This window comes from Pituophis catenifer, unplaced genomic scaffold (genome assembly GCF_029215685.1).
Source record: "Pituophis catenifer annectens isolate HBS135680 unplaced genomic scaffold, rPitCat1.0.hap2 SCAF_2, whole genome shotgun sequence".
NCBI lineage: Eukaryota > Metazoa > Chordata > Lepidosauria > Squamata > Colubridae > Pituophis > Pituophis catenifer.
This window is the reverse complement of record NW_027256882.1, coordinates 176,495,047-176,777,697: the sequence shown is the minus strand read 5'-3', so window position 1 is coordinate 176,777,697 and position 282,651 is coordinate 176,495,047. Positions and strand designations below refer to the sequence as shown.

Genomic DNA, 282,651 nt, shown 5'->3' with positions numbered 1-282,651 from the left:
ACCAACACATGGGTTTCTATATAAATGATTGAGTTTATATGTTTCTCCAATAGTAGTCAACTCGAGCAGCTTCCATACCTTAAATAACCAGGAATAAATCAATCCTAACAATCAAACAGTGCCCGGTCCTTGGTTAACAACAACAGTAGGGAGCAGAGTTTCCATTGCAATATGGTGGTAAAGTGTGATGTCATGTGAACATGCTGCTTAATGATGGCAGTTCTGGCATTTCTAGCTGCTATTGTTAAGCAAATCCTGCTACATCATTAAGTGCAACATCATGGGGTCACCATTTGCTACCTCCTGCCAACTTCTCCATTAATTATGCTTGTCCAGCTTCCCAATGATTGTGAGATGCTGCAATGTCATAATTGTGGGCCAGTTACCGTATGTCAGATCACAATCGTATAACTGAAGGGATGCTGCAAAGGCCAGAATTTTAAGGACCAGACATAGGTACAACTTGTTCAGCATCTTTGTATGTTCAAAGGATTGCTGAATGAGTGGTCACTAAGCAGGACAAGCTATACAATATGTCAATGAACAACTGCATCATTAAATAAATACTGGACAGGGGTAGTAGAAATGTATAGCCTCTTTTTGGGTTGCAGATGGTTTACAACAAATAGCTTTGCACTACAGGAGAGAACTACCTTAAAACATATCCATCCCAAGCCCTTAGGACAGTCAGATTTTAACTGCCTTCCAAAATTCAGCAGCATCAGGACCATACAGGACTATACAGACAACGTGAATGAGGGGCAGAGGGCAGCATTTGACAAGGGCTGCTTTGTGGATCTTGCTGATGGGATTCCCTGTGAGACAAAACCTCAAAAGAACTAATTTTTCCTGATATCATTTGGTGAGGAAATATACCGTAATTGGGATCATGCAGTTCCAAAGATACTTAGGTCCTAAATCATAAAGGGCTTTTAAAATGAGATCCAGCATCTTGAATTGCACTTGAAAGCCAACTGGTAACTATCTCAGACAGGATGTGTGATATGCAGAAACTGAGATACACATCTAACTACTTCAGGCTGCATTCTGGAGCAGCTGCATCCAACAATCTCTAAGGATATGATAATGGGAAGCACATTACAGTTACAATATGTGCCTCATTCACTCAGAAGGGGGTCTATTGTAAGAGCAGTTGGGGTAGTTATTTCAGGCAGGAGTTTTGGGGCAATAGCAAGTGTAATCAAATGGAAGATATTCTTTAACTAATAGATTTATCTCCTAGGAACTTCTTGGTAGAAAAATCCCATTGGAAGAGCAATTGCTTCATCTAAATGGGATGGCTATACTAACCCCATTAGTTCACAAAAGCTGTCTGTGATTCCTATTAATTTACATAGGTCCATATTAATTAGTGGGATGGAGAAACTGCATTATATATAGGTAGTATCTTCATTTCAAAAACTGTAACAGACCAACATTTTTTATTTGAAAATGTAATTTAATTCTTAGCAGCACAATAAAAAACAGTATGTTTATATTTCTAGGCTTTCTATTATTCTGATTCTTCTGAAAAAAATGGAATAAAAATCTCTATTAGCAATTTTTCACAAAAAACATCAGCTAAGTTAGGCAAATTCCCCAAAATACTGGAAAGAAATATATCAAAATATTCAGAACATTCTGGACTTCTGGTGAGGATATGGCAAACTCAAGATACCCCTGAAGAAGGGGGGATGAAGTTATGACCGAAATTGCCGGCTGCATAGGGATCCGGGCTAGTGAAATCTCTCTGGATAAAGGAGAAATCATGTGCCTGCCCACATGTATTCTGGACAATGGCTCTTTGTTTTTTTTTTATTGAAAAAGTTTTCAAATACAAATTTTTCCCCTTTTTTTTCCTTCCCCCCCTCCTCCCTAACCCCCCTTCGCCACCCATCCCCCCCGCGACTTCTTCACACCAAAAACCTAATTCATAACAGATTACATAATATTTTACCATCGCCTTACTCTCTCCTCTATATACTGACCCTTACTTACTAAAAATATTATTAATATTATTACTTTCCCCTTTTACCATACATTTCAAAAAAAAAAAAAGCAGTCTGCTATAACATTGTATGATAACTTCTAGTTTAACAGAATATTATTATAACTCCCAATTTAGCAATAATCTACCCTTTTTGTCCTCCCCAAAACTTATATCTATGTATTGTTACAACATTTCAAAGCAACCTTCCACTTTAAGACTGTATAATAAATCCTACTTTAACATTTATTCTTTGTGTATATTAATATAACATTTCAAAGCAGCCTTCCACATAAGTCCTAATTTAACTATTCAACTCTGTCCATTTCCTCCACTACCCTAAATATATCACTTAAACATCCCTTTTCTTAAGCTAATCCATCAGTGGACTAACATATTTCCACCCACTTTCCTACAAAATTACCATACACAACAATTCTTAATATCTACAATCCACTGCCCACTCTGCTAATATATATATATATATACATATATTCCGTTATGTAAAAAAAAAAGACAATAACTTTAAATTTATAATCCATATAATATCTTCTTTGATGTCTTTCCACTAGATTGTTGAGTCCCCCATCCATAATTGGGTAACGTAGCATCCTGGTGCAACAGTTTGTTCAAAGTCTTCAGTCTTGATCTGCCCCCATCAGTAATGAGTATCCTCATATATATATAAAAATAAAAACAACCACCCGAGTGACATTATAATTGTATTCCATATAGTTGTAATTGTGGCTTTCATCAGGATTATTAATTCCCATCATCGTAATGGGTAACAACCAGATCTTCTGCATGCCCCAACGTAACTCTCTTGCCTTGTAGCTCAGAATAATTATAATATATTTATCAGTACAAGAAAAGAAATCCAAAATAGATAATTCAAATCCAACAGATTAAGGCTCTTTTCACATCCCAAAATTACGGCATTGCAGAGGTCTGTCACTGTCCTCAGGATGATATTAACCAATACTTCGCCTCCACTATCTTTTCACATATTCATTCATTTTTTTTTTTAAATCACTGGCTTCACCGTTGCTTAGTTTAGAAATTTCTGTTTTTATGAGACCTATTTCTTTTTTTCTTTTCTTTTTGTGGGTTTAATTTCCATCCTGTTTTCCTTTCTACAAGTTGTATATCAACTGATCGGTTTTCATTCTGCTTTATAAACTGATCTTGTTGGATCATCACGTTGAAATCAGATGCCGCTTCTCTCATATTTGTAGATAATCCAGCTGGAGTATCAAGAGAATCCAAAGACAGTTTGTCTACCGCAACCTCTGTAATTCGATGTTTTCCCTTTATTTCCAACTCCTTCTGCTTATCCTGTATTGTGCCTATAGATGTTAAGTTCATTTTCAAAAATTTTTGATAAAATTCTTCCGCTTTTTCAACAGTATCTAATTGGTATCTTTCTCCTTGATATCTCAATATTATGCCAACTGGGGCATTCCACCTAAATGGAATATTTCTGTATTTTAACTCAGTCACCAGAAAACCAAATTTCTTCCTTTCCATTAACATCTTGGGGGGAAGCTCTTTGTAGATCCATATCTTTCTTCCATACAATTGCAAAGTAGAATTGAAGGAATTTTGCACAATTTTATTCCTAATTTCCTTATCTGTAAAATAAATCACCACATCTCTAGGCAATTGCCTTTGCTTTGCAATCCAGGAGTTTATTCTGTACACTCTATCAATCCTACAAAACACTTCCTCAGGTTGAACCTTTAAAATCCCAGCCAGAATTTCAGAAGATATTTTCCTTAAATCATCTCTGTTATTTTCCTGTAAACCTCTGAGTCTGATCGCATATTCTGTAAAATTATAATGCAGCATTAAGACCTCTCTTTCAATCCGTTGTTGTAAATTTTCTGCATTACAAGACTTTTGTTCAACCTCCATTTTAGATTTTTCTTCTGAGCTATTATCTTGAGTGTTTGTCAAATCATTTTCAATTTTTTGTATTTTATTATCCAAATTATCCTCAATTTCTTCCACTTTAGACTCTAATAAGTTAGTATTTTCATCCAACTTAGTCATAAATCCTACCAAATCATTAGCCGTTTTTATAATCTTTCGGTTCAAAATATCAAACTTTAATTGCACTAATTCTTTAATTTCCTGCTTAAATTTTTCAAAGTTCTGATTCACAATCTCATCCCTTCTTACAATCTCCTCCAAAAGAAATTCAATTATATTAAAATCAGTTTTCTGAGACTGGAGCTTTAAAACTTGGTCACGTAATTTGTTAATGGGGGAATCCCCCCCCATTGCTTGTTTGTCCGACTTTAATGCCATGTTTCAACACAGACAAACTATTTTTTTTTTTTTAAAAAAAGAAAAGAGAGGCAGCAGAGAAAAAAAAAAACCTCTTTCCAACCAAGATCAATATCAAATCTCCAGGAAGAGAAAAAACACAAAAGTAGAGCTTTATTTTAAAGTGTAGCCAAAAATATTTATTCAGCTACTTTGTATCTCAATAAGAAACGGAAGGACTCTCCCTTTCAGCCCCTTCTCAAGCCTCGGCAGTCGCCCTTTTTAAAGGTTCTTTTTTTCCTTTTCCTTTTCCTTCTTCAATAATTGTTATAAAATAAGTGAGATACTTGCAATTCGAGGTCACAGGTCCAGCTCAAATCCCTTCAAATGTAACCAGGAGCATTTATTCTGCTATTTTGTAACTTAATAAGAAATGGAAGGACTTTCTCTTTTCAGCTTCCCTGCTCCAGTTTCGGCAATCGCCATTTTAAAAGGTCTTTTTTACTTTGTTGAATATCCTTTGTAAAATAAGTATTAATACTTGCAATTTAGGGTCACAGATCCAAATCCAAATCTCATCATCTTTAGTTAATCTGTTAAATATCTTAAAAGGCTTGTCTTCGTAGCCTTGTTCTGCAAAAAGGCAGAAGTCTCCCAACGCCCGGAGCGGGCGGCGAGTGCTATAGGGAGCTTCCTCCGCCCGCCCCCAAGAGTAAAAAAAAAACCCCTGGGGGCTACGGAGAGCTCTACCTACACTCACCTGCTCTATCCCACATTTCCTCCTGGAAATGGGGTTTTTCGAGCCGCCTTTGCGCTGTACAGGCGGCTCTTTACAGGCGAAGGGGCTGGCGGTCCCAAGAGACCGTCTGGTGGCTACGAAGAGCAAACCGGAAGCCGGCTCTTTGTGAGTAGGTGTCAGGAACCAATATTTTTGTGATCTGCTTTTGTGTTGAGTGACTGGGAATGGGGGGAAAAGTTCCATGAATCTAATTTCGTAATCATTTTGGCATTACTTTTTATTGTTTTATTGTTTTTTAAATATTCAGAACCTCTGTAATGGCAAGTTTCATGGTATTCGCTGCATTAATTTCCTTCAATCCTTTACAAAAAAGTTTTAAGTATGAGTTTAAGGATTTAATTTAAAAAAATTAATAGCAAAAGGGGGATTAGAGTTAATTTTAGAATATTATAAAGGGTCCAAATGGATTTAGTAACATTCTGAAAAATCCTTCCCGAGGGAAACTATCCATGTTTTTGCACTTCGAAAAAAAACAACATGATAAAATAGGACTTTGAAAGTTGGACACTAGGGGACACAAGAAAGAAATAAAGGTTATAATGAAAGAGAAGCATACTTAAGAGAAGCAATCTAATAATGCAGAATGGAGCAAAATCTTCATCAATGGGTACATTGAGAACTATTTGTGAACAATAAACTCAGAAGTTAATTTTAAAGGTCTCTGAAATTATTGATAGACTAAATGATGTTACAGAAGAGGAACAAGCATTTCTGGACAAGACTGAAATTGATTTCAATGTGAATTAAAAATGATGGGCTATAAGAAGGATATGGAAAAAGATGAAATATTGAATACAGAAAAAAACCCAGGCTGATGTTTGGACATAGAAATAATAGTCCAAAGAGTGTCTTGGATAATCTTTTTACATTGGATTTTGAAAAAGAATTTGTTACATTATCAACAATCTTGTGAGAGAAGAAGAAAGGGAAAAAAAAGAAAAAAAAGTGGACACTATTTGAAGAGACTAATTATTAAGATTATTGTAAACAGAGGGAAGGAATATAACATTTATCTATTTGATCAAGGTTAAAATAGATAAGTTGTTATTTCTGGAATTTTTAATGATCTTTTTCTGATCAGGATAAGATGATTATATTTTAAAGTTTTGTTTATATATATAAGAGTTATATGGGGAAAAGTTCATTTGCTGTATTTTTAATTTATCTGGTTACAATGTAAATTGTGTTATTATCTTTAATAACTTTTATTGGATTTTTATTGACTAGATTTGGATGAGATTTGGAGGAATTTGTTTAATGATAGAAAATGAGATTTAAATGTAAAAGGAAGGAATTCAGGTGAGTTTATTAGATTGTAATACACTTGTTATTTTTGGTAACTCTTAATGGGTTTTTACTGATTAGGATAGATGTTGAGGTTTTAAAAATTTGTTTATAGAGAATGAGGTAAGACATGGGAGGAAGATATGGTTTGTTGTATTTTAATAGATGGTGATGAATTGTTGAAGTTGTTTATACTTGCTGAGATGAAGTTACTTTTCTTTTTTAATTTTTTTCTTTATTTTTTCCTTTATACTTTATGTCTGTTATTTTGTTTATACACACAATTTTATGTTGTATATCTTGTATTACATTTATTTGTACAATGTAATCTTTAATAAAATTATTACAAAACATAGAGAAAATTCTGAAAATAAAATTAAAACCACAAATATTTTTATTAGGCATTATCCAAGAAAGTTATTTTATTAAGATTTATGTTGCAGTTGTCTTCCACAACATTGGAAAAGAGAAATCTTGCTGTCAGTACATTGAAGAGTATGCAGCAATGGAAAATTGTACATTTACAGGAGTTGTCTAATCAAATTCAACCAGGAGTGATTCCATTATATGCAACAAACTGTACCACACAGTAAGGCAAACTAAGGCACTAAGAGTATAATTTTTGAAGAAAAATATACAGTTTTAAAATATAATAATAACAAAATAATTCAAACAGAAATGAGTAATGTCCAAAATTAAATATAAAAATATTCAAATAGCAATCAGATGGGGAGAGAAAAAAGAGAGAGGAGTTGCTAGAATGCAATTTTATAGTATTTTTAAAACTCTTTTTAATTTGGTTTGTATTTTCATTTTTTTTTTCAAAATTCTTTAAGTATGTTTGTTTTTCTTTTTGCCTGCATGTTTTACTTAACAAGATTTTTAAAAATAATACATTTTAGATTACATCCTTTTGAACAAGAAATAATATTTTAGAAACAACCTCATTGCATTTATGCTGTTGAAAATGATGTGAAATTAATGCTCTTTTAAAATATATGATAACATTTCAGTAAGAAACAATCACATGTATTTACTTAACTTTGAGATTTAATATATTTAGATATTTATGCTATGTATTCTCACATGAAAGTTGACTCCTGGACAAAAAGTATAGATTTGCAGTCAAATAATTTACGGTTCAGCATCTGAAAGACAAACAAATGGCTCCAACTATTCAGTGGTTTAATTAATTACTATAGATTAGATTAATATAGATAAGCTATGGATGATTGTAAGGAATCATGGCCACAATTTATTTATATATATATAAAGTGTTTTTCTATCGAGACATATAAATATTTTTGTTTCTTCTGTTATAATTTTGTGTATTATTTTTCTTTTTTTATTTAGTTAATTTAAAAACCTCTTTACAAAGAAGGATGAAGAAAGTCATAAAAGTTACCTCTTAACACCATTTTTAAGTAGGCTAGAGGAAGTTACAATTTAGCTTCAACAAAGGACAATTTTATTTATTTCTTTGCTAGTCAAATTTGTATAGCTGTCTATCTCACCAAAAGCAACTTTGGCTGACTTACAACAATCAAATAAAACAACAAATATAAAAAGATTAGGTCACAAATTAATGTTACTTTTGTGCACTTGTCTATTTCCATGCAGCATTCATGGTAGATTTTAATTTAACCAAAGGAGAACCTTCCCAGCAGTCAGAAGCATCAACAAGTCAAGCTCCCAATTTAGTGAGTGACCAATAAAACACATTTCTTCACATTCAAAATGCATTTTATCTAGCACGTGGCTCTCTTGTAGACATTCTGGACCACAAACTATAACAATCTAGATCACAATTAGATTGTAGCCTAAGATGTTTTGATAAACCCATCCATATGTATAGCATATCAGATGAACTCAAAAGTTGGATTACTTTGGTAAACTATGGGTAAATAAATATTTCTAAGTTTGAACACAGTCTATCAGAATGTAATGAGATTCCAAGCAGTAAGGACCCCTGATTGTAATGGCAGTTGTCGTGATTCAGGGAGAATGATATATGATGTCATTGCATTGTTCTAATGAAAGGGAATTTTCTGTGCAAGGGTACTCTTCCAGAACAGAACAGAACAGAACAGAACAGAACAGAACAGAACAGAACAGAACAGAACAGAACAGAAGATAGGGCAAAAGATAAGAAACACTAGTATTTTTGCACCTTACCAGCCACAGTCAAAAAGGACCAAAATAGAATGTCATCCCTTAAGCATTATACCCACACTTCATCATCTCTCCTCAAATCCAAGAAGGCATTTCAAAAGGTTTTTGACCATTTCCTTGTCTCCCAAGAACAGCAGTGCGTACCATATATAGCCAATCTCTCCATGCTTTTTCTCTTTTGTTAAGGGATGCTTTAAGAGACAGGGTAGTTGAGTTAAAGGGAAGTTCACCAGAAAACTGAAAAGGCAGCCAGCTGCTGAACATTTCTCTGAAACCAAACACCTTGGTTTTCCCCAATAAAGAAATTAAAGATTTTAATTAAATGTGAGTGTGCTTGTACACACTGAGATATACTGAGGAATCAGTGCCTAAATCCACTGGTGAAGCAAGAGAGGCAATCAGGTGGAAGAGAATGAACAAGGTTCAAAATATAATTCTATTAGGAATCCTGTTTAATTTAGAAATTTGAACTAAGGGGACAGCAAGAACTAGCACTCAATATCCAGAGTTATACGTTGCCATAGGTTTGCCTGGAAAGAGAGTTATTGAACAGTTATCTCTTATTCAGCATCCCTGTTCCTCTCACGATCTCCAAATTAGAGCACTCCATCTTTCTTTACAGAAAGAGAAACTGACTATTCTAGATGAAAGCAGAGCAAAGAATATGGGAGTAAATACAAAATAGATAGTATAAGGCTTTACATTCTGGGATAGTTCAAGATAAGTACATTGTTAGTTACCTAATGGGAGCTCCATGTAAAATATGACAATTCTAAGGTAACTTAAATTAGTATACTTTTCTCTGATACTCCTGTCTTCCTGCTCCACCCTTGTAGCAGGTGGACTCCAGTCGGAACCGCAGGACCTCTGTTGCTTCTGGAACTTCCCAGTCAAGTTACCGAAGTCCAAAAGATGCTCTACGCCATCGCATATTGCACTTGTCTGAATTGCTGCGGGTGGAGAAGGCCAATCGTGATGAGAACCTCTCCACTTATGTGGAACTGGTAAGCAAAGCTGATCGGGAAAAGGCACCTTCCATCCGTCAAGCATTTGAACGTATCAACCAACGCTCCTCGGCTAATATTGCTCACCTTGAACAGCGTCTGCAGGATTGCTTAGCCCAACTGAAGAGATTAGAGCAGAAAAATTTCTCACCTGGAGAGAGCAGTTCTTCTCCCCCGCCCCAAACTCTCAAGGTCAATGTGGCCCATCAAGGGCCATATAACATATTCAGGTTCCGCCCTACAGAAGCTCCTCTAATAGAAGAATGCTCCATCCCAGAGAGCACAGAAAATGAGTCTATCATAGAGGCAGCCCCAAAACAGTATCTTGAAGAGGAGGCAAAACAGAAGCTTCAAGAGCTGAAGAGCCAGATCATGGAGCTAAAGGAATATCACAAAGCCCTGGACAATCAGAGGAACATGTTAGACGAAGCTTGGAAAGCTGATAAAAAGCAAATTATGGAACTCCTACAGGAGGAAAAGAAAAGGTGGGCATCCAAATTCTTGAGAACAGTGGTTCCCAGTATTCCATTTCCATTGAAGGCTTGATTGTCCCTGGTGTCCTGTTTCCTCCTGACAGTCATTCTCTTAGAACATAACAGCTTTGTCTTTAGTGACAAATCCACTATGTCTTTCCTGGATATGAAGCTCTTTGCGTCATATACCACACACACACAAAAAAGCAAGCAGTTTTCCCCTTTGTGTTACTAATATAGTATCACAATACAGATTATAAATTGCCTATTTCTTCTGATCTTCTCCATGCTTTATTGACATTACCCAGAAACTTCCTGCTTTTCTTGTAATATGAAAAGGGCATAGCCACAACCTCCTTAGCTAGGAGGAATGTTGCAATATTTTTTATTAGAAAAAAATCCATCTTCTATGCAAAAGCATATAGAAAATTAGAAAATTTTTACAACAATTAATCTCACTTGGGATATCTTCACTGCCGTCACTCCACATTTATTGATGTGATTTCAGAGCAAAGCAAAAACACACTAGTACTGGGTTGGTTTTTTTGCTGGTATTTCCCATCCCATAATCCTCCAATCATTAAATTAGATTCAATTCGATTCGATTTGATTCGATTATAACTAAAGTAGACTATTTAAAAGATTCCTTTGTAAAAAAGTAATTTCAGTGAAGGAACAGATAATTCTTCATATTTTTCTTTAAAAAAACAATAAAATAATGTACCTACAGCATGAAATAAGAGACTAGACTGAAGGCTGAGTTACCATTCCATTTGCTAGTAAATATCTCTGTCATTTCTGTTATGTAACCAAAAGGAAGTCAATCATTGCAAATGAAGAAATTTGAATTCATATTTATTATGTCTATTTTTACCTTCAGATAATTCATTTAGATAAAAGAATATCTGGTAGAGAACTGTTCAGAAGCATATTTAGCATAATAATTCAGCCTACCAAATTGTTCATCTACTTGTTGTCACATCTTTGGCAGCAATAGTGCCTTTCTAGTTCCAATCCTCACTGGGCTCCCAAAAGTATTTTTTCCCACCGGTATTAGATTCAGTGCTTTGATGTACCCCAGAATGTTTGATTTCTTTTGTTTTCACATTCCCAAACCCAGATGGCATTGGATATTTGTAATCCTCTCTCTTCCCTTTCCCAATCCAAGATGAGCATAGTCACCCATTTCTTGTACTGGAAGTGTCAAATCAGGAAGCAGAGCCAGCTCATCATAATCCATTTACAGCAATGCCTAAAGTGGTGACTGTAACAAGATCAGTTGGCTGGGAGGTGGGGGGGGGAGAAAAAAGACTTAGAACAGAGGATCAGATTATAGAACCTCACTTAATGCCACCCTTCTTCAGGCACTATAACCTGGAAATACAAGTGAATGATGCGGTACAGCTAAATCTCAACGAAATCACCAACCTCAAACATGATCTGGCCTGCACTGAGGAGAAGATGGTGTATCAATCTTATGAGAGGTCCCGGGATGTCTGGGTAAGAGATTGCTTAACTAAATGCATGGGTGCTGTGCACAGTATTGTTCTGGCAGCAAAGAACAGGTCATTGGAACAGGTTGCATGTAGCTAGCTTGACAGTGCATAGAAATGGAACAAAAGAAAAAATTGTAATATCACATCTTACTCAATAGGGTACGACAACTGTCTTTAGAGAGAGAGTGTGTATTTTTGCAATAAGAAATGAAGGTTGCAATGACTGTCAATGTAGGGTGCCAGAAAACTCAGAGGATGAAGGATTATAGAACGATGTTATGAATGGTACAAACACTGGTACCAGGAACCTGATTTTGCACATACTGCAACACCAGCAAGTTAGCATTAGTAATGCACATAAGTGGGATCTACAACAAAATATTGCATTGTGCCTTCCCCTTTTGTACAAATCAGCATTCTATGACCAATGAGCATAGTATTAATTGGGCTGTTTTGGAGTGCCCTCAACATTTCCCTCTAAAGTATTTCCTCTCTGTGCATTTGTAAACCCTGGCAGCCTTCTGAACTTGTTGGCATCTGTCTTTCTTGTCTAGATAGTGCCATTTGGGTTACCCAGGAGTCAGAAAACTGATCTTCCTCTATAAATAGATATAAATAGATATAAATAGATCCATCAAAGAATTAGAGCATGTGAACCTGCAAATGGCAGGTGAAAAATAACACTGTGGAAATCCACCTGGGATTAACTAAATCAGTGTCTGGAAACTGGCTGGTCCTGTCCTGACCTCCTGTCTTTTCCTTGTCTTTGTGGTAGGAGGTGCTGGATTCCTACCAGACCCGGCTTGCCAAACTGGAACAGCAGCAGCAAGCCCAACAACAGGAGGCAATGGAGATGCCACAGGCCAGTATGTATAAGCTTTATGGACAGCTCATGAACCTCCTATTGACCATTGCTGCCATTATCTTGGTGTTTTTTTCAACCATTTCAGCTTTTATAGTTCCTCTTCTGCATACTCGTATGCGGGCCCTGTCCACTCTCTTTGTGATCACCACCATAACTCTTGCATGGAATTACTTCCCTGACCTTACTGAGTCAGAATGGAAAACATGGCTTCCTTCATCTTGACAGTCAGACAACATTGGCATTGCTATTTCTGCACCTATGCTGCAGCTTCTCAACAATATAACTATTTATTTGTTTATTAAAATAAAAAAGTAGTCTCTCTTTCTCTTCTTTCTTTTCTCCTTGATTGTTTCTATAGCTATGAAGAACTAAATTACAAAACTGCTTGAAAAATAACTCCACATGACAATCCACCTCTGAATTCTAGCATCCCAGATGAGCTGAAAACACTGCAGGAAGCTTGAGGATTGGTGTTTATGTCTGGTATGGAGGTTCAACTTTTGGAGAGGAAGAGAGGAACATGTGCATGCACATATGTTGTGTATTTGAAAGCATGATTGCACATGAAAGAAAATAAATGGAATTTGATAGATTTAAATCCTTGTTTAAGCTATTCAGCCCACAATTTTTTTGGTACCTGAGACAGGAAATAATATATAATAACAGAAATTATATCCTTCAGTGCTCTTCTCATCAGTTAAGGTTTGTACAAGAAAACTTCCCAAATATTTTATCTCATTGCTCAGATTTGTTTCTCTCACACTTTTCTGTTGTCAGGGGTGACCCATACTTTTCAGTTTGAGCAACCAGTTTTACCCTGCTTGATTTCTACAGATATCCATTGTCAAAAATTAAAATTACATTTTGATATTTCTCTTTTTCCACTAATCCACATTCATTATACTGGCAGCTAAGGCAAATTACCACATGCCTGAATACAGTTCAAGCAATACACATTGTGGACAAAATGTAGTGTTTTGCAATATCATTTGTAAGATACAAACTCAGCTTTTAAAGGTAAACATTTTTATACATTAATTTATTCTGTCTCACTGCTGTAAGGTTTTTTAAAATAATTTTATCCATTGCATTTCTAGCTAAATATCCCATGGAACATGGATGATTTTAATATCAAATACTATGTACAGAGTGGGTCCTGTTGAGCCATGCTGAGGAGATATATAGCGCTCTAGAATGGCCAAAGTGCTACTGCAAGTTCTCATTTATGATTTCTGCCAGAATTATGTTTCCTCTTAGGCATAGCTAGAAATCAGTATCTCCAAACCTGCTGAGGCATAGAAATTGCAGGGAACAACTTCATTCTCCAGCCTCCTTTCAATGGACTCCCTGCACCCACCCAAACACTTCATAAGAGGGGCAGAGCAAAAGATAATCAAAACAGAACTGCTGTGGCTGATGTCTAGATTATCAACTTTTGTGGATACATCAAACTATCTACCCATTCATAGGAAGTGGCATCTTGAAGATGAGTGGATTCTCTATATAAAAAAAATATGGGATAGACTTGCTTCACAAAAGTCACAAACTTTCCACAGGAGCCCCCTTTGTTCTGCCTCTCTTGCAGTCCGAAGGATAAGTGAAAGATTAATTAAAGATACAATGATAGGGGATGAAAACAACAATCAAAACAACCCCTGAAGCCCCAGGAAAATTTCAGATTGATGGAATATTTGAATATAGAGATATGAACTTTTCATTGCCACCCCCTAAACAATTCTGAAAGGAAAGCAGAAACACCTCCCTCTCCCTAGGAGAAATAGAAGCACCCAACCTGGGTCACAGTCTTAAGTCCAAGGAACGGGTTTGTGCAATAGCAGCCCAATATGTTAGCTATGCATAGGGAATCCATATGCTGCGGAAAGGAGAAATTCTCACTAGGGCTCTCCTGGGACGCAGAACTGTCTTGATATCTATCAAGAAATAGCTTTTATGCCGGTGATACAGAAGAGTTAGAGGCAGATGAGACTTCAGTGCGGGAAGTAGAAGAAAGTTCAGAACCATCGTCCACTTTCTTGCCAAAGAGCTGCATTATGCAATTACGGAACTGCCAGGAGATAGACAAATGTCAATAAGCATTTACAAGTTCTACCCTTTTCCACCACATAACATAACATCATCCCCAAATGATATAATCCACATCCCCCAGTTGCTTTCTGTTCATTACTCTTAATCCACCCATCTATCTCAATTCCAATAATTTCTAGCTATTCCATTGGGGTCAGAGCAAATTACCTGTCTGTTCATGAAGACATAGATAATTGGGTTGTAAATGGTGGCGCTTTTTGCAAAGAAGGCAGGCAGGGAAGCTGCCAGAGGGTGAAAGGCAAAGCCTGGATTGGCAGCAGCAAAACAGGCAAAAGATGCATATGGTCCCCAGCAGACAATATAGGCAATGATCATGACCACTACCATCCTTGACACTTCCTTCTCAGCCTTCTGTGTTGATTCTGACTCTTTCTGCTGGGCTGCAACCTATAAGAGAAAAGAAAGAAATAAGGTTAATAAGGTACCTCTCAGATCCCTAGGCTGTGATTTGGAACAAGAGAAAGAGAAAGGAGTTTACCATAGAAATTGGATCCAGATTAAATTAGCATGGAGAAGATGAACTAAGGAAAATTGGGAATCATTCCTGGCAAAGGCCTTATTAGGAAACAAAGATTAGCCAGAGGACTTTTATAGAAGTGGAGATCACGTTAGGGAAACTAGCTAGGTATATATTGATAGTGAGGAGATCTTATTTGTGTTGCAATGTGATGAAGGATTTTCAAGTACAGTGACAGAATTGGGGATCCATTAACAAAAGGTTAATTCTCTATATAGCTCTCAATTAGAGACTATAGCAGTGATACTTTAATTTGGGAGAAAGTGTGCTTTATAAGGAAGAGAGATCCAGTCACAAAGGACACAAAGGAGGAAAGGAAGAATACATGACATCTGTGATATAATATAATGTGTGTATTTACCGCACGGATAGCCATCCACACTTGCAAGTAACAGATAATGATGACGCTCAGGGGAATTATACAACAAGTAATCATCAGGGTAATCATGTAAGACTGGACACCTGGATCTTCACTGCCACTGAATACATCTGGACCACATGACGTTTTCAGACCATGGGGCCAGTATCTGGTTGGGAGAAGAAAGTCATTTTCACATTTGAGATTTGAATAACCTATTGACTCCTCTTAGCATGTTTTATGTTTGCTCGTATAAAATAAAACAGAAGAATTTCTGATGCCACACAATATTTTGACTAAGATAGATTTGACATACACATGACAAAGCACTCAAAATTGCTTCAGGCTTCAACACCTGAGTACCCTTGTACACATATCCTGCTCATTTTTCATCTCATAAAAATAAATGCCAAATGAAAGATTTAATGACTTGTAGATTAAAAAAGATCAATGATCCACATAACTCATTTCTCATTGAAAGAAAGCCAAATCACTGACACTTCCCTATCAGCATTCTTGATGAAAGCTAGCCACTCTTTATGTAAACATATACGTAAGTTTATTTTTTAGTTATGTTGGAAAGCTGCTGAAAATGATGAGAGTTTAGTCCAACACACCTGAAAGACATCACCCTGCTCCTTTGTTTCCAGGAATGTTGCTCTGTACCATCCCCTCCTTATACTTACCTACTCCAGCCAAAGATTGGTGGTGCTGTCCAGGAGGCAGCCCATATCCAGGAGAACAAAACACCAGCAATAGCCATTTTAGCATCAAACTTGACATTTCCAAAAGGTTTGCAAACAACAATCCAGCGCTCCCAGGAAATAATGGCCAAAGACCAGAGAGCTGTAATGCCTGGGAAGGAAGAGCAGAAGAGGACAATAATGAAATAGTTCTATTAGATGTGTGTGTGTGTGTGAATTATATGTAATCTATCATTACATTGTAGAAATTTAGTTTCTGGCCTGCTAAAACATTTATATAAAATAGCATCAAGGGTCAGAAAGCTGTAATGGTTATACTGAAACCTTTACTAAATGTTCTGCCAGATGTGTCCATGGGATTAATAGGGAAGCAACTCAGGGACATGGAGGGAAAAGGAGCAGCATGATGGGTGATCTCTGAGGACAACAGGATTATAGGATGTGCTTATATTAGGGGGAAGAGGATAAAACTATGACCTGGAGGGAAGGGATTGGGGTAAAAAGGGATCAAGCAGAAAACATGATGAATAAGTACTTCTTACCACAAACAGAGACAGTATAACCCTCCACAACACACAAAGGATGGCCAAGGACGAAATAGCCAAAGAACTGGTTGATGACACTGATAGTGCTAGCAATAACTGTTTCACCCAAATCAGCTATAGCCAAGTTCACCAAAATCCAGTTGAGCGGATGCCGTAATTTCTTGAATTTGGCTGTGGCCACCAATACCAAACCATTGGTAAAGATTGAGGCAACGACAACAAAGATCATCCAGAGTGAAGTTAAGTGGTAAACCCATCGTGGTGCAATATGATAGTTTGGACCTTCAAAAGGGTCTGCCAGAAGATGGACAAAGTTAAATATTAGGAGGATCTCAGCAAGCATAATAGCATCTTGGGCAAATCAATCAGGGATGCATTCTGCTAAAATAAGACTAAAGTCCCTATTCTTGTAAATAATTCAACAGTTCATCCATAGGAAAGTATATACTTCTTTATGACTTATAGTATACTAAGACCATCACCGTCACTCCCATCCTTCTACTGGGACCATTTTGAGCCCTTCCTTATCCAGAACCGTTTCAGCGGCAACTAGCAAATTCCATTTCTGGGACCCCTCTTCCAAAAGCATTTAATTGCCAAGGTTGAAGTCAGCTGGATAAAGCCCACCTCCTTCCCCTGCTCTTGTAAAAGTTTATCCTGTAAATCAACCTTAGCCTGCCCACCTACCCCAGTTCTGAGGCCCTTGCCAAACTCACCACGGGTATTGTTGCTGTTGGTATAAACAAATAAACTCTCCTTAGTGGTATCTTCGTCATCATGGTGCCGCCGAGCAGCAAATACTGCCACATTCCAGGCCTCTGTCATGGCCTTGGTTACTGTCTTCCCCCTTGTTTGCGTTTCTTGCCCCTCTCTCCCACGTTCTCTTTCTTTCTCAATTCTCTCTTTTTTGTTGCTCTTTCTCTCAGCCCTTGATTAGCCTCTCCCATCCAATAGTCTATGATAAGGTTCAAAGTCCTACCCATTTATATATCTACCCCCCCCCCAGAAGATTAAGCTTTCATCTTGGAGAACAAGATCCCCCAAAGCCCTTAAACGTTTTATCCCTTAATTGGGCTACAATGCTACAATTTGGCCCTCTCCCCTCCTTCTTTCCTTCTTCTTCTCCTCCTCCCCTGCTCTGTTGGTTGCACATTAACAGCTTGCACGTGTCCTATATCACCAATGGTATCTTTGCCGGACACTTCAGGTGAGAGATGAGCATGATGGAGGGATTAGAGAGTCAAAAGTCAAACTCCACTAAGCTGATTCAGAATGGAATTTCCTTCCAATTTCCGAATGTCCCATTTTTGTACCTTACTCCAACTTTACTGTAACAGAAGTGGTGTTTTTTCTACCAAAGATAATGCCCTGGCAACTATCCCAAGAAATGAACTTCAAAATCTTTTTACATAGATCTACAAATATAGATGAGAGGTCTTTAGTGCTCTCTGAGCTTGGTTGTTTTCTCGCAGCCATTTCGTTAGCCAAAGATGTTACCTAATTTGAGTAATGAAACATCTGCAAGAAAACAACCAAGCTCACCAAGGACCACTTATTTCAAGCCTGACCTACAAATATTCTCCTAGATGGACATAACTTGTCAAGTATAGTGGCATTATCCCTAGCCTATTCAAATGATGTCCAAACACTCATCACATCAAGCACAAAGTAACTTTTCTCGTTCCCAACACTAGATACTAATTATATCGTAGGCCAACAACTATTGAGGGGTCTTCAGGATCTTTATCAGCAAGAAATTTTAAACGCATACTCAAGAGACTACTATTATTGATTGACATACAATCAATTTAAAGACCTAGCAAATAATTTTTGAAAATCTAACCTCATTGCAATATATGCATTGCTCTTACAGAGAGTTAATTGAAATTATGAGGTAAATAAAAATAATGTAATTCATTGTGCATGTTGGCAAGTCTCCCTTTATTACAAAATCCTGGCTGATACCTGTGGTTTTTAAATATTAACTTTTCAAGTTATTCTTAATTTGAGATGGAAGTTCTTCAGAGCAAAATGTATGTTTCAATACTGCCATCTTTCATTCTATTGAAGACCTTTGTATCCTCATAAATCCAGGGATAATTGGAATTGACGACAGTGAACAAGTGGAGGTCAGTAGTTTGATTTGAACATTTCCAGTTTCCCACAAACTAAGAAATAAGAAAGGATAGACCCAGAGTTGTTGCCTGTCAGGCAGTAAGAAGAGAGGGATAGGATGATCTAATAAGATGAAAAGGTGATGTTGGGAAATGTTTATGAAGGCAGGATGGTGGAAAGAAGGGAGAGAAGAATCAAGGGGGCATCTGTGTGTGTGTGTGTGTGTGTGTGTGTGTGTGTGTGTGTGTGTGTGTGTTTGAGAGAGAGAGAGAGAGAGAGAGAGAACTGGATCTTGTACATGAAGTAATAGGGTTAAGAAATAAAAAAGGGAGATCATTCAAGATCAGTAAAGAAATATTCTTGGAAATGCTGCCTTTTCATCTTTATCACATTGCCCTCTGTTCAACAGATGTTCTATAACAAGATAAATCCCATCAAAGCATCAATGTCTTTTTTATGAAAGACTCACATGCATCAGCATCATGGTATTTTCTCAAAGTGGTATCATGGCCACTAGCTTCAAAATATTAGACATCTGTTGAAATGCCTTTTGTTTTGTTTTGTCTAACATTTTCATACTTGTTCTTATGATTGCATCTTGGCATCTTTCCATATCCTCTGAAATCAACCAAGTCTAAATTAATTCTTCTACCTTGTTAGTGATTCTACAGGGATCATATGTATAATGACACTTTATCTATATTGAAACCATCATATTACAAGTAAGAAACAAACATTTTACAAGAAAAACTAACATTTTAGGCCAGTGGAAATTTGAGAGCATACTAAGTGGCAGATCTATGTGGAAGCAGATGCTGTGTACCTACACAGAATAGTGACCACGGTGGTACTATCAGCTTCAAAATATCCATTTAACAAAGATGCTTCATGCTATCCTCTCTAGCCCTCTAATTTGCTCTCCACAACCAGAGTTTATCTATTTCAGAATTGAGGACATCCTTCAACTCTTCTAAAAAAAAGTATTTCTCTTTGATTTAGCAAAAAAAATAGCCTGTTCTGAATTCCCAATTCAGAATTCCCAATTCAGGGAAAAAATTCCCTGAATTTTTTTCTTAAAAAAAGGAAAAAACTTTTTAGATTTCTGGATTCTTTGGAAAAAAAACCCCTCAATTCCTTAACCTTTAAATAGCTAAGACCTCCTCGAGACATTTTTCTGCCTGATACCAACCGGCAGAATAGTGTCATCATCCCTTAATCCCTAGTCAAGATACATTAAGTCCCAGGCTGTCAAGTTATTTCTGTTGCTAGGCAGAAAATTCTGTAAATACCTGTCTCCTAAAACAACAACAACAACAACATAATACATTAAGTAGTACATCCTGAATGTAACACATCCTGAGTATACTCCTAGCACTCATACTTGAGGGAATGTAGCATATAAAATAAACTGGTTTGCAAGATAGTTTCTAAATCAGAGATCCTAGCTTGCACAGAACATTATGAATATACTTGGGGTAAAATGGGTCCTTACTTGTGACTTAGGGTTTAAATATGCCCAAACCTAATTGGTACTGTCCTTACTGTTAACTGGGAATGCTATATGCAGCATGGACATAGTTAAGGTTGGTAATGTAGCCTACACTGTCTCTATCTTACTAAAAAACATTAGGTAAAAGTTTTGCAAAAAGGTTTTTGCCTCTTTGAATGGCTTCCAGCAGCCAGTGCTCTTCTCTGCATGCTTATGATACACTTCCACATAAATAAGGGAACGTTTCTATCATTAGAGTCTTCCTTTCTGCCCATTATAAATTCATTCTGTTATACTGCACATTGTCTAATTTAATAAGTGGTTTAAATATATATTTAGAATATTTAACATTGCTAAGCATCTATGAGGATGAAAAAAGTTATACACACACACACACACACACACACACACACACACACACACCGTGTTTTCCCAAAAATAAGACCCTGTCTTATATTTTTTTGAACCCTGAAATAAGCGCTTGGCCTTATTGCCATGCGCTCAAAAGCCTGATTGGGTTTATTATCAGGGGATGTCTTATTTTGGGGAAAACAGGGTATATAAACTATGGTAGATCTGTGCTAGGTTACATTTTGTGCATGCATACAGTGCTAATAGGATATCTACATTTGCAGTGGTGGAAGTAATTTAATTTGGTTTTAATGTGCTTAACCTTCCAAAAAATAAAATGGAATTGACTTGGAATGCACATTGGAACAAAAATCTGAGTAGTATACAGTCTACAGAGATCTTTGTGAGACTAGACCCTGTTTACATGAGTAAGAGTACTCTTCCTTTCTCTATAAACTGTATCATACCTTAATAAGAGGGAATACTTCATTGGCTACACAACTCCATTGTGACCAAGTCTATCCAAAAATTTATTTTCACCTTGAAGGCAAACAAGTCTTATTTAATATATTTGTTATTCTGGTTTACAGGCTGCTTCAAACATGAACCAATGTACGTGGATTATGTGGCCAGTTCCAGTAGAAAAGATTAAAAGCAATAAATATGATAAAAATAACAACAGTTCTCGCATAACATGGTTTGCCAAGCAACAATACAAATCTGCAATAGAAAAAAAAAGGAAAGAACTGTGTAGAATGGGATCCATCACATGGCTTACTAAAGATCTTTCTAAACCCCTAGAAAATTATTTGCTGTCTAATTTTAGAGGGGATGCTGTTCCAAAGAAGGGGGGGTACCAGCAGAGAACATCCATCCCCATGGTCTTAGATGACAACATTCCCACAGCAGATGGGCCTACAGGGAGCCCTCCTCCCTTTCAGATATTTTGGATACACAAATACCACCCAAGACTGAGAGCCAACAAACTTTAGGTAGAAATTTCCATTCTGTTGATCTTAACTGACTTCAGAAACCATTTTTTACATTAAACCTGGTGGTTTTGCCTGAGGTTATTTTGCATATACAAAAATCTGGTTTTAAAAATTATGAGCTAACTTGGGGATTCACAATGTATTTGCAATGGATAAATGAAACAAATCTCAGGGCAGCCTTTTGATATACGGCATATATGAATATATTTTAATAGGAAACTCATTACTAAATACTACCATCAGTGCTCAGGTAGGAAGTGACTGCAGATTTGGAAGAACCCAAAGTTTAAAGAAATATAAAAACATTTGGGGAAGAGGGAAGAAAGAGAGAAAGGAGCAGAGAGAAAGAAAAAGAGACAGGAATATTGTAGCTGGTACAATTCAACACTGATGTTCATTTTGGTTTTGTTCTTTGTGTGTAATATGTTAAATGACAGGTAGTTAGAGACAGGAACCCCCTCCCCACACATGCAGACACATACTTGAAGCAATGTGTAAATCATGGTTTACAACCAACATGCTAGGAATGGCAAGTCACCAATATCTTGAGAACCAGAGATTCCTCATTTCTTTGGAACAAAAGTGGTGCAGCATCTATTTCATTATCACTGGTCCAAGCTACTGACAGTATGAATAGCTTTTCTAGTTTGTCTTAAATTTTATGACCGCTAAATTTCAAAGGAAAATAATAAATCTTTTACTTTAGGCTTTGCAGGTCTCTGTGGTACTCCGGCTGCTTTCCTGTGCAATTCACATGAAAAGCAATATAGAATATTCTTGTTAAAAGAGCCATTACAAAATTACATGAGTGGATCTATTGACAAAGTATTGCGATAGCCAATGTTTCCTGTTATTACCTCAGCTATGTAATGCTTAATATCCCTCTCATATTTTCGTATATTCTTTTCTGTTTTACTGTGAGTCTGAATTATTTCCTAAATATCTAATTCCATTGGATGGGTAATAGATAGAATGGAATTGTGCCTGTTTTCTTTCTGCCAGTTAAAACACTTATCCCATTTATCCCAAAAGCAACCGGGACCAACAATCTTTGGGTGGCTGATGGATGTAGTTTTTGGAATGCAGTTACTTTCAGAGCACTGCAGAGAATGACAAGTTCATTTACCCAAATTGATTGAATCAGAATTTTTAAGGCATTTGCCAGGTGGGCCTGTATCTTTCTGTGTGTCGTGTTGAATGTATGCATGCATATTCTCTACTTTTTAAAAGCTGTGTTCTTGTACCTTTTTAATGTTCCAAATACTGTATCAGACAAAAAATATACTTTGGTTGTCTAGTGGCTTGCCTTGATATTTCAGCAGCCTAATTCCTGATTGTTCTAAAAGTCATAAAAAAGATTTTTAGGATCTATTTCTGGATTGTGAACTATTCTTCCTTTAGAGCTCCTCTGACTGAAAGGATTGCAAACTATCCAAGCTGTCAAATGATCTAACTCTGAACTGAGATTGTCATAGTAACAAGGTCGTAGGTCCTTCTTTGATCTATTCAGTTGTCCATTCATTATACACAATATTCTTAACTTGCCTTTCTCCCAAATTACTAGGGTACAGCAGATCAGTCTCAGTCCGGCATACTAGTTCTGAGTCAAATCAATTTTAACTTGACACGAAAAGCAATGCAATGTAAGTTACCATGCAAATTTCCAAAGACTGAACTATCTAGAAAATGTGTAGAACTCCTGCAATTATCATAACTTGGGTCTGCTTTATGGCTGTCACAACTTACAATTGTAATGAGCAGGCTCCATTCCAGTCACAAGGAAAGGGTTACATGTATCTGGTGCAATCAACATACAGACTGTCTGCTGCCAATGGGTCCCAAGGTCTGATGAAAAAAAAACATTTTGAGGGTAACCTCACCTCAGGTGGGATGAGGTTCCAGAGGCTGGCACAGAACAGAAAAAATTCATTTCCTGCTGCCAGATGGAACTCCTTAGCCAATAGGATCTGCAACATGCCTATACTACAGCTTAGACAATTGTCATGCAAAAGGAAGCTCAGCCCAGAGAAGGATTCTGCTACTGTAACCTAACAGTAGTAGTAGTAAGTAACCTAAAAGTAGTATTAGTATTCATAGCTTGTGTTCCTTGTCTGGATTGCCTTGAAAGGCTGACATTAATCTTGCAAGTTTGGGAGGATTCTCCTCTCCTTTACTTTTACTTTCCCAAAATTTAGGGAGAGTTCCTTCTGAGATCCTTCCCATATCACTTTTTTCCTGTGAACTGCGATACCTTTTGCATGATAGTTGTTTTGGGTGTGGCTCTTCCTCCTGTCTCCCAAAGTCATGCCACAGATCTTTACAACCGGTCATTTATCAGAGCTGCTGTTTTCTTTGCTATACCCAGAATTCTGCCTTTTGTCTTTTGCAATAATAAAGCTTCTGCTTAATCTGAAGCTGAGGGATTCTCCTGAATCCATAAGCTATATCCCATGCCTGAGAGAAGATGTGTATTCTGACTCAAGCACTAACCAGCATTTAGACTAAGAACTTGCAGTATTAATGCTGGATGGCTACTCTCAACAGAAGTTTTGGAAAAGCCCTTCTTACTGTGAACTGCATTTCTTCATGGTAGCAGATAAGGGTGTGAATTCAGACACCCAAATCTTTCTATTTTTTCTGTATTTCAAAATGACTCCAGGCAATTTATTACAGGTAAATAAAAACACTAAATAAAAGTTTATCTAATAATTGTGTGAAAGTATAAAAAATGAAATCATGATGAAAAATATCTAACAATGTCCTCTAAGATGATTTCATAGTCCAGCCATAGGGAACTACAGAAGGTGCTGAAATGCCCATTGAAGAAGATACGAGTGGATGTGTGGCATATACGTATGGAGGTGACACCACAAAGAGCAGGAATTAGGCAAGCATTTTATCCGTCTGCCTGCATATGGAGTTGCCAGAATGGAGAATGTGGGAAAGGAAAGTTGTGTGGGTGCCTTTGCATGCAAAGTTCTTCTGAAGCTAAGGAGGAGATGATCAGGTAGTCTGAGTCAATGGAGCAGAGAAAACTGTATCCTTTAGAATAAGGTCTGAGTCAGATTCACTGTATGGACAGGAATGTGGGATAATTTCCAGCAACTGGGCATCTTTGACAGCTTGGTTTAGTAACTATCTAGGCTCACACAACTGTACAACCTCCCCCAGCTGTTATTGGTAACAATGCAGTTAATAGTGTCAGGTTCTGGAAGTGTTTATAGTCTTCTTGCAAGTTCACGTCTGCTGAAAGGATGTCTACACAGGTGAATCTGGGAAAGCACGGGGCACACTAGGACTGTCTGTACCCCAATCTGCCAGTTTTTCCTCCTTGGAGGCCAATTCAGCTATCCAGGTCACAACAGACATTAGATGTTATCAAATCAGTCAGAAGGCCTTCTGAAAACAATTTCCACCATTTTCCTGAAAGATAGCCCTGTCTGTCTTCAGACTTCTACACAAATCTAATCCACTCTACTTGGAAACAAGTAGACCCACTCTAGACCTCTTTGCCCCCTATGGAATGGGGTCATAAGCAAGATCTGCCCCTAGGCCTCTCTTTCACATGCACCTCTTGAAAGGCAGGAATCCAGCACATTCTCTTCCTAGATGGGCAACATGGGTTAATTAGATTCAGTTTAGGAGGAAAGTATGTGAAAGGCTGTGAAAAGACAAGAGATAGCAAGCATGTCAGTTATCAATTTATCTCATAAAAGGCAACTTTAATCCAAGTGAAACACCTGGGAACAAGCATCTTCAAATCATAAGACTCTATCCTAACTAACTAATTAATTTAATAACTAACTAGCTGAGGGTAGTAAATTATTCTTACACTTTCCAAGAGTCTCATTTTATTAGCCTATATTAGCATTAAAAAGACCTTCCAAAAATCTCTGTAGGTCCTGCTTCTTCAGTCTTACCCGGTTGCATGGGGTATGGCTATAGAGATACCAAGAAGGCAAACCTTATATGGCTTTATAGGCTAAAACCAGCACTTTGAATAGTATTTGGGAACCTACTGGCAGTAGTATCTGCAACATCAGCATTATTTGGTAGAATTGTCTCCCCCCTCCCCCCACCCAACACACCCATGCTGCCTCAAATAGGGATCTTGCTGCATTCTATGTGTGTAGTTTCCAGGTAGACTTCAAAGGCAGCCCTATATAAAGTGGACTGCAGTTATCCAGTCAGAGATGACAGTGAAGGCCTGAGTTGCTATTGCTGGTCTATAGTGGACAGCATTAGATCACCTTTCTTTGCCATACAGGCCCAAGCTTGCCCTAATTCTTCTCCTCCACCTTCGCTCCATTAAACTGCATTGAGCTTCCAAGCTGCTCAGCTGATTATGAGGTGACACCCACCACTTGGACCCCCTCTAATCCATGGGATTTGGGGGTCACTTGGGGAAGCCTAATTAAGTGACACTGGAAACTTTAATCTCCCATCTATGGAAGAAGGGCAGAACTCTGGAAGAGTGAGATGGCCAGATTCAGACAGCTAGGAAGGCAGCAACAGCAGGGCCATTGCAGGGACCAGAGCCCACAGGTACTCTGGGTTTAGTTTATTTTGTCTTATTGATGTAGTATACAAAAAAAAAGAAAAACTACAACATAAAAGGCAATATATAAGTTTAACAAAGGAGGAAGGAAAATGAGGGAATTTAATTATATGAACGTTAGGCTAGAAAATTTAATTAATCCTTGCACTTTCGTGTGATATGATTGGGGGAAGAATTTCTTGGTGGTGTTTGCAGGATGCACATTTATGACCTAGCCAAAGAAGGAGGGAGATCCATTTGTTTCGGCGATTGTTCACTCTGAGGGGGAAAGTGCTTTGTGACTTGTTAATATGCCATCTTGCACATTGAGCTGCTGGGCGTCTCAGTGCAATGAAGGTGCTTTTCTGACTTGTGAAAGAAGTTAATTTGTGTGTTCAGAAGTGGCATCTCAGGATGTTTTTGAAGGCAGAAACATTCAGAGAAAAATCTACCTGTTGTTGGAAGAATTTGAGACCAACTTTGGGGGGGAGGAATTAAGAGCATTTATTGTGGTTATCTTTTATATCTTCTAACAGCAAAGACATAGCTAATCCCATGCTGTTGGAAATAGTGGGATGGGCTCTCTTTCTCTTTCTTGGTACTTTTTAGAAATGCCTTTTTAGAAATGCCTGAGCAGGGGCAAGAAATTAATGGACATTACTCCTGCTCCAGGATATTTTATATGAAGTAGTATAAAATATATAAATGGGAATTATCAACACAAATGTGCATACTCAGTGCAAAGTATTTGTGTGCTACTTATGGGATGCTTCATTTATTTCACCATTTTTCTGCTAAAATTAATTAATTCTGGCACAGATCAATGGTTTCCCTTACAGGTTGAGAAAGTCCTCCCTCTAGTATTTCCCTATGAACGTTCAAACCTGTTTTGAACTTTTCCAAGCAAAGTCTTTAGCTGTTCATTCTGTCTACCTTCTTCTCTGAGCTACATGAATATTCATGAAAAGAAGCAATGTAAATTATTCAGATCTGGGCAAAATTAATGTTTAAAGTTAAGTATCAAAACTATTTTAAAAATAAACACTAGGATTCTCACTGTTTTAGAGACAACATTCTTCCTGGATGGATGGAGTTCTAGTTGAACAACCATGGAGAAATGATATACTGTTTTTGACGATCAACTATGAATCCATTTTTTCCTTCAAAAGGCCAAACTTTTTGGTAATTATTTATTTTCTCTATCTGCAAGGTTAGTTGATGATGACTGTTAGATTTGGAACATAATTTGCTGGATATGAATGTGGATGGAAAGGATATCCTTCAGTGTAATATGTTTAAGATTTTTTTAGCATTGAGCTAAATGCTCAAGCTACAGAGAAGAGGGGAACTTGTGGATAATTGTAGCCAAAGTTCAAATGGTTGCCTTCGTGATGCATTAGGGTCAACAAAGATTATTGTATACCCTTAATAAATGTATAGTTGCCATAACGTCATTTCTGAGTCTGTTTTTATTTTCTTACAGAGGTGACAAAACATTAATTATAATATATAATAAAAGTTAAACATAACAAAGAATAAAATGGCTATATATATTCTACAAAATGCAAACAAATATTAAAAACAATTTTAAAAAGAAAGCAAACATATAAGGGTTTCATTTCTTGGTTTGGTGGAGAAATCTATTTATAACATGTGAGAGAAAGGGTGAGTTTTGGATTGGGATCATTGTGTAGTCACCCCTGTGTTCCTTTGCCCTTTCTATTATTTTCTTCTCCTTGGGTTTTCTCTACACTCTGTTCTGCCTTTCCTTAGTACTCTTTGCAGAGATCCTCCTCCTCTGCCATTTCTATATTTTATTTCTATGTTTTATTTCCTCTTCTCTTTCTGCCTCTGCCATATTCAGCCAGCTGAACTACCAGTACATTGATTTCTTTTTTGTCTTCGTTTTTTAGTTAGAGTATTATCCCAAGGAGGAACTCATCAAATATCTTTCAGGACAGAATGGCACTTTTTATTCCCTTCCCCTTTGATAATACTGTAGTGTAGAGTGAGCACTGCCTGCCCAAATGGCAATACATATGAGAGGTGGTCAGCAGAGGCATTATTATTTATTTATTGGTTTGATTTATATGCTGGCAATACATATGAGAGATGGTCAGCAGAGGCATTATTATTTATTTATTGGTTTGATTTATATGCCGCCCTTCTCTGGAGACTCAGGGCGGCTTACAATGCATTAAGCAATAGCCTTCATACTGTTGTATATACCTGCTTAGTAGGGTTTTTAGCACTCCCCCTAAGCAGTGTTTTTTTTTATACAGTCAACTTATTGCCCCCACAAACTGGGTCCTCATTTTACCTACCTTGAAAGGATGGAAGGCTGAGTCAACCTTGAGCCTGGTGAGATTTGAACTTGCAGTAATTGCAGGCAGCTGGTGCTATTTAACAGCACTTTAGTCTGCTGCGCCACCAAGGCTCTTATCACATTATTCTGCTGTCACAAGAAGCCCAGGCTTAAGAAATGTGCAACAATAGTTCCAGAGGAAACATCAAGGACCAAGATTTGGGTTTCAGGCTTCATGGAATGCCTTATCTGACCAACTGATCTGCTATGGAGGATCATACTGTATTTCTCAGGCTTCTTGTAAGTCTGTGTGAACTGAGAACACGCCTAATATTCTCCAATGGCTGAACATTGCTAAGGAAGACAGGCAGCAGTGGAGAGTTTGTCTTCAGGAAAACCTGGAAGACAATTATGAACTATCTTTCTGTTTCTTTCCTATTTTGCTAGGATCTGAGAAACGGGAACGATAATAGATAGAGAGAGAGAGAGAGAGATAGAGAGATAGAGAGAGAGAGAGAGAGAGAGAGAGATTGATATATAAATGAAACAAGGGGTTTGATACCCATTCTGTAAAGTATTAATATGGGGGGAAAGTTACATTTATTTATTTATTTATTTATTTATTTATTTATTAGATTTCTATACTGCCCTACTCCCGAAGGACTCAGGGCGGTGCACAGCCAAACAATAAAAACACATGCAATACAAAATTTAAAAAATAGAATAAAATCAAATTAAATAATTTTGGCCCTGACAAATTTAAAACCCCAAAACCCCAATTTAAAACCAAATTTAAAATTTAGGGCAATAACAAATGAATGCTAGGATTTTAAGTTACTTCAGGTATAGCCAGTGGGATATACTGGGAATCCTCCGCTGTCTTCCTGCTGTGTTTGGCTTATTCTTAACTGCTTCCTGTCTAGGTTGATTATTTTTCATGAAGAAGTACATACTAAGGTTGAACCCAGTTGAAGCTGATCAGGGCTTCAGCAAAAGAAGTGGAAAACTGAAGACTGCAGCATAATGAAGAACCAGAGATAGACCAGCTTTTTGTAATTCCTCTTTGGACAAGAAGAGAACTTGAGATTGCCCGCAAGTGCTCCAGGCAATTGCTCATCACAGGGAGACCACAAGACAGCATTTTCTAGAAGGTTGAAGGGAAGGGGAGGAAAGGGGAAACAGCATTTTGCAGAAGGAGACAAGGGAATAGCCATCTTGCTAAAATCGTGGTTGGCACTCAGGACACTGGGCTTGCATATTTCCTTTTGTAATCACTTTTGGAAATTGTGTAACAGCTTTTCAACTGTTAGCAATCTTTGGATCAACAACTTTTACCACACTAGGTGAATTTCCTTCAAACCTTAGCGAAAGAAGTTTTAAGTATAAGTTTAAGGATTTTTTTTCTGGAATAAACAAAAAAGGGATGATTAGATTTGTGATTCAAGAAAGTTGTCAGCATTTGACAAAAGTTACAAATGATTTTAATTCCATATAATTTGAAATTATAATTTTGGAATTATAAAAATTCTTCCAGTGGGAAAATAAATTTCTATTGAATTCTTAAAAAAAAAAAAAGGATGGAATTTTGAAGGTTGAATACCAGAGGGAACTAGAAGGAACTGAAGATTACCATTAAATGAGAAAACTTAATTTGATTTACCAATACATAATGGAACAAAATATTTTAACATTTGACATTTTGAAGGATATTTTAAACAATGGATGCAGAAGTTAATTTTAAAAGTATATCTATAAATAGACTGGGTTTAAAAATTGTTATGGAAGAGGAACAAATTTTAATGGACAAGAATGAGACTGATATGAAAATGAATTTTAAAATGACAAGCTACAAGAATGTCATGGAAAAAGATGTTACACTGGACATACAAAAGAAGCCGGCTGATGTCTTAATAATTAAAAGGGATATACAAATAACAAACCAAGAGAATGACCTGGATAATCTTCCTGTATTGGATTTACAAAAGAGGCTTGTTAAAGCTTTGAAGATTTTTGTGAGGATAAATAAAATAATGAAAAGAAATCAAGCTTTAGGACATTATTTGAAGGGACTAAAAATCAAGATTGTTAAAAATAAAAGAAAGGAATCTAAAGTTGATTTATTTGATTAAGGTTAAAATAATTATATTGTTATTTCTGTAAAAAAATATTTAATGGACTTTTGCTGAGCAGAAGGTTTTTATGGATGTATTTAAGAATAAGATATAGGTCTTATATTATAGGATATGGGAAGACAAAGATTCATTGAATTTTAAGAGAAGATAAGTTATTAAAATTGTTTCTATTTGTGATGGAGGAAGTCATTTCTTTATATATTTAATTTCTTTTTCTATATTATGTGCTTCTTTCTTCCTTCTCTATTTTTCTTTTCTGCACTTTCTATTTTTTCTTTTTCAATTTGTCTTTATCTTTTTAATTGTGATTTTTTAAATAAAAATATTATAAAAAAGAAAGAAAAGTGAGTATTGATACTAAAATTACAGTGATACTGCCAAAAGTCAGCAATAAAAATATATAAAAAGTTTGGGATAGGAAACCAGAGCCAAGTCAATCCTTTAATGGTTGTTATATTTTGAGAGAAGATGATAAATTACTAAAATGGTTTATACATGTTGTGAAGAAGAGGGAAGTAATTTCTTTACATATTTCTTTCCTTTTTAGCTATGGATGCGAGTCACTGAGGCTCAGGTGTCAGAATGCCCACTAGATAGGGATTATCCTGTTGATGGTAACCCACACAATATGAAACAAACCGAACAGTACAAGGACCAATGTTTTAGAGATGCCTCCAATGGGCATGATCTCAATTGGGCATGGGGCTTCATTTTAATTGTCACAATGCACTTGCTATTCCAATCTTTTCTGCAAAGTCATCAAGATGTAATATTCATACGGGTTCTGTTACAGGAACTCTCAGAATGTTTATCTAACTTTTAAATCAACCTATATTATGGTCTTATCTCAGACCTCCTCTGCTTCTAATTTCTTGGACTGTAACTCCCAATACTCTCACTCACATTGTGAGAGAATTCTGGAAATTTTTATATTCTGGCATATCTGAGAGACTCCAGATTGGAAAAACTGTCCTATCTCAACATTTAAGTAGAATACATATATACTGTAGCTCATTGAGATGTTCTTTTTCATAAGTCCTATTTAAAAATTAATTCTCATATTTGAGTATTCCACAATCAACCTTTCTCATTTCTACTTCCTTCAGAAGTTTTCATTGTACTTTCTGCAATAGCCAGCAGAGGGGGAAACAACAAAGGAGAAATCACAGCCTTGGGTTAAGTACTGGCACAAATTTACATGTTTACATATTTATTCCTTTGAGATATAGAGTGGGTGGCGGAGTGCAACCCTGATGATTTGCTTGATTGTTCCTCCAGCTTTTAATATCATCAGCCACAGTATCCTTCTGGACCAACTTTCTGTGTTGGGGTACTGACTCACAGCAATTCTGTTCCAACTTGACTGGCCATTGTGAGAATATCAGGGTGGGAGATTGTTGCTTTGCATCTGCATGAAACTATTGTGAGAAAACATCTGACGATGTGGATTGAGCTTTTATTAATATACAAAAGACACTTAGCCTTACTTTCCTTTTCATCTAAACATAGGCAAAGACTGAACTCTTGGAATGGATAAGAAAGGCCTGAGAAGGGATGTAAATTAAATCCTCATCCTAATATGGGGAATGTTGCCTTCCTTCCTGCTGGAAGTTGATAGAAGTTCCACGAGACTCCAACAAAGTTGGAAAGCCTGCCCCTGAACAGAGGTCCTGTATATGATCCCTGGAAGCATATCTTGACTATACCACCAGGTTTTGGGGATATGATTGTTTGAAAAATCAGGATTCTATTTCCTATTATTTTGAGGCAGTGAATTCACAAAAATGGTCGAATAAGCTCTAAAACAGTCTAAACATCATAGTAAAGTTTTTTTTTTTAAATCAAATTCCATTTAGCAGGCAAAGAAAACATGGAAAAGCCAAGCTTCATCCATGAGTCCTTGGCACTTTGCACAATTGGTGCGTGCATTCGGCTTCCAGACTCCTACATCAAAAGTTGTTTACTTTTGCTCTACAAAAAAACATACAGCATGTGGGTTTAGGGAACAGAATTTCTATTAGGCTATAGATGGGAGAAATGATCCACCTTTGTTCCTTATAATTAGCAGCCCAGTTGCTTGACAATGAGATGGGTGGCATATACATTTAATTAATTTGATAAATAAATAAAATTAGGTATTACTGTAACTATTACTTACGTTGAATGGAGAAATCCTACACATTAAAATGCATGTATATTTTTTACAACATATTTAATTTATCCCAGAAAAATTGTGCATTGACCTGCAGCTGTGAAGCAGAGATCAAAAGTGTTGCCTCGGGAAATCACAGGCATGGGCTCATATCTCATACAATACTAGACAATTACTTCTAATCTGGTATGAAATTTTCCTCTGCAAAAGAGAACAAGGTTTAGTGATAAGAAGAATGTTTAGTGATAAAATAGATGTTTTGCATAGATAAGTTCCTTTGTTAACTTCAAGGCATTTTCTATGCTGGATCTCTTGTTTTGTAGGCACACTTTGTGCTTTGTTTGTGCGGGGGCTGTGTGCGTATTGCATTTGGGGGGTTTGGGCGCACACGTGCTTTGGGCACTCCGTCTGGAAAAGGTTAGCCATCACTGATCTAGGACATGGTTGTCCCAAAGGTGTTTTTCGAAAGGCAATTGGACTTTCTTAGTTTTTCCTTGAACAGTTCCTCTAAACAGTTCCTAGTTTAGAACTGAAGAAGCTTCTTGAATGAGACGCAAAATATTTTCAAGGAAAAAACTAAGAAAGTTCAGTTATCTTTTGAAAAGTACCTTTGGGACTACCTGCCATAAGCTACCTATAGAAATACAGCAGAGGTGGGTTTCAGCAGGTTCTGACCAGTTCTGGAGAGTAGCGGAAGTTTTGAGTAGCTCAGAGAACCAGTAAATACCACCTCTGACTGGCCCCAACCCCATCTATTGTCTGCATCTATTGTCCCAGCTAATCGGGAGGAAATGGGGATTTTGCAGTAACCTTCCCCTGGATTGGTGAGGGAATGGAGATTTTACAGTATCCTTCCCCTGCCACCCCACCAAGCCACGCCTACTAAGCCACACCCACAGAACTGGTAGTAAAAAAATTTGAAACCCACCACTGAAGTACAGAAACAAGAACATGTGCACCTCAATAACCATGGAAGAATAATGCTGTTTTGTGTAGACAACTCATTTTTGAGGAACATTCAATGCATTCAGTTTCTAGTTTTGATTTATGCTGTCTTTGTGCATTATTTGATTGCATAGCTGTATATGTGCATAATGAAAAAAATACCCTAAAAATAACAACCGCAGCAAACACATCGATTTCTTGCCTTCAAATATAGTATCTCTCCATTCCACCTGAGGACAAAGGAAAAGATAGACAAAGTATTGAACAGCATCTACAACTTTAAACTATTCTCATTGGTAAATAGTGTAATATCATGACCCAAGAACATACATCACACATAGCATAAGGAAATTGCAATGATTAAAATAAATAATGAAGAATTTGTGGGAAATGAAACAAATAGGGAAAATAGCATCAGAAAAACTGGTTGGGGAATATACTATGTGCTGTACAAGTGAGCTAGAGGTTATTGATTGGAAAGAATACTGGTATAGATTGGTCCCTGGGCTTTTCTTATTAAAAGAATATCTGACAGTTGGGCTAGGAGAAGATAATGCTGGTTGAACTAAAATGCACTGAACAGGAGGAATTTTCCACAGACAAAACTCTCAGGTTTGTGAATTAAAATTCTGCATACTTTTACTCAAGATTGTACTATCTGTTGCCCTTTTTAAAAAATGCTATGTCTCACGGAGGACGGGAAATAGAAGACAAGAGAAATATAGTACTAGTAGCCTCTGCTCTAAGGTGAGAAGATAATTGTATAAGAAGTCAATAATAGACAATAAGACTCCGAAACAGCAGAAGAAAATGAATAGCACATACAACATTATTTAATTTGTTTGTTATAGACCAGCCTGGTCCATATGAGCATAGTAGTTCTTTGGAGATGTTCCTAAGGAAATTAGGTAATATTCAGCAGCATGTTTCCAATGCAAACACAAAAAGCAGAATTTCATATATAGCCATGGCCATGAAAGGTTCAGTGGTCCAGACAGGAGTGGGGCAAGGTGACTGAAACTTAGCATTATCAATTTAAGATGAATTTCACAGTGATTTGTTAGGAAACACTAAAAAAGCATAACTACTACACTAGTTGTAGAGGACAGAGTTTGAGCCAATATAGATTATTAGCACCTCTTGATGATGCAAGATGTAGCTGAGATGGGAACAAAGTTTTTTTTATACCTGAAGGTATGGAAGACAGTGAGAAAATTGATGCCCTTAGAGATTGCCAGTATCAGAATCTAAGTCTGTTCCTGTTATCTCCAACTCATCTGGGTGGGCTAAGCTTTTGGGGAGCAAGGAAGTGGTTGATATTGCTAATTTCAAAGAGCATCAGAATGAAGAAAAATTAAGCCGCCCTGAGTCTCCGGAGAAAGGCGGCATATAAATTGAACTAATAAATGAATAAATAATGGAGATAAATTCGCTTTTGTATAGTCAGGATTACAATGGAGGGATATGGGAGAAGGAAGTGGAGGATTGAAAGAACTATAAGATGTACATTATATATAAGATTGAATAGATGGGATAGACTCAAGAAAAAAACCAGAAAAAATTGCATGGAGTGGAATTGATAACAGTTACATATGAGTCAACTGAATGATACAGTGTTCAAGATATTTTAAAAAAGGACACAGAATTTGCTTTTTGATCTCTTTGGCCTCTAGTTGGCATAAGATCATAACTATTCTGACAATTTAAGGCATCATAGTGAGTGAGTAATGAAACACAGACTGATTGTATACAGTCTATTGTGTATTTTTAATACGTTAAGCATTCTCAGGAGACTATTTGGTGTAGTGGTTAAGACATGGGTCCTCAAACTATGGCCCGCGGGCCACATGCGGCCCGCTGAACCAATTAATCTGGCCTGTGGAGCACCACGAGGTGCCCCGCCCATATCACCCCACCCACCCTTCAGCAGAGTGCAGGACTTGCCTTCGGGGGACCTGCAGGCTGGAACCAAAAGGTAAGCTGAACAATTTTAGCTTGCAGAATCCTTGTGGGGGGGGGGGGTTTAGAAGAGGCAAAAAACCAGGCAAAAATGGCCCATTTTTGCCCAAAAAATGAGCCATTTTTGCCTGGTTTTAGTCTGCAGAATGCTTGTGGAGCTGGGGGTGGGGAAAAGGCAAAAAACCAGGCAAAAATAGCCCGTTTTTCACCTTCACCGCCTCCACAAGATAGAGAGAGAGAGACAGAAAGAGAGAGGGAGAGAGAAATAGAGAGAGAGAGAGAGAGAAAGAAAGAAAGAAAGAAAGAAAGAAAGAAAGAAAGAGAGAAAGAGCAGGAGAGAAAGAGAAAGAGAGAGAGGGAAAGAGAAGGAGAGAGAGAGGGAGAGAGAGGGGAGAGAGACAAAGAAAGAGAGACAGACAGACAGAGAGATAGAAAGAGAGAGAGAGAGACAGAAAGAGAGAGAGGGAGAGAGACAAAGAAAGAGAGAAAGAGGGAGAGAGAAGGAGAGAAAGAGAGAGAAAGAGAAAGAAAGCAAGAAAGGGGGAGAGAGGGGGGGAGAGAGGGGGGAGAGAGAGAAAGAGAGAGGGAGAAAAAGAGAGAGAGAGAGAAAGAGAGAAAGAGGGGAGAGAAAGAGAGGGAGAGAGAAGGATAGAGAGAGAAAGAGAGAGAGAGAGAAGGAGAGAGAAAGAGAGACAGGCAGAGAGACAGGCAGAGAGAGAGAGAAAGGGAGAGAGAGAGAGAGGGAGAGGGAGAGAGAAGGAGAGAGAGAAAGAGAGAGAGAAGGAGAGAGAAAGGGAGGGAGGGAGAGACAGGCAGACAGAGAGAAAAAGGGAGAGAGAGAGAGAGACAAAGAAAGAGAGAGACAGAGAGAGAGAGAGGGAGAGAGAAGGAGAGAGAGAGACAAAAAGATAGAGAGAGACAGAGAGAGATTTCTCAAGCTCCTTTGGGCTGGGAAGAATTGCTGCAAAACTGAGTTTCCTGAAGTGGACCACTAGACTCCTAAACAACTGAAAAAACGATCTAGTAAAATGATAAGGCAACCAAAAGAGCAACATGCAAACAAAAGCAAATAAAACACCCCCAGGAGCAAAACAAATAAAAGTTTAATTTGGGTGCATTGTTCAATAGACTCTTAAATTGGCCATGCCCACCCAGTCACATGACCTGGCCACACCCACCTAGTCACATGACCACATAGCCATGCCCTCCCAACCGATCCGGCCCCCCAACAGTTTGAGGGATCGTGAATTGGCCCCCTGTTTAAAAAGTTTGAGGACCCCTGGGTTAAGACAACAGGCTAGAAATTGGGAGGCTGGGAAACTCGCAGTTCTAGTTCTGCCTTAGGCACAAAGCCACTTCCTTTCAGTCCTAGGATGGAAGCACTGGCAAACCTCTTTTGAAATTTTGCCAAGAAATTTACAGGGAGTAGTCCAGGCAGTTGCCAGGAGTGAAAAACTGACTTGAGTGTATACGAAAGGGGGGTGGGATCCTTGAAGATATATTCTGGTACAGCTACAAATGAGTAGTCCCTTACTCTCCAACTCCAGCATTTCTGTCCTTGCAGCAATGGTGAAATCCAATTTTTTTTTACTACCGGTTCTGTGGGCGTGGCTTGGTGGGCGTGGCAGGGGAAGGATACTGCAAAATCTCCATTCCCACTCCACTTCAGTGGAAGGATACTGCAAAATCTCCATTCCCACCCCACTCTGGAGCCAGCCAGAGGTGGTATTTGCCTGTTCTCCGAACTGCTCAAAATTTCCGCTACCGGTTCTCCAGAACCTGTCAGAACCTGCTGGATTTCACCCCTGCCTCACAGCCTTTAAGACTGGAAGATCTAAGTAAGCTTATTCTCAAGGAAGTCTCAAGCAGTTATAGCAAAAGAAATAGGAAAGATAGATTTAACTTTCTGCCAAAATTTTGCTGTTATCCTTATCAGAGAGCGAAATGACATTAATAACTCAAAAAATACCATATTGGAGAGTTAGGATTGGTTATTGCAGCATCCAATGGCCCAAGTAGTTATGGGTTTGTCTATGTAACACCATTATGATGGGAGCTATATCTGACTTCCAGATATAACTTAAAGTGATGATTGTTACCTTCAAAGCTCTCCATGTCTCCAAGATATTTTGGTGACCACTTTATTTAAACTAAAACTACCCATCCAATACCATCTGTGAGAAATGGTATTAACTATTGAGGAAATGCCATTTTCAGTGCCCCTGGGCTTGAATCTTCCCCATGATGGCCCTTCTCCTTTGGAATTGTTGATCCCTAGATACTTGGACCACTTCCTCCTTAAGAGGAAGATAGCTTAAGATAGCTGTGAAAACATGGTTCTACAAGACATTTGGAGACAGGCAATATGCTATCATGAATGGTGGCATATTAGACTGATTAGTTATAATTGTATCATTGATTAATTTTTATTTTCTGCTATACCATAAACCAATCATAGTCTCCAGAAATGGACTAAGTTATAACAACAATAACTGTAATAGTGATAATCTCAAGGAAAGATGCAAGCAGAACAGGCTTTAAGGCCCCCATTCCTAGATAACACCTTTCAAAGCAATTTAATTTTTAAATGGCAGTTTGAAAAATCAACTATATAAGCAAACATAACAATGGTAATAATAAATTATTGTGGGCATTAACCAGCACATGAGAATTAAATTGATATTCAAATATTCAAAACATCCAAAACTAAATGGATGTCAGGATAGTTATGAAAAATACATGCAAACATTTTTGGCTAAAAGACTATTAAATTGGAATATTAGATAAAAGTCTTGCTCAGGCTACACAGATACAGCAAGAAAAAATTAAAATTAAAATTAAAATCTAGATAATATAAACTTTGAATAGCAGTATAAAGTACAAATGCTATACAAATACTTATACGTACTCATATTCTCTGTCTCATACATACACAAACATGAACATAGACATGTATTTCATTAATAAAATAGAATTATCCAAAAGGGATTTACAAACCACTGTCAAACCTGAAAAAAATGTGGCATAAGAGCTAACATAGCACTTTCACCCCAAAGCCAACGGTTAATACTGGGTCTGTATAAGCATTAGTGGAGTTCATGACTGTTGCCACTACACGTTTTCCTACATTAGTCCCTTCATCTCTTTGGGCCAGTGGGATCTGCTCCACTTTACAACTTTTCTATTTAAGATCTCTTGGGTTGCATAGCAGCTTTTTTCAATGGTATCCCCAATGTTATGGGATGAGTTCTGCAGGAAAGCCCATAAACTATTTTATTGTCTATCTCGGCCATATATTTTTTTAAATTCCAACTTTTTAGAATTAAATTAAATTACTGTTGTATTCTTCTGCTTTTCTCTTATAAAATATTGTGTTTATTCTATACTATTACCACAGAATTAATTAAACAAATGTCACATTGACTGTTTTTATTGCAGTTGATTTTTCTCCTGCATGTGTCACAAGCACGTGATAGCATTTAGAATCTTGCAAATTAACAAGTGTGAAACAATCATTTAAGTGTTTATTGTTAATATGTGAATATGTTGTAGCAAAAACCTGTTTATACTGCGGCTGTAATACAGTATATTTCTTGCTTCTATTTGCTTTTTTAAAAGTTGTTTTATGTCTTAGTATGTTTTCCAAGGATGAAGTTTGATTTCATAGCATTATTTCACTTTGCAGGGTGAAGAGCATCTTAAATCGTTGGAGATTTACAGAATCCAATTAATTATTTAATGCTCTGAGGGATTTTCCAGAAGCAACAGACAGTGATCCTGTGGATGTCCTTGTTGAGCTATGAAATAGGGAAACAGAACAGGCTACAAATACAATTGCCTCTAAGTACTGTACATTCTCTGGCATGAGAACAGATTTACCCAAGGCACTCACAAAAAAATAAGTTTAAAAACATTACAATATTCTTCCCTTCCAATTCATCTCTGGGTAGGCTTCTAGAAACAGCCTGGAATGGGAATGGTTAATCTCCCAAACAAATCTCTTTGAGCCATGATTAATAAAATTTCAAATATGGAACCTATGTATGGTTAGATAGGAAGGTCATGCTTATATTTCTTAACTGCTTTCTATGTAAAAGAGAGGAAGTTTGTCTCTTTTATGAAGGACCAAGCAGTCTGCATCCATTTATTGTTTTGGAAATAGCTGCTAGATTTCTTACCAACCTGATAACCAATTGTCCAGTATCCAGTTATATAAGAATCAAATCAGGAAAGAGCTGTTTTTAGTAGTCATAATGTATAATTGTGGATGAATTCATCAATTCAAATGTATCTAATTCTTACCTACTATAGCAGTGATTATAACAAATAAAATAAATTTTACAGTATACTATTGTTGTAAATCTGAAAATGGTTGATATATGTATTGTTTTTTAAAATATATAATTAATAATTTAATAATTATTGATATTAACTGATATTAATAATTTAATATCAGTTTTCCCTGGCAAGCCAGATGACCAGATGAATGAGTTCTACTCTATTGTAAGGTTACATTAACAGATCTTCTAAGTCTGAAAGTACAAATCTCCCACATCACTTTTAACAGCCTGACCAATTAGGTCAGGTCCTTCCTAAATCTCTTTCTTTGACATTTAAACCATTGTGGGCTCCTCCTTCTCTTTTCTGATCATTCCCTATGCAACATCATTTTCCTTCATCCCTCCAGGTCATTCCCACATATCATTACAGGTAGCACTTTACTTATGGTTGAAATTGGCACTGGAATTTCTATCATTAAGTCAGTGCAGTCATAAGGCGAGTCAACCCATAACTGGACCTGATTTGACAACAATTTTTACAATGGTCGTTAAATGGTTAAATGAATCACATGGTCACTAAGTGAATCAACTTTCTTAACAGACTTTGTTTATTGGAAGCCAGCTAGGAAGGTCACAAATTGTGATCACATGGCTACAAGACGCTGCACCTGTTGTAAATGTGAGGAACTACCAAGTGCCAGAATTGCAATCATGTGACTGTTTAGGTGCTGTGAAATTTTGAGGACAGGTTGTAACTCACTTTTTCCAAGGCTGTCATAACTTTGAACCATCAGTAAACAAACAGTTGTAAGAGAAAGGATTACCTATACATCTAAAATCCTAGAGTACAAGTCTTTTTTAACAGATATATCCGAGCGTAAATCAGCTACGATACTCCCCTGGGGTAATTGCACTTAATTAGAGACGGATGGATCTTGTTTTCCATGCTGTATACTTTAAAGAAAGAAAACCCGAAATATATTCTAAGAAACATTTTATTATAAGGAAATAAAACAAGCTTACTAACTACATTATTACCGGCAGTTTTATCACACAGAGGGACAAAGGAAAAAAGTAAGTCAGGAAGTTTCTTCCTTAAGCTTGGACATGTGCAGTAGCTCAAAAATCACAAGACAGTCTTATCTCTGTTGCTACAGAGACGTGATAAAGTTCTCTGGCAGGCTACCATAAGTCTTAGGATGGAAGCTCGGCTGACAAACACATAACGCAGTGACAAGATATCTATATTGATTGGTACACTTTAGTGCAGTTCTGAACAATTCTTCTATTTATTATTATTACAAAAATATACTATATAATTATGTGAATTATTATGTAGTATAATATATATTTTATTATTATAAAATGTTACTATATTCTGGTTCTGTACACCATCCAGACTTCATTGGAGTTGGGTAGCTATTATCACTTTTGAATAAATAATATAGCATAATATAATGTAATAATAGCTAACAATAAAAATACTTGTGTTCATAATTTTGCTTCCCTTTGCCAACTTGCAATTTACAAATTTGTTTTCTTCAGTGCTGGAAGAGGTTGGTTAGATATTTTTAGCTTTTTGTACTGGAAGAGGGATAAACTTTTAGTTACCCATCCATCCATATATTATTTTGAAATATTAATGTACTATGTTTTTAACATTCTCTTTTCCTTCTGAAAGGAATTAAAATTGTTATGGAAATATAGGGAATGGCTTTGGAGAAAATGCACTAGAAAGTATTTCTCTAATATGCTTTCCCATTTTTTAAAACAAGGTTTTCACTGTTAAAATGTTTTTTAAGATTAATTTGGATTTACGGAAATCATTTCTCCTTCCACATCTGCCCAATAAAGGTTTTCATCAGCTTGGGACAATTCAAAAACTAGGATGTAGGGAAATATAAAATTAAGAAATCTAAGATAATTAATAAAGACTGCCCCTTGCCATCACTGTTTCACCATAAAATATGCAGTCCTTGACCACCGCTATTTCTACAGGATCAAAACTTCAAAAATCCAAGATTGTTTGATGCACTATATTTCACAGTTCTTCCCCCTATAGAGGTTGCAGTGCAGACGTGCTCATTTTATAAGTTAGGAAGCTACATGCATTGATCTTAACAATGTTAAATCTCACATGTCATTCTCTTGCCCAATCACTCAGTTTCAAACAATCTTTCTATCTTGTACTGATATTTGCACTGTTATTTATTGATAAAATTTCTTTGCCATTTCAAGCTGTACAAAATGTTGCTGTTAATGTAGAAATATTGCAGTCAGTTAGGTTACATTAAGTTTTTGGTTTTTTAAAATAAAATCTAAGGCTTCAATGTTAAGACTGAAACATTTCTGAGCAGGTTTATATGATGCTAAATTCTGCAATTTCCTCAAGATTTCATCTGACAGATGCCAATTGTGATGCCAATTAATGAATTACATTTTAAAAACTCATATTTTAACCTGTTTTAGTCACATATTCTATATTAATCAAGAAAAAGTAGAAATCATAGACTGCTTTCCCTTATAGAGTTTACACTATCAATCCAGATTTGATTTGATTTTTCTATTGAAGACACAGCAGACTCCTTGCTTGATTGAGAACTCAAAGAAATGACACTACCATACTGAAAATGGAAGAAAGAACATTTGTATTTCAGACTAAAAATAACTATTGAAGGGGCTAGCCAAACCATTTATGGCTCTAATTTAATCCATTTCTATGCAGGTCTACTTATCAATATTAATTTTCAAACTGAATATTCAAGCTGGCTCAATAATGGACCCTGGTTCTGAGTCTGACCCAGTTCAAAACTTGGGGATCCTCCTGGACTCATGTCTCTTGCTGAAAGATCAAGTTGCTGTTTTCTTTTTTTGGTCTATTTTATTGTTCTGTTATTTTACTTTTGCTTTGTTTAAACTTCCTATTTTTTTATTTTTTTACTGTGATATAAGCCACCTTATAGTAGCTCTATGGCAAGATGTGCAGCAAATTTAATATTAATTGAAGTTGCCTAGATATATTCATCTGTGCATAGTTTTGTAAGTCTACAATTATAATGGACTAATAATGCCATTTATTACAATGCTGGTTAATCAGAGAGAAAAATTGCATTAAAATATATGTAATGAATCTGTCTCCCCCAAAAAAGAAAGCCAACCTTAGGGGGTTATGGCTATAAAAGAAGGCTGGAAAGAGTGACAGAATGAGGCTGCTTAATCTTTACTATTTTGGTTGATTTTTTTGCTTTAAAATCAATCTACGTGCTCTTATTCTTCCTATACTTCTAAATACATAATTATAATACACATCTGGTCATCTGAAGGGTGAAAGTAGCTGTTGTGGTAGTTGATTTTGAATGGAAAAGCAATAGACAAGAAGAGTTTAAGTTGCTTTTTTGCTTTTGCTATTCCCCGTTGAAAAAAACAAATTTCCATAATTAAAACTTAGTAAATCCTAATTGTTGTACAGTAATTAATCTAATAGGTATTGAACCTTGATACTGTAGAACAACAAAAAGAGCTGGAACTATTTTCAGAGACAGAAAGATAACAGTTGGAGTGCTTAGTTTGCTAGAGATTTCTGCTGCTATATCCATCCCTTCTGCCATCCTTTTTAAACTCCTCAAGAGTCTCTCTATTCCAGGTGTGTGACCTGTCGCTTTAATTTGACAGCCAGAGGCAGCTGGAAGTTCTCTAGACCTGTTAAATCAATACCTTAAAAATAGTCTGTGTCCCTTTTAGACCACATTTACTTGTTCTTTCAGAGGAACACTTTGGTTGTAGGAATAGACAATTACTAGAGGAAGCCTGCTTTTGTGGTTGCAGTACATCTGGGCTGTGATACCTGCTCCCTAAGGGAGCTGTCCAGTGTTCTGATCTCCTGCAACTATATGATTCTGCTATTCAATGCTGCCAGTATCCCATCAAGGTTTCAGTTATTACTGTTAAAACCAGGCTTCGTTTTCACCTTGCACAACCTGGCAATCTCTACAAAACTACCCAAGGCAACAGATGTTAGGCATCATCAAAACAGCAAAGTAGAGAGAAGATAATTATAATATGGTCAATGGAACCCAAACTATCCTTATTCTGTTCATTTCAATGTATCATGTGTAGGAGAACTTCTCTGTGGAATAGCCATCTTGTTTAAATAATCAGAGTGGATGTCTATTTGGATTTCCTACTGGAACTGCCTTTACACATTTTAATGGTCTTTAGAGCAATCACCCAATACAGAACTTGAAAACACAAATTATGTACTAAATGAGAGATATTTTGGACTGCTGCCAAAGTTTCTGACCATTAGCCATGCAGGCTGGAGCGAAAGGTAATTACCATCCATAACATTTGAAAGGTACTAATTTGCCTACTTGTATACTAAATTGATAGGATGAATGTAGTAATACCTCCCCAAAGAAAAACAAAAACTGAAACATAACATTATTGGAGAAATGTAACATTCCGAAAACAAAAATATTCTGCTGAAAGAAGATTCTTACATCATTTGTAACGTAGTAGCAACTGCACATTTATTTTATCAAATAGCAAGAATAAAAAAATGGGACTTTTTAATTACAACACAAAGAGGTGAAGTTCACTGAAGCAATTAAAAAAGCCAAGGTAGAACTGGTTTTTTTAAACCTAAAAATCTGATTTCTAACAAAAATAATAACAATTCTTCTTGTAATAATATTAGTTGTAAGATGAACAAACACCAAATATAATATCATACATCCTACTTACAAGTTTTAATTAATGGGATTCGTAATTTACCCTTTTAAATCAATGGAATTCATTTTTTTGGTAAATATGTGGTGGATTGCATTAGTAGGCACCACCATCATTAGGACAAAAAACCAGGGAACTGACCCAATCCAGATAACTGAGTAACTTGTTTGAAAAGCTGTAATATAGAAATTGTATTTTTATATGCAGATATATACTTGTCAAGTTTAGTCATTAATCAAATTAACTAAAATGGAAAAATGGCCTCTTAATGCAAATTTGTGAATCAATATCTCTGCCATTAACATACATAATAATAATTCACATTCTGGCTCTTATATTTTGAATTTCTTTTGTGAAAAATTCATTGAAATTATTAAAAAATTAAGATAATATTATTCACCTGAGAATGAAAAGTGTGGAAACTTCTTAGTAAATTGATTACAACATTTCTCTTTTATTTTAAAAGGAATGTTTAACTAGATTCTATCACTATCAACAAAAATTTTTTTGTCAAAATTGGCATAGAAAATACATTTTCATATTATCACACTTACCAGTTAAAAGTTAGTCCATCTTGCTGTAATATAACAGTCTATGCATTACATGCTATCTTATTTGTAAATCTACAAAATGCATGTCTTCTCCACTTACTGATTTAACTTTTACAGACTCAAATGAAATCTGAAATATTTTAGTAATGCACTGTTAGAAAATAAATAAAATTAGAAAATAAAATAAAATAAAGTGATTGAGTTTGTAATATATATAGGATATAGTATTTTCTTCACATAATTGCTATTTCCATTCATGTACCGAGTTTGAATTCTGGTGTGTATTGTAATATATTTTTGTTGGGCTGCACTTTGCTAGATTTTGTTCTTCTTTTTGGGGTGACTGGATTTGAAGAACAATCTTTCATATACTATATTGTCAATAATAGATTCTTTGTTTTGGTTCATTTTTTTCTACATTTTAGTTATTATTTCTATCCCATCTTGCAGGATAACAAATCTCTCAAAGTGATTTATAAGCAATGTGAAGAATTTAAAATAAAATACAATTAAAATTATTTAAAACAAACCAAGAAAAAAAATCCCTGTAGATCTACTGAAATTTGTGGGGGAAATGGGATGAAAGAATCCAGCTGAGTAGGTTTTCCCCTGCTTTACTATTTCTTTCTGTATGGATCCTTCCCATAGAGAAGATGTAACATATTTCTCAAGAGGCTAAATATTCATCTTTTATATGTCTGTGGTTGTAGGAACTCTATAATCTTCAGTCTTTTTCTTTATTATATTTCCAGGTATGCATAAGTTTCTTAAAAATAATTTGCATACTCAGACTTTGTAATTAGGTCAATTTAGAGAAACAAAAATATTTTATTTTCTCTCTTCAATGAATTATAGTATATAAATTATGAAAACTAATGTATGCCCTATAATTGAAAAAAATATAATTGATCAAATTTAAAAGGTGGCACTAAAATGTTCAATGGCATGCTATCTGAGTAACTAACTCCGTATTTGCCATTGCTATTTATAAATTAGCTTATTATATTGCCGGTATTATTTATATTCTTTCAGAAGATATTAACAAAGATATTGTTTAGGGTTCGAAGTTTTAATTTTGTTACATATAGTTTTACAGTACAGCTATACTGGATTCTCCTAGCACCCATATAAAACACAGTGTTAGATTAGAATACTCAGTTCTTAGATGGTCAGTGGAGAACTGAAGGAAAAATACTGTAAGGAATTAAGGTTGTACAATAACTTGATCAAAACTAAGAATTACATGAACATTTACAGTATGCTTATTTTTCTAACATAATTCATCAGATATTTCAAATTTTATAGTGAATCAGAGACATCTGATTTTTATTTTTCAGAAATGCAACATTTATACTATCTGTGGAATATAATAAATTACTATATTTTTGGGTTTTCTCATATATGTATGAATTTTAGTCTCATGAAATTAATAAGTTTATTTTGATAGGGCATAAAACAAATTGGAAAATTTGGACTCTATGAATCTGTAACACATACGGTATAACCAATATATTTATTTTATACATGTATAAGGGTATGCAGCCTGGGGAGGGGGATATCCAAATGTTTAAGAAAAAATATTTGACCATTTTAGGTTTTTTAACGAGATTTTTGAGGAAAAATAGTATAAACCCTTAACAGATTGTTTATTGTCATTAAAACATAGTTCTTCCATTTCTAAATGAAAATTAACTAAATTAATTCTTATATTGAAAGTTTTCAGACACATATAATAAACCACCTTTGTATATTACAATGTAAATGATATTCAATTATTAAAAAAAATACTCCAATTTTTTCCTACTTTTTCACTAACAAAAATTAAAGTATGCTGCTAGGATGCAGAAATTTTTGTATTGACTGTAGCAGTGAATATATTTTTAACTCTTGTTTGCATTCTGAAAAAAATAGATCGAACAATATTATTTTATAACTTAAATTCCAGTGTACATGATATATTTCATTATAAAATAGTAAAACAAACTTAACTTCAAAATAATAAATTAAATTTAGGTATGCTCTGAATCTTACAGCATAATGAAAGCATAACAATGCAGAAAATAATAGAAAAATAGTAATAAATTGCTTCAGTTTCCATCACCTACCATCTTACAATATCAGAAATGAATAAAAGGATTCTCTCTCATAATCCTTTAAAATACAGTTGTAACATTTTTTTCATGGTATTTCATATCCAAGTATCAGTATATGAGCATCTTTCTAGAAGCACCTTTGTTTCAATTTTAATGAAGCATGGTAGAAAACAAAATTATGTAATCTGCTTTTATGAGCTTGGATGTACTGTGCTATTCTAACCATGCTATATGAAATTTTTTATTTAAGTGGAATTATGATTTTATGTATTAAGATTTTAACCTAATTTATAGCTGTCAAGAATTAGGATATATTTATTTCAAACATCGCATTTCCCAATCAGCTCTTTTTTTAAAGGCACCAATAAAATTATGGTAGATTCTATTCTATGGCCCAAATAATATTATTATCACAATTTCAAAGTCCATATAATGATAATTTTCTAGTGATTGTAGCTCTGCAGAACCACTATACACAGAACTACAATATATTCACTCAGAACTAAATCGTAGTGGAGCTTACTCCCAAATTTAAATAATAATAGGATTGGAATCTTAAAGTATTGCATTTCATGCTAAATGTTGAATCTAAAAAAATCCATTATTTATAAAAACTCATGGTTGCATATTAGGAGGCTATATGAATGGAGTCTTTAGAAGGGGAATAACTCCATTGAGTCTTAAAAAAATAATTTCTGATAGGAGTATATACCGGTACGTCACATTTCTTTCAGAATTAACTCTTTTTCAACACTGAAAATTGTTCATGCATATAAATATTTTTTCTCCAGAAAGTTATTTCCTTAAATTCTCAACAATTTTTCTGAATTATGGACATGTTGGAATTCTGAGGCTTTTTCTGAAAACTAAACATACAATATACTTGGCATCTGATGATACTGTGAAAAAGTTTTTTTATTTTAGTCAAAGAATAAAATTAGGCAACTGTGTATTATATGGTTGCAGCTACTAGAATTCATAATAAAATATTAAAAGTCCACAAACAAGACCAATATAGAACAATCAAAATTATAGAATTATGCCATATGTGAAACACCTGCTTACATCTTTCATGTACAAACTATCCTGGATGAATATTAGCTGAATTGTTACTACTTTCTTTAACTTTTCCCAATCTTTTTACAGTTGTAGTTTTTTACATTTTCAATTTACTCTTTATACAAGAAGTATTTTAAAGTATTTGATTTGCTCTTATACACAAATTATACACGTCTGAGAAAAAGAAACAACTAGTTAATTGATCATCACTGTTTTAATACTATATTTTTCTTTGGTTTGAAATATTTTAGAATTCTTGTGGTTTTTGAAGTTTTCATTTCATAAAACTTGTAAACATTCTTAGATTTTCATTACTCATACATTAATATTGTATTTAATTGGTGGATGTTTATAACTTTTAATAAGTAAAATATTATGCTTGTTATTTGTAAACAACAATGTAAAATATGCAATTGCAGCTCCTTGGATTAATAAAACCTCTATATTCTTACTATGCTAGGCATATATATTGTCTTCCAGTTTAGATTTCTATTCTGTCGTCTTCAGATTGGAAGCAGCTTTCTATTGTTACAGATATGGATTGTCCCCTATTTATATATGGGCATCTGAGAATGGTAAGCAAAGCACTCAATACCCTTCAAGTGCAGGAATTTTCTATAATAAGCATTATGCTATCTAAACTGACAAATCTAGATATTACTTTTTAATGAAAAGAATATTTAAGGATTTTTTTTTACAAATGAATATGTATTTAAATCCCTTTTATCTGCCTATATTTTTTTAGAGCTGAATATGATCTAAAATTATATTCACTGGCGGCCCCCAGGGGGAGAGCCTTCTCTGTGGGGGCACCTACTATCTGGAACGAGCTCCCCCCAGAGATACGGAGGATCCTGGATCTGCGCGCCTTCCGCCGCGCTCTAAAGACCTTTTTATTTCATCAGGAGGGCCTGGCCTAACTTTCTCCCTCTTTTTAAACAATTCTAATATTTTAATATTTTTAATATTTTTACTCCTCAAAGTTTAAATTTGTTTTAAATTGATTGGGGTTTTAATCTGTCTGGGCCAAACTATTTAATTCGATTTTATTTCTGTTTTTTAAATTTTGTATGTATGTATTTTTATTGTTGGCTGTTCACCGCCCTGAGTCCTTCGGGAGTAGGGCGGTATACAAATCAAATTAAAATAAAAATAAATAAAAATAAAATAAAATAAAATATAGATAACTTTTGCTAATGTAGGAAAGGAAATTAACACCATATGTGAATATAGACAATTTTACAACAAATTTACAGAGTTCATCCCAGCTTTTTCCTTTAGGTTAATTATGACATCATTAAGGTTTGGCAATGCACATGTTATCTCTTAATTGTTGCTACCAAGACATAAAACACACAATGAAATTGTGTGACTTTACTAATTTTCATAATTTAATTAAATTGTACTATTCTCCTGAAATCTTGCAAGATATTGGATGAAAAAACTCAAATCCTGAGAGAACTGATTATTCAAAATTTAAAGTAGTTGTAGGGTTTATTTTTTACCCTATATCAGAAATTACCTCTTGTACCCATATATAGCACTAGTGAGAGAAAGAATTATTGCATTACAGATATGGAAAAAACAAATTGTTCTTGTCCCAATACTCCTAGCTTTTCTAAATGTATGTACACCCAAAAAAGATACCGATTTTATTATTATGTGGGAAGATTAATTTAAGAGAGGTAGGCAGAAGTTGAAACAGGCACAACAAAAAGTCTTGTGGCACATTAAAGATTAATATATATATATAATTACCACTAAGAGGGAAGTATTCACAAAAGAATTTTTCAATTAGTTTTTATTGTGAAGGTACTCAGGAGAAAGACCCTTTGAACTCAGTGAAACTTCTATTAAAATGTGCATAACGTAAGTATACAATTGAGTACTGGATTGTGAAATACCTTTGGTTTAAAATTGCATGTTCATATAAATCACTTAAGCAAACTAAAATCAAAGTTTGAGGTATATGTAAGACATATTACTCATGTGATTGTCTCAATGTATTAGAGATCACTGACAGTGAGTCACATGGGCTTATGTAAAAATAGCGGCTTAGGTAATATAACTTCAGGTTTGGTAAGAAAAAAAAAAGGATTTGTAAATATATGATGTTGTACCAATGTATATGAGATTAGGTTGTACCTTCCTTTTTTTATAGCAATGTTTGTGTGATATGCTATGTGATACATCCAGTGTGTCTGTTGACCATATTTATTGTTGGAAAAATCTCTCCTATTGAAGTCTTGTCATATACGTGTTAGTTATAAAAACCTTGTAGAAAAACCTCGGGTGGTGTTGGACAAAAGAGAACCAGCAAACAAAGAAAATTATTATTCGCAAATGAACATGGGAAAAAATAAACTAAACAATAATATTTTTCTGCAAACTAGTGATAGAAAGTCTATTGTAAACTCTAATAAATACAGATAATCTTCAATTTATGACCATTTATTTAATGTCCATTCACAATTATGACAGTGTTGAAAAAACTGACATGACTCATCCTTGCACTTATGGTTGTTGCAGTGTCTCCATAATCATATGATCAAAATTCAGGTACTTGGCAACTGGTATATATTTACAACAGTTGCAGCATCTTGGGTGGGGTGTCATGTGATCACTATTTGTGACCTTCCCAGGCGGCTTCTCACAAGCAAAGTCAATAGGGGAAGCTGGATTCAGTTAACGACCATGTGATTTGTTTAATGACTGTGGCAAAAAAGTAATAAAATCAAGCGCAACTCACCAGTTGCATTGCTTAGTGAGGTTCCAGTCCCAACAGTGAGAATGATAGCATATAAATTAAATAAATAAATTACCACTAATTCTATTCAAAAATTTTGCATAAAATATATAGAATTCTCCTATGATTGCAGATCTTTTCTGTTTTGAATCTCTGCCCAAACATGATCTAATCAAAGATCCCAGTTTCTAATTGGATTTGCTATGTAGTGCATGCATTGCTTAGCAAGAAGCTATATAATAAGTTGATAAAATGCATTTTTGTATACTTTTGCATTAGCATCACTAGGGGGCAGATACAACTATAACTAATGTGCATGGCATGTCAAGGATGTGGGAGTTATAACTTCCTGCTGTTTTCTGCACCTTTTTCTTTTTTGCGTTATTTCCTGCCTACATTTCTTATCAAAGTGAGGCTCAGATAACTTTCATAACCTACCTACTGGGCCAGATAATCCTGTTATATTGGAAGAATGTAGTAGTATTCAGCACAGCTAGCAGCTCCTACAACTTGGAGGAAGATCAGAAACAATGCTTTTGGGATTTTTATGAGCAGAGTGTGATAATTAATCCATGTTTCTGTTATGAAAAGAATTTTTGATTAGATCACATGCCTGTTTAAAATAATTTCACCATCATTAGAAGTGTTTAACACTAACATGAATTCAGCCTGAGCGCAATAGGATGCATGGCTAGAAAACAACTTCTGACATGATCCAGATGTATAGGACTGTGTTCTACAAGCAAACTCAGTGCCTGACTGTACTAGTTATAAAGCTTGTGCCAGAATAACTTGAGTCATGCAACTGTATAAGTTGTATTGTTTTAAGTTTGATATAGTGTTGTGTCAACCTAGCCCTTCTGGCTTGTGAACTGTATTTTTTAAATTTATTGCGCAAATCCAGCCAATTGTGGTTTAAATAAACCACTATTAATTCTTTAGCATGTGAGATTCCAAATGTCATGTTTGTAGTTTAATGTTTTAATAAAGCTAGCTAATGAGCTTGTAAACAATATGGTTAGTGTGTGGTATAAATGCAGGCTTTTTGAGTTTTTTTAAATAAGTTAGGCTAAAGAAAGTTAACATTAGTATTTTTTGTTCACTACTTGTTTTGTTGAACAAAATGGTTGAAACATATTAGTTATAAAATCAAAAATTGATACAAATGTATATGTTCACTAGAAGAATAAACTTGTTCACATTTTATGAATACCTTAAATATTTTTAATAGTACACAATGTGGCAAGGACAGCTACAACAAATTTTCTGTTTTTAAAGATATAATACAACTTTTTAAAAAATCTCTGAAATGTTGGTATACACAGATTGTCCTGTTTTTTTCCTCATCTACAACTGCGGTATAGTTTTTTTTTTTTCTTACATTGTAGCACCCAAACATGAGAAGGCCCAGCTGAAACCAGCATTTTACTCCCTGTGGTTGGATTCAGTATATAAGAATCTGACTCTTCAGCTGTTTCCTTTATCAGACTTGCAAACTGGGATAATAGGGTGGGCAGATGAAATCTTATGCAGATTTACGTCCTATTCATTACTATTTAATACAGGGGTTTTAAGATAACCTTCATGTGACAGTGTGAGGTATTAGGTAGCCTCGCATTGATGTAAAAAAAAAAAAATCTTACAATGGAATGAAAAACCACTTTTGTACCAAACCAAGAAAGCTGCTTTATCCCTTCATATAAAGTCGTCCGGAGTCATTCTGAACTGGAAGTCTTTAGTTATTTTGTACTCGGGACCAATTAGGTAGTCATTTGAGAATCATGACCTTGGATACACTGCACTGATGGGACTGCCTTCTCGGTATAAAGTATTTCCTTTGTACGGTAAAAAACAAAGAACTTTAGGAGCTCACAGCGGAGAAACTACTGAAGCAGTTTTTAAAAAAACGTTAGACCCGTTACATTTCAAAATCCTTAAGCCCGCGATTCCGTACCACCTTTTTGTCCAGTGACTGATAAGCCAACGGGCCTATCGATAGACAAACAACCTGCACAGTCCAATCAGAAACAGAGTGAGAATTTGTCCCCTGCCCACTTCGTATCGTTGTAACTGACAGCGCTTCCCGCCAATTCTAACGGCCGCCAAGAGCAAGGCAGCCTCGCCCGTGTAGAGAAACACCGACCAATCATTTTGTGATGGAGACCTGAGTGATGGGCGCCAACATCCAATTGCAGCGAGGTGGGCGGAGCCTGGATGTCCGGGTTTCCTCTCCGGCTCGGTTTTCCCCCTCCCCCCCCCCGCGGGTTCTTCGCTGCGAAGAAAATGGCGGCGGCGCCGAGCGGAGATGAAGAGAGACTGTGAGTGACCCGAGGAAAGGGGGTGGGGAAGACCTGGGCCGGACCATGAAATCCCTTGCATGGGGGCCCTAGACGGGACCATTTGAAGCAGTTCCGAGGGTGGAGAGGATGCGCGACCGTGATGCGGCCGTTGGTTTCTTTCCGCTCGTGGGTTCCCCTCCCCTTTTCTCCTGCGCGCCCAGGGCCCCTGAGTGCGTCACAGCAATCCCCTCTGCCCAGCAATGGGAGGGGCTGCTGCTCCTGCCTAAGAGGGGAGGAGGAGTGGGTGAGGAAGACATGGGCGTGCCCCCTGAAGAGAGGGGGGGTGGGCTTAAGGTCAGAGGTGACTTGCTGTTCCTTGATGCTCTCTCGCTGATGTCAGCCCCCCGGGTTTACTCTTCGTGGTGCTGACCATCTTCTCCAGCCTCTAGGCCCCAAGCTATGTGTGGTCCATGCAGGCTTTACCTTCCTGCAGCTGATCCCACCAACTTCCTTGGGTGTCCTTTTCTCAGGATTTATTCCTGGATATCGGGAACATTTGGTTAATGTGCTTTTGGGGGGAAGATTCTTCTCCTTCCAGGCAGCCCCATTATACTGAACGCACACAAAAGGCAAGAAACTGGACAAAGTTAGTATAGTATTCTCCATGGGCTGCACTGCAGGGAGGATTGGGTTCCATTGTGCTCCCCTGTGAGTGGAAAGTGCTGTCTTTGCCCTTCTTTTTCCAGGTAATGCAGCAGGAAAAATTGGGCCTCATTCCTAGCTATCGTGGCATCTAATAGATTTAAGGATACAGGCAAATGAGCCAAAGTGGCTGTTTGTGCATGGACAGCAACCTTTTGCCTGTCCATTTGATACAGTCACAATAGGACGAAAGTTAGCTAGTGTAATTAGCAGAAGGTGAGGCAAAGAGGCAGAGATGGAAACTCATTTGTTTTGAGTCTTTGGGCGCAAGAAGAAATGTTGGGCATGCAGACCATTCAATTAGGTAGGTAACTAAATGGGAGTAGCAACCTTCACTTTTTGCAATTGTCACTTGTCCGATCCTGATAAAGAGAATAGGGAAAGTAGCTTCCATCTCTTCTTAAGGTTTATAGATAGTCCTCGACTTACAACAATTGTTCCCAAAATTTCTATTGTTAAGTGAGACATTTGTTAAGTTAATTTTGCCCCATTTAATGATCTTTCTTGCCCCAGTTGTTAAGTGAATCACTGAGGTTGTTAAGTTAGTAACACGGTTGTAAAGTGAATCTAGCTTCTTCATTGACTTTGCTTGTCAGAAGGTCGCAATAGATGATTGCATGACCCTAGGACACTGCAATCGTCATAAATATGAGCCAGTTACCAAGCTTCTGAATTTTGGCCATGTGACTATGGAGATACTGCAACAGTTGTAAGTGTGAAAAACGGTCATAAGTCACTTTTTTCAGTTCCATTGTAACTTCAAACAGTCAATAAATAAATGGTTGTAAGTCAAGGACTACCTATATTGAATTATCAGAGATACAGACCTTCCATCTTAATAAAAAACGGTAAGAAAGGGAAGATGGTACTGCACCTTGAAGGAGCAGTATTCATGCATTCAGTTCCTTTCCAGTCACTCCTTTACTTGGCAAGAATAATTAAATATGTGATAGTTAGAAATAAGAATAACTATTCTGATTAATATCTAGTGTTCACGTTAAAGAACCTGTTTTTACTCTTCTATTGCTTTTTGGTTATTTCAATGTGGAGGATTAGGTGAAGGATTGCTCAGAATCCATCAATGAACAAAAAACTAGTACTGCTCTTAGAGTCAACACCAACTTTTTTCCCTTTCCTTTTTCTGTCTGGAGAGTTACAGTAGGATGATCTGATACTTAATTACATACCTTTGCTCTCATCTATTTGTATCAATTTTTCTGCAGTGCTCCATTGATGCTCACTTTCCAGTTTCATTTGAGCTTTGTTGTTATTAATCTTCTAATGCACTTTCTTCAATCTGGTATTTTCAAAACAACATTAGGGATCAGTAACCTTGTTATGTAGTGGTTATCATCATGAAATTTTGTGCATTGCTTAAACTGCCAAATGCGTTTTGTTTTAAAAGTTTTAATAAAAATTCCCCAAATCATAATATCTTATTTTAGCTAATTCTGTTATTTATATAATTTGAAGGTACCTGAGTGCCATCTAGTGATGTTGTAGATGTCATGCCTATGAGCCCTATGTTGATGATCTTTGGACTAAATTACCATTATCTCAGCATAGGAAATGCTAGCAAAATATGAGAATTGTAATTGGTCATATCTAAAGAGTTCTGTCTGGAAAATTAAAGTTGTGGCATTTTCACCAGTTATTTAATTTTCTGCTACCAACTATTTTCTGTGATCTTAGTACTATCTTATCAGTTACAATTGTTTACTATATAGTAAGGCTTCTGTCCTAAGTAACCTATAACACTAAATGTGTTTAGTGTTATCTTGCTTATTTGATAGTCTTCTGTGATTCTAATGCATGTATGATCTACCCCTTCTTATCCTGCTACCCAAACTAGAATTTAATTTCAGAATCCTAGCCATCAGCACACAAAATCAAGTACTATCTTACCTATATCTTCCTATCATAAACATCGGTTTCGAGCGCTTATTGTATTCTTGTTTTACAACTTTTACTACTTCAGCAAAAATGTATTTTTGACAGTTTTATGCCAATATGGGTGAGTTTATGTGAGTTCCTGGAATAGTATTAAAATGTTTGCCACCTTTAGTTGTGGTCTTAGGTGGCATTAAGAACTATGGAGCATTCTAAAAATTGTAGTCCTTGTGCTATGTGTTGTGGTTATTTATCAAACATATTTTAGCTATCAATTTATACTTCATCTGCATTAATATTTGAGAAAGTTGCTAATTTTCAGCATATGACAATGGCGAAGTCTTAAAGAGGTTTACAGAAAATTATTAAAATCTAAACTTAGTATAGTAACATTAGAATTATAACTTAAACTATAGAAATTATGCAGCTAGGAAAACAGCAATTTGATAACAAATAAAATATTTAAAATGTCTCAGGAAACAGTATTTCAATTTGGCTCAAAACAAAAAGAACCATGGTGAAATAAAATATCACTTGTAAGGACATTCTAAATTTTGGATGCCACCACCCAGATACCGGTAACTATTAGGTGTCTGATATTTATTTATTTATTTATTTAATTCCTAAATAAATTAGCCATTTCATAAATAACTCTGGGTGACCAACTTTTAAAATGGAGTACAGTAAACATAATACAATATATAGTTTACTTTGAAAAAAGTGGCAGTTTATAGATATTTTAGAGTAATATTAATTTGTTTCAGCAAGAATAGAGTAGGTTTTCATCAACTAAAGTTTGCAATAGTGCTGTTAAAAGTCATGCATTTTAAACTAAACCATTTAATGATGCTAAATTTTTACTTAATTTTATTTACTTTTTAAAAATATCCTGATCCATGGAAAAATAGATTGATTCAATCACACAGTTAATCATTTATCTGAAAATCGGCCAAATTATTGCATGTTTATAATCTATGGCATATTTCTTGGAATGCTCAAAAATCATGCTTTTGAATTTAGACATTACATTGTTATGAAACGGGGAAGTAATTCCCCTCCCATTTTCAACAGGAAAATGCTAAAAAGTGGGATTAACCTCTAAATTTTTTCCAAAACTAGCCTCTGAAAATCCTGGCCTGGGTTATTAAAGTAACATCATTGCCACCTTCAGCCACTTCCAAAAATTTACCCCAACAAAAGCTCTTCCTTGAGGTAGATTGGGCTGTGAGATAGTGTCAGCCAGTGAGCTGCTATGTCTTTCATGTTCTTTGTCCTAGTCCAGGGTCTAGAGCAGTGATGGCTAACCTTTTTGCCATCGTGGGTAAAGAGGGGGTGGGTGGGGGAGGTTTGCACATGCCCATACCCATAATTCTATGCGACCCCCGTGCACATGCACGTGCAACCCCCCCTCCCCTCCTGCTCCTGGCACGCGATGGCCTGGTAGGCCCATTTTTCTTTCTTACCTGGCTCCAGATCCTCTCTATGCATCTGGGAAGGGCGAAAACAGCCTTTCCCACTCCCTTGGCGGACCTCTGGAGGCCTGAAAGGGCCCATTTCCCAACTCCCGGTGGGACAGGAAGTGATGTTTTTTGCTGTCCCACCGGGAGTTGGGAAATGGGCCCTTTCAGGCCTCCAGAGGGCCTCCAAGGGAGTGGGAAAGGCTGTTTTCGCCCTCCGCAGATGCATAGAGAGGATCTGGAGCCAGGTAAGAAAGAAAAAACGGGCCTTTCCCCCACCTCAGGCCCTCCGGAGGCAGGAAACAGCCTGTTTTCGTACTTCTGGTGGGCCCAGAAGGCCCGAAAATCAGCTGGCAGGCACGCGCATGCACCCAGAGCTGAGCTGGCGTGCCCACTGATATGGCTACGCGTGCCACCTGTGGCTCACATTCCATAGATTCGACATCATGGATCTAGAGCCACTGTTCTTATATAGATCCTAATCCTTAGAAATCTTATATATACAGTAGTGTAATCCAGATATAACATTTCCTGCGATAACATGCTGTAAAAATTACTTTGTTGCTCACTTAGTTTATACTTAGTTATGAAAGCTATGTATATGCCTTTTACCGGAAGAGCTGCTTATTTACAGTAAAAAAACAAATTAGTCAACAATTTGACTATGATGTTAGGGAGTACTTCTTATGAGTTAGTGTGAATTAACAGAGCAGTCTCACTAGTTTTTTCCTTAATGCCTTGTTTCAAAATGAGATACATTGTTCTTTTGTGGGGTTGTTACATCTTTTCATAGGTTCAAGTGCTATATGAATAATCTTTTTTGCCATTCCACTATAGCAGATTGGGACAGAACACAGAATATATTGACAGAGATTTGAAATATACCAAATGAATTGCATTCATTTCAAATTAATCCATACAAATATTCATCATTGGCATAGAAATATTGTTCTGACTTTAATAAAACTGTGTCTGAGCAGAGCCAGGATAAAATATAACCTAAGTTTTGACTGAATTTACACATCATGCTAAGTATACCATGTCAACCTTGCTTTTAGGACTTTAGTCAATTATGGTTAAATATTTCATCATTTAACGTTACATTTAAATCAATTTAGTATAATGTTCCTTTGGATATAGTTAGACTCTATTCCATCTGGAAGGATGTGTATTTCCTAAAAAGTCAAACCAATTGTTTTTGGTGTTTATATTTTGATTTTTTTAAAGTAAGCTAATATGGATAATAACTAGAAATAGTGAAGCTTTAATAATGTAGTCATAGTTGTGGTCATTAAGGTGAGAATTATTTAGGACAGTATTGAGTGCTTGATGATGTATGCTTTGTGTTAGGAACAGCAGTGCCCTAAACTATGCATTAAGGATGTTACTAAACCAATACTTTTACACCAACTCTACCAATGCTCAATCCTAAATAACGTTTAGAAGATTTTGGGTTGATTTATTTTTATAAAGAATGATATTTCTGTTTATATACATTTATCCATCTTTGTTTATATCACTCATCCATATCAAGAATCTGAAACTCCCAGCACGTTAAACAGAATATATTGCTTAATTCATTTTCTGATGTAGTTCGAATCTAGTAATCTCTTGCTAAGTGACCTACCTGTTAATACATGTTACTAATTATCATGTACATTTTCCTAACGGAAATGTTATCAAGTGTTACTTATATATTAATTTATTGAATTTTATGTGCTTCTTCAATCCAGCAGGGGTCTTACATTCTATTCTTATGGTAAAATAAAATAATAAAAACAAGCAACAGCATTATAACTTTCATCTTAAAGCTTCCAAAGAACTGGAGCTATAATAGAAAAGGCTCAACTCATTGGTCTCTATTGATGATTAAGTGAAGGGACGTGGAGTGAACCTTATTGCATAGGCAGAATGAATTGGAAGTAGATAGCTTTGTAGATATCTGGGTCCTAAGCCATATGGTTTTTGGCATCTTAGTTGATATTTTATAGTCCTCTATAGTACCTGCAATTTCAGAATGCTTGTGATTAGGCAAAATGGAAACATCCAGATTGTGAACCTCAGACATGAACTTGCTGAATAGCTTATAACTATAATAACTGTCTGGAAGGATTGCTGGGCATATTGAAATGAAGCATTAAGTGAAATAATGGCCCAATGCACATGTAATACTAAATAGTATAATTGATAGAATTGTATAAATGTATGCCAATTTGGTCTAGTGGTTGAGGCACTAGGCTAGAAACTAGGAGATCTTAGCCATGAAAGCCAGTTGGGTGACCTTAGGCTAGTCATTCTCTCTCAGCCCAACCCATCTCAAAGAGTTGTGGAGAAAATAGGAGGAAGGTTATTGGTACGTTTGCCTCCTTGAGATAGTTGTAAAAATAAAAAAACTATTAAGATCCCAAATGTAATTTGGCAACTAAACTCTGCTTTTGTATAATAAAGGTGTGATTCAATATATGCTGTCTTGTAGGTTGCCTATTCCTGATATATAGTATTATGGCCTTCACTACTCACTCTTAATCATGATTATATTTGCTAAGGACTCAAGTATCAAAACTGTAATTAACATATCAGAATTTGTTTGTATTTTTCACATTTCTGCACTTCATGAATAGATTTTAATATAGTAGGGTTGTCTTCAAAGAGTGATGTACTCTTAAAGCAGACCTAGTAGCAAGGTGATGTTTATGTTTATAGGTGAATATGCATATGCACCCTTTTTTTCCAAAGATAGTGACATGATTTCAGTAAATGGACTTGCAGATTACTCCAGAGCAGACTTAACAGCTCAGTGTTGACTTCAAGTTCCCTGTTTTTGCACAGATCAGATTACAAACAATACTTCGATTCATTTAAACTGTTAAATATTTAAAATTCCTTTTGATTTCTTATGCAAAAAAGGATAAGCAAGAAAAAATATCAGTGAAAAAGATTTCATTACATGCAAAAATATGTCACCTAATTCTTAAAACATTAAATTTTATCGATGCAAAATAATTTTATCACTCTTTCCATTTTGTTGTTAGAATACCAGTTCACAAAAAGAAATGAGACTAGATCTATAATCCATGACTGTAAACTGAAGTAAATCTGTCCTTTCAGTATTAAATATTTCCTAGCTACCTCTTATACACAATAAATTCATAATTCATATAAAATATTTTTTTTTATTGCAAAAGTTTTACAATTACATTTTCACCCCCTTTTTCCCCCCCCTCAACCCACCCCAACCTTCCCAACCTCCCTAACCCTCCCCTCCCCCCAGACTTCCACACAGTATACTCATATCAAATTAAAAAAAAACCCCTTTATATAAAACTTATATAAAACTTGAACCCCTCCCTCCCCCTTAATTTTCTTTTTTATCTTCATTACAATAACATATTTCTATCTCAATATATCATTTTCAAATAAAAGCTATTTGATACTTCCTAGTTTGATATTTGTTCTGAACATAATCTATCCACTTTCTCCATTCCCATTCATAAGTCTCTTGTGAACAGTCTTTTAGATATGCTGAAATCTTCGCCATCTCTGCAAAACTGGCCATCTTCATATAAAATATTATACACTTCAAAAGCACATTCACATCCTTAAACTAGAATGAACATTGTAATATTATATTAACTTGTGATATTAAAATAGAGTATTAATTGAGTAAGACTATATGATATGGGTAAGTATTCCCTTATCCATAGATAGAATATTGTAATTGGAAGCTAGACTTTTTTGAACATTTTCTGAAGAATATAATAGATACAGAAAAAAAGCTTTTGTTGAAATTGTCTTCTTAAAATCATATGGGGTATAATTAATATTTTTTCAAATGTTTTGTCATTGATAATGTAGGCTATTCTAGTTCCTTTATTCCATTATTCTTAAAAATAATAGCCATTTTAGTAATAAACTTTACAAGTTTATAAAAATTTTAGGAAGGTTTGAATGCAGGTACTGGTTCTGGAATTTAAGTGCAGCCACTGCATCACACCAAACTGAATTTAAGAGGTATTTTAATTGAATACATTGCTATTTCTGTTTTACATAGTCTAAATTCCTCAAGTAATAACTCAAATAGCTTGAAATTTTGATTTGTGTAATAAATTGATTTAGAGCAGTGCTACTGTTAGCAGCCCATGTCTTCTAATTCCCTCTCCCACATTCCAGCAAAATAACTATTTTCAGACTGGGGTTACTCCAGAGTGTAAATATGTTGTATGAATTGTGGTATGAAATTATACTTTCATTCCAACATTTTCTAAATATACCTTCTAGCTTTTAATTCACTATATCACTATACCTAAAATTGGAATTGAGCTCCTATTATGACATTACTGGAATCACTTAATTATTTTCTTATTGTGCATGTAATGGATTTTGTATTTGATCACCTGCATTCCAAAGGGAAATCAAGACACATTTTGCCCAGTATAAAATTGAAAATCTGAAAAAATAAAACCCTTTTGCTTAACGATAACTGTAATTTAGATTTAAAAAAAGTAAGAGGCATATTCTTGCCATAAATAAATTCTTAATATTTCATGAATCTGTTACAAAAGTTTAGAAGTATTGACATAGAAAGTACCACCAAGTAAATGCAGCCTGAAAGCAATATTCATTTTAATTAAAATACATTTTTGTATAAATTCATAGGGAGTCTTAACAATCTGTCTGTACTGATTACCATGTGTGATTTAAAAAATTTTTTTTAGTAAGTATACATTGTGAATGAAAAAAGTTTCTTTGAAATGATTATTTGCCAAAATTTAAAGGAATTCACTTAAAACCACTTTTATTATGTTTCAACAGAGAGTAAAGCCTTTGGGAGTTAATATCTTAAGAGTTTAGCCCAATTAACTACATAACCTGAGATATTTCTGAACTGCTGAATAATATAGTTTTGATGTATCATTAATACTAAAATATTATCTTACATCTGCATATATTTCAGGCTTATTTTCAGCCATAATTATACACCAAATGTTTGTTTAATAAGTTAAAGGCTTCCAATACCAAATTAAAGATAAATCTTGAGAATTCTTACTAGACATTGGTAAATTTATGTGGAAATTTAAGATGTTCTATGGCTACTCCATTTGATATAAGACTCCTTATAAAAATTGTTTACTGAAGGAGGGGAGGCGTCACTTGCCCCAGATATTCCAATATTTTGAATATCACACCTATGCAACTTTTAAAAAATGGGATGGAACATTGTATTCAGCATTTAAAAAGCTAGGTAAATCCAAAAAAGTTACAAGTTAAGTAAATTCACAAATAAGTTCTTTAGCTTAACAAGTGTCCGAAAGAAACCTTACACCTGCTAATTAAAATTAAGTGGATTACCTTTAGGATGGGAATTTCAAAGTTTGTTTTATTACAAAAAATGGCCCTATTTTATATTTCCAGTATTTTATTCAAGTGAATAAAAAACCATGCACATCTCATTATATTTAGGAGGAATATAGGAAAGCTTATTTCATAGATTTCAAAGAACTTTAAAGTCAAAAAAAGGATATCTGAGATTTTAATTTAATCTTTATTAACATGGCTCAGAAGTAAATGAAGTATTATAGATGCATTTAAGGTATAACTTATTTCATAAAATGGGATCATTTTATCAAAAAGGCAGTAATTTATTTAGTTTTTAGGATGTCTTTATGTGTCATATGTCATATGGCTATGTTATATTGCTATGTTATATTGCCTCTTTGAACGTTGTGGGGAGGGAAAGATTTACATTTGAGTGGTTTTTTTTATTAAATGCAACACCAATTTATCAAGTATAGAGGATAAAATATTGATCCATCTGATTAATGTTATGATCTGTGAATAATTGATGAGGTCCCACTTATTTGTATACTAGTGCTTTTATTTCCCCCCTATAAACATGCAGTTGCATAGAAAAAAGAGAAGACACTTAATGAATATTGAAATGGTTGGATTTCTTTTGATTGCAAAGAGGAAACGGGTAATTAAAGGGTTAGCAGTTAATAAGTGAGAGGAAATGATTAATGAAAGGGCATATTTCAAACTACTGACCTTTACTAATTTAAAAATGAATGGGGACTGATTGGGTTCTGAATAAAACTATGATATTCAGCAAGGAAAGTGAATATAATGCTTTATTTAGTAAATTTTTTAATTTAGGGTTTTATTTCTTAAAGAAAAGCATTTTAGCATTTGTGGGTTGCTTGTGGGACGTGGTGTACAAAATTTTGTGTTCCTTTTCAGGATAGCTCCATCTATTCTAGAATATTATAATAGTTCAGTTGGAATTTACTAAAATAAATAGTGACATACTGATTAAAACGATAGCTAGGTGCTAGATGTCTCTAGTATTCTGCTGAAGGCACATGTGTGCATAATTCAGCTGAGACTTTATTGATTTTACTTCAGGGATCCGTTCTAATACACTTATTATGTTTGTTTGCTTACTGCTTTATCTATTTGTTTACACTATGATGCCTTAATGCTTTTTAGACCAAAAAACCCTGCAAGGCTTAAAGTAACAATAAAATGCCTTAATTATTGAGAGTGGGGGGGGGAGAGGGTAGCAAAATACATGTTTTCTTTGGATAACGCAAGTGAAGTTACCTGGACTGAAATAATTTGTTAGCAGTGTAATTTGTGGCTACTACATCTGGCTGATACACATTTTGTGATCAATCTTTCTGCAAATTCCACTTGCCTCTTTTACCTGTTGTTTCTTTTCCTTACATCATCATTTCCTCACTGCCTTTGTACTTGAAATGTATTTAAAATAATAATTTGTAGCAGTCTGTGTTTATACTGGACAGCTTAATTGTGATGTGAAGAGAAGGTCATTTAAATGTTATTGCTTGTCCCTGAAAGGTTCAAATGGAAGTAGGTGGTAGATTTGACTTCTAATTTAGAACAGTCCTACTGGGTTGTTTTGACACCTCTGCTTGCATGTGTGACGCATGTTTCTTGTGTTCACTTCTATAATGCTAAGCTCAAGAAGGGCATACTAACATTTAGGAGATTGTTCTTTTGGAACCGGGGACTTTAAGAGATTGCAACTGAGAAAATGGCTTTAGGTTATTGCTGGAAAATATTCCATGTGTCTAAAATTTTGATCTTGGCCACAAACACAAGAAAATGTAGACTTTCTTTCCTGCCAGCTTGGGCAGGTATGAAATGTAAACATTGATTCTGGTGCTTACTGAGAATTAGTATGGTGTCATTGTAACAGCCAAACTAGATATGAGATAGAAAATTTTGTGTGGAAATAGTATGAATGCACTATTTAAAAAGTTAGAAATTTCTTTTTAAGAAATTTCCTTAATTTTTTGTTTTTACTTTCATTTAACACTTTCATCAAATATTTGAATTACTAGACTTCTTTTGGTTGGGAGAACTAATATCTACCATAAGGGACTTGCATTTTCAACATGCTCTTTTTAAAATCACATTTTCTACGGGATTTGGATTACAGGTAGTGCTCACTTATCTATGAGCAACTCCTTTGCTAAGCAACACAATCGTAAAGTGAAATGCCGTAAGGTCATGCTGACTTGCACCCGTTCTGGCTGTGGCCATTAAGCGAATCTGTGGATTGTTAAGCATTGCATCATGTGACCATGATTTGCAACTTCCTCCCAGGTTTCCCATTGACTCTGCTTTTCGGATACTTGTGGAAGTTGCAAAAGACGATCATGTGACCGTAGAACTTGGCAATTATTGTAAGAGCGTATCAGTTGCCAAAAGCCTGAATCACAAATACATGACCATTGGGACACTGTGATGGCTGCATCTTTGAGGATTGGTTGTAATTCTCTTTTCTTCAGTACCATTGTAACTTTAAAAAAAAACAACAGTTGCTTAATATGCAGTCAATAAGTAAGAAAAACCAGCATTTGGTGTTTAAATGAGAGTTTTTCCATCTATTTTTATTTTATTTTTAAAGTGCAACGTACTCTCTCAAGTAAGCGAATAATAACATTGATGGGCATAACTGTCCTACTAAACAATTTAGACTGTTTAGGCATATAAAAATTAACTTTTTTTAAAAAAAAATCTGTAATTCAGTTGTGCTATCTGGGAAGATACAGACAGTCCTTCACTTACGACAGTCATTGAGCGTGGAATCACCACATGATCATGCCCAATTTTATAACCTCTTGTAGTGGTTGTTAAGCTATGTTCATTATGAGATGCTTTTTTCCAGAAACCAAAAGTAAATACCAGTTTCCAGCAAAAATGCCCTAAATTGTGGTCACATGACTGCGGAACACTGCAAATGATTGTAAATGAGCTGGTTGCTGAGTGCCTAAAATGCAGTCATATAACCAGGGCTGTGGAGTCGGGAGATAAATGTTCCGACTCCGACTCCTCAGTTTTTTGTACTTCCGACTCCGACTCCGACTCCCTGACTCCGACTCCTCTGTATTAATATGCGAATGTATTCACTTTTTGTGAATTGGGACATTTAAACTTGCTTTTTTTTAAAATTCCAATCTAAATTTAGTAGGAGTCGGAGTCGGTGCATTGTTTGCCGACTCCGACTCCAGGTACCCAAAATTGACTCCAACTCCTCGACTCCGACTCCGACTCCAACTCCACAGCACTACATATAACATTGGAATTTTGAATCTGTGTCATAAGTAGCTTTTGCTGGTTCGTTGGACTTTGAATAGTCTCAAGTTCTACCTGTATTCAAACGCAGGGGTGGGATACCCTGTCTTTTGTAAATACATACAAATATTTTGAACTGAACATGGCTGCAAGAACCAGGATACAGTATATGCTTCAGGATTTTCCTCCCTCGCTGCTCAGATATTCCACCGATTGGGTAATATCCACTGTCACTGGACTGACTGAGTGCCATTCAAACTTCCTCTACAGCCTGGTCACGCCCCTTTCTTCTGCGCATGTCCAGTCTTTTCACTCAGTCACAGGTGATCAGACTGGTGTGCCTTTCGTTCTTAGATACATTTGGTTAATTTGTTGCAAATGGTAGGCTTTTTAGTTGTTTCTTTGTTCAGAGAGTTGTGGATTCAAAAAGACACAATGTATCAGCGCTGAGCAGCTTCGGCGTTTCCTGGCTGGGACGCCAGCTGCCTAGGATTGTTTTTGAAGTGTAATTAGCGCTACGCGGCTTTGGTGGTTTCCTGAATGGGGCGCCAGCCGTTTTGAACATTATTTGACAGCGCGTGGACAGAGGACCTTGCAATGGTCCTAAAGCAGCCGTTTGAGCCGCGAGCGAGGAGAGGGGCATCCGGCGTGCCGGCAAAGCCGCCCTCGCTCTCCCAACTCTCCACATCGTTTATTTAAATTGTATGCGGCTTTGGAGTCCCTGCATTGCAGCAAACTCCATATAATAGGAGGGTACTTCCCCTTTAAGATTGGCAGAAGGGACAGAGGCTGCATTTAAGCCGAGTCGGCTGAGGTTCCGATCTCGAGCTTGTATTGATCTGCCTGCTCAGCGCCCATCCGCCCATTGTTTAGAGCGGTTTGGGGCAGCTTCTCAGATAAGCCGTTGGAGGATCGTTAACGGCTATTACGAGCTGTTATCTACAGACGCTGTCTGTTTGAATAACCTTATGTATACTGCCATCAAAGGAAAGTATTAATTTTGATTATTTTAATTTCTATTTGAGAGATTGATTAATTAATTTCAACAATGGCAGAGGCAGAAAATTCATCAGATTTAGAACAGGCGGATTCACCACCTAGAGCACCATCCCCTAAGCCTAATAAATCCAAGAAGGGCAGAGCCAGGACCAGGGATATGTCTGAACAACCCATGTCCAGGCAAGGGGACAGGCCTTCCAGAGAGGATTTACGTAGACATAATGCTCTTGAAAAACAGTTCAATAGAGCCAGACTGGCAGCTCAAGTTATACCTCAAAGAGAGGTTCAGGAGGTGATTTTACCTCAGACTACTGAAAAAATAATATATCCTGAGATAGATGAGGAAGCCATGATTTGGCAGCAGGAGGATTTACCTCCAGACAATCAAGGCTTGTCTATGACAGCTAAGCCTTTGAATACAGAAACCCAAAGCAGGGTCACCGTGGGGACAAATCAACAACCTTTTGTTCAGGCTGCTCCAGAGGCCACATTCACTCCTATGGCCGCTGGCCTACGTGTTGGTGAAGGTCTATTACAGAGTCAGAATTTGGATTTCCAGGCTTTACTCTCACAAACATTTTCCCGCATTTTTCAAGCGGGATTGCAACAATCAGGTCTATTATCAGAACCTATACCACCAACCTCTTACAATATGTCTCACAATACTATGCAACATTCTGTAGTTAATTGTAGTCAATTTGAGGAGGAAAATCCAGATTCAGACTATTTGAATGAATTTGAGTTATCAGATGATGAGGAGGTGGATACAGATAAGCCTACCTTTCAAGGACTTTTTAATCCTAAGCTTTTTAAGTCTCTTTTACGTAAGGCGAGAATAGCTACCAATATGGAACAGAGTAGTGACAAGAATTTGGATCCAAATTCCCAATCTCAAAAGACTAATAGTTTATTTCCAGTTCCCCCAATTGATTTTGACTATGTGCCTTTTCCAGATTTGTTTTCTCAAGTCATTAAGAAACCGTGGAATCGGCCTGGTTCAATTTCTGGACCCAATACATTTGATAGAAAGCTTTATTGTAGCTCTCCTGAATTGGATGCTCTTCTACAGTTACCTGTGGTAGATGAGCCCGTGGCCAGCCTCACTTCACCATCGGTGTTGGTTAGTGATGCTGGAGATGGTCTAAAATTGGAAGACAAACGGGCAGAGATGATTTTCAAAAAAATGCATCAGGCTGCCACTTGGGCAATCAGGGCGGCAACGTCCGCCTCATTTTTCAACAGAGCCTCATTAACTTGGCTCCATCAATTAAAAGAAGGGATACCTCCCCAAGATGTCAAATTTATGCAAAATGTGACTAAGTTAATAGCTGCAGCAGAATATTCAGCTGATGCATCTCTGGACGCAGCAAAATTTGCATCAAGAGCGTTGGCCTCAGCAGTTTCATCAAGGCGTCTTCTCTGGCTACGCCAGTGGAGAGCTGATATGAAGTCAAAATGGCGCCTTACTGCGGCACCATATCAAGGACAGTCTTTATTTGGGGCATCATTAGAATCGATTTTAGTGGAAGGTCGAGATAAAAAGAAAGTACTACCATCTTCATATAGGCGTAATGATAGACGTTTTTCACCATATTCAAGACAGTCCTTTCGGCCAGAGCAGGGACCTAGTGGTTCCAATTTTCAAAGAGCTTCTACTCAACAGTATTCTTCCTTTTTGGATAGAGCGTCCTTTCGAGACAGGGGAAGACGTCAGGCAGGTCTCAAACGTCCTTTTAGGGGAACGGGTTTTCGCTCGTTCCGCAGAGGAAAATGACTCGACAACCCCTGTACCCGTTGGAGGGAAAATCCAATTGTTTTGCAAAGAGTGGAAACTTTCAACAACAGACAATTGGATTCTTCGTACAGTGACGGACGGACTACAACTGGAATTCACGTCACCACCTCCAATGTTTTTCCTTCAATGTCCCTTTTCAAACATCCCTTTAAAAAGACAACTAATGGAGTTGGAAATTCAACACTTACTTCAAATAAAAGCAATAGAACCAGTACCTCAACATCAAATACACAAAGGATTTTATTCAATTCTTTTTCTTGTGCCCAAAAATTCGGGAGGATGGAGGGGCATCCTCAATCTAAAGTGATTAAATCTCCATGTGAGGTATCGCCGTTTCAAGATGCACTCCCTCAGGTCACTGCTAGGATGTATCCGGTCCAATGATCTCATGCAATCCATCGACCTGAGGGAGGCATATCTACATGTACCGATTTATCCAACGCACAGGCAATTTCTCAGATTTGCATATGCAAATCGCCATTTTCAATACCGATCTATGCCTTTTGGCCTTTCGTCGGCTCCAAGAATATTTACGAAGTTAATGGCAGCAGTAGCGGCAACACTAAGGGAGAAATCAGTAAGAATTGTCTGTTATCTGGACGATATTTTAATCCTGTCGTCATCGGTACATCAAGCAGAACTGGACAGACAGACAGTTCTTCAAACACTGCAAAATCATGGATTGACTATCAATTGGGACAAAAGTCAGCTGGAACCAACAACCCGAATATTACATCTAGGGGCAGTAATAGATTCCAGACAGGGAATAGTGTATCTTTCCCCAGAGCGCCAATCCAGCATTCGAAAAATGATATCTCAAGTGTTGTCTCTGAGAACTGTACCTTTGATTCTGTTGTCTCAACTATTGGGAAAACTAATTTCATGCATAAACATTGTGCCTTGGGCTCGACGACACTCTTGTCAGTTACAATGGCTACTGTTGCCTTACCAAAAGCAGGGCACGGCAGACTCCCAGTTCAAGATAAAGCTGTCTCCGATAGTGAAACTATCACTAAAATGGTGGATATCACCAGCCCTGAGAGCGGGAACGCTATTTATAGAGCCACCAAGGATCAAGCTGACCACGGATGCCAGTCTGATGGGATGGGGAGCCCATCTCGGGTCTCAACTAGCACAGGGAAAATGGTCTCCTGTAGAGAAACAGTACAACATAAATTTCCTAGAATTAAGAGCAGTCAGATTAGCGCTAAAACATTTCCATCAGGAAGTAGCGAAGAAACATGTATTAGTTCTAACAGACAATATGGCCACAAAGGCTCATCTGAACAGACAGGGAGGTACGAGATCAAAATCACTCATGAACGAGACAGAAAAACTGATGGCATGGGCAGAGAGATATATACTGTTGATAAAAGCGGAACACATTTCGGGTTCCTTAAATCAACAAGCAGACTGGTTAAGCAGGGGGATCATAGATCAGTCAGAATGGAGATTGAATCCAAAACTATTTCTACAAATTGTAAACAGGTTCGGGAAGCCGATGGTGGATTTGTTCGCCACGGAAAAGAATACACAACTTCCGAGATTTTTCTCAAGATTCCCAACTCCAGGAGCGGAGGCTCTAGATGCTCTGCGAAGTCCTTGGCCTCAGGGACTTTTATATGCATTTCCCCCCATTCCCATCATTCCAATTGTCATAAGGAAAATGATGATGGAAAAAGCAGAGCTCATTCTAGTGGCACCATACTGGCCTCGCCGAGAGTGGTTTGCAGACCTGAAAGATCGTTCGATCGATCAACCATGGAAGTTACCAGTGGGCAGACAGGATCTGAGTCAAGGAGCAATCTATCATCCAAATCCAGACTGGCTACAGTTGACCGTCTGGCGTTTGAACGGATCCGTCTCTTGAAAGATCAGTTACCACATGATGTAATAGACACTATTCAAGCGGCTAGAAGACCAGCAACAGTCTGCATTTATAATGCATCCTGGAAAAGGTTCGCTAAGTGGGCAGTTGAACAACATACAGATCCTACAACTGCATCAGTACAAGACGTTCTTAAGTTTTTACAATCTGGATTCAAAAAAGGACTTGCACCAGCTACTCTCAGACGTCAGGTAGCGGCGTTAGCTACAGTGCTTCATACTGACAAGGGACATTCGTTGTCTCAAGATCCCAGAATTAGATCATTTTTACATGGTGCTGTAAATTTAAGACCACCAACAGTACATAGATACCCAACTTGGGATCTCAATTTAGTATTACAGTCATTGACACTAGAACCTTATGAACCTATAAAGGAAATAACATTAAGACATCTTACAATGAAACTAGCATTTCTATTAGCGGTTACGTCGGCTAGACGAGTATCTGAATTGGCGGCATTATCTATTCGTCAAGATCTGTGTATTTTCTTTCCGGACAGAGTGGTTATGAGACTGGATCCGGTATTTATTCCAAAAATTAATTCATTATTTCACAGATCGCAAGACATTGTCCTACCTAATTTCTGCCCAAATCCTAGACATCCATTAGAAAAAAGGTGGCATACATTAGATGTTAGGAGGATATTAAAATGTTACATTAAGAGAACGGCATCTTTCCGTAAGTCTGAGGCTTTGCTGGTATCCTTTTTACCATCTACTATGGGACAGAAAGTATCGTCTACAACAGTGGGTAGATGGATTAAAGCATGCATTGCTGCTGCTTACAAGTTGCAAGGTTCACAAGTTCCTGAAGGTATAGTTCCACATTCTACACGCAGTGCGGCTACATCAGCTGCTTGGGCCACTCAGGCTTCAATTGATGATATCTGTAGAGCGGCCACATGGTCGTCTATTTCTTCTTTTATCAGACATTACCGAGTGGATTCATTTGCGGCTGCGGATGCATCATTCGGTAGAAGAGTTTTACAAGCTGTAATTTCCAACCAGAGCCAGGGGATGGAGTCTAAACCCTCCCATTGAATGAAGGCTTGGGTATGTCCCAATCGGTGGAATATCTGAGCAGCGAGGGAGGAAAAAGGACGTTGTACTTACCTGAACGTCCATTTTATCCTCACTGCGAAGATATTCCAGCCCTCCCAGTGAACTTCCATCACCTGGCCTGGGTTGGGGTTTCTGTTTTTTCTTCCTCTACAGCAAAGAATGGAGTGTATTAAGAGATAAATGGTGAGATACAGTACGAAGTCCATAGGCTGGAAGTGAACATTACGAGAGTCGACTTCGTGAAAAGACTGGACATGCGCAGAAGAAAGGGGTGTGACCAGGCTGTAGAGGAAGTTTGAATGGCACCCAGTCAGTCCAGTGACAGTGGATATTACCCAATCGGTGGAATATCTTCGCAGCGAGGATAAAATGGACGTTCAGGTAAGTACAACGTCCTTTCTAATAAAGCTTTGTATAGACAAACTGACAAGAATTGCAGTAGCTGAATTCTGTGAAGTTAAAGGACAATCTAGTGACAGCACAGAACATGAGCATAGCATGGATCATTGCAGTCAGGCTGTTCATGTCCAGGAAACCCTGAAGTTAAAAAGCCATTTGAAGCTGCTGAAGTGTTCTGAAGCCACGTTGGGCCCACAGTATGGACTTGAGAAACGTAAGTTCTGGGAACTACTTACATCAGTTACCGATGTACTAGGTAACCATTAACATTTCTTGGTTTGGTCCAAAAATAGTAATATCAGAATAACATTGACCAGGATATTTTGGAATGATTGTTCAAATAATAGATGCTGTTCTCAAGTGAGCCTGTAATACTAAGCTTATGTAACATTATTTATGGTGAGCATACATTTGTTTTTTAAAAAAAGCATTGCCTTTGGAATGTTTGGATAGAAATTAGTTTCCTATCTGGGACTAAATACTATAGAAAAAACTTATACTTGCAAAAATGAGTAGTGGGGATGCAATACTCAATCAGCGAGCCATTTTAACAATGTAGAGTTGAAAGTTCAAACAGAAGAAAGCAAAGTCAGGGCTAGATTTATCTGTTATCATGGTTATCCCTTATCTTTATATTTACATCAAACTTTCTAGCCACAGTGATTCATGCTTTTATTACTATGGGTTTGGATTACTACATGTACGCTACATAGAGCTACCTCTAAAGACTGTATGGCAACTTATATAAAAACGGTGAGTCATTATATCAGCAAACAAAGGGACTATAATCATATAATTTCTCTTTTACAGTCTCTTCATTGACTATCAGTAGATTTCTAGATGCAGTTTGCTGGGTTTGACTTATAAAGATCTACATGGCTTAGCACTGACATACTTACAGGGACGCTTTTTCTGCCTAGAAGCAGCCCACCTGAATGACCCAGTGCACACGTTATCAGCATCTCTTAATGGTCTCCAAAATACATGAAGTGGAAAGGGTGAAGGCTCACAAACTGTTTTCAGTTGCAGCCCCCATATTATAGAGTACCTCCCTGTAGAAATCATATTAAGAGCATCATTGTTGGTTTTCTGGAAGCTATTAAAGACCGAGCTGTTTGAGAAGGCCTTTGGGAAGTGAATAATCACCATTGTGCCTATTGTATTATTGTAGATTTGTGTTTTGAGTCTGGTAGTATAAAACTCTAATAAATATATGTAAAAATATGATATGGTGATTGACTATCCAGTGTTAAAGGCATTTACTCAGCTCTGCAAAGAGTTTTTCTCTGCTTAATAAGGGCAATTTCCAAAGTCGTGAGTAAGAACTTGGAGCCACAAAAATGGTAACTTGGATGGATCAAAGGATCCATATATACTACAGGGCAGTGTAATCTAAAGATCATATAGGCGCTTATTTTACTGAATATTTCTTATTTGAAGTCCATAGTGTTGCAGAGATTACAGTGGCATGCTTCCTTTGCATAGGATTAGCTTTTGTGTTTTTTTCTTAAGCTCATATTTGCAAACATCTGCATAAAAGGCTCTACTGGAAGTTCATTTGACATGGAGGTGTGTTTTGACATGAATAATGATGTATGCTTTCAATGTTTGTCATACATTTTGCTTACGGTGAACATAGTAGTGCTGTTTTCTTGAGTGTAGTTGGTCAGAAGAAACCTTTATCAATGGTTTCTGTCACTGCCGTTATATTTTTGTAGTGCATCCTTTGAATCACTAGAATAGTAGCTAATAGTTGTTATTGAGGTTGGGAGAGAAGGAAGAAATGCTTAAAAGGAAATTGTAAAGCTGGCTGTGCAAGAGTGCTTGATAAATCAGGCTTTCAGTTGGTTTTGGCAGCATAGTGTGGATTGTATTTTTACAAGCTGACTAGATCCTTAACAATTTCTCCTCTGTACTGTGTACCAAGCTTTCAATCTTGGTGTCTGTTTACTGAAAGGATCATATTATTGTGCAATCTTTATCTCTCTGTTCCCCCACCTTCTTTTGCATCCTTTCTTTCTGAATACCCAGTGTTATAAATGAGTGTGTAAGAGATCCATTCATTACAGTAATACCCTATAAAAAGTGCAAGTTGGAAATCTTAACCTTGCATCTGAATAACTATTAACTTACTTACTTACTTACTTACTTACTTACTTACTTACTTACTTACTTACTTACTTACTTACTTACTTACTTACTTTATCTATCTATCTATCTATCTATCTATCTATCTATCTATCTATCTATCTATCTATCTATCTATCTATCTATCTATCTATTATCATATATGGACCAGCAATATATGTTAATCTTTCACCTCGGTTAGTAGAACACATTAAAATATAAATGTTAAAAAGATCTATGTTCAAATACCAATGTCTAGGTCATCTAACCATTGAAGCTCAGCATTGTTTATATTTAAAAAATCAGATCCTGGACCAGTATATATCCTCAACTTACAGTCAGTCACGATGTGATCTACAGTTTGACATGGGAACCTGTAGTCACACTAAGGGAGGGAGGATACTATGCCCCATTTATACAGGGGGTCCTGGTAGATGCCATGTAAAATGAGAATCCTGTTCAGAATTGTCTATTGCTGATATGGTAATTCAAAGCCTGGCACCTTTTTTGTGGGGTCATTTATATGCCTACCTCTGGGCATTCAGCAACCCATTTGGCTTTACACTGGGAATCAATGTTAAAGTTGTTGAGCAGATGTTGTGTGAGTGCCAGTGGGGGCTTCCTGGATTTGAGTCTTCCAGTTGATAAATGAGGAAGGTCGACATGCACTGGTAGGAGCGAGTGGTTCATAATTTTTCTATATTCTCTCACTAATGCATCTTGTCTTTATAAAACTGATGGTGCTCTATGGCTCAGAACAGGAAGCCAGCAAGTCAAAATGGTTTTAATACAGCCACTTATAATCCCCATGGTGTCATTGAGTCTTGTGTCTGTCTTATTAGTATGGTAGCTATTAAGCCATATAGGGGCACAGTATTCTCCTGCGGAGTAGACCAACCCAAATGGTGATGACCAGAGAGTGGCAGCTGAAGCTTCCCATTTAGTTCTACATAATTTCTGGAATATGTTGTTTCTAGTATTGATTTTTGTCACTGTATTCTCTAGGAACAGAGTGCCCCAACCTTTCTGGCTTTACAGACTGGCACCGAGGGTGGGGGGTGGGGAAGGGGATGGTTCTGTGTGAGTGGTTGGGGCATGCTCCTGCCATTTGCACAAATGGAGCTTGTGTGCATGCGTTCACCTGCTGCTCATGCAAGAGGGAATGCACACCTTTGCTTGCTGCTTCAGGTAATCCATAGCGGGCTGTGGCCCAGGGATTGGGGACTCCTGTTGTAGGAGAGTGTTTGGTTCAATGTTACTCCAAGGCAGTGGTGGGTTCCTCCCGGTTCGGTCCGGTTCGGCCGAGCTGGTAGCAGTGACGATATGACGTCACCGAACCGGTTCTCCCCTCCGCCCACCCACCCACGTTATTCTTACCTTTTATTTGGTCCCACCCCCAATCTATTGCTGCCTCCTGAGTCCCAGCTGATGACTAGAGGGAAAAAAACTGTTTAAACTCTTGCCACAGGGCTTCAAAGGGCCGTCCTACAGCTGATCAGTATTAAAAGCAAACAAATGAGTCGGGTCGTAAGTGCGAGGACTGGTCATAAGTGTGAGGACCTTTTCCATTGCGCTGCTAAGTCACTTCATTATAGATGGGGATTTCGTCATCTTCCTGTCAGGGACTGAGCGTGGTTTTTTTTTTTTTTTTTATCAAATCCTTTAACCACGCCCCTCTGCTCTCTGTCTCCTCAGTTATTTCGCTCAGTCGACTTGTAGGGACCTGTTATTTCCTCTGCTCTAGCTTAAACTTAGTTTTAGGGACTTTAGGTTTTATTATTTTTATTTCCTTTTGGGGCGTTTTATTAGTGGAGCGAAAAGCTTGCTTTGGGACAGCTTGCGGCTGCGGCTGTCCCTCGTTTCTGGAGGTGGGGGGATTGGATCTGGGGCTCCAGACCATCCCCCTCTTTGTTCACACGCAAGCGATTGGAGTTTGACCCGGCTGGGCAGTTCCAAAACAGCCCGTGCCGTTTTCCTTTAGCCGCTGGCGAGATCGTCGGTTCCAGGTGAGCCTGGTAAACCGCGGCCGCCATTTTGTAGCTCCAAATTAGCTTAGGGCGGCTCCGGAGTTCCTGGTAGCTTGGCTATTCAAACTCTGAGTATTTCTTGCCTCACTGTCAACGCGAGGAAGCGGATTTACAGCAACTTCCCCGTTTCACTGGATCTGATCATCAGGGTGCTGCTACGAGGCGTGAGGAGCTGGTAACATTTTTCGCGCCCCTTTTTCCCTTTGAATTTGATTGACAGTTGAGGGTTGGCGGTGTGAAGGGATTACTAATCTTGACCGCCCTGACTGATTGCTATCTGGGAAGGAGGACAAGGAGAGAAGATTGTGAAAATTTTCCTGCTTCTGTCTGAGGTATTCTTCTGTGGGTAGTTGGACTTGGGCAGCCATTTTGTGACTTTGTGTTTTGGCGCCAAAACCGTTTCTACTTCTTTGGAGCCTGCTGTCATTGGAACTTGTTTTAATATGGCAGACCAGGAATTCTCCTCTGACAATGAGCAACCACAATCCCCTCCCAGGGCAAAAAAGACAAAAAAAATCTAAATCTAAAGCCCCTGCTGTGTCAACCGGGCAGGATCCTGAGGCTTCCTCATCCAGGCTCCCCCCTTCAACTCTAATGGACAGAGACGCCATTAGGAGACATAATGCATTGGAGAGGCAATACGAGAGGGCGCAAAAGAAAGCTCAAGCTTCCTTGGCTCCACCTTCTCCTCATTCTGAAGTGGAGGATGACTTACCTCCTATAAATCCAATTCGACCTCCTCCAACCTCGCAGGGTTCTCACCAAGAGGGTTTGACTGCAGCCCAGAATATGGGCTTGGGGGTGCAGGCCATTGATATGAACCAACCTGTTAGTTTTCAGTCTATTTTTACCAATGCTTTGGCCCAGGCGTTTGCTTCAAGTTTTAGTCAACAGATGCCTGTCGCCCCTGCGACTTGCCATCTTCATGCTAACCAGTTGCCCTCTTCTTCTGCTAGCTGCCACCTTCATGCCAACCAGGCCATACCTGGACATAGTCAGGCTAGTCAGGCTATCTCACAGGATCCTCTTGATAGTGAGGAGGCAGAGCGTTTTGAAGGGGAGGTTGAGGAACCAGAGTTTTCAGAAGATGAAGGTGTTGAACCTGATAAGCCTGCATTCACTACCCTATTCCGGCCTGCTGTGTTTAAAACGTTGCTGCGTAAAGCTAAATTGGCAACCAACATGGCCTCCATCTCCAGTTCTCATGCCCAAGACACTGGCAGTCAGAAATCTCATAATGACTTATTCCCTGTTCCTTCCCAGGATCAGGACTTTATTCCCTGTCCAGAGTTATTTTCTGGGGTCATTAAGAAACAATGGGAACACCCGGGGGCCCTTTCTACCCCCTCTGGGCTCGATAAGAAAATTTATTGTGTAGACCCCTCTCTGGAGAGCCTTTTGGCCCTTCCGTCTGTGGACCCTCCAGTAGTAAATTTATCATCGTCTACTATTTTTTCCTCAGATGTCATGGAGGTGCTCCGCTCAGAGGATAGGAAAGCAGAGGCCGCTTTCAGAAAGAGCCACCAGGCAGCTGCCTGGGCTGTAAGGACCGCCACTTCGGCCTCCTTTTTTAATCGGGTGAATCTTGTTTGGCTCAAGCAGCTTAGGGACCGCCTTCCCCCGGATGACCTGCGTCTTCAGCAGGACATAAATAAGATGGTGGCTGCAGCCGGATATTCGGCTGACGCCTCTCTGGACGCAGCTAAGTTTGCGGCTAGATCAATGGCGTCTTCAGTGACATCTCGTAGACTACTCTGGCTTCGCCCCTGGCGTGCTGATTTAAAAGCTAAGTGGAAATTGGCGTCTACTCCTTATCAAGGTACTAATTTGTTTGGCCCTGCATTAGACCCCATTTTAGTTGAGGGAAAAGATAAGAAGAAGGTCCTACCGGTGTCCTACCGTAGGACAGAGCGTCGCTTTACGCCTTATTCCCAGAGGCAGCCCTTTCGTCAGGACCCAGGACCCAGTGGGTCCTATGCTTCCAGACCTTACACACAAGGGTATGACAGACCAGCTGACAGACAGTACTTTAGGGACAGAGGCAGGTTCCAGTTTGCCTCCAGAAGACCCTTCAGGGGTTCTGGATCCAGACCTGGAAGGAGAGGCAAATGACTCGCTTCCCCCACCTTCCATTGGCGGACGACTCTGCCACTTTGTCAGTCAGTGGGAGGAATCCACGTCCGAGGATTGGGTCCTTCGGACTGTGAGACTAGGTCTTACCTTGGAATTCAGAACCAGGCCCCCCAACTGTTTCCTTCCCTGCCCTATTCCTCGTCAGCCAGAGAAACATCAGCAGTTGAGGAAGGAGATCCAACATTTAATAGATATAGGGGCTATAGAACCTGTTCCTGCAGGGCAAGAAAGGTCGGGGGTGTATTCAGTTCTGTTCCTAGTTCCCAAGGCCTCCGGGGGCTGGAGAGCCATCCTAAATCTCAAATTTGTCAACAAATTCCTTTTATTCCGAAAGTTCAAAATGCAGTCCCTCAGGACTATTCTGGATTGTGTACGGAAGAACGACGTGATGATGTCACTAGACCTCCAGGAAGCTTACCTGCACGTGCCTATCCACCCGGCCCATCGCCGCTTCCTGAGGTTTGCTTATGCGGGAGTACACTACCAATATCGGGCCATGCCGTTCGGCCTTTCCTCCGCACCTCGAACTTTTACAAAGTTGTTGGCGGTGGTGGCTGCGACTATCCGGCTGGTTCCGATCAGAATTCTCTGTTATCTCGACGATATATTGCTGCTTTCTCAGTCTCCTCAACAGGCGCTGCAGGATCTGGAGATGGTGACCAACATCATCACTCGACACGGCTTCTCCATAAACCATCGAAAGAGCCATCTTCAGCCTACAACCAGAATTGCGCACCTGGGGGCGCTGATAGATTCGGTGGAGGGACTGGTTTACCTGTCGCCGGAACGCCAAACCGACATCAGGACTTTAGTTCGATATGTCCTAGATCGTCCACAGGTAACATTTCTAACCTTATCAAAGTTGCTCGGGAAATTTATTTCCTGTATCTCAATAGTGCCGTGGGCGCGAAGGCATGGACGCCAACTCCAGTGGTTCCTCCTGCCAGCGCAGAAGTCGGGCCAGGGCACTTCTGCATCCAAGGTGAGGCTTCCTCCCAGAGTACGAGCATCCCTCAGGTGGTGGGACTCAGAGGCGATCAGCAAGGGTTGTTTCTTCCAGGAACCCAACAGGATTGCGGTGACATCAGACGCGAGCCTGTTGGGCTGGGGCGCCCACCTGGGGTCACAGGTTGTCCAGGGTCTGTGGTCTCCCTTAGAAGCCAAGAACAGCATAAATTGGCTAGAGCTTCGAGCTGTCCGCCTTGCCTTGAGACACTTCCAGGACATGCTTCTTCACCAGCATGTCCTAGTTCTGACGGACAATACGACCACCAAGGCCCATATCAATCGCGAGGGAGGCACCCGATCCCCCTTGCTAATGGCAGAGACAGATATGTTGATGACCTGGGCCGAGACTCATGTTCTTTCCCTGAGGGCAGAACACATTTCAGGGTCCACCAATGTCCGGGCCGACTGGCTCAGCCGGAGGCAATTAGACCCCTCCGAGTGGAGACTCCACCCGGACCTGTTCCAGTGCATCGTAGACAAGTTCGGCCTTCCGATCCTAGACCTCTTCGCCAGCCCGGAGAATACTCAGCTTCCTTTGTTCATCTCAAGATTTCCATGTCAAGGGGCTCTAGGTCACGACGCCCTCCGTTGTCAGTGGCCCCGGGGTCTACTATATGCCTTTCCGCCTCTAGCCCTCATCCCGAGGGTAATAAGGAAGCTGATAGCGGTAGGGGTGGAGGTCCTCCTGTTAGCCCCGCATTGGCCAAGACGACCTTGGTTCGCCGACCTAGTGGCCCTGTCGGTGTCGCCCCCCTGGACAATACCTCAGGACCGGATCTCTCTCAGCCAGGGGGCAGTTCAACATCCAGACCCCGGTTGGCTGCGCTTAACCGTGTGGCATTTGAGAGGGTCCTCCTGAGAAGGCGTAACGTTCCGGGTAGGGTGATTGGCACCATTCAGGCTGCTAGGCGGCCCTCTACCACAAGGATTTATGAGTCGTCCTGGCGGACCTTCTGCAGTTGGTGCCGTTTGCATCATGTGGACCCTACGTCGGCCAGTGTTCCTGACATCCTGGTGTTTCTGCAAGATGGGTTTGACAAGGGGTTGGCTCCTTCTACCTTAAAAAGACAGGTGGCTGCTTTATCCACGGTTTTATCCAAGGAAGCCACTATCCCGCTAACTCTTGACCCGAGCATTAAAGGGTTTTTGAAGGGAGCTTCAAATATTCGACCTACTATGATTCATAGGTATCCAACTTGGGACTTGACATTAGTTCTACAAGCCCTTACCTCTCCACCGTTCGAACCTTTAGGTTCAGCCAGTCTCAAGCTTTTATCGTTTAAAGTCACTTTTCTTTTGGCCATTACCTCAGCCAGGAGAGTGTCTGAGTTGGCAGCATTATCTATTCGCCAGGACTTATGCATTTTTAAGCCTAACACGGTGGTTCTGAGATTAGACCCGGCCTTTCTGCCTAAGGTTAATTAAGTGTGAGGACCTTCCAGAAATGACTCTGACCAGCTAGCCACGCCCACCTAGTCACATGACATCCAAGCCACACCCACTAAATAAGCCACGCCCACAGAACCGGTAGTAAAAAAATTTAGAACCCACCCCTGCTCCAAGGTACTTTGGATGGGAATCATAGGGGAGTAAATTGTTATTTAAGTAGAGTTTTGGGGCTTCATATGCTAGCTTGCTGTTAAAGTGGAAACACATATCATATTTTTCGGAGTATAAGACATACCTTTTTCCCCCCTGAAAGAGGCTGAAACTTGGGATGCGTCTTGTACTCCGAATGTAGCTTTTTTGAAGCTTTTTTTCAGCCCTAATGAGGCGCTAACAAGGCACTAGCGATCTTCCCAGCTTTGCCTGCTCCCTCGACTCTCCGCTATGCTTTAATGAGGCGCTAGCGAGTGAAGTGATCCGACTCTCAGCTGTTCTTTAGAAGTTTTTTTTCAGCCATAACTAGGTGCTAGCCGAGTGAAGCAATGTCCCCCTGCTTTGCCTGATTTTCTCATTGCTGCTTCCTCTCAACTGTGCCTTAGAAACTGTTTTTTTATCCCCAAGCAGGGGATAAAAAAGCAGCAAACTAATGTGCTGAAGCTGACCAGACTAAGGATGCTAGTCGGAGAATACTGGTAGGCAGATTTCCCCCCCGCCCCATTTTCCTCCCCAAAAACTAAGCTGCGTCTTATACTCCGAAAAATACGGTAGTTATTGTTTTGCTGATGCTAGGAATGAGCCTCCAGTCAGTGAAGAATTTTCCCAAGATTTTAAGATCTTTGGACAGAAGACTGTCAGCCACCTCCATGTGTTTTTCTTGTATTGCTATGGACAAATCATCAGTGAATCCAAATTCGTGTCCCCTAGTTGCTGGCATATCTGCTATTTATAAGTTGAATAGTGTAGGTACCATTATAGAACTTGAACAACTATCAAGATATTAACAAAATCTCTATAATTACAAGAATTAAAAAACTAGAAGAAATGCAACTATTATCAATTTGGGGATTGTCTGAGAGAAAATAGCCTATTTTCAACATCAGTGAAAACTGCAGATTGTCTGGCTTCAGTTAATAAGTTGCTGTAAAACACATGTCAATTCAATATGCTATACTTTGAATTTAGTCAATTAAGTAGTGTTGAGCTGGTCTACTCTTTCTATCTTAAATCTGTCTTTTTAATGAGTAGACACATTATAGTTGGAACTATTAGAGTGATTTACAGAATAACTTAGCTTTCCTCAGTGGAACAAAATTGTACCTCAAATTAAACTGTATTGTATTAAAAGGGTTTGACATTTCTGTGATGTGGGTCAGGAATTAAGGGCTTCATCTTCATCTTTTGAAGCAGTAAGTATGTTCTGAAGACACTCTTTGTAGAGTAATTATTCTTGATTTTTTAAAGTAATTTGGAATCAATTCTATACTTTACTTCCTTGGCTGAGGAACAGTAGGATTCGACAGATCTCTGGTATGCTGAGAGTTCACAATAATTTCCCAATAAAAATAAAGGTATGTATATTACTGTACTGATTTTAAATTCTTTGCTATATGGATGTTAAAGTTCATTAGTTGTAAAGTAATACTATTATCCTTATGTGTATGTGTGTCACAATTACTTTACAGACAGTTCACCAGATTTCAAAAGTATGGACAGGGCAGGTGCTTTACAAATAGGTTTATTGTGCTAAGGATGTTTCAGATTTCTATATAAAAAACCTAGATTGCTTTGTAAAATTTTGCAGACATATGCTTAAAAATTAAAGTGCACATTGTGCATATGGGAACAAATAAAACCCTCAAACCAATGTAGCTGAAAAAGTGTATTTTTGCTTTTGTTACAATGTTCATGGGTTGTGAATCTATTGTTTCTTTCCTAGGCTTACTTCTACGGCTGCAAATGCAGGCAGAAGCGACAGAAAGTATTATTTCAAATTCTCATTATTTCCTATGACAGAACTCGCAGAATAACCGGTATTTCATTCTGGTGGAATCCAACCCACTCAGTTCTGATGTAAAGATGCAAGGATTTTATTCTGTACCAAACTCATAAGAATACTGTTTGTGTCATATATTTTCTTAGTGGAGTTTAGTGGAGAAGCACTCTCCATAGTGTCTGTATTATGCTCTGCTTTTTCTGAGACCATGCTATACTTGCTTTGTGTCTAGTACAAAAAATGTCTTTCTCTCACTAGCTTAAAGGGAGTTTTAAAAATTGAACCCATGTAAACTATTCCATCTTCATAGAGATGATGGGAAATGGTAGAAATTATAATTCAGTAACCAATCACATCGCATTATGATCATTATATAACCCACACATGGGGGAGACTGAGATGGCCTGTGACATGAATGTGCATATTTTGCAAGTTGCAATTCATAAAAGTGACCTTTGGCATGGTTAAAAGAGTTAAAGGACAATTGAACATCTTTTTGTGGGAGTGGGAAACCTGTCCAGAGATTTATAACTTCCTTGGAATATGAGCACTTTGCTAACAGATAACTAGTAATAGCTAATAGCTAAATAACTAGTAATAATTAATGAGGCTGGCAGTGCCTAAATTTGATAAATAAAATAAAAAGAAATAACTTTTTTTTGGTTTATTTTTGTACTTTTGAGTCAATTTTTGACTAGTTGGTGACTGCCTGGAGTATTCCCTGCAGTTTTTCTTGGCAAGGTTTTTGGGAAGTGGTTTGCCATTGTCATCTTCCTACTCCTGACACAGTGACCACCCAGCTGGTTACCTCTCCAAGGAGGGATTAGAACTCGCCATCTCCCAGTTTATAGCCTTAAGCACAGGCTCTAATGCCTTGGGATTACAGACACAAATGCACAAGATCTCCAAATTCTGTTTGTCTCCAACAATAGAGACAAATTTGAACAGAACATCCGGAAAAATAAAGGCAAATACAGGAATCAATGATACTTTGCCCAGAATCTCTTTCCTTGTCCCTTTAAATAAGATTTTAAAATTGTTGAGGAAGGGAGATACAAAATTTTCCAAGTCTGAAATTATTTGAGTAAGAAACTAGATTTTTCAGAATACTTTGATTCTGAAGATCTTGCAATATTTGGCTTTTGAGGGAAAAGAAAAATAAGAAATGTTTGATTCTTGAAGGAATATAGAGTATAGTATCTGCTATTGCAGACAACTCTCATGACTTTTCATGACCCAGTTCCGCTCTTGTTTTGGTCAGAAGTGAATCTTGTCATTTGCTTGAACTGCATTACTCTAACATTCTGTTCTGCGAGTCCATGCAGAACAAAGAACAGGTGGATGAGCTAACGGTTTTCAAGTCTAGGCACTGCTGGTTGAATGTTGAGGAGCCCATGGTCATGACCACAGCACCCATATAGCACCCATACTCTTTCATTACAAACCCAGTCAGAATAGCCTTTTCTATTCCCAATGAATGGTGAGGTCTGAGTTCTCAGGTCACATCATTTCCTCCATTCTTTGTAAAGTTTTCTGAATGTTCAGGCCCAAATGCTGCTGCACGTGGCAAAAGCTCATTGCTGTCTCTCATCTTCCCAAAGCATAGACAAGATTAATTTTATTTCCTACTCTGTGCAGACCAGGCAGGAAGCACTCTTCATAGCCAGTAACCATGATTACCAACGATGCCTTGAATATGTCAGTCTGCAGGCAGTTATGTTAAAAGGTGGGTGGATGAAAATGATGTGTAGAATGAGCAATGAATCTTGTGGAATTGCAAGGTTAGCTGACTGTGTGACCAACCATAGTAATGTATTACAATTTCTATGCCACCCAACTCCCAGCAACTTTGGTGAATTACAGTCGTTAAAACATTTAGAAACAAAGAACAACAGGAAAAATAAAAGACAAACCAATATAAGACAGAACAACAATGGCAAACAACCAAAACCCATGCAGTTCATCTTCACTGACACTTACCAATTCTAAATCTTCCTTGCCCTTTTCTCCACCATTTCTGCTGTTACTACAATTTCTTTCATTTCAGTTTCTTTTTCCTGACCCACTGCTCAGACATTCCGTTGTATGGGTAGCTTGTCTACGATTCGTGTAACTGAGCACCAATCATCCCTCTGAAGCTGATGTCTCCTCCCCTTCCTTGAAACCTCCAGTCTTTTTCGCTCAGTCTACGGATTCAGACTCGAGTGCCTTCTCTTCTGTACTCCATTTTTTTCTAATTTTTCTAATTTTCTACTTTTTTGGTTTTATTTTTCTCTTTTCTTCCTAAATTACATTTTGGATTGGGTGGAGAGTGTTGTGCCAAACTGTGACAGCGGGCGAGCGTTCCGGGGCGCCGGACGCCGCTCCGTTTGCAATATTTCTGGTGCGCTTGTAGCCGCCATTTTGGCTCCGTTAGCTGCGTTGGGGCTTAGATTCCCGCTTCCAGCATTCTGAGGCACTGTTGACTTCGGCTTCAGTTACTGCCGGCTGGCAGTCACTTTCTGGGTAAGTGCCTCGCTGAGGCTGCGTTTTTTCCTCCGTTAGTCAAATAACTCCCTAATGCTCCGATGCGGCTTTGAATGCTGCCGCCTCTACTATTAAAGCCGTTGAGGCGATTTCGGCCTCTGCCGGCCGCCACTGGGTCCCTAGAGCCGTTGCTGGCGTCGGAGCCCTCATATGGGGAGGAAGACACCTTGTTAACATTTGGGGTGCGCCTTGCTGAGGATGCGGTTTTCCCCTTTGCTTGTCCGCTGTCCTGGGTTAATATGAACCTGTCGTTTGCCAGGGTGGTTCCTGACAGTTGCGGAGGTGTCCAGCCGCCATTTTGATTGATTTCTGCCATCCTCCATTTGCAGCTTCATTGGAGCGGAGTGTTGGGGCGCCCTGGGCTTTGGTTCTCAGAGGTGCTGAAGAGGCTGCAGGCTTTGGACGCTGTCCAGTCAGTCCTGTATTTCGTGCTCTCTGCCAACGTTTTTTTCTACGTTTATTCAGGAAAGTATTTGTTTGCTTTGGCTAATTAAAAAAAAAAACAAAAAAAAAACGGAAGACAATTAACGATAGAAATCTCCATATATGTATATAGTTCCTTCTTACTAAAAAAAAAAAAATTGTTATATTCCTATTTGAATACTTCTTATTTTACTTAAAAAAAAAAAAAGAAAAATCTTAGAGATGTCTGATGCTGAGTTGTCATCTGAATTGGAGCAGCCTCCCTCCCCTTTTCCGGCCCCTCCTCCACAGTCTAAGGGAAAAAAATCAAGGGCCTCTAGAACCACCAAGAGCATGTCTGTTTCCGATAAAGATGCTCAACGGAGGCATAATGCATTGGAGAAACAGTTTTCCAAAGCACAGAGTCAGGCCCAGCTGACTGTTTCTGCTGAGGTTCATGAGGTGCCGCCCGCCTCACAAGTGCAGGTTCGCCCTATTTCGCCCTCAGTGGTACGCCTCCCTTCTGGTCACCAGGATGGCTTCGTGGAGGTTTCTCAACATGCTCCTACTAATTTTGATGCTCCGCGGCCTAGTTCCTCAGGTGCTGTAAGCTTATCCTCTCACAGGTCTCACCACGCTCCGGAGGCTACATTAACCCCCACGGCAGCTGGCCTTTGTCCTGAAGAATGTCAAGTTCCAGGGCCTGCTGTGGACCTTAACTCTTTAGTGTCCCATGCTATCTCACGTATTTTCCAGGTGGGGTTGCAGCAGTCTGGCTATATGGTCCCTCCTGATGGTGCCGCCCAGGTTCCTAGTCATGTGCAGCCTGTTCCCTTGCAGATCTCGTCTTCTTCCTATATCAATCTGGTGGATCCCATTCATGGGGAAGAGTATTTGGAGGACTTTGAGATGTGGAGGATGAGGAAGACATGTCAGAAAAGCCGGCCTTCCCAGGTCTCTTCAAGCCATCCTTGTTTAAGTCACTCTTACGGAAGGCTAAAGCTGCTACCAATTTGGGGACAGGGCCAGATCAGCCCTCCACGTCCCACTCTCAACCAAATTTGACTGATAATTTGTTTTTGTGGCCTAAGAATGAGACTGATTTTGTTCCCTGCCCAGATTTTTTTTCGCAGGTTATTCAGAAGCCGTGGGAACACCCCGCTTCTCTCACTGGTCCGAACTCCTTTGATAGACGTCTCTATTGCTCTGTACCTGAGCTTGATGCCCTGCTTCAGTTACCCTCTGTGGATGAGCCCATAGCCGGTCTAACCTCGTCTTCCGTCCTGGTCGGAGAGGTGGGTGACGGTTTGAAATTTGAGGACGAAAGGGCAGAGATGGTCTTTCAAAGGCTTCACCAGGCTGCGGCCTGGTCCATTCGAGCGGTGACCTCGGCCTCCTTTTTTAGTAGAGCTTCCCTGGTCTGGCTCCGTCAACTCCGTGACCGTTTGCCCCCAGAGGACGCTTGTTTACATCAAGATATTGCTAAACTGGTGGTTGCGGCTGAATATACAGCGGACACTTCATTGGATGCGGCTAAGTTTGCATCCAGGGCCCTGGCCTCAACGGTTTCCTCCCGCCGCCTTTTGTGGTTGCGCAACTGGAGGGCTGACGTTAAGTCTAAATGGCGTCTTACTGCAGCCCCCTACAAAGGTACCTCTCTCTTTGGTGATTCCTTAACCTCGGTTCTCATCGAGAACAGAGACAAGAAGAAGGTCATGCCCTCGTCCTTTCGTTGACCAGACAGACATTATTTTCCATACCCACGGCAGTCCTTTCGGTCGGACCAGGGACCCAGCAGTTCCTTTTATCATCGCTCCTCGTCATCCTCCTACTTGCCAGCCTCCGATCACGCTTCCTTTCGCGACCGTGGCAGACGTCAATACAGTCCCGCCGTCCGTTCAGAGCTCCCTCCGGCCGCTATCCTCGTAGAGGAAAGTGACTCCGGGTTGACAACTCCCATTGGGGGCAAGTTGCAGGTGTATTATCATCAATGGGAGGCAACAACTTCGGATGCATGGATACTTCGAACTGTTACCAGTGGCCTGCTCTTAGAGTTCACCTCCACTCCTTCGAACAATTTCGTCCAGTGTCCCTGGCCTTCCCTCCCGGACAAACGCTGCCTCTTGTCTCTGGAGATCCAACACCTCCTTCAAATAGAGGCTATAGAGCCAGTTCCACCTCCTCAACACCGCACGGGATTTTACTCCACGTTGTTCCTGGTCCTAAAGAGTTCCGGAAGTTGGAGGGGTATTCTAAACTTGAAGTGACTGAACACTCACATTCTTTACCGTCGCTTCAAGATGCACTCCCTCAAGTCTCTCCTTGGTTGTGTCCGCCAGGAGGACTTTCTACAGTCCATCGATCTGAAGGAGGCGTATCTTCACGTGCCGGTTCATCCGGGCCACCGGCAATTCCTCCTCTTCGCATTTTCCAACAGCCATTTCCAGTACAAAGCTATGCCATTTGGCCTTTCGTCGGTGCCACGTACCTTCACAAAGATCTTGACGGCTCTGGCGGCGGCGCTGCGGGAAATTCCGATACGTCTGGTCTGTTATTTATCTTGATTCTTTCGTCTTCACTTGCTCAAGCGGACTCGGACAGACACTTGGTTGTCAACGCTCTACGTCGCCACGGATTCACCTTGAATCTTGACAAGAGCCACTTATCTCCAACAACGAGAATCTTGCATCTCGGAACTGTCATCAATTCCATTCAGGGCATGGTCTATCTCTCTCCAGACCGACAGGCCAGCATTCGGGACTTGCTACAGCAGGTGCTGACACACAAGAAATCTCTTCTGACATTGACCTGCCTTCTAGGAAAACTCATTTTGTGCATTGCGATCGTTCCGTGGGCACGTTTCCACTTACGACGTCTCCAATGGTTCCTCCTTCCGTTCCAATGGCGTGGACGGGGGGAGTCCCTGTCCAGAGTCACCGTACCTGCTCAAGTACGCCTTTCCCTCCATTGGTGGCTGTCTCCTGCTCTCTTTCAGGGATCCCTGTTCTTGGAACCGGACCGGGTCGTCCTGACCACAGATGCCAGTCTCCACGGATGGGGTGCCCATCTCCAAGGTCATCTTGCGCAAGGCATCTGGTCGTCTGCAGAAAAACGGCACAGCATCAACTGGCTGGAGCTGCGAGCTGTACGGTTAGCACTAGCACACTTCCAACACCTAGTGCTACATAAGCACATTCTGATACTCACCGACAACACAGCAACGAAGGCTCACATCAACCGTCAGGTGGGAACACGTTCCTTGTCATTGATGGAGGAGACAGAGAGGTTGATGTCGTGGGCCGAACGTCATCTCCTTTCTCTGACGGAGGAACATATCTCCGGAGAGCTCAACAGAGAGGCGGATTGGCTTAGCCGGGACAGACTAGACCAGTCAGAATGGAGGCTAGATCCCCTTCTGTTTCAGACTCTGTCCCGTCAGTTCGGGACTCCAGTGCTGGATCTGTTTGCGACACCGCTCAACACACAGCTACCGAGGTTCTTCTCCCGCTTTCCATCTCCGGGCGCGGAAGGTCACGACACCCTTAGCTCACCGTGGCCTTGGGGGCTTTACGCCTTCCCCCCGATCCCGCTTATCGCCAAGGTGATCCAAAAAATGATCCGGGAGAAAGCAGACCTCATTCTTGTGGCTCCACACTGGCCTCGTCGGGCTTGGTTCGCCGATCTTCGCTCACTTTCCATCGAACAACAGTGGCAGATTCCGTCGGACCAGATTTTGCTCACTCAAGGCGCCGTTTGACCGTCTGGCGCTTGAAAGGATACGTCTGACTAAGCACCACCTATCAAGCGAGGTTATCTCGATCATCCAAGCTGCCAGGCGGCCATCGACGGTCCGTATATATAATGCGTCCTGGAAGGCCTTTGCTAGTTGGTGCGTTCTTCATCATGTGGATCCAACCTCAGCCACTGTTCCGGAGGTTTTACAATTTCTACACGCGGGATTCGCTGATGGGCTTGCTCCTTCCACTCTTCGAAGGCAGGTGGCCGCCTTGGCAACTGTCCTTGTTGCAGACAACCAGCAGCTGCTGTCTCAGGATCCTCATATCAAGTCCTCTCTTCTGGGGGTATCTAACCTCCGCCCTCCAGCCATACACCGTTATCCCTCCTGGGATTTGACACTGGTTCTCAACATATTGACAGCTGCTCCGTTTGAACCTCTTCATACAGCGAGTCTTAGGTTCCTTACGTTGAAAATGGCCTTTTTACTGGCAATAACATCGGCGAGGAGAGTCTCTGAAATCGCTGCATTCTCTATTAGGGACGACCTTTGTGTGTTTCATCAAGATCGTGTGGTTCTTCGATTAGACCCCGCCTTTGTCCCTAAAGTCAATGCTCCCTTCCATCGGAGGCAGGACATTGTTCTTCCTAATTTTTGCCTGGACCCACGTCACCCTTCTGAAAGACGTTGGCACACGTTGGACGTTCGTAGGGTGTTGAAATGTTATCTTTCTCGTACTGCTCCTTTCCGCAAGACCGAAGCTTTGCTGGTGTCGTTTCTCCCTTCCTTCCTTGGACAGAAGGTGTCGTCTGCAACGGTCGGCTGCTGGCTTAAGGCCTGCATTTCTAAGGCATATGAGCTGAGAGGATGTTCTGCTCCACCTAGAATCTTCTCTCATTCTACGCGCAGTGCTGCTACCTCAGCGGCCTGGGCCACCCAGGCGTCCATTGACGATATTTGTCGTGCGGCCACTTGGTCCTCAATTTCTTCGTTTGTTAAACATTATCGTTTGGACAGTTATGCCTCTGCTGATGCTGCTTTTGGCAGGAGGGTTTTGCAATCTGTAATTTCTCCCTTTGGCCAGGAAAGGGCTTCGATCCCGCCCCAACAATCTTAAGCTTGGGTATATACCATACGACGGAATGTCTGAGCAGCGAGTCAGGAAAAAGGACGTTGCTTACCTGAACGTCCATTTTATGCTCGCTGCGAAGACATTCCGGCCCGCCCAGGATTTCGCCTTCTTCTGGCCTTGGTGGGGTTGTTTTTTGTTTTCCTCTGCAGCTGATGATTCCGGATTCAGGACTGTTCCTATCCACTCTCGTCTGTGTGGTTCGCCTTCGCGAAAAGACTGGAGGTTTCAAGGAAGGGGAGGAGACATCAGCTTCAGAGGGATGATTGGCGCTCAGTTACAAGAATCGTAGACAAGCTACCCATACGATGGAATGTCTTCGCAGCGAGCATAAAATGGACGTTCAGGTAAGCAACGTCCTTTTTTTTCCTTCTGTGCTTCCTATATCCAAAATGCATTTTTGTTGTGATTCTTTGGGTTGTTCCATAACTGCACTATTTCTTCCCTATCAGGTTCATTTTAGTATCTCCATTGATGGATTGGTAAAAAAGTTTCTGGTTTGACTGAAATTGGAGATTCTGCCTATGGCGTGCAATTCAAGCTTTGTGTCTGCTGATTTTTTTGGCTATGGCTATTATTTGCTGCTTTATTATTTCCAATACTCCCTTAATCTTCCTTGTCTCTAGTTGGTACTTCTTGATCAGATATAGTATACTTTGGTCTTCATCTTCAGCTTATTTTCTTTCACCTGTTCTAACTTGTTTGTATCTGTTATTATTTTCTTGAAGAATTATTTACTGAATTTGAATTTCAAGCTCCGTATATGTGAATAGTTCCCACTGGCTTGAACTCCTCTTACATACTTTTACTTTGTCCTTTATCACTCTATCTTGGAAATGATTTAATATGCCACAGTGAGTTTGTTTCATTTCTTCTTTTGTAGCTAAGGGATTGCTTTTAAGACTCAGGAAGTTTTATTCTCCATAGTATCAAAGGGAGAGTCCAGGATGGGTTCCTGTAGCCTTGTACTTCTATGGACTGAGTTGAATTTCTGAGGACACGACTCCCTGGTAACGTACTCCAGTTTTTCAACTCAGTCTCAGCTTATTTGTCTAAATCAGTGACGGCTAACCTTTTTGCCATTGTGTGCCAGGAGAGCGGGGGGCGGGGGAGGGTCGTACGCACACGTGCCCATGCACATGCGCACGCAACCCCACCCACCCCTGCTCCTGGCACATGATGGCCTGGTAGGCCGTTTTTCTTTCTTACCTGGTTCCAGATCCTCTCTATGCATCTGGAAAGGGCGAAAACAGCCTTTCCCACTCCCTTGGAGGCCCTACGGAGGCTGAAAGGGCCATTTCCCAACTCTCGGTGGGACAGGAAGTGACATTTTTTGCTGTGCCCAGCCTCTAGAACCTATCTAGGAGTCCCTAGGAGCCTCTTGGAGCCTCTCTAGGAGTCTCTGGAGGCTGGGGACAGGAAAAAAACATCACTTCCTGTCCCACTGGGAGTCGGGAAATGGGCTCTTTCAGGTTCCGTAGGGCCTTCAAGGGAGTGGGAAAGGCTCCAATTTACACCCCCCAATAGTGCACCGCTATCCCACCTGGGACTTGACCAGGGTGTTACAGGCCCTTACCAAGACTCCATTTGAACCCTTGAGAGAGGCCAGCCTGAGTCTCCTCTCATGTAAGGTGGCTTTCCTAGTGGCCGTCACATCTGCCAGGCAGATCTCAGAGTTGGTGGCATTATTAGTGAGAAAGGACCTCTGTGTTTTTCATCCAAATAGGGTGGTCCTATGGTTGGACCCTACCCTTCTTCCAAAGGTGAACTCCTTGTTTCACTGATCACAGGAGTTGATCTTGCCTGATTTCTGCCCAGGGCCTCAACACCCCTTGGAGCAGAAATGGCATACTTTGGATGTTAGGAGGGCCCTCTGCATTTACATCTCAAGGATTGCTTCCATCAGAAAGACTGAGTCCCTGTTTGTCTCCTTTCAGCCATCAACTCTGGGCCACAGGGTGACGCCTTTCATGGTGGATTGTTGGCTGCAGGCATGTATTGCCTGTGCCTATGAGCTTCAGGCTCTTCAGGTGCCTCAAGGGATCACGGCGCATTCAACTAAGAGTGTGGCCAGAACGGCAGCCTGGGCAACCCAGGCTTCTGTCGAAGAAATTTGTCGGGTGGCGACATGGATGTCTCCGTCACTGTTCATCCGCCACTATAGAGTAGACACTTTTGCTTCCGCTGAGGCGGCCTTTGAACGGCGTGTCCTACAGCGAGTGCATGAGGAGGCAGGGCTCCGGACCAGAGCAGTGCCCGCCCATAGGACTGCCAAGCTTTGATATGTCCCATCCTGGGCTCTCCTGTCGATACTACGAAGAAGCAGCGTTGGTCTTACCTGATACATCCTTTTTCATGGTGATCGACAGGAGAGTCCAGCCCCACCTGGTGGACTGTCTGGTTCAGATTCCTGGAGGAGATATGCTTGGAATGGAGCCGGACTACTAGATTCGCTTCGTCTTTGTTTTCAACTGGGGAACGTTACCAGGGAGGTGTGTCCTCAGAAATTCAACTCAGTCCATAGAGCTACAAGGCTAGAGAAACCCATCCTGGACTCAGGAGAGTTTTCATGGTCGATCACCATTAGAAAGGGCATATCAGGTAAGACCAATGCCCCTTCTGATACAATTGTCTATTTTGAGCATACTAAAAGATAACAAGGATATTTCCTTTTTAGGAATAGCAGGAAAAGACCAGCCTTCTAATTCTTCATTGAAGTGATGGAGAGTGTTCTTAGAGATTAGCTTGCTTTCTAACAAGTGGGTGTTTTCTGACTGGCTATGCTCACCCTGGCAGCCATTTTGTGATTTGGGAAAATCTATATTGCAATTATTTGGCAAACACACTCACAATTTGCAGAACTCTAAAAATGTCAAATGTTTTCTCAGCATAAAAATGTTACCTACTCGCATTCCAGGACGGTGCTACTGTCAGTATGTAGAGGTGGCTTTCTTCACTGCAAGTTTATCAAGGGAAGGTTCTGTTGCCCATTGGAAGTATATTGTTCAAGAAGTTATTCTTTGTTTTGTTATGATAAATTTTCTTTTTTGTGTATCTGTTGTGCTTCAAACTGATGTTTTCAAGTTGCATAAGGGAATCCAAACTTTTCCCTATATAGATATCTAGGGAATGGTTATAGCAGAATTGTTGTTTGATTGAATCATTGAGGCCGATGAAGTCAGAACATTCATCCAATTGGGTTTATGGATGAATTTGGTATCACTGTCATGAAAACCTTTTATTTATTTGTTTATTTAGGAAGCTGTTGGGAGGACATTTCCCTTTGCACTTCTGATATTTATCTGCCTCTCTCCCGGTTTAGAAACTCCTATTTTGTTCTGAAAGAGAATCGCATAGCTCACTTTTCTGTAAAATAAATAATAGAAAGACAGAACATATAAAGAATATTGGTACAAAATAACTTTAGCATTACATTATAAAAAGAGGTATTTTTCCTTTTTTAAGAAAAAGAGTAACATCAATTTGCAAGAATTTTTGTACACAAAAGCACAGGTAGAATTCTATAGCTTGAGGCTAATTTTTCTTACCTCATCAGTAACAGACAGGACTGAGCTGGAGTGCTTCCTGGGACTCTGTAGCTTTGTATCACAATGTTAGAGCTTCCGGAATGTGGTAGCTTTCTGCTGCTAGGGCTTCCTGACATGCTGCAGCTTTGTGCTGCACTATTGGAGGTTCCTGGGCTGAGGCAGGTTTGCACCATGCTCTGGGTTATGCTGGGGAAGCTGAGGCTTTTGGGGAGGTTGTAGTTTTGCTCTGTTGCTCAAGGGCTGTTTACAGCCCCAAGTACTGTGGTGTACCAAGAAGCTCCTCAGCTGCAAGGTTCTAGAGCTGCTTGCTGCCTCGCAGGAAAGGGTACAGGGTGACCAAAAAGAGATTGGGGAAATAGGCAGTTGGGAGGCATTGGAGGAGAGGCAATCTCCTACCTTAAAAGAACCGAGACCCTGAGCTGGGAAGGATTAAGTCCGAATGGCTTGGCTTGAGGTGGATCCTCACCTAATGATCAGTGGACTTTGCCTAATGATGGCAGTGGGGAGTGCTGGTATTGTCCTCACAAAATGATGTGGAAACCTGACTATTGCACTTTATGTCCAGATTGCTTAGCGATGGACATAGTTGGTCTTACCTCATAGGCTCCTTCTCAGTGTGCTGAGAGAGAATCCAAGGAATGGGTTAACTCTGCCTTTCTGCTCTGAGACTGAGTCTGTCAATCTTCTGTGGTCACGCCTCTCTTGACTGTGTGCACAGTTTTGATGAAGTCATAGTAATTGACTTGACATATTTCTGTCCTGCTTTGGCCACTCCTGGACTCTGGACCAGACAGTCACCAGGATGGGGTTGGATTCTCTCTCAGCACACCAAGAAGGAGCATATGAGGTAAGACCAATGCCCCTTCTCCAGTGTGCTGAGGAGAATCCAAGGAATGGGACATACCAAAGCCGGCTTGTCCTAAGGGTGGGCAGTGGTCTGGTCCCGAGTCCCCAAGTCTGTGTGCACCTTCTGGAGAACTTGCCTGCCGAAGGCTGCTTCAGTCGAAGCGAAGGCATCCAGTTTGTAGTATCTTAAAAACGGGGATAAAGATGACCATCTCACTGCTCTACAGACTTCATCGATGGAGGCCTACGTGGCCCATGTAGCCATTGTGGCTGTGCTTCTAGTGGAGTGGGCTGCCACTCACCTAGGCAATGGAAGAGCATGAAGCTCGTATGCTTTGGCGATGCAGGCCCATATCCACTGGCCTACGGTTGATGCTGTAACCTTGTTATCCAGTGTAGCTGATTGAAAGGACACAAAAAGGGACTTCATCTTTCTAAGAGAGACTGTTTTCTTAATGTAGATGCAGAGAGCCCTCCTACCATCCAAAGTGTGCCATTTCTTCTCTAAGGCATGGGTCGGGCCCGGGCAAAAGTCTGGCAAGATTATTTCCTGTGATCTGTGGAACAAGGAATTAAACTTGGGAAGGAAGGAGGGATCCAATCGCAGAACCACCCTGTTTGAATGAAATACACACAGGTCCTCTCTTATAGAGAGGGCCACCAGTTCAGATATTCGTCTGGCTGAAGTGATGGCCACAAGGAAGGATACCTTGTAAGTGAGGAAACGCAGACTGGCTGACCATAACGGCTTGAAGGGCACAGAGGAGAGTGCTTGTAGGACCCTGGGCAGGTCCCAGGTGGAGTACCTATGTACCATTGGAGGCTTTAAATTAGTTGTGCCTCTGATGAAGCTGCACACAATAGGATGTTGAGCGAGGGACTCCAGATCCCCACATGATAACACTGAGGACAGAGCTGCCACCTGCCTGCGTATCATATTGGGTGACAGACCTTTGTCCAGCCCTTCCTGAAGGAATTCCAGGATAGGCATGTGGAGGTATGCCTCCATCAGATCTATGGATGTTAGAAAATTGCCTTCTCAGATGCTCTCCATTATGGACTGGAGGGACTGCATCTTGAACCTCCTATAAGCCAGATGGTTGTTTAATTTTTTCAGGTCCAGAATTGCTCTCCACCACCATACCCCGAGGCCTTTGGGACTACAAATAGGATGAGTCGAATCCCTGCCCCAGCTGGTCCTCTGGGACTGGTTGGATAGCTTGAATGTCGAACAGGTGTTGGATTGTGGCCTCCATGAGGCCTCTGTGTTGTTTTTTTGAGATGGGGCAACGGATGAAGAATCTTGGGGGCGTGGAGAGAAATTCGAGGTGTCGCACTGTGTTCAATATCCAAGTATCTGTCATGGTTGCCTCCCATTGATCTGCGAATAGGCTTAGGCGGACATCAGTGGGAGCGTTGGACTTGCAGTCATCTGGAGCAGTGAAAGGATCAATTTCTTGAGCCATGAAATGGCCATTTGGCGTGGAATTGCTACTGTTCCTATCTCTATATCCGGTTCTGTCTGGTTGGTGATCCTGCCTTGGGAAGTGCGCCCTCTGTGGGTGATGGGAGTCAAATTTGGTGTTTATTGGTCTAAATGAAGGCCTACGAAAATAAGGCAAGGGATGGCGGTCAGTTCGCCTGTATAGACAGGGCAGGACTTTTCTCCTGTCCTTGGTCTCCACAAGAGTGGGCTCCAAGGTCAAACATCTATCTGAGCCAAAACTGAGTCAAAACTGGGCACACAGTCAAGAGAGGCGTGACCACAGAAGATTGACAGACTCAGCAAAAAGGCAGAGTTAACCCATTCCTTGGATTCTCCTCAGCACACACTGGAGTAAAAGAATGGGTGATTTAGGATGCTGCAGACTTATTTTCAGGCCACTCAAAATCATACTGAAGCCCTTCTGGTTTTGGACAGTTTAGCAAGCATTATATAATACAGTGAAACCTGTCATCACAGTTCTACTTGGTAGCTTGGTTTTTAAGAAAAGTGATAATGGTTCACAGGAAATTTCTGGGCTTTTCTACATGTACACAGAATACACATATATGTACACATCATACACATTACCTTTTTATATAAATCAATCTTTGAAATGTGCTTCCTTCTTAGTCATAGTGTTACTTTGATTTCCCAGTGAAAATACAGCAGTTTCATTTTCCCTTCCTGAATTACAGGATTTCATTTTGTCAGTCAGTTCCATTTTCCTACAGTTGATAACCGTAAAAGAAACCAATTAATTGTGTCAGAAGTATCATGTCTAAAAATTAGAGTGGGATGTGTACAGTTTATGAATACACTGACAACATTTACCAGATGAATAAAATATTAACATTCAGTTACATTAAAAAGGGAAAGAGGTTTTTTTAAAAAAAATGCCAGCAGTATTTCAGACAATTTCAGAGTCAGTTAAAATGCAGATATTTCTGTGTAATTCTGGTACATTCTGAAATATTATATGCATGTGTAGGTTAATATTTCCTCCATTTTTTTGACATTTTTAAACATAGATTTCTGCTAACCAAGTCACTTAGCCAGCAAATGAACAAGTATTTTTGTGATTGATCATTCCTGTAATTTTCATCATCTTAATTTCAAACCAAAATAAAATGTGTCATTAATGAAATACTATTTATTTTGCACTTCACACACTGTTATATCAACAACGGGAAACATTTTGAGAAAGTTGATTCCCAAACCTTCTAACTATAAACCTTAGGATCCTAAGCATATGAAGAATGGTAAGAAATTACAGCAATTACAGCAATTGCTTAAATGACAAGGCACATACATGAGGAAGAGAAGATAAATTTTTAATTGAGGAGGAATGAAGATTAATATGATGATCTAGGAGCCTTTCTTTAACTTTTTGAGCCTGGAGAAACCCTTGAAATATTTTTCAGGTCCTTGGGAACCCATGCACATTCAAGCTCAAATATAAGTCAGAAGTTTCAAATCATATTTGTTTCATTCACTTTGTTCCCCAGATCCATCTTTTCCTTTTTTGCCACCCTTTCCATCTCCTCTCTCAAGGACCCCTTTGCAAAACTATGGTAGGGTTGATGTGTTGTAACCTCCAACACCCCTCCACTGATATTTGAATTCTTCAACTTATCCTGGTACCCTGATGCCAAAGCTTCTTCCAACACCACTACTTTTCCTTTCCCCACTGCTTCCCCACTACTTTGTGGGTGGCTTCTGTTACTACTGTTGCTACTGCTGGAGGCCCTCTAGACCACTGCACCTGCAGTAAAGCAGGTATGCGCTGGCAAGGATGACCATGGCACGTAGGCCCGGTGGCTCTCGTGCACCTGCTCTCACCACCTGCTGCTCCTCACTCTTCAGCAATCCCTTCCTAGGTTCTGTTCACACTCTGGTAGGCCAACTCTGTATTGGAGATTGGAAGCTTTTTTTTTTAAATCAAGTTTTCCCAAGAAACTTGGGAACCTGTCACAGAGTCCTGGGTTGGCACAGAACCACAGCTGAGGACAAAACATAGAGCTGTAAACAGGCGCTTATATCAGGTTGATCTTTCTTTCTGACACTTTGTATGGTCCTTCCTGTAATTTTTTGTACTCATTGGCTGGTCATTGGAAAATCAGAACAAATGTATTGCTTACTGAGCATTTATATGAAATACTATGTGTGTGTCTTTTCCTATATCTGTACATTTTTAAATGTGAAGTGAAATGATTAAGGCGCATGCCTGCATTTAGTTTCAACCTACTGTACATCTCAATCTGCAGTAGCTATGTCTCATTACCCCAGTATGAAATAATGGGTTTTAAACTTGTAGATTTAATCATACCCAGAATAAATCTTCCTGAAAAGGAATGAAAAAATATATATGAGAATAGCATTGATTTTTGCATATGAGTAAGTGCACTATTTTTAAATTAAATAATGGATAATCCTTTTTATTCAAGCATAAAGAAGTGCAGTATTTAGTTAAGCATAGTAATTTGTGTGGAATAAAAATGAATTTGTTTAGAAAGCACTAAATATTATGATCTTCAACTTATAAGGCATACCTTCAGAGAACATTATAAACCAGAAAACAAAATGTGACTCTAGTCAGGAAACTATAGCTTGAGTTTTAAGACCAATTTATTTGCTGAAAAAAAAAGTTTTGAACATGAAGTTAATGGGAAATTAGACATAGCTGCTTTAAAAATCATCTAGTGATATTTGAGTTCTATAGAAATATAAAAGGGAAGAAAAATAAAAATGGGCCATGTTTTGCTGTCCAAAAAAGTTAACTAGAAAAGATATTTAGAATTCCTAAGTATTTTCTTTTTCTGCAACATAGAAAATAATTAGGAAAATGGTTGCCCACCAAAAGGATTTCTAAAAATACGTAGGAAAAAATGTTCCATTTATAGAAGCAGCTCATTACACCTCCTATAATACAGAAGGTAAGCTATAAGTACAGTCATGTTTGTAAGGACAGTAATAGATTGATCCTTCTAAGAGAGATTGACACTAGGTTTCAAAGAGAAGGAAAGACATGGACCTTACTCACCAATGGAGTTTTTTTCCTCTTGTTTCCTTTCAAAATTAGTAGATCTCTTTCTCTGCTCCCTTATACTTCAACGCATTGGAATTCAGTGAATGGGATGGGATGTACAATATGTTGGAAACAACATTGTTTCATTTATATCTATAAAGGGGGCTTTTAAAAAACCCAATATGTTTGCTTTTCTCTAATTTCCCCTATATTTCTCTGTCCCAATGCTTCAACATTTCTAGATGATTTCCATTTGTTTAGTGCTATAATTTTTCTTCCTTTTTAGATTTCAGATACCATTTCCCCCCGAAAATACGACATGTCCTGAAAATAAGGCAAAGCCTGATTTTTGGGGTGGGCGTAAATATACACCCTCCCCAAAAATAAGCCCTAGTGAAGGGGTGGGCATGGGCAGCATAGGAGGCAGGCCTTCCCTTCCCTGGTTACCTTATGGAAGCTTGGCACCTTAATTGCGACCTGCGGATCAGCTGAGCCAGCAAGGGCCTGGAGCTGCCTTTCTGTCTCTCTGTGGAGGCCTCCCAGTGAAGTGTTCTGCTACAGCTTCAGAACAAACCTTCCCTGCGCAAGATTGTAAGGCTGAAGGCTTCGGAGGGAGCATTTTTGAGATGTGTGTCTGTGCAGAGCTCCCCAAGGATAGAACGATCAGCAAGGAAATGAGCGGGGGATTTTCCTGCTGATCGGAGCAAGGCGAAGCCTCCAGCCTTGCAATCCTCTACAGGGAAGGTGGAGGTTTGCTCCGAAGCTGTGGTAGAGCATTGCACTGGGAGGCCTCCACAGAGAGACAGAATGAGAGGCGGCTCTCAGCCCATGCTGGCTCAACTGATGGAGGCTTCCTTGTGGAGTGTGATCGAACTTCCAACACCAAGGGATCCAATGGGGGCAAGCTATGCCAATCCAGGAAGGGGAAGGAGCTGATGGGGCTGTGGGAAGTTCTGGGAGTTGAAATCCACAAGTCTTTAAATGGCCAGGTGGCTGCCCATGCTGCTGCTGGCCTCTTTGTCCTCCTGGCAGTGATGTGGGACTGCTCCTCCTGGCTGGATTGAATCATGTCAGATTAAAAACTTCTGAAAAGTCCTGAGTGCCACCAGCCTGTCAGGGCCCTTTTGGGAGCAGCTGCCTGGACTTCTGGTTTGGCATCGCGGGGATGCAATCGGGGAAATGGCGGGGCTCAAAACCCCGACTGGCTAACCGGCGCTGACAGGTCTGCGGATCTACCCTGTCCTTAAGGGACAGGGGAAAGAGAGGAACCCTTTGGGCGGCCGAGAGGAATGGGCAAGTTCCTCGGAGGCTGGAGGCAATCCTCTAAGTCAGCGGTGGGGGACGGCAGCCATGGTGGCTGCCTCGAGACTGCGACAAATCGGGATAAGCAAAGTGCAGGAGGAAGGAAGAAAGGACGATGTGCTTCGGAGCCGGGTGAGTGACACCAGCCCAGGCGAGAAATAACGCGTTAATGAGGATATTTATAAATAAGACCCCAGCCTTACCTAGCGGCTGAAGACCTGAGGGGCTTGAAGATTTAAAAAAAAAAAAAGGAAAGAAGTTTTAAACCCTTTAAGAACTTTATTCCGCCACTGATTGATTGGAGGGAACTGCTTATTAACTAAATAGAGCTGGATATTTGAACTTTTTTGCTAAAACTGAAATGAACTTGAAAAGAGAAAAGCGATAATTAAGGACTTGCCACCTTTAAAAGCCAGACAAAGAGATTAAACGGATTGCTACACAAATGTTTCAAAATGGCGATTGAAGCTGGGACTAAGTGAAAGTGTGGATTGTGGAAACTTGTTTTTTCTTGAAAAGAACCTACTTGTCTTGTTATATTGTGGATTACTTTGAAAAAAAAACTATGACTTTTTGAACTTTGGAGATTCCTATTCTGTCGTTTAATGACTTTATAAAGAAAGAAGAAATATTATGATTAAAAAACTTTTAACTAACTGGCATAGCAACAAACATCTGCTGCTTGCAATTACTGCAATTTCAAATCTCACCAGGCTCAAGGTTGACTCAGCCTTTCATCCTTTCAAAGGTAGGTGAAATGAGGACCCAGATTGTGGGGGCAATAAGCTGACTTTGTATAAATATACAAAAGTATGAAGGCTATTGCTTAACGCATTGTAAGCCGCCCTGAGTCCCTGGAGAAGGGCGTCATATAAATTAAAGCGCAAAAAAAAAAAAAAAAGGCTTGGCACAGGAACAGAAGTGGAGATGCTGATGTTTTATTGGGAGCGGCTGCCTGTGTTGCCTCACCTGCCACCGCCTTTGGGCTGCTGAGTGCCAGCCTACATGCCTATTTGGTACTGCACACATCAGGCTTTCCGTACATGTATGCTGAGCCCAATGGTCTTCGGACTCTGGTGGGCGCTGCAGCTTTCTTACTGGCTGTGCGAGGTGGCAGAGGCAGCATGGCTCCACCCGCGACGCCAGCAGCATGGGGCCTGCCGCAGCCGAGAAGTGTCCCAGCAGCAGCTGGGCCAGCAGATAGGGTGGGTGAGAAGCTTCCCGCCGGCCAGGCACTGAAGCTCTGTCACTGCTGCTGGGGTGGGGGGAAGAGAGAGAGAGATCTCCTTTGCGGCTGTAGAAGAGTCAAAGAGTCTAAAGAGGGCCTGGTAGGAGGGGGCGGTGAGAGGAGAGTGAAGGCGAGGAGCCGCACGTTAACCTGGCAGGAGGTTGGAAAGTTTGTGGGTGCAGCACACTGTTCTGCCCTCCGTCTTCCTGGCTGGGCTCCACAGCTGAGGGGCGATGGAGAACACCGCCAGCCACTTTCCTTTTTCCCCATGGAGCACTCATGGGAGGCACTGGCAACAGGTGGAGGCAGAAGCAATCCCAACCCGCTGCCCACTCTGTCCCTCTGTCTCTTGGCTTGCCTGCAGCCATGCCGAACAAGCAACACCACAGAGTGTCTAGATTTCCTGCCTTCCCCATGCCTCTGCCTTCCATCTGCTGCAGGTGTGACTGTGCAAGTCTCCTGCAAGGCAGCTGGGATCGCTTCTTTCCCTTTTCCAGACTCACTGCTCCGACAATCCATGCATGGTTAATCACTTCCTGCTTTGCTAGAGACTGAGTGTAGAGAGTTTTTCCGTTGGTCTGGCCATGCCCTCTTCAATCTTTTTCACTCAGTCTTGCTGAAGAGACTGGTGTTGGATTTGTCTGCCAATTTCAGAGAATTAATTAGGATTGTTTTCTGTTAGTTTGTAGTTTCTTTCAATTTTTGACTCATTTGGACTTTTTATTAGTCTGTTTTAGTAATTTCAGGTAGGGCTGCGCAACGAGTTGGTTTAGGGGACAAGGAGCGCTCCCCTCAGCTGCTGGCGGTGTTCTTAGCATGTCTGGGGCTCCAGACTGCTTCCACTGCCTGGAACTTTTACTGAAGCAGCTTGCCGGAGGTCTGCTTCTTGAGGCAGCTCATTGCCACTGGTGTTGTGCTGGTCCCCGGCTTGCCGGCTTAACCGCCGCCACCCCGCATCCCTATCTTTAACAGTGGCATCGGAGTCACTGCCTGAAGACTCAGGTCACACTCCATTTCCAGGAACCAGCTTTGGGGTGTTGGGAAAGGCGATTTCAGCCTTCGCGCCATTTTCTGTCAGAGCGGCAAGTTGCGCCTCCGCTGAGGAGCGGTTTACTGCTTGCGCCCGCCATTTTGTTGATTAGTCAAGTCGCGGCGGCAAAATTGTAAGGAGTTTAAACTTTCCAGCCACGCTCCCTTTATTGCTACTGGCTCAGGGACTTATTCTAAAGGCGAGCCAGCCAAAGCAGAGTGCTTAGAGGACTCTGTCCCTCCTGCCCTGGGTTCCTGTTGCTGCTGCTGCTGCTGCTGTTGTTGCTGTTCTGCTGCTGCTGTTGCTGCTGTCGCTATTTTTTTTTTTAATTTTGATTTATATGCCGCCCTTCTCCGGAGACTCAGGGCGGCTTACAATGTGTTAAGCAATAGCCTTCATACTTTTGTATATTTATACAAAGTCAGCTTATTGCTCCCACAAACTGGGTCCTCATTTCACCTACCTTAGAAAGGATGGAAGGCTGAGTCAACCTTGAGCCTTGGAGAGATTCGAACCAGCAGTAAATTGCAGGCAGCTGTGTTAATAACAGGGTGCGTATATTTCTTCTGTATCCACTACTGCCGCCATTTTGTTGAGTCGCAGGACAGGTTTGAATTTAAACGATTCACTTGATTTGATTGTGATTCTACTGCAATTGGGGGTTGGACATTATTAAATCCTTCAAGAATTGGAGTCCTTTATCAGGACTAGTGACTTGAATTCTGATTAAATTCTTCTACTTAATTGTACTGCATCTGGGTCCACGAAATTATGGCAGATTCTGCACTGTCATCGGACATTGAATGTGAGGCCACCCCCCCCCCCAGTTCATAAAGTGAAGCAATTGATTTCTCAAAGTGCTAGAACAGCAGCCAAAAGCTAAGTAGCCAAGGATAAGGCTAAACCTTCTAAGAAGACTACTTGGTGTGATAAGGATGCAGAAAAGTGTCACAAGGCGTTGAAATGCCAGTTTGACAAAATCAGGAGGCAGGCGGATGTCTTTCTGGTACAACCGAAGGTGCCCGCTTTGGCACCTGGAGAGGTGACCACGGGTCAGCCGCAGTTAAGGGGCTTCACCCAGGATGCTCCCTCAAGTTCTATTTCGGAACAGTTTCAGGGTGGCTCACCACTTACCTGAAGCCACCTTCACCCCGACCTCTGCTGGCCTCCGTGTAGGAGATGATCAGCAGTCTACTTCAAATTTGTAATTTCTGGCGCCATTTCTAAAATCTTGGCTGTTACCATTCAACAGGGCAGAAGGTTGCCTACTCCTGAGGTCATGTCTGCACATCAAGCACCAATGTGGGAATCTAATGTTACTGTCTATTCTTCTGAACATGATCCTAATCATGCTAAGGGTTCTACCTTAGATGATGATAGTTATGGACAGCTTGATCTGTCTGAGGATGAAGGGATGGAAACTGAGGTTCCAGCCTTTGTTGGTTTATTTCGTCCTTCCATATTTCAATCATTACTCCATAAGGCTAAGTTAGCTACCAACATGTGCGAGGATCAGGGCGCTTCTCCCCATGAACCAGACTCTTCCAATCCCCATGGTGGTCTCTTTAGGTTACCCAAAGCTGACCAAGACTTTATACCTTGTCCACCTCTGTTTTCTGACGTAATTCAGAAACCGTGGAATCAACCTGGTTCCCTAGCGGGGCCTAACGCCCATGATAAAAAGATGTATTGTGCCGCTCCTAATCTGGACAATCTATTGCAATTGCCGGCAGTGGATGCTCTGGTCACTAGTCTGACCTCTTCAGCTATTTTGTCTAATGACATTATGGAGGGTCTTAGGATGGAAAATAGGAAATCAGAGTTGTCTCTCAGGAAATCTCATCAAGCGGCCGCTTGGGCTATTTGGGCGGCTTCATCTGCGTCATTTTTCAATAGAGCATCTCCCATTTGGCTTTGCCAATTGCAAAACCATCTGCCTCCTGAGGCAGCGCGCCTCCACCAAGACATTAATAAGGTGGTGGCTGCCACCGAATATTCGGCAGATGTATCATTAGATGCGGTGAAGTTTGCCTCCAGGGCTTTGGCGTCTGCTGTAACTTCTCGAAGACTTTTGTGACTCCACCATTGGAGAGCTGATACCAAGTCAAAATGGAAGCTTGTGTCTGTACCGTACAAGGGTTCTCACCTCTTCAGGGAGGCATTGGATCTGGCGTTAGTAGAGGGTCGTGACAAATGGAAGGTTCTCTCTTCCTCCCAAAGGAGACCGGACTGCAGATATATCCCCTATTCACAGCGTCAGCCCTTTCATTATGACTCCGGACCTAGGGGGTCCTATTACCAATGATCTTATTCTCAGGGGTTCAACCAACAATCTGATCGTGCAACGTTCTAAGATCGGGGCAGGCGCCAAGCCCAGTCCAAGAGATTCTTTCGAGGTGCCGGTAACAGGCCCTTTCGTCGTGGCAAGTGACTCTCAGCCACAATTCCCAATTGGAGGCCATCTTCAACTTTTTTACCATCAATGGGACTCAGCAACAGCGGATGCTTGGATTTGATGAACTGTGGAATTCGGTCTGACTTTGGAATTCCTCTCCAAACTCCCAAACCGATATATTCAATGCCCTGTTCCTCATCTCCATGTAAAGAAACATCTGATGGAAGACGAGATTCGATATCTTTTACATATCAGAGCTATCGAACCGGTGCCACAGAACGAGAAAGGGATGGGGTTTTACTCCATCCTGTTCTTAGTTCCAAAAAGTCGGGGGGGTTGGAGAGGGATATTAAATTTCAAACAATTAAATCAATTTATATTGTACAGGCAATTCAGGATGCAATCGCTCAGATCAATTCTGGCATCAGTACGAAAGGGCGACCTGATGCAGTCAGTGGATTTAAAGGAGGCATATTTGCATGTGCCAGGTCACCCGGGACATCAGAAATTCCTTCAATTTGCGTATGCAAATCATCATTACCAATACCGGGCTATGCTGTTCGGACTCTCATCGGCACCAAGGACATTCACGAAGTTGATGTCGGTGGTGGCAGCGACCGTCCACCTTGTTCCAGTTCGGATTCTTTGTTACCTGGACGACATCTTAATTCTGTTGTCCAGTCCATCGCAGGCAGTGACCGATGCTGACACGGTGCTTCGTACCCTTCAGTGCCATGGGTTCATGATAAACCTGGAGAAGAGTCACCTGCAGCCCACCACCCGCATCATCCACCTAGGAGCGGTGATAGATTTGGTCAAAGGCCAGGTGTTCCTCTCACCGGACCGCAGGTGCAGTATTCAGGAGATGGTGTCGTCGATCTTAGCGCAAAGATTCCTTCCGCTACTCCTCCATTCCCAATTGTTGGGGAAGATGATCTCCTGTCTATCAATCGTGCCATGGGCTTGTTGACATTCTCGCCCGCTACAGTGGTTCCTGTTACCATTCCAGAGACGGAGATGCAGCACCTCCCTGTCCAATGTGCAGATACCAGTGCATGTCCGTCTGTCTCTCCGCTGGTGGACATCGTTGACCTTACTGAAAGGGTGCCTATTCCTGGAACCCAAACACATCACTCTGATGTCTGATGCGAGCCTTTATGGCTGGGGGGCACACCTGCTATTACAGGTGGCACAAGGTCAGCGGTCTCCAGCGGAACGTCACCAAAGTATCAATTGGTTGGAACTGTGGGCGGTGAGACTCCCACTGCGTCATTTTTAGTACCAGGTGTCAGGTCATCATGTCTTGATTCTAACAGACAATATGGCCACGAAGGCCCATATAAACCGAGAGGGGGGAACCCGGTCCAAACAGCTGATAGAGGAAGCGGAACGGTTGCTAAACTGGGCAGAGACACACACTCTGTCAGTGACGACAGAGCACATTTCTGGGTCGTCAAATCTTCAAGTGGACTGGCTGAGCAGGAGCCAGCTCGATCCATCCAAGTGGAGGCTTCATCCTCAACTGTTTCTAGAGTTATCTCTGGTATTCGGTAACCCGGTTCTCGACCTGTTCGCTCAACCAGAAAACGCGCAACTACAAAGATTTTTCTTGAGATTCCCATCTCCGGGAGCAGAAGATTGCGACACCCTTCACTGCGCATGGCCGCGAGACCTCCTATATGCATATCCACCAATTCCTCTCATTTTCTTCGGAAACTGCATGCCGAGAACACGGAGATTCTTCTGGTAGCTCCTCACTGGCCGCATCAGCCGTGGTTCGCTGATCTAATAAATCTATTGGTGTCACGGCCCTGGAAGATCCCTCCGGAAAAAGTCTACATCTGTCATCCGGACCCCGAGTGGCTACGGTTGACCGTCTGGCATTTGAGAGGGTCCTTTTGAGGAGGGACAATCTTTCAGGGACTGTTATTGATACCATCCAGGCTTCCAGAAGATCTTCAACAACTCGAATTTACAACACTTCGTGGCGTATTTTCTGTCAGTGGTTTTCCAGGTCTCATATTGATCCAACTTCAGCATCAGTATCGGATGTGCTGAACTTCTTACAATCTGGCCTCAAAAAGGGTTTGGCACCTACTGCCCTCCGTCGCCAAGTGGCGGCACTCTCTACTGTACTTACCTGTGATATTTACGGGTCCTTGTCACATCACCTGAGAATTAGTGCCTTCCTCCAAGGTGCTACTAACTTTCGTCCACCAATAGTTCAATAGGTATCCAACATGGGATCTCACCTTGGTTCTCCAAACGTTAACTTCTGCACCATTCAAACCACTGGGATCGGTCAGTCTTAGATTCCTGTCGTTGAAACTTGTATTTCTCTTGGCGGTGACATCTGTGCACCAGGTTTCCGAACTGGCAGCGCTTTCAATTCGGAAAGACCTTTGCATCTTTCATACTAATCATGTCGTACTTTGTTTGGACCCGGCATTTTTGCTTAAAGTCAATTCATATTTCCACCAGGCTCAAGAGCTCATCTTACCGGACTTTTGCCCTGATCCTCGCAATCCGGCCAAAGCAAGATAGCACACACTGGATGTTCGCAGAGCGCTTTGGCGCTATATCGCACGAACGGCTTCCTTCCGGCGAATGTTGGTTTCATTTAATCCGTCTTCTATGGGTCTGAAGATTTCGGCCTCTACTGTCGGCAGGTGGTTGAGGGCTTGTATCTCTAAAGCTTATGATCTGGTAGCCAAGCCCTTGCCGGGGAAGATTTTACCGCATTTTCCTCGAAGTGCAGCCACTACGACCACTTGGGCTAACCAGGCGTTGGTGGGGGACATTTGCAGGGCGGCCTCTTGGGTGTCCTTATCTTCTTTTGTGAGACAGTATAAATTAGATGCTTATGCCTCTGCTGATGCATCGTTTGGGAGAAGGGTTTTACAAAGTGTAATCTCTATCCAGGGCCAGGGGAGCAATCAGGCCCCCGCCCGGTGTCTGTAAGCTTGGGTGTATCCCATGCGTGGATTGTTGGAGCAGCGAGTCTGGAAAATGGACGTTGACTCACCTGAACATCCCTTTTCAGCTCGCTGCGACGACAATCCAACCCTCCCTGTGTCCTGTCTCCTCTCGGGCCGGGGTGGTTCTTTCTGCTTCTTCTACAGGTTCTGGATGCTATACCTTTATGATGGTGCCGGGCCGGTTGCAGGTTCTTTGGATGAGGTTTCTACGCACTCTACTGCACACGCCTTCGTGAAAAAGACTGAAGAGGGGGTGGAAAAACACTCTACACTCAGTCTCTAACAAAGCAGGAAGTTATTACCCATGCGTGGATTGTTCTCGCAGCGAGCTGAAAAGGGAAGTTCAGGTGAGTCGCCGTCCATTCTCCCCCCCCGCCCCCCTGTCTTTCCCTTCCATTGCTGCTTCTGGAGAGCAGACAGTATGATGGAGCGGGGCCAGTGGTAGCACTTCAAAAAAGTAAGATCCCCCCGAAAATAAGCCCAAGTGCTGATTTTGAAGCCCAAGAGGAAATAAGACCCTGTTTTATTTTCGGGGAAACATGGTATTTACTGTTCCTAAAAATAAAAGCACAAAATGAAAATAGAAACTGAAGTACTCAAGACTTCTCATAGATTTGGAATTGATATTTTCAGCTATCATTTGTAGTGGATATTCATACTGTAGTCAACTTTGGTATTTTGCCATAAACTGCACCAAACGTTTATACTATAAACTGTATTTCAAAATATCCAGCTAGTCTCCAAGTAGTCCTTTACTTACAATATCTCATTCAATAACTATTCAGAGTTATGTCAGCTTTGGAAAGTTACTCATATTTGTAATTGGTTGCAGTGTCAAATCATCCAGGTCATGGTTTGTCCAAAGAGTAACTGGGTTTTCTTGGTTTTTTTCTTTGAAAATGTTTCACTTCTCATTCAAGAAGCTGCTTTTGTTCATTGGTTGCAGTGTTCCATGGTCATGTGACTGCAATTTGGGACAATTTTTGTTAGTTTCCAGGGAATGCATTCACTTAACGACCATTTGATTTGCTTAATAACCACCATAAAAGCAGTTGAAAAATTGGGTCCAGTCACATGAGTGTCTCAACTTACAATTGCACCGACTTATGTTTAAAATTCCCAATTGTGATTTTGTCAGAGAATGTCTGAGGCAGCGGGTTAAGCAGAGAATTAATTTGGAATCTCTCCGTAGGTGCAAGAGGGCAAAGTCCAAAGCCCTTGAATTTGTTGAACTTTATCTAATCTGGCCCAGGTGCAAACCGTCAGTCAGAAGATTCCTATGTTATAGATACAAACAATAAGATAGCTAATTGAAATCTTCATGTGTGGATCTGATTGTTCGCACCTGAAAGGTTGTAAATTGAGGACTACCTGTAGTATTGTAAATACAATTCTTATTCCCACATCTCTTGCCCATGAATATGTAGGTAAATCTGCACATATCCACATTTTGTCACTCCAGTAAGTATGGTAGGATTTAACTGCAGAGATGGAAGTGGGGGTGGGTGGGAAAATCAGCGCCCCCTCTTCTTTTTACTCCCTCTCTCAATTTGAGGCTCCCATTTCCTTGTCTCTGTATGTATATAATAATTGTACATTGCTAGTTCTGGTTTCCTTGCTATATGATTTAAAGTTTTAAATAAGCCAGGTAGGACCTAAGATCGACATGTAAGATTTGTATGTATTTCTACTGTGCCAGAATTCAGTCAAATCAAAGATGATATGGTATTAACTATAACCTGCCTCCTGGGTTTTTGCCAATCTAAATAATTTACCCTGGACAATTTGCATACAGTAATGCTGAGGATAACCATTTTGATCAGAAAAGTATTATGGAAGAAAAATAAAACATATAACTATAACCCCAATTCATTTTATTTCAGTAACGGATTTATCATTTTTTGTTTCGTGGTAACACATACATTGGTGAAATTGAATATTATTAATAATCAATCTTGAAAATATTTTAATTTTGGTTCTGTAAGGTAAAGGTAAAGGTTCCCCTCACACATATGTGGTAGTTGTTCCCGACTCTAGGGGGCGGTGATCATCTCCGTTTCAAAGCTGAAGAGCCAGTGCTGTCCAAAGATGTCTCCGTGGTCATGTGGCTGGCATGACTAAACGCCAAAGGTGCACGGAACCCTGTTACCTTCCCGCCAAAGGTGGTCCCTATTTTTCTACTTGCATTTTTTATGTGCTTTCAAACTGCTAGGTTGACAGAAGCTGGGACAAGTAACGGGAGCTCACCCCGTTACGCGGCACTAGGGATTCGAACTGCTGAACTGCCGACCTTTCAATCAACAAGCTCAGCGTCTTTGCCATTGTACCACCGCGTTCCTTCTGTCTAGTAGAAAATGGGAAAGAAACCATTATTCACGAACTTTTCTTTACAATGCTTGATGATTTGTTATCACACAATACCTTCAGCAATTTTTCATTGTCACAATATTGAAGTAAGGACTGTTAATTTTTATCGTGTACTTTATGTAGTTTATATTATATATTTGTAGTGCACAATCTAATTTGACTTTCATACAAAATGCAAATTTGATAAATAAAATACATATTAGTATAACAAATTAATATAGTAAAAGGCCAATGATAAAATTAAAGCACGATAAGAAATCTATCCATTATCCAGAATTTCACTGTACAGGTAGTCCTCGTTGTACAGTAACTGGGAGTGGAATTTGCCATTGCTGAGTGATGAGGTTGTAAATGGCAGTTCTGACAGTTCCTGGTCACTATCACTAAGTGAATCACTATGTTATTAAGCTTGGACTTCATGTGACCATGATTTCTATGCTAGCCTATTGGATGAATTTCAATCCATTCCTTTGGCTTAATCAAGAAATAAAAAATGACTTGTTAGTATAATCTTAAATTCAAATATGAGATGATATTTTGCTAGGAATTAGCACAACATAAAATTTAAATTTAATATAAATATATGAAATCTGTTTTCTCTGTTATAGCTCAGTCCAGTTATTCTTTATTAAATACACTGAAACACAGTTTGTCAGAAGTAAAAGACTTATTAAAGAAAATCTTGATTTCTGAAATCATATTTTAAGTATGCTATAATAGGAGGTGCATTCTAGTTCTTATTGCAGCAAATTGTAAAATGATTATAGGTACTCCCTTTTAGCATCTGCCTTGTTTAGTGATCATTTGCAGTTACGACAGTGATGAAAAGTGACTTTTCTACCAATCATTGTATTTATTACCTTCTCAGATCTTTAAAGAAAAGGAAAGCTGAAGTAAAGATCTTAAGCATAGGTAGTTGTCATTTCAATTAGCAACAACTTCATTTAATAATTGAGTTTTCAGTTCCAAATGTTGTTAAATGAGACTACCTGTAATATGGACAGTATGGACATAATTGGAGACTTGGAATTCTTATGTTTAGGGATTTTTTTTAGTGCCATTAATTATTTGTTATTTAACTGGAAAGCAGGAGTGGAATCCAGAAGGTTCTGACAGGTTATGGGGAACTGTAGCGGAAATTTTGAGTAATTCAGAAATACCACCTGTGGCTAGCCCCAGAGTGGGGTGTGAATGGAGATTTTGCAATATCCTTCCCCCAGAATTGGGGGGGGAATGGGAATATTGCTGTATCCTTCCGCTGGAGTGGAGTGGGAATGGAGATTTTGCAGTATTCTTCCTCTGCCACGCCCACCAAGCCACACCCACAGAACTGGTAGTAAAAAAAATTGGATTTCACCACTGCTGGAAAGAGTTCATAATCATTCTTGTCCAGAACACTGAAGTATCACAAAAATGGGAATTAATTTTAAATCTATTTTTAAAACAGCTTTTCTCCATTGTAGTGGAGATAGCATTCAGGAATAGGTTGTCCTCTTCTGCTAGCTGATTGGACTGAGTCTGTCAGAGCTGTAAGGACATGCCTCCTTACCAATGGTTCCCAGCTTTTGACATATTTCTCTTTAATCCTACAATCCTAAATTCCTGGATTCTTCTCTCCACAGTGGACTTTGACAACGGTGGGCTCCCGGTCTTGACTGGTAGAGTTACTGTGTTATTCCAGCGTGGTGAGCTTTAGCTCAATTCTGCTGAGGGCTGCGAAGCAACGGGTCAGATTGCCAGGAGGCAATTCTGACATGAACCAGCGTGAATGAGCTTTTCTCCATGCCGCTGGCCCTGGGGCTTGGTGAAGGGTTGGCCTTGGCGCTCCTCGTTACTCCAGCTTGGCGCGAAGAGCCTTGGCTTGACCCCGCTATAAACTGAGGGAGCGCCCAACTGTCAGGTGAGCCTGGAATCCATCGGACAGCTCCCTGCATGCTGGACCACTTCAGACAGCAACTGAAGCCCTTTAGCCTCCAGCAGTTGTGGAGGAATTCGGAGTCCCTGCTTGGTCCCCGGGCATACTCCCTAGTGCCAGGTGTTTGCCATGCTTTTAGCAGAAGTACCCTATCCCAGGCGAGTCTGCTCGTCGGACCCCTTACAAAATGGTGGACCTGACAGCCGCATCTAGTGGAGAAGCCGCTGGCCCGACAGACAGCACAACTCTCTCAACCCAAGCAGCTTCGAGGCACGCAGGGAAGAGAGAAGCCTCAGAGTTTAGAAGGCGATGCCAGAGGGCTATAGATCACCAAGTCACCAAGGGAATGAGCTGCTGAGCAGCAGGGCAGGGAACAGTTCAAAAGTATCAAGCTGGTCAGTTCCTGTCCTTTTACCTCGCAGCCGTCGGTCGCTTTGCCTGGAGTATTTGACAGGCTGCCTTCTCAAGCCTGGTCCCCAGATGGCGCCGGAGAGCAGCCTTCTCTTCCAGGCTCTAATCTGTCCAACAACAGTGAAGCTTACTTCAGCTCACTGTTGGATTCGTTGCCCACTGTAACTGCCAGGGAACAGTCTCTGAAGCTGTATAGAGGAAACTTTCACCCCCACAGTGGCGGGGCTCTGCCCAGGGGGCAGTCAAGAGTCTCAAATTCCTCCAGGTATTGGGGCTTTATGGAGGCCATTAAGCAGGGCATCACAGCTGGCTTATAGCAAAGCCAGAGAGCTATGTCAGTGCAGTCGGAATTTTACATGCATTCCAGTCATCATCAGGTGATCCAGATCTCAGGGGAATTTTTAGCCCCATAGGGGCCTCACTCCCCAGCTACTTCCAGGCTGAGTCATTCCTCACTTTCAGAGGAAGAGGTTCAAAAGGACCTAGAACTCTCTGAAACGAGGGCCTGTTGCCAGATCAGCTGGCCTTTGCTGGCCTCTTTCGCCCGGCATTATTCAAGTCTCTGCCTTTTATGGCAAAGAATACTACATGCCTAGGAATGACACAGGGGACAGGTTGTTTCATTTCCAGGCGAACGGATTACCATTCCTCGCCTTATTTCCAGCGCTGCTACCGAGCAGCGGACAGCAGATCTGGATTTCTGAGTCCCCAGATACCTTATTTTCCGAGACAGGAACAACAGCAGGACAGGTCAGGCAGGAACAGGCCACAGTTTCAATCCAAGCGGCTCTTTCATGGCGGAGGAGGTTGTTCTTTTTGGCACTCAAAGTGCCTGCAGAGCCGACCCTTCCATTGGGGGCCGCCTGGCTCTTTTCGCCAGGCATTGGGAAGACAACCCCACAGATGCCTGGGTCCTGCAGACAGTAAGGTCTATTCAACATCTGTTGGACATTCAGGTGATCCAACCAGTTCTAGAGGACCAATAAAGGCTGGAATTCTATTCCATCCTCTTTGTAATCCCAAAGGCCTCGCGTGGTGGTGGTGGTGGTGAATGGCAATTCTTGACCTGAAAAGGCTGAATCGCCTACTAATTTATGGGCAGTTTAAGATGCAGTCACTCCAGTTCATTCTGGAAAGCGTGTTTACAATTGCTCCTTACAAATCTTCAGGGTTCTCTTCAGCAACAGAGATTGCTGAACAATCTACCACCCAGCTGTCTTCCGGTCTTGGCTAGTGGAGCCGGGGGTTTCTTACCAGCATGAAGAGCTTTCAGCTCGAGCCCGCTGAAGGTCGGATTGACGCGTCAGATTGCCGGGAGGTAATTCTGTCAGGGGTGAGTGTGAATGAGCCCAGCTCAGCGCCACCCCCCCTGTGGCTAGTAAGGGCCAGAGTTTTTGCAGCTCCTCATTATTCTGGCTTGTCATGAAGGGCTAAGTCTAGGCCCGCTATAAGCCAAGGGAGCGGGCAGCAGCTGCACTTATTCAGGCGGACTTCCTGCACTCTGGGTCCTCTTCAAACAGCTCTCCCAAGCCTTTAGCCTCCAGCAGTTCACGGAGGCATATTCAGTCTGCTCAGTCTACAAGCATACTCTTTGGTGCCGGACATTTGCCGCACCTTTAACAGCGGCTCCCCAAGTGGGTTTTGGATAATTTGCTGTTTCTGGATTCTTCATAGCAAAGGCCCTTCGGGGGAAGTTGACACCCGCCTGGCTGGCTCCCGGTTTGACCGATGGAGCCACCGGACTGATCCCAGCATGAAGAGGTTTGGCTCGAGCCCTTTGAAGGCCGATAGATTGGCATAATCACAGAAAGGTATTTTGTGATTGTGGTGTAGCGTCAATGAGCCTGGCTCCACGCTGCTAACCCCAGGAGCTTGGTAAATCACTCCCTTTCCACGCTGGCCCAGTGTGAAGAGCCTAGCTCAATCCCGCTGGAGGCCGTAAGTGGTGGCCACAAAATAAACTGGCTGGAACTCAGGGCAGTTCATCTGGCCTTCAAGTTCATCAGGCGATTCATCAGGCGGTTCCAAGACATGGTGTCAGACATGTCCTAGTTATGACAATGTGGCCACTAAGACCCATATAAACTGCCAAGGGAGCACCCATTCCAGGTCCCTCATGCAAGAGGCAGAACAACTAGGCCTCTGGGCGGAGAGACAAGTCCCTCAGGGCAGAACATATTTCCGGATTGGTGAATGTGCAGGCGGGCTGGCTCAGCAAGGCCACAGTCAACCAATCAGAGTGGCGCCTGCATCCGGCTTTATTTCAGGAGATTGAGAGCTCGCTTTTGACTTCCAGCTGTTGATCTGTTTGCCACTCAGGACAACAAGCAGCTCCTCGGATTCTTTGCAAGGTTTGCGATACCAGGAGTGGAGGTGGAGAGTGTCAATACTCTTCGCAGTTCTTGGCCGAGGGCTCCTCTACTCCTTCCTTCCAATTCCCCTCATTCCGAAGGTGATCTGGAAGGTATTGGTGGAAAAGGCGGAGGTCCTGCTTCTGGCCCCACACTGGTCCAGAAGGCCATGGTTTGCCGACATGGTCAACCTGCCTGTGACCAGACATTTGGGGATACCACCGAACAGAATCTCTGTCAGCCAGGGGGCCTTGTCCACCTGGATCCATAGTGGTTCCAACTGACTGACTGACATTTGTGAGGAGACTTCTGAGCCAGGGCAATTACTCCTGCAGAATAATTCAAAATATACAGGCCTCCAGGAGGTCTTCCACTAATCGGATATATGATGCGACCTGGAAAACTTTTTACACTTGGTGTTCCAGGTCGGGTTTGAACCCTGCATCAGTATCTGTGGCCCTGATGCTGGAGTTCCTCTAGGAAGGGCTTGACAAAGGGCTATCACCTAACACTATCCATAGACAGATGGCTGCCCTGTCCTTGCTCCTATCTTGCAGGAATCTGGAGTCCCTTGCTCAACACCCCACCATGTGCAGGTTCATTAGAGGCGCAACGAATCTACAGTTTCCAGTGGTTCACAGGTTCCTTACATGGGGCCTGACCAAGGTATTGCATTCTCTGACCGAGGTCCCCTTTGAACCACTGAGGTGGGCCACACTGCGTTTCCTAACCTGCAAAGTGGCCTTCCTGGTAGCCATCACATTGGCTAGGCAGATTTCAGAGCTGGCAGCTCTCTGTCAGGGAGGACCTCTATATCTTCCATCCCAATAGGGTGATCTTGTGGTTGGACCCTTCCTTTGTTTCCAAGGTAGACTCCTGCTTCCATAGGGCTCAGGAACTTATACTGCCAGACTTCTGCCTGGACTCAATACACGCCCTGGAAAAGAAGTGGCTCACCTTGTACGTTAGGAGGTCCCTCCGCATATACATCAAGAGGACTTCCTCCTTCCAGAAGACAGAGTCCCTCTTTGTGTCATTCCAGCCCTCTACTCTGGGCAACAAGGTTACTCCATTGACCATGGGCCGCTGGTTTCAGGCGTGCATTGCCAAGGCCTACAAATTCCAGGCCCTTCCGTTGCCTCGGCGGGTAACAGCCCATTCCACCAGGGTGCGGCCATGACAGCGGCATGGGTAACACAAGCCTCTATTGAGGAGGTTTGTCAAGCAGCTACATGGTCCTCTCCGTCCCCTTTCATCATATATTACAAGCTGGACTCCTTCGCTTTGGCTGAAGCGACCTTTGGCAGGTGAGTCCTCCAGAGAGTCCACACTGATCAAGGGACTCTGGACCAGAATGCAGCCCACCTGTAGGACAAGCCAGCTTTGGTATGTCCCATTCCTGGATGCTATCTCCATCTCAATGGAGAAGGGTCGTTGGTCTTACCTGATACACTCCTTCTCGTTGGGTGGAGATAGTATCCAGTCCCACTCTTGGGACTGTCTGATCTCGAGTGCAGAGGTGGATACCATTAGCAAGGAGGCATGTCGGTCTGTCACTACGCCTTCGCCAAAAGGTGAGGACCATTGGTAAGGAGGCTGTCCTCACAGCTCTGACAGACTCCGCCCAATCAGCTAGCAGACAAGGACCATCCATTCCTGGATGCTATCTCCACCCAACGAGAAGGAGCGTATCAGGTAAGACCAACGCCCCTTTCCATGTAGTTTGATCTTCAAACATCTCCAGTTGCAGCAAGTGGTTTGTTGCAAATAAGGAAATAATGGAGGTTTATTTGTTTTGTTTTTAAGACAGTTACCTTTAATAGTTCCTGAAATTCATCAGCTGGATAAGTATTTGTGGTGAAAGATTAAAGAAGCATTCATTAAGTTAGGAAGGAAAGAAGCTTTGCTTGGAATATGCAGACATACACAAATAAGTCCATATTTTAGGATCTTCTTAGGTGTGTTTGTGTAGAAAGACTTGTGCCAACTGGAACTACAAGTCAAATTTCTACTAATTTTGAAGCACAAAATTATTTATTTACTTATTTGTTCGATTTATATGCCGCCCTTTTCCGGAGACTCAGGGCAGCTTACAATGCGTTAAGCAATAACCTTCATACTTTTGTATATACCTGCTTAGTAGCCCCCCCCCCCAGCGGTGTTCTTTTTATACAAAGTCAGCTTATTGCCCCCACAAACCGGGTCCTCATTTTACCTACCTCGAAAGGATGGAAGGCTGAGTCAACCTTGAGCCTGGTGAGATTTGAACTTGCAGTAATTGCAGGCAGCTGGTGTTACTTAACAGTGCTTTAGTCTGCTGCGCCACCAAGGCTCTTAGTCTTTCTTTTTTACTCCTCCCTTGAATATTTGTTCAAGACCAGGTCAGATCTTAATTGTGTTCACTTTCAAAACTGAATTAAATCTTAATTCCAATGTCCTTCCTTTCTTCTGTTTTGATTAATGATGGGGACAATATGACAAGTGGAGTACTTTTATGTTTAGAAAGCATTTGGTATATTCTACAGTGTTTCTTACTATTATGACTACTTATCATTTCAGTGAAATTTGAAGATATTTAGTCAATGCTGTCTTTACATCTTTATTTTTTTTAAAAACAAAATGTGGATTATACATGGGCCATAACTGAGGTTGGAGATGTCCTAATTACTAAAGTATGCGCTTGCTCTAATTTTGAAATTATTCAGCTCTCACAGCAGTGAAATGAAACTGCTTTCTTTATTCTCTCAGTCTTGAATTTTAAGAGAAAGGACATAAAAAGTAGAGTGTATTTTTCTCCTTTGTTTTGTAGCATGAATTCAATAGTGTGTGTGTGTGTTTGAGTGTGAATTGCACTTGAGCAGCTAATTGGGCTCCCACTCTCCCTTTCTCTCTCTCCCTCTCTGCCTATACAGTAATGCTATCAAACCATTCAGCAGTTTCAAAGGACTAGCAGGGCCTCTGTTGCACTAATCACTCCAGGCATTCAGCAATCATGAATTCAGCTTATAAATCACGAGTCAAAAAGTACACTCTGTCATCTTGTATTAATAATAATGCATGTGGATGCTATATTAAGCATGCATTTTGCAGTATTTAGAACTAGAACTTTATTTGTAAATCTTTGTTGTTAATAATAGCTGAAAAATATGCAAATACATTTGCTTTATAAGCAATATATTATTCATCATTGTTGATTATTACATATATGGTTTATAAACAAAATGGCCATGTTGCATTAACAAATATTAAAAAGTATTGGTGATGAAATAGAAAATTTAAGTGACATGCTTAGGCCAGTATTTGATCATTTGATCATGTTCTCTGGCTAGAGGGGAATTAAACCTAATTTGAATGGAAAGCTGCATCTCTGGTATATTTCTTGCGGGCTTACAAGCTGCAGTAATTTTTCAAAACAAATCATCAATATAATTAATGATGTATATTCTGTAAGAAGCATCAAAACCCAACATCTTCTGGGTTTTGGCAAATGGCAAAAGAGTCAGTCCTACTAAGGAACACTTTTTTCTAGCAATATTTTCATTGGATTTCAATTTGGAATCTGCAGTTGTAAAATATTCCTGTGTAAAAAACTTTTAAAAATTTGGTCATAATTTAACTGTAATGGTATTGAGTAAGTAGAATAAGATTTTCTGGAAATGACATGATACTAGGAAGGAGGGATATGTATGGAATGAGAATTTTGAATGGGCTTGGTGATGATGGAAATGTACTTTTAATCTGAAAGGTGAAAAAAAATCAAGCTATATTTTATCTTCTACTGATGTAACAGTCAGCCAGTGCAGATGTTTTTGTTTGTTTATTCTAAGTATATGCACAGGTGCTGAGTTGCTACCAGTTGCTGTGAAGCTTTGGCCCTTTACAATTTGTGGGAAACCACCAGGTTTCCTATAAATCTCCTGCAGGCTTCCCACAAAAAATATGTTCTACATAGTTTGGTGACAATGAATTGTGATGGCATTGAACATTATAGACTGAATTTCATTATGATCATGTCTTTTTGAAGCAAAAATCATTTTGCAGAGCCCAAAACTCCCATTTTGTGGTGTTTTTCCAACAACCATTAGAATATCTACATTAATTTGTGAGTTGGGCACAAGCCTATTTGTGGAATTTCTTATCTCTTAGACAGTTTTATACCCAATAATAGCTATCCAGAAGGTATTCATTTCATAATTAGTTATATGTACCGACAAGGACTTTAAATTTGTGATACATGAACAGTAGTCTGTACTTTTTAAGCAGAGTAGTTTAAAAAAAGTAGTCTGTAATATGGAGGTGGAAGAAATTAAATTCTTATGTCTTGTATTTTTGGGAAGCCTTAGTATTTTGGATTCTAGACATTAACTTAACGGTTGTGGTACTTGCAATGTATTGCAGAAGTGTGAATTTGGCTATAAATTCCTGAGACAGGAAATTTAGATAACATTATCTTTTATTTGCTTATGCTTTGTTGTGCTGATTCCTTTATTTTCAAAGTAGTTTTGGTACTTTTTAAAGATTTTGATTCTATATCCAGATGTGCATATCATCTTTCCTCTCCCCCAACCGCTAATGCCAGAATAGTTGGGGTTAATCAAGGTCAGATTGGCTCGCTTTGACTATATTTCTGTGGAGCTGCCCTTTATATCCCTTTTGAAAGATCTACACCCTCAGAATGTATGATAGTAATATAGATACAAATCTCCACAAATATATACATGAAATAGAAACATAGCATTTCCATTCAAAAAGAAGAAAAAGGAAAGAAAACCTGCGTGGTGAAATGGTGAAATGGTGAAATGCAGTTAAACTGACTTTGGAAGGATGGAACAGAAGAAATTACAGAGATAGCATATGTAGATATTCTCCCAGAGTAGCCTTGGTGGAATCAAAATTTTTATTAAATTAGCCACTAGACATAATGTATCTAAATAATACTCTATATTTCTGCCTCTTTATATATTCAGGATAGAAATACTTGTGTGTTTGTGTATCATTTCAGATTGAATTAAAATGTAAATTCATGGCACAGAATACTCCTCTAGGTAGTCCTTAATTTATGACATTTGTTCCGTAATCATTCAAAATTACAATGGTTCTGAACAATGGAACATATGACCTGAATTTGAAGTTATAGCCATTGCAGCATCCCCATGATCACTTGATGAAAATTTGGGCACTTGGCAATCTGCCCGCCCTTAAAACCAACCACAAGGATGCAGTAACTGTTCCACCCACCTATATATCTTCCCGTCCTTCTAAGTCCCCGAGGCCTTGGGCCTCCTCCCTGCCCTGTCACGCCTTGCTTCGCTTACCTCTTCTGAAAATGCAACATGCGACCTTCCTGTACAACCACTTCACACCATCCCAGATGCCTTTTTTTTTAAAAAAAATTGATTTATATATCCCGCCCTTCTCCGGAGGCTCAGGGCGGCTTACAATGCGTTAAGCAATAGCCGTCATACTTTTGTATATTTATACAAAGTCAGCTTATTGCCCCCGCAAACTGGGTCCTCAATTTACCTACCTTAGAAAGGATGGAAGGCTGAGTCAACCTTGAGTCTGGGGAGATTCGAACATGCAGTAATTGCAGGCAGCTGGATGTTAATAACAGGCTATTAGTCTGCTGTGCCACCAGGCTGCTTCCATTCTGGAAGCAGCCGCCATTTGGTGATTTCTCAGAAGGACTCAAATTTTTCAATTTTTGCGTTTTTGAAAATCCCACTCTTCTGGGAAGTCATGAGAATGGTGCCCACCTCTAGGATAGCGTAAAGTGGCTCTGTACGAAGGCTGTGTGGCACATTGGCTGGGTGCTCTTTCAGAAAGGCAGTCTTTGGGAATCACCTTTCCAAAAGAGTTCCCAGCCAATCATTCTTGCATTTTCTCCAAATTGCACCCATCTGAGAGATTCTAGGAATGGTTCCTACTTCCAGAACGATGCTCACTTCTAGGATGGTGCAAGGTGGTCGCTGTAGGAAGCCTGTGCATTGCATTGGCTCGATGGTCTTTTGGAAAGGTGATATTCAGAAGATGTAACAGGAGTAAAATATGACAAGGAAGGGTTAGACAGGGTTCAAGTCTGAGGGATTCGGTGGGGCAGGAAGCAAGCCCAAGGACTATGGGACTCAGCAGAGCAGGAAGCAGGGCCAAGCAGAGAGGGAAGCTGTACAAGGGGTGCCTCAGAGTTGGGGAGGCCTTGAGAGGCCTGGCACAGCCATGGGTGAGCTGTTTTCTTTTTTTGCTGCAGTGCGGACTTGTAACTGCCCTCCCAAGGCTTCCTCCACCCCTGAAGCAACCTGTGTTCTGCTTAAGAATTCAAATGGTCACTTAATGACTGTGTCATGCCCCTGTCGGAGCCTGAATTTGTTGTGGAAGATGAGCTGGAACTGGAGCCGATGGAGATCAAGGGGGTAGCTTCGGAGGAGCAGGCCCAGTCAGGCCAGGGACTTTCAGGATTGGGACGGCTTGTAGGCAGAGAGGAAGGGGGGCAGGATGACCAAGAGAGGCTAAGCAATGAAAATGAGAGACAGAGCACAGGTGATGAGCAAGCCCCGCCCCCCCATCCCTAAGCACAGAGAGTGGAGAGAAGGCAAAAACAGCACAGACTGATCTGACTACTTGGGAGGAGAGCACCCTGCCCCTCTTCACAAGGCACACCTGGGGGCTGAGTCTTAAGGAGATGCTATGGGGAGGGGTATTTGTTGGGAACAAACACTGAATTCATGGGGTGTTGAGTGCCCACATTTGAACTTTCCTGCATTCCTTGCATTCTTTCTGGATTTCTGGATTAATTGCCTCACTCCTTTGCTTCCTGGGCTCCTTGACTTGCCCTGCTGGATTTCTTGCTTTGCAGCTGTGGTGCTCACAGCATTGGGCTGGACTATTTGCAGCAAGAGGCTGCTGGAGGTGTGTGTTTGTGTGTGTGATCACTTTGCTCTGGGACTTGCCAGAAACGAGGGAACGTTTGGGGAAATTTGAAGCAGTAAAAGGGCGGTTTGAACTGCCAGCTGCCTGTGTTATCTTTGTGGTGTGCCCCGAGTCATCACAGACTGCAACAGGGAGAGCTGAGTTTGTGATTGTTGAGCAAGATGGTTCTTGTGTGAGCTTCTTGCTTAATGACCACAATGACTTTTGACTAATTTCAAGCTTAATTATGATAATATGTTGAGGATAGTTTCATTTTTCAGTAATTTGTTATATCTGTGGTAATAACTGGAAGTCAACCTCATTTTAAACCAAAACATATCAAATCAGAGTATGACTCAACAACAATAGTCTTCTTAGGTAATCATTGCTCTTTTTTCTTTAGCATGATTTGAAATTAAGTGAGCTCAGTTTTTATGGATAAAGATGCTCTTTCCCAAACCCATGATACGATTTTCCTGGCAGCAGCTTTTCTCTTTCTGTATTTTGTAGTAGTGCTTTCAAAATGATGCAATTGGTTTTCAGATGACAGATAAGTAGCTTGAGTTCAGATTGTCAAAACGGAAACATAGATGTTTGTAGTTGGAGATAATCATGATAATTGGATTAGATCCGATACAAAAGATATTCAGGAAGTAAGAGAACACTGTTTATATTGAGTCAGTGTGCTGTTTGCAACTGTCTGTTAGTTACTTACAAGTAGGAAATATGTTCTTTTACATATAGAAAGAAAACTGCTTTAGTATAAGGAAATGTTCCTACAGATATGGGAGAAATGTTAAAGTGAAACACAGGCAGATGGCTGCTTACTACTATAAAATAATCATAAGTTTATACTGAATAGTATATATACTAAATATTTTCTTAATTTTTTGTTAGAGTACGGATGTTAAGAAGAGATCGAATTCTACGATTCCCAGCAGCTATTCCAGGGATTATGAATAAGGATGCACTGTTCTGTGTTGGAGAGATCTGGTTCTAGAACATCCAGTTTTTCCTCTGAAATAAATGTATGTGAGGATTTTAGGAATGATCTTGTTTGGGCTGAGAAAATAACCCTTGGAAGACAGTAGGAAGAACTGCAGCCTACATAATGGTCTTATAAGAGAAATCTGAGTTTAAAGGCGGAGTTGGGTGAAGAAAGCATTTTAGAAGGGACTCTCCCTAGTTCTTTGGAAAGTAATGGCAGGTGAGGAGGTAGATGCTTTTTAAGACTTGCAAGATTCTGTTAGTCTATAATAAAGGTATTACAGTATTAGTACCCATGATTTTGGTTTTCTGTCTGTTCTGCCTTGAAGGGTTGTGAGGTTGGTTTATTTCTCTAATTGATTTGTTGAATGTTAATTGTCTGCAACAAGTAGTTTGTGATGTTTGACACATCCCTGCATATGAAAAGTAAAATGTTCAAACCTTTTATTTATAGTCTAAAACATTTTTCATTATAATGTTTTAACAAAGATATTCCACAAACAAGTGTTCAGATGCATGTAAAACAGAGAGGAAACTACATATCTATATGAGGGCATCAAGAAGGGATTGATTATTTACCTATTTTGCAACATCTATATTCTATCTGCGTCTGATAGATCTGCAGGCCAAAGACAACAGCAAGGAGATGGGCTATCCTTGCTACCCAGGATGACCCGCCCTTCACCCTGGGAACTTGACTGAGGTTTAGGATTAGCAATCTGCCCCCCCCCCCCAATCCATTCTTAGTTTAGGTTCAATAAAAACAGGCAGTGGGCCGGAATTCTTTCTGGTTCATGCTATCTCCAAATATTATTTTCGACCCCAATGGAGAAAAATGCAGCTACTTATTTTTATTATCTGTTTTAGCCCCACTATCAATAGCAAAAACACACAAGGAGATTAGATGGTTAAATAAGTACTGGGGAGTCCCATGCTGAAGTTTCCTTTTGACCAGGAAGCTCACTAGGTGACTTTATTCTATTACAATCACTCAGCCTAGTGTACTTTTCAAGATGATTGTGGGGAAAAAAGTAGAAGGTGTATGTGTGTATATGCATAGGATATAAAGGCAACAAATGAATACATAAATGAAGATTACTTTTCCACTATGGCAGTCATTATTTATTTGTACTGGTGCACTCCACTCCACATGCATTCCATGTGGTGCACTAGAATCCTTATATTCTAGTAATATTAAAATATTATGGTGAATTAGTTTCAAGGGAATTCATCCATCTCATCCATCCATTTAGTTGTTTGCTTGTTTGTTTGTTTACATATCAAATTTATATAGCCTCCCATCTCACAAGAAGCGGTTCCAGGTGGTATATATCTATTGTAAAACAATAAAACATGTAAAAATTTTATTTTAAAAAATTAAAAAGCATATGGTGGACAAATAATTAGATTAGCAAAGGAACCGCCTCAAGATCTCACTGATCCCTTTTCATTCAATAATTCACTATATCTAACGATTTGTTCCTTTCTAAATGTTATTGAATATGAGAATGCTTCGATAGTTGATAACCAGACTGGAATTTTTAAATAATGTTGTCTTTTAATCTTCTCCCAATTTAATAGCAAAGCCTCTCGTATAAAATGTCTTCTAAAATACCTCTGTGTTTTTGTTCCCTTGTACCATAAAAAAGCGTGCTACCCCAACAACAAATCATGTCCTTCTAGAGTCAATAATCTAGTATTTCTTAACGTTATCCATTCCTTGATCCACATCAAATTTGTCACTTGATAGTATAATTCCCAATTATTGAATTATTGAATGAAAAGGGTGAATTTAAATCTATGCAAGAATTAGAAGAACAAGGTATAAAGATGAATTGGTTTTCCTATCTGCAAATACATTCTAGATATGATAAAGATTTTAAGACAGAAGGTTTTTATGATAATTTGACTAATTTACATAAAATTTTAACAGGTACTGATGAAAACGTAATTAAAAAACTATATGGATATTTATTGGAGGTTAAATTGGAAGAACAAGTTAAAGAAACAATGATTGCTTGGGGGAAAAATTTTGGATACGGGATTGACTTAGAGAAATGGCAAAAATTGTGGTCGCAAAATTATAAAATGACAATGTCAATTGCATATAAAGAAAATTTGTATAAGATGTTTTATAGGTGGCATTTACCCCCGACGAGAATATCCAGAATGTTCAAGAATAAATCTGAAAAGTGTTGGAAATGTCATCAGATACCGGGTTCATATTACCATATGTGGTGGACGTGTGCAGAAGCCAAAAGATACTGGACTAAAATCCACACATGGTTGGAAAAAAATGATAAAAAACACATAGATTTTAAACCAAAGTTTTTTTTATTGGGGATTGTACCTGAAATATATAATAGAGTATTGAGATATCTGATTGTGAATGTATTAACAGTGGCTAGAATTGTGTTTGCTAAAAATTGGAAAAATGAGAAAATACCAACGCAGGATGAAGTTATTAAGAAAATAATGGAATGTGCTGAAATCAGTAAGTTGACATTTGAAATTAGAGAACAAGAAGATAAACAATATTATAAGATATGGGATTTATTTTATCAATGGTTAGATAAAAAAATATGGAATGAAATATGATAGAGATTTTTATAATACAAGAATTGTAGAACTATATAAAATATAACATAAAGATGAATTAATATTGGATCTATTTAGGATGATGAAATGTATGTTATAATATAAGTTAACTCAAATCTTAGAATATTTTGTACAAAATGAGGGAAGAATAGCTATAGTCAAATAAATGATTAATAAGGACAACAATACACATAGATATATTAGATCGATAATATAAGAATTTAGGTAAACTGTAAGCTATGAATATGGTGAAAATGCACAAAAGACTTGTAACAAACCGACACACTGTGTAATTGAATATGGTTTTATGTTTTTATGTATGTTTGTATAAAATTTTTCAAAAAAAAAAAAAAGATCTCACTGATCCCAAGACTCCAAGCCTGTTGACAAAGCGAGCTCTTGAGGGACTTGCATAAAATAAGTAGGGATGGAGTTGACCTCACTTCAGGACTAAGGAGAAAGAGAATGTTCCATAAGGTGTGCACCACGGCAGAAAAACCCCATCTCTTCAGGTTTGCCAGCTGTAATTTCCTAACAGGTGGGAACCATGCCTTTTCTATTAGATCTGATAGGATGGGCAGATGTAATTGGAGAGAAATGGTTGTACTGATTTTCCAAACTGTTTTTAAGGGATCTGAATTATTAGGTTTTAAATACCATTGACTGTTAAAATCTCTCCCTTTTTTACACTGTACTCTTGAAATTTGCCTAAAAGGCTTGATAAAAAATTAATTATATTTGGACATACCTGTTGTCATTGAGTCTGTAATCCACTATATGTGTGTGTGTATTGTGTATATATGCGCACACACACACACACACACACACACACACACACTAGTTTTCTAAGTAATATCTGGAATTGGCAAGCATTCAAATTAGAAAATTGTGAATAATATTAGATCTAAAAAAAGATATTATTTTTAGAGCATTGAATTTTTAGTACATTTTTAAAAAAGACTCAAGGGAATTTTTATGTGGAAAACCTGTGATGTCCAGTTAGAATTCTTAGCTGGAGAAGAATTTTGCAGCCACAGCATGTTTCTCAAAATTGCTTACCTATAGATCTCACAAAGGGTCCTCAAAGGTTTGTGCAGTCCAATTTGCATGTTTCTTTTCAGGATGATAACAGAGCAAGCACAACATGCCTTAAAGAATTTCATTTTTAAATGCATGCAAAAGACACTATCTTTTTAATATTAGCGCTGACAATTGTTCCAGCATTTGATACATCTTTCTATTCCAATATAATGTAAAGAATGAAGAACAGTCACTGGATGTCTTACAGGTCTTTTCATAATGCAACTTTTTGTTTGTTTTACAACAGAATCAATCAAAGAGAGATCTATAGCGATATAACTTGTGTAAAGATGTTACTTGTTGTACAGTTACTATGTAATTGTTTATTTTTTACAGGGCATTCATGAAATAATATATTTATTTTTCCTTATGCTACTTTTACTCTATTTTTAGTAATAAGAAATTTGTTCACTAAGTTATTATTATTATTTTGATTTGTACAAAATAACATCTTTTTCTCTACATTCAATATTTTTGCATTTTGCTTTTTAGAGTAATTGCTTTCTCCATTGTTGTGGAGACAGCATCCAGGAATGGGTTGTCTTCATCTGCGAGACAATAGGACTGAGTCTGTCAAAGCTGTGAGGACACGCCTACAGCAACGGTCCCCAGATTTTGACTCAGTCCTAGCTAAAGGCAGACGTGTTTTTCACTAGGGTCTCCTAATTCCTGGATTTAGGAATTAGGAGAACTAAGTGGATTTTTCCACTTCTAACTACTTTACTACCAATGTGGCAGCTATATCACCAACTTAAAAGCTGTGCCACCAACTATTCCAGTGAGAAGAGCTTTTAGCTCAAGCCCGCTGAGGACTGCATAACGGCGGGTCAGATCACGGGAGGGTGACTCTGCCAAGGCAGCCCAATCGAGCATAGCTCGCAGCACTGACCCAAGAGCCTTTTGGAGTAGGGTCAAGGCTCCAACGCATTCCGGCTCGGTGGGAAACTTCGCACTCCGCTCCTTGCTGACAGGCGGCCAGGCTGTCAGGTAAGCCTGGGACTGTCGCATTTGACAGCCGTTGCCGCCTATTTTGGCCCATATTTGGTGAGTCCCTGCCCGATTGCGGGCATACTCAGGAGATGCCAGCAACTGCTGCTGCAATTCCCGAGCCTCAGCTCACTTGGGGCATACTCGGAAGCAGCTGCAAGCCGCCGCTTTTGGTGGCAAAGCCCTTTTGAGTTCCGGTGGATTGGCGGCCTTAAAATGGCGAATGCAGCAGCTGCCTTCAGCGGGGAGGTCACTTTGCCAATGGACACTCCATATTCCGAAAGGAGGGGAGACAGCACCGCAGGAACCTTGGGATCGAGGTCTGTGAGCAGGAGGGCTGTGGTTCTCCAAAAGATCAAAGACCCTCACTAAGCCTTCAAAAGTGGCTGAACGGGATGCAGGAAGGCGCCAGAATGTGATTGACCACACATTGGCCAGGGCACAAGACGGGACTAGCAGGAGACTGCCTCAGATTTTTGGGAAGGATTGTTCCCGCCATAATGCTGAATGGCAGGTGGCTCTGCCTGAGGCTTCTGGCAGCTGACCTCCCTGGTCCCTATCACCAGATGGTGCTGCTGAGCAGTTTTTAACAGAGATTAATCTGCCCAGGAACAAGGAATTCCTGTATGGCTCCCTCCCAGATCCATTTTCTGCCTCAACTGCATGGCAACAACCTGTCAGAGTTAATGTCTCACCTGCAGAGGCGACATTTACCCTGACTGCAGCAGGAATCCGCTCGGGGAAAGGCAGGACAGGCAGATGCCTGCTGGCATGGAAGCCTTGATCTCAGAAGCCATTAAGCAAGGCATAGCAGCTGGCTTACAGCAAAGCTATAGAGCTGCTTCAATCAGATCAGAACGTCCCTGGCCTTTAGATCTGGCAATTATGGCCCAGGCTCCAGGGGATGTTTTGCCCACACAGGTCCCTTATTCCCCAGTCTCATCTAATCAATTTGCCTCAGAGGAGGAACTGCCCAGGGACTTAGATCTGTCAGAGGATGAGGGCTTAACCCCTGATCAGCCAGCATTCACTGGTCTGTTCCATCCAGCATTATTCAAAACTTTGTTATACAAGGCTAGGAATACAGCACACCTAGTGGGCCATTTGCCAGCTCCAGAACCACCACGAGACACATCATGACCAATGAGCTCACTTTTTTCTGAGCCGATGTTGGAGGCAGGGGTAGTCCATTTGCCACAATTGTTTTTGGACATTGTGCAAAGGAGGTGGGTGGCACCTGGGGCAGGAGCAAATCCCAGCACCCTTGATAAGAGGTTCTACAATGTGGGCCCTGACTTGTCCAAGGCACTTCAAGGGTTGTGGGATGGTCTGATTGGGCCTCTCCTTAGAATTGCTCTCCATACCCCCAAGGTTTTTCATTCGCTGCCCTGTTTCAGGGAACAGGATCAAGCGTGGCCTCATGGAAACCACTATTCAATATCTGTTGGATATTAAAGCGATCCAACCGGTTCCAGAGAACCAGCAGGGAGATGGGATTTTATTCCATCCAAATTGTAATTGCAAAATCCTCAGGGGGGTACAGAGCAATTCTGGACCTCAAAAGACTGAACCGTTGCATAATCTACAAGCCATTCAAAATGCATTCACTTCAGTCCATCTTAGACGGCGTCAGAGAGGACAACTTCCTCACTTCTATTGATCTTACTGAAGCTTATCTTCATGTCCCCATTTTTCTGGGACATAGGCAGTTTCTCCGCTTTTATTATGCAGGCCAGCACTATCAGTACAGAGCCTTGCCTTTTGGCCTGTCATCAGTGCCCAGGGCATTCATGAAATTGTTGGCTGCCTTGGCCGGCGCACCTCCGGGCTCTTCCCATGCATGTCCAGTGCTACCTGGACAACATCCTGATCCAGTCCACCTCCAAAACACATGTGTGTGAGGATTTCAGAATTACCATCCAGGTGCTTCAGGACCATGGGTTTTCAATAAACACCAACAAGAGCCATTTGACACCAACTAACCAGTTGCTGCATTTAGGAATGGAGTTAGACACCATTGCGTGCAAGATACATCTTTCCCAGGAGCGGCAGGCGAGTATAAGGGAATTGGTGGGCCAGATCCAGGGGGACCGTACAGTGCCCTGGCCACGCTTTTGCAACTCCTGGGCAATATGGTGTCCTGCATTTCGATCGTGCCATGGGCATGCTGGCATGCCAGGGCTCCCCAGTGGTTCCATCTCCCTTATCAGAGGACAAGCAGGAGCAATTCCCCATCCAAGGTTAGGTTACCACCGGAGGTAATCCGCTCCCTAACATGATGAGCTTCCCTGGCAATTACTAAGGGACTTCAAAGAGCTAGAGCACCTGATGGTGATGACAGATGCCAGTCTCTTTGGCTGGGGGGGGGGCACATCTCCAAAACAAGATGGCCCAAGGACAGTGGTCACAGGTAGACCTGGGCCACAATATAAACTGGTTGGAACTCAGGGCAGTCCATCTGACCCTTAAACAGTTCCAGGACATTGTGTCAGGCAGACATGTTCTGATTCTGACCGACAATGTAGCCACTAAGGCACATATTAACAGACAGGTACCCAATCCAGGTCCCTTATGAGAGAAGCTAAAAGGCTCTGTCTCTGAGCAGAGGGGCTCCATTTGTTGCTGAGGGCAGAGCATATTACAGGGGCCACCAATGTGCAGGCAGATTGGCTCAGCAGGGCCACAATTGATCATGCAGAATGGCGCCTCCATCCGACTTTATTTCAGGAGCTGACAGCGCTTCGGATGGCCAGCCATGGACCTCTTTTCCACCCCGGACAACACACAACTGACAAGATATTTTGCGAGGTTTGCTGTTCCGGGAGTGGAAGGGGTCGATGTGCTTCTCAGCCTTTGGCCGCAAGAACTCCTCTATGCCTTCCCACCTCTTCCCCTCATCCTGAGGGTGATAAGAAAGATTTTGGTGGAATGGATAGAGGTGCTCCTTCTGGTTCCACACTGTCCCCGGCGACCATATTTTGCCAACTTAGTCGCCCTCGCGATGGCCAGCCCTTGGAGGATACCGCTTGACAGAGTCTCTCTCAGCCAGGGGGCTTTGGTCCACCCGGACCCACAGTGGCTCCAGTTGATTGCCTGGCAATTGAGTGGAGGTCTCTGAGCTGGGAAAATTACTCCCCCAAGGTGATTGACAGCATTCAAGCCTCAAGGAGAGCTTCCACAAACAGAATCTATGACACGACCTGGAAGGCATTTTGCTCCTGGTGCTCCAGGTCGCGCTTGGACCGAACATCTGTATCTGTGCCCCAGATACTAGAATTTCTTCAGGCGGGGCTTGACAAGGTTCTGTCGCCCAACACACTCCGTCACCAGGTGGCTGCCCTGTCTTCGGTCCTTTTTTTTTTTTTTTAATTTGATTTATATGCCGCCCTTCTCCGGAGACTCAGGGCGGCTTACAATGCATTAAGCAATAGCCTTCATACTTTTGTATATTTATATAAAGTCAGCTTATTGCCCCCACAAACTGGGTCCTCATTTAACCTACCTTAGAAAGGATGGAAGGCTGAGTCAACCTTGAGCCTGGTAAGATTCGAACCTGCTGTAATTGCAGGCAGCTGTGTTAATAACAGGGTGCTTTAAACCACTGTACTACCAAGGCCTCCTTTCTTGCTGGGGGCTGGACTCCCTGGCTCAGTACCCGACTGTCCAAAGGTTCATTAGGGGCTCAATGAAACTATGGCCTCCAGTAGTTCACCGTTACCCTACTTGGGACTTCACTAAGATACTGCAGGCACTGACTGAGGCCCAATTCGAACCACTGAGATTGGCCACATTGCGCTTCCTAACCTACATGGTAGCCTTCCTGGTAACCATAACATTGGCTAGACAGATATCTGAGCTGGCGGCACTCTTCGTCAGGAGTGATCTCTGCGTCTTCCACCCTAACAGGGTAGTATTATGGCTGGACCCTTCCTTCATGCCCAAGGTGAACTAATGGTTCCACAGGGCCCAGGAGCTTGTGTTGCCCAACTTCTGCCCCAATCCAGTGCATACCCTGGAAAAGAAGTGGCACACGCTAGATGTGAGACGGGCACTCCAAATTTATATCACGCGAACTTCCCCCTTCAGGAAGACGGAGTCGCTCTTTGTATCGTTCCAGCCAGCCTCTTTAGGAGCCAAGGTCACTCCATTGACCCTGGGCCACTGGATTAGGGCATGTATCGCCAAATCATACGAGATACAGGCCCTTCCATTGCCCAAGAGTATTACGTTACACTGCACAAGGAGTGTGGTCACAACAGCGGCGTGGGCAACGCAAGCTTCGCTGGAAGAGTGCGGCTACATGGTCCTCTCTGTCCCTTTTCATCAAGCACTATAAACTGGACAGCTATGCCTCGGCTGAGGTGGCCTTTGGTAGGCGGGTCCTCCAAAGGATACATGCTGATGAGGGGACCTCGGACCAGGCTGCGACCCACCCATAAGGACAAGACCACTTCGGTATGTCCCATTCCTGGATGTTGTCTCCACTACAATGGAGAAGGGCCATTGGTTCTACCTGATACGCTCCTTCTTGTTGAGTGGAGACAGCATCCAGCCCCACCCTTGTGATTGGCTGGTCCTCAGTCCATTGGGGGGGTGAAACCTCTGAACAAGACACGTCTGGTCTGTCTCTACCCCTTCACCAAAAGCTGGGGACCATTGGTGTAGGTGTGTCCTCGCAGCTTTGACAGACTCAGTCTTATTGGCTAGCAGACGAGGACAACCAATTCCTAGATGCTGTCTCCACTTAACAAGAAGCAGCATAATCAGGTAGGACCAATGCCCCTTTTGTCTCTCCTCCCCAGAAATAAATTTGAAAAAAAAAAATTGGTTTACCTTTTAAAGAAAAATAGTGGTTGCATAATAGCACTTTAAAATACTTTTAACAAATTTACATATTGAATTAAAAACATGGTTAAATGTATTATTGTATCTCTTCTTTACTGGAGTCTGCAATATATGCCTGTTGGTTTTAGCTCTGTGCATTGTCCTGTTTCGAAACTTCCAGGGTTTAGAAGTTTTTGATGGAAATTTTTTCTTCTTTTCCTATTGTTCATTATTCTTTGGATAATTTTCTAGAAGTGCCATAGTGCTATTGTGCTCATTACCCTATAGTATCTATATTTTGCAATTCGCCCATCTATTTCCCTCACTTTTTTTCTTCCTGTATGGTTAAAATAAGTAATTTGTTGCTCATTGTTGATGAGCACGGTCACTCATGCCCTAGTTTCCTCCCGTATGGACTACTGTAATGCTCTCTACATGGGGCTCCCCTTGAAAAGCACCCGGAGGCTCCAACTGGTCCAGAACGTAGCCGCGCGGGTGATTATAGGCGCAGCTCGTTACGCCCATGTAACACCTCTCCTACGCGAGCTGCACTGGCTCCCGGTGGTCTTCCAGGTACGATTCAAGGTGTTAGTTATCACCTTTAAAGCGCTCCATGGCTTAGGACCTGGGTACCTACGAGACCGTCTTTTGCCACCAATAGCCTCCCACCGACCAGTTCGTTCTCACAGGGAGGGACTACTCAGGGTACCGTCAGTCAAATTATGTCGACTGGCGACTCCCAGGGGGAGGGCCTTCTCTGTGAGGGCTCCAACCCTTTGGAATGAACTGTCCCCAGAGATACGGAATATCCCTGATCTCCGTGCTTTCCGCCGTGCCCTCAAGACCCTGATGTTCCAACAGGCGGGGCTAAACATATGAACATGTGAATGATTTTTTAAATGTGATCTAATTCTGGGTTTTATTTAATTGACCAAACTAAGTAATAATTTTAATTAGCAATTTTATGATGTTTGTGTGTCTATATTTTTCTTGACTGTACACCGCCTTGAGTCCTACGGGAGAAAGGCGGTATAGAAATATAATAAATAAATAAATAAATAAATAAATAAATAAATAAATAAAGAAAGAAAGAAAGAAAGAAAGAAAGAAAGAAAGAAAGATAGATTATAGTACAAGTAGTCCTCCAATTACAACCACAATTGGGATAGGAATTTCCATCACTAAGTGACGTGGTCATAAACTGCGATGCCACATAGATGCATTGTTTAATGATGGCAATCCCAGCATTTAATGTTGCTGTCCTTAACCAAGAATTGTTAAGCGGCACCTCATCCCTATCAAAACTATTCTGGCCTTGGTCCCTCCCAGCTGTGAGTCTCGGTAAGGTAAGGGACTGCCTCCCTTTTGACTCCCTCAATTATCTCTCTCTCTCCCCTTGACCACCCCGCACCCTGTCTTTCAGGGCTGAAAGCAGCCCTAGATCCCTGCAACCCTGGGGCTGCTTGCCACACTGTGGCTCAGGGGCTTTTTGGCATGGTGTAGCTCCATGAGCTGCCCAGCCAGGCAGGGCAGGGCAAAGCAGAGCAGGTGCCCCAAGAAGTCCCAGCACCACAGCATGAAGCTGCTCTCCCAGTATGTCCAAGCAACATGGCACAAAGCTGCCACCTCAGGAAGCCCAAGCTGTCCCAGCCCATCTGCTCTTGCTGCCCTGCACTCTGCAACCCCAACTGACCTTTGCTCTTTTCTTGCACTCACTGCTGACAAGGAGTGCCTGCCTTGGCCCTTTGTGATGCTGCTGCTACTGTATTTCTCCAAAAAGACGAGCCACCTTGAAAAGAAGCCCTACCATGTTTTTGAGCGCATGCAATCAAATTAAGCCCCACCCATAAAATTAGCCCTAATTAAGACCCCGCCCACCCCAGGGTGCAGGGGTTGGGGTGAGGCACACAGGTAAAAAATAAGCTAGGGTGGGGTGGGGTGTGTGTGGAGCTGCCCTACTTACCAGGCCTAGCACACCCCGACAACTGCCTCGCCTTCTGCGGCCGCTTGCGGCCACCACTCGCACGCATCGCCCTGGCCTCCGTTTTGCCTTCAGATGTCTGCCGGAGTCAAGAGAGAAGCTGCTTTTAAAATCACGAATTGCAGACTCGAGGTGTCTCGCTTAACAACAGTAATTTGCTTAATTACTACAGCAGAACTGTTTAAGACACAGAAACGTACCTTACCACTCAGGTAATCATTTTTATTTAAAAAAAGGAAAACTGGAACCATTATTTTAACTGTCTGTTATTTTAAATTTAAAGTAATTTTTAATTGTCTTGGCCATATACACTGCTTGTCCTTGTTCTACCTTACTTTTAAGGGGGATATGCCTGTGGCAACAGTAACCTTGATTTTTAAAAAGTTGCAATTACAGCAATTACAGTTTGTAACGGATTTAATATGTTTACTGCCTTAATACCATTATGCCTAAGGCTATATGTTCTAGGACCTTGATCTTTTAGTGTGCACACATGAACAGAAGCAATTTTTGAACAGAATCCAAGTCCAAGTTGCTGGATAATTAAAATTATGCAGTTATATTGAACTTCCTTTTATTGGAAGAAGCAACTTTCTTTTTCAGTACAGAGAAGCTATTGTCATCCGTAATTGAAACCAGCATGGCCTTGTGAACAACACCTACTTTAATTACTGCTTTTCAGCAAATTGGTTCTTTTGATGAAGGAGGATTATGTGTGATGTTTCTTGCTTGAGTGGGCCAGGCCATGGTTGTCTTGAATTTCAGCACACACAAATTATAGAGTGCTTATGCCGCCTTTGAGATTTCTCTTTTCCTGTTGTCCAGTGATTTCAAATTGATTGATGTACTAAATCTGACGCACTGTATGATAGGGTGCCAAATTAAACATTGTAACTATCTTTGTTTTCGGACAAAGCCAAGAATGCCCTCTTGCTCCATTTTTGTGTACTAAATCACATATTTGATTCCTCTGCACATCACTTGCTAGAAACAAAGCTGTTAAAATTGTAATTAAGAACTAGTTAACCTTAATTTGCATTTCACTTTCTGAACTGGGAAGCCATTTGGACCAAATCAGTTGGCAAATTTATCTAAATGTATAAAATGAACATGGCTTGCTTGATTCTGGTCAAGTATTGACTGGATGGATTTTAAAATACAGCAGCAGGATAGAAGCTGTTACAACCAAGCTGCCAGTGAAGCAAAGCTACATGAAGGTGTATAGATTTCTGTACAAATCTGACTGCGTAGGGGTGAAATGGAGTATGAAGAAATTTAACCCTGTGTTGTAGTTTACAAAAATAATAACAACACAACTTGCCTAGATTTTTTTTTAATGTTCTCATCAGTCAGAAATTTCAGACAGGCCAAGTCATTGTTTTGAATGACACAAGGAAAATATGATTCTAGCATTATGTCAACAAATGAATGGTCTGACCAGGACCAATGCCCCCCACTTTTCTTATATACTGTACTGGCAAGGGGTGTATGTCCAATTATTTTACGGATATACAGTATGTGGAGAAACATTGCCTTCTAATTCATTTTATTGATGACTTAGATGGGTGCATGCATTCTGGTTTTTTTTTTTTTTTGGCTTAATACAGACATTAGTTATTGCCTTCTTTAGTAATGCTCCCCCCCCCCAAATATTAACCCCAGTCAGCTGCATAGACTTATCTGAGCAGTCACCAGGAGTTGACTCAAAAGCAACCCCCCCCCCAAAGGGGTTAGCTTTCTAGATCAGTTAGGTGCTATCAGCTGCTGAGACTTACGGCTTTTCACTGTGTGTGTATGTTTGCATATAAATATAATTAAAATGCTCAAATCTAAAAATTTCACTGGTGTTATGATCATTCCCATGGTGGGTTGCCCCTGGTTCGCAAGAACCAGTAGTAAAACAGGCGGGAGGTTCCACCCACTGACCCGGACGTCATCAGGAAGCTTCTGCGCATGCGCACGTGGCCCCGTTGCGAACCGGTAGTAAAGGTAAGTAGAACCCACCCCTGGATCATTCCTATACATTATCACATGCCCAGATATCTAAGCGTTAATACATTAGTAGTGTACATTTAATCTATAATCAGTATACATTTCTTTTTGAAAATCATGTGACTCTGCTCCTGTGGAAGGCCCAGAATGTGTTTACTGTGGGCCTGCATTAGCCTCCCAAGGCGTCTCCCCCACCCCATCCCCACCCAAGGCACCTCATATTCCACTTAAAGTTCATATCAGGGTGAGCAGGATTGGGGTTGCTTCACTGAACCACCATCATGACTTGTAGCTGTAATGGGCAGGCTCTATTGTGGTTGTGAGTTCAAGACTACCTGAACTTGTGGGTTTTTATTTTTTTAATAATAATTTTTATTGACGTTTAAAAATACAAAGATAAGAAACCAATACAAACTAAGAAAAATATATAAAAAGGAAGATAAAAAGTGCAGGGAGAAAAGGGGGAAGAAGGGGGAAAGGAGAAAAATATTAAAAAATATATCAAAAGCCAGAAAAAATAGAAATGACTTCTTTCATCAAGAGAAATACAATTTTAGTAACTTAATATCTTCAGTAACATTTGAATAAAAAGTCTTGTTATCCCATATATCATGTTTCATCTGTTAGCAAATAATAAAGCCTAATCATTTAATCTTAATTGGCAAAAATCCATTGCGAGCGACCAGAAGGAACGTGTGTATAAATGTTAAACAAGTAGATCAGTTTCATAATCCCTTCCTTACTTTACATAGAACCTTATCATTTTCTCTAAAAAACAAAACAAAAAGCCTCTTCCCATGTCTTCTCATATAGAAGAGTACAAGGCTGCAATGGGGGGGGGGTCAGTTATTTTGCACGTTCTGAGCAAATAAGTTTAAAGCCACGAGACAAACACGGTGAGAAATTACAAACGTTGAATCCATTACAGTGCAGACTCTTTTAGCTTCCAATTTAGCTTTAACCAATTGTTAAGAATAAAACATTAATAGTTTAAATATTTTTATGAGAAGCTTAGATTGTAGCTGTTTTGTACCGTGTTTCCTCAAAAATAAGACCCTGTCTTATATTTTTTTGAACCCTGAAATAAGCACTTGGCCTTATTGCCATGTTCTCAAAAGCCTGATTAGGCTTATTATCAGGGGATGTCTTATTTTGGGGGAAACAGGGTAATTATACTTATAGGTAGTTATTAAGTGGTGAGAGATGTTGCTATGGCTTGATATGGATAGGGTTAAAGATGGAGAGTCTATATTTATCTAAACCGGCTAACTGAATCTCCATTGACATTTCAACCATTTGTGTGTCTTCCTTCCTTGTCTATTGTAAGGATTCCAGGTGTGTTGCAGACAGGTGGAGAACAATCAAATCTCTGTTTAGAAAAGCAGGTGGGAGAAACTAGGCCTATCTTGTCTCCCATTTCAGTAGCAAATTTAAATGGAAAATAGTTGGAAAGATAAATGGTTTACCAAATATTTGGGGGATATATATATAGTTGCAGTTGATTAAAAAAGATCCAAATAGAGTCAAATAAGGGAATCTATTCATTCAAATGTTTGAGAGGTGTGTGTGCTTAACTGCTGTGGAAAAGTTAGCAGATACTCAATAGATTGATTCAGGCTGACTCTTGTCTCTGTTTTGTAAAATAATTATTATACAGGCAAACTCTACTGGTCTGTTTAGTAACTACTCATAGTTACAATATCACTGAAAAAGTTACAAGTGGTCTTTACACATATGGCTGTTGCAATGTCCCTGTGGTCATGTGATCGACATTCAGGCACTTTGCAGCTATTGCACTGTCCCATAGTCACGTGATCACCATTTGTATACTTCTCAGCTGCTTCTGAAAAGTAGTGTCAGTGGAGATGCTCACAGTAAAGTCATGATCATATGATATTTCACTTAACAACTGTGGATGATTCACTTAATGACTATAGTGGAAATGAAATTGTAAATCCTTTGTGGTCACATGTTGTTTCATTTAATGTTCACTTCATTTAGTGATGGAGTTGCCAGTCCCAATTTTAGTCATTAAGCAAGAATTACTCGTATTAATAATTTTAAAGGAAAATGAAAGAAAAGAATGGTACAAAAATATAATATTTATAAATGGACAAAAATTTACCAAGATTGAACAGTTAATTCTCAGTGTATATTTGCTTAGAGAACAATCCTGAAGTTGTGTTTAAGTATATTATATTGTTTTAATAATGTAAATAAGAATTTAAATCTCTGTGCTTAGTGCCAAAATCTCTACTACTTGTTTAAAAATACAAAAAGGGAAAAAACATAAAAACATTATGGAAACATAGAAATAAATTAGTTTCTAATTTCCCCTTTATCAAACTTCAAGATTACTTCTCAGTAGTGCAGGGGTCCCCAACCCCCGGGCTGTAACCCACTACTATAGCCATAGCCTGTTTGGAAGTGGGCTGCGGAAGTGGTGAGCATGTGCAGGCTCATGCAGCTCCATTTGCACAAGCGGCAGGCATGCATGCCTGCTACTTGTGTGAATGGAGCTGTGCATGCTTGTCCACTACTTGCGTGAACCATCCTCCCACTCCACCAGTCCACAAAGCCAGAAAGCTGCTCTAGTAATTTTATAGACATTTGAAAAAAAAAAAGTCTGTTTCTATTTAATCACACTTTAGTCAGTTCTTTGATTAAAAACCATAGTCTAAGGATCTTACTACATTTATCTTGCTCAATAATATGTACTATATATGGAAGCCAATCCTGTTTTGGTTAGACTTCTGTTGTGAATATATGCTGTTAATTTTAGCATTACTGCATATTCTCCAAGTTCCTAGTGTGATCTGTTTGTAACTTATCTCTTTCCCAGTGTTGTACTAAATGTATTATTGCTGCCGTAAACATGTATCACATGGTGATTTTTTAAAAAAAAAAATGCCTAGTAAAAAGAATGGTTTTATTACAGCTTTTTTTAAAAAAAATTCCAAAATTCTCTGAATAGTACTGTGTATTTCTTTCAAGTACTTTTAAGGGTTTTTTACATGTTTGTCACATGCGGCAAATTGTTCCATCTCATGGCATTTCCAACATTTATTACTATATGATTTGTCTATATTGTCAATTACTGATGGAGTTATATACCATATATAAAACATCTTAAATCACTGGAGAGCTTGAAGAGATTGGACAGCAATTTGTCTGAAATGGTATAGGGAAAGGGTCCTCAAACTATGGTCTGTGTGCCACATGCAACCCGCCAAAGCCATTAATCTGGCCCATGCAGGACCATGAGGCTGCCCTGCTCACATCACCCCACCTACCTGCCGGCCCCCACCCATTGGCTGAGCACAGGACTTAACTTTGTGAGCCCTGCGGGCTGGAACTGGAAGATAAGGCCAACATTTTTGGCCTGCAGAGTGTTACTTGAGGTGGGGGAGGCAAAAGACAGGGCATGCGCCCGTTTTAGTCCATTTTTGGCCTGCAGAGTGCTACTGGAGGCGGAGAGGAGGCAAAAAACAGGTCCATTTTTGGCCTCCCCTGCCTCCAGTAGCACTCTGCAGGACAAATATGGGGTGCCCAGAGGCCTCTTGGAGCGTCCGCGCCCCTGTTGTTGACCTCCCCCGCCTCCAGAAGATAAATAGAGAGAGGGAAACAGAGAGGGAGAGAAAGAGAGATAGGTAGATACAGAGAGAGACAGAGAGACAGAAGGAGGGAAAGAGAGACAGAAAGAGAGAGACACACACACACACACACACAGAGAGAGAGAGAGAGAGAGAGAGAGAGAGAGAGACTTGTTGATTGTAAGCTCCTTTGGGCTGGGAAGAATTGCTGCAAAACTGAGTTTCCTGAAGTGGACCACTAGACTCCTAAACAACTGAAAAAACGATCTAGTAAAAAGAAAAGTCAACCAAAAGAGCAACATGCAAACAAAAGCAAATAAAACACCCCAGGAGCAAAACAAATTAAAGTTTAATCTGTGTGCATTATTTAATGGACTGTTAAATTGGCCACACCTACCCAATCATATGACCACCTAGCCACGCCCACCCAGCCGGTCTACCCCCCCCCCAACAGTCTGAGGGACCATGAATTAGCCCCCTATTTAAAAAGTTTGAGGACCCCTGGTATAAGGTTTCCCGCTTGAGCAGGGGGTTGTTCAAAAAGACTTCCAAGACCTTCCAATTCTGTTATTCTGTACTGTACGTTTTCTGTCTCTTTTTTCACATTTTTCTCCATTTCTTTCCCTCAATGAACTTAATCTGAGCTTCAGCAGAGAGCAACCAAAATAACCAGGGATTTTTTTGGTGGGGGAAGGCAACTCAGAGGGGGCTCATATATTAAAGAATGCATGGCATGGAGAAAGTGGATTGAGAAAACTCTCTTTTTCAAAACATTGGGATGAGGGGGGCATCCTTTGAAGCTGACTGGAAAATATTTAAGAGATAAAAGGAAACACTTCTTCATGCATGATATAGTTAACCTGGAAAAATTATTACCGTATTTTTTGGACTATAAGACACACCTAAATTTAGAAGAGGAAAAGAAAAAAAATTTTTTTTGGCCTCCACGCACCTCAGTTTTGGGCCTTTTTTTAGCCCATTTTTGAGACTTTTTTTGGCCTGTTTTCAAGGCTTTTTTCGGCCCGTTTTCAAGGCTTTTTTCGGCTCAATTTTTTGGCTTTTTTTGGCCCGTTTTCAAGGTTTTTGGGCCTGTTTTTGAGGCTTTTTTGGCCCGTTTTCAAGGCTTTTTTGGGCCCATTTTTCCAAAAAAAGATTTGGAGTTTAACAATGTCACTTATTTGTGAGCACCTCCCAGAAATATTTGGTTGGCCACTGTGAGAAAGCACAACTTCTATAAATGAGTGGAACCTCAAATAGTGGAGTGGAGATAACAAAAGGATTATATTAGCAAGTGAACAGAATCTGTATCTACTATACAGAGAAAAGCTTTGGGCATGGTTCTCTATAGAAGAAGTTACTCATGTACAAAGACTACTTAAAACTTATTGAAGTGTGCTCAAATATCATCCTTTTGTATCATTATCAGCAGTTTACCTTAAACATTGAACTTCTTGTTTTCACTTAGAAATTAAAGAGCACTCAAAATTCCGTCTTTGCAATCATTAGAAGAGAAATCAGAAACACATTCAAATATTGCAGAATGAAAGATATTCTTTTTTTAAAATAATTTTTATTAAACAATTTTAAAAAACAAAAAACAAAGAAAAACAGATATTTACATCTTCTTTTCAACATCTTCGCATCAGTAATCCATATTTATACATTTTCTCCTTTTCTTAATATATCTTTTATACATATATTTCTAGTATATCATATATATATATATATATGTATATATATATATATATATATATATATATATATATATATATATATATATATATATATATATATATATATATACATATATATATATATATATATACATATATATACCGTTGTTATATATTCTCTTAATCTAAATATTTTAGATTAAACTGGTACCTAATTTCCTTTCCACAATTTATATCTTCCCGTTTGTTTCCATATTCCTCCACCTAATTTCCATATTCCTCCACCTAATTTAATCATTGTTTAGTTTTTATTTGTGTCCCCCCCTCTTTTTTTCCCTGTTTCTCCTTCAACCATTTATACCATTTCTCCCAGACTAAGTAGTATTCTGTTTCATCTTTTTCTTGTATCTCCTTTGTGAGCTTATCCATTTCCGCACACTCCATAATTTTTCTAATCACCTTGTCTTCTGATGGTATGTCATTGTTTTTCCAGTTTTGGGTGAAAACTATTCATGCTGCTGTAATTATGTGAATAATTAAGTATCTTATTTCTTTTTCATATGACTCGGTAATTATTCCCAGTAAGAAAGTTTCTGGCCTCATTTCTATTTGCTGATTTCTTCTATTTGTGTTTTAATTGTTTGCCAAAATTGTTTTGCCTTATGGCAGGACCACCAGATGTGATAATAAGTTTCTTTTTGATGTTTACATTTCCAACATAGCGAGGAGGTATTTGGAAACAACTTCGCCAATCTGGCAGGTGGGAGATGCCACCTATAAAATATTTTATACATATTTTCTTTATACGGTACAGACATTGTTAGTTTGTAATTTATATTCCATAGTTTCTCCCATTTATCTAATTCAATATTGTATCCAAAATGTTTCGCCCAAATTATCATATTTTCTTTAACTGCTTCTTCTTCCAATTTGTATCTTAATAAATAGTTATAGGGTTTTTTTAATCAATTTATCCTCTGTTCCATGAAGAATTTTATCTAATTCATATGTTCCCTTTTGAAATCCAAATTGTGCCAAATCTGTCTTGTATCTAGATTTTATTTGCATATAGGGCCACCAATCAATGGTTGTACCCGATTCTTAGAATGAAAGATATTCTTTCTAACCTCAGTTTATTCCAATTAATATACTCCTGTTTCAATCAGGAACAATTTGCCTGTCAAGTAAGTATGTTTAAAATAATTAAGAGAAGAACACAATTTTAAAAGGCAAGCTTTCATAAAACTTTCATACAGCTTTCATGCTGTATGTTTGATCAAATAAATATCTGACTGCTAATCATTTCCCCTGCTTGGGTAGCAAGTATGGATGAGCAACATTAACAATCTTAATGAAGACCACGGAAAACAGCAAATGTTTATTTTTTAGGGATTAGTACCCTCAGATTGACAAACCAGAAGATGCAAAAGGCGTATTAATAAAAGAGCAGAGTGTCTGTGAATTAGACTAGGAATTTTGTTTACAGTGCTAGGACTCATCTTACAAGCCTTTCATAAAAAAGTCTTGTTATCCTAAGCTTTTTTTCCTTATCAGCAGAAATTTGGTGGAAAAGTCAATATTATGATCCAATTATTTAAAAAATGGGAATTTAATATAGTGCATATTACACAGAGATCTACAATTAAATCCTGATTACTCTGTAATCACCCTGTGGCTAAATCTATTCCAGCCATTAAGGCATAGTTGTGAAGTAATAAAGAAATTGCTTTTACAGTTTTATATAACTCCACTATCGCAAATTGAACTCTGATGTGTCTTAAACTCTGATTTTAGCTATCGTTTGGAAAGATAAACCACTGTTAATCAGATTCATACAGCAGAATGATCCATAGAAATGTCTATGGAAATTTTCAGTCATTCAGGTCATGGTTGTCCCAAAGGGGCTTTTTCAAAAGGCAACAGGACTTTTTTTTTACCTGAAGAAGCTTCTTGGTTGAGAAGCGAAATGTCTTCAAGGAAAAACAAAGTCCAGTTTTCTTTTGAAAAAGCACCTTTGGGAAGAACCATAGAAATTTCAGATTCATCTTTATAGCTCTACTGCCAGGAAGAAATGGGAACATATGGGTATGAGGCTGCTATGGCTTGTTCATGTAATATTGAACAATACTTTACAAGTAGTCCTTGACTTATGACTGCAAAATTTGAGCCCAAAATTTAGGTTGCTAAGCAAGACAGTTAAGTGAATTTTGCTCCATTTTATGGCCTTTCTTGCCAAAGTTATTAAGCAAACGGGTGGGTTCTACTTATCTTTACTACTAGTTTGCAATGTGACCACGCACGTGCGGTGGCTTTGCGTGTGCTTCTGCGCATGCGCAGAAACTTCTTGATGACGTCCAGGTCGGTGGGCAGAGCCTCCCGCTGGTTTTACTACCGGTTCTTGTGAACTGGTCCGAATCGGGGACAACCTACCACTGCAGGTTGTAAGGAAATCACTGCAATTGTTCAGTTAGTAACACAGTTGCTAAATGAATCTGTCAGAAGGTAGCAAAAGGTGATAATTTGACCCTGGGACATTGCAATTGACATAAATAAATTCCAACTGCCAAGCATCCAAATTTTGATCACATAACCATAGAGATGTAGTAACAGTTGTATCTGTTAGCAATGGTCATAAGTCACTTTTTTTTCAGTGCCGCTGTAACTTGGGTCATGGTAGTAAATTAAGGTCTACCTGTAGTCTGAGAAACTTCTCTTTCTTAAGTTTAGATATGGTACTTTTTAATGCCAGAAAGTCATTTATAAAATGGATACTTGGAAGCATGTTTCTTTATTTGACATTCTTCTTTTCTTCCAAAAAGTGATGGCTAGGTCAGGTATTTCTATTTTATATGTTTTATCTATAGGAATAATTATATATAACAATGTTTCCCAATTGCATTTCTACATGAGGTGCAGAGAATAGAAGGTGAATCCATTAAACAAAATACTGTATTTTCCGGCGTATAAGACGACTGGGCATATAAGACGACCCCCGACTTTTCTTGTTAAAATATAGGGTTTGGGCTATACTCGCCGTATAAGACTACTCCTCTTCCAACGCACACCAAATAAAAATTAAAAAACATCAACTGGCTCACCCACAATGTAAAAGCAGCTGTGCTAGACCCAAAATGGCCCCTGCAACAAGCAGGAACCTCACACAGCCCCAAAAAGCCCCAAAAAACAACTTTCACACTTTACACACACACAACACAACACAACACAACACAACACAACACAACTGGCTCACCCACAATGTAAAAGCAGCTGTGCTAGACCCAAAATGGCCCCTGAAACAAGCAGGAACCTCACACAGCCACAAAAAGCCCAAAAAAACAACTTTCACATTTTACACACACACAACACAACACAACACAACACAACTGGCTCACCCACAATGTAAAAGCAGCTGTGCTAGACCCAAAATGGCCCCTGAAACAAGCAGGAACCTCATACAGCCACAAAAAGCCCAAAAACCCAACTTTCACACTTTACACACACAAAATTCCACATACAGCTTTGTGAGATTTTGTGTGTTTGTGTAGTTAGAGTGAAACACTACAAAAACATACTAAATCTCAGAAAGCTGCACAAATATTATTTTATTTTATTTTATTTTTATTTTTATATGAAAGCTAAATTTAAAACTTCCTAAACTTTAAATGGCTAGGTCTAAAAAAGAACAACTAAAAAAAAAACCCAATTAACTATTTTTTTTTTAAAGATCCCAAAGGGGGAAAAAACTTACCCAATAGAACAGGGGTCTCCAACCTTGGCCACTTTAAGACTTGTAGACTTCAACTCCCAGAATTCCTCAGCCAGCTTTGTTTTGCTGGCTGAGGAATTCTGGGAGTTGAAGTCTATAACTCCCTGCCTGCTTGATTGCAGGCAGGGAGTTGCTTGCTGATGGAATGGATTCAGGCAAGCGAAGCGAGGCAAGCAGTTAAGGTAAGCAAGCTGGAGGGGGAAAACTTTTTTCCTTCTCCATGGCTCTGGCAATCCCAGCTGAGTTGTCTGATTAGCAGATTGTCAGAGTTTGGATCGTCAGAGCCATGTGAAAGGAGAAAAGTTTTTTCCTTCTCCATGGCTCTGGCGATCCCAACTGAGTTGCCTGATTAGCAGATCGTCAGGGCTTGGATCGTCAGAGCCATGTGAAAGGAGAAAAGTTTTTTCCTTCTCCATGGCTCTGGTGATCCCAACTGAGTTGCCTGATTAGCAGATCGTCAGGGCTTGGATCGTCAGAGCCATTTAAGGCTTGTTAGAGCCTTTCGGGCTGGTCTGCCTGGTTACAGGAGAATGACACCCGGCGTATAAGACGACCCCCGACTTTTGAGAAGATTTTCATGTGTTAAAAAGTCGTTTTATATGCTGGAAAATACGGTAGTGACTTTCAACTATATTGTAAGAGTCACAGCTTTGGTGGCAGTTTTTCTTGTTTGAACATTTTTTAAATGAAAACATAAAACAACCCCCCCCCTCCGGTTTTTCACATTTTTGAAGGATAACATGTGAATTAGGTCCTATTTTTCTGACTTTTTAATCTGTATAGTTGGGAAGAATGTCTTCCTCTAATGTGTAACTACCCACTTCTTTTAACTCAGTTCCAATATTTTATAAATCTCTTCTCTCTTCTCTTCTCTTCTCTTCTCTTCTCTTCTCTTCTCTTCTCTTCTCTCTTCTCTCTCCCTCTCCCTCTCCCTCTCTGTCATGATTTTAAAAAAGGAAAAGAAAGAAAAAGTGTTCTACTCTTTATAGTTTTCATATGGACCTGATAATTCACTTAAAAATGAATGGGAGAAGATACCTCCTTTTCCCCCCACCCCTTTCGTCATTGTATTTTGGGCCTGAATGTATTCTATAATGTTGGATACGAAAAAGATAGAATTGTTTCTTTATGACTTCAGTACCATCTTGTGGTATAAAATGTGAAGTGCAGATATTTAGGGAAAAAGGATATCGTTTCGAGAATAAGATTCTTCCCATTCACTAGCAAGGTTTTTCAGTGTTTATTTACTGTACAGATAGTCCTCAACTTATGACCAACATTTCTGTAGCTAAGCGATTCATTTGTTAAGTGAATGTTGCCCCATTTTACGACTTTTTTGCCACAGTTGTTAAGTTAATCACTGCAGGTGTTCAGTTAGTAACACGGTTGTTAAATGAATCTGGCTTCCCTATTGACTTTGCTTGTCACAAAAGGTGATCGTATGACCCCAGGACACTGCAACTGTCATAAATATGAGTCAGTTGCCAAGCGTCTGAATTTTGACCATATGATCAAGGGGAAGCTGCAATGGTCATAAGTGTGAAAAATTATCATGTCATTTTTTTCAGTGCCATTGTAACTTTGAATGGTCACTAAGTGAACTCACAAATGAAAGCAAATATATGCGTCCCAGGATAATGTTGTAGGATCCAATCTGGGTTGGACAATGGGACCAGAGGTTTAGTCTTCCGAGCTTTCGGACTCAGAAACTGGAGGCCAGCCTCAGGAAACTTCTCTCTAGCAGTGTGTGTGCTTTAGGCTACTTCTCTTTACTCAAATATCTTACTGAAAATTGAAGACATTTATCTAAAGTAGTCCCAATTTATAGAGGTATAAAGTTGGATATTAGCTCCTTTACTTTTTAATATGTATTTAAATCCAATAATCTAAGCATTTGCTCTTTCAGCCCTTTGCCCACCTATTTTAGCTGACTGCAATTTAAGCATTACTGTAGGCCAATGAGGTACTTAATATCTACTTCACAGTTGGGAATGAGAAAAGCTCTTAGGGCATTCTTTTTATACTTTAGAAAAGCTTCCAATAAATATCAGAAAATCAAAGTTTTAGTATTTGCCCAATATTATCATCAAATTCACAAATGGCAAATGAATGGGATTCAGATTGAACAGATGCACACATATCTTGCAGTGTGGTTCCTTGCTTCTCTGTCCTGGAATGTTGATATATTGGTATTTATTTATTAATTTATTTTTATTTACTGGACAGTTGTCACACAACATATCTTTACATTATAATAAGATTGGATTCTGATAATGCTAGAATTGCCCTCAAAGAACAAATTTTATAGATATAGAAAATCCAAACAAATTTAAGCAAGATACTCTACCAGGGTGGATTTTATTTAAATCAAGTTGATTTAAATCACTAGTAAAAAGGCTTGATTTAAATCAACTCGATTTAAATCATACTTGTCATCTCTGTCCCACAGCGGTTCCTCCTCTGACTCGCTATTGACTCACCGACAGTCCCAATATTGCAGAATATACAGCCTCATGCCTCACAACTAAGCTCCATTTCATGCTGAATAAACTAAATTATTAATGTATCTTAAATAGAAAACTATCTTTAGATATATATTTTACTCCAAAAGCATTTTATTAAAATTAATTTGATAAAAATCAAAAAAATCCAATTTAAATAAAAAAATCTGATTTTTTTAATCTGATTGTTTTGATTTTTTTTTAAATCATCAATTTTTATCCACCCTGTGCAGTACTCCAATATTTATCATATTCTTCCAAAGGGGTTTGCTCCAGCCTCCTATTTGTCATGAATTACAATTCTGAAATATCGTAAGGCCTTCAATTAGCCAGCTGCATTCATTGCCCTCAGCAGATCATTTTGGGTATGTTAAGGGTACTCCTATCTTGGCTACATCCCTGTTGTGATAGCTCAATAGAAACTAAGCCACATGCTACTGTGCTGTTCCTTGTTTAAGGACTCTAGACAGAATTTCATTTATCCAATGTTGAAGAAACTTCTGCATAGGGAATGTGATTTCTACTTAATGTTACTTCTTTCAGACAACAAATCAAAATTATCTTCCCTAGTATCCCGTGCTACCATCTATACAATATCCCACACCATTAATTAAGCTTGGAATTTTATATACTAATATTTTTATTCTGTTTTATTATATCTCTTCTTAGTCCATATTAGATCCTATTAAACATATGATTTTCTGTTTTGTGTGGGTATGTAACAGTTGTAGTGTTAGCTATTTTATTGTACCAGAACTGTAATAAACTCATTTGATTTATAATATTGAGCCATAACTGAATCTGTCCTTTATTCAACTTAACTATCCTGGAGTGAGAGGTTACTTTCTAGGTGTAGCTTGATCAGTCATCTCATCCTGTAAAGAGTTAAGGAGGGAGTTAGCAGGCAACATTGCATGTGTATGTGTATTGGAATGGTTGTTAAAATGTAGTGTATAGTTTACAAAATTTATAATGGATAATTAAGAAAAACTTATCTTCCACTAAGAATTTTAAAGGGCCAGTGCAGTGTATTGTTTAATATATATATATATATATTTAAATAATATTCATATTAAATAAGCAGGGCGGATTTGATTTAAGTCAAGTCGATTTAAATCATGATTTAAATCACTAGTAAAAAGGCTTGATTTAAATCAACTCAATTTAAATCATACTTTTTAAAGAGCAGCTATCATCTCTGCCCCGCAACAGCTCCTCCTCTGACCCGCTGTTGACTCACCGACAGTCCCAGTATTGCAGAATATATAGCCTCATGCTAAATAACTAAGCTCCATTTCATGCTGAATAAACTAAATTATTAATGTATCTTAAATACAAAAACTAACTTTAGATAGATTTTTAGTCCAAAAGCATTTTATTACAATACATTTTTTAAAAATAAAAAAAAATCCGATTTAAATTTAAAAAATCTGATTTTTTTTTTTAAAAAATCATAGATTTTTATCCACCCTGTACATAAGTATAGATAGAATTATAATTGTTTACTGTAGAAATCATTTATCACCATTTTCTTCTTTGTCATGTTTTTTACTTTTTAAGCACTCTTTGTTATTAATTAAGCAATAAAAATATTTTTTGACAGTTGGTAATAAATTCAGCTACTTATATTTCAACTGTTTCAAATGTTGCTCCAAGAAAAACTGCTTGGGAAAGCTTTTGAGTCACTCCCAATGAACAGCATCATCATCATCATTATTATTATTCACATTTATTAGTATACTATATACTAGAATACAACTCTACTGAATTAATATATAAAGTTATTGTCATTATTTGTTATGCTTTTTCCATAACGCTGCTCCTCCAATCCATAGTACAGGATCTTCTTCCTTCCTGTTACTAGGGAACTGAGTGCAGATCTCTTCCAACGTTTCTTTTGGCCACGCCCACACTGCCTCTCCTACGCCAGTCTTTCTCACTCAGTTACTGAGGGAACTTCTATTTTTTTCTAGCTCTGCATTTAATAGCTTTAATTAGATCTCTTTTATTTTAGTTTTTTATTTTTCTCTCAATCATTATTAGAAGGAGCTGCTACGAGGGATTTTGATTGCTGTGGAGGGGCGGTAGCGTGTCTGGGGCGCCAGATCGCTCCGTTTCCTCTAGTAACTGTCAGCAAGCCGGATTTTGTCCCAGCTGGGCAGATCCGTGTTGTTTCAGCCGCGGGCGTATCGTTGACTGACTGGTGAGCTGGCATAGTCACGATTGCCTCAGCTCCGCCCTTTCTGCGGCTCCGGAGTTAATGCCAATGATCCTAGGCATACTCTGACGTCCAGGCATTGCCTCCTATTCAGCCGGATATTAAGAAATTTGAAATCAGCGCTCGTGGACGATCGTCGTTGCCGCGGCCGCCATTTTGGATCGTTCTTGGTGGCGGCCGCCATTTTGGATGCACTCCGGCTCTTAATCAAAGCTCCAAAGAGATTTCAAGGTAACGGGCGTTTATCTGGACACTAAATGCAGCCGCGGCCGCCATTTTAACAGCAAATTAGGACGGCCGCCATCTTGAACGCCCCTTTTATATGCCCTCAACGTGTTTTCGAACATAGTTTGAGCTGGGTGGCTCATTGAGGGTGACTATTCAGTAGCTTGGAGGCGGCTTTTAAGGCTTTTCCAATTGGCCTGGCCACAGACCTGGATTTAGTTTAACCCTATTCAGCTGACAGTCTTCATAGGCAGTTCTGACCTGATTGTTTGGCCAGCAGTCCTGAATTTATAAACCTCTGGACTCTTCTGTTATTTAAATTGACAGATTCTTTATTATTCTATCAAATATCTGTCTAAATACCATCATTTCAGGATGGATGACTATAATCTTTCTTCTGAATCAGAACAAGAGGCCAGTCTTATGCCTGCGCAATCTAAAAAGCAGACTAGGTCAAAAAGACACAAATCAAGTGAAACAGCCTCTAAATCTTCCCACAATAAGGAAGAAATCAGGCGCCACAAAGCACTAGAGAAGCAGTTTGAAAGGGCTAGTCGTGCCAAAAAGACGACATCTAGTTCTGTACTATCTACTGAACCAGTTCCTTCTACTTCTGCTTCTCTGCAATTACAAAAAGATTGTGGTCTCCAGCAGTCATCTGAAACTGAATTTGCTCCTAACCAGGATTCTGGCCCTTCTGGTGTGTCTTTGGCACCTCAACCAGACCAACATTTGCAGACCAGAGGTGAACCTTCTGCTACATTTACCCCGACTGCAGCTGGGCTTCGCTCAGATGATTCTGCCAGCCAGATGGACTTTCAATATCTTTTGTCCGATGCTCTGGCAAAAATTATTTCTGCTGGATTGCAGCATGGAGCTGGCAATTCTCAAATGCAAGCGCTCAATCAACGATCGCAGTTGCATCCTTCTACATCTTCTAATCAGACTGCCAAAGAGCACGTTGAATATGTGTCTTCAGATGAATCTGACCAGGTAGCAGATTGTCCAGAAGATATTGAGTTTTCTGAAGATGAAGATCTGCCACCAGAGAAACCAGTCTTCACCGGTCTATTCAGGCCTTCTGTTTTTAAGTCACTTTTGCATAAAGCAAAGGTAACTACACAATTTGGTATGACACCCAAAGCACCTGATACGACCAAACAGTCTTCAGCAACACATGATGCCTTATTTCAGGTGTCTAAACCCGAAAAAGATGCTATTCCATGCCCACCATTATTTGCGGATGTGATTCAAAGTGCCTTTGGTCAACCTGGATCGTTGACAGCTCCAAGTGGTTTAGATAAAAAGCTTTACTGTGCGGAGTCAGAGATGGAAGATCTATTAGCTTTACCATCTGTGGATGAACCAGTAGCTAATCTTTCAGCAACTTCTTCTGTCACAACAGATGCATTAGATGGCCTGAAATCTGAAGATAAGAAATTCGAGTTGGGATTCAGAAAGGCACATCAGGCGGCTGCCTGGGCAATAAAAGCAGCAACTGCTACTTCATTTTTCAACAGGGCTTCGTTAATATGGCTTCGTCAGCTACAAGAGCGCTTGCCTGATGCTGAAAAACGCGTTCACCAAGACATCAATAAGTTGGTTGCTGCAACCGAGTATTCAGCGGACGCTTCGCTGAATGCAGCGAAGTTCGCAGCTCGGGCTTTGGCATCGACAGTAACCAATCGCAGGCTCTTCTGGTTAAGAAATTGGAAAGCTGATACAAAGGCCAAGTGGAAGTTGGCTTCATCTGCTTTCAAGGCGCCTTCTCTCTTTGGCAAGGCGCTCGAACCTCTATTAGTGGAAGACAAGGAAAAACGAAAAATTTTACCATCATCTTATCGTAGACCGGAACGCCGGTATGTACCATATACTCAGAGGCAGCCATTTCGGACCAGTTCCGGGCCCAGTGGGTCCTATAACCAAAGATCCTATTTCCCGTCTTCTGACCGGGGGCCTGATAGACAAGGGTTTAGGGACCGTCAACGCAATCAATCCTCTGTCAAAAGACCGTTTAGAGGTGGAGGTTTCCGATCCACAAAAAGGGGCAAATGACTCAAACGCCCCAGATGCCATTGGTGGACGTCTTCAAAAATTTTGCCACCAATGGGAATTGTCCACTTCCGAGGAGTGGATCAGACGTACAGTGCGCCACGGACTTTGTTTGGAATTTATAGACATGCCTCCCAGTCGTTTTGTACGCTGTCCGATATCACCGCTGCCTCATCATCGTCAATTAATGAACCAGGAAATAGCTCATCTGTTGGCAATAAGAGCAATAGAACGGGTCCCCGTGCATCAAGAAATGACAGGTTTCTACTCCACCCTGTTTCTGGTGACCAAAACATCAGGGGGACACAGGGCCATCTTGAATTTAAAACACCTGAACAAGTCAATTTTATATCGAAGATTCAAGATGCAGTCCCTAAGCTCAATCTTGACATGCATCAGACAGCACGATCTACTTCAATCTGTAGATCTTCGGGAGGCATATCTCCACATTCCGATACATCCGGCGCATCGCAGATATCTGAGGTTCGAGTACAATTCACATCATTACCAGTACTGCGCGATGCCATTCGGGCTTTCCTCAGCGCCCAGAACGTTTACCAAGTTAGTAGCAGTTGTAGCAGCGAAGCTTCGTTCCATCCCAATTCGTCTCTTATGCTACTTGGACGATGTTCTAGTTCTTTCATCATCGACAATTCAAGCCACAAAAGACATGGAACAGGTGATCCGTGTGTTTCAGAACCACGGTTTTACCATAAATTACAAAAAGAGCCATCTAGTTCCCACGACACGGCTTCTGCATTTAGGAGCGGTGATAGATACGGAATTAGGTCAGGTGTTTTTATCACCGGAAAGGGTACAAAACATCAAAGCATTAATAATACAAATACGATCCCAACGGAAGGTTCCTCTTCTCCAACTATCCCAGTTGTTAGGGAAGATGGTGTCATGTATTGCCATAGTACCGTGGGCTCAGAGACACATGAGACCACTACAGTGGTTTCTGCTCCCATTTCAAAAATCGGGACGCGGTACGACACAGTCACAGATTCTACTACCACCTCAAGTGCGCTTGTCTCTCAAGTGGTGGGCTTCTCCGGCACTTCAAAAAGGTTGTGTGTTTCTCGAAGTAAACCGTCTTATGATAACATCGGATGCAAGTCTAGTAGGATGGGGAGCCCATCTGTTGGATCAAGTGGTACAGGGTCGATGGTCTCCCATAGAAGCAACAAACAGCATAAACTGGCTGGAACTAAAAGCAGTTCGCCTTGCATTACGACACTTTTGTCACTTGCTGAAGGGTCAACATGTATTGATAAGGACGGACAATATAACAACCAAAGCTCATATCAATCGGGAGGGAGGTACTCATTCTCAACCCCTTATGATCGAAGCAGAACATCTACTGGCATGGGCAGAGAGACACACGGCATCTCTAAGAGCAGAACATATTTCCGGAATAATGAATGTACAAGTAGACTGGCTCAGCCGGGAACAGCTGGATCCAGCAGAGTGGCGTCTTCACCCAGACAATTTCCAGGATATAGTTCAGAGGTTTGGCCAGCCTCTGGTGGACTTGTTTGCAACGCCACAGAATGCGCATCTCCCTCGTTACTATACGAGATACCAGTGCAAAGGAGCGGAAGGAATCAATGCCTTAAGATGTCAGTGGCCTCCCGGGCTACTTTATGCCTTTCCGCCGCTCCCGTTGATTCCTCATGTAATTCGGAAAATGATCAGAGAACGAGCGGAACTTCTATTAGTGGCACCTCTGTGGCCAAGAAGACCATGGTACGCAGACTTAGTAGGCCTATCTGTGGCTCCTCCGTGGACCATTCCGCTTCAGCAGGTCTCTCTCAGCCAGGGGGTCATCGACCATCCAGACCCTCAATGGCTCAAGTTGACCGTCTGGCACTTGAGAGGGTCCTGCTGAAGAAGGATAGAATTTCTGATAAAGCAATTGAAATTATACAATCAGCAAGACGTCCATCCACGAAGCGCATTTACCAAGCTTCATGGAAAGCTTTTGCAAACTGGTGTGTGGCTCACCATGTGGACCCTACATCGGCCGATATACCTGATGTGTTGGAGTTTTTGTTGGAAGGTTTGTCCAAAGGTCTTAAGGCAACAACTTTACGTCGTCAAGTAGCTGCATTGTCTACGGTAATTAATTGTGAACCTCACAGATCTTTGTCTCAGAATCCCAGGATTCGCAGCTTTTTACGAGGAGCAGCTATTAGGTCTCCTCCTGTAATTCATAGATACCCATCTTGGGACTTACCATTTGTACTCCAGGCACTTACAGTTCCACCGTTTGAACCACTGGGTTCTATTCCTATAAAGTTTCTTTCTTTTAAACTTACCTTCTTGCTTGCCATAACATCTGCAAGACGCATTTCAGAGCTGGCGGCTTTATCAATTCGTAAAGATTTATGTATTTTTTATCAGGACAGGGTAGTCATGAGACTAGACTCTACGTTTATACCTAAAGTCAATTCTACATTTCATCGCACACAGGAGATCATACTCCCGAATTTTTGTCCCAATCCAAGAAATAGACGTGAGCAAAATTGGCACACGTTGGATGTAAGACGTTCTCTGAGACGTTATATTAAGAGAACTGAGTCATTTAGATTATCTGAGGCTTTGCTGGTATCATTCCATCCATCGACAATGGGAAGGAGAGTGTCCACGGCTACGGTCGGAAGATGGATAAAAGCTTGTATATCCACAGCGTATGACAAAGCAGATAAACCTTTGCCGAGTGGAATTTATGCACATTCAACACGTAGTGCGGCGACCACGGCCGCGTGGGCAACTCAAGCATCTATTTTAGACATTTGCCGAGCTGCCACTTGGGCATCGCCCTCTTCGTTTATTACTCATTATAAAATTGATTCTTTCGCATCAGCTGATGCTTCGTTTGGACGTAGAGTTTTACAACAAATAGTTTCAATACCGGAATCAGGGAGCAGTCAGCCTCCCGCCCGGGATTTGTGAGCTTGGGTACATCCCGTACTATGGATTGGAGGAGCAGCGTTATGGAAAATGAACGTTGACGTACCTGAACGTTCCTTTTCGGAACGCTGCGACTCCAATCCATGCCCACCCAGTTGGGCTTCCTGCCCCTGTTTAAGAATTCTATTGTCTATGTTTATGTTACATTATTTAAGATTTTGCAGTTCCTGCGCCTTCGTGAGAAAGACTGGCGTAGGAGAGGCAGTGTGGGCGTGGCCAAAAGAAACGTTGGAAGAGATCTGCACTCAGTTCCCTAGTAACAGGAAGGAAGAAGATCCCGTACTATGGATTGGAGTCGCAGCGTTCCGAAAAGGAACGTTCAGGTACGTCAACGTTCATTCTACATTGGTATAAATAAATTAATAAATAATTTTCTATAGGTGTTATTAAACTAGCAATCTTTGCAGCTTCTCTCAGTCACATGATTGAATTGCAGTTTGTTTGTTTGTTTGTTTGTTTGTTTATTCAATCCCTATAGCCACCCATTTTAGTCAATGACTCTGGATGGTTTACAATTCAAAAGTTGCTAAATTAGGAGAAACTGTATCTCTAAATCAACAAAGGTAGAATAACTTTCTCAAATTCAAGCATTTTCTCATTTTTGTTTTCTGAAGAACAAAACTCTTTGGGGCAGCATAAAATCACACTGTGCTTTTTAGATTTTGTTCATTGCCACCCCTTTGAATCTGAATTCTGCCAAATACTTTATCAAAAACTTATTTTTAAACAAATGGCTGTTGTTCCTGAAACAATTTTCAACATAATCAGATTTTCCCATCAGCTTCCATTAAGAATTTAGAATCATAGACCTGAAATCTTTGACGTGATTAAACAAAATGGCTTTCACATTTGATGGAATCTGAAGAATGAGACTGTAATCCAGCCAAACAAGAAGCTGCTAACAGTTAAGAGTTATATCTGTGAAAGAAAGACAAAGCATACATGACTAAATAAATACATGTCACATCAAGGAGTTAGTAATTTCTCCCAAAAAGTTTATATTCTTGTTTGCATAAGGGTTTTTGTTGTTTTTGCGTTATTTTCCATCATTTATCAAAGCCAGTCCTTTTTTGTTAATACTGTAAAGACCTGGCATACTCCACACCTGATGCACACATTTTCTTTTAAGTAAAAATGTAAGCACTTTGGAAGATGCCATTACCGTAACTCAGGGAGAAATTCAAGGAAGTTAATCTGAAATCCTTTAGTTATGTGACTAGCCAAATTCCTTTAAAGCACCTATACATGGTGAAATAATGAGATGGGAAGAAGAAAAGTTTTATTTCAATTGATGTTGGGATGCCAGGATAAACATTGGTTTGGGATAGCAAGTGTGGCTGAGTATGGCTTTGTTTTACATTTTATATGTATTTTTTATGTTTTATTTCTTCTTAAGACATCTGCCAGCAGAAAGGTCAGTAGTTTCCAATCCAAATTGTGCTTCATGTCAAACAATTGCTACAATGGAACTTCAAATTATTTGAAAAGCCATGGTTAATTAAAGTCCTTGTCCAATTAACAATGAGCGGTTTAATTACCATTCATCTACAGTTAAGATAAATTCTTAACACTTGGTAAAGTATTTCTTCATGTATAATACATGAAGTCATAATAATTCATTGTGGCCATGTGATTAGGATCTAGATGCTTGGCTATCTGTTCGTACTTAGACTGGTTTCAAAGTGCCCTACAATCATATAATTATTAAAAATTGGAATATTTGATATTGCCCAAGCAATAGTTTCAGATTTAAAAAAAAATTGATAAGTGTCTTACAACCTAAAACTTATAAATAAAATCTCTATAGTCTATTGGACCAATTAAAAGATAGTTTAAAAAAGATTGGCTCCCATTCTTTCTGTGCTGGAGACATTAATAAATTTTAAGAATTTGTAATATACGTTACAGCTGTGTCTACTTATAATTCCTATTGGATGGATCAGAATTGGATTATCATTATGGTGAATTGGGCTATTGGAAGGCAGTTAAGGGTGAAAGATACTAATATTTTATTCAGCTATATCTGGATTTTTTAAATGTATAAAAAACATTGGATATATCAAGCTTGGATTGTTGCAAAAAGGTCATAGAATCATAAAGCTGGGAGGGACCAAAGGTCCAAACTTTTAAGTCCAAAATGTTGCAGTGTGCTGGAAAACCATTTAAACCATATATGAGAGGAGGTTATCTAATCTCTTCTTAAAAGACTAGAGACAGAAAGCTCTTCATAGTAGTCCATAAATGCTCATGAAAGAATACATGCTGGTCTAGAGCAGGGATCCCCCAACCCCGGTATATCGACCACCACTAATCCGCAGCATGCCAGAAACCAATCGGCGCAAACAAGCGAAGCCCCACCTGCAGGATGCAGGCAGCACACAAAACCACGTCCTCTCTGGTGCGCAGAAAAACCTCTCTCCAGAGAACTGGTCCCTGGTGTCCAAAAAGTTGAGGTACCAGGTTAGAAAGATGGAATGTATGAGTTCTAGTTTTGCCTCATCCATGAAAGCCAGCTCAGTAAACGGGCCAATCAGCGGTGAAATCCAGCCGGGCCTATCCGGCTCACATGAACTGGTAGTGCCGGAAGCGGAAGGCTCCGCCCACCTGCCGGGACATCATTACGTCCTGTTTTTGTCACTGTGCATGTGCAGAAGAGGCGCACACACATGTAGCGCCTCTTCTGTAGTGTGTGCATGCTCCCGTACATTCCTGAAGCAGTAGTGAAGGTAAGTAGATTTCACTGCTGGGGCCAATCACTTTCTCCACCCAACTCACCTCATAGAGTTGTTGTGGGGAAAATAGGAGAAGGAAGATGTGTTGCATATGTTTTGCCACCTTATTTATAAAAATAATGCAGGTGGGATATTAATCATTAAGAATGCTTATTAGGTTGGCTTAACAAAATTTGTCAACTTGCAGCTCTTGAATTGAAGAATCAAGATCGGCAATATTCTGCATAATATGCTTATATTGCTATTTAGTTAATACACATTACAAACCCAATAACACAGTTGTTTTAAAAATGTTAATAAATAGGTACTCTACATTGTCAAAAAGCATCTTGAAATAAAGCAGTGGCTGGATAGTTTTTGTCCTTGTAATCATCAGGAATTGAGGTCAGCTTCATCATTACCAGACTTGGAACATAATGCTTTCCAGAATTATATCACATTTCCTACCATTCTACAGTTGGAGAAAGCTGATATAATGTATTATTTTCTTTTTCATTACAAACTGTAATGGCAATAAATAGTATCTGTGCCACAGCTGGAAGACAGAATGTTGAGAAGTATCATGAATCTATATTCAATAAAAACTGAGTAACGTGTGCTTTGAGAGCCGGTTTGGTGTAGTGGTTAAGGCATCAGATTAGAAACCAGGAGGCTGTGTGTTCCTGTCCCACTCTAGGCATAAAGCTAGCTAAGTGACCTTGGGCTAGTCACACACTCAGCTCTAGGAAGGAGGCAAGGGCAAATCACTTCTAAAAAAAAATTGCCAACAAAACTGCGTGGACAAGTCCAGGCAGTCTCCGAGCATCAGACATAATTGAATGGAAGTGAAAAAAGTGTCTTTTTATATAGAATCTAAAAACTGACTGGGTTATGTGTTGTGATATTGCTGCATATGAAATTAGCAAGAACTCCTGCTTTTTCATACCAGACAAAAATAGTAATTTCTGGCTTCCTCTGTTTAATTAAACCAGCTGTAGAATTATAAAACCTGTCTGTGTGTTGGAGCTCTTCAGGGAAGATATTTCTGGAATACCCGCATAGAAAAATATAGTTATGTTCGTATGTGACCTCTGAGAGATGTTTAACTAACAAAAAGAGCACCGCAGATCATTGTAGTCCTACATAGATATACCTATGGCACCACTGAATCAAATGTATTCCTTTGCTATTTCCAAAAGTATGCAACACACTTGTTTTTTTAATTCTGCCCAGCCCAATAAAGTATTGGAAAAAATTATTACCTATGGATAGATCCTCAGAAACTTAATGGAATGGGACCAAATTTATATGAGAGGAGAAGTCTACAAAATAAAATACAAACATTTTAAGTGACCATCTGAGGTCAGAGACTGTAGACAAGATAATCCAGAAAAGTTCTTCCTTTGCATCCTTGTGTCAAAGAAAGATAGGCAACTGCTGCATTCAAACCCCTTCCACCTTTTTGTCACATGGCTCAAAACAGCTATCATTTAAGGGGTTGGAAAGAATTTCAAAAATCACACATTGCTTTTCCTTCTTCCTATTGAAATCGTCCCAAAATAAAATTCCAAAGGTATACTATATATGTATATTAAAGAGAGTTTATGAATGTGACTTTGTGAGTTCTTATTCCACCTATCAATCCTGATAATATATTGTACGATAAGCTAAACATTCAAGATCTTTTTTCTCTCTCTTGCAGGGAAGAAAAATCTGAGGACCAAGATTTACAGGGTCTAAAGGACAAATCCTCCAAATCTAAAAAAGTGAAGAAAGAGCGGAAAGAAGAAAAGCAACATGAGCATGCTCAACCCTCTGTGGAGCCAGCTGAGGCAGGCAAGGCAGAAATGTCGGAAGGAGCTGGAACTGCTCCAGCTGTACCTGAAGCCTCTGCATCTCCAAAACAACGCCGTTCTGTCATCCGAGATCGTGGTCCCATGTATGATGATCCCACTTTGCCTGAGGGCTGGACTCGCAAACTCAAGCAGAGAAAATCTGGGCGCTCGGCGGGGAAGTATGATGTCTATCTTATCAAGTGAGTGACAGTGGCCCTTGCTTACTACATTCTGGTCTAAAAGCTTATTTGGATCGGGATTCAGCAGTGGAGTATATGAGGGAGAACATATTTGAGTATGTTCTATGTTCTTATGTAATTATAACCAGCCTTTGAATTTTGTGGGATTTAGGAGAACATAGCTCTCACTGATTTTCTGCATGTTAAGGTCTAATCTATTCTCTTTTTATTTTATCATTATATTGACTTTAATTATCCTATTTATTTTTATTTATATATTGTACTGTATATGTTTTTTTGTGCACAATTTCACTCTAATTTTTAGACCGCTCTTTGATTTCAGACAGCAGGCCTTATTCTATTTTCTGAAAATAGAACAACAATACATTAGACAAGTGATGGCTAACCTTTTTGCCATCGTGTGCCAGGAGCGGGGTGGGTGGGTGGGTTTCACATGTGCCCACACCCATAATTCTATGTGCCGTGCCCCCTCACATGCGCGTGCGACCCCCCCCGCCCCCCACTCCTGGCGGGGCGGAGAAAACGGCCTTCCCCACCACCGCTCCCGGAGGCCCTCCGGAGGCAAAAAACAGCCCGTTTGGCAGCTTCCGGTCCCACTGGAAGTTGGCAAACGGGCTGTTTCTAGCCTTGGGAGGGCCTCTGGGGGCGGGGAGGCCATTTTCGCCCTCCCCAGACTCCTAGAAAGGCTCTGGAGACTGGGGACAGCAAAAAATGGGACTTCTGGTCCCAGCAGAAGTTGGCAAATGGCCCATTTCCCCCATATATATATATATATATATATTTAATTATGCTTCCAGAGGGGAAAAATGCCTCAATAGTGCTAAATATTTATACTTCACCACAGTCAGGAAAGGGTAAATATATTATTCTACTTCTCTTTTGCTGCATGGACATAGAGCTTTGTCTCCCTAACTAGAGATTATTACAGGAGTTTTTTAAAAAAAAACACTTTACTTTTAATAATGAAACTAAATTGGAAGTACTATAGAAATGTTATATAACTTCCCATATATACCCCATATAAATTTCTCATCTTCTCATCTTTCCTACTATCTTTCTATTGGTTTCTTATGAGTTATCCATTGTTTTTGTAACTTATTAATGATTGTAACTATAATTTATGACCTATGACCTATTACCTATTACATGATGTTTATATATGTAACTGTGAGCTTATGCACTGGAGACAAATTTGTTGTGTGTCTGATCACACTTGGCTAATGAAGAATCCTATCCTATTGTATCCTATCTGAGATTTTTAGCTGTTTTTTTGCTGCTATAGATAAATAAAACCAGTGTTGAAGGAATTTCTTCATACAGAACAAGGATCCTAACAAAATGTTATTATTTAGCAAGGGCTCTATCAACCTCATCCTATCTGAATTTTCATACTGTGCATGAGGGCATGTAGGTGAAGGGAATTTACCTGTGATGACATACATGTCAATACATATATTAACACATTATAAATTCAGGTACTCGATACTGCTGTTTTTTGCCAAGATCATCTGACAAGAACCTGCTTCTTTTCCTCTATATTTTTTTTCTGAAAACATAAGATAGATTTTGTGTATCTTTTTCTTTGTAACATCTCTGATCAGTCTCTGAGGAAAATGATGCTATTTTAGATATAGAACTAGGAACCAAGAATACAGGAAATCCTCGATTTAATGGAGTCTATCTATCACAGTTGTAAGTTGTAATTGTCGTAAAATTGGTTGGCCACATGACCAGCCCAATTTTATGACCAATCATTAAACAGCTGCTGAGGTGGTTAAGCAAGCCACTGATTCACAATGGACTCAGTTTTACTGAAAATTGAAAGTAAATGATGATTTTGGACAAAACTGTCATAAAATGAAGTTAAGCACTTCACGTGTCTGTAAATATGGCTTTTTTGCTGAGCAGCCAAGGTTCAGTCATGTGACTCTTTTAACTTCAAATTTGGGTTGGGTTGTTAACTAGCCCCCACCCCATTGGAATGTTGAATGGTCACTAAACAAGAAGTTGTAAGTCAAGGACTACTTGTACTTCTAGGCAAAACTTTGATAACGTGTTCACATTGTTTTTTTCACAGAAATTTACAGGGAAGTTCAGATATTAAGATGCCTTTCATTTGCTCTTTGTAACTCATTTTCCCATTAAAAAGAAAAGGCAGAACAATGGCATAAAGTCTTCTGAGTGCTAGCTCTAGGAGCCATCTTTCAAAGCTCTTATGATTAAAAATATTAGGGGGAATCCGAATTAGCAATTTATTAATTGCTCTCCCTTATATTTCTATTAGCTGTCACACCAGAGCAAAATCTTAAAATCTCCCCTTATTGGTGGTTATTTGCAATGTGATGTTTGATGCATAGAGTATATTGTAGATTACAGAATCATTGCACAGAACTCTTTCAACTTCTTCCAAGATGAGGGTTTTTTTAAAAAAATGTGATAATCTAGCTTGTGTATCTCTGGTGAATTACCACTAATTTTCTCTCCTGCCCCCCTCCCCTTCCTTGTTCTTTCTCATATTTCTGGTTCCAAAACTGCAGCCCCCAAGGCAAAGCCTTTCGTTCTAAAGTTGAGCTCATCGCCTACTTTGAGAAGGTGGGAGACACTTCGCTGGATCCTAATGATTTTGATTTCACGGTGACTGGACGTGGGAGCCCCTCACGACGAGAACAGAAGCCTCCTAAGAAAACTAAAGCCCCTAAATCTCCTGGCACAGGCCGTGGGCGGGGTCGACCTAAAGGTAGCGGCTCTACGAAACCTAGAGGAACTGCTTCAGAAGGTGTACAGGTGAAAAGAGTAATTGAGAAGAGTTCGGGAAAGCTGCTAGTCAAGATGCCTTTGCAGTCGTCTTCGATGGGAGCAAAGGCAGAAGGAACAGGTGGGGCTACCACCTCAGCACAGGTCATGGTTATCAAGCGTCCTGGACGTAAACGGAAACCTGAATCGGATCCCCAAGCTGTACCTAAGAAACGGGGACGAAAGCCAGGCAGCAGTGCAGTAGCAGCTATTGCCGAAGCTAAAAAGAAAACAATCAAGGAACCAGTTATCCAGGCAGTCCGGGAGACAGTATTGCCTATCAAGAAACGTAAGACACGTGAGGCTGTCAGTATAGAGATCACCAAGCCAACTCCTCCTCCTCCAAGCAACACAGGGGAATGGAGTTCCAAAGGACAGCGAATGGCTGCCAAGAGCCCAGGGCGCCGCAGCAAAGAAAGCAGCCCTAAAGGGCGGGGTGGCAATGCCGTGTCAACCCCCGCCCCTTCCTCTTCTCCTGGCAAGAAGGATCAGCACCTCCCTCCCCATCAGCCATCTTTGGAGCCCCAGGGCACCTCCCCTGCTCAGTCCCCTGAAAGCCCTAAGGACAGCAAGAGCCTTCCAGTTGAGCCCCAGGACTTGAGCAGCAAGAGCTATAAAGAGGAGAGGGCTCCAGAAAGTGATGGCTGTCCTAAAGAGCCACCTAAGACTCAATCTGGTGGCACAGCCGTGTCCTACAAACATGAGCGCAAAGATACTGTGTCGTCCTCCACGGCCTTGTCCCGGCCTACAAACAGGGACGAGGCCGTGGACACCAGGACACCTGTGTCAGAGCGGGTCAGCTGACTTTGCGGGGGGTGAGTGAGCAAGTGAGCGCCAGAGGTAACAAAGAGAGGAACAGGCACTCTCAGCCCCACACACCCAAATGAGACTCCAGGCAGCTGCCGGGTAGAATTCTCTTTTCCCACAATGCCCTGGCTTTCAATCAATCAGCTTACCCCCAAACTATCCCTCTGTGTCCCTCATTCCCATTTTTAATACAGACAAGCACAGTGTGGGGTACAGAAACATGCCTCCCAGGGCTGGAAGCCACTTTGCACTTTTTCTACAGAACTGGGGCCCACTCTTCCCTCTCCCCATCTGCCTGGCTCCTTCTGCCATGCTTTGCTGAGAATACTACTGACAAGGCAAGCTGTTTGGCGGGGGAGAAATAGCTTCAAACTCTGGCTTGTTGCCCTGATCCTGTTTGCCCTCCATATTATAGAGGCCCCATCAACAGATCAGGTGGAGAGGGGCCCATGTGTGTATTCCACTCCACCTCCCTAGTGCCATGTAATGTAGTTGTCCAGTCTTAGTTGGAGTTCTGTAGTTTTCAGTAGGGTGTGTGCGCATGTGTACACATGAAAGAGAGAGAGAGAGAGAGAGAAATAGGGTTGTGGTATATTGGGGAACTAATATCCCTCATCTGCCATTTAGGCCAGCAATTAGGAAGAATAACCTCTCCCCCCCTCCCCCCAAGAATAGCTCTGCTGCTAAGAGACCACTGGGATACTAGGTGCAGCTTTGTATTAATGTCCTCCTTTCCTGTGTCAATCCTGAGAGGAGAGGCCTTTGATTTTGTTGAAACAATCTGAGTGTGCTGAATAGCATGTGTGTGTGAGCTTGTCACATGCTAAGCGTTAAAAAGAGAAGTTCTTCCAGTTACTGTCAATGATGTTAGCTTAGGAAACTGTTTGCACTAATGGAGGCCTTTGTCCATTTGTTGGGGGGGAGGGCGCAGTGGTGTGAAGGATGTACAGTGTGTGCCTGTGTGTATCAAATGGGGCATTGGACTGAACACTGGCTCACCTCTCCACCTTACTTCTTGTTCAGGAAAGTAGCCCAATGTGTGTAAAACTACCTGTAATTCTTTGTGGGATTGGTACATGGTAATGGCTGAATTGAGAAGCCTAGTTGCTTCAAATAATTTCCCTACAGTTGGCAACCAAGCTCTTCCAAGGCTGTTGAGCACATATCGCCTCTCTCCGCAGGAAAGCAGGGCTCAGCAGAAGTGTAGCGTTTTATTGTGTATGTCTGCAATTAAGGTCTATTTTTTCCTTCCTAATAGCAGAAAACAGCACTCAGTGGGGGAAGGGGCAGGACATTGGCCATGCTAGTCCGCTTATTTTTATTTAAGTGAATATGTAGCAGAGGTAATCTAGTGTCTCTCCCTACCTTTCCTGAACTGTAGCAAAGAAGAAGAAAGAAAGAAAGAATGTCTGGGTCTCAGTCAAAGTCTAGGCAGAAAGTAGCTATCTTAAATAGCTTTTTTTCCTCCAGTGGTGTGAAATGATAAAACAAGCCCCATCTTGTTTCATTAAGGTCTTTGAGGACCCTAATAGACATACATCCTGATATCTATGATAATTTTTTTTCATCAAAAAGTTAGCACTCTAAAAGTAAAAGTATTCAGAGCAGTAGCTTTTTAAATATGTTCCCTCTGACCCTTGTTAGTTGTTACTGGGAGAAAAATAGAGATTCCTATAATGGCATTTGTTTTCCTCTTTCAGATATAGCAGTTTGCTTGCGGGAAGGGCAAAATTTACAACAGGAAAATTATTTTGAGAGGGAGGAATATTACATATTTTTTCTTAGCAAAATTGGAGTTCCTGCAATTACATATGTACATACATACATACATACATAGGCTCTCAGGAGTCATGTCTGTTTGAGACCTTGGAGAGCCTCGTTAGCATAGACAATGACTTTTCTCTGTTCTTGCCTATGTACCAGACATTGGAATAAAAATTCTTTGTGCATAAGCAGCCAAAGTGAAGTTATTAGCCTTAGAATATGTTCTGTTCATAAGAAAAAATATTTAGTTTTCTCTGTGGGAAGACTGATGAGATTTAGCCCTGCAGCAACACGGATTTATTTTTTTTCTTACCTTCTTTAGCATAATCAGAACCGAAAGTTTGATATATTTTTTCTTCTCCTTGATTTGCAATAAGGTTGGGGCTGGCTTCTCTTCTTTCTTTATTGAGAATAAAAACCAAGCCTCTTTCTTAATCATTAGAATTTGGGCTACAATCTGTGGCTAAATGATGAATTCCCTTTCTACCTGAAAGCATAAACTATCTGAAACTAGCTCATTATTTATTGGAATGATGTCTCTGTGCTGAGAAGTACATATGGAAACCTGATAGAAAATGTAAAGAAGCACGCACAAGGGAAAAAAGGAAATTACTTTGCAACAATTTAAACTCTTTAAGGGCTTTTCCTCAATATTAAAAAAGGCACAAATTTATTTTGGCAGGGGAGGGGGGTCTCCCATCTACAGTTTTCCAAACCACAGTAAATATCCTACTCTGTGGAAAAGAGATGGGAAAAATGCAGTACACTTTGGGGATGCATTTGAGGATTTCTAAGGCTTTGCACTTGACTGAGAAATCTAGAGTGAATTATTGTCCCTCTTGCTTAAGCTTCTAAGTTTGCAGAGACAACCTATCATGTATTAATTTTTCTAAGTTATGAGATTGTTTTGGTAAACGAAATAGAACCTTACATTTCATTCCACTTTGGGGTCACTTCTGATGGGACTTCTTGTAAAAATAGTAAACATATAAAGACATATGTCAAAGTTGAAAGTGTGACAGATAACAATTTGACATGGGTGAGTTTTGCAGAGCACTTATCCTTTGAAGTCGAAGTTTAGATACACATCACAAACGTTTCCACAGAAGAATATCATGGTAAAACAGCTCCTTAGCCTGTCCAACTTGAAACATACAGCCACATAAAGATTAAACAATAGTGATAGCAATCTTTCCAATTGGAATATTGGGTTTTTTTAAAAAAAATATCAGTTTGGGTTATAACTGAACCCTAAGCTGGATGTAGTAGTCACCAACCTGTTTATAGTTTTTTAAAAAATCAAGTGAAGAGGATAGATTAAATATCATTTCCTGCAGTTTATTCCTACAGCCTAATATATATAGGTGTTTGCAGGATGAAAAGCATACTCAAGCTGGGCTTAGAGTGCCACTGCAAGCTACACCCCTTTCATATGTGCAATATCACAATACTTGTACATGAGTGGAGCTTGTGTAACAATGCCTTCATCTTTTGTTCCCCCAATAGCTGACTGGTTACCTGCTGACACAAACATTTTCATTCATACACACATTCTTCTCAGAAGAATTCTAATAAGAGGAATTAGGTTGGACAGGAAAAAATCCTTCGGGAGAGGATGATGGAGGAAATAGCAGACATGGAGACCGTTGCTTATGTAGCTGCCTGCACTTATGCCCTAAAACAGGGGAACCATATTTCCAGTTCAGACATTAGAACAAGCTTATGGCTAAGCAAGCGTGTTGTGTCAGTTTAGTCCTGTCCCTATAATATAGGGTATTGCTGCATTCCAATGTCTTTAGGATTCATAATACTGTAGTGTTTAGCTGAGACTACAAATGGGGCTGTAGCTCTGTAGGAAGTATGCTCAGTATTTGAAGTTTTTAGCATTTGAACCTTCTGAACTTAACATATACCCATAGACAGATGATCTTTAGTTTAGTTTACTGTTGAGAGTATCGAAAGCCTTGTGCCTTCCTACTTATTTGGCAAAGATGATTTAAAAATGTAGCTTTTGCTATCATAAGAGGCGCTCTGGCATTCTCCTAGCCATGTACCTTTTAAAAGATATAGGTGACTGCTTTATATAAAAAGGTGGCAGCCCTTTGCCATGTTCTTTCCCAGCTGTTTCTTGATGCCCATTGTTGAGGCAGATAGTTGCCCTCATGATGGAAATACCTCCCCCTCCCTTTAAAAAAAAAACATTTTCATGGGGGAGAATAATGCACTTTAAAGCCAAGAGAGAAGAATATTCTTTCTTGCTTTCTTCCAATTTGGGTGGACAGTAGAGCCACAAGCCCATTGAGATCACATGGTTTTAACAATGTCTTGCAAATAGTTTAAGAATGGGTTAAATTTAATATGGGGTCAGATGGGGATATTAGAAGCTTCAAACATTAAGATTTTGGGGTACCTTTAATTAAGCATACCTATGAACATGTATGGAATTTGAAACATAAATCCAAATTAGAATACCAGTGCCCATATACAGCTAAGATCATATTGTACTTAGTCTACTCTATCATTACCTGGATTTGAAAAACTTGTAAAATGACAGGGTTTTTTTAAAAATCTCATGTGTCTTGACATTCCAAACAAGTCAAAAGGTGACACTTTTACACTATTTCCCTTCCTTGAGTTGAGATGTAGGGTGGGAACTTGAAGGTTCATTTTGTCAGTAAGAGCCAAACTAGATCCTTATAGGCAGACCAGGATTGCTGCTTGATTGCTACAAAGTGATTGTAAGAGAGGCAGTTTTGCACCAGAGAAGCAGCAGGCAAGCAAAAAGTTTTAATTCTGCTTGCTTTTTTTCTGACTCCCTGCCTTCCTCCCAGAACATGAACATTTCTTTGCTGCATATGGCATTCGTCTTGCTCCGCTTTGCAGCTGATTACAGACCTGGGTCTTCCACCAAAATCTAGTTCAACCCAAAGAAAGGATTGAGAAAATAGAGCAGGAGTAGAAGTCTGGCCTCTTCCCACCATTCCTTCTAAAGATGCTGTTGGAACTAGCTGCTTTTCCAGAGTGCATTACATCAGTAGTAGCTTCACTGGCAAACTGCTTATTTACAGGGATACAAAGTGACTATCTTTGCTCCTAGCTCTACCCACTTCCACCCAGCTCATCCTGAAGACACATGTGGATAGTGCCTGGAGTTTGAGAGACTGTGCAAGAGGGATTTACCTTGTTAGCATTGTGAACCACCTGATGTTTCTGTGTCAAGTGAAAATAAACTTCTTGTCAGTTTCAATTATTATCCAATAATGTGTAGAGTTTAACGTTAGATCTAAATCTTTTTTGTTTGGGATTTAATTTCTGTTTTGTGTGTGTGTGTGGTGTTTTTTTTTAAGGCACCAAGTAGACACAGAAAAAAATTGTCTAATTTTATATATATGTATATTGCATTATAAATGAGGGGTAGCTTTTTTTCTGCTTATTGCACCACTACCAAATAAGGATAACAGACTGACAAGCAAGGAATGGTATGGTATGGTCTGTTGAGAAATTATTACACGTTGTTTTCTTTACTATTACTCCTAATCTTCAGTATCATAGCAAGGAAAAAGAAAACATCCTTCACAATTATCTGCCAGTAAATGCCAGAACAGAAGATACATCCAGTTGGGCTGGTCTCACACTTTTTGAAGGGGATTTTCTTTCTTTTTTTTCTTTTCTTTTTGCTCAATGGGTTTGAAAAATAACAGGATGGTCACATATAGTCAACATTTTATTTTTTTGCACTCAAATCTACTTATGGGGAAGGGCATTGACTTGGGTCTAGGAAGATAAAATGAAGAAAATGTGGAGTATTTGGTCTGTATTGTGACTTACCTCTCTAAAAATATTTTCAGTTTAACTAGAGCCTAACTAATGTTATTGGCGTGATTTAGCTCTATTGGTTATGGCTACTTCAATTAGTCTGTAGTGTAATTTTTGGAAAACTGCTATTGGTCCTAAACAGAACTTCTTAGTGCTCTTCCTCATTTTCTTCATAGCAAAGTTCTTACCTGGCTTCTCATCCTCCCACTTCTACTGTTTTTAAAGCTAATATTTCTCCTACCACTCCATTTTGTGCATTGCATGCCATCTGGCATAAATTGGAAGCACTCCACGATGGCTGGTTCCCTTGTTTAGCTGATAACCGGCCCCTTATCTTTACTTCTCTCCCCTCTGTTCCCTGCATGTTTAGCAAAAAATCTAAGTCTGATTTCCAAAGACATCATGTCTGGATTTGATATTCTACCTTCATGGGTCAGTGTCACACTGCATCCAGATATGGATCCCAGAAAGGAAAAAGGTGTGAACAAAAAAGGCACATGTCAAATATTTGGGTGGCGGAAGTATTGAATTTGACTCACTACTTTTTCTACTGATCAAACATGTTTCACAGTATTTTTCAGAGAGAATGAATTATCAAGTTTTTCAAATTGGACTTTGCCCTTTCTCCTCTTAGTGTTGCTTATGCTTGCATGAGTGATTGCTGAGATGTTCAGTTTATGTCACCCTTAATAATTTTGTATTAAAACTTTCATTTTGTTGACATCTTTGACATTACAGCTCAAGTAACATTCACCAAATCAAAGGCTGATGTGTTTGGAAGCAGATCGTTAAGCATAAAAATAGCTTGCTAGCACTCTACTAACACAGTTCTCATCATATCCCAAAAGGCACCATTAGAAAGAGGACCAAATATGTCAGTTTCCTGTCTGCCAGTTTTCACTTGCAAGTTGTGGAAATCAGCAATATCCGCTCAAGAGTAGCAGCTTAAAATTGCCGTTCTTCCAAAAGCAAAAACCGAGCATAGATTACACTTCTCTGAGGGACAGTGTTACTATATTCTTCCTAACTGAGGTTGGGGAAGAAAATTTCTCAATCCATAAATTGACATACATAAAATTTTCTTCCAGTTATGGTTTTCCTTCTTCAAGCCATGTAGATGAGCAGTACTTGTGTTATCTCTGCATGAAGTGGCAGAAGAGTTGGACATTGATCAATTGATTTTCTTTATGAGTGCAAAAAAAAAAAAAAAAAAAGGCTTTCCTCCCTTTATTGTACAGGCAGAGGGATGGTGGGAAATCCTTTCTCCTGCTTCCATAAATCAACATGCCGCTAATAACAAACCAACTTCCTTCTGCTTCACAATTCAGTAGTGATCACTATAAGACCAAATATTACAAGGACTGTTATTAAATGTATGCTGAGTGCTTGCTACCTTGTACAGCTCTTAATCCTCACATAGCCAACTAACTCTCTACCCAGTGACATTTCTTTAAAAAAAAAAATCCAGAGACACAGAATTTGGGGTTGGGGTGGGAGTTGTTTTTTATTTTCTTTTAAATAGTGTTTTTTTCTTCTGAGAGGGGGGATGTAACAGAAAAGGACTGTGGTATTTGAGACTCGTTGTGTGTAGGGTTTTATCTCCCCACCCTGAAAAAAGGAATGTCAATGAAAACCTTTTGTGTGTGTGTGTGTGTGTGTGTGTGTTTATTTTAATGGTCCACGAGTATGTATCGTGAACATTTCTGTAAAGTAATTGTTCCAGGCACAAATGCTTCAAATGTGAGTGTCAAATATATGTATATATTTTAAAAGGGAGGAAAGGTATATGCTTTTATTTTTGTCTTACCATTGGCAGTAGGGAGAAAGGGGTAGTTTAGGCAATTTTTTTAACAACTTCCCAGGGTATTTTCTATGCTTCAATTTCTAATAATCTACTACCAGAAGTCAGTGTATCAAAGAAATTAGAATATGCTTAGACTCCTTCATTGAAACATTCATTTGGCAGGAATGCAATAGTAAAAACATGAAATAAAACCCAGGAGGAACTTCATAAAAGTTTTCATTTTTAATAATCCACCACCAGAAGGCAATATAGGAAAAAAAGGAAAGTGGTTCTGTAGATCATTGAACACCCATTAAGGGGAGAAGAATAAAGTAGCAAATCAGGATCTAGCATCATAGGTGTTTTAAAGAAGAATGCATTGGAACTCCAAAAATCATAATTAGCACTCTATTAGTTGGGGTCTACGTTGGATTGCCCCACTAATATTTTTAATGCTGAAAAATCACAGTTGATCCATATTAATGATCCTTCCATGCTAAATCTCTAATTTTAGGAAAAATAAATATTAAGAAACTTTCCACTGAGGTTAAGTAGAGCTTCCTTGGCTCTTTTGAAGAATTTTAAAAATATATACTTTATTGTGTACTCCCACCCATATTTCCTAACCACACTTTGCATTTGTTTGATGCGTTTTTGGGACAATTACTTTTAAGAATTCTGAGTAGATTGTTTAATAAAACTTAAAAATTGATTGCTCTTTTTGTAGGTTTTGTCTACAGCCAAAAAAAAAAAAAAAAAAAAAAGACTGAAAGCACTGACTATATTTAAAAAAAAGAAGAAAAAAGAAATTTAATAAAGGAAAATTTGTATAATTTCAGTAAGAAAATAACAAAATCCGTCTGAATGTACATGTATATGTTTAAAAGAAATCCACCAAAATCCTTCCCTACCCTTGTATCCTATTTATTATATAAAACGTTTGCCTTATAAATTTACAAGAAAAAGTCCTTTCTTTATGAGTGTCTTTATCTTTTGTTGTTGTTAAAAACAAACATTTTCCTCTTCCTTTTGAGGAAAAATACTGTGGAAACTGCATATATATATGCATTCATATAAAAGAATAATTTATATTTTTATGTTAAAAATACATGCAGGCCCAATTTTAGCACTCAGCATGCATTCTACACAGTAATCTAGTTGCATCTCATGTTGGTAAGTACTGTATTCTGTGCTAGAATTGGATTATAAACCTATGTAAAATGTTACAGATCTGTTTGAGCCTTTTATTACCAAGGAAGAAATGTTCTGCCCTGCATTAAAATATAATATTTTTTTTCTCTGTTGTGGCCGAGGATGTCTTTTAGCTTTTGAGTTGATTGAAAAGTGGCCATCTTGTTGACTAGCCAAGTTTCACTGCTGCAAGAATATTTCTTTTGAAAAAATTAATCCCCCCTCCCCCCCCAAAAAAAATTCTCAGGGTGCAGAGGGCATTTTTGAGTTTCATAAAACTCTAGGCTGGATTTAATGGAGAATTCTCTTTTCCTCTACAGTGTTTCATATTATTTATTAATACAACTGTTTATCACTTTTTAGCTTCCTATCACATGGCATAAAACACTTTATACATCAACATAAACAGGAAGCTAGACATGTATCTTTTATATTTAATTTTTAATAATACATGGTAATGCTTATTTTATGTTACAGGAAGCATTTTTCAACATCTGTTTAGGGCAATATTTCTGACACTAGAAATTACTTATCACATAGTTACAATGTAAGAGATCATAGAACAAGTATGATTAGCTATACCGTGTCAGTGGAATCTAAGGCCCAATGTATTCAAAAAAAATATGTCAAGTTATTCTGTAGCTGGGCAGTGGATATCATTAGTATCTACCCAATAGTTGAGACTCTTAAGACGGAATATTAACACTAAAGAGTTGTGGCCATTCTTGGTTTTGGCTGATCTGGTCAAATATGGCTCCATGTGTTGTGAATCTACCACAAAGTAAGGTTAGCCTATTGTTAAGCATTTCCCTACCCCAAAAATAAGGTGGAGGTTAGGAGCAGACATAAATGGAAATACCCCTGAAGCAATAGCTCCATTATTAGAGCTGACTTTTCTCATCTCAAAAATATGGAGTTAAATTAAAAAATAAAGGGGCTTGGGTAACTTTCCTCCATTTCTCTATCAGTAGCTAATCCCAATTATTACACCAGCTCTTTAGGGTCAAATTTACCAATGGCAATACAGAGCATGGGGACCAGGAAATTACTGCCAGTGAAGGTTTAATATATTGTGTGGACCTCACCTCAATGCAAAGTTAACCAACTGTGTTTATTCAGTAAAGGAGAGCATACTTTTCATTATGAGAATATAATACAAACTCACCTCTATTAAATCATACTGAACATTTTTCATTAGAACCAAAAAGGAATTCAGGTAACCTTATGACTGCACAATTTTGAGCTTTCTTTTCTACACTCTTCCAAAATGCCAAACCATGGAAAATGTCATCAAATTTGAAATGTTATCCTTTCTCTTAATGTTAGCCTCTTCCTGTGCTGCCTTTACAGAAATTCAGTGCAAATCATTACTAAAAGTTCTTCACCTTGGTTTTAATGATTATTATGCACATGGGGCCAGCCCCACAACTTATCCCCTACTGCCAGAATTCAATGACAAAAGTGACAAAATTTTACTGCCACAAATTTCAGCTGTTTTTAGAGCTTGAGGGGAAGTTTGTGGATGGGAATGATAGCAGTATGCTTTCCAGAGGCCTGCTCCCATTCTTATCCTAATACATTTGCTCTCTGAAAAGGGCCTAAAATTTCATCCAGTCTTTGAGAGATCTAATTGGAGTATCTGTGGCACTTCAATGAGGAGGAGGAATTGCAACTCCTCAGAAGTTGCACAGGATTTGGCACGGCTCTGACTAATGCCCTCAATTTCTCTTCAGCTCAATTTCAAAGTGCTATCTGTATTTCTTAAAAAGTATTAAGATTTTTCCAGCATTTGTTTGGTTTTCTTTCTATTTGATATTCAATTTTTTTCATTTATTTTTAAAACAAACAGTATATCATTTTCATGTATGATATTGAAAGGCTTTGAATGCCAGAAATTCCCAGTTCTGGAAATACTGAAATGATGAGAGAGGAATATTTATCTGATGATCCAGCCTCTTGGTGTACCCAAGAAAGGAGCTTATAATAAAATCTTACCCATTTGTCAAGCTTTCATGATACAGGCTCATGAAAAAACAAGCTTTGCACTCATGAGCTCTAGGAGCAGACCTAAAAGCAGCTAACTGCCTGAACACTGATGTACATGCAATTAGTTTTGTTCCTTCCTGGTTCTGAGGAGTGAACATATCACAAATGAAAGTAGCAACAACACAGTACCTGAGTTTAGATTTAGCCTTGCGTGGCTTTCCTGGAACTGCCATGTAATGTGAGTCAAATAATAAGTTATCTGCAGATGGATTGGAAAAACTAGATGGATGTCAAAGTGGAACTTAGATGCTCCTGCAGACGCACCCAAGGGGAAAAAAAGGAAAAAGATTGAGAAAATACACCTAGTTCAAATATGCCAGCCAATTCATTAGTAATATCTGAAATTCAGATACAAGATTTTGTAGTGGGAATGCAAACCTTAATACCGGTGGAATTGCTCCTGCTACCACTTCTCAGTTTCTGAATCTGATGACAGAGATGATTAGCTAGGGAGAGATTCCAAATCTAAGTAGAAATCCATTGGCTACTTTCAAACACGGCTTTCTCCAGAATCTAGTAGGCTACTTAGGTATCAAGCTTCTGCTTCGTATCAAACCTGATCATCTTTTCTTGCCATCTTCATATATTTTCAGAACATCAGAAACTCCATATCAAACTCATCAACATTGCTTGGACAATATATTTTTCCAAGATCTGATAGCTATCAGGATCTTGCTTGTGCAGAGAGGACTACTGGCCTTATCTGTCATACTCCCTCTGCATTGTATATGCCTTTTTGGCTATATTCCCTATCACAATCTGGACAGATATAAGCAACATTTTTATTACAGGCCACCCTGATCACAAAAGCCAGTGATAATATCCCATCTACTGAATCAATAACCACCAAGACCATTCCCCTATAAATCATTAAACATCCCCACTGATTCCTAGGAGGCAGCATTGTTATCACTTTTCACTCATCCATCCAATCCAATCCATCCAGGATTCATGGGTAGAGAAAGGCTGCCCCTGAAACACTTCCAGGTTAAAGAACCTGGAACACCTCCATTAACACCTCCAGACTCTCAGAACTGTCCCTGAGATCATTGCAACTCACTTTCATTGTTTGGGACTTCATGCCTTCCCCACCCCCACCCCAAGAGCTACCATAGGGAAGATCATACTTTCTTTTCTCTCATTATAAACAGATATCCTTAGATATATAGTTTTTCATCCAAAAGTTTTGATCACAGACAGCAATATTATACGGTAGTATCTAGAAATATGGTTCTTTGGATGAACATTATAAATTTCCAGAACTGACTTTCCTTCCCCACTGAAAACTGGTCCAAAACCTGTGGGAAGGGGGACCCTGGCTTTTCCATAATTTGTTTCACCCAAGTCAAATGTGGATGTGTCTTCATGTCACTGAAGATTGCATACTTTTTTACTCTATATATTATTTGGAAGACTAATTCATTTTCACCAGAAATCTTCAATTTCTGCTACAATGAAACTTGTTTTACCCTTTTTATTTCTTGTCCTGAATACTGCTTGATTCTGTTTAGGATTATAAAATATTGCCATCTGGAAGATTGGTGTGATAAGAAATTATGAACTAATAAAAAGGTAAGCTATCACATAACTGAGTTTTACATCCTATGATAGATATTTCAGCTAAGCAACTGTCCCAGTCTTAGCTTGGGACAAATCTCATATGTTATAGGAAAAATAGTAAGTTCCTTTTAGAAAATATTTTAACTATGATACATTAATGTATACTTTAAAAAATGAGAGATGTCTCCTGTACCAAGCAGAGAGAAAATGCTGTTAGTACCCATATACAGAAAGCAGATAGCCATTCTTGCCATATTGATATTCAAGGAGCTGGTGCAGTGAGCTGAAATAGGAGTCATATTTCAGTCTCAAAAGTCCTTGGCAGGAACCACCAAGCTGGATTTAGAAGTAGTGTACAAACATATTATATTTTCCACAGAATCAGTACAGATAGTCCTCAATTTATAATAGTTCATTTAGCAACTGTTTGAAGTTATGGCACTGAAAAAAGTGACAGGGTCATTTTTCACACTTACGACCGTTGCAGCATCCCCATGGTCACGTGATCATAATTCAGATGCTTGACAACTGACTCATATTTATGATGGTTGCACTGAAGTGATCACCTTTTGCAATCTGACAAGCAAAGGCAATGGGCAAACCAGATTCACTTAACAACCCTGTTACTAATTTAACAACTGCAGTGATTCACTTAATTATGGAAAAGTTGTAAAATGAGGCAAAAATCACTTAACAAATGTTTCACTTAGCAACATAAATTTTGGGCTCAATTGTGATTGTAAGTCGAGGGCTATCTGCATTTGTATTAAAATAAGTTTTGCCATCTGTTTATAGAGCAGTGTGGGGGCCTAGTGCTTGCCTCCCACTCGGAAAGTTGAGGGTTCAATCCTAGGTAGCTAGAGATGTTTCTTTACTAGAATGCAAAGAAAAAATATCTGCTATGTCCATTCAGTCGCCCCAACTCTTTCAAATTAAGGGATTACAGGATCGTAACAAAGGAGTTTTTACAATCTATTTATCAGGGAACACCCAAACGGCATCTTTTTCTTCGAATAGTGGACAACCATGAATAACAATCAGAATTTATTACCTAAACTAGCAGTTTATGCCTAATTGCTTAAATAGGGCTACTATAAGGAATTGCAGAAAAAAAATCTGTAATCCTAATATTGGACTTGCCATGATTCAAGCAGGAATAATTTATATCAGAATGAACAAATCAGCAGTGTATTTTCTATCAAAATAAATTAAGTAAAAAAAAATTCAATGCACATCTGTTTCAAAGATCAATTGAGTTCATTGATGCTTATGGGTATATATGTTTCCTGAAATTTTCTTCCAATTATGCAGTTCTACTGTTCAGAACTATTCTGCTCCACCGAATGATATAGGGGCATCTGAGTAATGACTTAAAGGAGATTTCCTAAGAATATGGAATCCTACCATCTGTACTCAAATCTGGAATTTGCAATCAAGCAAGCATACATCAAGGACAGAAAAGTGCTTTAATATACTTGAATGAATAGGATAACAAGTTCCTTGAGTGACATTGTGTTATCTGGGCTTCATCAGGCATGTGAAAAATTAATTTGAATTGTCATCTTGACAAAACTATCTGGTTCGGCTGCCCTTCTCAAGCCTCGATTTTTCACTTACTCCGCTGTCCATTTGGGTACATTTCAGGCCCATGCGCTCTGCTGCAGCAGCAAACAAAAAGATAAAGAGGTTGTTTTGTGTAACTCCATGCTACCCGTATTCAGCGGGTACATTTAAGTCGAATGGAGTTTACTCCCAAATAAAGGCAGACAGAACTCGTCGCCTTGCACGCTTCGATTCCTATAAGCCTCACCTCTAGGAAGGACCTGCAACGTTTGAGCAACCTATGCACAACGTCGCTCCGCGGCGTCCCCAAGTGTGTGATAGCGCAGCTATGGGGCGGGGTGTGTGTGTGGCGACTTCACATCCTTGACCCTGCCGTCGAAAGCCACGACAGTCAAGACTATATCGTAAGTAAAACCCTTAAACATTACATCCCCTACTCGGAGCGGGGGGGAGGAGGAGGGAGTGCATTAAAAAGAGGGACTCCCAAACTGATACGTCCAAAGACGGCCGCCACGTCCAAGATGGCTGCTCTGCGTATGACAGTGGCGCGTCTGGAGAGAAGATGCACGTTGCCATTGGCACATGCGCAGGAGGATGAGCGGGAGCCTGCCGAAACGACCCTTTTCTTCCTCTTACTGAGTGCTATTTAAAGGGGAAGTAGCCCCTTTTCTTTCCTCACCCCCCCTTTTTCTTTCTTTTTTTTCCCCCTCCCCCTTGTCCAGCCTCTCCTATGGCCTGGCCTGGGCGGTGGAGGGCGGTAGTCATAGCGAAGACCAGGGGGTTATGGCCGGTTCCGGATCGACCCGGCTCCTTTACGATTTGCCTCCCGCGGTCATGTGCAAGTTCTACGAAATCATGGACGCGCTGGACCGGGCCGAGTGGGAGCGTTTCGGTAAGTGGCCGTGGGTGGGGGGGGGGAGAGGGAGAGGGGCTTGAGTTTGCTGGCTAGCCAGGAGAAGGGGAAAGGGTCCCTTGGGTAAAGCGGAAGGGCAAGCGCATATGGTAGAGTGTAGGCAAAATATGGGCTTGGCCTCTGCTGCCCCGTCTTCTGGTGTCTTATGGGGCTTTTGCCTTTTTAACCACAGGTAAATTCCTGGGCTCGGCTTATATCTTTCCCATGGACCCCTACCTGTCTTTAAATCTAGGTTTGTGCCCACTCTGTTGGGCTATGGACGTGCTTGGTTCGAGTGGGTGGATCTCTGCTGTAAGGTACCTTACCTGAACACCATTAAGCCATCTGCCCCGAACCACTGGATCCATTTAGGTGGATTCCCCCTCTCAAATGCTGTGTCTCTTGTGTGTTGCTTTTGTAGCCAGGGCTTCTTTTTAAAAAAAATTCTTTCAGTTTGTTTATTTGTTAAACACATTTCTTTGCCATTGGAACCAAAACTAACCTCTCTCAGTGCCTTACATAGAAGATGACCTATTTCTTTCTCTTACCAATTCTCATACATCAGATTGTGCCTTTTCTTGTTTCTTCCTTTCAGTAAATATTTATGGGTTAAATGGAACAACAGCAGAATTGAGTTAAGTGTTTCAAATAAGAAAAGACCTGCCAAAAAAGTAGCCAAAAATCTGGCTGAAGAGAGTTAAGCAGAAGTACAGTTCAATTCTTATATATACGTGTCTTATATCCAATTTTATGTATTTATCCATAGAAGAGAATATCTATACATATCAATGGTATCATGGGAAAGGATAAAGAAAAAAATGTTGTTGTTTTTGTTTACCAGTAGAAGCAAAATTTCACTCCAAATATAGCGGAGCAAGAACAGACAAAAAAATAGTTGTTCTCACAGTAAATAGGAAATTTATGGAGTCTGCTATTCCAAGATATAAAATGGTTTTAAAAGAAGTTAGATCTAAATGGAACTAGCATGTTATGTTACATACACATTCTGTTTGGGGGCTTTCTAGAGCAAATGGCTAGCCATGTTTGAAGTAAGATGCTAAATGGAGTGGCCATGTAGTCTAATCCAGTGGCACACTGATATCCTTAGGACCATGATCTCAGCAAATGAAGAATGGTGTAATATTTTCCGAAGATTATAACTTCCGTCACTGTGAGGCTCTGAGGTACAGCTCAAAATGGGTTCTCATCTAGCCAGAAGTCATATTGGCTTATTTCTTTTGGCAGCCCTGAAACAGAAATAATATACTGTATCATACGGGGTAGTGATAGGACTTTCTAAAACTTAATTTGAGGATTTAAAATGTGGACTAAAAATTATAATGAGGGAAGGATTGACAGGGGGAAAATTTATTTCCATCCATCCTCCAGAAAAAGGGAGATGCAATTGCTTGAAGAGCTAAGAATGGCTGAAATGATCTCAGAGTAAAGATTACTTTAAAAATCATAACTGAAGAGCAGATAGTAAACCATCAGGCACGTACAGCACTACCAAATTGCCCTCCGCTCCAAGATAGATTTTATCTCTCTCTTTCCCTTCTATACATATTCAAATTTTGTGTAAAAACATCCTATGGTTATGACAGGAAACCCTCCTCAGTTTCATATGTTAAAAACCCCCAACCAGTTATGGTCACTTCTGATAACCAGTGGCATTTGGGTTGCGATAACAGTTGAATAAGTCAGTGCTTCCAAATGCAAGCTGTGCAATTTGTCTTCCCTGTTAGTGCAAAGATGACTGTACTTTGGGCAAATGGCAGCTATACTCCAAGCTTTAAAACTAAAATTTGATTGGCTAATCAATTGATTAATCTTAAATGTAGCTAAAATAAAATGACCCCAAAAATGTGGGGGCTGAGAGAATGCCCACAATAAAAGTATAAATTTTAATTCCAGAATGGAGTTCTTTAGGAAATAAAACAATCTTGTTAGGCCCCTGGGCACTTATGAAATGTTGAGAGTACAAAGTTGATGATATCAAAAGTGGCTGTTGAAATAAAGTTGAAACAGACTTTATAATGGAATCAAAAGGATATGCAGAGTTTTAAGCATGGAAGTATTGACTTTGAATTGAAATGTATATGGACAGATAAGGAAAAGAAAAAGCAAAATAGATAAATTGAATAGCAATGTTTGAATGTTTAATTGTTTAAATGCTTCAACATTTAAATGAGCTTTAAATAAAAACAAGTGTTTATGGTAAACAAAGATAGAAATATTATAAAAATAGAAATGGGAAGATAAGGTGACTAAAAGTGATATGTTCATAAAAGCATGACTTGTTGTAACATGCTTAGTTTTAATTTGATAACAAAGTGTGGATGATAATTATAATTAAATGTTAATGATTTTTGATGATGTATTAAGGTACACAGATGGAAGTTATAATTGCGATTGCATTTAATATATGTTGGGAATGATTAATATTAACAAAGAAATGGGGGAACACCCTGGAAGAGTACAGTTGGAAATAGTGGATTAATAGATAACATATGGAAAAAGAAATTTTTAATAAGTTAGTAAAATAGAAGTTAATGGAGGAGAATATGCTGAGAAATCAGCCAAATAATGAAATGCTGGAAATCAGCCAAATAATAGGTGGAGTTGAGGAGGAGAATGCTGTTAATCAGCCAAATAATAGGTGGAGTTAAGGAGGAGAATGCTGTTAATCAGCCAAAACAAAATATGCTGGTAATCAGCCAAATAAAAGGGGGAGTTAAGGAGGATAGTATGCTGTAAACTCAGCCAAAATATGCTATGCTGGAAATCAGCCAAATAATAGGTGGAGTAATCAGTGCTGTGGAGTCGGAGTCGAGGAGTCGGGGTCGGAGGAATTTTGGGTACCTGGAGTCGGAGTCGGAAGTAAAAAAAACTGAGGAGTCGGAGTTGGAACATTTATCTCCCGACTCCACAGCCCTGGGAGTAATGGAGGAGAATGAGGAGAATATATTGAAGAATAATTATTAATAAGGGGTGAAAAAGAAAACGGGTGATAATTAAAATGAAATGGTAAATTTTGAGATTTCTGTGTAAAAGTTTAAGAACGTGATTGGATAGATTGGGTTTAGAAACGAGAAAAATAGAAAGAAATTTTGATTAAAATTGAAATAATTGAGTTGTATACACTTGGAAATTAAGATTTGTGGTGATAAAATTGTAAGGTAAATATATAGATTAATAGAATTGATTGTCTTTGTGTTTAATGTTGATGCTAAAAGGAGCAAGGGATAAAAAATTTAGATAAAGCGGTATTGAATTTTGATTTATAATTGAATTTATAATTGAATATAAAAAGAAGTTTTGCCTTAGTAGGAGGTTAGGATGTATGATGAGATAATAGAAAAATTTATTAAGATGTTGGAATTTATGTTAAAATTGTTTGTTTTTCATTTGTTAAATTAGTGTATCCATTTGTGACCGGACCAAGACTTCGTTCTTGAAAAAAAATTATTTTTTATGTTTATGTTGGAAAAAAAATAAAAAATTCTTTACAAAAAAAAAGGTGGCAGTTGAAATAAGTGTGGTAACTCTCACAAAATGCTCTCTTAGTCAAACTAATGAGGTTCTCAACTATCTCCCCGTCTCACATGATGTTCTTTGTCACAACTTACCTTTGATATTTTTCTGGATACACATTCAGATACAGCACTGGGCAACTGCTACTCTCTTTTTACCCTCTGGAATGCCAATGGGATAAGGGAGAAATTGTAAAGATGCCAGCTTCCCCTTTAATGCCAATGGGAGAAAAGAGCCTATCAGGAACAATCTACGTCATGTGCCCATTATTTTTATTACAACTCAGGAGGGAGATTGGTGGTATAGAAATATGAAACACACATTTGTGATGTTACTTGATAAGATGGGAATGGTAAAAATGGAGTATAGAACCATAAGAACATCTGCTTTGGCAGTTCATTTTTATCTAATATCAATTTTAGTTCCTGTATGTTAGTTAATGTTACTGGCCATGTGCTTGTTACCAAAAACAGCAATACCAGGCAGATCCTGGACATATTCAAGACAGGAAAAAACTGAATAGTGTTTATTAAATTCCTTGAACAGATAGGTGTTTATCAACCAAAGATGAATGCAGGTCTGATGTTGAAATGAACCAAGAGCTGAATGCCAGCTGTATTAAATTCACTTCAGTTTAGTCAGAGGCAAGCAAATGATTCTTTCAGTTTTCTTTCTCATTTCTTGTCTGTCACAGCTGCTGATTAAAAGTTGCTTGGGCCTTACTTTGTAAAATATGCAAAGGAAGAACATAATTTAATCTACAGTACTCCTAAATTGAGTTCTTAACATCTCCATTAAAAGAAAAGTGAACACATAAGAAAGAGAAACTCCTTAAGCTAGCATGAATCAAAATAGGTAAGGCAAAAATAAATGGATAAATAATTTGGTGTTATATGAGGTAGTTCCTATATTTGTGTTCAGATCCTATAGCATAGAAACATTTTGCCTATGTCAGCCTTCCCAGATCTGGTAACTTTCCAACCAGTGTGAATTGGGAAGTGTGTTACTGGCCAGATATTTGAGGTTCCTGAAACATTAATTGACTCTTTGGTTTGGATCAAAAAATCGATTGTAGCAATTATCCACTTAGAATTGGAAAGAGAGCTAAAGAGGGGATGCAAAATATAAATGGATATTGTTATTGTTTACAAGATAATTGAATCTATATACTACTAAAATTCTCATATGATCTTTAACTGGGTGAAATAGAGTATTATAGAGGAACAACTTTTGAACCAAGGTACCTCAAACAGGCTAACTTACATTATAAACCTGACTTCTAGGAATGAAATTTGGGAAAGTTGTGGCTGCTTCAGTGCTACTGGCTGCTGGTGGGAATGATTTTCATTTCCAACATTGTGTGAATGCTGTATTCCCAGCCAGTCTGGATCCCTTGCCCCTTCCTCTACTCAGCAGCAGCTACTTACCTGCCTCCTACAAATAGAAGGGAAGAAGCTTTCCATTGCTCTCTACCAGATTCCCACAAGGAAACTCAGTGGGGAAGCCAGCAGGAAGTTGGAAGTTGCTCCTGCTCCCACTATTTTTTTGCCCCACCTACCTCCCCGATCATTCTGTTTCTCTATTTATAGAAGGAAATATATCTGAAATAATATATCTGGGTTGTCTAGTATATCAATAGTAATTTATCAGCATTCAGTCTAGACTCTCGCACAATAGTCAAGCCTGTTATATATGAGGCTAATTATGAGGTTACACCCTTGATGGTAAATGTGTGGTTGGTAACTGGCCTTTCTCTCTTACACACTAGCTTCCAGGATTGTACGAAACCAGGTTGAATTGCGACTGTATGAGAAGATGGATGGGCGGACGCACAATCTTATGTGGACCTGGATGAATCGCAACGCCTACGTTGATGATTTAATTCAGATACTCGATGACTTGCAACTATACCGGGCACGTGATATCATTGTTTCAGGTGATTCCCTCCTGCCTCCTTCAGCTTAGATGAAGTTGGTAGCTCTGGAGAAATTAAAGGGATCTACCCAAGTAATTTTTTGAGTTGGGTTTTTTTTTTTTTTAATTTTGATTTATATGCCGCCCTGGTTTCACAGAACCAGTTTGGCCTAGTGGTTTATTTTATTTTTTCATTTTATTTATCAATCAAACTTGTATGCTGCCCATTCCTTCAAGATGACTGTAGGCAGCTTGTGATTAAGGCACCAGGTTAGAAAGCAGACAACTGTGAGTTCAAGTCCCACCTTAGCTATGAAAGCCAGCAGGGTGACTCTTGCCTCAATAAACAGGCTTAAATAAAACACATATGAGTGAGTCTGGATGGCTTTTCAGTGTTGGTTAGTGTTGTATTGTCATATGATAATGTCATATGTTCATCATAGATGCTGCATGTCCATATAAACGTAGAATCTAGAATGCTTCTATTACTTTCTTCACAAATAATATCACAGAATGTTTCCAGCAATGACGATAGACATAAACCTGTTCTGAAACAACTAACTTAGATTTTATGATCCCCAAATTGCTTGTTAATTTTATCTTATGCTATATTCACATAACCTATTGTTTTCCAGAGCTCTTGGGCTAAAGTTCTAAGTTGGTCTTAAAATATAACTTCTGCACACAACATTTGCACAAAGCTCTGTGTGCAGCATTTTTAAGTTACAATCTATTGAAGTGAGCAGGTCAGTAGAAAAAAGAAAGCCATTTAACATTTCTATACATAACATCTCTAACTTTCAAGGCAATCTAGAAATACAGTTCCTTAGCTAAAAGTGACAGGAAGCTAATGCTGCAAATGGCCATGGCCTTTTCTTTACTGGTCCAAGTCACTCTACTGTTCATCCTGATTGTTGCCAATTCTCTAGAATCCTCTAGAATCTGCTAACTGGCTGTAAGAGGGATTTGGCTTTCTGTAGACAAGTGGATTCTTAAGAGCAATAACTTCTTCTGCCCATTAGAACTAATGTGAATTATTTGTTGCAAGTATCATTATAAAAAGCTAATTTGCGTGATTGCTAAACTATTGTTTAATTAATTGTTGTTTAAGCAGCTAATCATTGGGCTTGGATAACATTCAAAAATATGATACATAGTTTACAAAACATAATAGTTGAGTACAGAACTACAGCAACCAAAGTTGTATATGAACTAGTATTTAATTCTTTTTTCTCCATTCTTCTTCTTACAGGATGTCTGTTGCCATGTCCCCAGAAGGCCAGGCCAGTGTCTTCTCAAAAGCCTTCTACTTCTCCTAAACCCCCACCTGCTCCAGACCCAGGTGGCAGAGGCAGCTGTAAGATCATTACAAAAACGTGGGAACCCCACCAAAAACCCTCCCCACCTGAACCAGGTACAAGCTGTATGTTTGCCATTGCTCCTGAAATGTGTAGGAACAAAAGTATAATTTGTTTTCCTGTCCAATGGGGTTGTTCAGGGACAACTTTCCTCAGATATTTGAAGCATGAAATGTTTTCCATTTCATGAAACCCTCATTTCATAAAACTCAAAAGCATTTGGGCTTGGAACAATGGAGCACAAGTTTCACCTACTCAGAGTCTTCTCAGCAAGACTGCAGATATTCTAAACACTGATTATGCAGTGCAGAAATTGACACTGGTCACAAAATTCAACTGCCTAAAATTGCTCTAGGTTACTATCTTTTAAAATTATGAAGATGTGCCTGATAAAATTTCAGAGTACATGAGAAGAAAGTGGAACAAGAATCTAGCATATAGAAATTTATTAACATTTGAATAACTGGATTCTAATTTGCTTTACAGATGACAACAAGTCTAATCTTGATCAAGTTATATTAAAAGTTATATTAACTTTTAGAAAGTTAATATAAACCAATAATATTACACATTGGTGTAGCAGGAAGTTCCTTCTTGTTATTTCTGAACATGTCAGTTATGATTCCAAATTCTTGTACCAGATAGAAAGTAATTGTACTTTTAAAATAATCTCCCTCCCCCCCCCAGTGATTTTGCAGAGGATCTGTTCCTCCTAAAGAGGTTATTTCAATCCTTTTGATCATTCTTCTTGCCATTCTCTGTGATTTTTCTTGCAGATTTTTCTGTGATTCTTCTTCAGCAATGTTCTCTTTTTGCAGTTATGAAAAGTAACTGAAAGGAGAGTGCATGAATATATTGAGGTTTTATGACTAAGGGTTTGACAATGCAATATAGATTTGAAAGATTTCATAAGGCCAGCAATTCTCATTCCTCTCCCCATCTACAATTCTTGTCACAGAAACAACTGTAACAATGCAGTTTTTATCTGTAGTGTGGTCTCAGAAAGGATGATGAGCCCAAGCATGCATTTTTACTTTCTACTTTAAACTTTAGCAAAAAGTGAAGATGTAAAATTTTCCTCACTTTTTCAGCTTTACTTCTGGCATTGTAGCCAGATGTGGTTTGGCACATTTAGAATTTTTATTAGAAAAACATGGTAAAACTATTTTGATAAAGTGTCTTATGCGGCAGGGAGTTTGTTAGACTAGCAACAGCTCAACTGTTAGAGCACATACTAACAAAGAAGCCTTGCAATCAGGTTTTATAGAACAGCATCTCTGAACAATGTCAGAATGTCTCAGATGATCATAGCCAATTCCTCCCCCCACTTCCTGCTCTGAGTTCTTGATTGATGCCCTACATCTCTGAGAGAATAACACCCCCCCCCCCACCCCCCGTCTGCACCCGAACAGATTTTATATGAGGTTTTATTGTTGTGGCTCAGGTTTACACTGCATAAAATGTTTAATAGCTTCCATTCTTGAATGAATCTGAAATGTCAGTATATTTACTTTTGATTATATTTGCTTAGGTACATGTTTAAAATTTGTTTTTGTTTTTTTCATTTTTGTATTTGCTCCTTTGAATTGCCTGGAGTGATTTGTTTTTTTAAAAAAAATAGTATGCAAACTCTAAAAAGACTAATAGGGTTTTATACTTTCCAACCCATCAGAATGTTGGAAAGAAATAAAGTAAAGGTGTTTGGGACTCTAATCGGTCAGCAGAGTAACACAGAGCAGAATGGGTCCAAATTTTGTGTGGTGGTAAAAACTGGTTAAAAACAAGAGAGTTAAAAAATGGGCAGATTAGTCTAGTCACTGTGGAGAAATAGAAATCTAGAATTAAAAAAACCATAATGCATCCCTATAAGAAAGATAAATGAGAAACCGCTCAGAGGCTGCCAATTGCTCCTTTGTTAATCCCTGCTCTTCCTTCTTCCGATTTTTGTTTATCCTGAGTGGAGTTGCTATTAATGGGTTGAAAAGAATTCCAAAAGCTACGCTCCAAATATTTTTCCTATCTTTAGTTTTCTACTTGAAATTGTCTTCCACCTATATTCTCAAGTACCTACTAGTCCATAAACTTTTATAATCCAGTTTGTCTATTTAAGCTGCTCCTGGTACAAGAGCAGTGAGCCAGGAGGGAACATACTGTAAGCTCATCTGTACCAGACCTCTTTGCAGACATTTTCATAGTTTGTTCATTTCGTGTCTGTTTGTTCCAAATAAGTGGCTATTAATAAGTCTCTCTTTTTCAGTGATTTGGTTGTTTCTATTGGTGTAGATTGTTTTTAAATGGTGATACATTTTTTAAGACTTTACAATTTACATTTTTAAATGGAAATAAGAACAAATTCATGAGCTTCCCACTGGTGAGATGGTAAGGCAAAGGCTATGTAGAAGTTTTGAACTTTGACATGGGAAAAATTTTTACTGCTCCTTGTTTAACCTGACAGAATATGGATTTACTCAGTCTGGGAAATAACTCTTCTCAAACATTTCGATTGAATTTGCTCAATCCAGAGAGCTTTGTAATTATTACATTTGAACTTTTCAATTTCCTCATTTACATTATCAAATGTGGAGTTGGTGAAGAAGATAATTCTTTGCCTTGTTCCCAAGTTTTGGAATGCGCTTCTTGGTAGCTGTATTCATTCGTTTGTTCGTCTGGTCTCTTGCTTTATAGGCCACTCCGGTGAACAAACTCTCAGCAGTATAGAACTCCCCAAATCCTTAATTTGAGTTAAAATAACACATAATAGTCAAAATCAAAAACATGGACTATAAACAATTATGTGCACCATCAAACATTTGCATTACAAAAGCACAACTACAATGCTTGCTAATCCAGAGGAACTGTCACAACGACCTCAAAGCTTGATAGAATAGTTTGTTCTTCACCATCTTTCTGAAGATCAGAAGATCCTGAACAGTAGGAGGAAGGGGACCATCTGAATGTCTGAGAGGGCAATACTATTTCAGAGGAAGTTATATATAGCAAATAAAAAAGTGTGTTACGTGGCCCTTTCTAGATGGTGTCTCTAATTAAGTGGCCAACATAAGGAACCTGCTGTACTATCTCTTACAAAGCAGGCTGATGAGAAATCTGTCCCATAGATATCCAAGCCTTGAATGATGCTTTAAAATTAACAACCAGCGCCTGGAAACCACTGCAGCACTCAAAATAGAGATATATGGACTCCTCCAGGTATTCCCATAAGTACTTGAGCCTTGCAACTTTACACTCTCTGTCTTTTACAAGGGAGTAAAGACTAGGTTTACACAGTGATCCAGATTCAGATGAGGAAAAGTGATTTAGAACATTCTGGTGCTCTCATATGGTATCTGTTGGCAACTCCTCAAAGAATCTGTAGGAAAATACACTTCTGATTTAAGGAGATGTTGATAGGTATGACAGGTGAGCCCCCATATTTTCCAAATCACCTTTTTTTGGAACGCATAGCCCCAGGAGGGACCTCCCTTTTTATGAAGTCTTTAGTGTTTGAGATACTTGAATTTTAATTGCTAAAATTAACTGGGCTTTAATTATTTTATATTGTTTGGGATTTGGTGTTGACTGGATTACCGAACTACCCTATGGAAGGTAAAATAAACTACAGATTAAAATAAGAGATTAATAAATAACACACTATCTTGTTGCTTAGAAGGCTACCTTATTTTATTACATAGCAATTGTAATTTTCAAAATATGTATGGTGAAAAATTGCTAATATACATTTTTTTTTATTGAAAAAGTTTTTCAAATACAAATTTTCCCCCCCTTTTTCCCCCCCCTCCTCCCTAACCCCCACTCACCCTCCCCTCCCCCTGTGGCTTCTTCATAATAAAACCCGAATTCATAACAGATTACCATCCCCTTACTCCATCCCCATATGCTGACCCTTTCTTTCTAATAATATTATCATATCCCCCTTATACTATACATTTCAAAATGACATTCTACTATAACATTATATAATAACTCATAATTTAGCATAATAATATTATTATATCTCCCAGTTTAGCGATTTCTGCTCATAATCTACCCTTTTTCTACCCCCCCATACATATATCTCTTAAATCAAATCTTTTATGTATATTAATATAACATTTCAAAGCAACCTTCCACTATAAAACTATATAATAAATCCTAATTTAACGTTTATTCAATTCAGTCTCCATTTCCTTCACCCCCATCGTTATATCTCTTAACTCAAATCTTTTACATATATTCATATCTAAACATAATATCCCTTTTCTTAAACTAAACAATCAATAAACTAACCTGTCTCCACCCACTTCCTACAAGACTACCATACTTAATAATTCGTAATATCTTTATTCTTCTGCCCACACCACTAAAAAATATTCCCTTATGTAAATAAAATCCTCTTAAAAAAGACTAAACTTGTAATCCATATAATATCTTCTGTAATGTCTTTCAGCTGGATTGTAAACTCCATCACCCATGTTAGGGTAACATCACATCCTAATTCCAACAGTATGTTCGGTATCTTCAATTACCATCTGCCCCCATCAATAGCAAATATCTTCATAAAAAAAAAAAAACACAAAAAAAAACAACAACCACCCGAGTGACTTTATATTTGTATTCCATATAGTGTCTGTAGAGGTGTCTTTTATCCAAATTATTAATTCCAACCACCGTAATAGGGTAACAGCCAGATCATCTGCGTGCCCCAATTCCATAACTCTCTCGCCTTGTAGCTCAGCATAAACATAGTATATTTATCAAAGAGTCCAAAAAAAAAAAAAAAGATAGTTCCAATCATTTCAGTTTAAGGCCCTTTTCACATCCCAAAAGTACAGCACTGCAGAAATCTGTCACTCTCCTCAGGATAATATAAACCAATACTTCGCCTCAACTATCTTTTCATGCATTCAATCATCTCTTAAATAACTGGCATTACACTGTTGTTTGGTTTAAAAGTTTTTGTTTTTGTGTGACCTGCTTCTTCTTTTCTTGACTTTTTGTGGGTTAGATCTCCATCCTGATTTCCTTTCTATAAATTGTATATCAACTGTTTGGTTTTCATGCTGATCTATAACTTGATCTTGTTGGTTTTGCTTTTGTGGCTTAAATCTCCATTCTGGTTCTATGAGTTTTATATCAACTGATTGATTTCCATGCTGGTCTGTAACTTGATAAGTCATCACTTTAGAATCCAGAGCCGCCTCTCTTGTATTTATAAATAGTCCAGCTGAGACCTCTGAAGGAGAATCCAGAAGCGGCTCATCTATGGGGACCTCTGTAACTTGTTGTTTTTCCATTACTTCCACCTCCTTTTGCTTATCTTGAATTTCTATCTCTTGTTGATTTTGCTTTTGGAGAACCTTGTAGTAAAATTCTTCCGCTTTTTCAACAGTATTTAGCTGATATCTTTCTCCTTGATATCTCAATATTATACCAACTGGAACGTCCCACCTGAATGAGATATTTTGTTTCTTAAGCTCAGTCACCAAAAATTCAAATTTCTTTCTATCTTTTAGAATCTTAGGCGGCAACTCTTCATATATCCAGATCTTTCTTCCATACAATTGTAGAGTAGAATTAAAAGATTTTTGCACAATATCATTTCTTATTTCTTTGTCTGTGAAATAAATCACCACATCTCTAGGCAATTGCCTTTGCTTTGCAATCCAAGAATTTACTCTATAAGCCTTGTCAATCTTACAAGATACCTCCTCAGGATGAACCTTTAAAATCCCGGCCAGAACTTGAGCAGATATTTTTCTCAAATCTTCTCTTTTATTTTCCTGTAACCCTCTCATTCTAACCGCAAATTCCGTGAGCCTGTATTTCATCATTGTAATTTCTTTTTCAATCCCTTGCTTTATATCTTCTGCATTGTAAGTCTCGTGAGCAGCTTCCTTTTTAGACTTTACTTCTAAACTATTGTCTTGAATATTTGTCAAATCATTTTCAATTATTTGTATTTTATTGTCCAAATTATTAATCTTATCATCTTCCTCCATTTTGGACTCTAATAACTTGATATTTGTATCCATCTTTATAACAATTTCTGAAAAAGCATTAGCCACTGTTACAATCTTTCGTTGCAAATTATCATACTTTAGTTGTATCATTTCTTTAACTTCTTGCCTAAATTTTTCAAGTTTCTGGTTCACAGTCTCGTGATATCTTGCCATTTCCTCCTGGACAAATTCTTTTAAATTAAATCCATTCTGCTGAGTCTGTAAGCTCAGAACTTGTTCACATAATTGTAAATGGGGGAACCCCCCCCCCACTGCTTGTTTGTCAGGCTTTATTAGTTTTAGCGCCATCCTGCCACACAAACTCTTTTTAAAGAAAGAAAACTTTTCCCCAAGCAAGATCAAGTACAAATCTCCAAGAGAAAAGAAACTTAAAATAGATATTTTTCTTCCAGATTCTAACCAGCACTGTTTATTCCGCTACTTTGTAGCTTGTTACGGAAGGACTTTCACTTTCGGCTTTCTTCTTCTTCTCAAGCCTCAGCAGTCGCCATTTTAAACTTTTTTTTTCCTTCACTCTGAAACGCTTGTAAAATCATTAAAAATACTTGCGATTTAGGGTCCCAAGTCCAAATCTCGTCCTTTTTAATTAGTCCATCTGTTAATTTCGTTGATTGGTCCGGTTCCAGCGCCTAGCTCTGCAAAAAGGCAGAGTTCTCCCGAAGCCCGGAGCAGCGGCGAGCGGAAATAGGGAGCCACAACCTGCTCGTCCCCAAGAGTAAAAAAAAAACTCTGGGGACTTCGCAGAGGGCTCTACCTGCCCTCGCCTGCTCTGTCTCACATTTCCTTCAGGAAATGGAGTTTTTCGAGCCGCCTTTCAGATGTAAAGGCGGCTCTTTACAGGCAACGGGGCTGGCGGTCTCAGAGGACCGTCTGGTGGCGATGGAAGCCAGACCGGAAGCCCGCTAATATACATTTTTGAATCATCACTTTTGTAAAAATTTATCACTTTTTGTTTGCTATTACTGTGTCTTTCAACTTCCCACTCATCTTGTGTACATTTTAACTAGTGCGAGAAGCCCGATTACCCAGTTCTGTCTTTAAAAGATAATGTAGGAAGACTCTGTCTATGATTCAGTATGTTTACTCATTGTAGAGACAGCCTTTGTAAAAGTCAAGGAATTTGTCAAATCATTTCTGGAAAGTGTAGGCTTCCCAATTGTTGTTGCAATAATCCACATAAGTGATACAGAGTTTCTGGGGAAGCTGAATTTCACATAAATTGCCCTATTTCCTACCTTCTCTGCTGTTTTTAAAAGTTCACATAGAAATGATTGTTTGAAATCCTGAGGGAAAACCATTTCACGGGGGGGGGGATGAATATGTTTAATCCCCTCCTTCTTCCTCCTCTTTCCTGGAAGTGGAGAAGTTGAAAATTTTATTGAAAAAAAATGAGGCAAAGATGGTACCAGGTTCCAAAGTTCCACATGTACTTTGTGGTTTGGTCCTTTGACAATTTCTCTAAACTTGATACTATTTGTGCTGTCTGGGAATTCTGGGACTTTAGTTTGAATACCTCTGAAGGGTCTTTGGTTGCAAAAAGCTATTATTGATTTTTCCTGGCTGAAAAAATAGGAAATTCTCTCCCCAAGATAGTGTCAGATGGACTTATTTCAATAGGAGATGTGTCTGGCCTATAAGTAAGAAGTATAACCCTCCTTGCCAGAGGTGAAAACCCTGATCTTTCACCAAGTTTATTTGGTTTGGTATTAATATGGTCAGTGAGGAGAGGGAAGGAGGGAGAAGGAGAGAGATCATTCTGATAGTATTTAAGATGGTTAATTAATAACAGGAGGAAATTGTTTTGCTGGCTTTGGCATTAGAAGCTTCTAGGTATAGCAAGCTCCCAATGAGCAGAACTGTGCTCTGCAGTGGAGAATAGTAAAGCCTATAGGCAAAAGCAACCAAAATTTGTCACCAGGAAAATCAGCTTGGGATCTTGAATAAAGTTTGCATGCTTTTCTCCCTCCTGTCCCAAATTGTATTTCTGTAAACGATAAAAAATTAGTCAAGGGAGTCACTGAATTCCCTAAAAGTTTCATATGCACACCCAGTGTAAAGATACTTATGAAGTTTCATCCGCTTTAAAACTTGGTATGGCAGTCTTGAAACTGTCTTCTTTCAAATGAAAGTGAGAACTTCATGAGTACTTATTAAATCGCCTTCTACTTCCTTCTAGAACATCTGTTTTAGGATAGAAAAACCAATTTCAAAGGGATGCCTGATGCAACACGCATTACTAGAATTAAATGCTCATGAGTTTCTTAGAATAAACCGTTTCCTGTATATAGTTCGTAATGCCACATTAATGTAGTGCCTTCCCTTCCTCTTTCATGCTTCACTTGTCAATTTATTTCTATGCATATTCTTGTTTCACCAGACCTTCACAAAGAGGTGAATGGGCTATGAGTACTAGGGCTATTTTGAATCTTGATTGTAACTGTATTCCCTCTTATTTCTTGGGCAATCAGATCACTCCAATCGTCAGCTCCCTTCAAGAGTCTCCACTCCAAGGAGCCATTTCAGCAGTGCAGCCTCCAACACCCTACCATCGCCTCCTGCACAGAGTGACACACAGGTATAGACTGCATTCTGCTTGCTTGCATTCAGTGGGATGTAGTCAGAAGAGATAATGGTCAATATAAGAGAAACGATGATGTGGGCAAAAGTTGGTAGAACTTTAATGTTTGGTTGTTTATGGTAATAGCAGATATTTAGGACTTCCTGTGAGCTACAATGATTTGTTCTGTGTTTTTTTATAACAAGTTTGTTACAAAATTGTGCGTAGCAGGCATAATCGGTATCTTTCATAGATATTCAAGATATATGTATCTTTTTTTTTTAATTGAAAAGTTTTATAAGAAATACAAACAATTTTCTCCCCCCCACCCTTTCCCCTTCCCCACATAATAGAAATTGTACATTTTCTTATACATAAGAAATCCTACATATACATGTTTCCCTTAAAGAAAGCATTAAAATAAGACATTCTAATTACATTCGGAGTTGCTCTTCTTCTCTTTCTTCCCTCATTCCACAACAAACCTTCTTCTTCTCCTCCTTTCTTTCCCTTCCCTCCCTCCTCTTCTCTCCTACTTTCTCCTGCCTCCTCTCCCACCTCATCCTACTTCCTTTCCCTTTCCCCCACTTCTCTCTTCTTTTCCCCCTTCTCGCCTTCACTCCTACTCCTGTCCCCTTCCCTTCCCTCCTCCTCTCCTTTCTTCCATTCCTCACCCTCCCTCTCCTCTTCCTACCCACTCCTCCTCTCTCCTTTCTAACTTCTTTGCTGTGAAATATTTTCCTCCTTTAGTGTCTGAGCAACTCCTGTGTTCTACTCATAGAATATACTTTCTTCTACTAAAACATTTCTCTATTCATCACTTTCCCCCCCATCCCTTATCCCACCCTCCCCACCCCCCCTGACTTCCCAGAGCAAAAACAGGGTATAGCATCTAACAAACATATGCTAAAATAAACTAACAAATTATAATGTTCAAAACTCCCACATGTTCTTTAACTCCCTTTGCTCCAATTCATCAACCTCCCTTTTATAAATTCTCAAAACCAATTAAATTAAATTCATTCTTCCTACTTATAAAAAAAAACACTTTTTCTTCATGTATAATCCGATACTTTAGCAGTCTTACAAACAGTAAAAATCATGAATAAATTCCATTTCTATAACCTCGAACATCATTCTTTTTGAACATTACTCCCTAGTGAAATTCTGAGTTTAACATTAGTCTTATGTTAAGCATTTTAAAAATCTCTTAATACCTTTGAAACACTTATTTACCAAATATAAATTTCAGAATCTACAGGAGGATGTCTTTCAAATTTTCAATTAACCATCTTAATACCTTTAACTTTTTAGAGAGCAGCCCTTTACTATCCAAAACTAATTATCATTTTGCAATAAAATTCTGAATTTAACATTAATCCTCTTCACTTCAAAGGATTAGGCATCTTAAAAGCTTATACAATTTATCTCATATATCTTTTAAAATAATATAACCTTATGTTAAACATTTTAAAAATCTCTTAATACCATTAAAACACATATTTGCCCGATGCCAATTTCAAAATCCACAGGAAGGTATCTTTCTTAATCTTCTGTTCTTCTCTTCTTTCTATATTTTTTCCAATCCTTTTTTTTTATAAATTCTTTCAACAGTCCCCCCAATTTTATTTTTGAAACCTTTAAAATGGTGATTTGAGGTTGATGTTTCTGAAATACTCGCTGTCTTCTTGAGGTCGCGTTTTCTAACTTGAAATCCCCATTTCATCTCTTCTTGCTTGTATAATCATTCAGTCCATTTCTTTGTCCATATAGCCAAAATTTGTTGCCATAAAGATTGTCAGCTTGCAATAAAGAAACTATTTGTTGCTTTTCTGTCATTTGAATGGAAACGTCCACCAAATCCTTTGTTTCAACTGTGCCAGCCTGTCTCTTAATCCTGTCCATCTCTTGATCTTCCAAAAACAAATTCCTCTGAATAATTTCCTGCTGTCCCTCTAACAACTGCTTATATTTTCCCAAGCTGTTTTTTGAAAAAGCCCTTTCAATTGTATCCACCAGGGCTGAAGTTAAAGAGTCTAAAAGTTCTTGAAAAGCCTGGACAGTCACGGCTTGGGAATTTGCTGATTCACCAGCCCTGTTGTTAGCCATATTTCAGCCACTTTGTATTCATCCAGCTACCAGGACAATTCAACTCTTTTCCACACAGTATAAAAACCAGATTTTAGTTAAAGTCAGTACCAAATTCTTTTCCTCAATACCAAATTCTTTCCCTGGCCGCTTCCACTTTAAAACTTTCTCTTAGGGTGTAATCCAGTAGCTGTATCACTGTTGCAAACATTAACAAGCCTTAACAAGCACTTTCCCTGGTAGTTTCCTCCTCCCGCCCTCAGGCGCCATTTTCTGCATTTTAAAACGGAGTTAAAGTGTTACTTGCAAGTTTTCCTTTTTGTTTTCTCCTGATTTGCTCTGTCTGCTATCAAAGTAAAGATGTTAAAAAGTCTCCCCGTTGATTTTCAGCAGATTTTGGTTGCAGCTTCTAGCTCCGCTTTGGCGGAGTCGTCCCTGGTCCGGAGCGGCTTGACAGGCTTCAATAGGAGCCCACACCCTTTGCGCCCCAGGATTTCTCCTAGCGCACTTGGGGGGGCTCTACCTCCGCCTGTCGACTCTTCTCTCTCCCCTTTGCCCGGGGAGAGGGTTCCAAGCCTCCAGACAGCTGTTTTTCGGCTGTTCTGGGGCTTTTACGGAACCGGGGATCAGGCGCTCGTAAAAGAGCGTCTTCAAAGCTTGCGGAGCCAACCGGAAGTCCCAAGATATATGTATCTTTTCTTCAGTCATATGTTTTTCAGTATCTTTTAGATAACAGTTCTTCCTTTCTCATTGTTTTTTGCTTATGGCTCTGCTTTAGAGCCCTACCCCCCCACCCCAAATGTCCTTTTGCATTCTGCACTGATGCTAGTACTTAATTTCTCTTTACTGCCGCAGTTTTGCCATTACCAAAGTTACTTCTTTTTGGTTTTAAATATATGTCCCATGTCCATCATTTTATTAAAGTTTTTCTCCTGTTGTTACATAAGTAGTTTCTCCCTTCTTCTGGCTGCCCAATATGCTGCCTGTATGCTGTACAGGTAGTCCACGGTTAACAGTGATAATTGAGACTGGAATTTGCAATGTTAAGTGATGCTATCATAAAGCACAACAACACATGTCTGCATCACTTAGCGTTGGCAATCTTGGCCGTTCCCATTGTCATTGTTAAGCAAGAGTCACAGGTTGTTAAACAATCCCAGGGAGCTCACATAGCGGCAGGCAAATAAGAGTTGCTGTTGAGTAAGGGAAGATACACAAGGGTGAGAGTGCATTGTTGGCCCTGTGGTCCAAGCGCAGCAGATCCAGGGATGGTTTCTATCGGGTTGTGGGGAAGTGTGAGCAACTTAGCAGAGTGACTTATAACCTTCCCTCCTGGGTTCTCCATTGATTTTGCTTGTGAGAAACCATCAGGGAAGGTCACAAATAGCTAACATGTGACCATGGAGATGCTGGGATGGCCAGAATTTCCAGGACCGGTTGTGAGTACATTTATCAGTGCTTTGTTCAATCATTACTTTGGATGGTTATATAATGAATAGTCGTTAAACGGGGACTACCTATATCTTAATCTCTTAATCCCATTTGTTTCTAATTTTCTAATTCTTCCAACATGTACAGGAATTAACTTTGGAATTAACCTTGACCAGATGTCTAAAAGTCTGACCCCCAAATCAAGATTTCTGGTTTAGAAATCTGTAATTTCTGTCATAAATACTTTGTGGTGTTTAGCACGCTTATTCCTTTTCCCTAACTTAATGTACATGAATATAACACAAATCTACTTTTTAGGATGTTGGAAGAGTCATTAAACTTTGCTGCATAAAAAGTATTTTCACCTTTCAGTGTTTTGCCTTTCTTTTCTATTCATTTTCTATCTTTTCCTTATTCACTTGAAGCTTCAGTTTATGTTTTTAAGTATCTTCATTTAATCGCTTTCATTTTGTTCATCTGGAAACAGGATTAGAGTTTCTCTGTGAGGCCACTCTCTAATTTACTGGTACTTCCAACTGATCTGAAGCAGACATGACTTTTTGATCATTGAAAGCTTGCTGCTTCCATTTCTCCATTTGAGGAGGAGAAGCAGTCAGCAGCCAGAGAAGAAGACACTAAAATGCTTATGCTTCAGAGTTATTGTGTTTTGGAGAGAAGGGATGCCCTTTCGTTCTGTTTACAGTATGTCTGCCCACCCTATTCCAGGGCCTTGAATCTCTGCCCTCCACGTGCCCTTTCGAGTGGCAGTTAGAAGAGTTGCGCCAAGCTACAGACGACTTCTCTGAACATCTCAAGATTGGTGAAGGAGGTTTTGGCTGCGTCTACCAGGCCCGATTGCGCAACACTGTCTATGCTGTGAAACGGCTCAAGGAGGTATTTCCATTGGGTATTACAACTCACAATGCTCACACTTTTTTGTTTTCTGTTCATTTCCACTGGCTTTTCATTTTCATTTCCACTCTCCACTAGTCCATGGAATGATGAATTGTAAAATTTCTTAGACTTGGCTCCTGCACCTCTAATAGACCATCCCCTAAAAATAAGATTGGGCATGAGCTCTTTGCAGCCCAGGAGCATGATAGTCATGGAGATTGGCCATAACAGACCTAGTCGTCCTTCAGTGTAACATGGCTGTATTTTCATATACATTTGGTCCTTAGTTGCTGAGCCTGCTCCTTTGTACCCCTTAGAATTTTTTTTCACTTAGTCCAGCTAATGATGACATATGTCTTCCTTCCTTTTTTAAAATCTCCCTTAAACTAACTGACAGGAAGCAGAACTGGACTGGACTGTAATAAAGAATAGTTTTGTCACAGAAGTGGAAAAACTTTCCCGGTAAGTACCAAAGTTTATTTTGGATGTACTGTGGGATCCCAGAAATGAAATAATGGGTTGGGGTTTTTTTCTAGTGACTTTCTGATGTGTTGGATTTCATCTCCCCAAACCCAGCACATTAGGGGAGTGCCAAATTGGAGAAGACAGTACTAGAGAATCATGGGAACAAGGGTGTGGGTTGGGTTGGAACTACCATTGTTTAATACTGTCTCACTTGTAACTTAGGTTTCGCCACCCTAACATTGTAGAGTTTGCTGGTTGTTGTGCTGAACAGGGATGTTTCTGCCTTGTCTATGTCTTCCTGCCCAAGGGATCCTTGGAAGATCATTTACACGGCCAGGTACCTAGCTGAATTTGTCCTCTCTATTTAAAAGTACTCTGTGCTTGCAAACAAGTCCTTCAGGATCATTCCTGTCCTTGAATCTATTTTGAATTTCTTAGGTTGATGCTTGCCTCTCCTGGACACAACGACACCATGTGGCTCTGGGCACTGCCAGAGCTATTCAGTTTCTGCACAGTGACTCCCCGAGCCTTATCCATGGAGATGTAAAGAGGTAAGAGAATGGAGGGGAACTCATCTCCTAGAGTGAGATGTAAACATAACTAATGCATTGTTTTTGTTTAAATGTGAGAATATCTGCTTTTTAGGTGAGGAGAGAGATGTTTAACAACTCTTTACCTTCTGTGCTTCAATGTGGGATGGGGAGGTGGAGGATTGTGCAAGAGAGAATGAAAATAGACAGTGAATATTGTGCAATCACAATAGTAGCTGGACTTAGAAACTTAGGACCTTTCACATTACTAATTTCCAGTTCCTAGTATATCACACCATTGGCCAGGCTGACATTCCTCTTGTTTTCATAATGACTCCTCTGGTCCAGGGTTTTGTTTTTCATCATGGTCAACCAAATGCTTCTGAGACAGATAGGGTGCATATTCCTTTCCCCTGTAACTGGTATTTGGGAATAACACTGCGTCTTCAAGTGTTGAGTCTCCAAACAACAAGATGAAAATTTGGAGGAGAGCTATTCCCTGGTCATGCTTATTACATATGGGAGTTTGAGAAGGAATTATGGGGTCCTTGGTGCTCTCTGAGCTTGGTGGTTTTCTTGCAGACATTTCATTACCAAACTAGGTAACATCAACAAGTGACAAAACCTTTTCCTGTCATATACAGCTCTAACATCCTTTTGGATGCAGCACTCAATCCACGGCTGGCTGATTTTGGATTGGCACGATTCAGCCGCCGGCCAAAGCAGGGAGCAATAAGCAGTTCACTGGGCCAGACCCAGACTGTGAGGGGTACATTGGCCTATCTACCTCCTGAATACGTCCGGACTGGGATGCTTTCTACTGCTATTGATATATTCAGCTTTGGTGTGGTGAGTAATATGGGAACAGGAATGTTACAGGTAGATCTTGATTTATGACCACAATTGGGACTAATATTTCTGTTGCTAAGTGAGACGGTTTTTCAGAGAGTTGCTCCCAATTTTACATTTTTGCTACAGTTGTTAAGTGAAGCACTGCAGTGAATGAATCGTGCGGTTGTTAGATGAATCCAGCTTTCCCCATTGACTTTGCTTGTTGGAAGCTGGCTGGGAAAGTCACAAAAGACAATCACATGACCGTAGGATGGTGCATCTGTTATAAATACATGCTAGTTGCCAGGGGCCTGAATTTAGATCACATGACCATGGGGATGTGACGGTTCTATGTGCGAGGACTAAGTCACTTTTTCAGTGCCATTATAACTTTGAATAGTCACTAAATGAATTGTTATAAGTTGAAAACTACTTGTATTACAAATAAATGAAGTATGATGAAGACAGGATATGTCATACAAGTGAAGGGCAATTCTAAGTTCATTTGTTCAACAGCCTGTATTCATTTCTATAACGTCCATCAGGAGTATTCTGCTTCTGCTTAGAATGTATAGTCTGCCATCTTCCCAGGTAATACGTTAAACAATTGATGATTTCAGAGAACATGCTGAGTTTAGCTTCTCCTTCTGAGGGGATAGTCTCTTTAAACAATTCAGAGGGTTATTCTCTTAAAATAGCTTTCATATTCACATAACTGTCATAGGGTCTGTCTATTAAATCCATCCAATAATGGCCAGGGAGCCGCTTCAAGTTTGGTAGAACATCTTCTTTCAGTGGGCAATTTAAGATGATTTGGGCACAATTAAAAGAAAGTTGTAATTTTATTTGTCCATTATATGCAGACCTAAGTAAGTATCGCATTATACATTCTGACTCAACATGTCAGGGGAAAAAATGCTACTTGTGGGATTGTTTAAATTAATGGACTAACTTTTTTTACTTCAGCTATGTGATGCATGGTTTGTCATTGCCAAAATACTTACATAATTACATTTTATAATTGATTTAGATTTAGATTTAAAAGATTTGGGGCATTTTGTACATCATTAAGGGATTTATAGTTATTGTATATAATAATAATTTTAATAGCTACATAAATTCCATTTGATTTGATCAGATGGATTGCAATGAACATATAATTATGATGTTTTAATGTTGATTTTATGGCTAGTATTAATATACATTATAAAGTTTGCATTAATATTAGGATTCAAACTGTAAGCAATAAAGCTATATTCTATTAAGAGGCAGGAGGGAAAATCCTGCCAGAACCTAATATTGTTTGCTTTTGAGTCTGACTTTCAGAGCAGTTGAATCAAAGGTTAGTTCGAAATAATTCTTTTGATCCCTGAGTTCTTACGAAAAAGGCCTGGTTGGAAAACTTGACACAAAAAGGTCCTTTGTAATAAATCTGATCAGCTTTATCCTAGGATGGCCTAATCCTATAATGAAATTCTGGTCACTTGACTGCCTGTACTGAAATATGAGGAAAGAACAAAGTGCCCATTTTAGTACTATTTTATCTGTTTCTCCCATAGTTCAAAATAATCTTTCTTCATCCCTGACAGGTTCTTCTAGAACTCTTGACTGGAAGACAACCCATGGAAGTAGATTCTCGTGGACACAGCAAGTACTTGGTGAGCAATTCTTATCTCATCTTATGCTAATTAACTATGTAACATGCAGCTTGACTTTTTACAATCACTCGTCCACCTTTGTGCTTTCAGAAGGATCTGGTAAGTGATGAAGAGGAGCAAGAAGCCCACCTGTCAACAAACACAGCTTCTTCCAGTCATACCAAAGCAGTTCAGCTTGGCAGTCATCTCTACCAAAAGCATGTAGACCTCCGGTCTGGCCCCTGTCCAGAGCAACTGGGCAAAACACTAGGAAAGTTGGCTTGTTGCTGTCTCCACCCGCGAGCCAAGCGCCGCCCTTCAATGGCTGAAGTAAGAGAACAAACATTTGATTTCTTCCTCTGGGAAGAAATCTGGAATTTGCTTTGCTGTAACAAAGCTTTTAACTTTAAGCCTTTGTTTCATAGAGTCAGAATTTTGAACATCCATCAAAATCTGGGACAATCATGCATGCTTTGTGCATGTTATCTTCTGAATCTGTTCTCTTTTCACATATACTGACTTTGCTTTATGCTGTTGCTTCACATCAGCTTCATAAAGAAAGTGTATATATGTATAAATACATACATTCACCCTACCCCCTTCTCTTTTAAATCCCTTTCTTTGAACATCTCCATAGCCCTGTCTATATCTGTGCCTGGTGTGCCCTTCTGTGTACTTAGAAAGTGGACATTTTAGAAATATTCCAGACCAAGTTTATACCTGGAGGTTCATATCAGTTGGTTGGCATCAGAAAAGTCTGGTTCTCCCCTCCTCAAATTTATCTGATTTTTGCATGCAAGTGCAAACTGTTACTTGTCTTAAGATTTAAGGAGAGGATTATAATTCATTTGACTCACCCAGATCATTGTAAGCACTGTAAAACAATATCCCAAGTTGGCCCTGACTTGTGAATGAGTCACAGAGAAATAATTATCAATGTCTAGAAACCATTTAGTGACCATAATAATGCTTCTATTTACCCTTAGCAGGAGAACTGAGATGAGAAAAAGCTGTAGTTTTTCAGATACTTTCCAACTGATTTGATTTCATTATATATAAATAGAAACATCTGTGTCTCTTTTATTGGCTGATGTTTCTGGGATGGCCATATAGTGTAAGTAAAAGAGGGATGGCATATTCATGATGGAGCGTGGAGAGAAATGACACACATGCACACACACACACATAATCCACCCACTGCTCCTCCCTCCCTCCATTGTTTTTGTAAAGTTTATTTTGTCAGCTGTCTATACCCATTCTATAGGACCTGCAGCTAGAAGGATCCAGGAAGGGGGAACTAGTAGTCTTCCAGATGTTGCTAAGTTTCATTCTCAGCTAATATGACCATTGATTAAGGGTGTTGGGTTAAAATGCAGTAACATCCAAATTCCAGTCCAGAATTACTCTATTTCTGTGGATAATGCTACTGTCACAATGGAGTGCTGTTTTCATTTGCAGCTGCCCATATCACTTCTATGGAACTGACCAATGCATGAACCCTAAAAGAAAAGAATTAATGATGGCAAATGGGGAAGGGACAATGAATAAATGCCGAGTTATATTGAGTCTCTCTTGTTTCTGTTGCTTCCTGCTGGCACTGCAGTGTCTGTTGATGGCTATTCGTGCCCCATTTACCATAAATATAAGTGAAGGAATCTCAACTTAGAATATTCACTATACTGTTTGCAGCATTTCAGTTATATCGTAAGGCTGCCTATCAGACATGAAGTGAGCTTGGGAAGGAATGGAGCTTCCTGTTCAAAGGAGCTGGCTTATATGGCCACAGTGGCTTTGCCTTGGAAATTGAAGAATGAGTGAGTTATTTTATTTGCCAGATGGTGTTTCTAAGAAGCAATAGAATGTAACTATTCTTCCTATCCTGCAGGTCTATCAAGAGTTAGAGAGGCTACAGTTACCCCTACATGGGAAATCTTCTGCCTCTTTACTACTGCCTCCACAGCAACCTCACACACCCCAAGAAGACTACTATTCATCCATGCCTCTTAATGAACCTGAGGAAAGTGATGAAAGCCTAGAGGCCAACTCCAAACTGTTGAGCTACAGAAGAGTGATCAGAGAAAGTGTATCTATTGGCCAGTTAGGTACGATATTCTGCAGACATCTCTTTCTCCCACTCCATTCAGAGGCTTTGCCAGACAGAATGATCAGCCGGCTAAACAGATAACAGAAAGCTATAAGGGTGGGGTTCACACAAGATGACAAGCCAAATATAAGCAGACAACATTATATATCATCAAGGCCATGTTGCGGCAAATAACAGCCATATATTTAAAGCAGTGTCTATCAACTACCAGATGTATAGACTTCAGCTCAGAATTTTCAGCAATGGCTGCATGGCTGCACTGCTTGGGAAATCCAGTGAGCTGGACACCAAAGAGCTGGAAGTTACTAAGGTTGGAAATTTAAAGTATTTATTAAGCATAATGAAATATTTGCTAATTAGAAAAATGGTTGGGAAACAACCACACTTACTGGATCAGCTGACTTCAATAATTAAGGCATTTGTTTGGAATACTTTTAATGTGTCCTTGTTCCAACAAGTAAAGATGTGTAATGAATGCCTGTAATATAGACAGAAATGCCAAATGTTTATTTTTAAATGAAAATAACAACTGTGGGCTGGGGCACTTGGTTATCAAGCGTGTTCATATAAATGTAATAGACTGAAATATTTTCCCTCCTGTGCTTTGCTGTCAGATGGAAGGAATGATGCAATTAAGAAGGTAGGCCTCCAACTAACATTAAATCAGTTATTTGTGGAATGTATTTTGAGATCAGATACAATATGACACAAAACCTGATTTATTAAGCTCCCAGTTTCAGCCTCTAGAGTCTCCAGTTGGCTAAGAAAATGCCTACCTTAAATCCTGGCAAGATGTGGCCTGGTGTATCAGTAATATGGAGCAAGTTGGAGCTGTGGCCTAACATGGCTTTAAATACTGTTCCACATCCGTGTTAATTACTTGACCTGTCCATCTGATGTTTTACAGCTTGTTTGATCAATTTTGTTTTAATCATTGGTTGTCCTGCTGGGCTGCAGCTTTTTAAAAATGCATTTCTTCCTTGCTTGTTCTGTGCCATCTCCACCCAGCCCTACATCTGGTAACTTTCAGGCCCCCTTATTTTAACATTTTACTATCTTTCGCTATTTTTATGTTATTTCAATGTATGTGCTCAGTAAGACTTAACAGCTTTAATAGGATAGCAATACAAATGCATTAAAGTAGGAGTGAAGGTACTTAAAAGATACAACTTAAAAGCAATGCTGCAACGAAGGTGCCTTTTAAGACACTCAAAATGTAAAGGTTGCTTCATCTGGCACCGAAAATACCCAGGCAGGCGTCTGGAGAACAGCTAAATGACATATTAAATAAATAAAATAAATAAATAATTTTATTTCTATACCGCCCTTCTCCCGAAGGACTCAGGGCAGTGTAAAGCCAATTTAAAAACACAAGACACAACAATGATTAAAAATTAAAATAATTAAATAAATTTGGCCGGATTAAAACCCCAAAAATTTAAAATACCCCAATTAAAATTATTATGTTGATAGCCCAGCCTGGCGGAACAGCAGGGTCTTCAATGCGCAACGAAACACCCGGAGGTCGGAGATCTTACGTATTTCCGGGGGCAGTTCATTCCACAGGGCTGGGGCTCCCACAGAGAAGGCCCTCCCCCTGGGTGTCGCCAGCCGACATAACTTGGCTGATGGCACCCTGAGGAGACCCTCTCTGTGGGAGCGGACTGGTCGGTGGGAGGCTATTGGTGGCAGAAGTCAGTCTCGAAGGTACCCGGGTCCTATGCCATGGAGTGCTTTAAAGGTGGTAACCAACACCTTGAATCGCACCCGGAAGACCACTGGGAGCCAGTGCAGCTCGTGCAGGAGGGGTGTCACACGGGCACAACCGGTTGCGCCCATAACCACCCGCGCGGCCGCATTCTGGACCAGTTGGAGCCTCCGAGTGCTCTTCAAGGGGAGCCCCATGTAGAGAGCATTACAATAGTCCAGCTGGGAGGTGACAAGGGCATGAGTGACCGTGCGCAAGGCGTCCCGGTCCAGAAAGGGCTGCAACTGGCGGATCAGGCGAACCTGATAAAAGGCCCCCCTGGGCACGGCCGTCATGTGCTCTTCTAAAGGCAGCCGTGCGTCCAGGAGGACACCCAGATTGCGAGCCCTCTCTGTGGGGGGCAAAAATTCACCCCCAATAGTCAGCGATGGCACCTGCTGACTATATTGGGACGCCGGCAGCCACAGCCACTCGGTCTTGGACGGGTTGAGTCTGAGCCTGTTCCTCCCCATCCAGACCCGCACGGCCTCCAGGCAGCGAGACATCACATCAAGGGCATCGTTGGGGTGGTCTGGGGTGGAGATGTACAGCTGAGTATCATCAGCGTACAGATGACACTTCACCCCAAAACCATGGATGATCTCACCCAGCGGCTTCACATAAATGTTGAACAGAAGGGGCGAGAGGGCCGACCCTTGTGGCACTCCCCATGCGAGACGCCTCGAGGTCGAACTCTGCCCCCCTGCCAACACGAACTGCGAGCGGTCGGAGAGGAAGGAGGAGAACCACCGCAGAACGGTGCCCCCTATTCCTAACCCTCTCAACCGCCGCAGCATGATACCATGGTCGATGGTATCAAAAGCCGCTGAGAGATCTAATAGGACTAGGACAGAGGAGCAACCCCTGTCCCGAGCCCTCCAGAGATCATCCACCAACGCGACCAATGCCGTTTCTGTGCTGTGCCCCCGCCTGAAGCCCGACTGGCACGGGTCTAGATAGATAGCTTCATCCAGGTGCCCGGGCAGTTGTCGTGCCACTACACTCTCAACAACCTTCGCCACAAAACGAAGGTTGGAGACCGGACGGTAGTTAGCTAATTCAGCCGGGTCCAGGGAAGGCTTCTTGAGGAGGGGCCTCACCACCGCCTCTTTCAAGGCGGCGGGAAAGGCACCCTCACTCAGAGAATTGCCAATCAGAATGATAATGTGGGAAAGGCCTTGAGACACTGGGCAAAGAGATGCTGCCAGATAAGAGACAGCAGAGCCTGCATTTGGATAGTTGGATGGGGCAAAAGGTTCAGAAGATACCCTGTCTTGTTTCTCGGGCTGTAAAGGAGATGGGGGTAGAGGGAGGACTGTATTTTCATACTTGCAAGATTCTGTCAGTATAGCTTTACAGTAAAGAATTAGCACATCTAGTTGTGATTCTTATCTGGTTTACTCCAGGAGATAGACACTAATCCAGCTCTTTTGTTAAGGGCCTCAGTTTGATTATCCGGTAGGCTGTCACTTAGTGCTGGTCTCTTTTCTTTCCACAGGTAACTCTACTCCTCAGATTGTCATCAACCCAGCACGGAGGCGCATGATGGAACGGCTGGCACTGTACAATGAGGGGGAGCTTGACAGCCTGGCTGTGCTTGCCTCTACACCTTCAGGAGAAGGTAATGCTGTGCAGCTGGAGGTGGCACTATTCAATCTCCAAACTGGTTCTGTTAAATTAGGGAGTGACATTTCAAGAAAAGTAAGGGACGCGGTGGCTCAGTGGCTAAGACGCTGAGCCTGTTGATTGAAAGGTCGGCAGTTCAGCGGTTTGAATCCCTAGTGCCACGTAACGGGGTGAGCTCCCATTACTTGTCCCAGCTTCTGCCAACCTAGCAGTTCGAAAGCACGTAAAAAATGGAAGTAGAAAAATAGGGACCACCTTTGGTGGGAAGGTAACAGCGTTCCGTGCACTTTTGGCGTTTAGTGATGACCACGGTGATGTCTTCGGACAGCGCTGGCTCTTCGGCTTTGAAACGGAGATGAGCACCGCCCCCTAGAGTCGGGAACGACTAGCACATATGTGCGAAGGGAACCTTTACTTTTACCTTTATATCAAGAAGGGCAGTTCAGTTCCAATAGTCATTGTTCAGTTTCACTTCATCAATCAGCATGCTCAGTAGAGAAGTATCAAAAACTATCCTCTCTTATTTTCATGTCAGAATCAAAAAGATTAAGTATAAGATCGATAGAAGAAAATGTTTGACAACTAGAGCAAGATTACTTTTGTCTGAAGCTTGCATAGACAAATCTGAATAGAAGATGTCATGATAGTTTATGTGCTTTAAATACTGTGACCTTATACATTGCAGATAAGTTTGGACAAACGGCCTTTTTTCATGTAAGAAAGCCGTACAATAGGAGCAGCAGGTGTGACGTTCCTGGCTTGCTCTGCATAAGCTGTTTGTGTCAAAATATATAAAGCCTCTGTAGAAACAATGGCTCCATTTTAATCTCTGCTCTGACGTCTCTATTTTCCTGTTGAATATATATCTGGAAATGAATTCTTGAGAATCCATTAAGCAGGACAAATTTATAGCCCACATGAGAATTGAGAGAGTTTAAGGCCTTGTTTAATAGTTAGGATCTATTCATTTTGTTTGTTCTCAGCTGCTCCTCCTGATATCCCTCTGAATCTCTGCCTGCTGCTGGATTATGCCTTGTCAGAAGTTTCTTCTGGCAAGGTCATCCGGGTGCGATTCAAGGTGTTGGTCACCACCTTTAAAACGCTCCATGGCATAGGACCCGGGTACCTTCGAGACCGACTTCTGCCACCAATAGCCTCCCACTGGCCAGTTCGCTCCCACAGAGAGGGTCTCCTCAGGGTGCCATCAGCCAAGTTATGTCGGCTGGCGACACCCAGGGGGAGGGCCTTCTCTGTGGGAGCCCCAGCCCTGTGGAATGAACTGCCCCCGGAAATACGTAAGATCTCCGACCTCTGGGTATTTCGCTGTGCATTGAAGACCCTGTTGTTCCGCCAGGCCGGGCTATCAACGTAATATTTTAAATTGGGGTATTTTAAATTTTTTGGGGTTTTAAATTGAGCCGAATTTATTTAATAATTTTAAATTTTTAATTAATGTTTGTCTTGTGTTTTTAAATAGGCTGTACACCGCCCTGAGTCCTTCGGGAGAAGGGCGGTATAGAAATAAAATTATATTATATTATTATTATATTATTATTATTATTGTAGAATCTGGTTTTACTTATACAGCAGAATGTCAGGGCTATTTAAGCAGGCCAAGATGGGTCAAAAATGAGGCATTTGGGGTAAGACAGGAGTTAGACGAAAGAGGATTCTCAGGCTGAGAATCATGATTCTCATGATTATGATGTTAAGGTAATGTTTGAAAATGGTGCTAGAGAAGGAAAGTAAAAAAACCTTCCTATAAAACCGAGTTACTCAGACCCTATCTTTGGTCCCTTTTTGCCATCAGAGAAACTGGTTCAGAATCCTATTAAAACAGATAAACTTTCTTCCTGGGTGTTCTGCCCCAGCTATGGATCCCAAAGAATGCAGCACACACAAAGTCCGTACAAACCTTAGTTTGCTAATTAAGGACTACTAATGAGTTTTCTTAGTAGTTGTTCGAACACAAGTACAGTTTAAATCAGTCTTTTCTGAACAAGGGCTGTTAATTTAACTTCATTAACAACCGACAAGAATCCAAAGAATAATAACTCAATTCTAAAGCACAGTATTTCAGATAACCATAATCTTACTGTGGTTGGCAGAATGCCCAGAAGCAATTTGCAGGAAAACTGACAAGAAAGGAGCAAGAGCCGATCAGACGTTTCTGAAAGAGGCGGTGGTGAGGCCCCTCCTCAAGAAGCTTGCTCTGGATCCGGCTGTTTTGGCTAACTATCGTCCGGTCTCCAACCTTCCCTTCTTGGCGAAGGTTGTTGAGAGTGTGGTGGTGCGACAGCTTCCTGGGTACCTGGATGAAGCTGTCTATCTGGATCCGCTCCAATCCGGCTTCAGGCCTGGGCACAGCACAGAAACGGCATTGGTCGCGTTGGTGGATGATCTCTGGAGGGCTCGGGATAGGGGTTCCTCCTCTATCCTGGTCCTGTTAGATCTCTCAGCGGCTTTTGATACCATCGACCATGGTATCCTGCTGCGCCGGTTGGAGGGGTTGGGAGTGGGGGGCACCGTTTTGTGGTGGTTCTCCTATCTCTCCGACCGGTCGCAGTCGGTGTTGGCAGGGGGGCAGAGGTCGACCCCGAGGCGCCTTGTTTGTGGGGTGCCGCAGGGGTCGGTCCTCTCGCCCCTTCTGTTCAACATTATGTGAAGCCGCTGGGCGAGATCATCCGTGGCTTTGGGGTGGAGTTCCATCAGTACGCTGATGATACTCAGCTGTACATCTCCATCCCAGGCCATCCCAACGATGCCCTTGAAGTGATGTCCTGGTGCCTGGAGGCCGTGCGGACCTGGATGGGGAGTAACAGGCTTCGACTCAACCCTTCCAAGACCGAGTGGCTGTGGCTTCCGGCGTCCCGATATAGCCAGCTGGTGCCATCACTGGTTATTGGGGGAGAGTTATTGGCCCCCACGGATAGGGCTCGCAACTTGGGTGTCCTCCTGGATGCACGGCTGTCTTTAGAAGAGCATATGACGGCCGTGGCCAGGGGGGCCTTTTATCAGGTTCGCCTGATCCGCCAGTTGCGTCCTTTTCTGGATCGGGACTCCTTACGCACAGTCACTCAGGCTCTCGTCACTTCCCGCCTGGACTACTGCAATGCTCTCTACATGGGGCTCCCCTTGAGGAGCACCCGGAGGCTCCAACTGGTGCAGAATGCGGCCGCGCGGGGGATTATGGGAGCAAGGGGCCGCTCCCATGTGACGCCTCTCCTGCATGAGCTACATTGGCTTCCGGTGGTCTTCCGGGTGCGCTTCAAGGTGTTGGTCACCACCTTTAAAGCGCTCCATGGCATGGGACCTGGGTATTTGTGGGACTGCCTTCTGCCGCCGATAGTCTCCCACCGACCAGTACGCTCCCACAGAGAGGGACTCCTCAGGGTGCCATCAGCCAGGCAATGTCGGCTGGCGATCCCCAGGGGGAGGGCCTTCTCTGTGGCAGCTCCTGCCCTCTGGAACGATTTGCCCCCGGAGATACGAAGGATATCGGATCTCCGGGTTTTTCGCCGTGCCCTAAAAACTTTTCTTTTCCATCAAGCAGGGCTGGCGTGAAAATCCCCCCCTTTTTTTAGTTTTTTAGCTTTTTAAATTGTCAAATGGGTTTTAGTTTTCAGTGTTTTAAATTTTGGGGCCACAGTTATTTAATTCTTTTAATAATTTTAAATTTTGTATTGATATGTGTTTTAGTTCTGGCTGTGCACCGCCCTTAGTCCACTTGGAGAAGGGCGGGATATAAATTGAATTAAAAAAAAAAAGATGCAAAGGAATATGAACAAAGTTGTTTCCTGCAAATTGCCTCAGGCATCGTCCTTCCTTAAATAGGCTAGGGGAGTGGCCAATTAGCCCCAAGCCTTACTCTCGAGGAGACCTCCTCCTGAGGAGCCACTCCTGCTTTTTGGCAGCTCTGCACGCTCATGCATCAAGAAGAGGCTCCTCCTCTTCTTCCTCTTCACTTATGGGAGGTTCTGAAGGCCCTGGCTGAATCCCTGCCTCTGGCACCACATCTTCTCCAGCCTCCTCATTGTCTGACTCGAGTGCCAGCTGCACAGGCTGCTGGCGCATCACCACACCAGCCTCCTCGCTGTCGGAATCAGCTACTAGCTGCACAGGCCGCTGACGGGCCACAACACTGGGCATCCACGGTTCTTCCCAGACTATTGTTAGACAGCTTCTGATCCTATGCTGTAAAATACGAAGTTCGGGCTCCTCAGATTTTACCACAGCATTTGTAAGCCCAAAGGCCATTCTCTCTGCTGTCCAGGTGGGATTCTTCCTAGTTTTAGTAAAGCAGGCAATGTAGCAAATCTTTGCCTTCTCCCTACATGACAGAATGCTTCAGTTCCCCTAAAAAATCCCTTCACCTAAAAAATTGGGATGGAAGTTAGTTGTCCCTTTCTTTATCAACACAAAGAGGCAGTAGAATGTATATATCCTGGGAGTAGTCATGGTGGTGAATATGAAGGAATGTTTAATCGTGCATTCTGGAACTGCTGAGTCAGGTCATTTTGCCACAGGGTTAACTATTATCATAATAGTTATGATAATATTCAGTTATACATCTGTCCCAGGCCATCTTAGTGAAGGTGTTGAAGTTCTTTTTTGGTCTTGAAGCTGTGTAGATTAGAATGGAGCAGCTCTGAAAAAATTATCTGTGGGTTTTAGGATCCCCTGTACTTAGTGATTTTCCACCACTCATCGTTCTCAATCGGGTCACGCTCCCCCAGGCAGTTTGTACAAAGTCTGGGAGTTCTGCACTCGCAGGTCCTGTTCAAGTCTTTACACAAGTACATCTTGTGCATCAGTTGCACCCATTTCTATATTAGTAAGCATTACTGGCTGTCACTCATGTCTTAGTCACTTTCTGGTTAGACCATTGCAACATAGTCTACGTGGAGCTGCCTTTAAAAAAGCACTTGGAAAGTTCAGCTGGTTCAAAATGTATACCGCCTGTGCCAAGACATGCCCATGGAACATTCCTGTATAGACACTCAGTGGGCTTACAAATGCTATTGAAAAGTTGTCACCTTTAAAGCTGTATGTACTCATGAGACCAATCTGGCAGAGTAGGTTTGCTCCAGGCCTCCCCGGTGAGGCATTACCTGGTGGGACTCAGGAAATATACCTTCTCAGTCACAGGACCTGTCCTGTTGTATAGCCTTCTCCCTGAATTACAAATAGCCAAGCCTATTGGCCTTTTGGAAGAATTGGATCTTTATCCAGGCACTAGAGCTGGGATGCGGATGGAGTTCTGGCATGGGTGTGTGTTTTTTTGATAAGTTAATATACTTTTTAGGGGCTTTGAGCCAGTTTCTTTTGAATTGATTTGTATAGTTTAGTTATGTTTTATTTCTGTTTAGAGTTCCTTGGGTAGAAATGTTTTAAGTAAATAAATAAACGCGCGAAGTCATTATTTTCAGAGGATGTCTGTCCTTTATCCAATATAGCACAAAATCATCCGAGAAACTAAATCCAAGCTCTTTGAGACATGGCAGCAGCAGCAGTAATCTGGTCATCAAGTCACTCACTCCCCACGTGGGTATTTTCCAGATGTGTTAAGATTTTAACTCTCAATCACAGCTAGAGGATACTAAGCTTGGAGTGGCTTTGGGAAAGATGGACTGAAGGCAACCCAGACAGATTTATGGTCCTATTGTATTTCAGTTTTGGGACAGATGAGAAACCACTAGCTGATAAAGAGCAGTTTTACTCCGTGAGAGGTTGAAACCTGAGTTTCTTTTCTTTCTCCCCTTCAGATGGTGTTGCTGAGCCACCTCGTGAACCTGAAGAGAGTGATGAATTTGAATGACGAATTCAACAAAGACGGGATCAAAGTTCTCATAGCGCTGACAGCACTTTGCAAATTATAGGGGTCATGCTATCCTCCTTTGGATACCATGCCTGTTCCCTTAGTTGGTACCAGTGTGGCACGTGTTTCTGGTAGAATTTGGGTTCAGGCCAGCAATCTGCCATAAATGGAAGTCACCATTGGAGTTATGGAGATCAAAACTGGTGGGGTGGGTGGGTGGGAGTGGTGATGATGATGTGGATTTTCATTGTTATACAAGTTCCTCACTACATGCTCCCTTTCGCTGAATAGATAAAACATTTTATATATTTGTAAGTTGTCAGTATCATTTAGTTTATAGTTTATATGATTATTCACAGGTTATAGTAGATGTTTGCAATCGTTATAAACAAAATTACCTCCTGTGGAAGAGGAAACTTAGGATGCAGAATCTTTGTCCTATCAGAGTTTTCAGAAAGGCGAGAACATCTGCTTTTTCTCGTGCCATCTTCCCCTAATTTCCACTGTAAGAAACCAAGCTGTGAAACCATATTGAAGCAAAACCCCCAAAGACCATATACGGTGGATTACTGATTTTTCAACCAGATGGTTATCAAAGTGTTGGCTTTATTATTATTGTTCTTATTTGTTTAATACAGAAAACCACAAAATTAAGAGAAAAAAAGTACTAATGACTAATGACTTGTCATTATTTAGACAATAGAAATGACTTAGGATTTGGCCAGCACAAAAGATGCTACAGGGAAAGGGAAAGGGAAAAATTTTAAGACCACAAATTTAGATATGATAAAGAGAAATTGGAAAGAAAAAAATAGAAAACATCTACATAATGTCAGGAGGGTAAGCTTTGTCAATTGACATTTTTTTTTTTTTTTTTTTTTTTTTTTTTTTTTGCTATGCTGCAGTTGTGTTGTAGCCATGATAGATTCTGTTTTAGGAATGTAGTTCAACATCACAGTAAGATGCTTCTATTCAAAACTGAACTATGCTGAATATTAATAATGCTGAATAATTACATGGCATCACTGTGAAGGGAGTTGTGGTAGGAAAAGGTTAAACTTTGGACAAAGGACATAAAAGTTCAAATACATTCTTAGCCATTCTTTGGCCAGTCTGTCTCGGCCCAAACCCTGATGATGGGATGGGATAAAAAAGGAAGTGCTATGTACCCTAAACTAAGCTAGATAAAATTAAAAGTATACAGGTAAACCTCAACTTAGAATTCATTTAGTGACTGTTCAGTTACAACGGCACTGAGAAAAATGACTTATGACCATTTTTCAGAGTTCCCACCTTTCCAGCATCCCCACGATCATGTGATCAAAATTCAGATGCTTAGCACTGGTTCATATTTATTACCATTGCAGGTCCCAGGGTCATGTACTATTTGCAACCTGAGAAGCGAAGTCAATGGGGAAGGCAGATTCCGGTTGCCAAGCACCTGAATTCTGATCACATGACCCTGGCAATGCTTTGACGGTTAAGTATAGGGCCTGGTTATAAGTCACTTTTTTCAGTGCTGCTGTAACTTCAGAGTGTCACTAAACAGTTGGTTGTAAATTGAGGACTACTGTATAAATCAACTTTTTTTCTCTCCTATGTGGTTTTATAAAACAGGATTATATTCAACAGGAAATAAACTGAGTGATACTGTATGGATTTCACCAACTATCTTCAATAGCTTTTTGAAGAAACTGGCATATTTTAGCAGACTTTTTATTCTTTCAAACCACATTACAGTATGCTCTTGTACTGTTGTGTAAGTTTCTCCTTTGATTAAGACTGTTCATTGAAATTATAGATTATTTCACTGAGTTTAGCCGGTGTCTGCTCATTAAGGTAAGGAAGAGAAAAGCACAATGGAACTGCAGTACATCGCATACCTTGGACCAAAAATGACCAGTGAGTCGAGAGAAGAATGCCCACTGGGCCAGTTCCCGATCCCACACTTTGAGGCTTACAAAACCAAAGCAACACATCGTCCCCAGAACTATAATCCAGATGGAACTGGCATTGCCAAACTGTCTTTGCACTTTCAGTACTCTCCAAAAAACAACAATTATATGAACACTCAATGCCAACTCAAAACCCTGTGGGTGAAGCACTGCCAGGACATAACTAGTCAGTGAAGTCACTTCTATGGCTAGAAAAACATATGGTTCCCACCCAGTTTCAAGAAATAGGCACCAAACAATGACCCAAGCAAAAATTGGTAGTGTTAACAACTGATCTAACACAGCTGCCCGATGATGCTGTGTCCACAGTCGGACCCATTGTGTAGGCCCATATAAAAGCGCCATGAGGGCAAAGACCTCTTGAAAGTAGTTCTGCCTACTCTTGTCACCGGGTGGCCACCAATACCAACCCAGAAGTATGTAGGCCAAATTGATTAAGCAATTTGCTGGCATAGCTAGGAAGGCTGGCATTCCAGGCACTGTTGGTTCAGCATAATGCTCGTAGCCAGTATCTGTGTGAGCGCCATCAAAAATTCCCAAAGCCACCGCTAGTATGCAAAGCAGCAGGCCTCCAGTCACATGCAAGAACGGCTTGTTGTCTTCTGACTTCATAGCTGTGATTTTCAAAGTCTTGGGTCTTGCTCTCTGCACCGCTGCCAAATAACCGCCACAGCTACAAATGCTTTGTTTTCAATTATTTATTCACTTGTTTTGCCAGTCTGGCCATCCGTTGAAGTCCCATTCCTCCTAGAATGGCTTACGAAAAACAAGAAGAGCATGAAATGGATGACGCAGATGGTTAGTTTCCCAAGATGAATTTACTGCCCAGGGTGGGCTTTGATACTTTCCCCATTAATGCTGCACAGGAAGTGAGTGGGTTCAGTTAAACTCTTCTCTTAGAAACCTGAAAGCTTGGTGACATTTTGCATTGCTGAAAACACTCATCCTCCCTCTCCTGCTCAAACAGCCAACAGCATGAGATTACTCAAGCAAAGGCCCAGCATGTTTTCTTGGCAGCTCCTGTACTCACAATTCTAGCTGTTATGCTGTTATGAAACAGCTGTAGTGGCAGGATTGGCTATTGGTGACATCACTGTTTAGTGGGGGAAATGGGGGGTAGGGTTGTTTCCTTCCCATGATCTTCTGTTTTGTAACCATGGAGATGGCAAGTGCTAGATAGTAAGCCTAGAGATCTCTTTAAGCTCAAGCTACAAAACTTTCTGTTCCAGTCTGTATTGCAAAGAAGTTGCTTTCGTATGTACCATCTTTGCAGACACATCTACTGCAACCTCTTAATAAATAAATCTATGGTACTATTTAAAAAACATTTCAGAAGTAATTTAGAGTTGGGAAGAGATTCAGGTGGGGGAAAAGTTCAATTAATATTATAAACAGCAATGGGAAATCACAGCTGCTACCGTAGTAACTGGTGTTGGCTTTTATATGCATCAAGTTCTTCCCAAGAACCTAGGATCTTGTAATTAATCCACATATACAGGTAGTCCTCAATTTACGACCGCAATTGAGCTCAAAATTCATGTTGCTAAGTGAGAAATGTGTTAAGTGAGTTTTGCCCCATTTTACAACTTTTCTTGCCACATTTGTTAAGTGAATCGCTGGAGTTCTTAAATTAGTAACTTGGTTGTTAAGTGAATTTGGCTTCCCCATTGACTTTGCTTGTCAGAATGTGGCAAAAGATGGTCACATGACCTCAGACAGTGTAATTATCATAAATGTGAGTTAGCTGTCAAGCATCTGAATGTAAATCACATGACTATAGGGATGCTGTAATGGTCATAAGTCTGAAAAATGGTCATAAGATACTTTTTTCAGTGCCGTTGTAACTTCGAATGGTCACTAAGTGAACTATTGTAAGTCAAGGACTACCTGTAAATGTGGATCCAAGCAGTGTGCTCCTTGGTAATTGACAGATGGAAATTTTGTCAACGTACAGATTTTTTTAAATGCTGTTCAAGATTTTTTAGTATTGTATTGCCCCCAATGTTTATTAATTTAGCAATAACTTTTTTATTAATTAGATGGGGGGAAAGATTATTTCCACATCAAGCTTGGCTCCTAATGATCACATGGTCCAGGCCTGAGGTTTTCTTGCCAATTGCATGGAATTTGCTCACCACTGCCTTGTAGTTTGACTTGCAATATGACTTACAGCTCTGTTATCCACTTGAGATACCCCATCAAGTCCCACAAAGGAAGGTGCTGTAGCTCTGGGATTCTTTCATCTAAGTACTAGATGTATCCAAATCTATTTTTCTGATATCACTCCAGGATAGCTAGATACTGCCACCTAGCGGAGCATCAGGAAAATGCTTCAAATTATGGAATACAAAAAAAAAATCAAAAACCTGGACAATACAGTACATTGTCTATTTGGTTCAACTGGGGGAAAAAACCACTTCTCCGAAATACTGATCACCATTTTGGATGGTCCATTCAATACAAAATCTGCACAAAGCCTGGAGAGTGCAGGGAATGCAAGACAAAACGGGGGTATATCACCACTTCTCTCCACACATCAAACCCCAGGGTGATAGCCAGCTGGCCCCCTTTGATCTCCCTAATGTTTTCCCCTCTGCTGCATCCCCTCCCCCCTCCTCTCCCTCCACCAATGTCCTTCAATTTTTCTTGCTCTTCTGCTTCCAATCCATAATTCAGGACAAAACAGCCCATTTTGGTATCTGAGCCAAACACAAATGTTTTGGGTCACATACAAACTACCTAAATTCAGTTGCTATATGTAAAGAACGGACGTTGTCTTTCCTGAACGTCCATTTTCGGGGCACTGCGGCTACACTCCATAGCTGGGTTCTTCCTCATGTTTGACAGCAACTGAGTGAAATATTAAATCACGAAGGTGCAGCACAGCAAATTGTCGAACAACAACACCTGCAACGACAGGAACAAAGCAGGAAGCCCCAACAGAAAGGGAGGGAATGGAGTGTAGCCGCAGTGCCCTGAAAATGGACGTTCAGGTAAGACAACGTCCGTTTTCCAGAGCACTGCAGCTACACTCCATAGCTGGAACGTACCCAAGCCTAAATCCCAGGGGCGGAAGGCTGACTGCGGCCAGAAGCTGCATCCACATGAACGCTTTGCAATACACGTCGCCCAAAAGACGCCTCGGCCGAGGCGTAAGTGTCAATCTTATAATGGTGAATGAAGGGCGACAGTGAGGTCCACGTAGCCGCTCGGCAAATGTCCGACACTGAGGCCTGTGTCGCCCACGCCGCCGAGGTAGCTGCACTGCAGGTAGAATGTGGAAAAATCCTGCCTGGAGGGGGACGCGCTTGCCTCAATCCAACGGCCTACCATGGAAGAAGAAATCTTTTGTCCCATCGAGGCTGGATGAAAAGAGACCAGAAGAAGAAAAAAAGAAAAAAAAGAAAAGAGACCAGAAGAGCCTCCCTCTTATGAAAAGACGCTGTTCGCCCAATATAATGACGAAGAGCCCGTCGAACATCGAACATGTGCCAGAGAACCTCTTGATGATGTCTAGGCGATGGACAAAAATCCGGCAGAATGACCTCCTGGGCCCGGTGAAACCAGGTATTCACCTTTGGAGTGAAAGATGGGTCCAGCCGAACAACCACCATGTTTGCATGAAAAATGCAAAGGTCCTTCCTAATGGATAAAGCGGCAAGCTCCGAAATCCTCCTGGCCGATTTAGTAGCCAGGAGGAAAGCCGCCTTAAACGACAAAAACATTAGCGAAATGGAACCCAAAGGTTCAAACGGTGGCGATGTGAGTGCCTCAGAACGAGTGTAAGATCCCAGGAAGGCTATCGATGTACTGTGGGGGGCCGTAGATTCCTGGCCCCATGCAGAAACCCCCGCACCCAAAGGTGATGAGACAAGCGTTCCAAACACTGTCAGCGTTCCAAATTAGGCTCTTCCAGCGCTGACATGAATGAAATGAAGCAGAGAGCAGAAGCATTGATTTATTGCTGAGATGAACTTTTACCTTGCTTTCTGCATACAACAGATAGTATTACCTGGGTGACGGGGGGGGCAAATTCCCGTGAAAAGAATGTGCCGGGACAAAGAGATGGATCTGCATGATGGCCAATGGGACATTGGGGTTGGAGAGCGGAAGAGGAGGGTGTTGGAAGGAGGGGCCAGTTTGGCTGCAACCAGAGTTCAGGCATGTCGGGTTTTTCTATTCTTAAATAAAAGAGATTCATTAGAGACTTTGCGTTTGAGAATGAAGTTTATTTAAGATAGCACTGAAGCCTGACAGACTGATAAGGTGGGCAGGAAACCACCGTGGACAGAGCCGCTGCCTGACATCGTAAGGTGGCTGGGGCCAGACCTTTGTCCAAGCCCACCTGAAGAAAATCCAGAATGTCCTGAATAGCTGCCGAAGTCGGGTCCACGTGGTGTGTGGAACACCAGGTGCAAAACGCCCTCCAAGACGCCTCATAGATTCGCATCGTGGACGGCCTCCTAAAGGCCTGGATCGTGCCAATCACCTTGTCCGACAGGTGTTCCTTCTTTAGGATGACCCGCTTAAATGCCAGATGGCCAACTGGAGCCACTGAGGCTCTGGATGACAGATGGCCCCCTGACATAGAGCGATTCGATGAGAAGGGATCACCCACGGACTTTCGATGGAGAGCTCTATGAGGTCGGCGAACCACGGGCGGCGTGGCCAATAGGGGGCCACTAGCATAAGATCGGCCTTGACGACAATCATCTTCCGGACCACCTGTTGGATAAGCAGGATCGGTGGAAATGCGTACAGCAGGCCCGGGGGCCAGCGGCATCGTAGAGCATTGTGGTCTTCCGCCATTGGGTTCAGGTAACAGGATATGAACCGAGGAAGCTGAGCGTTGGACTTGCAAACAGGTCGACGACTGGCATCCCGAAGCGGACTGATAGTTCTTGAAACAGCCGAGGGTGCAGTTGCCATTCCGCCGGGTCGATCTGCTCCCTGCTGAGCCAGTCCGCCCGAACGTTGGCTGCCCCGGAGATGTGGTCTGCCCAGATCAACAAAAGATAGCATTCTGCCCAGCTGAAGAGCCTCGCTGATTCGAGCATCAAGGACTGGGATCTCGTGCCCCCTTCCTGATTCACATGCGCCTTGGCTGACGTGTTGTCTGTGAGGACCAGGATGTGACGCCCTTCCAAGACATGGTGGAAATGACGGAGTGCCAGACGGATCGCCCAAAGTTCTAACAAATTGATACTGCGGTGCCTCTCCACCGTTGACCACGTTCCCTGGGCCACCTGACTGTCCAGGTGGGCACCCCAGCCCAGAAGACTTGCGTTTGTGGTCAGTACGAGTCGGTACTGTTCGAGAAAGGAGCAGCCCTGTCGAAGGGCTGGAGACGAACCTGTGGAGGTAAGTACACCTTGTTCTTTGAGTTGCAGCAACCCCGCCGCTGGAAGGGAAGAAGAAGCCAGTGTAAAGGGCGGGAGTGTTGGCGTGCCCAAGGCACGATATTGAAGCAGGACATCATTTTCCCTAACAACTGAGACAGGGTCAGGAGGGGAGCAGATCTGCGAGCAAGGACTTGGCCGATCAAGTCTGTGATGCTCTGAACCCTATCCTGCGACAAAAACACCTGTCCCTTGGCGGAGTCTATCACAGCTCCGAGATGAAGGATGCTGGTGGAAGGAAACAACTGACTCTTGTCCAAGTTTATCGAAAAGCCGTGTCGTTGGAAGGTTAAGATAACCTGCTCCATGTCGTGTGTGGCTTGGGCCCTGGAAGACGACAGGACCAGGATGTCGTCCAGGTAACACAAGACTCTCACCGGAACCGAGCGAAGGGTAGCCGCCACCACTGCCACCAGTTTGGTGAAGGTCCTGGGTGCCGAGGAGAGCCCGAAGGGCATTGCACAATATTGGTAATGACTGCATGCATACTTGAACCTCAGGAACCGTTGATGGAATGGATGCACTAGTACGTGTAGGTAGGCCTTGGGGAGTTCCACAGACTGTATCAGATCTCCCTGCCACACTGACGAGAGGATCGAACGGAGAGAGTGCATTTTGAATCTGCGGTAGCAGACCGCAAGTTTCAATTGTTTCAGATTTAGGATCCCTCTGTAGCCGCCCGAGCTCTTGGGCACCAAAAAGAGCACCAAGTAGAAGCCGGTCTCCTGTTGGTCTCGGGGAATGGGCTCTATCGCCTGGATGTTGAGAAAGTGCGCAATCTCTGCTGACATGAGACTGCGCAGCTTGGGCGACCGGGAAACGGGATACTGTAAGAAGCGACTTGGGGGGGATCCGGTAAATTCGATGGATAAGCCTTGAGAGATGGTCCAACGGACCCACGTCGGACGTCGACACCTCCAACAGGCGGTGAAAGAGTTGTAGTCGACCGCCTATGGGAGCCGACAGCTGAGAGTCATTTGCCTCATCTGAATGAATTGGAGCCAGAGCCACGAAACGGCTGCTTGGAAGCTTGTAGTGATCTGCCCTGGTCACGGAAGTGTTGCCTGTCGGGAAATCGGTCAGCTCCTTGGACAGAAGACCTGTAAGACACGGACCTCCCAAGCCCGGAGGAAGTCCAAAAGGGGTGCCGTTGTGAATAAGGCGTATATCATCTGTCCTGCCTGCGGAAAGTAGACGGCAAAACTTTGCACTTATCTTTGTCCTCTACGAGGAGTGGGTCCAGCGCTGCCCCAAATAAATTTGGAGCCTTGTATGGAGCAGTCGAGAGTTTGCACTTGGTTTTGACATTGGCTTTCCAATGACGAAGCCAAAATAGCCTCCGAAGTGTGACCGAAGAGGCGAGGGCCCGAGAGGCAAATTTCACCGAGTTCAAGGAAGCATCAGCAGAATATTCTGAGGCTGCGACAATCTTGTTAATATCTTGATGTAATTGGGTTTCCTCAGGGGGAAGCCGTTCCTGCAATTGTCACAGCCATATCAGTGATGCCCGGTTGAAAAATGAGATGACCGTCGCAGTCCTGATCGCCCAGGCCACCGCCTGATGGGATTTACGAAATGCGAGCTCCACACTCCGTTCTTTGGATCTGAGACCATCTAAGGGGTCCGATGAGATGACCGACGAAGAAGCAAGATTGGCTACCAGAGGATCAACAGCTGAGAATTCAAGGAGTGCCTCCAGCTCCGGAGCCGCGCAATACAGCTTCTTATCCTGATTGCTGGGTGTGGTTAAAGATCCCGGTTGACCCCACGGGAATTGGAGAACATCCGAAAAGAGTTGTGGACACGGAATGAAGTCCTTTTCTTGTTTAGCCACCTTGAACAAGGCATCGTGGGGGCCAGCTTCCGCCTGAGAAGAGGGAGCTTGGTCACTGGCCACTCCAAGATTAGTGGCCAAACGCGCCTTGTGCAGGAGTAATTTGAAGAGGGCAGGCCTAAACAGTCCAGTAAACGCTGGGGAGTCAGGGAGCAAGCCCTTGTCCTCTGAAAACTCCAGGTCTTCCGTGTCAGCCTCAGCATGGTCAGAATCCTCTCAAGTGTCTGAATCCCCCCGCTGTGGTGAATGAGGTTGACGAGTGGACTGACAGAGGACCGCCTCCTGCACAGCCAACGGAGACTGCGTCTGGGTGGCCTGTTGTAAGCTCGCCGCCAGAATTGTAGACAAAGCCGTTGAGAGGAGAGACTGGAAATTGAGAGGTACAGCTGGTGAAGGAGACTCCGCTGCCCGGAGCCCCGCAGCAGTTGGTGTGAAAGTGGCTTCTGGTGAAACCTGACGGGCCATCTGAAGGGGTTCCAGGCCAACCTGTGATACATCAGGCATGGAACGAGAGACCATGCCTGATGTGGTGGCCAGCGATTGGATGGAATGGGCAATGCCCTCTGCAGACGTGCCCGCCTGCACCACTTCTGCCATAAGAGCGGAGGTGCCCAGGTCCACTAAGGCCGAGATTGCCTGCCGGGTCTTATTACACTGTTTCTCTAGGGCCGTTATGGCGAACCTATGGCACGGGTGCCACAGGTGGCACGCGGAGCCATATTGGTGGGCACGCGAGTGTTGCCCTAGCTCAGCTCCAGCGCGCATGCGCGCACCACCCAATTGATTTTCAGGCCTTCCAGTCCCACCGGAAGTCGGGAAACTGACTGTTTCTGGCCTCTGGAAGGCCTCCGAGGGGATGGGGAAGGCTGTTTTTGCCCTCCCCAGGCTCCTAGAAAGCCTCTGGAGCCTGGGGAGGGGGAAAAAACGGGCCTACCGGGCCCACCGGGCCATTGTGTGCCAAAAGCAGGGAGAAGTATGGAGGGGTCACGTGCACATGCGCGGGAGGGTGGGGCGCATTGAATTATGTATGTGGGCACACACACACACGACCCCCCCGCGACCCCCACTTTTGGCACGCAACGGCAAAAAGGTTAGCCATCACTGCTCTAGGGCTTTGTGGCGCCTCAACGCATCTTTGTCAATTGTGGATGTTGTCTTCGCCTTATGGGACTTGTGAGTGGACAAAGCCGACCACATCCCAGCCGCCTTCTTGTGAGATTTTGCGGGCCTGGGCGGAGTGATCTCCTGCTCCAAATCAGATGAGAGAGGAGACTCAGCCATCCTAAAAACGTGGTCCTGCTGTGTCCAGGTAACCGCGTGAAACAATAGACATCTTGACTGAAAGGCACCTAATGGCCGACAGCGGAGCCTCAAGTTTCACAGGGTTCAAAGGGTGGTAATAAATCACCGCTGTGTCCCCCCACAGACTGCTGCGGAAATCGTAGTCCGCTGGGGCCAACGGCGCCAGACTCCTGCAGGGCCCCGATATGCCACCTCCAGGAACCTGCTTACAAACACTGACTGGACAAGTAGCGCCAAATAGTTCAGGGCCGCAAAGTTGGTCGCCAAGGGGTCCTAAAATGTCAGTCCAATAATGGCGCCAAATGTCAAAATGGCAGATGCGATGTCGTCACTGTCAAAATGGTGGCGGCGGTCATCACTGGTGACAAAACGGCCCTTGCGCTCCACACGCTATCCAGACTTGGAATGACCGCCCCGAAACTGATCCTACCTCCCAGCAGGTCCACCGTCCGGTGAGGCTCACAATCGAGTCTGCTGACCTTCCGCAGCGCTACGCTGTGAAGAGATTACAGAGTGTGCACGGGGCTGTGCAAACGCTCTGAAGCTGCCGCTACCGGAGAGCCACAGTAGAAAGGATGGTGGTGGGGTTTACGACAGCGAGCCGCCCAAACACACAGGCGGCTGAAAGTCAAGCTGAATCTACCCCACAGGGTCGGAATTCGGCAGCTGTGCAGAGCGCAAAGCGCTGAGGCAAGGGACGGCCCGGAGCCCCAGACGCGTCACTAAGCCTTGCAGCTGACTAAAGAATCCCAACTTCAGCTCTCCACCGAAGGAAAATTCTAATCAAAAAGAACGAAACAACCTAATCATTCTAACTGGAGAAAATTACTCGCACGAAAAGAAAAAGGACACCTCAGTCTTTCAGCAACTTCAGTGAAAGACTGGGGGATCATGGGACAAGTGGGCGTGGCCAGAGCATGGAGAGAGAGCAAAAAGATTTAATATTTCACTCAGTTGCTGTCAAACATGAGGAAGAACCCAGCTATGGAGTGTAGCCGCAGTGCTCTGGAAAATGGTTCATGCACCAGTGGCTTTATAGATAGATCCCTATTCCTAATTAACACTACCTTCAGGTCCTGGGGATCTTTATTCAGGAAACATCTGGTTGTCCTGATCAGAAGTATTAATTGGAAGTCTTCTTGAGTCCATGTATTGTATACCTTTTCTCTAAGCTGAAGGGAGTATCCATTTATATGCCTGCAACCACTGTTTATTCAAAAAGGGGTGGCATAATCACCCAGGGAATTTCATGGGTCAGGAATATTGATTTTCTTGATCTTTGTCTGAAATTTATGGATGTCCCAATATTGCTCAGCTACAGCATCCAGCTTTTTCATTTTTATGTCGTAGCTCAATACCATTACATAATGCCCCATTCCTACATTTTACTGCATTAATTATCTGAACGCAAATCCAGGTGTTACCTTAATTATGTTCTCAAATATATACTTATTGGTAATGACTTAAGAGCAGCGTCCCCAACCTTTTTGGCAGCATGAACCGGTGGTGGTGGGGAAGGGGGGGGATTGGTTTGTACGCTCAGCCTAATCCAGTACATGTGCAAATGAAGCTTCATGCGCTTGCCCACCACTTGCATGGCCTGCTTCCCAACAGGCCACAGCCCTGTAGTGGTCCACGGCTCAGAAATTGGGAACCCCTGACTTAGAGGAAGGAGGTATTTTGTGATAGAAATCAATAGACAAATACCATTTTTGTCTAAAATATTATTCATTAAAAATGTAATTCATTTAAAAATTACCGGTATGTGAAATTCAGAGCAGAATGGATGAACTGCTAAGGAGCAAGTAGAAGCACCCACTTAAAGTGATGAGACATTAGCAACTAATTTTCCATTAAAAGGTGAATGAACCCTGATTATCAATAAGGTGGCAAATATCACAGCAAGATTGCCTTCAGATTATTAGTTCCTTTTTACTCAGCTTGGAAAATGACATTGGAAGCAAAATTATAAAATAACGATGCATCTAAAACAGCCCTGAATTCTTTGGGTTTCCCCAAAGCTAAAAAAAATTGCCCAAAAGCAATTAACATATTGATTTGCAGAGAGAGAATGCTGGGAGCATCCCTTCTCCTGACAGTGTGAACATCAATATAATGTCCCTCCCTAAATAAACTTGTTTACACCAGCGTAATTCAACACTATTTTCATCCTCTCATTGAAAGGAAGATACCAACAAATTCACTTCAAAGAGAGGCTTTGTCCCTGCCATTCCATAGCAGTTGAAATCACAGATCATGTGTTCCTGTACTGCTAACGTTATGATGAAATTCATCACCTGTATTTCATTTCATTTCATTTGAAAATTTTTATATTATTTTACATTATTTACCAAGATATAAAAGAAAAAAGTACTCTGATCTAAAACAATAACTTGGTATATTTTTATTTTTGCCTTTATCTTGGTAAAGTAATATTATGATTTAGTGATTATAACACTTAAATTCTTAGCACTTTAATACTTGCATTTTATTCCTAAATTTTAGTTTATCCTAATTTAATCAGAAGTTTTCATATAGTTCCATTTGAGGTCAGCAAACGCTATTACAAAAGTATATACTATTCTGGTCAGTGAACACAATAAAGATGTTCTGTTCTTTTTCATCAATTGTAATTTTTGAGACATGGATGTATCTTCATAACCAACCTGCTTTCCCCTACCTACCCAACATAAACAACACTCAAGAGTTAGAGAATGATTGAACAAAGGTTCAAAACATTTGACAGTGGAGGGACAATGCAAGATAAAATTGGCAGAAGGAGATATAGGAAAAGTAGAATAAGTCATGGACTTCTAAGAGAAGATCATCCTTGCACAATCAACCTTGATTTGAATGAATACTACTGAGGCTGTGTTTGCGTAACACACTTATTCATAATTCACTGAACAATGATTTACTGACTCACCCAAGTACCCAGGTTTGTACACCATACTGAAACATAGATGAATCATGCTATTGTAATTTGTTTCATGTATACCATGATCTATAAACTAGGCAAATATATAATAACCTTGTGTATTATTGCAAACCCACTCTGTGACAATAAATCACACTATCCTTAGGGGGATGTAAAAAGAGAGACCAAGCAATATATTACTATGGTGAGAAAGTTAACCATAGTATTGCATGTATCTATAGGAACCAATGTCTTCATAAGGACAACTACATAATATATAGAAACTTCCAAGATTAAATTATGACTATTACACATTTTCTAAATTGCAATCCAAAAATGTATATTTCAAATATGGTATTTACATGAATATTGCACATTTGTATGGAAAATTAAAAATGCGGGGGGAATCAGTGCTTTGAGGAGCCAATTTAAAGTTAAAAATGAATTAGTAAAAGAATTCCAAAGTATTTTGCAAAAAAAATGATTACATCAGAGGTGGTATTCAGCAGGTTCTGGCCAGTTCTGGAGAACCGGTAGTGGAAATTTTGAGTAGTTCAGAGAACCGGTAAATACCACCTCTGACTAGCCCCACCCCCATCTATTGAGTCCCAGCTGATCGGGTGGAAATGGGGATTTTGCAGTAACTTTCCCCTGGAGTCGGGAGGGAATGGAGATTTTACAATATCCTTCCCCTGCCACGCCCACCAAGCCATGCCCACAGAACCAGTAGTAAAAAAATTTGAATCCCACCACTGGATTACATGTTTTAATTTTTAAAACATTTCACTATTTATTATATATGAACCAGCCAATAGTTGGCGCTCTCTGGGAAATGTATAATAAAACATAGTAAAATGCAATTTAAATAAAAACATAAAATGAACTATAAACATCACATAAACTAGACAGCTATTATTCAAAAACTAAAACAATATCCAGATCCCATCAGCCAAAGAATGTCGGATGGTGGGGCCTAGAAAACGGGCTTTTTCCACAGTGGCCCCTGCTTTATGGAACATCCTCCCTTTGAATGGCTCTGACAGATTTTGTAAGCCCCTAAAAACCTGGCTATTCCTGAGCCTGGGGTGCTGAATGTGTCAAGGGCCCTGTTTCCCGGCTGCATTGCTAACTGGTCAAATATCTCAGGTGTTATGTATGTTTATTTTAAATGTTTTTGTTTATTTATTGTTTTCAGATTTTACTGGCTTAATTGTATTTTTTTGAATTGCAAACTGCCTAGAGTCATTGACTGGCTGGCTATAGGAAATGAATTAATGAGAATTGAGATACATTCTCAATTCTGAAACAATTAAAAAGCTAGGAAGATTCAAAGGTTTTCACCTGGCACCAAAATGATGACCCCCATAATAAGGCAGTTCCTATTCCATAGCTAGGTCTGAAACGGAAAGGAATCTGGAAAATCAGCTTCATTCAAGAAAGCCTGGAATTGATTTGCCATAGCCTTTTTAGGCTCCTTGAATTACCATTAGAACTTCCAGTTCTTCCAAACCTCCATTTCACCTTTCTAATGTCAATTAGTGCTTTGTCTTGTCTTTCCCCTACCAATATAACCTGTGATTTCAGACCTGCTGGAGCCCTACTTTACAGGACCGTAACCTTAATCTTTCCATTTCTATTCATGGCTTTTTCTAGCCTATACGTCTCAAACAAGGAATGGTTGCCATTTATTTTAATACTTCAATATCTGACTCCTATATATTAGAAAAAAAACCAATCACAATTATTGTCCCAGTAATGCTAAACTGTATATTAAATTACCTTCAGTGGATTTGTATTTTGCAAAGCAGATCTGTTGCCAGTTTCTAAAATCTTGTTGCTCATGGGATATAAATATTTTTTTTAAATGCTCTGGTTAAGGAAATAAAGCCTTGTACAGGGAAATTAATCTCAAAATATTCTCAGGTAAAGTACACACTTGAAAGTGATGTGACAAAAAACGATAATAAAATTTGGCAGACCACAAGGCAAAAGTACAATTACTTCATACCTAATAAACTATTTATACATATGTACCCTTTTTCAGTGGCATCATGGGTGTGTAAGAACTATTTTCTTCTGCAACATATCAGGGATCAAAAGCCCATGATATTTCAGCTGAAGAAAAAAAAATAGTTCCTCTGTTTTCACTAAAATATATCACATATCCATAGAAAAATCTCAGCAAAATTTCAGTGCAGCCAGAGCACTAAGGCCACCCAACTAAAATACCTTGGGGAATTGACAAAGTATCAAGTATATATAATTAAAACGCAATCACCCTAACTCCAGGCCTAGGAGCACAGTCAGGTCTTAAGGGACTTCTGGAAAACTGTTGATTGATTACTTTTATATGACACCCAACTCCCAGTGACTAGGAGAGAAATTTTCTCCAAAGAGAAGAAGGCACACTTTCATAATCCCACAAGATGACAGCATTTAATTGAAGAGACCTGGAGCAGACACCTACCCTGCCTGAGCATACCAGGTGGCCAAAAACAACTGGAGATAATCCCTCAAATTGCCATGAAGCGGTCTCTAGGTAATGACTAACACTTTGAATAGCACCTAATTTTGGAACCAAAATCAGTTATATACTGTGGCATTTTTCCTATAAGAAATGGGTAACCAATAGAACTCATGTTAAAGTAATGACACATAGCATAACTTGATGTGAAAACAGCAATGTATTGGCCTACAGTAATGGATGAGTGCCTACAGCAATCTGCAATAGTTTCTCCCTGCAGTTTTCATGCTAGATGTCACATACTTAGCCGTCACCCATACCTTCAGATGGGTGCTTTTCAAATTTGAAGAGGAAACCCAAAAAAGCATAATATTTAAAAGGGGGAAAACAAATATTTCAGTATGGAGAAAAGAAGAAAGGCAAATTATCTGAGAAATTCTTGTGTTGGCATTATGTTTTTATTTAGACATTATACTGTGCATAAGCATAAACCATGATAAAATATTAGTGCAGGCATAAAGCAGGAAAAGAAAATATGGCCAACCAGGTTAAAGGGAATTGCATTAATCAAAACATGTTTAACAAAGCTGTATTGGGCCATCCGACTTGGTTTCCTAATCTTTTCAAAGGTACAATTTGCAATCTTCTGTCACAATCTCTTTATAAAACAGAAACACAAATAGAAAAAAATGTGACAATAAAAGCAACCAAAGGTATAAAAAGCTTTTGCATGATGGTGGGGTTGAAATGAATCAATTTTGAAATCTTTATAATTTAGCCCAATCCTTGTTCCCATGTGCTTTTTCTGTTGTTTAAAATTATTTTTAAAAATATGTTATATTCTGAATCTTAGTGTTGATCTTTCATTTTGGACAATTATATGACTGCAGCTGACCACACCAGCATGACCACACAGCACCACTGAAGCGGCCAAAATTTTGCCAAATTTCAATCCCACAAGTGTCATGGGTCCCAGATTTTGGGTGCATTCTGTAAATTAGCCAATTTGAGGTACACTGATTAAAAAATTTGCCCAATGAAAATAAAAAAAAATCAAACGAGAGCTTTAGTAGTAGTATATACTAAAGAAAGATACTCCATATGGATGGGGGGGGAGGGGAAATTGCAAATGAAACAGAAAAAAAACACCCAAAAAGACATTATTATGGAAGAAAAACTCCTGAATTCAATTTACAAAGCAAAATAACTATTTATTTTGAACTCATAAGGTATGGGTCCCTATTTCTCTCCAGGTATTGTACCTTCTGATCATAAATATATATTGATTTGGTACTTATACCTTCAGCAAAAAAAAAAAAAATAGCAAAACTTCATGATCTTGCTTCATCTGTTTACAGTACATAAATCACTTATTTTCAATTTTAGAGATTTCGCACTATCTTCCCTTCCCGTGAATGCTAAGTAGGAATTTAACTTACCCTTGCGAAAAGCACAGGTCTGCTGCAATTTATTACCGATGTACAGAACAGAAAAACAAGTTGGGGATATATATATATCTTATATATATATATATATCTTATATATTTTATAAATATATAAAACCGAAAAAGCCCCTACCTTTGGGAAACTAAGTGTTGAATGATGAGAAATAACGGTGAAAAATAAAACAGGAGACTATTCAAAATACGGGTATTTTTCCTCGATCTACAAAGGCAGCAGTATGTCTAAATTACTGTTCCACGCCAAAATCCTACAGTACTATATAAGTGTCAATATGCAAAGCTTGCAACTCTGAATTGACTTGACTTAGACAAAAGCCCCATTGAACTTACTTCCGAGTAACCATGCAGAGGACTAGGCTGATACTTATTGGGCAAGTTTAACTGGTTTCAGCGCAACGTAACCCTCTGCAGGTAGACTCCAAAATGAATCCTTCGGGATTCACGGGGGTTTATTGTTAGGCCAACGTGTGCAGAGCCGAAGACAATTGCAAGTCGGGAAACAAGCGATACAGGCAAAGAAAGACCGCTTTCTTATCGCGGGCGGCCAGACCCAACACATCCGGGTCTTCCCAGATGCAGCCGGGAAGGGCCTATCAGCGAGAGGTTTCTGCGCCTGCGCATTGAGACCGGCGAGTCCGAGAGAGACACTTCTAGAGTAGTTGCTAAAATCGTCTTATTTTAATGTCTGTATGTTCTAGTAATAGCATCTTTCTCCATTCAAGAGAAATTCGCCAGCGATAATTTAAATAAATCTTCTAACGGATCCGTGTTTTGGTAACTGAACATCTGTACCGCCAACTTGAGTAAACCAATCCTTGCAGCTCCTTCGATCAACGGTTTTGGTTATGCTGAAAAACCGGCATCACGACAGCCCGCTTGTTATTTATTCCCAATGCGTCATTGTCAGTTCCTGTCTTCAACATCCGGGTAATTGAGCCCGTTAGCGCCATCTTGATTCCCGATACGTACAGCGTTCGCCATCTTGGTTGCTTTTTCGGTCACACCACCCGCTAGAGATTTCAACTAGCGCCATTTTGGGGCTGTATAGCAATTCGCATATAGGGCAAGCGATTGTTCATTTCTATTATCCGGTGATTTAATAAAATTTGGTTTAATCGGGAAAATACACCAGGAACGTAACACGGAAGTCTTGATTTTAACGAAGCCGTTTTTTGCCGAATTCGGCACATCCGGGTATTTATGAGGCAGCCATCTTGAATGCGTATATGTCCGCACCATCCGGGAATATAAGAATCGCCATATTGAATCTCACATAACACAGGGCGGCGACATACGGGCATTGGAGAAGGACGCCATTTTAATGCTCGAAAGGGAGGGAAAAACATCCGGGAACTTAATGGGACATTTGTGTGGGGTTTTTTTAAAAATTTTGGGATAGTAATAGCAAAGGGGAGGATCCAAAATGGCAGCTTCCAGGAAAGCATGAAACCTGAATTTTATCATCATTCCCAATATTATACAAAACTGCTTAATTCCGAATCGTGTTATTTAATTCCTTGAAATTCGGGATAAGATTCAGGATCAGAAATATTTATAGAAATCAAGATCGCTTTTGCGGAAAATAAGATGCAGGTGCATTACTGAGCATGAGTGGGTCATGGGTACCGTCTTAACCGCTGGATGACACGCGAACATCCAATAAATATTATTCACGTGCATCCACGAAACGAACGCAGCGTCAATTTTTATCCCCAAAGATGGCGGCGCCCATAAGCGTTGCTATGCAGTGAAGCACTTGCTGAGAGGTGGAGGCCTATCGCACCTCCCCAAAGCACTCGTGGCCGGTACTAGCGGCGAGCCCGATTATTGGTGGAGCAGATTTTTTTAAAATGCAAGAGGGGCGGAGTTTTGTATTCAAAATGGCAACACACACATAACATTCGGAGAGTTTACACAGCTTACAGCCGGGAAAGACGCTGACAATCGTATTGAGCTTCGAATAATAACAATAATAATAAAAAGTGCGGTGAAACTGGCCCAGAATTTCCCCTCCGTACGCATCGCAAAAAGAAAAGGGGGACTTGGCGGTCCCCCAACATGGCGGTGCCCAGCAGCCCTGCCCACCGAAAATGGCGGCGCCCTAGTGGGAGGGGTTCCGTACAGAGGCCTCGTTTTGGCTCCGCCTTCAGGCGCTGCCGAGGAAGAGAGACTCCTCACAGGCGCAAGATGGCGGCTCCCAGGGCGGCGTGAAGGCGCCTGGAGCCCGTACCTTGCCCATCGGTGCCGTACAGCGGGGCTGGATCGAGCTGCCCGTTGCGCTTGGAAGCCGGAGGGAGAGCGCCCTGGCTTAGAATTCCGGGCTGGGGAGTAGGCAGGATCAGCGGGGAAGACGCGCCGGGTGGGGGGACGAGGGGGAGGCGGCTTCTCCCTCTCTGCGGCCGCCATTTTCCGTCCGGGCAACACAAGATGGCGGCTCCCAGGGCCGGGCTCTGAGCGGGGGCCGGAGGGGGGCGGCAGAGGGGCCCTGTTACGAGGGGGGAGGAGTAACTGCCCCACGCGGGGTAGTTCCCTCGCAGGGGGAATTGGTGTTGGTTTTGAAAAGGCAGGAGGCAATTGGGGTAATTTTGTATTAGCCCCTCTCTTTTTGCAAGGGTGGGTGTCTGCTCCATAGAGATTTCTGTATTCCGGTCGGGAGGGGGGGGGAAGAATTACGGTCATCGAAACTCATTGTCGGAAAGGGAGCCTTAGGAGTTTTCCAGCAACGGGGTATGCCTCTAAGCTGTGACCGCCTCACGAAATAAAAAGGGCAGCTACTTGTCCCGCCAAGAGTTTTTTTTGGGGGGGGAGGGGAGGGGAGGATTTTAATTTTTTTTTACTTTTCTTTTTCACAACTACTCCGAATTAGTTTGTTTGCAGCAAAAGGAGGTGACTGTGACCCGGTGCCCGCGGTGAGGGGGTGTCTCGGTAGTTAGAAGAATCGTGGGCGTCTTGCCTCACTGTGGAGGACTGCTTTGCTCTTGTCCTCTGAAGAAAGTAAATCTGGTGTTGCTTCCACGAACAGCCTTACCTCGAAAGAGGTAGAGTGCATGTGGCTTGGGTGGATCTTTTTTGAACCACCGCTTGGGAAGCAGAAACTGATAAGGAAGCCCTTACAACTCTGCTGTTTTAGAGGACTGATTGCTAGAAAGGATACTTACGGAGAGTTAGGAGGTGCTTTCTATGGCCTCTCCTGTTGTCCCTAGTGGGGGCTCCCCAACAGGTGGTGGGGCCACTGCAGGGCTGCTGCAGCCCCGCTGGAAACGTGTGATTGGGTGGTCAGGCCCTGTGCCTCGGCCCCGACATGGACACAGAGCTGTGGCAATCAAAGAGCTGATTGTGGTCTTCGGAGGGGGCAATGAGGGCATCGTGGATGAGTTGCATGTCTATAATACAGGTAAGGGGGGGCCTGAACGGGCAAAAGTATTTAGGGTATTTAGAGTAGGACCAGGGCATTACCCCATTTGTGTCCATTGGGCAAAGATTGTCTATAATTGGTCCCAGAGTAATTTAGTTCTCCCATGAACATATGATCTCCCAATATCTCTTGTATAGAAAAAAAAAGTATCTGCAACTACTGTTGTATATTAGCAAGTTTCTATAAGACTCATTACATCTGTTTAACTGCTTTCATTTTTCTCAAAGTGATTGGTGTATGGAAACATAAGTGATAGAGGAGAGAACTGTAAAGATGAAACAATAGTAAAGTCTTGTTTCTCTTGAATTTTCTTCAGCCTTCTCAATGTGATAACTGGCATGTGCCTTGAAACAGTTTCCATTAGATGGAGTCCAGCACCTTCACTTTGGAGACTTTTTCCAATTTACATGCTTGTGCTTGGCTTGTGTAGGGATTGATTTATTTTTGCAGAAAGGACATAAAAGCAATGTTTTTTTGCGGAATGCCCATCAGACTAGCAGCAGCGTACCTCAGGATTATTTTGTCAAAACCGTAGGAGTTCAAATCATCAGTCCCACAACAATGTGGGAAGTGGAGGAATGAATAGTTGGCAAAAAGAGAAAGATCTCTGCCAGCTTGATAGCGGGAAAAAAATATATAGAGAACTATCCATCAATGAAGCCCGTGAACCAGTTTTGAACATAGCGCAGGGTGCTTTAAGGACACAAAGTTCTTGCGCTTCCATATTAACCTGGCGTTTTGTGAGTAGCTTTGCAACTTTGCTTGGCATTGTAATTTTATCTCCTCCTGGTGTTAATACATTATTTTCCGTCATGGACTCTCAAATGCACTCGTGATGAGGTGGTGGGGCAGTGCTAGAAGGAGCTTTTCTTCCCCAAAGACTTGGCGCCTAAAATTTAACTTTAGAATGCTACAACTTTTAACTCTTTGTTGCCTGTTTTTTCCCCTTTGGCTTGGATGCATAAGAATGCAGTTGAACTGGGCTGATAGTAATGCTGTGGTAGGGAGCAAATGAAGGAACGTTTCACCGTCTAGCTAATTGAGGGGGGTCAGTTTATCTTGAGTACCAAGCTATTCATCTCCTGTAGTCTCAATTCTGATTTGAAATTGCCTAAAATAATTCAGCACTGTGGGTTTAGTTCTAGTGCCAATTAGAAAAGTTACGTTCTGCCCCTGCAGATATATGCCACCCCTAGCCTTTATATTTTTAATTAAAGATTAGAGGCTTCTAAAGTTGAGGCTTTACAAAGTTGAGGAGGGGAGGTCTAAACAGATGGTTTCAAGACTGATGGTTTTTATCTAGATTGCTTTGGATAGATTCCAGGAGACCACAGTTCTACAGTAGAGTTAGCACAGTTTTTCTAGAGAAAGAGTGTTAGTTGGTAAAGACGACTTGGTTTACCCGTCTCATTCTGGCTTTCAGTCTTGGTAACATGCCACAGTAAGGTTAAGACATATACTGTCAGTAATGGAAATGGTAAAAGTAGCCTTGCCAATGTAACGTTACAGAAGATAGCTACAAATGACGATATTGAGGATTAAATGGAAGAATTCAGGTTTTCACATTGTTAATGAACTCATAAACCCTCGTATGTCATTGAGACCTAATCATATTTTTAAACTATGGAACTTTTAAAATAGACATAAGTGAGCAAAGGCATAATAAGTTCAGGCTCATTGTGTATTCTGAAAAAAAAAATTCAAACTCAAAAAGTTTTAAGAAAGTCAAAACAAAAATTCTCTTTAACAAAAGTATTCAGATAATTTTTAATTTTTGTTTGAAAATGGCATTTCCTTTTCTTGCATGAGTAAAAGTTTCCCTCTTGGAAAATTCATTCTTGAATTCAATATCATATGGTATAGATTCTTTTGCTTTCTGCTTTTTGTATCTTTAGTGCTTTCATGCCACTGCAATGTTGCTGCAAATACAGCCCTTGAGTCAAACAATATGAAAGTATATTTTAGTAACTAACAAGCCAAGTACTTGCCAAAAAAAAAAATCTGAAGTAGAAGTGCTAGATTGGGAGGCCTGTCAAAATCCAGTGCAATGTTGGCTAAACAGAAGGGACTATAACTAGTTAAATCCAAGAATAAATATGTGGAATGAAGCAGTATGTTGGCTGGCAAGCACTTGCAGAAGGGATTATGCCTTCCTCCTCCACTTTTAGTGTCAGCTACCGCATCTAGATATCCTATGGTTCGGAGTCCTCTTACTATGTAACTAGAGCTGGACAGAAGTGGGTGGGTCTCGGCTTCCTGATTGGCAGCTGCCTCATCTCTCATCTCCTGATAGGTTGCTTCCTCTTGCCTGCTCATTGTAAACAGTTCAGCACCCATGCCTCTTACTGCTATCTGCTGCATTAATCCAGACAGTTGTCCCAGAGCAGGAAGGTTTTCTTTTCTCTGACATCCTTTACTATCACAGGCTGCTTCCTTTATTTTATGCTCTCTCAGTTTAGATTATAGTTATCCTGAAAAACTACCATTTTTTTTTGAAGCATCCGATGTAAAACGGAATTGTTAGTTGAGAGAACAAATAATATAATTGCAATGATGAAGATGAAATGATGGCAATCTCATTTTCACCACAAAAAATAGCTTCTGAAGTGAGTGTGTAATTCCATTTTTTGTAGAGCTTTATTTGATAACATATCAGTTAAGAGAGAAAGAGTGCAATCCCAATTGTCCAGCCCTGAGTTGCTTCCAGAATGTTGTCACATGAAGCTCTATTGTATTTTAATGTAAGCTGTCCTTCATATTTCTTTCTTTTTTTCCAGCTACAAACCAGTGGTTCATCCCAGCTGTGCGTGGAGACATTCCACCTGGTTGCGCTGCATATGGTTTTGTTTGTGATGGGACCCGTCTCCTGGTATTTGGTGGAATGGTTGAATATGGCAAGTACAGCAATGATCTGTATGAATTGCAGGTGAGTGCTTGCCATCTTAGTTCTTTATCTTAATTTGCATTGCTTGCTTAGGTTAATAATAATTTGATCCTTTATTATTGTAGGCCAGCCGTTGGGAATGGAAGAGACTCAAGGCCAAGATGCCCAAGAATGGGTCCACACCATGTCCACGCCTTGGCCACAGCTTCTCATTGGTGGGCAACAAATGTTACCTTTTTGGGGGATTGGCCAATGACAGTGAAGATCCTAAGAATAACATTCCCAGGTACATTGATATGATGGTTTTCTGCAGTCCAGGTACAATGACTTTTTGCCAGTTTAGATCAAAAGAAACAGGTTTTGTATAATGTTATAATGAGTCATGTTCCCTTTTCTTTTACCTTTTCTCCAGTTTTTAAGAAAATATCCCAAGTGGTATCAAAAACAAACAGCAAAAAACAAGAGCTACAATTTCTCACCGGGCTTTCACATGTTTTCTCTCTCCCCTCCCTCCCTCTCTCTCTCTCTCTCTCTCTCTCTCTCTCTCTCTCTCTCTCTCTCAGGTACCTAAATGACCTCTATACCTTGGAGCTGCGGCCAGGATCTGGTGTGGGGTCCTGGGACATTCCCATCACCTATGGTGTATTGCCTCCACCACGAGAATCCCATACTGCTGTGGTCTACACAGAAAAAGACAACAAAAAATCCAAACTGGTCATATACGGGGGCATGAGTGGTTGTCGTCTTGGTGATCTTTGGACACTTGATATCGGTAAAAGCAACAAAGTTGAGTGGGGACAGATTTTAAACAGGCTTTTAGATAGAACAGGTCCTAGGACAGAACAATTTTATTTCTATCGAAGCACTAGCCAGTTTGTATGTGTACTGTGTCTTGGAAGACTGAGAGCTGGACCTTTTGGAAACAATGACCTTTGGTATGGTTTCTTCCTCTAGATTCTTTGATGTGGAACAAGCCTAACCTGAGAGGGGTGGCTCCACTCCCTCGTAGTCTGCATTCAGCCACAACCATTGGGAACAAGTAAGTTCCGCTCCTATCCTGACATGTTTCAGACTGATTTCTCATCCAAATTTTAATTTTTGTTCGTTCTTTCTTTGGTAGAATGTATGTATTTGGTGGCTGGGTGCCTCTTGTTATGGATGATGTCAAAGTGGCTACACATGAAAAGGAATGGAAATGCACAAATACTCTGGCCTGCCTCAACTTAGGTATGTGAGGATATAAAGGCAGTGCCTCTTTTAACCTTAGTTCCTCTGTATTCTACTAACAAGCCTGACCTTTTGTGCATATATTTATCAATGCAGACTCCATGGCTTGGGAGCCCATTCTGATGGATACACTGGAAGAGAATACTCCACGGGCACGTGCAGGGCATTGTGCCGTGGCCATTAATACCCGCTTGTACATCTGGAGTGGCCGTGATGGCTACCGTAAAGCCTGGAACAACCAGGTTTGCTGCAAGGATCTCTGGTATCTTGAGACTGGTAAGAAGGCTAGGTAGAGGTACTGCAGTGGGGATACTATCTACCTATTTATGTATTACTCAGGCTTCTATGACGTTGTAGTCTGTTAAGTCCCATGATATGCTCATGCTGTTTGTTTGGATTCTCCTAATTTTATTACATTTTTTTATATTGCCTTTATTACTTTATAGTAACTCAAGGCAGTGAACATTAAGTGCACTATGGATAATACCAGTGTTACATTGATTGTTCTCCTCATCCCACAAAAAGTAAGCAGGGTGTCTAAATTAAAATAGGATCCAACAGTAGAACTAAACTAGACCCTGTTGAGATTGTATGAGTTTCATATCATGTTTCCATAAGTAACTTTTGAATTAAATATTTTGATAATGATTGTAGAAGATTCCATAAGTATCTCTTCCTTGGTTTTCTGGTGGATTTTTTTTTTTTTTTTTTTTTGTCTATGAAACGGTATAACTGCAAGTTTCTCAGTCTCAAGCTTTTTAGAAATCAGAAGGAAAAGTTATTTTTCCTGGTTTTAAAACATGTTTAGGCAAGGCATTTTGTGGAAGTTAAAGTGGTGGGCAGTTAGAACCTCAAATGGTACTTTATCACCCCATCAAAAGAAGTTTTAAAAAAAGATGTTTGGGGAGGAAACAGCAATGTTTTGGTGTCATATTGTGTGACAGTACCTTCGGGGTGGGGGGAAATCTAATGGGTATCCTTTCAAATATGTGTTTTAAATGGTATGGAAAACTTGTTTTCTCTGGAATGTGGGAGTTTGTGCTCTCACGACAATTAACAGTGGGTCAATGTTCCTAATACCATCTACCCTTGTTCTCTTTTGCCCACAGAAAAACCTCCACCCCCTTCACGGGTTCAGCTGGTTCGTGCCAATACCAACTCTTTGGAAGTGAGCTGGGGTTCTGTCCCAACTGCGGATACTTACTTACTCCAACTGCAGAAATACGACATCCCAGCTGCCTCCTCGCCAGCTACTAATCCTGTGCCCTCAGTGCCTGTCAATCCCCCCAAGAGCCCTGCCCCTGCTGCTGCCGCACCTGTCACTGCCGTGCAACCTCTGGCACAAATGGGTATCACCCTGCTGCCACAGACCACAGCTGTCGCTGCGGCCACTGCTGCTGCTGCTGCTGCTGCTGCTGCTGCTGCTCCTGCCCCACCAACCACAACAACCATCCAGGTGCTTCCTACTGTGCCTACAAGCCCAATGCCAGGGCCTCCTCCAGCAGCTGCCATTGCTACTCCTCGTCCACAAAGTAAGGGAAAAGTTTTTTTTAATTTTCCAGTCAAAATTTACTCCTTTCAAAAGCTGGGCTAATTATATACAGCCCTTGAAGTCTGAGCTTCCTTCTTAGCAGGAGCCCTGCTTAGTAAGAGCACCACCTTCAGTTTTCCAAAGTTGAGGGGTGGGAGAGGACATCTGTTACATGGCGATTTTTTTCCTTAATGTTAGTCTTCTGAAATTCTTTTTCTTATCTTAAAAGAATTTATTTCTTTTTAGCAGGGAACAAAGTAAATAGAGTGGAGTTGCTCCACTGAACACAGTATACTTTCAGGTTCATATTATAACAAATATTCTCACAATCCTTTATTTTTCTACTTGTGCGTTCCAAAAATTCAAAGCCACACAGCTGAGTGTTTTTTACATTTTTCCGTAAGAGGAAAAAGATGAACTATCCTTATGATGCATTGTGTAATCTGCAAATGTTTCAAAGGGAAAAGATTTTAAACTTAAAATAGGATGTTCCAGCAATTCCAGAAGTGTTTCATGCTCGTAGCGGTACTATTTGAATAGCTGTTTAGAATTTGGAGCATTTTGCTTACTACTGATGTTCTATCCTGCCAAGGGCGTGGGTCAATAAAAAAAATGTAGTTTCCAAATTAACTGCATTTTGCTAGGATAGCGTTTTTGGAACCCCATACCTGGAATAGGTAGAAATCTATATTTTTGACGCACACACATCAAAATTAATTTAGAAGTGTTGTTTTAGACATCATTTGCCATTTTGTGGTTTCTGTCAAGTCATAATGTAATTCTTAAAGCAACTGCCACTTTGGAAGGCTGGAAAAAAGACAGACTACTTGAATAATTAATAAATGCTCTGTTTATATGAAGCCTACAGTACTTCTGAAACATTTTGGTACACACAGCCCTAATGTGCATGTAATCTAAAATTTCACCTGCTTATTTTCTTTCTGCAGCTGTTCCAGCTGTGCTAAAGGTCACTGGCCCACAAGCTACCACAGGAGCACCACTGGTAACAGTGCGGTCAGCAGGACAAGCTGGGAAAGGCCCAGTGACCGTGACTTCTTTGCCAGCTGGGGTACGCATGGTGGTACCCACACAGAGTGCTCAAGGGACGGTAAGTGGCAGCAGGAATGATGGGGACCTGTGCTGAAAGAAGGAATTCATCACATCTCATCCTGTCTTGTCTGTCTATGTCATTACCTTGGTAATGAGTAAGAGTAACCAAGAGCCTTGGTACTACAGTGGTTTAAAGCACCCTGTTATTAACACAGCTGCCTGCAATTTACTGCTGGTTCGAATCTCTCCAAGGCTCAAGGTTGACTCAGCCTTCCATCCTTTCTAAGGTAGGTTAAATGAGGACCCAGTTTGTGGGGGCAATAAGCTGACTTTGTATAAAATATACAAAAGTATGAAGGCTATTGCTGAGCACATTGTAAGCCGCCCTGAGTCTCCGGAGAAGGGCGGCATATAAATCAAATTAAAAAAAAAAAAAAAAAATTAACACATTGCCATTGTTATTTGCATGGAATCCTAGTGATATTAACTCATTGACTTTTTTCCTTAGGTGATTGGTAGCAGCTCCCAGATGAGTGGCATGGCAGCTCTGGCAGCTGCTGCTGCAGCCACTCAGAAAATTCCACCGTCCTCAGCCCCCACTATGTTAAGCATGCCTGCTGGTACTACCATAGTTAAGACTGTTGCGGTGTCCCCAGGCACCACCACATTACCCACCACAGTTAAAGTTGCTTCTTCTCCAGTCATGGTGAGTATCGATGGCATATTTGTTTCTTTGCTTCATTAAATTTCTATGCCTCCCATCTCATTCTGAAAAGTGACTTGGGACATCTTACAAAATCATAAATACAGAAAATATTAACATGAAAGATATTAAATTCAAAGGCAAGAGGCAGAAAGGCAAAATTGGTTTGGGGGCAGTCTCTTCTCATTCAATACACCAACCACCTCCAATGATGAGCATCCCCATGAAGATCGGCTAAATTGGCAGAGTCAGGTTTCAAGCCTTTCCCGGGTATCAACACAGTGGGGACAGGCCTCATCTTAAGCAGGGCCTCACCCCGTTATTTCCAAGAACGGGGCCGCAGCAGAAAATGCTCTTCCACACATTTTGAGCTGAAACTGACCAATAGAGATTGTACAATGCCCCTTCTGCCTGGTCAAGTGGGATGGGCTGATCCCATTGAGGCAAGGCAGTTCCTCAGTTAACCTGACCTGTACCATGAAACATTTCAAAGATGATAACCAAAACCTTGAATTGGGCTCAGAAGTAATATTCCCATAGTATAAATAGGTCATCAGTTTTGTTGGAATTAGTACATGACAAAAGGGATAGGACAAACACTTTGGATCCTAGATTTACATTTGTTAGACCATGTTCTATCTGTAATAAAAAGGTGTGAGAATTCATAGTGCCTCCACAGACACTTATAAGATGCTCTTTTTTAAATACTGATCTTGTTTAACAAGCAGGTGAGCAACCCAGCCACCCGCATGCTGAAGACAGCAGCTGCTCAGGTGGGCACCTCAGTCTCTTCATCCACCACTAACACACCTACCAGGCCCATCATCACCGTGCACAAATCAGGCACGGTCACTGTAGCACAGCAAGCCCAGGTGATGACAACCGTAGTGGGTGGAGTAACGAAGACCATCACATTGGTGAAAAGCCCTATTTCCGTGCCTGGAGGAAGTGCATTGGTAAGCATAATTCTTTTGATAGGGGTTTAAGAGAGGATGCTGGAAATGGAGGGTTTTTTTCTGTCAACTTGTTCTTCATACAAGTGAGCATTTTGAGTGAGCCCTCGGCTTTTTTATGTAATGCTCAGCAGATGCTCTCATTTCACAGGCTACTCATAAATGATTGCTGGATATTTTACTGGTCAAGTCATTGCTGAGTGAATTAGAGGAAGGGGACCATGTCCCTTTATATTAGAAGGAGTCTTAAAGCAGACTTTCTCTCTTTCTTTGTGGGGGAGCAGATTTCCAATTTGGGAAAAATGATGTCTGTTGTGCAGACCAAACCAGTCCAGACATCAGCTGTAACGGGCCAAGCATCAACTGGTCCTGTGACTCAGATAATCCAGGTAAGAACATATAATGGAGGAGCACTGCCAGATGTAACCCTAGTCCTAGGGTACTTCCCACGGTACACCATTCTCACCCCAATTGCCTATATGCCTCTTCTTCTTTGCCTATCATTTTTTCCCCTCTAGTACAGGGGTGGACAACCCATGGGTCCAGAGCCACAAGCGGCTCTTTGGGCCCTCTGCCACGGCTCCCTGTCCCATCACTGGTTGGCCCAGCCCCTCATTTCTTTTTTGGACTCCAGCCCGAAGCGGCAGGAAGTGAAGGCTGCCTTACGCACAAATGTGGCGTGAAGGCAGGTACAGGGCAGCTTTGCTCCTGCACTCTCCTCCGCCCCCCCTCCTCTCATAGCCCCCTGGTCGGCTGTGGATGAGCCAGGAGTGTGCGCATGCGCGGAGAGACCCTCCTTAAGTGAGCCACTGCCTGCCCCGCAGGTGCCTTTCCTGAGCGTTGGCGCTCGCTTGAGGAGGGTCTCCCCATGCATGCGCACACTCCCAGCTCAGCCACAGCTGGCCCCGGCGTCCTAAGAGGAGCAGGAGGAAGAGGGTCGCCAGAGAGTGCAGAAACAAAGTTGCCCTGTACCTGCCTTTGCGCCACATTTGCACATAAGGCAGCCTTCACTTGCCACTTCAGGCTGGAGTCCAAAAAAGAAATAAGAGGAGCAGGGTCAACCAGTGATGGGACAGGAATGGAAACCCCTCACTCTGAAATGGCAATACAAATTCCCAAGGTAATTACTATTTATGTTGTATAACAGAGTAACATATTGCTTTGGCAATTCACATGACTTCCTAATATGCAACTATTACACATCCACATGAACTTTTCAATTACCTCAATAGAGTTAAAGTTACACCCTCAGAAAAGACACATGCGTGTTCTCTCTCTCTCCCTCCGCACTCGGCCAAAGAGCTGCTTGGGGTGGGCGATGACACAGCAAGGCGATGGCCGGAGTATTAGTGCAGGAGAGAAGCCGTGTCCTGTTAAGACCCTCCTAAGCGAACAGCCGCCCACCCAGCACACACCTTTGCTGCGCTTTGGCGCTCGCTTGAGGTTGGTCTCCCTGCGCATGCAAATGCTCCCGGCTCAGCCACAGCTGGCCAGGGAGTTATGAGAGGAGTGGGGAGAGGTTGGTTGCCCGAAGGGAGGGGGGAGAGAGAGACCCAGAGAGAGAGAGACATAGAGACATAAAGAGAGGGGGGAGAGAGAGACAGACACATACAGAGTGATACATAGAGATGGGGTGAGAGAGGGAGAGAGACGGGGGGGGTGGAGGGGGAAGATAGGGAGAGGGACAAACAGATACAGAAAGGGGGGAGATAGAGGGGGGAGAGACATAGAAAGTAGTTTTGTGGCTGGGTAGGCGTGGCTAGGTGGTCATGCGACTGGGTGGGAGTGAGTGACATTGAATTGGCCACGCCTACCCAGGTTTTCTTGCTCCTGGTGTGCGTTTTTCTGTAGGAAACTGGTCCAAGTGGCTCTTTGAGTGTTTAAGGTTGCCGACCCCTGCTCTAGTATATTTTCTGCTTGTGGAACGCAAGAATATTGAGACTTCCTGCATTGTGCTGATTCTTGGTGTTTTCTTTCTCTCCCTCCCCCTCTCTCTCTCTCTCTCTCTCTCTCTCTCTCTCTCTCTCTCTCTCTCTCTCTCTCTCTCTCTCTCTCTCCCCCCCCCCCCTTTAAGACCAAAGGGCCTCTGCCTGCTGGCACTATTCTGAAACTAGTGACTTCAGCAGATGGCAAGCCCACCACAATCATCACCAGCTCTCAGGCAGGTGGCACAGGTACTAAGCCTACCATCCTGGGCATCAGCAGTGTGTCACCCAACACAACAAAGCCTGGTACCACCACTATTATCAAGACCATCCCAATGTCAGCTATTATTACGCAAGCAGGTGCCACAGGTAAGAAATGGAATTTGATTTACCGTAGCAGTTATCATCCTGTTTCAGTCTGTGGACAATTGGGTTGTTCAGAACCAGTGAGATCACATCATGGTTGTTGGGGATGGGGAGAGAGAATGTGTGTGTGTATTCATATTCTACTTTTTATTTTCAGGTGTTACTAGTAGTCCTGGGATTAAGTCTCCCATCACCATTATCACCACAAAAGTGATGACCTCTGGCACTGGTACACCCGCCAAGATCATTACAGCAGTACCCAAATTAACCACAAGTCATGGACAGCAAAGCGTGACACAGGTGAACCAAATGACAGATTGGGAGACGCTAGAAGCCCCATTTTGACGTCAGCAGTTTAATATGAAAAATGTGTGTTTTCATAGGTAGTGCTTAAGGGAGCACCAGGACAACCAGGCACAATCTTGCGAACTGTCCCTATGGGTGGAGTACGACTCGTTACCCCTGTCACTGTGTCTGCAGTCAAGCCTACTGTTACCACTTTGGTAGTGAAAGGAACAACAGGTAAAGGCATTAAGCTGGAGGAAGAATTAATGGATTTAGTTTATGTGAGTGCATTTGCTTTCCATAGTGCATCAGCGGGTAGATTGGCTGTTGCGTAAGTTTTTGGGCCTATGGACATGTTATATATATTTTCTTTGTATCTTTTAAGGAGTTACAACCTTAGGCACTGTAACAGGCACGGTCTCAACAAGCCTAGCTGGAACTGGAGCACACAATACTAATGCTTCCTTGGCTACGCCTATTACCACCTTGGGGACCATTGCCACACTTTCCAGCCAGGTCATCAACCCAGCTGCCATCACTGTCTCAGCAGCACAGACAACCCTGACAGCAGGAGGAGGCCTCACCACTCCCACCATCACTATGCAGGTATGGTTTTGGCCTAGTCAAAAATTGCAAGCAATGTTTCCCAACAAAATGATGCACAGAGTGGTGCTCTGCATAGCCTATGATAAACTCGCAACATGAAATGTGATGGTAGTTGTTGCCACAGGTGGTTTCAAAGAATGATGTTTCTGTTTTATAAAAATTGATGTCTTATTGGTTATTAGCTGAGACTTTTCATGTAATAGGAGTGGGTCTGATTGTCATTAGAGAAAAGATTATGTATTTAGAGGGTTCCTATAGGAAGAAAACTGATAGCTATTAGAAACAAAATGTGAAAACTAGATTCTTAGATGGAGCTGCAAATGATATGGGGTTGTAGTTCAGGGGTGTCAGACTTGTGGCGTCACATGCTGTATCAACACTTTTTTCCCCTTCGCTAAACCGGGGGTGGGGGTGGCAGGGCCAGCACATGACGCATCTGAGCCGCAGGCCGCAAGTTTGACATCCCTGATGTAGTTGGAAGAGACTTTGTGTACGTGTACCCAAACAATTGGGTTTTCCCTCTCTGAGGCTTGTTATTGGCTTTTAACTGTTATCCAGGATTTGATGTTCCTGTTAATTCTGTGGGCTGTTTGGAAAGAATAGGTAGCTGGTACCCTTCAGATGCCTTGGATTTCAAATCCCATCATTTTTTTTTTTATTGCAAAAGTTTTACAATTACATTTTCACCCCTTTCCCCCCCCCCCTCTACCCATCCCAAACTTCCCAACCTCCCTATCCCTCCCTAACCCTCCCCTCCCCCCGGACTTCCACACAATATACTTGTATCAGGTAAAAAAAAACCCTTATTTCTATCTTAAAATATCATTTTCAATTAAAAGCTATTTGGTACTTCCTAGTTTGATATTTGTTCTGAACATAATCTATCCACTTTTTCCATTCCCATTCATAAGTCTCTTGTGAACAGTCTTTTAAAAATGCTGAGATCTTCGCCATCTCTGCGAAACTGGCCATCTTCAAAGTCCATCCCTCAATCGTGGGCAAAACTTCATTCTTCCAATATTTACCTATCAATAATCTTGCAGCTGTTATCATGTACAATATCAACTTTGTTTCACCCGTAGTAAAACCCTTAACTATACCCAATAAAAACAATTGTGGAGAAAATTGAATTTTTTTCTTCAAAACATTCTGCATGACCCACCAAATTTTTATCCAAAAAGCCTTAACTTTCCTACAAGTCCACCAAACATGATAATATGTAGCCTCTAAGCAATCACATCTGCCACATTTTGGCTGAACATTAGGGTACATACACGACAATTTTTTGGGGTCTAAATGCCATCTATAAAACATTTTATAGAAATTTTCCCTCAGATTCTGCAACTGTGTAAATTTAACGTTCTGAACCCAAATTTTTTCCCATGTTTCCAACATCACTGGCTCCTCAAAATTTTGTTTCCACTTAATCATACAATCTTTAACCAGTTCAGTCCCATCATTTTAGCAGACATGGCCAATGACCATGGAATTGCAATTCTAGAGAGCCAGGCTACTTGTCTTTACAATACAATACCCTTTTTTAAAAAAACAGTACAAAGTAGCAGTTCTGTTGTAATTCATAGATGTCATGAGAATTGTGGTTATGGGGGAAAAAACCCTAATAGTTACCTTAGGTATCAGCATGTATTGATTTCAAACAGGCAGCATGCATGTCATGAGCAGCTCTCTAAGTATAGCTAGCATTTGAAACAGGTGAGAGCTTTTGTCCTGGGATTAGACAACTTGCTTGCCCACCTTTTTTTTTTCTCTAATATGAGTCATGGTCTTCTTTACAAGATCTTTATCATCTATACAAGATCTCATCAAGATCTGTGTCTCCAATTACTTTATATCAAAGTACTTATTTTAATCTGCATCTTTAATCCTGTTGCAGACTTTTAGAATCCTAGTATATAAAATTCTGCTGCTCAAGGCAGATGTGAAACTCTGCAGTTCTCTGCAGTACAATTTAAGTTTGCTTCCATGGTCTAGTCACATCCTTTACTATCTAATCAGTTCTATAATATTCCTCATGCCCACTTTTTTTTTTTTTTTGCCCTACTTAGAGCTGTTTTCCATAAATGCATGTGTATATACATCACACTGTAGTCCCTTTCAGAGTAAGCAATATTGTACAAAGTGCAGAAAAAGAATGAGAAGTGATGGGCGAAGGAATTAAAAATAATTTTTTAAAAATCATATTGCAGAATTCTGCATTAGACTGCATCAGAATTAAAACAGTTGGGAGATATATTTTTAAATATTCCCAAGAGTATATTTCTTGCATGTATAGATGCATTGCGTGGATATTTTGCAGAGGGTTATTAAATTCTATTTCTCCATGATATGGCTGTAGCTTTTATAAGTGCAAGAACTATTTTCTTTACATACGATATTTTGTAATGCCTGCAGCCTGAAATATAATTAGCCAAACTGTTCTGCATAACAGCATGCTTGTAAATCTTATATGTGATTTAGATATGTCTCTTGACTAGAGGTCTCTGCTAACCTATGTGTATTTGTTTCACTCCTCCTAGCCTGTTTCTCAGCCTACTCAAGTCACCCTGATTACAACCCCCAGCGGTGTAGAGGCTCAGCCGGTGCATGATTTGCCTGTTTCTATCTTGGCCTCTCCCACCACAGAGCAGCCCACAGCCACAGTCACCATCGCTGAGCCGGGGCAAGGAGATTCACAGCCAGGCACTGTTACACTGGTGTGCTCCAATCCACCCCGTGAAACACATGATACTGGCACAACCAACACAGCTACGACCACAGTTGTTGGCACTTTGGGTGGGCCAGCTCAGTTACAGTTTGTGTGTGATGGGCAGGACGGTGGTGGCCTCCAGCCCAATGGTCGAGTGGTGCGGATATGCTCAAATCCTCCTTGTGAGATGCATGAGACTGGTACAACCAACACAGCAACCACTGTTCTGAGTGCTGGGCAAAAGATATGTTCCAATCCACCTTGTGAAACTCATGAGACTGGCACCACCAATACAGCCACCATCTCCAAAACAGAGAAGGCACCCTCAGAGCCACCATGCCATACTTTCCAAACCAATGCCACTGGCACCACTATGACAGTAAAAGCCATCGTAGGTACAGGTCAGCTAGTGTGTTCCAATCCTCCCCGTGAAACCCACGAAACTGGCACTACAAATACTGCTACCACCACCACCTCAAACATGGGCCAAGGGCAACCTGATGACGGACAGAAGGAATTGACTAACACTTCATGCCAAACAAAGCAGACAGGTAGCACCAGCACTACCATGACAACAAAAACAGATATTCCCACAGAGCATCCATCTGCAGTTCAAATTGTAAGTTTCATGCCAGCTGCTGGCTTGCCTAGTGTTGCTTCTGGCACTACCACAGAGCAAAGCAGTGAAAGACTACAAGCCTTGAAAAAAGGCCAGTGTGAATCCCATCATACTCATACCACCAATACTGCCACCACAGCTCGGTCCCTCATGGGCCAAGGGCAGCCAGATGGCGAATGGGTAGGATCTGCCAATCCTCCGTGCCAAACACAGCAAACCAACTCTACCAGCACCACCATGTCTGTCAAAGTTGATGTGCCAGTTCAGTCAAGTGCACCTTGCAAGACCCATAACACGGATACCAAGGATACAAATCTTCAAGTGTGTTCTAATCCATCTTGTGAAACTCATGAAACAGGTACCACAAATACAGCTACCGTAACGACATCAAACCTGGGTGCTACCCAGCAGGTGTGCTCGAATCCACCTTGTGAGATTCATGAAACGGGCACCACCAACACAGCTACCACAGCGACTTCCAACATAGCTGTGGGACAGCAGGTGTGCTTGAATCCACCTTGTGAGACTCATGAAACGGGCACCACCAATACCGCTACCACAGCGACTTCCAACATAGCTGTGGGACAGCAAGTGTGCTCAAATCCACCTTGTGAGACTCATGAAACGGGCACCACCAACACCGCTACCACCACCACATCAAACCTGGGAGCTGGACAAAATGAAGGTGCCCAGCACCAGCACCCCCCTGTTACACAACCCTGTGAAACGCAGCAAACCAACTCCACCAGCACCACAATGACACCCAGCATAGGGGGTGATGGCACGCAGTCTTCCAGCTCAGCATCAGCACAATGTGGGAACTCAGAACTGAGAAAAACTCCTGAGAGAGAATCACCAGGGATTGCTGGGTCTTTGCCTCAGAGCTCAACACCCAGAATATGCTCAAACCCTCCTTGTGAGACCCATGAAACAGGAACCACCCATACTGCCACCACAGTTACTTCTTCTATGGGTACCAACCAAGGTAAAAGAACACGAAGGGTATTAGAAACATCTGTTCTCTTCTTATATAGGGATTTTCAGACTTCTCTGGGTAACCTCAGGGATTCCTTGGTACTCTTAATAGTATAGGAGAATATTCTTTGAATTACCCCTGTTCCTTAACAAGTGTGCACTTGGAAATGAACTGAATAATGTAGGATACATGGTTCATGAAATGTTTGTGAGGCCTAATTTGTGATCAGGGCCTTGCATGGGCCTTGTGTAGATAGGAGAATTTTACAGAATTGTTTGCAGTGTATCTTGGTTTGTCTCCGACACACTTGTTCCTTAGCAAGCAGTGAAAGTGGAAATTCATAGTAGCATCATATATTGTATCTCAAAAATATATAAGCTTTACTAAGTTGTATTAGGGTTAATTTTTCTTCATCTATCTTTAGAATTTTTATCCTTGTTTTAGAATCACTATAATCAAGCACTGCATGTATTCAGAAGTTTTGTTGCTCTATAATAGCTGCTTTTACATCATAATTCTTTGGAAGGATAGATAAAACTAAATCCAGTATCTCTGAAAAATATTGTCCTCACTGCTGTCAGTCATCCCATACAAAGTACAATTGCTGAAAAATGGGTTTATCTGGATAGCATTCTTTACTTCTCTCAGTGCCTATTCAAGCTATAGCCCAGAATCTTCTATAGCATGTATGTTCCTCGCTTAAAAGTTTGTACATTTTTTCTTCAATTTTAAGAAGTGTGTGAGATTTGGCCCTAGAAAGATTCTGTCCTCTGATGAACAACTTGCTACCTAAGAATGAGATGGGCAAACAGTAAGAATATGCCACAAAATTCTTCACAAAACAAAGAAGTGCCGTATTTTTCGCTCCATGTGACGCACCTAGGTTTAGAGGAGGAAACGAAGAAAAAAACATGATTCTGGAGCGCCATCTCACTGTGCATATGGAGTGCCGAATATGGAGCAGCAGTGTAGTGAGGGCAGGAGGCGGAGCCTGAGAGGACCACAGATAGGTGTCCTCATTTAACAGCTCTGCCTACTGACTCTGGCGGGGTTCAGCACTGTAAAAGAACCCTGCCGCTGCAGCCCAGCTGCAATATTCACTCCATAAGACAGACAATTCCACCCACTTTTGGGGGAGGAAAGGTGTGTCTTACGGAGCGAAAAAATACAGTATTTTATATTAAGTTTAAAACAAACATTCTGACTCGGAATGTCGGCTTAAACATTGTGCAGACAGGTTTCAAAAAAATCCTTATTTCTGCTTACCTAACATTTTTAAGTTTGCTAAAGAACTACGGGGTTTTTGTTGTTGTTTTAGATATCCACTTGATCAGTTTTTCTCAGTCAGGTAGTAGATAATTCTGAAATTGATCTATCACACTCTATTTTGTAACTCTAGGATGAGTTACAGTTAGTAAGTTGAGCTTCAAGTCCCTATTTCTATATTGAAGGACTCATTATGGAATGAAGCAGCAAAGTTGGGGGCAGATTCCAAAATATGGAGCATTTTGTTTTAAGTTTTGAACTTTTGAAATAACTGATGTTCCAAATCCTGAAAATCCAGTGGATTCTCATAACTAAAGACTCTCTTGAATCTTTGTCTTCAGTGTGTACCTGTTTTCTTTCTGCAGATCAGCCACCTGCTACCAATGGGCAACAAGGAGAACCTGAGATACCTGTGACTGAGAGTCCAGCTGCCAGCAGCCCCAGTGCTACTGCGGTGACCACAGTTTCCTCCACTCAAATCAGAGCTGTCACTACAGTCACCCAGTCCACACCAGCGCCAGGGCCTTCTGTACCGGTGAGAATCAGAGGAGGAACTGGATTTGTGTCCTGTTTTCTTTGGTTCATTCCAGACAAGAATTGAGATTCCCTAGATGATTCTATTCCGTGCTTTGAGGGGATGGAGTTATCCCTGGCAACCTTTCCTGATTTTAAGTCTGCTGAATCTCTGGGAAAACAAAATGTTGGCAGTTTGCTACTCATTCAGCAGATGCAGAACTATCACATTAATCTGAATATTTCTGCTTCAAATTTCATTTGTCCCTTGCGCCCCCCTCCCCCAATCCATTTTTCTAGCCTTGGATTTGTCTAAATGCCTGATGAGCAATGTTCGATCTTCTAGTTCCTAATTTTGGGCTCACTTTAGTCCAAATACTTTATGTAGATTCATTACCGGATATAAATATTGCTGTTTCCACAAATATATATGCACATAAATATCTCCCAAATTCAGTTTAACTTAGCTCATTATAATAACTCTTACCAAAAATATATCTCTGAGAATCCTCAAAGGAGAAACAGCATTCTTTGGGAAAAAAAGAATAATGGTAAAGAAAAACAGCAGAATGCTGTAGAAGGGGTATTAACCACAACAGTGAAATAATTTAAGGAGGAGTGATACTTGGTGGTTTCACAGTGGAGACGGCTGGTTTAACCGGGCCTTCAACCTGATCTAATGGAGATGCTCCTGGGTCCTAGTGTTTGTATAAAAAGTGTTTGTGATAGACTCAATGCTGCCTGGTCCAGAATTCACACATTACACCTTTCTATCCATCCTTCCTGTTGCAGAACATCTCCTCGCTCACTGATGTCCCTGCAGACGAGGCAGTTCCCCCTGTTGAAACTCCTGATGCCACCAGCACAGATTCCCTTCCTGCACCCTCTGAACCACTGCAGCCCTCCATAGAGATGCAGACAGCAGTTGCAACCCCTGAGCCTCAGGGGCAAGCACAGGTTGCCTCAACTGGCACACCGCCAACCGAAGGTCCTCTGGGTGAAACTGCTCCCCATCCAGAACTTGCCCCTCCTACTGAAGAGGCACCACCCACACCAGCAGCCCCCACCCAAGAGTCTGTGGCTATGGTGGTGCTGCCCCAGGCCACTCCTGCAGCTCCGCCATCCTCAGAGGTGGAGCATTTAGCATTGCCTCAGGAACTGATGGCGGAGAGCCAGGCGGGCACCACCACTCTGATGGTGACAGGATTGACTCCTGAGGAACTAGCTGTAACAGCTGCTGCCGAGGCTGCTGCCCAAGCTGCTGCCACTGAAGAGGCACAAGCCCTGGCCATCCAGGCGGTCTTGCAAGCAGCCCAGCAGGTTGTAATGGGTGAGTACTTGTAACCCTCCATTTTCCTCTCTGGAATCTTCTCCACTTATCACATGAGCCGGCCAGGTCTGTCCTTGGTGAAAGATCTTGCTAACTTTCTTGGGTCCTCGGTAAACATTTAGCCCGTAAGAGTCTTTTGGCTTGCCTGGGCCACATTGAGTGAGGAGAAATTATCTTGGGCCACATATAAAATATATAATATAAACTATATATATAAATAATCATCTTTTTTATATATAAAAAAGAAATGATTATATATACAATATTATATATATCTATATTCTCTCCTCTCTCCATCCATCCATCCATCTATCTTATCTATTTTCTGTAGAGCCGCATTATTAGCTGTCCAGGGCCACATACAGGCTGGGGATTGGACATGCCTGATTTAGCTCTTTTCTTTCTTGAGCAGGTCCTGGAGAAGCCATGGATACCTCAGAGGCAGCAGCCACACAGGCTGAACTAGGCCACCTGAGTTCAGAGGGCCCTGAAGGACAGGCCACCGCTATCCCCATCGTGCTTACTCAGCAAGACTTGGCAGCCCTGGTGCAGCAGCAGCAACAGCAGCTTCAGGAGGCTCAAGCAGCAGCAGCGGCGGCAGCAGCTGCCGTTCAGCAGCAGCAACAGCAGCAGCAGCAACAACAGCAGCAGCAGCAACAACAGCAGCAGCAGCAGCAGCAGCAGACCCCTCAGCATCAATTATCTGCCCACTTGCCTACAGAAGCCCTGGCTCCTGCTGATAGCCTCAATGATCCTGCCAGTGAGAGTAATGGCCTCAATGAGTTGGCTAGTGCAGTGACCAGCACGGTTGGGCTGTTACCTCCCACTCCCACAGAGAGTAAGTAAGGCAAAGATGACTGCCATTTTATTTGGCAGTGGCCTTTAAAAGCTTGTTTCCATTTGTAAGCAGAGGTGCCACAGCTCAGTGATGAGAGCTGTGACACCTCCCTTGCTTGAGATGAGTGTCTGAGCAAAGCTGTATTGCAGGGCTGTCAGATTCCCGGCCCATAGGCTGGATGCGTCACGCATTGGCCATGCCAGCAAAGGGGGGGAAAGTCCTGGTAATGTCATGTGACGTGAGTTTGACACCCTTGCTGTATTGGGTATTCCTGGTGGATAAGCACAATTGTTCGATTATGGGATAATTTTATGTTCCAGCCCTGTCAAGGCATCTGTTACCCTTAGGAATTCTGTCTAAGGTGGGCCTTTTAGTTAAATCAGGACTTGGTTCTGTTGCCTGTATTTCCTTTCCAGTTTTAGACATGGATCAACATCTTTGGGGATCAGGGATCTCATGGAAGTTACTGAAATTTTTTCCCTCATCCAGGTCTTGCTCCTTCAAATACTTTTGTGGCCCCACAGCCTGTGGTAGTAGCCAGCCCAGCGAAATTGCAGGCAGCAGCTGCCCTGACTGAAGTTGCTAATGGAATTGAACCAGCTCCAGTGGTAAGAAAAAAATATTGGTAGGAATTTAAGGAATGAATTTACAAGTTTTCCAAAGTTCACCTTGAATTATCCATTCTTCGCTAGAAACCAGAGCCTCCCACACAGCCTCCAAAAGTGGTTATGAAGAAGGAAAATCAATGGTTTGATGTGGGTATTGTCAAGGCAACCAACATGGTGGTGACACACTACTTCCTGCCGCCTGATGATGCACCTGCTACAGATGTGAGTGGCAAGAATATACTTAATATCACCTTAACTTCACCTTAAAAGATCCAAATTTTTGCTGCCACATATCTTCCTATCCATTCCCATAATGGATAGGAAGATAATTGTGATGTCTTATTCCCACTCTCTTCTGTCCTCTGCAGGATGATTCAGGAACTACTCCTGATTATTCTCAATTCAAGAAGCAGGAGCTGCAGCCTGGTACTGCTTATAAGTTCCGAGTGGCAGGAATTAATGCCTGCGGACGAGGCCCTTTCAGTGAAATCTCAGCGTTCAAGACCTGTCTGCCTGGTTTTCCTGGAGCACCTTGTGCCATTAAAATCAGTAAAGTGAGAGCTTTTTCTGTTTTTAAAGTCCTGTTAATTCATCTCCCTATTTGGGTGGGGGTAATTGAATAATGTTTGTTGCATTTGTTGTCTCCCACTCTTGCTGCAATATTTTTTGGCTGTTGTGGTTTTCAAGCTCTTTTTGTGTGTTTCTAACACAGAGTCCGGACGGGGCCCACTTGACTTGGGAACCACCTTCAGTCACCTCTGGAAAAATCACAGAATACTCGGTGTACCTGGCCATCCAGAGTCCTCAGGCGGGTGAACCTAAGAGTGCAGCACCTGCCCAACTGGCCTTCATGCGGGTTTACTGTGGGCCCAGTCCTTCGTGCCTGGTCCAGTCAGCTAGTCTCTCCAATGCCCATATAGACTACACCACAAAGCCTGCCATTATTTTCCGCATTGCTGCCCGCAACGAGAAGGGCTATGGTCCTGCCACACAAGTTCGGTGGCTTCAAGGTGAGTGGTGGCTGTGATGGGACATTGGAGGGAGGAATGTAGCTTCAGGCCACATATGACTGGGATGACAGGTTTTTTAAACTAAACCTGTCAACAAGATGAGGAACTGCTACCAGGTCTCAGATTCTTGTAAATATCTGCACACCATTCACTTTCCCATCTTGAGCCTTGGTTTGCAAATGAAGAAAACCTGCCATGTTGCCTCTTAGTTGCAGCCTGAATCTTTGTTGATATTTCTTAGGAGGAGGGGGGGTAGAAGTAGGAAGGTCTCAGAGTTCTAGAATATTATTTTATTGAATTTAATAAGAATTGATGGATTGGTCAGATATTTCTGCCAATTCCTAGTCTGGGATGTATCATGTTTGGATTTTCTAATATGTCTAATAATCTTACCATCTAGAGTGAAAATGTATTTTCAGCTGGGACTGAAAATACATTTTCACTCTAGATGGCGAGATCTAGATGGTGCTTGGGAGGATAGGTTTACTGAGTTCTGTGGTAGAGACATGCTCAGCAAGCCAAATTCTAATAGTACGACTAAAGGACTGAATATCAGAATAAAATTTCCCATTTTTTTCACATGTCAGCATTCAATTGTATTTTATTCATAGTTTTATCCCTATTGGATATCATGATTTAGAAATAACCAAGTTCACATTCCTGTAATGATTCAATTTGATTCAGGCCATGTTTTATCTTTGCCTTCAGTGTGTGTAATGTACTTTTTTCTTTACAGAATCCAGTAAAGATGGATCTATGACAAAACCAACCAACAAACGGCCGCTTTCATCTTCTGATTTGTGAGTATTGATTATTTCAGTCTTCATGTTTCCTTTGTAGAGTTGTGGTGGGTTACGGAGGGAAATCCACTCATTTTGGGAGAAAAAATGCCTCATAAATTTTCTTTTGTGTTCATCGGAATATCTTGGGTCAGCCCTAGATTGAATAAAGGGTTAAGTTACTAGTTGTCTATGCAGAGTGGAAGAGGGACCTCCAGCTAGAATAGAATTTCTCCTATAAGCAGCCTAGCAAATCAAGGATGCTGCAGCAAATTCTCTACAGAAATAATGCTAAAGTTACAACTGTGGAGCTCAGCTGTTTGAAGCCAAGAGGCAGTTTGGTGTAGTATTTAAGATGTACTAGCTTAGAAACCAGAAGACTGAGTTCTGGACCACCTTTATGCATGAAAGCTGGTTGGATGACTTTGGGCTAGTCAGTCACACAGCCCAGACCATCTCATAAGATGGTTATTGTGGGCAAAATAGGAAGAGGAAAGAGCATTAGGTATATTAGCCACTTTGAGTTGTAAATAAAAAAGGTGGGATGAAGATTAAGAAGTTGGTTGCTTGCTAGTACTGATGGGAGTGGACAATTCCAGGGAATGAACATTTGAATGTTGTCAGTACTCTGGGCAAGAAGAGCATCGCATTCATGGCCAAGCAGGGAATTGGACCTTAAGTGTTTGTTTTTCATCTTCCAGGAAAAGTGCTCCAAAGAAGCCCAAAGCAGATGGGCAGTGAAGGGAGTCACCAGCCGTCCCTCTTCCTGCCTGCTCCACAGCCTCTGCCTGAACTCCCCCAGCCAGCCAGTCAACCCGTGTATGGAGGAAGATGGAATTGCCGAAAGCACATTTCATACACCATGGGATGAACTGTTGGGGTGGGGGGGTGGGGTAGGGAGAAGAGACGCTGAGGCTCATGTGAGGGAGCCCAAAGCAGGGCCATCACTGTGCCATACCCCACCCAGGAAGGGGGAAGAAGGAATGGAATTCCTCCCTCACCCTCTGCTTACTGCCCCAATAACATGGACATTGATGTTTGGGGTGGGCTTGAGGGAAAACTTGTTATGGGGGGAGGGGGGCTGTTGGGTTTTTTTACAAGTTGCAGTTACAGGAATGAAGTTCTTTTGTATTCCCCTGAATCCTGTGTGTTGGGGGTAGGAGACTTGATCTCCCTGCCTCCAGTTCTTGCCTCTGTACAGACCCTCTTCCTCAGTTTAGTTTTTAGTGTCTGCGTTTGGTAATGGAGAGAAGTCCCTGCTAGTGGGGATTGAGAAAATGTGACATGGTTGGCCACAGATGCAGCTACTTTGAACATTGGAGGGAAGGGGCTCATGCTACAGCAGCTGTTCTAATGCTCAGCGCAGGGTGTTTGTGGCTTGAATCCACCCTCTTTTTTTCCCTATACATGGAACAGCCCCTCCTTAGCAGCACAAGCCAGGTTTGTTTTCTCTCTTTGCTCTTCCTGCCTCCAGGCCACAAGGTGGCATGCTGTAGGCAGATGTCTTGCCATTCCTCTCCATTGTTTTGTATAAAACTTTTTTTAGGAAAAAAATGATTTGGGAGGGAGAATGTAGCTGATCCACCAGAGGCTTTTGGGTCAGAGCAAGGCTGGAGGGCGATATTCTTGATGGTTGACATACAAGTCTCCACTGTATGGGGTAGGAGTTTAGGTTTCTCTATAGAGAAAAATATGCCCCCTCCCCTCTTTCCCCCACTGGTTGTCTTGGGACATTCCACATAGGGGAGGGTGGGGAAAGCAACGGCTTACTCTGTAGAGTTGGGGGAGCTCTATGGAATACAGAAGAAATGCCTCCCCCCACGCGCACTGTTTGCTGTGTTGAGATTGTAGACAAACTAGCCCTCAGAAAATACCCCCATGAGCAAACCTCTCCCTTGCTCTGTGCCCTGGTCTTTTGTATTATAGTATATTTCGCTGTGTCCCACTTTCCTGTTCAGTCCTTAAGATTCCTTCTGTCCTTCCTATATTTGACCCAATTTATTTTCCATCGAGACAGGAACAGCCCTCATAGGAGTTTACCCTGGCTATCCACCCTGACCTCCCCTTCCCCCCCTAGTGCTGCGTATCTGTCGTTTTTGTGCTATTTTGAACAATTAAAGACTTTTTTTTGGAAACAAGACTTGCTGTTTGGAAAAAGAGCTCTTTCCCTCATCTTCTCCCTTCAACATGTTTGTGGTCAAGTTTTCTATATATAGCCCTTTTCTCTATGAAAGGACTAGATAATGCCCGTTTTCTGTCACCAGAAAGTATCAGGTTGAGATTTATTTCCATATGTTTGGATGAAGACTATCCAACATCCAATCTAAGTCCTTCAATTATAAGGCGCTCTTTTCCAGAAGGCCACAAATCTTATCTTGGGATCCAACTATCAAAGTGGCAGGCTGCAGGGTTGGCAGACTTGTTACTGCACTATTGGGTAACTTCCTGTTCTTGTTCGTTGCATCATGTCAAAGATCTGGAAAAATCTTCCCATCTGCATTTGGGCTCATCAGCAGCCACACCTTTCCCGATGTGTCCCTTCTGGTGGCCTCGTCTCTAGGTGAACAGAGTTGAGCTGTGGCTCTTCAGGTACCCTGCGCTGAAATGAAACAAGGTGATGAGCACAAGTGAGAAAAGAGGTCTGATACATAGCGCTGCCTTGATGTAGGAATTGCTTCTTGTCACAATACCTGTTGTGGCTGGAGGCAACATATTATTTAATAGTATTAATATTTTTTTCAGCCTAAGGCATTCTAACTGCCTTTAGCTGTTTCATGTATTGATTTTGCTAGCATATTTTGATGGCACACAGTTGGGTTATCCAGGAGTTATAAAAAGGAATAGCCATGCTTTAAAGCTTTTAAAATTGGAAATGGAGGGAATGCATTCCTTACGTTCTTCAGTACAGCCCGTATGGCCCATTCAAACACCTCCTGCACGTTGGCAGCTGTCTTGGCACTGGTTTCAAAGTAGGTAGCATCATGAAGCCTGCTCCACATTTCAGCTTCCTCTGAAGAAACCTGTTTAAAGACAGGATACCTTCATACTTTGCCCTCTTCCCAGTCCTGTCTGCAACCCTAAACTAAAAATAGAACCTACAAATGTAAAAACTCTTCCGTAGGTTCTGTATCTGCATCCTCTGCCATCAAAACCTATCCGGATTCTTCATTCAAGGCTCTGTTCCTCATCTTTAAAATACCCCTTCGTTCTTAAGTTGGGCGCTACATGAGCTTTTGCACAGTAGCTGCAATCTATCCTCTCGGTGTGTTTGATATATACCTCACGGTTCTCCAGGTCAGTCTTGTTTCCAATGATGGCAATGGGAAAAGTGGGTTCTTCCTCTGGCTCAATCTGCAGCAAGAGCTGCTTGTGCCACTTCTCAAGGGCTTGAAAAGAATAGAGAGATGCGACATCAAAGACGAGCAGGCAGCAGTCGGATCCCCGATAAAGGGCCGTCCCCAGGGCATGGAACCTTTCTGTACCAGCCGTATCCCAGATCTTGAGGCAGGGAGAAAGAGAGAGAAGATCCGATTGCTCAAGTACTGAGAAATTTAAGTGGGCAAGGTGAGAAAAATGCATCATTACAGGATGAGCTAAATTTTCTTTGCCATGAACGTTTTAGTGCAGAATGAAAAGTTTTTTTTGAAAGGCCCCATATACTTAAGACTGGTCAAGCTAGACCAGGGCTGTCAAACTTGCAGCCCCCAGGCTGGATGCATTGCGCTGGCCATGCCTACACCCAGTTTAGTGAAGGGGGGAAAAGTTGCGATACGCCACATGACAATGCCGTGACGACACAAGTTTGACAACCTTAAGACAGACCTCAAGACAATTAGCTGATGATATATTTACTTTAGGAATGTTACACCTTTTTTGAGTGCTCTAGCTTTCTTTATATTTTTAAAAATGAAAGGTTAGCTTGTGATTCCAAGTTTTGATATTTAGTGATAAATTCTGGCATGTGGCAGTTGTTAATGTTAGCTCAGATAATGGTTACAACACATGTAATGAAAGTTTTGCTTGAACTGCTTCCTTTGCTTCAACAGCTATAAAGCCCTTAGTGTAAACTATAAGCACTTTTAAGTAGACCCATCTTCCAGAGATGGTGTATCATAACTTCCATGTGCCACAGCCAGTATAGCCAGCTAAGCTAGTTTAGATACTAAAGCTGAAGTTTCCAAGAATTGGGTTATTGCTTATTTGAGATTGCTATACTGTATAGCTGTAGAAATAAGAAAATGAAGGAAGCAGGAAGCAAGTATGTTTACTATTATTTCTACAGGTGAAACTCGAAAAATTAGAATATCGTGCAAAAGTTCATTTATTTCAGTAATGCAACTTAAAAGGTGAAACTAATATATGAGATAGACTCACTACATGCAAAGCGAGATAGTTCAAGCCTTGATTTGTCATAATTTTGATGATTATGGTTTACAGCTCATGAAAATCCCAAATTCACAATCTCAGAAAATTAGAATATTACATGAAATCAATAAAACAAGGATTGTACATAGAACAATATCGGAGCTCTGAAAAGTATAAGCATACATATGTACTCAGTACTTGGTTTGGGCCCCTTTTGCATCAATTACTGCCTCAATGTGGCGTGGCATGGATGCTATCAGCCTGTGGCACTGCTGAGGTGTTATGGAAGACCAGGATGCTTCAATAGCGGCCTTCAGCTCTTCTGCATTGTTCAGTCTCATGTCTCTCATCTTTCTCTTGGCAATGCCCCATAGATTCTCTATGGGGTTCAGGTCAGGCGAGTTTGCTGGCCAATCAAGCACAGTAATCCCATGGTCATTGAACCAGGTTTTAGTACTTTTGGCAGTGTGGGCAGGTGCCAAGTCCTGCTGGAAAATGAAGTCAGCATCCCCATAAAGCTCGTCTGCGGAAGGAAGCATGAAGTGCTCCAAAATCTCCTGGTAAACGGCTGTGTTGACCCTGGACTTAATGAAGCACAGTGGACCAACACCAGCAGATGACTTGGCTCCCAAATCAACACAGACTCTGGGAACTTCACACTGGACTTCAAGCATCTTGCAGTGTGTGCCTCTCCATTCTTCCTCCACTCTGAGTCCTTGGTTTCCAAATGAGATGCAAAAGTTGCTCTCATCAGAAAAGAGGACTTTGGACCATTGAGCAACAGACCAATTCTTTTTGTCTTTAGCCCAGGTAAGATGCTTCTGACATTGTTTATTGTTCAGGAGCGGCTTGACGAGGAATACGACATTTGAAGCCCATGTCCAGGATCCGTCTGTGTGTGGTGGCTCTTGATGCACTGACTCCTTGTGAAAGTCCCCAACACTTTTGAATGGCCTTTTCCTGACAATCCTCTCCAGGCTGCGGTCATCCCTGCTGCTTGTGCACCTTTTTCTTCCACACTTTTCCCTTCCACATAACTTTCTATTAATGTGCTTTGATTCAGTACTTTGGGAACATCCAACTTCTTTTGCAATTACCTTTTGAGGCTTTCCCTCCTTATGGAGGGTGTCAATGATGGTTTTCTGCACAACTGTCAGGTCAGCAGTCTTTCCCATGATTGTGATTCCTACTGAACAAGACTGAGAGACCATTTAAAGGCTCAGGAACCCTTTGCAGGTGTTATGGCTTAATTAGCTGATTAGAGTGGGACACTTTGAGCCTAGAATATTGAACCTTTTCACAATATTCTAATTTTCTGAGATTGTGAATTTGGGGTTTTCATGAGCTGTAAGCCAGAATCATCAAAATTATGACAAATCAAGGCTTGACCTATCTCGCTTTGCATGTAATGAGTCTATCTCATATATTAGTTTCACCTTTTAAATTGCATTACTGAAATAAATGAACTTTTGCACCATATTCTAATTTTTCGAGTTTCACCTGTATATCTACAGTACATCTAGCAGCTGAAGAATATTTCTAATGGCAAAAAAATGGAATAGCGAGGATGCTTTTGTATATTAGAGGTATCTGATAAAATATGGATGTCTGTTCTGATAATATACATGCCTGTTCTGATGAAGATCACAGAGTCATACATGTACAGCACATTTTCTTTTTGTCTTACAAGTTGAGACAAGTGGAATCTTTCCACAAAAAATATTTAATGTGGAGCTTCTCAGTTCACAAAACAACAAAAAAGTTGAGCTTTGTTTTAACTTTTAAATATTCTGCCATCCACAGTTCAACAGTCACCATTGTGAGCACACTGAATACCTGATTAATTACTGGACTGTTGTGGGTTCCTTCCCCCTTCCCCCAAAACTATGGGAGTTTTTTACTTGCATTTCTTCTTACCCTTTATCATTTTTTGATATTCAGTCTGGCTTGCTGATACCATTTTGTTTGCGTGTGAGGGGTTATATACAAGATTCTCTTTTGACTATATAGTGTTTCATACAAAAGATAGGCTTGGTAACACCAAAGTTGGCTTATTCAATGATGGGAAGAGAACATTAACATTGATCAAGGCGTGTCAAAGGGTAGTCAGTAATCTGCCTTGTATCAGGCCTACCTGCACTATCAGGGTGCGGCCATCAATGTGTACTTCTTTGCTGAGGAAGTCCGCTCCAATGGTGGCTCTGAAGCGGCTACTGAAGCGGTTGTTAACATATTGGTTCATCAGGGCAGACTTGCCCACCCTGTGGAGAAGGCAACACTGGCATCAGATCCTGAAAGCAAACCAGTTACCCATCCTCCCATTAATCAACAGATGACTGGTTGGTATCAAGGAAGAACATTATTTCCCAAGCTGTGTTGCATGAAGATTCAAGAGTACTACGATCACAGGAATTGTGGCCCATTGAGTTAGGCCCAGTGGGGAGAAAGGCTGACTATCCTGCTGAAGTTACTGACACTCCCAGTTAACCAATGAGCCACATTAAGCCAATTATTCTCAACCAACCTTCCTCAGAAAACTGTTGGGATAAAATTGAGAGATACATGCATTTTGGATGCCAAGTGCAATGAGTAAATATAAACATATAGTAAATATATAGAAACTCAAGCCTCCCCAAGCTACTTCTCATGATTTCTCATAATCTTAGCTAGCATGACTTCATAATTCCAAAGTTTGAGGCTATGATTTGGGGAAGGCTTGCAGAGAGAATGTCTGATAAAACGTAGGCAAGAATATGTTAAATTAGTTTGTCAAAAATAACATTTCTTTACAAAGTGTTTTAGATCAGGGCTCCCCAACCCCCGGTCCAAGCACCAAAACCAGTCCATGGCATGCCAGCAACCGGACTGTGCAAACAAGTGAAGCCCCATCCGCGGGATGCAGGCAGCATGCAAAATCATGCCTCCTCCGGTCCATGGAAAAACCTTTCTCTACAGAACTGGTCTCCGCTGCCCAAAAGATTAGGGGCTGCTGTTTTAGATAGAATACAGCTCTTATCTGAAAAAAGAATTTTTTTTTAGTTTATTAAGATGTCTATAATATTGCAACAGCCAAATTATAATAGCAGAATCAGATGCAGAAGAAAACCAATTCTATTCAGAAAGCTTAGTTCAAAAGCTTTTTGTGAAATTATGAATAATTTAAAACGTACACCTGAAAAAAAAACTCATTAAAAAGAATTTACTACTGCTTCCTCTGAGGATGAAGCATTAAAAATAATTTTAACTATGTTTCTTCCTGTCCCATCAAAACAAAAAGATCTTACAATACATCTATGTTTTCTTGCTACATTGTGAAACCTTCATGATGAACAGTACCAAATACATACCAATACATTTAGCAATATTGTAAACTTTCTGCTAAAAGAGGGATATGGTCCAGTCAAATTCAGATTTTCTGGAGCCCTATTTATTTCAATAGGAGAAGCAATTGCATCTTAGTGCAAGAAATGCACTAAAGGTATTTTATCTTAAAAATCAACTATTTTTTAAATGCTACTTTAAGCACTTATAAGGAACACCAATTAGGATTTCAAGGAATTTTAGCATCCAAGAGAGTTATTTGTCTCTATGATCAGTAAAATTTTAAACTTAATTCTCTGAAGTAAGTTTAGTTAAAATCAGTCTCTTAAGTCGCAGATAAGTAGTTACAGTCTTGCACTTTCAGTATACTATTATACTCTAGTTCTATAGTAGAGGGACATAATTATGTATAAGCATGTTCCATTTTAGCTTTCTCAAACAGTGGTAGGATTTCCAGCATGGACTGTTGATAATTCAGAATATTATAGTCCCACCACACACACATACACCAAATTTGAGGGTTTTTATTGTAATGATGAATTTTGCATATTCACATCTCTTCCGCTGGGATATCATAACTCTCCAAAGCATCACCTTAGTTATTTGAGCTGGTCTTTAGATTCTTGGCGTTCTTCAAAATAACTTTCTGCTATTGCTAGAAACAAGCACGTAATTTTACTCAACCCTCTCAAAATAAAATCTTCCAAACACTAGGCAGCTTAAACACAGCGCACACTGGTTTGTACAAAGAGCAGCATGTACCTACATAAACTGAGCTCAAAGATTCAAGGAAGAATGCCAATTTAATTCCTAAGAAGTATCAAAAATTTCTTTGAAAGATGTCTGAACATTGATTATAAGAGAAGGAAGTAGCCTTTCAAATCCTAAATGGGAGAAGATAAAATGGTGCATGGGGCTAAAAGTTATACAGCAAAATTAATAGGTCTGTAGAACTGCAAGACAAATTTTTGCCTAATTTTGTAACAGATATGAGGAGATTCATGGAATCTTTTAAAACATTTGGCACTGCTGCAGAGTTGTAGACTAGTATTCCTGAAAATTCTTCCCTTTCACTGTCATATTTGTTATGAAAAACTGAAACCTCTCTGCTTTCATCAATAGGATACCCTCTATATACTCTTAACTATATTCTCATCGTTTCTGGTGGGTTACCATGTCGTATGGGGCTGATAAGAATTGCCAAGTATAATATTTTCAACTCATGCAATTACTCCCTCCATTTAGACAGAGATTCAGTTGGGATACAATTCCACATCTCCAATAGCACATAGAGCAAACTCTGTGCAAAAGAATTAATGAATTCAACTTTGAGTCCTGATGTCATGCTGTGTTCATTAATTCTGTTGATGAACAAAGTACTAGATGATAATTTCAGCCTCCCAGGACATTCATTAGAAATCTCACAAGCATTCTAAGAAAAAGAAATCTTGAACAGCACAATTGAGCAAGAGATTGCTAAGCTCACATCAAAAGATTTTTCCCAAAGTTTCAACAAATGCAAAGGTTTTTAACCCAATACAGCAGTTAATTGATGAGATACTTACAATTTGTCTCACCTTGTATCTGCATAATCCAACTTCCCACTTTCTTCCTCATTCCAGTTTAAATCCTACAGCAGTCTAACCTCTCTATGCAAGTGAGCTGTGGCTCACAAAAGTGTATGTCTTTTAATAAAATATGTTACTTGGAAAGGATGAATCCTCATGAGCACTGCAGGTGAGGTCATTTTAGTTGCTCCTCTTCTACTCCAGAAAGGACTCAAAGGGCGAATAATGCCAGGTTGGGTTGCTTTGCTCTCTTTTCCTCCTGTGCGGTGCCTGTCCAGTGGCCCATTAATCTTCCTATCTTCCACCTTTCTTTCCTCATTTATTTCCCTCCATTTTATTTTTTTATAAATAACTCTAGGTGACAAACACACCTAAGTAATCCTTCCTATTTTTCCCACAACAACAAACCTATGAGGTAAGTTTGGCTAAGAGAGAATGACAGGTCTGAAGTCACCCAGCTAGCTTTCATGCCTAAAGCAGGACTAAAATGCACAGTCCCCAGGTTTTTAGACTGGTGCCTTAACCACTAGACCAGGGGTGTCAAACTTGCATCATCACATGACATATTGCAACTTTTTGCCCCTTCACTAAACCGGGTGTGGGCGTGGCCAGCGTGTGACGCATCCAGCCGCAGGCTGCGATTTTGACATCCCTGCACTAGACCAAACTGGCTCTCAACTTAGTCATAACATGAAGCATTTGTATCCTCTGGGATGAAGAGTTGAATACAACGTGGGATCAAAGAAATTTAGTTGTAGATGATGTCATCAACCATCTAAAAGAGTCAGCCTTAACCCCTGCCATCAGCCCTTCCACAAGCAACCCATCTTTTCTTCATCTGCCACCCAATCTCCTATGTTTGTTCTATTTCTGTGGGTCTTGCCATTTTCCTCCTCTGTCCACTCAAAACGCTTCTTTCTGGAGCAGGTTTGAGTTTGGGGGCTGTGCACCAACCTAATCCATGGACAGACAGAATTATCAGGTGCACCTGTTTTGCACAAACTGATGAAAGTCTATTTTAACCTGCCTCAGCTAGGATTGGGAATGAGAGGAAGACAATGTTATCAGTGGTGAAATCCATTTTTTTTTACTACCAGTTCTGTAAGCATGGCAGGGGAAGGATACTGCAAAATCTCCATTCCCTCATCACTCCAGGGGAAGGATATTGCAAAATCCCCATTCCCTCCCCACTCCTGGGCGAAGGATATTGCAAAATCTCCATTCCCACCCCACTGGGGGCCAGCCACAGGTGGTATTTGCCAGTTCTCCAAACCACTCAAAATTTCCACTACCGGTTCTCCAGAACCTGTCAGAACCTGCTGGATTTCACCCCTGAATGTTATGAGCATATACAGGTAGCCCTCAACTTATTACCACAATGGAGCCCCACATTTTTGTTGCTAAGTGAAAACATTTGTTCAGTGAATTTTAGGCCTTTACATGCCACCATTAAGTGCAGTCATTAAGTTAGTAACAAGTTTGTTAAATGAATCTGGCTTCCCCATTGACTTTCCTTGTAAGAAGGTCACAAAAAGTGAACACATGACCCCAGGACATTGTAACTGTCATAGTCAATTGCCAAAAGTGTCTGAATTTTGCTCTGGGGATGCCGCCATGGTTGTAAATGTGAAAAAACGGTCATAAGTCACTTTTTTCCAGTGCTGTTGTAACTTTAAACGGTCACTAAAAGGTACTGTTGTAAGTCGAGGACTACCTGTAAAAGACAAAGTCTGCCAGATAGGTTCAGGCTGTGCTTAAGAGGACAGGGAGGAAGAGCTCTCAGTCTTCAGATCCACTTCAGTAGGATAGGGAGGTGACCTCAGCGTCCCTCTTCCCTCTCCAGCTTCCAGAGCTGCGGCTTCCCTGAGAAGGCAGCAGGTGCCTTTACTTCAGCCTACACACCCACTCAGCAAACACAGCCTGGGCGTCCGGTTCCTGCGCGCTCTCCGGACTTTTGTCTTTCCAAAGGGGAGGGGGTATGATGTCCGCGCGCCCTTCCCCCCCCCCAAAAAAAAGCTTCGTGCTGTCGGTGGCTTACCCTGAATTCCCAATAAGCAGGATTTTGAGGTGTGAACGTCTGAACATGGGGCGTCTCCGCCAGAACCTGAAAAGAGAGAAGTTGGGGGCTCAGGCGTTGCCACCTCACCTGGTCCGGGAGGTGGGAGGGGGGGGGGCTTCCCCCGGAATCCGGTCGCCCGTCTTTCGACGGCAGCGAGAAAGCGGTAGCCTAGAGGAAAACTTGAGGCGTCTTATTTTTAAAGCCCAATTTCTGTCGCCTCCCCCCTTCCCTTCCCTTCCCCCATGGTGGCTCTCTTACTCCGAGAGCACCCGTCTGCCTTTTCGTTCCAGAATCTCCGAGGGAGGGAAAGTACTGCCAAAGGAGGTCGTTCCTCACAGTTTCCTCCCAGGAGCAAGAGAAGGTGCTTGCGAGCGCGCGCAACCAACCACGCCTGCCGCTACTGGGATTCAGGGCTGAGCAGCGGCTCCCTGACGAAATCCCCGGGGTTTGTCCTTCGGCGGGAAAAGGGTTTCTCCCAGCAGCCGATAGCCTGGAAGGAGCAATTGGCCAAAGGGGGAATCCGCTTGGATCTTCTTGTCTGCTAGAGAGGCTGCATTCAAAACCTACTTCCAGGCCTCAGAATCAGGACTTACTCCAGGAGCTCTGAGAGGGGGAAGAACGTTTAAATAGCTCCTGAGCAAGTGCAGACTACAGGTAGTCCTCGACTTACAACAGTGCATTTAGTGACCATTTAAAGTTACAACAGCACTGGGGGAAAAAAACTGATTTATGGCCATTTTTCACACGTATGACCGTTGCAGCATCCCCATGATCATGTGATTTAGATGCTTGACAACTGGTTCATATTTATGACGCTTGCAGTGTCCCGGTGATCACCTTTTGTGACCATCTGGCAAGCAGAGTCAATGGGAAAGCCAGATTTGCTTAACAACAGTGTTGCTAACTTAGCAATTGCACCGATTCACTTAACAAATGGGGCAAGAAAAGTTGTAAAATGGGGCAAAACTCAAACAAATTTCTCATTTAGCGACAGAAATGTTGGGCTCAATTGTGGTTGTAAGTCAAGGACTACCTGTACTTTCTTTTGTCACTTGGCAGAACCAATCTGTGTTCTAAATAGTGTGCCATTGAGCCAACTGAGACATTAAAGAGGAATGGTGGCCTCCTGGTCACTTGTTTGAAAATCCCTTTCTTGGAAAACTGAACACCACTCCTAAATCAGGATGCAGTGAAGGATGGTAAGAAGCTGTTTGATCTGAAGGAAGGTCCACAGTGCTATCTACCCATGTTGTCTCCTACTATGCATAAAGCCAAGGGCAGCAAAGCCTTGTGTTGCCTTGACTCCCCCTTAGGCCTAATGGAAGAAGTTGCCTTGGGCCACTCATTTGGATTATCAAGAAAAAGCAAGGAACCATGATTGAGTTTACCAGTGCATATTAATTTCCAGGAATGGGGTAAGGATAGGGAGATGAATATACAGTACAGGTAGCCATCACCTTACAACAGTTCATTTAGTGACCATTCAAAATGACAATGGGACTGAAAAAAAGGATTTACGAGCATTTTTATGACTTATTGTAACATCCCCATGGTTGTGCGATCAAAATTCAGACGCTTAGCAAATGACTCATATTTACAACAGTTGTCACGGGTCACCTTTTGCAACCTTCTGACAAGCAATCAATGGGAAAACCAGATTCACTTAACAACTGTGTTACTAACTTAACAACTGCAGTGATTCACTTAACAACTGTTGCAAGGTAAGTTGTAAATTGGGGCAAAATTCACTTAACTGTCTTGCTTAGCAACAGAAATTTTGGGCTTAATTATAGTCATAAGTTGAGGACTACCTGTATGCAATTCTTCCTTAGCAGCCTTTTTTTTTCTGAACTAGGGTGTTTGGTATGCTGCTGTGAAGGCTGTTCCAAAGGAAAGCTTCAATATGAGATGCCTTTAACAGATTCCCTTCACAGCTCATAGCTTGCCCTGCCCTTCCCAATCTGCCCCACCCCCTTGATCTTAGTAATAATAATAGTTTACCTTACAGTATTGTTGTAAGCACTGTAACAGAATCATGCTTGTAAAAACTTTTAAACAAGTTAGAATGTTAAAACTGAAGCCTTTTCTTTCTACTACAGAAATGGCCAAGTATGGTATACATTTGAAATATATGGGATTTTTCTAAACGAATATAACTCTCCTCTGACATTATAGTACATTGCAACTGGGTAATGTAAGAATGAACAAGGGATCCAAACTCTGCCCCAAAGAACTTTGATTATATTTAGGTAAAAGATAATGGATGATTTTACTCCCATTGATTTCCATAGGTTTTATAAATTAAAATGCCTTTTAAATGTTATACTGTGTATTAAATAGTGAGAAAATAAAAGGGAGGTGGCTTGCATTGTATAGACTAGGCTCAGAAATGTATGCATGTCTTTCCAAGAAGCAAGAATATGAGATGTTCCAGCTCTCCATACCACAAAAGCATAACAAAATTCAACCCATAAATGCATCTATCATGTGTTGTGGTGCATGTGCAAACTATATTTAACTTCCGGTACAGAAGTGCTTTTCGCGTTGGGGTGGTGGTGGTTTTTTTGCTTTAGTGTGCCTAATGTGAATAAAAATACTGTTTTTTGCATTTTTAATGTGAGGAGGAATTCTGCCTGCCCAGACACTATTGGCTTAGTCGGGGACGATTCCCCCATCTATTTACTTGGGAGTGGTAGGCTCACTTTAAATCTATGATATGTTTTTTTTCAGATGAATACGATACATTGTTTTTCCGCACAGCTCAAGCCCACAGCGGAACACAGCTGAGTAAAGATTCAGGAAGGCAAAATATGAGACGGGAGGGAGGCAGGGAGAACTCTGCGCAGATACCCTAAATCTGCTTCTGTTTCTCGACCATCTTTGTTGTTTTCACCAGCTTAATTTTAGACTGGGGGAAAAAAATCGCTGCCGGTTGTCACCATTACTCAATCATTCGAAGTGGAAAACGCTTTGTTGATTTACACACAAGGAATCGCGGCGGCGAGTCAGTGGAATATATCTTCATTGCCCGCCCTTGGCTTAAATAAATCGCTGCTTCTCTGATTAGTCTCTATGCCCAGAGTTAGAAAATCAGTTGCTCTGTACGGATTCCCGAAGTGCTTTAAAATGCTCTACACAAAGAATCGACTAACATTTCTGTAGATTTTAGAAGGAAAAGTTTTATATACATCAGCGGGCCTGGGAATTAAAAGTGCAAGATAGCAGTTATCTTGTTTTTTTTTTTTGTTATTATTCTGCCAGGCTCGAGAGCAATTTACAGCAATTTTAGGGTTAAAAAAGATTCTAGGAAAAAAAAACCAAATCAACTCGTCCTCCACTCCTTTGGACTAGGATCAGGTGACTCAAGAAATCATATGATCAGCGACTCACTAATTGGTTGCAAAACTTTTGCTAGATTTAAAAAAATAACTTGGGACACATACAAGAATGTGCTGATACCTCGATTTGCTTCACCAGCGGCAACAACAGATCTCTGGATTTGTCAGAGCTAAATTAGACCAAGCAGCAGAAATGGATTGGCAGAAAACGCTGCACAATTGGCAGGAACGGATCTCTCAAGAGCTGGACTCGGTGGTGGATTTTTGGCTACGGCACTCCCATGATAAGGAACATGGGTGAGCTTCGATCTGTAAAAGGCAGCTCTTCGGTTTGGTGTGCAGTGCAAGCCAAGGCGATGCGGTTGTATTTATAATAAATACAGGGCATGATCGTGTGAGTTCACAGACGAGTTGAGTAAATGGTAGTCCAGATGATCGGGCGTGATGCGAATATAACCTACTATTAAATTATTTTTAAAAACATATTTGAAAGGAATAGTAACCGTATGCTTGCTACTGTTGCTATTTTTAAGTAAACACTGTTAAAATGGAAGGGATGAAGAAAGACCTTTTCAAGATAAGGAGAGGTTCCTGTTCCTATATGGTCCAGCCACTGTAGGCTTGTAGCTCTTAGTTCTTAGCAATTCCCGATGATTACTTGGGAATAATAGGCATTAATATCCAGCATACTCTGGATTCATGATGCATCATATATAAGATCTGGCTGTTGTTGGATTCACACATCATGCTAAACTTAATTTATATTTTCCCTGTGATTAGTGATTTTTTAATAAACCACTAAAGATGGTTTCTTCAGCAAAACATGGAGAAGCAAACTGTGATATAAGTTCAAAGCCTTTATTGTTATTGTACATCATGTATACAACAATAATATGTGGCTCAGCTCTTTCTCCTTTTCAATAGTATCCAGAATTTACTAAGATAATTTATTTCTCCTGCTACTTGAAGAAGCCAGCTACAGGTGCCTTCGTTTGAAAATTTATTGCTAATTACCCTGTTAACGCAGTTTCTGGCAATTGCTGTTTAGTTCCTTCTTTCTTTCTCAGAGATATTTAAATTGCTGGCTAGGAATTCTGGGAGTTGTAGTATAATACTTCTAGAAACCAAGCTAAGGCAACGTTCAGTCTCTTTCTGGTTTTCTAACTGCTGCTGCCTCTTTTATTTTTCCAGAGGGTTCTTTACATGTCTGGACCAGACTGGAAAAGTTTATGATGATCTGAAATATGTATGGTTGCAAGGTCGACAGGTAACTTTCAGATTTTCTGTTCTTATCCCCATTGAAAGTTGGGAAAGTAAACTGAAGCAACTGATCCGTCAGACAAGCTTTCTTAGTATAAATCAAGAAAATGTGAGCCTTGGGAATTCGTTGAATCTTGGCTTCATGATTCATTTGGAAGGGATGGAATAAAAAAGATAAAAGATTCAAGTACATATGAAAAATAGATTAAGCCAAAAAGACAGAGCATTTGCTGCTACTTCTAATTGTGTTTGGCTCTTACAACCAAAGCTATAGAAATACCACATTATTTCAACCTGGAGCAGCCATGATTTTGAGTTTAAAAGCTTATTGTAAATTACACATGATTTGCATAAACTTAGGTTGATGACTGTTGTGGGCTTTTGGATGGCATGGGTAAACCTAAGATTTTGATTAAACAGATGCACACAAAGCAGGGTAAGATATTTAGCAGATTGTGGGAATAATGATACTCAAGAAAATGTTTTTTAATGTCTTGAGCTTTCACATATTTCTTTAGAACAGGAGAAAAGAACTAGGAGCCCTCCAGATATTGTTGAACAACACTTTCCAACAACCCCTGCCAATAAGAAATTGTAATTAGCAATGTGTAGAGGGTCACAGGTCCCACATCTCTATTTCGGAAGTTAAATACAGGACTGGTTAGTGAATAACTATGAACAAGCACATCCCAGCATCATTCTTAGCACTAAGCAGAGGGCAGACATTAACCCTGGAAGGGAAAAATGTCATAGAGTAGATGAGAGAGTAGAGAGCAATCCTGTAAACTTTGTTCATGTTGAGCTGCAGGGCCAGCTGTTTCCTTGTTCATCCAAAGGATTGGCTCTTGGCAAGAAAAAGATTTACCACATTTGGCTAGATGGTGGGTCATACCCATACCAGAAAACTCAGTTGATTTCTGCAATCTTTTCCTCCAAGGTATGGATGTATAGCCGGTTGTATCGAAAAGTACCAAGATTCCAGCGTCCAGAACTACTACAGGCAGCAAAAGCAGGTAAATTTCCTTGCTATGCTTGTGTTTATATTATCAGAATAAGAGCCTAGGGCTTTAAATGAACACACAGCCAACTTCCATTGACCCACTAATTTTAGTATGTATTAATGAAAATAAAGTGAAAAGGCAACATTTTCCAAAGCAAAATGCCACCCTCAAGATTAACTCTTACTGATAATAATGCTTACGGATTACTGTAAAGCATTTTTTTAAAATAAAAAATTTGGGATTGCAACTGAGTGCTTTATTTGGAAGTGTGTTCACAAACCAGGAAAAAAGGAGTACTTAGATTAGGGGTGTCAAACCGTGGCCCGCGGCCAGATGCGTCATACGCTGGCCATGTCCATGCCTGGTTTAGTGAAGGGGGAAAAAAATTCATGATATGTCACATGACATGACATTGAGTTTGACACCCCAAATTAGATGGTTCAGCATATCCCAAAAGTTTTAAGGGGATATAATGACATGAGAAAATCCCTCATTTGCTTTTTGGTAAATAGGTATTCTGAAGCTGATTATGACATTTATTTTGAGAAAGTGCCCACAACATGCTTTGAAAATTAAAGATGTTGTCACTGATCTTAAACAAATTGAGAAGCCTTGATGTTCAGGGTAAGTTTTCAAAATTTATGAGGGGTTGAATGGCTAGGTAAATTAGGAAGGAGGAGATAATCTTGAAAGATCTAATGCTTTGGAATAGCAATGGATGTGAGGGACAAATATACAAAATGTGGGATTTATGGATTATCTGAAGAAGACACTGAGCTATGGTCATCACCAGTAATCTGAACATTACTCAGTAGTGTAAAATAGCTGCTAGAAAGACAAATCCAATCCAATTAAAAGAGTGTATCAATGATGCATCGAAGTCATTATTCCTTTCTTCTTGGCACTGGTGAAACCTGATCTAGAATGCTGTATATAATTTTGGGTATCTGTATTTCCAGTTAGGTATTCACAAGTTAGAAAAGATTCTGAGGAAAACAACAAAAATGATACATGGATTTGAGGATCATGCCCTATAAGGACAGGCTAAAGGACCTAGGGATGTTCAGTCTGTAGAAAAGATAAATGAGGGAAGATATTATAGGCACATAAAGGGAAACTGTAGGGAAGATGATCAAGAATTGTTTTCCATGGGCAGTGACACTAGGACCAGAAATACTGCATATAAATTGAAACTAAATTTCATTTAAATGTAAAGGGAAAAAAAACTTCCTGACAGTAGGTTATGGGTTCATCATCTTTGAGGGTTTTAAAGAAGCGGTAGGACAGCCACCTCTTGAGGATGGTGTACTTGGTTTTCCTGCACATTGCAGGAGGTTGAAATAGATTATCCATGTGCTCTCTTTCAACTCTACATTCTGGGATTTTGTGAAATATCATACATTGGATAGTAATAACATTTACATTCATTAAGTAATCCACGGAACAACCTTGAAGGTAAACTTTTATAGTTGAACTGTTTTGAGTAGACAAACTGTAGACTGTGGTCTAGTGGTTAAGGCACCAGACTAAAAAGCAGGAGACCCTGAGCTCAAGTCCCATCTTAGCCATGAAAGCCAGCTGGGTGACTTTGGACCAGTCACTCTATCTCAGTCCACCCGACCTCCACAAGGCTGTTGTTGGGGGGAAATAGGAGGGAGGTGTGTTTGTGGTCTTGAGTTGTTTGCAAAAGTAATAAAGGTGCTATAAAAATAATTAAACAAAGTAAATTGCAGAGTTGTAATATAGTACAGGAGACTTTTGTTAAGCCTGATATTTTTCACCATAAAGCTATTTCTGGATTCCAGCTCACTCATTTGACTTTCCTGCCATGCTAGCTTTCTGTGAAGAGTTTCATAAGAAATGCATTTATAAAAAGAGGAAGGGATGGGTTGAGCTCATTTTCTGGGCACAAGCTAAAAGAAATAGGAGTGAGATATCCAGTTCCATTTCTTTTCTCAAGGAGGAGAATTCCTGCTGAGACATGCACGAGTGGCTCCACCTTCCCAGAAATGTGCCTTTGTCCTGACCCGTGATGGCCGGCCTGTGAAAATCCAGCGTACCATTTTTAGCGAGTGTTTTTATGTTCTTGCGTTGGATGAACTTGGTCGAGCTACAGGGGAATCTCATTATCAGGTCAGACTGTGAGAGCTGAATATCAAAGTTCCCGTTACTTTCTTAAAACTATTTTCCATTTGGCACCCTCCAGCGCTCTTGGCCTAATTTTAGCGATCACGTCTCTGGTTGGGACTGGTGAAAATTGGCTCCATTATAATCTAATATATCTGGAGGGAGCCAGCTTGGGAAAGGCTGATGGAGACCAACATGGGTCTTCAAACCTGTTTATTCTCCTTCCCTCTGATTAGCGCCCTTTCCTGAAACCAGGCACAACTTCTAATGCATATAGTTAAAGTGATATAAATTGGGTAGGCCCGCTTTACCTCATGATGCTGCAGTTAGAGACGGTCTTCCTGTCTCTATGGATACGTGGGTTCTACAGATAGAATCTGGGAAAGAATATCCACAATGATCTCTATGGGAAATGGCCTGTCAGAAGACTGAAATGATGTCTTGCAGGAATAATGCTTGGTTTTATAAGTAGTGGTTTATAAGAAGAGCTACAGGATTTAATTTCTCCTATAGTTGAATAGCTGGGCAGATGCCAATGTTATCCCACTCCATCCCAATATAAACAAAAAACTCCTGAAAGTGAATAAAATGTGGTAAGCCTGTGTATGCTGTTCTGAGCCCAGACAGACTCAAACCACATGTTGCTCAGCAACCTCTATGCTATGAGGTTTGATCCTATGCCTGTAGAATTAAGCTCTTGTTTACTCTGGGGATAGACAGGAACTCAGGAATAGAAAATCTATACTTGAAAGATAAAACTGTGGTTATAATGGTATTCCTATTGGCAGAGGGAGGCCCTTTCAATGATGGAAGCCATCGTGCACTGGGTGAGAGAGGATCCCTCTGAGTTGGGTCGTCCACAGCTGGCCGGTGCTGTCCCACATGACTCTATGGCCGTCCCCATGATGCTCCTCAACTTGGTGGATCAGCTGTCAGAAGGAGATGTGGAGGTTGCAAATCGCTTCAAGGAATTGGACAACTGGGCTGCTCAAAGAATAATGAGTCACCTTCAGGTAAAGAAATGGGTGTAGTCAGCTTCCCTCTCCATAAACATGCTTGCCTCACCTCTGATACGTTACCAGCCATCTTATTTTCTTGTAGAGGAATGGTGCTGCAGTTTTGGAGAATGTTTCTGAAGATGGCAAGGAATTGCCAGGGTGTTTGGGAAGACAGCAGAATCCTGGTAAAAAATGAGGATGCTTTTGCATTCTCTAATTTGAAATATATAGAATGTATATACAGTGTTTCCCCGTAAAATAAGACCCTGTCTTATATTTTTTTGAACCCTGAAATAAGCACTTGGGTTTATTGCCATGCGCTCAAAAGCCAATTGGGCTTATTATCAGCGGATGTCTTATTTTCGAGGAAACAGGGTATGATCTTATTAAACACACACAGAGATTCTTATAGTAGTTTACGTTATTGTCATTGCATCTCGTACGAAATTAAATGCCATCTTCAGTGTACATTATAACTATAAAAATAAAACACACACATCCTTCACATTCTATACAATTGAATTGAAAACCCAATATTGCATTAATATTGCACTACTATATGCAGAAATATTGCATATAATAGACAAGGATCAGAGGATAGCAGTAGTGATAGATGTTACTAAGTGACAACAACATCAGGAAGGAGTATAAGAAGCTGGAGAAATACCAGGTCTGAAGGAAGAATCAGAGAGGATGTGGAAAATAAAAGCCACAGTGGTCCCAGCTGTGGTAGAAGTATATTGGGCTGTAACTCCTAAGCTGGTGGAGTGGCTCCAACAGTTCCCAGGAATGACATCAGAGCTCTCTCTCCATAAAAATGCAGTACTGTTAAAACTCTTGACCTGACGTTTAACTTGAAATGGGCAAAATGGTGCATCATAGGACAACACATTTTGACAACACTGGCTGCTGCTGTCACCTGATCTTCGTTTTCAACTTTCCTTGAACATTTCCTAGCCAGTCTTGCAATCCCTCCCACATCCAGCAGCCGTCACTTATCTCCCTTCTGGGAAGGGAAAGGAAGAAGGAAAGGAAATTTCTGATCAGATTCCCCCAAGAAAATTAAATGAGGAAGCTGGCAGGAAGTTGGAAGTTGCCCCTACTCCCACTGCTTTTTTGCCTACTCTTGGTCTTTCTGTTTTTCTGTTTCAGTAAGGAAATATCTCTGAAACGAATGACCTAATGGGGCACAGTTTGTCTAGTACTAATTTATGAATTGACTGTAATTAGGAGCTAGATGTTCTGAATGATTTGGTTTGTTCCTTCCTGTTCATTTTCATCTTGAGGTCATGCAATTGAAGCAGGCTGGTTCTTGCTCCGTTGTGCCATGCGCCAGCTTAACTCAGGCCTCCAGTCTCAAGCAGTGGACAAATTCATGAAACAGCCATTCCGTTCAGGCTGGGATCCTGAACATGGTGGACTCTTTGCCTTCCAAGATGTTGATGGTTTCTGCCCCACTCAGGTATAGACCATAAAGTCTTATTTTCACCACAAAGCTAAAAATCTCACCCCACCCTCAAACATTAGGGACTCTTTTTTTCTATTTTTCTTTCACCCTTTTCTGCAGCTAGAGTGGAGAATGAAACTTTGGTGGCCACACACAGAGGCCATGGTTGCATTCCTGATGGGTTTTGCTGAAACTCAAGACCAAGAGCTTCTGGAGCTGTTTCACCAAGTGGCCAATTACACCTTTGCTAAGGTACCTTTTGAGGACTGAAACCTGGGAATCATGGAATCAGTTTAGCCTCGGGAAATAGATGTATTTCAGTTAGTTAGGAAAGAGATGGGGAAATAGAGATAGAGGTAGAAAATGCTCTGCAATTTCACTTCATGAAAACACTTCATGAATCCTTGGAAAATTGCTATTAATGTTTCATAAGCAATGTTAGCCTTGATGGACTGAATATAGTTTTGTATGAGCATAGATTGTTTGCTTAGTATCTGGAAGAACGTCAACACCAGTGGTAGCTTCCGCCCGGTTCCGCCGAGCCGGTAGCGATGACGATATGACATCACCGAACCGGTTCTGCCCCCCATCCCTCCGCACCCTCCCCCCCACCCCCCGCATTATTCTTACCTTTTATTTGGCCCCACCCCCAATCTATTGCTGCCTCCTGAGTCCCAGCTGATGGCTAGAGGGAAAAAAACTGTTTAAACTCTTGCCCCGGGGCTTCAAAGGGCCGCCCTACAGCTGATCAGTAAAGAAAACAAATGAGTAGACCGGTGCCTGCAAAAATACATGAGTAGACCAGTGCCTGCAAAAATACATGAGTAGATCAGTGCCTGCAAAAATAAATGGGTAGACCAGCGCCTGCAAAAATAAATGGGTAGATCGGTACAGCTCTGCAAGCAGTGAAAAGCCTGGTAGACCAGTACCTCTGCTAAATCCTAAATAATTGTCACATGACCATCAAGCCACGCCCACAAAATAAGCCACGCCCACAGAACCGGTAGTAAATTTAGAACCCACCCCTGGTCAACATCCTAATGTATTTGATAAGAATGAGATGTTATTTATTTTTTTAGCTTTATAGACAGTCTATTTTTCCTTCAAAGCTCTTTGGCAACACACAAAGCATTTTCTTCTCTCATTTTTCCCTACAACAACTCCCTCTTTCAGGCTGACTGAGCTGAAAGAGAGTAATGGCCCATTGTTACTCAGTGAGGTTCTATCACTAGTGAGGATTTGAACTCCTGTGCTAGTCTAGCATTTTCACTATCACAGCTTCATAATCAAAATAAAAATTGTGTACTTTGGCTTTTTCTACAAATGTAGCTTGTTTTTCACCACCATTATTTTTGTTACTAGAAGCCTTAAATGTGTTTGGTATAGACCTTGAAGTTATTAGGAATCCTCCAGATTGTACTAGACAATTCCTATCATCATTTCTTCTGTTATCTTTAGCCTTCAGATACAGACAATGCTGTTTCATGCTTTCTCACATCCTTCCTGCTCATAGCACAAAGAACCATGAAGGGTTAGTATTCATAAATTCTGGAAGGATTCCTAAATAGATACTGGGAACAACAGCAGGATGCTGGTTCATTATCCTGTTGCTGTTTGTAACAGAACAAATCCTTTTGCAACACAGCAATATTATTACTTGATCACAAATAGAGTAGAGTAGGATTCTTTATTGGCCAAGTGTGATTGGACACACAAGGAATTTGTCTCCGATGCAGTGTACATACAGGCAGCAAGTGATAAATCATGATCATAATCATCATAAAATACATTCATCATAAATCATAAGATACAACACTTAGATGTCTACTTTCTACCGGATGTGCATGTTTGTTTATTACTCTCATTAGGCTTGCACTGTTAAAGACAACAAACATTTCTGTATATGCAAAATAATAAAAATTATAATATAGAGTGCAGGAGTTGGGGAACAATCATTTTTGAAAGTGTGGCTTCTATTTGTGTGCCCTTGTAATATATCCAGAATTAACAGCATATATGAAATAATTGTATGTTATCTTCACATTGTTCATAGATAATATACTGGTAGTCCTTGACTTATGACTTCAATTGAGTCCAAAATTTCTTTTACTATGCAAGATGGTTGTTAAATGAATTCCCACCCCCTTTTTATAACCTTCCTTGCCACAGTTAAGTGAATCCTGCAGTTGTTAAGTTAGTAATATGGTTGTTGAGTGAATCTGGTTTCCCCATTGACTTTGCTTGACAGAAGATCACAAAAGGCATATGACCCCAGGACATTGCAAGCATCATAAATAAATTGCCAAGCATCCAGATTTTGATTATGTGACCGTGGGGATGCGGCAATGGTTGTAAGTGTGAAAAATAGTCACTTTTTTCAGTGCAATTGTAATTTCATAGGCTCACAAAAAAAATGGTTTCAAGTCAAGGACTACTTGTATTAGGTATCCACTGAACTTTAGTTCCCCTTTATCCTAGTCCAGCATCCTGTTCTCCACTTCTGTCCTGCTCTTTGGTTGTTCCATCTTACGTAGCATAATCGCTATCGTGTTTGTTTATTCCTTAGTTCCGTGATCCGGGACTAGCGGGAGAATGGTTTGGGTATCTGTGCCAGGAAGGCAAGGTGGCTCTCACAATCAAAGGAGGGCCATTTAAAGGTAAAATAAATAAATAAATAAAAATAATAAGGCCGGGGAGGTTTTAACCTAAAGGTAGCTGTGTAAATGGGAAATCAGCAGAAATAAAATAACTTGTGAGCTCAACTATAGAACCATAAAAATAAAATTAAATGTGAGCTCCACCATAGAATGCAAAAAGTAATTAAGCAAGAGTACTTCTTATTTCCCTGCAATATATGTAAGACATAGTCCAAATGCATATAAGTTGAGGGGGGAAGGGCTAAGACTTGAACTGATAATGTTACCTAATAGAATAATGAAGTGTTTCTAAGCAAATAACCATGCTTGGAGAACACCAAGAACTCCACAATTCATCTCTGAGGTACAGATATTATCTTCAGTCATAATTCATTTCCTTATCCCTGTTTGCACTTCCTTCATGAAAGTGTCCTGCTGTTGTAGATTGTCCATCAACAAGATACAATCTTAGTCTGACAGATCTCTTCCTGGGATCCCATTCACCCCTTCCTCCCTGGTAATGTTGTTCCCCCTGGTGAATGTTACACCAAGGGCAGTTAGTTAAAGAACCATCACTTGGTCTTGAATGGGAAGGTACCATTTTGCTTTCCACATTTCATCTTTAAACAGGATGTTGGAGCAAAATAGTGTCGGAAAACATGCTCTTAGTAAAAACCCAGCATTGATGTTAATCATAAATTCAGACAATAGTGAAATGAGTAATTAAAGAAGAGGACTATTAAACCAAGTTATAGGAAGCCAATAGGAAAACTAGCAATCATTATCAGCAGAGATACAGAAAATGCAAGCATTAGATGAATAACTAAGCAAACTCCAAAAACAGTTCAATGTCCCTAGTGCTCCTTCTTAGTTTCCCTGCTATGTTTATTACCTTTCAAGTTTTTTTCTCCAAGTCTGTTCCTGTACCTTTTTCTACTCTGATGATTTGCAGAAAATATTATACCCTGTTTTCCCCAAAATAAGACATCCCCGATAATAAGCCCAATACGGCTTTTGAGCACATGGCAATAAGGCCAAGCGCTTATTTCAGGGTTCAAAAAAATATAAGACAGGGTCTTATTTTTGGGAAAACATGGTATTAATGAGGAAAAAGAAAGTTGTAGCTGCTCCTCCGGAAGGAAAAGGGAGATACCTGTAAGAATAGAGCAGTTGGCATCTGCCTCTCACACATGGACGCGTGGGGGAAACCTTTCCATACTTTTTTCTCTCTGTGGCCCCTGTTGAATTTTTTATTTTTGAAATCCACATTTAACAACTTTATGGTACCATAAATATTCATGTCATCCATTACAATTCTACAAATTATATAGGATTAATTAATTTAGGAGAGAGTAGACAACATTTTAAAATAAACAAGTTTATATACAATTTTAGGGCTTAGAAAGCATAGAGGATGGCATTGGAGATCAAAGGAAAAGCTGTTACCAAGGCAATGGTCATAAAAGAGGGGTTTGAGCCTGAGCCAAAAAAATAACAAACCTAGCTCACTTGAAGATGAAGTGAGGGAGTGGGGAAGCACATTCAGACTTGCAAGATTCTGTTACTATGGCTGTTACAATATGACCTATATATGGCATTATTTCTTGGTCTGGTCTGCCTTTTTTGTTCTGACAGGTTTATAGTTTTATTGATTTTATGGTTCCCATAAGAGGAAAGCATTTTGTTGATTTTGGCAGTACTGTAGTGGTGAAAGGAGCTCTGGAGAACATACAAAAACCAGACAGGGGACCAGGTATATGAGGTTAAACCCTTTAGTGATAAACCCTTTTCTTTTTTCTCTTTGCAGGTTGTTTCCATGTCCCTCGTGCTCTCTATATGTGTGAAGAAATTCTGAAATCCTTGCTGGAAACAAAATCTACCATTCAGAAATAAAATGTTCTTTTGATTTGTGTAAAAGGCTGTATTTTCTGCATTTTCTGCCCTCAGGCGAGTTTAATTATAAAAATGATCTTTCCTGATCATTTTGAAACTCACCCCTCAAAGCCACCCATGTCTCATTTTAGAAGCCAAACATCTATTTTTACTTGTGATTTTTTGCTTTTAGATATTTTAGAAAAAGGAAGTCCCTATCATTTCTCACTTCAGATTCAAACTGGTTGGTTATTTTTTTATCTGTAATCTGACTAAACTTGGCAACACCATTATGAATAAATCTGCGGAGTGTACAGACCCACATTTATACACTGCTTAAAAGAGCAGATAAATGGTTAAATGTAACAATTATTTGCATTTTCTATTGTGGGAAAATATTTTTAATCTCTGCTTTCTCTCTCCCTGATCAT

At 40.7% G+C, this 282,651-nt stretch overlaps 8 protein-coding genes across 12 annotated transcripts; 5 read left to right on the top strand and 3 right to left on the bottom strand.

Moving 5' to 3' along the window:
* The first annotated feature begins 7,963 nt into the window (after nucleotides 1–7,963).
* Nucleotides 7,964–12,570, top strand: TEX28 (testis expressed 28). Its single transcript, XM_070934452.1, has 4 exons — nucleotides 7,964–8,038; nucleotides 9,347–9,999; nucleotides 11,352–11,487; nucleotides 12,259–12,570. The coding sequence occupies exons 1-4, from the start codon at nucleotides 7,964–7,966 to the stop codon at nucleotides 12,568–12,570; spliced, it is 1,176 nt and encodes a 391-aa protein (XP_070790553.1).
* Nucleotides 12,571–14,296: 1,726 nt separating this feature from the next.
* OPN1MW3 (opsin 1, medium wave sensitive 3) lies at nucleotides 14,297–17,427 on the bottom strand. Its single transcript, XM_070938169.1, has 6 exons — nucleotides 17,295–17,427; nucleotides 16,576–16,872; nucleotides 16,016–16,184; nucleotides 15,333–15,498; nucleotides 14,602–14,841; nucleotides 14,297–14,413 (listed from the first exon to the last, which is right to left on the bottom strand). Exons 1-6 carry the CDS (start codon nucleotides 17,401–17,403, stop codon nucleotides 14,297–14,299), a joined length of 1,098 nt encoding a protein of 365 aa, XP_070794270.1. The 5' UTR covers nucleotides 17,404–17,427.
* Nucleotides 17,428–53,226: 35,799 nt separating this feature from the next.
* MECP2 (methyl-CpG binding protein 2) lies at nucleotides 53,227–170,961 on the top strand. Of its 2 annotated transcripts, XM_070938168.1 has the most exons (4): nucleotides 53,227–53,330; nucleotides 160,205–160,537; nucleotides 163,075–164,145; nucleotides 168,733–170,961. In XM_070938168.1, the coding sequence occupies exons 1-3, from the start codon at nucleotides 53,227–53,229 to the stop codon at nucleotides 164,132–164,134; spliced, it is 1,497 nt and encodes a 498-aa protein (XP_070794269.1). In that variant the 3' UTR covers nucleotides 164,135–164,145; nucleotides 168,733–170,961. The 2 variants fall into 2 exon arrangements, with proteins under 2 accessions (XP_070794269.1, XP_070794268.1); XM_070938167.1 differs by having other exon boundaries at nucleotides 163,075–170,961.
* A 7,224-nt stretch (nucleotides 170,962–178,185) lies between these two features.
* IRAK1 (interleukin 1 receptor associated kinase 1) lies at nucleotides 178,186–213,614 on the top strand. 4 transcript variants are annotated; one of them, XR_011600046.1, is made up of 16 exons: nucleotides 178,186–178,264; nucleotides 178,583–178,752; nucleotides 184,055–184,222; nucleotides 185,453–185,614; nucleotides 194,044–194,150; nucleotides 198,378–198,545; nucleotides 198,943–199,007; nucleotides 199,233–199,347; nucleotides 199,449–199,561; nucleotides 200,185–200,389; nucleotides 201,961–202,029; nucleotides 202,120–202,338; nucleotides 203,894–204,110; nucleotides 207,358–207,480; nucleotides 212,942–213,029; nucleotides 213,251–213,614. XR_011600046.1 is itself a non-coding variant. In XM_070938164.1 (15 exons), the coding sequence occupies exons 2-15, from the start codon at nucleotides 178,644–178,646 to the stop codon at nucleotides 213,301–213,303; spliced, it is 1,893 nt and encodes a 630-aa protein (XP_070794265.1). In that variant the 5' UTR covers nucleotides 178,186–178,264; nucleotides 178,583–178,643; the 3' UTR covers nucleotides 213,304–213,614. The 4 variants fall into 4 exon arrangements, 2 of the variants coding, with proteins under 2 accessions (XP_070794265.1, XP_070794267.1); XM_070938164.1 differs by lacking the exon at nucleotides 212,942–213,029; XR_011600047.1 differs by lacking the exons at nucleotides 212,942–213,029; nucleotides 213,251–213,614 and having other exon boundaries at nucleotides 203,894–204,422; nucleotides 207,358–207,445.
* A 1,442-nt stretch (nucleotides 213,615–215,056) lies between these two features.
* Nucleotides 215,057–215,870, bottom strand: TMEM187 (transmembrane protein 187). Its single transcript, XM_070935195.1, has one exon. It carries the CDS (start codon nucleotides 215,868–215,870, stop codon nucleotides 215,106–215,108), a length of 765 nt encoding a protein of 254 aa, XP_070791296.1. The 3' UTR covers nucleotides 215,057–215,105.
* Nucleotides 215,871–233,468: 17,598 nt separating this feature from the next.
* HCFC1 (host cell factor C1) lies at nucleotides 233,469–258,368 on the top strand. Its single transcript, XM_070938163.1, has 26 exons — nucleotides 233,469–234,031; nucleotides 236,830–236,978; nucleotides 237,062–237,222; nucleotides 237,500–237,708; nucleotides 237,891–237,975; nucleotides 238,057–238,163; nucleotides 238,260–238,439; nucleotides 239,273–239,695; nucleotides 240,642–240,802; nucleotides 241,253–241,450; nucleotides 242,176–242,403; nucleotides 242,685–242,789; nucleotides 244,475–244,694; nucleotides 244,849–244,991; nucleotides 245,075–245,213; nucleotides 245,362–245,582; nucleotides 248,120–249,893; nucleotides 251,516–251,685; nucleotides 252,456–252,993; nucleotides 253,406–253,831; nucleotides 254,321–254,439; nucleotides 254,524–254,661; nucleotides 254,808–254,993; nucleotides 255,152–255,449; nucleotides 256,186–256,249; nucleotides 256,930–258,368. Exons 1-26 carry the CDS (start codon nucleotides 233,818–233,820, stop codon nucleotides 256,967–256,969), a joined length of 6,696 nt encoding a protein of 2,231 aa, XP_070794264.1. The 5' UTR covers nucleotides 233,469–233,817; the 3' UTR covers nucleotides 256,970–258,368.
* A 127-nt stretch (nucleotides 258,369–258,495) lies between these two features.
* Nucleotides 258,496–267,883, bottom strand: LOC139310915 (ras-related protein Rab-7a-like). Its single transcript, XM_070935194.1, has 6 exons — nucleotides 267,800–267,883; nucleotides 267,521–267,586; nucleotides 262,728–262,854; nucleotides 259,508–259,726; nucleotides 259,123–259,248; nucleotides 258,496–258,827 (listed from the first exon to the last, which is right to left on the bottom strand). Exons 2-6 carry the CDS (start codon nucleotides 267,565–267,567, stop codon nucleotides 258,738–258,740), a joined length of 609 nt encoding a protein of 202 aa, XP_070791295.1. The 5' UTR covers nucleotides 267,568–267,586; nucleotides 267,800–267,883; the 3' UTR covers nucleotides 258,496–258,737.
* Nucleotides 267,884–270,969: 3,086 nt separating this feature from the next.
* RENBP (renin binding protein) lies at nucleotides 270,970–282,349 on the top strand. Its single transcript, XM_070935193.1, has 10 exons — nucleotides 270,970–271,176; nucleotides 272,071–272,146; nucleotides 273,077–273,152; nucleotides 275,101–275,273; nucleotides 276,056–276,280; nucleotides 276,369–276,450; nucleotides 277,552–277,727; nucleotides 277,833–277,964; nucleotides 280,279–280,369; nucleotides 282,156–282,349. Exons 1-10 carry the CDS (start codon nucleotides 271,073–271,075, stop codon nucleotides 282,239–282,241), a joined length of 1,221 nt encoding a protein of 406 aa, XP_070791294.1. The 5' UTR covers nucleotides 270,970–271,072; the 3' UTR covers nucleotides 282,242–282,349.
* The last annotated feature ends 302 nt before the right edge of the window (nucleotides 282,350–282,651 follow it).

What these genes read in the sequence shown, in the direction of transcription:
- TEX28 (XM_070934452.1), top strand. Translation starts at nt 7,964, where the DNA reads ATGGTAGATTTTAATTTAACCAAAGGAGAACCTTCCCAGCAGTCAGAA. An exon ending in CTACAGGAGGAAAAGAAAAG is followed by an intron (nt 10,000 to 11,351) that starts GTGGGCATCCAA and finishes ACCCTTCTTCAG; the next exon opens with GCACTATAACCTGGAAATAC. An exon ending in AGAGGTCCCGGGATGTCTGG is followed by an intron (nt 11,488 to 12,258) that starts GTAAGAGATTGC and finishes TCTTTGTGGTAG; the next exon opens with GAGGTGCTGGATTCCTACCA.
- OPN1MW3 (XM_070938169.1), bottom strand. Translation starts at nt 17,403, where the DNA reads ATGACAGAGGCCTGGAATGTGGCAGTATTTGCTGCTCGGCGGCACCAT. An exon ending in CAACAGCAACAATACCCGTG is followed by an intron (nt 16,873 to 17,294) that starts GTGAGTTTGGCA and finishes ATCTTCTGGCAG; the next exon opens with ACCCTTTTGAAGGTCCAAAC. An exon ending in ATGTCTTCATGAACAGACAG is followed by an intron (nt 14,414 to 14,601) that starts GTAATTTGCTCT and finishes ATCTCCTGGCAG; the next exon opens with TTCCGTAATTGCATAATGCA.
- MECP2 (XM_070938168.1), top strand. Translation starts at nt 53,227, where the DNA reads ATGTCCGGGTTTCCTCTCCGGCTCGGTTTTCCCCCTCCCCCCCCCCGC. An exon ending in AGCGGAGATGAAGAGAGACT is followed by an intron (nt 53,331 to 160,204) that starts GTGAGTGACCCG and finishes TCTCTCTTGCAG; the next exon opens with GGAAGAAAAATCTGAGGACC. An exon ending in TATGATGTCTATCTTATCAA is followed by an intron (nt 160,538 to 163,074) that starts GTGAGTGACAGT and finishes CCAAAACTGCAG; the next exon opens with CCCCCAAGGCAAAGCCTTTC.
- IRAK1 (XM_070938164.1), top strand. Translation starts at nt 178,644, where the DNA reads ATGGCCGGTTCCGGATCGACCCGGCTCCTTTACGATTTGCCTCCCGCG. An exon ending in ACGTGATATCATTGTTTCAG is followed by an intron (nt 184,223 to 185,452) that starts GTGATTCCCTCC and finishes TTCTTCTTACAG; the next exon opens with GATGTCTGTTGCCATGTCCC. An exon ending in CTGCACAGAGTGACACACAG is followed by an intron (nt 194,151 to 198,377) that starts GTATAGACTGCA and finishes ACCCTATTCCAG; the next exon opens with GGCCTTGAATCTCTGCCCTC.
- TMEM187 (XM_070935195.1), bottom strand. Translation starts at nt 215,870, where the DNA reads ATGAAGTCAGAAGACAACAAGCCGTTCTTGCATGTGACTGGAGGCCTG.
- HCFC1 (XM_070938163.1), top strand. Translation starts at nt 233,818, where the DNA reads ATGGCCTCTCCTGTTGTCCCTAGTGGGGGCTCCCCAACAGGTGGTGGG. An exon ending in TACGCAAGCAGGTGCCACAG is followed by an intron (nt 244,695 to 244,848) that starts GTAAGAAATGGA and finishes TTTTATTTTCAG; the next exon opens with GTGTTACTAGTAGTCCTGGG. An exon ending in ATGATGCACCTGCTACAGAT is followed by an intron (nt 254,662 to 254,807) that starts GTGAGTGGCAAG and finishes TGTCCTCTGCAG; the next exon opens with GATGATTCAGGAACTACTCC.
- LOC139310915 (XM_070935194.1), bottom strand. Translation starts at nt 267,567, where the DNA reads ATGTTCAGACGTTCACACCTCAAAATCCTGCTTATTGGGAATTCAGG. An exon ending in CTGCTTATTGGGAATTCAGG is followed by an intron (nt 262,855 to 267,520) that starts GTAAGCCACCGA and finishes CCTTCTCCACAG; the next exon opens with GGTGGGCAAGTCTGCCCTGA. An exon ending in CTGACCTGGAGAACCGTGAG is followed by an intron (nt 259,249 to 259,507) that starts GTATATATCAAA and finishes GTCTTTAAACAG; the next exon opens with GTTTCTTCAGAGGAAGCTGA.
- RENBP (XM_070935193.1), top strand. Translation starts at nt 271,073, where the DNA reads ATGGATTGGCAGAAAACGCTGCACAATTGGCAGGAACGGATCTCTCAA. An exon ending in TATGGTTGCAAGGTCGACAG is followed by an intron (nt 272,147 to 273,076) that starts GTAACTTTCAGA and finishes TTTTCCTCCAAG; the next exon opens with GTATGGATGTATAGCCGGTT. An exon ending in CCAATTACACCTTTGCTAAG is followed by an intron (nt 277,965 to 280,278) that starts GTACCTTTTGAG and finishes TTTATTCCTTAG; the next exon opens with TTCCGTGATCCGGGACTAGC.